Source organism: Notamacropus eugenii, chromosome 3 (assembly GCF_028372415.1).
Source record: "Notamacropus eugenii isolate mMacEug1 chromosome 3, mMacEug1.pri_v2, whole genome shotgun sequence".
NCBI classification, from domain to species: domain Eukaryota; kingdom Metazoa; phylum Chordata; class Mammalia; order Diprotodontia; family Macropodidae; genus Notamacropus; species Notamacropus eugenii.
Window position 1 is genome coordinate 441,658,044 of NC_092874.1, and position 268,024 is coordinate 441,926,067.

Below are 268,024 nucleotides of genomic sequence, written 5' to 3' on the forward strand. Positions count from 1 at the left end.
GGAATTCCTTCTACCAGTGTCGATCAGTACTTTCTCTGACACTTCCAGACTTGGATACTTAGAGCACAAAGAGATATCTTGCCCAGGTGCAGACATCCAGAGGGTGGGGCTTGAGTCCAGGCCTTCCTGACTCAGAGGTCAGTTCTCTGCTCATTAAATCATGTTGTCTTTCATGTATCTTTAACTAAGCCATATGTAGGCTGTGAAGCTCAAACGAGATAAAGCATTTTTAAAAATGTCATCATCATTATCTAAAACAGAGATCTGGGGAATCTTTGGAGGTTGTGGCTTGATCCCAAGGAAGTTATGACTTGACCTCAAGGGCTATGTGATCATAACCAATCAGAGGGTGGGAAGATGGGCTACATTCCAGGCTATGTGATCATAACCAATCAGAGGGTAGGAAGATGGGCTACATTCCAGGCTATGTGATCATAACCAATCAGAGGGTGGGAAGATGGGCTACATTCCGGGCTATGTGATCATAACCAATCAGAGGGTGGGAAGATGGGCTACATTCCCGCCCCCCACCCCCACCCCCACCCCAAGATAGGCAGTTGAAACGCTTGACTCCAAGACAACCATATTTACCCTTTACCCTTCATCACATAACACTTCCCCATGGACCCTCACCTTCTGCTCTATAAGATCCCTCCTTTCCCCTTTCTAACCATTGGCCTTTTGGGGCACTGTTAGCTACAGTGGGCAGTGGAATGGGCAGCAGAATAACCAGTAATGTGGGCTCCATAGGAATAGGCACTGGTGTAAGCTGTGGCCAAAAATAAGCCCAGCATAGCCCTTTGCTTACTATAATGAATGCTGCCAATGCAATACTTAGTGGTCACTGGACAGCATCTTCCCAGAGAGGACAGAGGGAGGACAGTGTTGGGAGATGGCTTGCTTTTTTGGGAGGTGGGGTGGGGAGGAGAGTGAAACTACTTAACCAATCCTCCAGTGTCCTGATCCTGGGGCAGATCTTTAGCAGAGGCCTCTAAAGGGGCAGAAATTTAGTATTCATCCTCCCCTCATGGGGAACCAGGAACAGTGAGGGCTTATCTGGTGGGCCAAGGAACACAGGGGTTGGTGGTACTGGGTGATTCTCCACATAGATGCTGTCACTGGGACAGGAAACATGCAAGAGGGTAATGACCTTTTAATTACCTTCCTAGAGATGACCCTGACCTATGAGGAAGATAAGAGGACCACACCAGCAGGCCAGGGCCCTAATTTCATGCTACAATCAACAAGCATTTATTAAGCTCAGTAAAGGTTAGACAGCAGGGGATAAGTGAAGTGGGACAGCAGAAACACAAGGGGGCATGGAATTCAAGGACAGATAAAATGCGTTGGCAAAATATCACAATATTACGTCAATATTGTGAAGCCTTCCTTTCTAAAAAACTAAACTTTATTTTTTAAATTAACAAGCATGTATTTTCTTTCCCTCACTGGAAAAAAAAAGAAAAAAGAAAAAGAAAACCCTCACGGGCAAATATGCATAATCAAGCAAAATAAATTCCCTCATTGGCTGTATTGGGAAACGTGATCTCATTTTGCACATTCTGCTAGGGGTGGGAAGCTTCTAGAATTTTGGTTGGCTATTGAAGTAATCTGAGGTCTTAAGTTTTCCAAGTTCATTTTTTTACAATGTTGTTATAATATAAATTGTCCTGGATCTGCTCACTTAACTTGGCGTCAGCCTTACAAATGGTAGGATTTCTTTTTATAAACTTTGAAGTACTACTCATTATATCATCAGCTTATATCCTGCTCCAGACTTTAGCTACCATGCCACAGAAAATCCCTGGACTTCTCCATGTCCCGGCAGCTTTTCCTTCTGGTTCCTCCCTGAACCTCCATTTTAAGGAGGTTACACAGGCGGACATATCTTCATTCCTCACTAGGCTCTCCACTTGACTTTTTCCTGAAACGACCCTTGAAACAGGTCATCCCCACCTCACCCCTTCCCCTAGCACTTCTGGCTTCCTTTATGTGTTGTCTTTCCTCATTAGAACATAAGAGCCTTGATTGCAGGGCCTGCCTTTCTTTCTGCTCGTATCTGTCTCCCTCATACTTAACGTAGTGCCTGGCACATAGCAAAGGCTTAATAAATGCTTGTTGACTTGACTAGTTATTAGTAATAGCAGCATGACGAAGGGAATAAAGTGGATCATAGCAGTGTGTACTTAAAGTTGGAAAGGATCTTAAAGGTCACTGAGTCCAACCTGCTCATTTTATAGATGAGGAAACTGAAGCACTGAAACTGAAGGGCGGCTAAGTGACTTGCTTAGGCCCACACACCTACTAAGCATCTGAGGCAGGATTCGATTTCAGATCTTTCTGATCTTACTAAGCTACTGAGCTGCCTAGGCTGGACTTAGAGGCAGAAGGACTGGGTTCAAATTTCACCACCTCTGATACTCATGTGGCCCTGAACAAGTCACTTAACTTTTATGAGTCTCAAGTACCTGTCCAGGACTTCTGTCACAAGTCACAGGCAGGCTATATTCTAAATGGAGAGAATGCTCATCTAGGCTGATGAAGACATCCATCAGTGATCCTTGGAGTAAACAGAGAAAACCACCTTGACTGAGTCAGAAAGATCCTTGTCTTTGTTGGAACTCCACCAGCACGTCATAGGATGTTTATTTCTTATTTTGCACAGTATACCATACAATTTGTTCTGATGAAAACATAACTGGGTGAAACAGCTTTGCAGAGTGCAGTTAGTTCCATGGCTGCAATGGTAGAAATAGAATCTGTGCTTCTGGGCAGTCACAATTCAGACTATAAGACCATGCATTTGGTCTTTGCAGAGATCTGAAAGGCTCTCAAAAGCCTCCCTCTATTGGATGGAATGGGCCTGCTGGAATATTTGAACAGATATGATGTGTGAGGACTTAATGTACTAAGTCATATGTGGGACTCTTTAGGGGAGGCAGAAGGTGTGGTAGGTTCATGAAGTGATGAAACAAAAGGTTAGCCTGTGAAAACGTACTAGTTGTGTGACCTTAGGCAACTCATTGAACTAGAGGGCTCTGAGGTTTTTCCCTTTGCCCTCCTTTCCCTTCAACTCTAGATTAAGATTGAGCCCGAGATGATAATGCTTAAATGAATGCGGATATTGTTTCTTTTAAGAAAATTCTATTGATATCTTTAATTTTTACATTACCTATATGGGAAACTAGATGGTTCAGTGGATAGAACAGCAGGCCTAAAGTCAGGAAGACTCATCTTCCTGAGTTCAAATTTGGCCTTAGACGTTTATTAGACACACACTAGTTGTGTGATCTTGGACAAGTCTCTTCAGCCTGTTTGCCTTAGCTCCTCATCTGTAAAATGAGCTGGAGAAGGAAATGGCAAACCACTCCAGGATCCTTGCCAAGAAAACCCCAAATGGGATCATGAAGAGTTAACCATGACTAAAAATGACTGAACAACAACATATTTTCCACTGCATTCCTCCCTCAACCTCTCACAGAAAACCATCCCTTTTAATACAGTATAGAAAAGAGAAGAAAGAAAAAATGTCCCTAAAGCTAAATAACGTCAAAAAAGTATGACATGTAAGTATTTAACACCCATGGTCCTACAGTTCCTGCAAAGGAAGGAGAGGAGGTGTTTTCTCATGTGTGTTCTGTAAGGCTTGGTCATTTTCATTTCATAGTATTCAATTTTGATAATTTTTTGGACATTGTTTCTTTTTTTAAAAAAATCTACCATTCATAGCTAGGGGAGGCGTAATCCATTTTCTCAGAGGACTAGAGTCACAGGAAAGTGCTAAGCCCTCCTGAAAAAGTGTAGAAGAAAGAGAGTTAATGATTGGAACAGAGGCCCAGAGGTTCAGGAGCCAAATTCTACTGACTCTCCCTCTTCAAAAGACTGAAGCTGTAGAGAAAACTAATGAGATAATGATTTTGAATTTACAGAAGTTGGGTTAAAAGTTTTAGAAAGCCTCATGTTTGCTCCTTTCCCCTTTTCCCCCATTCCTGGCTGCTCGTTGCTTTGTTCTTGCAGCAGTCAGGTGGAAAGATGGCCTGAATGTCTCTTTGCTGTGAGCACAACTCCCACTGCCTGATAAGGGAAAGAGCCTTCCCTTCTCTTCGCCCCTGATTTCCTCATCTGTAAAATGAGGCAGTTACCTTTGAGGTCCCTTCTGGCTCTAAGGCTGTAGGTTCTGTGACTTCTTTTGTGGCATTCAACGGCTAAGTGAAGAACAAAGGCTCAGACTAGGCCTAGGGGCTAATTGAAAGATCCCCAATTTCAGTGTGTGTCTCTAATAATGTTATTATATTATTTTATGTATTATATGGAATATTATTGGCAATGATCATGTTATTACAAAGTTAAGTTTATATTCATAGGACTGCAGATTTTGTGTATAGAGGTGAACTCCTTCATTTTACAGATGAGGAAACTGAGGCCCAGGAATTTAAGAAATTTGCCCAAAGTTGCTCACTTAGCAAGTCGAAAGCCTGGAATCTGAAACCATATACTTTGACTCTAAATCCAGCTTTACTTACTTATGGGGAACAGACTAGAGTTCAGCTTCTTAAACTATGGGTCACAATCCATATAGGGCTGTGAAACATTTGGCAACAGTAAAAGGTTTCTGAACACGCAATGACCAAAAGTTAATTAAAAATCAAATGTGTAATGAATCTGAGGTGTTTCTTGCAGTGCTTGTCCGTGTTGCATCACACAACTTCACTGAAGCCTTGGTTCTGAACACAAAGCATGTGCACTTTGCACTGTGTAATGCCCTTGGGCCATGAAATGCCACTGACAGTGAATGAACGCTGAAACAGGAAAAGAGTTTGGGAGTAGAAAAGGTTTAAGAAGCCCTGGACTACAGGAAGTGAGGTGGTATGCTGTGTCATGTTTGTCCCTCCCTTTCCTGACAGCTGCATGTCATTCAATCATATATCCACACAGTGATTCATTCAGGTACTCATTGCATACTTACAAATTGACTAATAATGTAATGATAATTATTACCATCATACCAACACCTATTGAGGGCTTTAAAGTAGATATGGAAAAGTAAGGAAAAGTCTTTTACTTAAAGAGAGAATTCAAGTTCAGCCTGTGTCTTATTGGCTGCGTATAGACAAAAAATTTGAATATTTCTGAGCCTGCTTCTTTATCTATTAAATGGAGAAAAGAATACCTGCCATGCCTACGTCCTGGAGTTGTGAGGCCTTAGTGAGATATCGTGTACAGTGCTTTGCAAACTTTAAAGACCTGCACAAATGTTGTTCATGATTCTAAGAATTACTATTACCTTATCAGTCACTTTGTAGTACTCAATAAGTACTTGAATGAATCACTACATGGATATATAAATTAGTGAAATACAGCTGTCAAGGCCAGAAGGAAAGTTGGACAGAGAACGCTGGTAGGTAGAACAATGGGAAGGCTAGATATCATGAAGAACTGTGTTGACTCTTCATGATCTGATTTGGGGTTTTCTTGGCAAAGATATTGGAGTGGTTTTCCATTTCTTTCTCCAGCTCATTTTACAGATGCAGAACTGCGGTAAAGAAGGTGAAGTGACTTGCCCAGGGTCACACAGCTATCAAGTGTCTGAGGTTGGATTTGGACACAGTAAGACTTTCCTGATTCTAGGCTCAGCACTCTATCTAATGCACTACCTAGCTAGGATCATTCTTTAAATAGTCCTTGATGTTTTGTTGTCTGTGTAAGCTCCTTGTAAAGGATTTATGTACCATGTCCACTCAACATTTACTCTTGGTGAATGTGAGTTCGGCATACAGAAGAACAGGCAAGGGGAAGGAGCCTTTTGTCAGATTAGAGCAAGGAGGAGATCCTCTTTGCATCCCATGATGGGGCTAAAAGAATGATTTACGATATAATTAGAATGATTTGGAAAAGCTCAGGCTAAATCTTCAAGCAATGAGTTAGAGATGTATTTAGAAGCAATTACTGACATTGAACTGACAAACATTGGATACTTTGGCCTGGGGACAGTCAGGTTAGGTGACCAGCCGATGCCAGAAAAGGAGGTAGCAGAGAATAGTCATTTTTAAGGGAGGACAGTAGTTTGTGACAAAGGAGGTTTGGTCAAGAGGAGGAAGGTAGTGGCCAGCTGTTCCAAGCAGTGAGATAGCAATGGCTGACATCACTCTTGGGTGGACAGGCTGATTGACTGGGAGCAGTATTGGTCAGGCCAAGGAAGATAGAAAAGTCAGTTTGTAACTGGATGATTTTGTAACTGGATGATTCTGTAAATGAGGATATGTATATGCATGTATGTCAAACCTCCAAGGAGGTAGCAGAGCAAGGTAGTGAGTAGCACTGCTGTGAGTGTGCAGAGCTGGGAGATAACTTGTAAAGCACTCAGCACAGTGCCTAGTACATAGTAGGTGCCCGTTCCCTTCCTTTTCCCTCAGTTGTGAGACCATCTATTCTAATATCTTTATTGGAGGAAAGAGAGGCCAATAGAGGTTAAGTATCTTATTCACAGTCCCACAAATTTGGATCCATCTTTGTTCAGTCATTTTCAGTCATGTTCGATGCTTCATGACCTGATTTGGAGGCTAACAGGGTTAAGTGACTTGCCCAGGGTCACCCACCTAATAAGTGACTGGGGCTGGATTTGAACTGAGGAAGGTGAGTCCTCTTGATGCCAGGCACAGCACTCTATCCAGTGTACCACCTAGCTGCCTCTAGGATCACAGATCTAGAAGAAGATCCATAGAATGGACCCTAGAGGTAATCTAGTCTAAGGCTTTGTGTTGGGGAAAAAACTGAGGCCCAGGGAAGTTCATATTATCACAGATCTAGTACTGGCAGGGACCTCTGAGGCTGTGTAATCCAGTGCCCTCCTTTTACATATGGGAAAACTGAGGCCTATACAGGTGAATTTATTAGCCCAGTCACACAAGTAGCAGTCTTCAAGGTGGAATTTGAAACTAGGTCTTCTGACTCATGAATCAGGGCTCTTTTCATTGCCCAGTATCACCTTCTAGTGACAGGAATGTAGGCAGTAGGGCCTGGATAGTATTACTAACACTAAGTTAAGGATGTGGCAGACTGGACTGTAAATGTACTGCTCAGGTTATCACAATGAGAGCATACTTATGTGGTCAATAGCAGATTATCCACCCCCTTGAACAATATATGCACATATATAGCACAAACATACACATGTAACATACAGCCTCCTCTATGATGTAAATGTGAGTATGTATACATATAATATGGTGTACACATGCACACACATGCACACACATGCATACCTATGGTAAGTGGATGGAAAAGAGATCTCAAATCAGAAAGATCTGGGTTCCAAGTCTCACCTGGGACACACTCTTGACTAGTGACCCCTGGCAAGGCACTTGGCACAAGGCACTTACTCTCCTCATTCTCCTCCAGGCTGCACTCCAAACTTTCTTTTCCCTCAAGCCTCTTCTTTGCTGTCATTGGAAGGATCCTCCAGCCCTGCAGCCTCTGAGTAGATGGCTTCTCCCAGTACCCCTTTTTAAGGAGAGTGCCTAGGCTAGTCAGGTCTCATTCCTTTCTGGGCTGCTTTGCAGACTTTCTTACTACACCCAGCTTTGGTTCCCCTCCCCCCTCAAGATTCTTTTTACTTGTTGTCTTTCTCTAATAGAATATAAACTCCTAAGGGCAGGGCCACTCTACTTGTAGCTGTCTTTCCAGTGCTTAACACAGGGCCAGACACATAGGAAGTGCTGAATAGATGCCTTTTGACTTGCCTTGGGCCCATTTTTCCCCCAAGAAAAGTAGTTTAATGGGTCACTACATGGTGCATGACAGTTTTTCAAGGACTATGTTTTGATTTTGTACACACGGGAAATCAGGCATGAGGATGACAATCAAACCTTGCCAATGCTTATTTGCTAATTGGGAACCCTGAAAATCTTGCCCTTTTCTGAAGTATTTCATTCTTGTTTTAGTGTTTAACTCAAGGTTCCATCTGTAGCAGTGTCTCAGACAAAATCTACTCTTGTGTTTCCTCAATGGAGTTGGAAATAAAGAACATTTAAACTTCTCAAATCAATGAGTTATAAATGACTTGGAAGAAAAAGGAAAAAAACAAACTCTGTTGTCCCAAGTGCTTGTATGGCTCAAGAATAACTGGACATCCGCTTGTTGATCAGTGAGAACTCCCCTCTCCCAAACCAGATGGAGGTGAATCTTAAGACAGGAGATCTGTGCTAAAGCATTTCAAGCTCCTATTGGTCTGATCAGCCACAGCTAGACACAGAGTACCTTGATTCTAACATAGAGAAGTTATTTTTTTCTCCTCTAACAAAGGACACTAACCAACCAACCAACCAACCAAGACTGGATGTCTTAATCCAGGGTTTATAAGCTCTTAAAAAACCATGTTTATTTTACTAATTGTATTTCAATATAATTGGTTGCCTTTGAAATCTTATGTGTTTTCTGTTATGCTTCTGAGAAGGGATCCTTGATGTTCACCAGACTGCTGCCTATGGGGCCTATGTTATGAAAAAGGCTGAGTTCCCTTGTGGAGTTTGGAGGAGAGGACCCTCCTACTCTTGTTTGAGAATGTGGCTGGCTGACTGGCATTATTTTCATTGCTTCAATATTGATTTCTATCTCTATTAGATTTTAAATTTTTCAGTGCATAACTTTGCCAGGTCTTAGCAGGGAGCAGATAGTCTTCCCTCAATGGTACACCCATCCATCTAGGATCCTGAGTACATCTATCAGGGCCTCAAGGCAGCAGAGTACTGGAGGGTTTGCACTTCTGATGACTGAGAGATGGGGAGTCATCTGCTTCAGAAGCAGGATATCTTCTGGCGATGTCTCATCTCCACTATTCTAGGATGAGGTTACAAGGCTCATGCTAAATGTGAGCTAACTCCTGCTGGTGGGAATTGAACACCAGATATTTACTGATCCAGACAATTGCTAGAGAACTCCTTGCCACCTTTACTTCCTTCTTCCACCCTCAAACACTCAGTGTTTGGAGTGACAAACCATGGAAGCTGATGGTACCACTCTTCAACTGAGTCTAAGATTAGTGTACTGTTTCCTGAGGCTAAACACCTGTATCTAGGCCTAGCACTCTGGATAGTGGGGTCCCCAATCCAATAGTAGGTGAAGTTTCAGCTCCTGCTGCCTTTACCCTGTGATTTAGAGTTGCTTTTTGGCTATAACAAAACCTCCTTCTTGGTGTTTTTTCTTACTCTGATCAGTATCAGTCCCTACTCCTCCCTGGTTCATATCATCTTCTGGCTTTCCATTCTGCTTGAGCCTATCTAACTCCTGTTTCGTTATTAACAAACGCCCCTTCACTCTAGATCTTTTCATCTGATACTGACTTCTGGAATGCTTGGAATGCTGGCTTTCTTCAGAAGACAGTGCATACTCAGCTACCCGTTCTAGTACTAGATGTTCCTTCTTTTATGTACCGTTCAGCTCTCTGGGTCAGGGGAAGGAATAGACAGATTCCTTGCTCCCCAATGCCCCTCTTAGATCATCTCTTTGCCAACATAACTCAGCAAACTCTCCTCTTCTGATATTTACTTTATGCACCTGTATTACCCATTTCAGATCCTTGTCACAGGACCTTGAGGTTATTCTCCCTCTGATTTGAAGGTGGTCATTACCTAGAAGTCTTCTTCACCCCAAATCACTCCCGTATTCAAAGGCTTTAATTTATATGCCTATGTCCTATGAGCACTCTGGCATTCAAAAACCTCAACTCCCACAACCATCTACACTCTACTTCAGCTACTTACAGGGATGGTTGCATCTTAGATCCAGTCACCACCAATGTCTGTTCTATTTCCATGATCAGGAGATCAAGGAGAGCTGGAAGGGACATTAAAGACCATCTGGTCCAACTTATATTTTATAGATGAGGAAAATAAGGCAAAGAGAATGGCCCGCTCAAGGTCACACAGGTAGTGACAGACAGAGGTATGATTTGAACTCTGATTTTCCAACTCCAGAGCAAAAAATGCTTTCTGCTGTTCTATGAGGATCCTCACAGGCCACTTATGTACTCTTTTCAGCCCCGTACTCCCATTTCCATTTCATTTATATGTTAACCAAACCAGAGGATCCAGACAACTTTATTGGAGAAATAAAATTTACAAAGTAGCGTATTATTTTGTCTTTCTGAAACCCCTCTAACACTATTGCCATCTTTTGTTATTTTTGCCAATTTGCTACGTGTGAGGTAAAACCTCAGAGTTGTTTTCCCATCATCAGTACCTTGGAGCACTATTTTACATATCTGTTCATAGTTTGCTCTTCTTTTGGGAAATGAGTGTTTATATCCTTCAACATTTGTCTTTTAGGGAATGGCTTTTGGTCTTACACATTTTTAGTTAGTTGTCTACATATTCTGGACATCTGACCCTTAGATATTTGATTTTTTCCTGGAAAAAAGTTGACCAATTTTCTCTTTATCATAGTTATGCTAATTTTTATGATGTAAAAGATCTTCAATTTCATGTAGTCAAAATTATCTATTATTTGTGATTACTTCTATCCCTTGTTTAAAAATTCACTTGCTATCCACAGGGGTATCTGAGTCAGTTTTCTTCTAATACCTTTTGTTATGACTTTTAATATTCAAGTCACATGTGAATTTTGGGATTATTATAGTATCTGGTACAAAATACTAGTCTAAATCTAATTTTTGCCTAGCTTTCCAGTTTTCCAGCAATTTTTTGTCAAATCAGGAATTCTTCCCCAGGTAATTTACGTTTTTGGGTAAATACTTAGTTGACTTCAGTTGTTTCTGATTTTTCCTTTACCTACTTTTCTGTATCATTCAGGGCTATACCTAAATGCTCCATGACTAGTGGTTATCCATTTTTCAAAAGAAGGAAAAACTTCCAGCAGGAGTCCATTCTTTTGCTTTTGTAATTTGTTCTGTCAAGAAGAATTTCTTGTACATATATCAAATTTTATCTCCCCGTTCTTCTAAAAGGCAGAAGTGTGGTGTAGAGGAAAGAATATTCGACCAGGAGTCAAGAAAACCTGAGTGTGAATCCTGGCTTTGCGTGCAGTTGTGGCAAGAGCCCTACGCTTGGAGTCAGAGGAGCTGGTTTGACCTGAATGATTGTAGGCAAGTTACTAGGCCTCAAGTTCCTCATCTGTAAAATGAGTTTTGGATGAGAAGACACCCATTATCCCTATCTGCCTCACACTGCTACTGCATAAAAAGTGCTTTGTAAAACTTAAAGTGATACATAAATATGAGTTATGTGAAATGTAAAACTTTTCTGATGCCGTGCAAACCTTGTGGCTTCTATCCCACTCGGGTAACTTAATAAACCATAGTAAACTGGTGGGAGATGAAGTTGGTGGTGGGCTGAGTTATCAAATTCTACCCTTACTCAGGACTCAGCTTCTGTCCTAATGAAGTCTGCCCTTATTAACAGCAAAGAATCTTGGAGTTGGAAGGGACCTGAGGGATCATGTACTCCAACTTCTGACCCCCAATGGGAATTTTCTCTATAATATCCCTGAAAGAAGGGGATCCCACTTCAGCTTGAGTACTTCTCAAGATACCCAGTTCATTCACAGACATCTAACTGTTGGGAAGGTCTTTGTTTCTGAGCTGAAATCTGCCTTCCTCTTTTTTCCCTGCCCCCAACAATAAATTCTATCCCTTGGTCTTAATTTTGTTCTCAGTATTTATACAGAAGTAGCTTTTTGCCACATCCCTAGTACCTAGTCTGGTACATGGCACATGCGTACTTAATAAATGCATGCTGACTGAATTCAGTATCTATTGACTTCCATAAGACCATACTTCAGATATCTGAAGATATCTTCTCTGGAATTCTAGACAATAGAACTGCTGCTCTCTAGGTTGATGATTTCTAGCTCCTTTACTCTTCTGATTACTCCCCTCTGGGACTCCAATGTCCCACAATTGCTTTGCTTTTTTTTTGTTTTTTTAACACTTAATCACATAATGTTTTACATTGTTAAATAGACATCATCTCCCCAGGGAGTTTGGGCACTCTATGAGGGCAGGGACTGTGATACTTCCAAAAACTATATAAATTTATCATACTATAGATGTTCAGTCACCAAGGAATTGTGAGACAAGGAATACACTGGCCTCACAGTAAGAGCTGGGGATGACAGGTGAATGGCCAGAGGGGCCTCTAGTTTGTTGGGTAGATACCCTGTGGAAAACTTTAGGCAAACTTAGACCAAAACTCTACAGTGATGGGCAGGCATGGAGGAAACTCTTGAATCAATGTGATTACAGATCTATTTAAGTATCATACATGCTTGATAAATATTTGTTGAATTTAATCTAACTGAATGTGCCATGACTCTTTTAAATGCATGATATATGACAAAAATCTGTTATTGTCTTGCAAGTATGTTTGCTGGGGAGTCCAAATAGGAGGAATTAGACTTAATATCATTAAGAACTGACCAAGATTAAACAAGGACACTAATAGAAAAACTACCCTCTTTAAATACTCTGTGCCGTAGTTCTTGGACCTCATAAGGAGCCCTTCCCCTAACCTAACAATTATGGAATACCTCTCTTTCAAAAACTCTTAAAAGAGAACCTCCTGATCTTCTACCTTCCTCAGAGCAAGGACAAGGTGGAAAATAATCTGATCTGCAAGTTCAAGGCATGGGTAGAGTCCCATAACATCCTCCAAATAAAAGTGTTGCTCTTGCCCTGCCACAGATGACGTGCTGACTTTAGGGACAGAATTCTAAAAGCAGTGAGTAGACATGCCAGCCTCTAGAACAGACCACGAAAGACTCTCAAAATGAGATTGTAAGCTTCCCATTTGAGACTAGGAAGTATCCAAATAGAGGTTAACTATTGTTCCTATCAAGGAAGGAGAAATTATCTCTAGAATTACACATTTTAAATGAGGTGAATTTTTTATTTCAGCCTGGAACAATATCCTTCAGAAAAGCCATTGACTTTATATGAGTAATATAACTAATGTTTTATTGGTAAATTATAATTTTCCTCTAAATAGATTATTTTAAGGGGTTGACTACATTATTAGGTGTTATTTTTATGATGTCCTTAAGCCAAAATGCTTTCCAAAGTACAAATCTCCATATTTATAAATGAGCTAAATAGAAAAATATGACTTTTCAAAATTTGTTTCGAAGGCACTTGTTTTTTCAAAAAAAGTTATTTCCTAAAACAAGGTATACTGGCATTTAACAACTATGCACATACATTTTACTCTAATTTCATAATTGTACTAATTTTCCATTGTAGGGATAATAAAACTATATTGTTAAATGAAACCTTTCTTTTTGTGACTTATTTGTGGAAAACTTTGCCCTCAAAACAATAATAACCTTTGCATAACTTTCTTAAAGTCACATTAGTAGAGCAAATGTAGTTATCTCTGGAAGCTCAATTGTGATTGGTACCACTTTGATGAATGAGAATATGCTAAATTACCTGCCCTATCCCCCTACAGAAAACAATTCTTTTGGGAAAAGAAAACCCGTTTGCAAAAATGATACAGAGGATCAAGCCAAAGGTCTCTGTTCCAAAGAGCCATTTTGTAGTATGGTAGAAACTGGGCAAAGATCAATATCTTAGACTGTATGCCAAAATAAATTCAAAATGGGTACATGATTGAGATATATACATTTAGATATAAATAAATAAATATAAATAGATATAAATTATAGATATAAATTTAGATATAGATAAAAGCAAACTGGGAGAGCAAGGAATAGTGTAGCTATCATGTTTATGGAGAATAGGAACTGCTCTCCCATTCTCAGTCATGAAACAGTTTGAAATGAAAATATAACCACCCCTACATTTGGTAAGTGTTATAATATGCTCACTTTAATGCCTTTTGGTTCTAACTGTGGAAACAATTCTTATGAGTGTATATGTTTACTACAAATGGTAGCCTTATGTCATACTCTTCAACCGATCTTTCAGCTTGTGGTTTGCTTTTCTAGGGCTGAGTCCAGTGAGCTGTCATAAGGCAAGAAAGCAACGCATGACCCGGTGCCACAATGACAAGGCTTCCTCACTCTGTCCTTATCTGGCATTTCGTGGTCTCGGTCACTCTTTGTGAGGTTATGAAATCTTCCTGAATAGTCATAAGAAAGCTCTTCTTTTGGCAAAATATCTCTGGCTGCAAAAAGTGCCAACCTGGGCACCATGGAGTGAATGCGGACAGCGATCATCAATAGATTTGGCTCACAAGAATGATTAAGGAATCTGCCAACGTTCCCTATGTGAGCAGGATCCACAAACGTCTCTATCATCTGGCCATTACGAATGTGCTCTCTGACAGCTATGATGTAATTGAAATCATGCTCTGCTTGTCCTCGGATCCTTCTGCACGCCTCCGCAGATCCTAAAATTTCACCAGCATATTCACAAACAAACCTTCCTTTGGGTATAAACTCCAAGGTGCGGAGTCCCCAGCCTTTCTTCTCAGTCTTGAACACCTGGAGACTGAACTGCAGACCTCTTTGAACCACTCTGTTCTTGCATTGATCACTGCACTGGCACATGACGTTGCATTCGAACACTGGTCTGGCAAATTCTGCTTCACTTTCTATGTCTCTGAGGCGTGAATTTTCATAATTCTCCCCATGAAGGAGACATGAACAAATGGCAGGGAGGCAAGAGGTTGTGAGACAAGTGCATCCAGGCAAGGTTATTTGACTGGGATCAGCTTCTGCTCCAGGTCCAAGCACATGTTCAGGGGTATACTACAAAGATAAAAAGATACCAGAGGTCAGTGTGGGACATTATAATAAAAGTCTGCAGTTGAGACAAACTCTAACACAAATAGATTTTTTATACTGTTATAAAAAATTATCTCTCAATTTTTTTTTAAAGAAGTATTTTCTACTTATCTTTAAAGATTTGGGTGACTCTTCTGCAGAGGATTTATACAAAGACATGACTTAGAACTGGACAGCATAAGAAGGTACAGGGAACTGAAATATGTGACATTGGTAGTAACCCATAGTGATGCAAACACAGAGCCATCTAGGTATTTAATATTTCTATATTTGCCATTTTTTCCTATCGGAATATAAAACTCCCCGAGGCCAGGAACTGTCTTGTATTTTCTATTTATAACCTTAGTGCTTAGCATAGTGTCTGGCACACAGTAAGTACTTAATAAATGCTTTTTCATTTGTTCAAGTGTTAATATCAATGAAAAATTTCCTTTTTGGGGGATATATTCCCAGATTTCACACTGAATTTTAAATTTAAATTAAAAATTAAATTAAAATTTTAAAAAATTCCTAGGTTCTTTAAATTCTTAAATACTCATACTTCTGACATTTCATGCAGGACATAATTATTTTACAATTCAATTTTAACCTTCAGAGGGGAAAATTTGGTTATTACATAAATCACCTTTTCAGTTCAGTTGTTAAAACCAAAAGGCTACCATTGTGATTTTTCTTTACTAGCCATTCAGAAAACAAGTTGTAGAAAGAATGCCATCTATTAATAGTTACAAACAGTTTTTAAAAATGGCTTATCTCTAAAAAGGTATAATGGTGAGGGACCAGCTCTCTTTCTGGGGGGGGGTTCATACCTGTGATCTCATCACTGTAGGAACCTCATTCTATAGAAGCCCCTCCAATGATCAGTAAAAAGACAACTCACTGTAACTTAAGACAGTGAGGGCCTGAGTAATTTATCCATGATCACACATGTTGTGTGTCATGAGTAGAACCTGAACTTTTTGGAAGTGCAGAATAATACACGGCTGTATCCAAGTAGTTTCTGTTGTTTCTGCCTTTTCTGTTTCTTTGTCTTTATGTACATAGATGGCCCAGAAGAATGAAGGCTGGCTTAGAAAGAAATGCCTTGTCCATCAAATTCCCCTACCCCATCATCGTCTGCAGAGTCTATTTTAAAGCTTTTGAATATCAAAAGTAATGTAGGCCAGTGACTAGTGAGGCATTTTAAGAAGTAATGAGAAATTAAACTTTATCATTTTTGGTGAAAGTTTTTGTGAAGAATTCTTTTGAGTCTACTTGTTCTTTCTAACTCTCTCTTTCCTAAATACTGTATAATTCACTGAGCCAAAAAATGATTTTACGACATAATCATCTCCTTTTAAAATCATGCCTGACTTCTTACAATTCTGTAACTTGCAGAAAAGCATATCAGTCCTTGGTGAATAGATTTGCATTTCATTGCACAGAGATGAAAAAGCAGGACTTAACTTTGATCTCCTAATTTTATTTTCACCAATTTCTTTTCTTCTTCAGATTTTGGTGAATGAGGATATATTTTATAGGGTTGCAATCTTAGATGAAATCCTCAGGGATTGTGATTACATTTGGTAAACAAAGTAAAGCAAAAGAGTCTTAGGCCTCTCAATTTATAAAGGAGGTCTTTCATGTTTTTGAGATGTTTCATGTTTAAAGAGAATTATTTTTCCTTGCTATATCTAACCCTAAGTATTCTCAGGGTGATATAATTGTTTAGAAATATATTAATGTGGAGTTCAGTAGACTTAAAAATACTAAATTATCTATTTAATTTTCAAAATCAGAATGTTAGCCCTTTGATAGAGGAACTAATCTTAATAGTATATACTAAACACTGATAAGATATAAGAATTGTTATATTGGAAAAACCATCTTGTTTAACAGAACCACTTAGAAAAAGAAACACAACTGATATTATTGTACCTGTTTACAAAATAGTAGAAACCCAAATAGCTGTGCATCTTTTAATCCAAGAATCTCAAAGTAGTAAAAAGAGCTTGAAGCATTTCTCATTTTTTTGTTAGAAATGAACAAACCGAAGCATTGACTTGACATTTAACACACACCTCCTATGGGGTAGGTGCCAGGGATATATGTAAGGGCAAAAGAAGCTCCCCTTCCAACGCAGGAGGCAACATTAGAACTACTATGTAAAACGGGATAAATTTTGATCACCCACAGGTGGAAGGCGGCAGCATCAGGGGGATCTAGAAAGGCTTCTTGAAGAAAGTGGTATTGTACCTGGGACTTGAAGGAAGCCAGCGACACCAGATGAGCACACAGTAATCTGGGCTACAGGGAGACCAAGTGGACATGAGCAGCATTTAGGGGAAGGAAACCAGGAAGTCCTGACTTCGAGTCCTATCTCAGTCACTCACTGTGGAGCCCTGGACAAGTCACTGTCTCAGATTACTCATCTGTAAAATGAAGATATTAGACTTGATGATCTCTAAAGTCCCTCCTAGCTCTAAATCTACGGCTAATGAACATCTCAGTTTATTAGGATGGTTGGGAAAAGAAGTATATTTTCGTTAACTGATAGTTAACACATTTATTAGGGAAGTTTTTTGGGACAAAGAAATACTGGACAGAATGTACAGACTGTATTTTCAGATATAGATAACTATATTGGATGGTCTTTCAATTATGCATTGTTCAGAAATTCATCACTTTATCAATCACATATCTTTGTTTTACTGAGTACCTATAATGCCAACATACTTTGAAAATTTAAAGCTGTTCATAATAATCTGTCTAGAATAAAACTAAAGAGAAAAGTAAATTCCTTTTCTAAAATTTTAAGCTAAAAAGTACTTTGATCAGAAATCTAGAACTAAAGGTGGTTCAGAGAAATAAGGAAGTACTTGTTAAACTACATAAAACTATAAACCCTGAGTTGTTCCTCTATTCCTACACAGCAAAATAAGCTTAGGCTGAGCTCAGAACGAACCAGTCAGACATTCAATAAACATTTCAGTGTTTATGATATGACAGGCACTGTGCTGAACAGTTAGGATACAAAGATAAAAACGTGGGCCTTGCTCTCAAACTCACATTTAAATGGGGAAGACAACATGCAAATGATTATACACACATACATATATGCACACACATGCATATATATACACATAAACACACAGAGGGTAAAAGGAAAGTAATCTTGCAGAGAAGGAGCTGAATGTTGGTAGGGGGAAGGGGAAAAGCTTCCTGAAGAAAGAGGGATTTGACTGAGTCCTGAAAGAAGCTGAACATGTGGACAGAGCCTTCCAGCAGTGGGTCACTGGCAGCGTAAGGCATAAAATCAGGAGAAAGCATGTTTGTGGGCAAGGAGCAAAAAGCAGGTTGATGCAGCTGGATTGTGGAGTGTATGGAGAGGATAGAATGGATAAAGAGGGCAAAAGTGTGAGGGAGTTGGGGGTGAAGGGAATGCCAAACAGAGAATCTTACATTTGATCCTGCAGGTACAGGGAGCCAGGGGATAATGGCTTTTACTGGGCAGAGGTAACATGGTCAGACCTGGGCTTTAGTAAAATAAAATCCCTTTGCTGGCTGAGTGGAAGGGATACTGGAGAAGGGGCAGAGAAATAGTGGTACCCTTGACAGTTAAAAAAAATTGGGAAGGGGGAGGATTTGGGGTTAAAGAGAATGAGATCTGATTTGGACATGTTGAGTTTGAGATGCCTGTGGAACACTGTATTTAAGCTGCTGAACAAAGCAATGGTGATGCAAGAAGAGCCAAAGAGAGATGGTTCCAGTTACCTGGATTCCAAACTAGGTGATTTAAAAAAAAATCATTTAATATTTATCAAGCATCTGTTCTATATGAAATACTACCATACTACTTTTTATAATCGCAGAAATAAAATTAAAAAATGGATTTTTATTGCTACTTTTTGTTTCTACAACGGCTTAATATCTCCCCGAATGTCTCCCCTTCCCTATCCTGAAGGGCCATCTCATGGAGCAAAAACACAACCCCCCAAAATTGAAAGCTGAGCCTATGAACTCGGACTTTTAGCTGCATGCTTTCCCAAGAGTACTCACTAAGTTGGATTGCTTTGTTGTTTTGGCTGCTTTGATTAAAAGTTTAAAGCTTTTCTAATTTAGTATTTGAAGAATCTACGGTTTCCTTGATGTGCGTGCATCCTCCACTGACATGAATCACAAGCACTGTTTTATCATTATCATTATTTCCATTTACAAGGCTGAAGGCCTTCACTCTACAACACTCCCCATATTCATCATGTGTGCCCGATAATATTTCCTTATGTTTTTGTACTACAGTTTCTTTAGTCATCCCCAGCTCGATGGGCATCAACTTTGTCTCCACTTCCTCACTACCACAAAAAGAACGGCTGTGAGTACTTTGGTGTAATATGGAATCTTTTCTTTATCAGTGATGTTTGGGGCATGTACCTCAGTGGAATCTTAGCCACTGTGTCTTGCACAGTTGCAGTGTTTCCAGAATGCTTGCACACAAATCCCCAGCGCATTAGTGTGACTGACTTTGCACAAGCCCTCCAGCACTGACGATGCCCATCTGTTGTCCTTACTGCCAACGTGCTGTGTGTAAGCCAGAGGTAAAGCCTCAGAGTGGCAATGGCATTTCTCTCATTCTCAGTGATCTGGAGCACTCTTTCACGTCGTTAATAGTTTGCCGTTCTTTTGAAAATTGTTCCTATCTTCTGATGACATCTGTTGGGAAAAGGCCTTTAGCCTCTTACACGTTTCCTTAGTTGTTTTTATCTCTTGTCGGGCAAACATGATACAAATATTTTTTCCATTTGACAACTTCCCTCCTTATCCCAGACACATTCATTTTGTTTCTCCAGAAACTTTTCTATTTTGTATAATCAAAATGATTTATTTTTTTTTGTAATTATTTCTATTCCAGGTTTGGTTAGGAATATATCTCCTATTGATAGCTGTGAAAGGGTCATCTATTTCTCTCCTATTTTTTTTTTTATGGTATCATCTTTACTATTCAGTATAATTTTCCTATAACACTATTAAAGGTAAATATTTAATTTGTTCAAATATTCTATAGTATTGAACTATGAAAACACAGATCCTTGAAATACTGAAGTTTAAGTTATACAGATGTTACATTTAATGTGCTGTATTTCTCTGTTATCAAAAAGACTTATTGCACTGGCTAAAGTATAAGCAAGAGACTTGAAATAGAGCTTTGACTTTCAAAGGCATGCATGTGTACTCGTCTATCTTTGTAATTTGTCTTATCTAGCAACAAACCTCAGAGAATTACTTCATGTAACATTTTCACATTTAGTCTCAATTTTACTTATTTAATTTTAAATGTTCATCAGAATTGTAATGTGTTCAATATGATTTTATTTATCTGCAAAGATATTCCCCAGTACCATTCACCTCAGTGGCTATGTTAAGTATTAACCTACAGGTCATTTTTGTCTGTAAGGGCTAGATGATGAGATGTGACTACAGGATTACCATTTAAAAAATATAGGAATGTGTAGGGTAATAAGTGATTACTTTAAAGATACTTTATTCGTAGGGTAATGTTAGTTATACACTTTCTTAAAGAACAGAGATCTTATTTAATAATCCAAAAGGATGTATGTATACATTAAATAATCAAGATGGTTAATTTCAGTGAAAAGTACTTGTGTGGGTAAGCTTACAAATGTTATCTTTTTTATTTCTTAAAACTATGCTGTAGTTTAAAACCTATTGGATCTGTTTTTCCATTGGTATCTAGTCTCTGGTGCAGAATGTTTTCCCATTTTAGTATTTTAATCCCCTTTTAATCTTTTGTGATTCTAGACTTTTTTCTGCCATAGATCTACAGATAACTCTCTCTCCACCTGAAATTTCTTGCTCTTGCCACATCACCAGCCCATTTCCTTTTCCAATCATGTTTTCTGAATGATATTTTAAATCTTTCTATTATGAAAAACAAAAACAGGTCAGTTGTACTTAATATAAGATGTGAAAGTTTTGAAGCAAAATTTACAACACAGTATAGGTATACCTTGGGTCCCCCATTAAAATTTTAGTTCATTTTGAGCAGGAATTGTTTCATTGTTTGTATCATTGTCGGGGCCTAGCATAGTGCCTGTGCTAGTTGGTCCTTAATAAATACTTGTTGGTTGACTGCTTATATAATACAGTTACACAAATAGTATTTATCACTTTTTTCTTATTTTAGGTACAAAATTTGTTCATAAATTCAATTACATTACTTTTACAGTCTTTCCTTTTTCATGATTGTAAGTGTATTCTCAGTACCTAGCACAGTGCCTGGCATATTGGTAGGTACTTGTTGACTGATACTACATGGTATATTAAAAGTATTATCTGCATTATGTACTCAAACTTCTGAGATTTTTGGTTAAAGCTAAGTGTTATTAACGCTACACATAAGTTATTTTAATTAAAATTGGGGGAAATGACAGCAGTTGACCCAAGGCAACTGGGTATGAAAATTTGGAAACAAATAATCAGAAAAATATTACTAAATTGGGGGAAATAAGCTTCATTATTTCTCAGATTTCCAAAATATAAGTTTTATTTGGATAAACATATCAAATTATGTTGATGACTTCAAGGTAAAAACTATGACAAAAATGTAAAATCCACTGATTAGAATTTTGGAGTTGACATTCATGTTTCTTCAAAGGAAGCTTAACTAAACAAACATTTGGGATGCCATTTCACTAGAAGCCTAAATTAAAATGGGAGACGATCTTGGTCTACCAAATGTATTCATTCCTGGTCAGTGAGGACTGTGCAGCTGAGCAGTTAATTAAACAGTGCTTCCTACTGTTCTCCAGTGGTTTCATGACTGCTCGGCAGCCAACAAGGATGGAAGCTCTTAAGGGCAAGGAAGTCTCAAGCCTTTTGCTTGGCATCCTTTACAACAATGGGCACAAAACGGAGCGTGCAGCCTTGGAGGGCTCTGCAGAGACTTGTCAGACTGAGTAAAGACTGCTCTCATCATTCTGCAGAAGTTTCAGAGAATCATATTTTGCATTGCCTAGGTTAAAGCCTTTGGCTGCTTCTGGGTTTCACAGGCATGGCCATGAAACAGGCCTCCTTCCTTTTTTGGTTGTTCTGAAACACCAGCTACAAAGGCTCTGTACTTGGCCTTTAGCCCCATGAAGTTGTTTTTGCTGAAGGCAGCTAGGAGGGGCCTGTGGCCAGATTAGTGCTGTTATGAAATCTTCAAAATCGTGTTTGGAATTGGTTTCAGAGATCAGAATAGCAGAGAGTTAAGTACTGGCTGAACAAAATGAATGCGTTTTTGTTTTTGTTTTGTTTTGAATCATTGATTATCTCGGGCATTAGAGTCTCTTTTCAAAGTTTTGTTTCAGTTTTCTCACACAATACCTAAAAAGAAATGAGTAACAAAGTTATTTTTGCCTGGGAGTTATATTCTTGCTTTAATACTTCTGAGGGCACAACTGACCAATGTAATTTGGAGAAAACATGCTTGAAAGTACAGAACTGCATAAGCTACCTACATAATAGTGACTGTAATTTGCCACCATCCATTACCTAGTATTTGTTAAGAAAAAGGACTAGCTAGTCAGTTTCCTTGTACATGTAAGTGAGCTTGCATATTACCACAGGCTTTGAATACGTTTAGAGAGAACAGAACAGAATTACAAAATCCTATTCAATATTACCAAAAAGATCTTGTGGTATTATAGGAACTGCTTCTAAGTGTTTTTAGTCTTTACCCTCCCGGAAAGTTGCATGCCATTGTGTAAATAACACCGGACATGGAGTCAGAACATCCAGGGTCCACTCCTGAGTCTGCAACTTAACCGTGTGTAACTGTAGGTAAGGAGAGTTATTCTCTTCCACATCTGGGGGGTTAGGGACATGGTGCCCCAGTGATCTGGAAAAGCCACACACAAATTTTTTGGCTCTCTTTTCATACCAAAGAAGTCCAAATTTTTTCTTTTATGGGGTGTTTACAGTACCTTATTGTAAAACGTGGGTTGATATTATACAATGTTAAAAATATATTTTTTGCATTTTTGAGTCATTTACTGGCGTTTGAGTGTTGTCTGCAATTTCCACAAAACTCCCCCCAAATTCCCATTTAGTTCCTTCTACTGACCTGTGATATATTGAAATCAATGAGGCATGTTGTAATATGGAAGGGATAACTGTAATTTAACCTCTGAGCCTGCTTCTTCACCAGCAAAAGGGGATAATATTTGTAAATCAATCAATAAACACTTTTTAGGTGTTTATTATAGCCAGACACTAAATGCTGGGAATCCAAAAAAAAAAAAAAAAAAAAAGCAAAATCTGTCCCTGTCCTCAAGGAGCATATGTTCTAATGATGAGGTAGATAGTGTTCAGGGCAGATAGGACAAGCAGGATTCAGGATGTGACCAGTCATAGACTATGCATTGATGCCCCTATTGTGGACTTCTCTGTGTGCTTTCACAATGCACCCTGCACTACCTGACATTCCAGAACAGTGCTTCTCTTCCCCTTTTCCTCTTCCCCTTGCTTATGACAAAGACACCTCCAGACTACCTAATAATCTGGGCATTCCAGATTATTACACCCCCTCCTCCCCTTCTCCTACTCCCTTTCCCCCATCCCATCAAACTGTATTTAGACCAGACATCTAACCTGAGTGGAGTGGGGCCTGCAGGGTGTGTCACCCCAACAGATGCCTTTGTCTTGGAGATGGTCTGAGTGAATTCTTTTCAGGACAGACCCTGTGACTATGCATCTATTCCTTGTCATTCTGGTGAACCCCAACATTTTGGCATGCCCGTGAACCCCAACACTAATAGAAGTGGAGATGCAGATAAATCAGAACATAGGAGATAAATACAGAGTAAAGGGAAGGTAACTTTTGTGGAGAGGGCAGTAGAAGGTGGGAGAGACCAGGTAAGGCCTCCCAGAGGAGGTGCTACTTAAGCTGAGTCATAAAGGAAACAGAGACTTCTAAGAGTTGAAAGGATGGATACCATTCCACGCACAGAAATGAGAGATAGCAAGCTCCAGGTGAGGAACAGAACAGAGGCCAGATGGCTGGATCCTAGAGTACATGGGAGGTAAGACAATGGAAGAGGCCAATGGAAGGCTAGCAGAGGCCATGCTGAGAAGAATTTTAAATGCTAAAAGTAATTTTATTTCCTGCTGGTAATGGGGAGCCACTAGAATTTATTGAGTAATGGAGTGACATTTTTTTATCTATGAAAATCCTTTCATCAGCTGAGTAGAAGATGGATTAAAATGAGGATAGATTTGAGGCTAAGAGACTGATTAGAAGGCTACAGCAACAGCAGAGGGAAACTTTGGTGGGAGCCTGAAGCAGGGCAGTTATCCATGTTAGGGGAGAGAATGGGACATATATGAGATACTATAAAGGTAGAATCAATGTGTGTGTATGGGGGGGTGGTAGAAGGCTCATAGGCTAGAGATATTGTAAAGAAAGAAATAATAAAATCTGGTTAATGACTGGATATTTTAATGCAGAGTAAGGGAGAGAGAGGAATCAAGAATGTAACTGAGGTTGCAAAGCTGGGTGACTGGAATGAGGGTGATGCCCTCAGAAGCAATAGGAAGCTTGGAAAAGGGTGAAGCTAAAGCTAGTGAATTCTATTCTGGACTGAATCTGAATTTGAGACGCTGATAGAACATCTAGTTCCAATTGTTCAACAACCTTTTGGTCACATGGGGTTGGAGTACGTGAAAGACATGAAGATGAGACAAACAGATCTGGAAATAAGGGAGGTAAATCTGTACAGTGATGATATTTGAACCTTTGCACAGCTATGATACAATCCAGCAAGAGTATAGAGAGAAAAGAGAAAGGGCCCAGGATAGAGAAGTTATGGGACACCCATGGCAAGTTAGAGTGACATGGACAAAGATCTAGCAAAAGAATGTGAGCAGTGGTCAGACAGGTAGGAAAAGAAACAAGAGAAAGCAGTCACAAAAACCCAGAGATGAGGGATCCAGGAGGAGGGGATGGTTAATATTATCAAGTATTCCAGAAAGGTAAGTAGAATGAGGACTGGGATAATTAAATTAACATTGGTAACTTTGAAGACAGCAGTTTCAGTTGAATGATGAGGTTAGAAGCCAGATCTCAAGAGGAAGCGGAGGCCTTCAGAGAAAAGGGGAGAAAGCTATTGGGCATGGCAGCATCTAGTGAAAGTTTTTCTAGATTTGGAGGAAACTTAATTGTGTTTGTAGGCAGCAGGAAGATGGAGAAGACAGGGAAAGAACGAGGATTAAAAAGGCAGGGAGGATGAAGGTGGGGATAATCTCTTCCTCGTAAATTTTACCTGTTTTTCACTTCAGTACTTAAAAAGTATATAATTTATTAATCAGTTTTGGCAATCTCTACGTTGACACAGATCATAAAACTCTTTTCAACTTGGTAAATGGTCTTCAAAAGTTGCTGGGGCCAAAAAATTCTTTACCCTACAGTCAACTTGGTGAAATTCTCTCCAAATTTTGCTAGGATAGTACTGTGATGTCATACATACTGTCTTCTGTCCAGAACCTGCACTCAAAGGCTTTCCATCTTGACAGGACCTCCTGGTGTTTGGGCTGCCATGGTATGACCTTTCTATAACTACCTCCATAGCATGATGAAGTATCAGATTACTTCAATGAAAGAAAAAAATATTTACTTAAAATGGTCCTAAATTGGTCTTCTGCCTCATATCTCTCCCTAGTCCACTTGCATCTTCACTTAAAGTGAAAGTAAAAAGTAAAGATCAAACATGTCATCCCTTAACAAATGACTTCCAAAGGCTTTTTTTTTTTTTTTGGCTTTTAAAATCCTTCACGGTTTGATCCTAACCTCTTTCTATATATATCATTCTTCTTCCGGTACTCCATGGTCCAACCCAACTGCCTTTCTCTGCCTTTGAATAAACTGTTCCCCATGCCTGGAATACATTCTCTCCTCACCACTGCCTTAGAGCAGGACTGCACAATTTGCAGCAGCCCAAGGATTTCAGGCAGCCTGTGAAAAATGTAGAGGAAAACATCCTTTGTATGTAGAGGAAATCCTTTGGCATGCCACAAGTTGGGCAGGCCTCCTTTAGAGAATCCCTAACTTCCTTTAAGATGCAGTCTTCTAAAGGAACTGGTCCCTTCAATCCACTGGGCCTGTTTCCTCACCTGTAAAGCAGGAGGTGAGAGATGGTGTGTGGTCTAGAATCTAATCTGCTCCCACTCCTCCCCCCCTCTCTAGTCATTAGTTGACCTCCAAAGTTTCTCCCAGCTATAAATCTACAGTTCAGTGTAACATTAATTGAAACACTGAATTTGGGACATTATGAGTTTACTGTTACTAGTACTACTACCACCACTACTATTACAACAACTGCTACTACTACTACTCTGTTGGGGTTCAGTTGTTTTTCAGTCATGTCTGACTCTTTGTGAGGTTTCCCTGGCTAAAATAATGGAAAGGTTTTCTTCTCCAGCTCATTTGAAAGATGAGGGACTGACACAAACCGGGTTAAGTGACTTGCCCAGGGTCACACTGCTAGTAAGAGTCTGAGGCTTGACTCCTGGCCCAGGCTATCTACTGAGCCAGCTAGCTGCCCTACTACTACCACTGCTACTACCACCACGCTATCCACAAGTAGAATTCACCGCTTTTGAGGACAAACAAGAGGCACTTATTTAAGCACCTACTACGTGCTGGGGCTGTATATAAAGACAAAAGGCAGCCTGTCCTTTCCAGGAACTCAGACCAAGGGGGAGACAGCATGAAAACAATTAATGCACATCACGTGACGGGCAGTACTGGGGATCATTCTCACCCGGGGGGTCCTTCTGCCCACCCAGGGCATTTTTATTTCAATTTAAAGAATACTTTTTTTGCTTTTTCTTCACGGCACCTAAACTTCGCCCTACATTTCCTTGGCACAGTCCCCAGTACACAGTAGGCACTTCATTAATGCTTGCGCTTCCCCCTTCCCCGGGGGGCGAGGGTCCCTCACAACATCCATGGGAAGGAGGGGCCGGGAAAGGCGCAGGATGCTGTCCCTACCTCCCCCACGCGGAGCTCAGGGAACGCGCAAAGAGGCCGAGAGACGCACACGTGGCTGGGGACCAAGGACGGCAACATGAGGGGGCGTGGCGCACTACGAGGGCGGGGCCAGGCGGCCAGAGGGCGGGGCCGTGCGCGCGCAGCTCCTCCCCTCCCCCCCAGTCGGGTACCTGAAACTCAGGCTCTTCCCCTTCGGGCCACGAACTGATGGGCAGGTTCTCGAGGCCGCGCCCTACATCCCGCTGCCTTCCAGAGGAGGCCTCTGGCTGTTCCTTCGACATGCCGGCCTCGGAGGGCGGCCGTAGCCCAACGTCTTCTCCTTTCTCGGTTTCTTCCTGGCTCCTGACCGCCTCAGCCCACGGTTCGTGGTTCTTAGTGAGGCAGGGAGAGGCACCTTAGGTCCTGAGAACGACCGTCTGCTTACCCACACCCATCTTCACCCCTGTGAAGCACCGACTAATGGGTTAATCCGGGAGGATGCTGGGAGTGGTTAGCTGCCCTGCCCCGTGGCCTCATGGGAATTGTAGTCCCCGACCTCGGCCGCCCGGCTCCTTCCACAGGAGGGGCGGAGAATCAATCAATTTATGGTTTCTCCTGCCCTGGACTTAGTGACCAGTGGCGCAGGTCAAAGCCGGCCAAGCTGCCTGGCCAGATTTCTGGTGACTTACCAAAAAAGTCTTATGGATGCCCTCTGTCTTTATATCAAACCTCCTGCCTCCACCAGATTCCCTCCCAAGAGCTACGGAGCAAAACCAGCTGGCTGGGTGACGTCATGGGACATTCATGCACATAGTAGGCCCTTCAGTGTTTGCTGACTGACTGCTTAATCCTGCCCCCTCCCGCGACTGGCATAGGGAGGGAGGCGTGTTCTGTTATCGGGGTTCTGGGGCTCCTGGCTTTCCATTTACATTGTTGCTGTGCAGAGGATAGAGCACCAGTGAGGAGTCAGGACCTGAGTTCAAATCTCACCTCAGACACTCACTAGCTGGGAGACCTTGGGCAAGTCACTTCACCCTAGCTGCCTCATCCTGGGTCATCTCCAGTCATCCTGATGAAAATCTGGTCCCTGGATCCAAATGGCTCTGGAGGAGAAGTGAGGCTGGTGACCTACACAGTCCTCCCTCACTCAAACCCAAGTCAAGTGCAAGTCATGTCATTATTTCTCTGAGGGCATGGTCTTCTTGGACAATGAAGGATGGACACACACTGATGTATGTTCTAGTTAGTCCCTCCTCCTCCCACTTCGAATCAATTCTTACCTGTTTTTCCTTCTGCTTTTTTAAAAAAATGATCTAGGTTTGCAGACTTCAAACTTTGAAGGACTTCAGAGGTCACTGAATCTACCTCCCTTCTTTCCCTCTGAATTCAATCTAGAACAATCCAGTCAACATTTATTAAGCGCTTACTGTGTGCCAGGCATCCTGCTCAGCTCTGGGGATACAGGTAATAAAAAGAAAAATTCAGTTTAACCAGGGCTTACTGTGTGCATGTACAATGCTATTCTAGACTGTGGGATACAAAATAGGAAAAAAAAATAACCCAAGTCTTTCTTAAGAAATTATGTGCCACTAAATGCCTAGGTTAGAAAGAAAAAACAAAAACAAGCCCCTGTTCTCATGGAACTTCCATTCTAATGGGGGAGATGACATAGATAGGTTAAAATGATACCCTTGGGGAATGTGTGTTCTAGTGGTAGTGTGTGTGTGTGTGTGTGTGTGTGTGTGTGTGTGTGTGTGTGGCGGGGGGGGGGGAGTTTCAGTGTATAGAAAGTTGAGTTAATAAATGTGAAGGTTTAGAATCTATAACATGCCTGGGAGAGGTAGTATACCAGTAATCTGGAGAGCTGGCCTTGAAGGTGGAGCTTGAATGTGACAGTAGCTGTGTGACACAAGGCAAATCATTTTTTAAAAAAACCCTGTTTGCCTCATTTTCCTCATCTGTAAAATGGGGATAATAATAGCTGGTACATCCCAGGGCTGTTGTGAAGATCAAATGAGATAATGTGAATATATGCTAAGCATTTTATAAATGCTAGCTATGATAATAATAACTAATAACCAAGACCCCAATAAGATACATACCTCAGATATAGATTCCTTTTGTGATTCTAGGTAAGTCATAATCTCTCAGTGCTCTAGGTAAGTATCTAAGACTATTCATTATATAGAAAGTGGTTCATGGGTTGAGGAAATTCCTCACCAAGTGTTTGTTTCCATCACCAGTGAACTCACGGATCCGTTCCCTATCCCTAACAGGCCCATGCCTCTTAGGAGGCATGCAGAGGCTAATTGACTTGGCCAGAGTTAATTGCCATTAAATATCAGAAGGGCAATTGGAATCTCGTTCTTCTTGACTCCAGGGTCAGCAGTCTATTAATCAGATGAGGCTTTCTCTTAAATAGAGTATATATAGAAGGGTTTTAGGAGGGAGAAACATTGATAGCAGGAGGATCCGAAAAGGACTGATGTAGGAAGTGAACCCTGGATTGCCCCCTTAATGGAAGCTGATGATTCCAGGACAAGGGAATGCCTTTCATTCACCTGGAATAGTCTGTGCAAAGTTTGGAGGCAGGAGATGGAGTGTGTATGAGGAATAATAAATAGGCCAATTTAGCTGGAATATCCTGTGAGACAAGTGATATGACATATCTCTTATTCTATAGGGAGACTGAAGACTGGGATACTGAAACTGAGGCCTAGAGGGATTACATGATTTGCCCAAGGTAAGTAAACAGCAGATTTGTGCTTTATCCTTAGTCTCCAAATTTGGATTTCATGTTGGGGGATTTCCAAATAGCATCCTATCTCCAGTTCAATTTGGGAGGATGACACCAGCAACAGTTATTCCTCCTGTCTTCTGCTGTTGAATCCTTCTGGATCTGGCTTTTATCTATAGTTGAAATTGATAGGATGAGATATTAGGGGACCAGAAATCACTGTCTCTAAGACATTCTTTAAAATATGTTTTAAAAGGTATAAAAAAACTCTTTTATCCTACAATTAAGAGTTGAGGTTTAGGATGTAGATTTGACCAAAAGTCCTAAGTGACTGAGCAGGGATAGGACCCAGGTACTCAGATGCCCAGCCCAGGGCCCTTTTCAGGTTACTCCTACTATACAGGATCTTGATCTGGTGATTAGCTGGCCTATTGGCTACCATAGACTTTACACTTAAAGTTAGTAGTAAAATTAGTGACATTAAATTCTTATCTGAGAGTAAGTGCCTAAAGTGGGGGGAAGTAGTGGCAAGAAGGAAAAGCTACTATATACAAAATTCACCTACTTAGTGAGTACCTCATATGTGTGAAGTTATGGGGATTCAAAGAAAAAAATACTGATTATTTACCTTCAAGGGACTTATATTCTGCTGGGCAGATTATGATATATATATTGAATGACAGATGTGATGGGGGCACAGCAGAGATCTAGACATGTTCTAGGACTATGTGAAAGAGAACATCTTTTCATTTGGGAGGGACACCTCGCAGAGGAGTTGGTGTCTGTTAGATCTTCAAGAAAGGAGTCTGAAAAGCAAAGATGAGGAGAGAATTCATTCTACACGTGGCAGTGTGCTTTCTTGACTCCTTGGAGCTGAGAGGCCCGAGCCCACACCAGCTCTTCTCACCTGTTCACCATTCCACTCTGCCTCTGCTTTTCTGTCTGCTTTCAACTCCACTGAACGAGATGCTCCTCCTTGGATAAGCTTATCACTTCTAACCTCACCACCATGCTGCTAACTCAAACCTTGTTTGATACCATCTCCCACAGCCTTCCCTCTCCTCTGATTGGAGGGCTGAAGGACAGCATACCAAATTCCTCCCAAAGCCTGCCCTTATAGAGGGCAGAAATAGGATTTTCAACTCACTGCACTCTGCCCCTGCTGTCCTACTTGGTTTAAACTCCACTGAACAAGATGGCCCCATACCTGGTACTCCCTGGTGACTTCAACCCTTTTCTGCCTTCTTTTGTGAATTGTCCCTTCCCATCAGATTGTAAGCTCCTTGGGGCCAGGGGCTGTCTTTCTTTTCCTCAGTTGTATCCCCAGCACTTAGCACAGTGTCTGGCCCATAGTAAGCACTTAATAAATGTTTATTGAGTTGGATTGTATTTCCTACCATCCAAGTGCCTATTCCTTTGTTTATTAGAACCATTCTGGTTTAGTACCATGAGATCTGGACTCTCGGTTCTCTGGTTCACTGATATGTCACTTTTGGCAAGGCATTGACTCCTCTGGGCATTGTTTTCTCATCTATGAAATGAGGGATTGACTGGATGATTTCTAGGGTCTCTTCCAAATATGGCTTTCTATGATTCTCTGGTTTAGGTGTCTTTCATGAGTTTGATCAGGTCACACCACCCTATCTATCACAGGATTAATGTAAAGAAAGCACTTTGTTAAACCCTGAAGCTATGTATGTGTAAAATGCTACTACTGTTGCTGGTTTTCTCAGCCCAGAACAAAGCTTTTCCCACAGAGGGCACTCAGCAAGTTGTGATTAACGACAACAGGTTCCCTTTTTCTTCCTTTAGGGCAAGAACAGAAACCTCCATTAGCAAACATGAAAGCTGTTTTTTAGGCATTTAACATGACACTCTGACACTGACTGTTTAGTCTCCTATCTGCTTTTTAATGTTGCACCTTCCTCAACTTAGGTAAATGAATTAGGTTGGAGAAGATTGGGGGAGAAGAGGGAAGAACCGGACTTTATGACCATCTTCAAAGATGTGAAGGATTGATTAGGCGTTGTGTGTGGCCCCAGAGGATGAAACCAGCAGCAATGGGTAGAAATGGCCAAGAGGAAGGTTTAGGCTTGATACAAGGAAGAACTTCCTAACAATAAGGGGAGTTTCCCCAATGTGGAAAGCACTACTTAGAGAAGTGGTGGCATTCCCCTCCTTGGAGGATTTGAAGTATAGGCTGGATGACCACTTGGTCAGTATGTTTTAGTGGAGATTCCATTTATGTGTGTTTGGACTATGTGACTTCTGAGGTCCCTTCCCTTTCTCCAGTTCTGTGATTCACCCTGAATTATCTTAGGAGAAGCTAACCACAGATAGAGCTTTAACCAGTGCCCTCAGAAATCTTTTTGTAGTAACTCTTTAGGCATAAGGTGATTCTGCTTCTCTTACAATTTTACCCTTCTGACTGACTAATGGAACTAGAGGAAGAGCTCCGCTTAAGCTTCAAGGTTTTCAGGTGTTGACTGGTATGCAAGAAGAAAGGACCCAGGTGCTCTTAGAAATGCAATGCATCATCTAATATCACCCCTAGTTTCTCCCTGTCCTTATTCTCTCAAGTGAGTGTCTGAGCTCAGTGGTTAGAGCCAAGAGGACCTGGGTTTGAATTCTGGTTCTGCCAATTGTTGTTTGTGTGACCTTGGGCCAAGTCACATTATCACTGCAGGTCTCCGTTTCCTTCTCTATAAAATGAGGAGTCTGGATTAGACCACTTCTGAGGGCCTTTTTGGCTCCAAGTCTGTGATCCTATGTGGGTTTTTCTTTCAGATGAGCTCTGGGTCTGATTAAAAAACAAAATGTTATTCTGTGCCATGGATGCTAGTAATAGGAGACCTACTAGTTACCGTCATGAAATTTTAGACCTGATCCGCTCACATTTACATGGTTTGAGAAGCAAGGCTTTTTGAGGGGACTTGGAGGGGGAAACAGATCCTTGCCTTCTACCTCTCTCTTCTGTGTTTCATTAATAGGACACATTGGAATGAAGGAAACAAGTATTTATTAAGCACCTACTATGTGTCTAGTCATTGTGCTAAATGCTTTAATCCTGGAAGGTAGGTGCCATTTTATAGATGGAGAAACTGAGGCAGACAGAGGCTAAGTGACTTGTCTAGAGTCCTGTACCTAGTGGCTGTCTAAGGCTAGAATTGAACTTGTCTTCCTGATTCCAGGCCTAGTACCATCTAGCTGCCTCATGGCTTTTCCTCACAGCTGCCCTTCTCTCCACCCTGTTTCACTCATGTATCACCCTTCCTGTGGGGTGATATTTGAGAGGGCCACCATGTAATATTATGCCTACCTTATCATTTTGTTTGCTGAGTGTGTGGTATATGAAGTAAGTGAGGCTTTATACCAAGTATAACCCATTTTCAGTCAGTTTAAACTTGATGTACATAGAGAACTTTAAGAAGTGAGTGATGGGGCTGAAGTTAAGACATTTGTTTCTGACAGTTTACTCGTTACAAATATTTCTGAAATCAGAGAACACAGATTCCCTTCCTTTCTTGTTTCTGTGCCTTTCAAAGCTGATGAAAGCATTGAGGACAATGATAAAACAACACCAGCTCACTTGCTTGCTTAGGGAAAATGATTTGCTGAGGAATAGGAAAAAATACAGAATAACTTTTCTTACCTGTCAAATCTTATTCTATAAATAGGTTCTTTGCCTCTTTTGATATATTTGCATAAAAGTAGTTTACATTTTACTCTTAAAAATGCAGTTTTATTTTGGGACACTTAGTTTCTTCTCTCCACATTTGTGTATGACCTTCATCTTAATTGGTTTGTGTGTTTTTTGAAAGAGTAAAGTGGAAATTAATTTGAACAGGACCTCAGAGTTTGAAGGAATTTTGGAGACTCTCTGGGTCCAAATGGTATCCAGACAAGAATCCCACTTACGGTATCTTTGACAAGTGTGGAGTGAGTGGCAGGAGCCCTGGAATCTGACCACCGAGATTGGACTTCCAACTCTGCTTTCTCCACTGCTGCCCGACTGCTGGCCAATGACTTTCTGTTGCTGAGCTGCAGAGTTTCTACATTTGTAAAATGAGGGAATTGCAGCAGCTGATCTTTAAAGTCCTTTTCAGGAGCAAATCCTCTGAACCTTTGGAAGACTTCTAGTAATGGGGAATCCACTAGCTTCAGTCAGTTCATTCCATTTTTGGACAGCTCTGATCATAAAAGAGGTTTTTTTTTTCCTTTTCAGAATCAGAAAGTGGTCTTCTTCCTGTTACCCCAAGTGACCTTCTCTAGAGCCAAGTAGAACAGTCAAATCCCTTCTCCCCCTAGCAACTACTCAAGTAGTTGGTGACAGCTTTCATATCCTTCTTCAATCTTCTCCAGGCTAAACACTGTCAGTTTCTTCAAATGTTTTCCATTGGCACGGTTGTCAGTCCCCTTCATCATTCTCCTTGCCCTTTATTAAATGTTTTCCAGCTGATCCATGACCTTCCTAAACTATGATGCCTCAGAACTGATCACAGTACTACCCCATCTGTGATCTAACCAGGCCATACTACAGAAGAACTTTTACCTACCTCATTTTGGACACTGTATCAATGAGACCGAAAATTTTATTAGCTTTTTTGGGTGCCAGGTCACACATATTGACTCATCTGGATCTTGCAGTCTTCTCAAACACCAGGTGTTTTTCACACAAACTGTCATCTACTGTGGTAGGCTTTGGCTAGACTCCTCTACAATCCTCACTGAGCCCTGATTGCTACATAGAGGTGCACTCTGATAGCAGGGGTCATGGTAAGGATTTAACTGGGGAGGAGAAAGTGAACAAAGCTATCAAATAGCAAGAGGAAAGAGTCAGGAGAAAAAAGTTGGAAAACGTAAAATAGACGTGTCTCAAGTCTCATCGACTCTGTTTTGACTTTTGCCTGAGCAGCCTTCAGGCATTTCCAGTGTTGGAGGATAGAGACCCTCACCTTGTCCTGGAGGCTGGGAGATTGGACTGAAGATGAGCCTCACTGTGGGGAAACAGAACAGCAAGGAGGCTGTCTGCTGACAACTATTATTGAATACAATCTTTCATTGGGTATCCTTGTCCTGTGCTTAGCAACTATATTCTTACCTGTCAGTAGTCTTCTGAGATTTCTTTGAATTTATCCCTCTGGTAAATTTCTTATGGTGCAAGAATATTTAATTATATTCATATATCATAATTTGTTCAGCTGTTCTCCAGCTGATGGTTTAGCATAGTGTCTGTCACATAGTAGGCATTTAATAAATGCTAAATAGAGTGACTGACTTGTGGGTAGCAACTTTGTTTCCAGTTCTTTGCCACCACAAAAAAAAATTATAATAAATATTTTTGTATATATGGCTCATTCCCCCTTGTCATTGACCTCTTTGGGGTCCATGCTTTGTCGTAGTATGTCTGGGTCAAAGAGTATGCACAGTATAGTGTATATTAGGTTCCATACTATACCCTAGGTATAGGCTAGACTAATCCATTGCTCTAACAGTATGTTGGTGTTTCCTGTCACTTTTGTCTTTTAGCATCTTTGCCAATAATATGGATATGACAATATGATCAGAGTTTAATTTGTATTTCTCTTATTATTAGTGATTTGGAGCATTTTCATATGGTTGTTAATTACCTTGCACTTCTTCTTTTGAGAAATGCGTATTTATATCTTTTGATCACTTGTGGAAAGGGAAAGACCTTTGTTCTTATGTTTGTATCAGTTTCTTTATATGTATTGGATATAAAATCTTTATCAGAGAAATAAGCTACAAAAATGTTTTTCCCTGGTGACTATTTGCCTTCTAACTACTGATTTTGTACAATAGCTTTTACATTTTATGGAATCAAAACTCTCCATTTTCTCTTTTATGATCATGTGTATCCCTTGCACAGTTAAAAATTATCCCCCTGTCTATAGTTCTGAAAGATATTCCTCTGGCCTTCCCTGTAAGTATGATACTACTATTTGGAGCTTGTTGTGGCATGTTGTGAGCTATTGGTCTAAACATAATTTCTTCTAGATAGCTTTCCAATTTTCCCTGCAGATTTTGTTGAATAGACAGTCTCTTATTTCAGTAGTTAGTGTCTTTTGGTTTACCAGACAATATATTACTATGTTTGATTGCTTCAAGGTCTTATTGACTCAATCTGTTCCAACAGCCAACTTTTCTGTTAGTTAACCAGTACTGAATAATTTGGGTGATTATTACCTTGTAGTATAGTTTGGGATCTAGAACTGTTAGGTCCCTTTTCCTTCCCACCTTTTTTCATTATTTCCCTTGAAATTCTTGACCTTTTGTTTCTCCAGATTAATTTTATTATTGCCTTGTCTGGTTCTGTAAAGTAACTCTTTGATATTTTTATTGGGATGACACTAAATTATGATTTAAGTAGTATAGTTATAGTAGTATTAATAATGGTATTAATCTTCCACATACATATTGGAACTCTCTCAAATACTTTAACTTCTGTAACAACAAACAAAGTGGGATTTGTTTGTTTTCTTTTTGGAGTTGTTTACCAGGCTCAGGCTAAATTGTGAGTATCTGAAGGTTCAATCTCCTTTGAGCCCTGATAGTTCACAGCTATGCTGAGTCACATAGGTGTCATGCCTACTGACTCTGAGCCTATCAGGAACTGAGTTGTCATATATACTGGGAGGTTAGTATTTTATTTTGGGGGTTCACTTATGAGAAGGACCTTGTGATTATCTGGTTGAGACTGTGAGTAGTTGTTTGTTGAGAGCTCCCTAACTGCTCAGTTGTATATACTGTCTTGATCCAGGGATGTATGTAAAGTGTATAACTATATTGCATCGATTCAGGCAGTAGACCTCTGTTAGATTTTATTTCTCTGTATTTTCTCTGTTTGTTGGTTAGGAGGCTTGGTAGTTTTGGAAATATAAGAAGGTGTGTCTGGAAGCATTTGGTTGAACTAATTAAAATGATTATTGATCCCTCAAAAGTTGCCTTTCCTTTTATAAATGCAGATCTAAGAACCTGTGATAGCAGCCCCCTCTGTGTATGTCAGGGTGCTTACTGTTACAACTTCTACTTCCTCATTTTCTTGTTTTCCTAGTTGTCTACTCTTCCACTTCTTAGCTACTCCCAGGGATGGTAACTGCTTTCATCTTGCACTCACTCACAAGTGTTGTGATTACATGTTCATGACCTCTGAAATTCCTTCATCTAATCACTTTTTCTATATTTCCCTCTGCTTTATGGCCACTACCTTTGTTCTTCATTCCCACCATGACCTTCAAAGCCTCCAATACTCACTTGTTCCCCAGGTCATCACTTCTCTACTCCATGATGAATCAGTATAATTCCATGCTGTCTCATACACTCAGGTTCTATGTCCCTTTATGTTATCATCAACCATACCTTGCCAAGTCCCTATCTTGAATTACTCCCCACTATCTTCTGCTTTTGCTCTTATTCATGTGCTTCTGAATGAAATGGGAGAAAATAACAAAACTAGGTCTACTACAGATTTATTGCATAATCTCAACTGGGTTCTTATTGCAACAAGGCAATTCTTTTAGACCTTTCTAATTTTTTTCATTATTCTCTTTACCACAACAGCTATTCCAAATCTTTTTGTCTCTCCTCAAGCCTCCTGTGACACCCCCTTCTTCCCATCTTCTCAGCTGAGGACTTTGACTCATTCATCATTGGAAAAAAAAATGGGATACCATTTGCTAAGAGTTCCTTCTCTTTCTCGTTTTTCTCAGATGTCTTCTTCCCCTATCTCTTTCACCTCTGCCTCATGCTTGGAGGTGGGCCTTCTTCTTCTCAAGGTAAAGCTGAAACATGTCCTCTTGATCACATTCAATCTTGTCTTCTCCAAGCAGATTCATCTCGTTCATCTTTAGCCTTTTCCTATTTATTACCCACTTCTTGCTGCATGCAAACACACTCGTGTCTTTCCATACCCTTAGCTTCCCTGGATCAGCCATTCCACTATATTCTAGACCTTCTACAATTCTGTAAACTTTTTTTGTTTATTTATTTTTGCCTGGGTAACTGTCTTTTCTTCTCTCCTCCAAACACACACCGGAAGACTCTGCCCCAAGGCTGAACCCCTAAGAATGATGATAACCTACCTGAATAACCCAGTCCTGAATGATTAACATACTATTCTCATCCCATCATACTCTCTCCAATCTAATGATTCAGAACATCTGGTTGTCCTTGTTCAAACTGTTCTCCATTCTCCACTAGCTTCCTTATTCTTAGCCTTCTCACCCCTCTTCTCCCCTCCCCTGTCATGTTCTATCCTAAGACTACCCATCCCTTCCCATGTGCTCTGGGGAATGCCTGCTCCATAGGCTCTTATACTAGGGGACTTCAACATACATTTTCATACTCTCTCAGACATACTAACTGTACAATTCTTAAACTTAATCATCTCTCATGACCTACTCTTCCATCTCACCTTAGCTACACACAGAGATGGTTATATCCTTGATCTTGCCATTAATTCAATTCAATTAGATAAACATTTATTAAGCACTTACCATGTGCCAGGCATTGTGCTAAGCATTGGATATACAAATTTAAACAAACAAACAAACCAGTTTCTACCCTCAAGGAGCTTTATAATCTAATGGAGAAAGACGACACACAAAAGGAAGTTGGAGAGGTTGGGGGAAAAACGCCAGGGGGCACCTGATGTGGGGGCATCTTTTTCTGTGGAGTTCAAACGAAGCAGAACTGCAGATGGCAGGTAGAGAGAGAGAGAGGTGGGAAGTCTAAATCCTTCCCTCTCTAAAGGAAAGCTTTAGGAGGAATTTTGTGTTCCACCCTCCAGCTCTTTATTTAGAGGGAGGCTGAGGGAGCTGAGAAGGTGTTGAGTTAGCAGCATGGTGATGATGGTCAAGTGGTCAGCTTATCCTGGGAGGGGCAGATCAAAGGTGTAGAGTCGCTCATGTGTTCTACTTCTATGTTCATGACTACTGATATTCTTTATCTGATCATAGTCTGTTATTCTACCACCCTCTATGTCTAGCCCTAACTTCATTCTTCGTCCTCTCAGTGAGTCTCTCCACCCCTCAGTCCTTTCTTTCTATACTTTCCTCCTTTCCTCATCTTGTATCTTTGGTGACACAGTTTGACTCTGCACTGTCCTTGCCCCCTTATCCTGTCACTGATCTTGCTCTGCCAAGCCTCAGCCCTGCATTATTCTCATTTTCTGCTACCTTTGCTTCTACTCATATGCTGTTGAACAAAGCCATAGAAAATCCTGAAACTGTGATGAATGGATTCACTAAAGATTTGTATTATGTGATCTCAGTTGGACCCCTAATCTCAAGGAGATCGTTTCAAACATCCTTATTCAATTCACTAGCGTACTAAACACAGCCGCTTTTCCAAACCTTTTCATCCTCCCTCAAGCCTTCCGTTGCTCCCCTTCTCCTTACAACTGAGAACCTCACCTCCTACGGAACTGAAATATGAGGCTGTTCACTGACAACTCCATTTTATCCCCTTCTCCTCATCTCACATCCCAGAGTCAAGCAAGCCAAATCCCACATTGGCCATGTTCAAACCATGTGTTTTGTTCTGCCTTTTAAGTCTGTCACCCTTCAGGCAGGGGATGAGCGGCATGCTTACTATTTGCTTTTCTGGATTTGTTATTTGTCATTGTATTAATAGGAATTCTGAAGTCTTTCAAAGCTGTTCATTACACCTTCATTGTCATTGGATAAAGTGTTCTCATCGTTCTGCTCTCTTCTCTCTGCATCAGTTCATAGAGGTTTTCCCACTTTCCTCTGAAACTGTCCATTTCATTTTTTTATGTTACAGCGCTCTTCTATTATATCCATATGCCAGAATTTGTTCAGCCATGCCTCATTAGGTAGACTGCCCAGTGTGGGGCTGATATGAAAAGAGATGCTATAAATATTTTTTAACATATAAGTTCTTTTCCTTTTTAATCTCTTTAAGGGATGTATACCTGTTAATGATATCATGGGTTTAAAGGCTATGTGCAGTTTCATGGCTTTTTGTGCATAGTTCCAAATTGCTTTCCTTAATGACTGGATCAAGTCACAGTTCTACCAATAGTGTATGAATACCTGCTTATGAGTGCAAGTGTGTTTCATCTGTGTTTCCTATAAACAAGACTTTGAATTTTTCTTTTTAATCCATTCTCCTATTTTCTTTTATTTTAAGGATGATTCATCCAATTCACATTATGGTAATTAGTTGTATTTTTCTTTATTAGGTTCTCTTTTTATACTTTTTCCTCTTTGTTTCCATCTTCCCTTTACTTTTATTTCTTTCTGTTTAAATTCCTCTTCACCATTCCCCTTAGAAGCTTAGCGTTGTTTTGCTTATGACTATGTGTGCATTCTAACCTCCTTTGACTAGTTCAGATGAAAGTGAAGTTTAAGCTACTCCTGCTCTCCTTACCCCTTCCTCCTTGTTTGCATAGTTTTCTACTTGCATACCCCAATTATAGGAGATAGTAAGCTCTTCTCCCCTTCCTCTCTTTTTCTTACCAAGTGTCGCTTTTCTCTGCCTTTCTTTTCTTCTTTTAAGAGCATCAGAACATAGCAAAGCCATTTTCAGAGACTCCTGATGACATTAGGATTCTGAGGAGAAATTTGTATCATCTCCCTCTAAGAGAATGTCAGTTTTTCATCCTTAAGTTAGTCCTCCACTTGCTTACTCATATTTACCCTTTATTTTTCTCTTGATTCCTGTGTTTGTATTTTGAAGTTTTTAGTCAGCTCTGGTCTTTTTATTAGCAATGCTGAGAATCCTGTTGTTTCAGTAAAGGTTAATTTTTTCCCTTTGTAGGATTATACTCATTTTTTTTCTGGATAAGTTATTATTAGTTGTAAGCCTATGCCTTTTACCTTTTCGAATATTGGTATTTCGTGCTCTCCACACCCTTGTAGTGGAAACTATTAAATCTCCTGTGATCCTGACATGGTACTTGAATTCTTTCTAGAGTAATGCTTGCAGGATTTTTTCTTTGACCTGGAAGTTCTGGGTTCTAGTTATGCTATTCCTGGGAGTTATCATTTTGAGGTTTCTTTCTTTTCTAATATATCCAGGCAGTTTTCTTTCATCATTTCTTGAGATATATCTGGTCTGTCTTTTTACGGTTATAGCTTTCAGATAGTCCCTTGATTTTTAAATATCTTATTTTCCGAGTTGTTTTTGATAAGAAAAACCTTATATTTTCTTCTATTTTTCAATTGTTTGACTTTATTTTTAATATTTCTTGGTTTTATTTTAGTTAAGTAATTGACTTCTGTTTTATCTATTTTGATTTTCATGGAGTCTGTTACTTGAGTAAGGTTTTATACTTCTTGTGTTAAGCCATAAATTCTCCTTCCAAGTCTTTCCTCCTGAACTCTCATTTCTTCTAATTAATTTTCTTACTTTAAAATATCATTTAAAAATTCTTTTAAAAATATTGTTACATTTCTTTTATGAATTCTCATTGTCCTTGTGGCTTTGTGTTTTTCTTTGAGGTGTTTTAAAATTAGTAATATCTTCTGGGTTTGTGCCTTGGGTATCCCTTGCATTATACCAGCTCTTTTTTTTGTGGGAGTCTTTTTTCCTTTTCCCAGTCATCCAGCCTAAATTCTTGGATTGGGTCTTTTGTATTGGGGCCAAGCTGTATGCACATCTTTCTTATTTGATTCTGATTTGTGTTCTTTGTGACCTTGATGGTGCTTTTTCTAGATAGTGCTGTATTCTTTGAGGACCACAGGAGCAGCTCAGGTCACTAAGCAACAGGTCTTAAATTGTCTAATCATTATTTTCCTGGACTTTCCAGGCTCTGGACCCTGGTTTGTGCTTAGGTAACATGAGTATACCCTTGCCTCGGTTGGAGTTCTGATAGACAGTTGCTGGCCTCCTTCCTCAGTCAGCTACCTGGAAGGCTCTTCAGTTTCATAGCAACAGTGCTGCAGGTATGGCCCTGCTTGGAGATCAAAGGCTGAATCCTTTGATACTGATTATAGCCAAGTGATGGTACTTGCCTCCCTAACTCTCCTCTGAGCCAGAGAAGCTGAGTCCCTGTCTGAGCCTGGGGGATTTCACTTTGGGGTCAGATTAACTGCATTCCTGGTCTACCTGTTCCCTAGACGCTTGCCTGTGGTCAGATTCATGATCTTGTGCTGTAAAAATGATGTCTTGTGATGAGACAGAATTTCTGGATAATTAATAATTTATGAATTAAGCTAGCTGATAATCAGTAAATTGATGGTCAGTGGTCTGTCTTAGTAACCAAAGACGCCTAATGGAGATATTGAATACCTTTGTAAGGTCTGGAGTTCCCCTAGCTGGGGAGCCCTGTACCTCCCCCATAACTGTGATACCAAAGGAGGAGGCCAGAGAGCTCCAGATTGATTATAGGTAGTAGTCGAGTCAATCGTTATGAATACTTACAAAACAGGGGCAATCTGAGGCAGCTGCCAGACAGCTCAAAAGAACTCCCCAAATCCCCGTGGTAATTATAGAAAACAGACAAAAAGAGGAGCTAGACAGTGCATCATTATTGATTGGTGGATATTTTTGGTTTCAGCTTAGTCATATGCTTGGGGGTTAAACCAACGTTATACCTGAACATAAGTTTGTGTATTGATCATGTACTGGTAAAATATGGATCATGATATTCTTATTGTGGCTTTCATAGATCATAGTATCTAAGTTTTGATGCAGTCTCTAAATTATGATTCAGTATCTAAGTTATGATTTCTAACAGGTCAAGTTTTTATAGCTTTTCACATATTACTGTAGTTTATGGCTTTTCCCCAATTGGGATTCCACAACCTTAATGTACTTTTAGAAAAGAGGGTGCCCTGATAGGTGAAAGTCAGCCCTGACTGTGAATGATTAATGGGGGTGGGGTGGGCATATTAATGAGGAAGTAGACTAAAAGTCTTCACCTTCTCCTTCTGAGAACATGTCTTGATCATGCCACTCAGCTGCCTCCAGTGATCGGGACAAAGGAATCCAGCGTAACTCTACCCAGACCACTCTACTTGTTTTCTCCTTCATGACCTGGGTTATCATAAACTCCAATGGATGGGAGGTACAAAGGCTTAGACTTAATGCTTTAGGTCTAGAATTCAGCTAGATTGGATTCTGTTTACACTCTAAACTCAATGTACATGTTCCTGGAGGATTTGGGTAATCTCTATCAGCAGTATCCTTCAGACAACTTAATGACTGGTCTGCAGGGGCTGGGCCCTGAATAAAGAAATAAAAAGCCTGGATCGTAATTAATAGCAAGTTATTAATATAATAGAAAATAATTTCTCTTACTCCTCTGTTTTCTCATTGGATTTCCTGGTTGTTTCTCATTTGGGGTGCTCTTCTTTGCTCTTTGTTGGGAAGAGATGGGCTGTATTATTTCCTTCATGTCTGCCGTGTTGGCTGGTACTTGCAGAGTTTCTTTAAGCCTGGCTTTAACATTGGCTAGTTCTGTAATGCTGTCCCTAGTTCTCTGGGACTTGACTGGGTCACTGGGGAGCTGATATGGTTGTCAGCACAAACTGTGATGTTAGAATTCAGTTTGAAGGCTGCGGGTATATAAGAGATGTGGAATTGAAGAGAAGTCCAGGAAGTGAGACAGAGAGGACAAGAGACTTTGATCTTGATGGATAGTGGAGAATGGTGGTGATTGGAGTTGAAACAGTGTTTACTACCATCAATTGTATCACCTCCCCAGTGACCCAGTTAAGGCCTGGAGAGCTGGGGACAGAATTACAGAACTAGCCAGTGACCATCTGAGATTAAAAAAATGGGTCTTTGGTGACTTTGGAGACTTTCCCTTGTGGTTTCCTAGATCACTGAGATCAAATCCCCTATTACCCATTATTCCTTTGCTTTATCCATTCCTTCATTGAGAAGAAACCATTCACTCAGCCCTGTCTTCCTCCCATTGGCTGGAGACTGTGATCGCTGCTTTTAAAAACTGCTCTTTCCTTACCTAACATTTTCTTAAGTGTTTCTCAGTATGTGAGATTGAAAATTGATAGCCCACTTTTTTGTATTATTTATTAATTGAGAATTTTATCTAATCTCTGGAATCAGTATTTATGAATCAGATTTAGGTTTGATTGTATAGACCTTAGTAGGTGAGTTTGTAAGAGTTTAGTTTTCCTATTTCTCTGGGCTACAGATCAGACTCAATCTGTCTTGCTTCAGAAGGGAGGAGCAGGATTAGGGGGAATGCATTGGCCTGGTCATAAGATGTTTTGCCTAGCATCCAACTACTCTAGTGTAGATGATTCCTGACAAAGGATTTTCCAGAGGATGTTGCTCAACTCTGTGTTTTCACCATTGCCGTTGATTCTAGAGATCTCTTCCTGTGAGTCAGATCAAATATAAGCCCATTATTTCTTTACCTCTGCTATAGATAAGTTACCCATTTTGAATTTAGTTTACATGATAAAACGATTTTTGGCACCTCACATAACCCATTTTCTTTTCAACTGTGTAAAAAAGGCTACTTTGGCAGTCAAAGGCATCCTTGACTACTGAGGAGTCTTGGATCTCTTTTTATTGGCAATTGGCTGTGCTTGGAACCCTGTGTCTCAGTTGCTCTTTATTGCAGATTTTTAATGGTGTGTGTGTGTGTGTGTGTGTGTGTGTGTGTGTGTGTGTGAATGTATTAAAATCTGGAAGGTCATTTGAATGTATGCTGGTTTTGCTTACTTGAATGCTAGTGATGAGATTGGGCACAGAGGGAGGATATTTCAGAGGTGAGAAGATTTAAAATATTGAAATTAGATAAAAGCAATTTGGATTTTTTTCATTGCATACTGGCTGGGAGTTCCAGCTGTATACTGTTAATCCTCAACTTTCATAGAAATAACATTCCTAGAAAATGGTGTCAAAGTAAAAAAAACAAAACAAAACAAAACCCAAATGCTGATATAGTGACCCTGTGGGAAATAGGGGATTAGGTTCCCATGACCTTCAAAAACTTTTGTTAAAGTTTGCTGAAAGTACACTTTTATGAATATAATTCTTTATGACAAAACATAAATTCTGATTATATACACTTTTCTTAACATAGTAACCATGAAATAACCCATAAAATGCAGAGGAGAGGTGAGACAATGCAGGATGGGATTGGAAGGGCCATGGGTAGTATGTCAGAAGAATCCTGAGGCAAGAAAGGAAAAGGGGCAACCTACCATCTCTAATCTCCCTTTCATTGTGGTTGACTATCCCTCAATTCTCCCCCCATGAAAACCTGGAACTCCCAGATTGGTTGTGGTTCTCCAGTAGCCTCACAAGGCCCATTGGGCTGCCTGCTCCAGCAGCTCCACCTGCAGGGATGCTTGGATACTGCTTCAGGACATTCGCTGTGCTGCTTGCTTTGGCAGCAGTGCAGGGGTCACATCCATCTCATTTCCCCACAAACTGAGCTGCTTTTCCATTTCTTCAGTTCCTTTCTCAAAGCTTGAGCAGATTTCATGAGCACTTTTATAAATGCTTTTCTCCTTTTTGTAGATGTAAACTTGTACAAATTGGCCTCTCTTTTTTTCTCCACTGTGCATAGCCACGAATGTGCACAGTTGCCAATGTGAAAGTGAAAATGAGGTTATGAATAAAATTACTGGAATGCTCGAAGTCCCTAAAGTTAAACTCGAGAATGTCGAGGATTGATTGTATTTAGTTGAGAGCACAGTGTTTTAGAGAAAGAGAGTAATTATTGGGGCTAGATTTTTCCTGAGATATGAGCTAGTGAGCAGGAAACCCTGAGCACAGTCATGTTCTTCCTTGTTTCTAAGCTGGGTTTCCAAGGAAAATTATTGCCATGAGTGAGGAAGAAACTAAAAGAAAGCCATGCTCCCTAAGGAAGACAAGGGGAGAGACTTTTGGGGGTTCACTTGTTAGTTCTCTTGGCTCAGTGGAAGCTGGCAGTTCAACCTGCCTAGCTTGCTGGCACCACCAGCTTCTTACAATGGCAAAAAAAAAATCATGCCCTGGGCCAGTCTACAGAGTCTTTCTCATCCAGTCATGCCTGTAATCTTACCTGGCCTCATGACCTACCCTCTCCCATCATGCCCTACTTGTCCAGATGGCTCTGGAGGAGAGAGTGAGACTGGTAATTTTGCGCAACTCTCCCTCACTTAAAACCAGTTTACTTGCAAGTCATGGCACCATCTTCCTGATATCATGGTCCTCTTCTAGAACAAAAGACAAACCACATACACATAGCTTACCATTACCAACATCCATCTACCTGCTAACTCTTTTCAATACTTTGGCTAACTGCAGCCCATCTCAAAAATGCTAATGCCACTGCTCACACATTTTTTGTTCCTCAAGGAAACCTTGATCAAATACTAGGCATAGTTTCCTGCCTTTCCACCCCCATCTTTCATTTACCCAAATTCACAACGAAATGAAGCAGTTAGGTGGAGCTGGGAGTGGAGGTAGAGAATAGGACCCTATTCTGTATTCACTTTAAGGGGCATGTATGTACCCATAGCACAGCAGGGAGAGTACTATTGTTTTTCAGACTGTTACTAAACCCGTTGCAAATTTTATCATGCAGTTTTCACATCTGTAGGGCTTGTGACATCATACTTGTGGAGAGCTCGTTCCCTTTCAGGTCCTTGCCAACTTTATTTTCTTTCTCCTTCTCTCCTTGTCTTCATTCCACTAATTTGATCAATCCAATTTTTAATCTTGGTTGGTGATTTGCCCTTGATCAGTGAATGGTCCTCCATCACTGCTACTGTCAAATTATTCATTGGCTAGGCTGTCCCCTTTGTTATTAAAATATCAACTGCTAAAGAGTAAGCTCTGACACTGTCATTGTCTAAAAACTTAGAGGAAAAAATCAGTTTTGTAAGTAGTCTTTTCTGAGTTTCTTCAAAATCCGATTGATAGAACTAACTCTCTACCTCTGTAGAGATGGCTTAATGTCTTTAAAAATCTACCTTGTAGTAATTTGACATTTTTCTCCATTTTTTGTTGATGCCATTTATTTTTTATATCAAAATTATTTCCTGATGTATTCCACCCTGCAGCTGAACATTACCCATGCCACAGCGAAAAACAGTAAAGCAAAATTGACCAACAAAATAAGTCTGATAGCGCATTGCTATGTTCTACGCCCACTGTCCTCCACCTGTCTCCCAAGAAAAAGGTTTATTATATTCTGTCTTAAAGATTTTTCATCTGCCTCCTTGGGCTAGGAGGGTGTAACAACCAATTTTTTTTCCCTCTGAAGCCTGCAGTGAAGGTAGTTTCTTAACAGGAAATTCAGTTCATGTCAGTTTTTCAGTTTAATTTGTTTTTATCTGACTGGCAAAAACTCTGAAAACATTTTACAGAGTATGAGAATAAAATAATGAGAGGATATATACAGGGTGATAGAATCAGTCTTCAGAGTTGCAAGCCTGAAGTCCTTCATCCATTCCCTTTATGCCAAAAAACCCTATCTCATTGTCTCTTTGGCATACCTGTCCTTCAGTGATCCAGAAACAGTAGATGGTTTCATTCTGTTTCTTTAACCTGGGCAACTGTATGATAGAAAAAGTAATTACTGGGAATATTGGATTGCTACAAGTAGTCACAATACATTATTTCTGTGTGATACCCTCTTAAAAGAATAAACTCATTGAAAACCTAAGGACAATGTGTCAGTGCCTCAGATCCATGTCGTTCCCTTGTCTGATGCTTTAGGGAATTTATTCTTGCTGAAAAGATAGGGCCATAGTCCCAGCTGCTCCAACTACTTGGTTGGGGAAATTCCCAACATTTAGGCAGAGGTTTGGCTCTGTGCCTTAATTTAAATTTATATCCATCTCTAGTTAACTCCTGGCTTCTTGGTAGCTGAGGCAAAAAAAAAAATCCTGGTAATATTTAGGTAATGAAGTAACAGATTACATCACAGTATCTGTTGATAGACTAGTGTAACACACTATTACAATGAGTTCATTTCAAAATTGAGGCAGTGTAATGACACCTCAAGTCCAAGTCGATCTCTTCTCAGACAGAAAATTTTGGCTTCAGGTATAATTGCTCTAAACTCTTAGTTGGGAAAATTCTCAACCATTGGGCAGAAGTTGGGCTCTCTGCTTAACTTATAATTATGTTGATCTCTACTTAATCTCTGGTGTCTTTAGTTGAGGCAAAAGTCATTTTACTGGGAATGTTTGACTAATGAACACTATATTCCAGTTTCTGTAGGTAGATAGGCACCAGCAAGCAAGGGAAGTTGGGGAAAGAGCCAACAATGGATTTTCTTGGAATTTTCCTAAGATTGGCTCTCCTGCTTGTAGATCCAGTTATCATCTTGAATATCTCCCTTTTCTACATAGCTTAGCCCTGCTTTTACTTCTCAGAGGGGCATGCCAAATATCATTCTTTCTGAATTCTTTCAAAGTGAGACCCTCAGAATCCCTGCTCCTGGTTCTGAGATAGTTTCTTTATGTGAATTATTTAGGATTCTGATCCAATCTTTCAAACAATTGCTTTGATAGATTCATAGAGGTATACTGTTTTTTCACACTTGGTTCGGATTGTTTGATTCTGTCAAAGTTGTTCTTATAATGAAGATAATTACTTTTAAGTGGGTAGTATAATCAGTGGTGTCCTACCTGTATAGACTGAAGAAGGAAAGAAGACCTTTCCTTGGAGCTTCTTACAGTCCTTGACTAGATTGGTATTTTTGGTGGCACCATCCCAAGTCTTATGCTGTGACAGGTTTGTATAGCCAACGGACCTCCTCCAAAGTTCACTTTTCAACCACAGTTCAGGCCTTGTTTCTGTTTCCTCTTTCACTGCCTGCTTCTCTACCTGCCTGTTCTTTCTGACTCATCTATGGATCCTCTCATTCTTTCTACACTACCAGACCTTCAGAATTCTCCAAGGTTCTTTGGTATTTTATGCGTGTTTCTCAGCCGGTGACCTCATCTCCCACTCAGTATCTTTGCTTGATTCAGTGAGGGACACAGGCCTTCTTCACACATACCTCTGAATGATTCACTCAAGAAGTGTTCTTACCTAATAAAGGCAATGTTTTTTTTTTTTGTAAAATGGGATCATTCTCATATATTGTAGATATAAGCTATGTAAATCTGAGTTATTTTGTTGGTTTTGGTTTTATTACTGGCAGATTTGATGGAAAATAATGCAATATTTAATAATTAAATAATGTAACCTGAATGTAGTACAGTGAGTCTCACTGTTATATATATTTGGTTATCAATCAAGTGGACACAAGGATGTATTGTGTAACTTTCTGTAATGTGAGATGCCTTTAGTGAGAGTATTAGCCTTGTCCTATAATATCAGAATTATAAGGAGGCTCTCCTTTATTTAATATTCAGAGGTCATTTTTCACAAAGTTCTATTGCTAGCATTATCTGAGGCTTGATATCCTCATTATCTATGTCACAACTAGTGATAAGGAAACCAAGGCCTGGGGAGGAGGGGATACTTGGTTATGTCAGGACAGCGTCATTGGAATAACTTGGTAAATGTGATCATTCCAGTAATGATGAACCGGCATTATCTTGTAAACCAGATGAGATGCTCTATATGAAAATACTCTGGGTAAAAATAGGATGCCACTGTGCACAACTAGCCTAAGTGACTCATATTTTAACTTTGCTTGACTTTTGGGTACATGTACAACCAGTGTGTGGAGAGTGACAGTCTGGACTTAGATGTGAGGAAAAGCTGAGGTGGCAAAAAAAAAAAAAACCCAACAAAAAACCAACCTCCCCCCCCGCCGCAAAAGCCAACCTATCTCCTCATGATATGTGTACCAACCAACACTTCCTTCCTCTTATATAGAAGTAATTTATTGCATTTCAACTGCTTGCTGACTTGGTATGCTAAGAAAACATTTTTGCCCTTTTTCCTGAGTTTGTCTCATTGATCAGGGTGAGGCCGGAACCAAGAAGTCTTTTTAACAATTTTGGTGACTACCACGAAGGGAGCTTTTGCTCACGTGACTATCACTGGGTGAGTTTAATGTTTGATTCCATAGCCGGCACTTGGACCTTTGTTCAGTTGCAGGTTGTAGTGCTCTTGTTGATCAGTCATCTGTAAACTGATTGGAAAATTAAACTCCTCCAACTCAGGATAAAGAGAAACTGGTCCCAAGTTCAAAATTTAATCCTCTCATTGTACATGAAGATATGGGAGTGGGTGTCACATATAGAGAAAGGTTGAGGTGAATAACTGGCATTGACCTGACATTAGGTTGCCAAGTGACAGAACAGTCAAGGTATACTGGTATCATTTTGAGATTAGGACAGAGTAAGCCTTCCACTGATTTCCCATTAGGTAAGCTGTTAAAAGCTTGGGACAAGGAAAAACTGCTAGTTCAACTGGGAATGTCTAAAACATGAGTGGTAAAGTTCAGCTTAAATTAGACTTGGTACTTAGATAATTGTGGGAGACAAATGTGACCGGATAAATATGGGAGCTTTGATGTTCAACTGTGCTTGCTAAAAACCAGAATTGAAGATTTAGAGTCTAGTAAAATGGATTATTGGGCAGTACTTTCAAACTGAAACTTCCCCTTATTATTGTGTCCATTAGAAGTGCTGATCCAAACCACCAGACCACCACCATACCATGTGGACTTCTCAGAACCGAAGACCATGGCACACATAAGAACTACTTTTGTAGGGAATAGTCAGAGGAGAGTGCATGTCCCTTTCCTACCAGGAAGCATTGTATTATGGTAGTAATCTATTCTACCCTACCAATGTCATTAAGGAAATTAAGACCTTTGTAAGGAGCCACAACACCATCTGAGAGGATATTGAGGAATTATTAGATGCCCTTCTCACAAAGGATAAGGCAAAAGGCTTGTCCTGTGCTGTAAAGTTAGAGGATGAACAGAACAGGACCACTTGGCCCAGAATGGTTCCTGATTGGAATTATAATAATGATGGGGACTGGGGATGGCTCAGTGATGCAAAAATGACCCTCTTTGCTGTAGAGCAGGCAGCACAACAACCAATAAATTGAGAAGAATTCCGTGCCATTATTCCAAATTTAGAGGAGCATCCCAGTACTTTTCTGTATTTGTCCGTGTGATGCCACCCAGAGATTTGTTCAGTTGGATCCAGAAAATGAACGTGATATAAAAGCAATTGCTTCAGCTTATGTTAATCAATCAGTAACAGACGTTTGTAATTACTTTCATAAATTCTGTCCTGGCTTGAGTGGGAAAACTGTTAATGAACTCCAGGGAATTGTGTCATATGCATTTGAAGGGTGACAGAAGAAGGAACTTAAGAAAGAGAACGATAAGATTAGGGTGATGCAGGAAGACAGACGAGAAGTTACAAAGGACCAGAATGGAATTTTAGAAAGCAAGGGAACAGCATACTTTTACTGTGAAAAGGAAGGGGCAGTTTAAGAGAGATGGCCAGCAGTATGATTGGGGTGGGAGGCCTCCCACAGAGAGCAACAACCTCCAGATTATCCAAAGGTGCCCCCTATAAAGAGCCAGCTGCCAGGTGGACCCCCACCCCCACTGTCACGTTGGTGCCTGCAACTGCCATGGACACCAAACTGTGGATACTGGAGATGATTATTTATCAGAATGAGGGAAGATTCTAGCACCTAGGTAATTCACCAAGGAACTAGAAGCTTGTACAGATAAGAAACCTCTGAGATATTCATAATTATGCAAATGAAGCAGATGATGGGCTCCCCACTAACTCTGGTACTGCTTAGTTATGACAAAGCTTTTTTCCTTTTTGTGCATGAAGGAGAAGGGGTGGCTTGGGAATCCTCACCCAGAGGTGGGGGCCTCATCATAGACTAAGATTTGGCCTGCCATGTAGTATTGACTGTGACCAAAGGCCATGCTTTACTGAAGAAATAACCATGCAACTCTCCAAGTATTTCGGGATAACCCTGAGGTTGCACATCCCTCTCACCCACCATCACCAGAGAGAGTTGAACAGCTAGATAGGAAAGTTCAGAGCCTTTTGGGAAAACTATGTCAGGAAATATAGTTAAAATGGCTCAGGTACTTTCCTAGAAATCATAGTAGGCAGGATTGTGAATTGTCACCTTTTGCAATTCAGTTCACCTATCACCTAATGCCACCTAATACTACTTGGGGACTGGACCCTTAAAGCCTGAGCCTAGCCACAGGGGAAGAAAGCCTGATAAGATAAGTGATCTCCCTGTCTAGTTCTCTTTCCTGAGTCTGGAAGGAGGAAGCTTTGACACAAACTCTGCCTGTGGAAGAGTCAGTGCATTCATTTGAATAACTATATGTGGATACACAACTTCAGGAAGACGTTTAGTCTTCAGCCCTCATAGAATGGACCTTTCCAGAGCCTGCTGACCAGTCTCTTACTGCCATCAAGATTTCCAGACAGGTGACCTGGATATATCACTATACATCTCTCCCATGTGAAGCCTGCTGGGATTGATTTCAGCTCCAAGGATGCAGAAAAGCCAACCTACATGCGTTTGTTTTCTGTACTTTCTGTCCTGTTTGTTTGATCACTTGGGGTTGGGAGAACAGAGGAACCTAGTATTTATGGTAACTTGATCCAAAGTTCCAGGCACACCTCTAATTGGACTAATTGTTGGATATGTACTCATGCTTGTTTAATCTTGGAGGAAGGGATGTGGCTAGTGGGTGTGGGGCATGATATCCAGGACCATTGTGATTATGGGTTTACAGTCAATCCTAAAAACAAAAAATGTGTACGTTAACTTACTGGCCTATGCTGGAAAAATGAGCCCTCCCAGCCCTTCACTTATGATTGGAAGAGGGTGACTAACATATTTCAACACTCACCCCACTGTGGCTATACTGTAAGACCACTTCTACTGTATTATGACCAAATAGGACAGGTAGCCAGACAATGGGGTGACAGGTTGTAACTATGCCATGGGGCTACATAAAAATGTAACTATTGGGGAGACAAGGGAACTTTAGATAATGTTTACTTCCTCAAGATTTGGTAATCACTGAGAGACTCTTTAGGATAGCTCCTTAAGGGCTTTATTTTTTGTATAGTAACAGCATATTATTGGCTTTCCTCAAATTGATAGGGATGAGTTCCTTTTGGCCCTCAAGCCATGCCTGTCCTACCTTTGAGCATGAGCATACATACACCATTCTTAGTTTTGGCCAATGAGTCTGCCTCTAGTAGGTGAAACGGAGAGTATCTTTGTAATTGTATTCCTATTGCGCAGCACTGCCTGTAGCTTTACTTTCCTAAACAGAATGAGCAGGTCTTGGCAAATCTGTCAGTGAGATCATAGGTGCGGTAGAGGAATTCCATACTGATGTGTCTGCATGTAGGGCTTGTGGCCTTACAAAATAGAGTAGCTCTAGACTTCTTCCTGGCATAGAGAGGAGGTGCTGTCATAGGTAATGCACCTGGGTTCCTGATCATTTCAACAGCATTCATACCCACTTGGGCTTGGTTTGGAAAGCCTTGAATGAGTTCTAGGCAGATAGGAAGGCACCTTGTTCTCCGTGGAAGAGGATAACATCGTGGCTGCCTGATTTTTCATGGCTAAAGTATTTGCAGGTTTTCCATGGGTCTTCCTTATAGGGATCATTTGCTGTGTTGTGTTTACAGCATCTTCCCTGGTGTAAGGAAGTAGTCCCAAGGCCTACCCCAAATCACAAGCATTTGAGATTAAAATGATTGAGTTGAGGATAGAAGAGTGGTGTAGGTCCAGTTATGGGACTGTACCATGAGTCTGATTTGCACCAAATGGGAGCTTTTGCAGAGGTAGCCTAAGTGACTTATGTTTTCATTTCCCTTGACCTTTGGGTACATGCACACCAGTCTGTGGATCATGGCAGTCTGGAGATACCCGTGAGTATGCATAAATAGACGTGGGGAAAAGCTGAGGTAGCATAAAATACATGTACCAACATACATGTACCAATCAGCATTTCCTTGCTCTTACATGGAAGTAATTTACTTCCATCTATAAAAGCTGTTTATTGTTTAAATTGGTGCTGCTGCAGCCATGGTGTGCTAATAAATACTAGTACTAATAATAAAATACTTTTGCATTTTTTCTGAGGTTGCCTTATTGACCAGGGTGAGGTCCTAACCAGAATTTCCTTTTAATACCATGCAAATGCGAGATATCATTGTTACATTTTAAAAATGCAGGTTGTTGTATAGAAACTATGCTACATGTAGATTTTTGTTTTTGTCTGCAATGTTTTCCTTTCATTTAAAGCGACGTTGTGATTCATGTGGTACTTTGCACTTTTATCTTTCATTTACCAAATAATTTTAGAATGTCAGTAAGATTAGAAATGTGTGTCAAAAACTAGTAAATTATACAGTGAATCAAATATACTTGGGTAAGAAAAATATCCTTTTAGTTGCTGACATTTTATGTCAGAGTGTGTGGCATTTGGATCATTTTGCAATAAGAAAAATATGGCAATTGATTAAAGTAACTTCAGGCCTGTATTTTCTAAGTCTAAAATGATGATTCTGTGCTATTTACACTTTCCAAAGAATTATATCTTTTACATTTTTGTGTTTAGACTGTCAGTAAATGTTTTCAGTAGAATACAAAACTCTCATCTTGTCTTGCTCTTATATCATTGTGGCTTAATGAAATCCATAATTTTTCCTTTGTTGATATGCCAACAAAAGACAAAGATAAAATTACAATCAGAATATTGTTATTGTATGTACTCTAGCTGTAAAGTAAATATCCAGAGTTGATGATTACTGAATAATGACTCAGAATGGTATGTAATCAAATGGGGAATAGTTTGATAACAGGAGAAGAGGTGAAACAGAGAATTATGTCTTTATTTAACATAAAATGTCACCAGCAGGAAATTAATTTCTCTCATCAAAGAAATATGAACAAGTTTATGGCCAAATATATTCAGCTGGTAGCTAATAAGGTAGCCGGTATGGGAATAGAGATGCATTACTTATGACCTTGAAAGGCACAGCCTTTTATTTCCTTTAATTTTGAGTTGTGGGGGAAGCTTTTGATACCACCCAGGAGGAATATGACCTACAAGGTAGGACTTTACGATCTTTTTCTAAAAAAGGTACTGACTAGGTTCTCTTCATTGGTTGCTGAAGGTACATTGACAAGCCTTTTCTGCTTATGGGATCAGAAAGCAAGAAGATATATGTCTTTTGACATATTGCCCTAGGAAGATCTTGCCAAGGGAAATTTATCCGAATAGTACATGCTGAAATGGAAGGATCTTCATGATATTCTTATCTGATAGCTTCCTCACAGGCTGCAGAAATCCGCATCAGAGCCGTCTTATTTCTTAGTCTCTTATAATCAGGCAAATTTGTCATCCTCAAGACAAAGACTGAGGATGACCTAAGATATCGGGGTAGATTGTGGGTGGGTGGGGAGAGGGGAGCATGGGGAAGAGGGCCATGAGAGGCTGAAAAGATTTTGTTAAAGGGTAACAGAAAAATAACTGGTGGGGTATATCAAAACTTGCTTTGGCAATTTCCTAATTTTGCCGAGTTCCCCATGTCGAGGGATGGTGCTTAGGTATCGCTGTCACAGTAAGGGAAACAAATATCTGTAAATAAGAAACTGAGTTTTAAAAATAATTATTTCTCTCTTTTGGAGGAACTAGTTTGGAAATAAAAGGCAAGAACTGCTAGGATTTTGTGATTGGATGGTTAAATGTACCAGGAGTGTGTTTTCTCCCAGGGTAATACCCTTAAGCACTGAAAGAATGAACATTTTATTGGTTTTTATTAGTCAATTTGAGGAGAAACATTGACTTCACTCTTATGTTTCCAAGACTTTGAACCTGATTACTTGAGAAGGGTCTGTTATCCTCCAGAGGTTTCATCTGCTCAGTAACATTCAGTTGTTCTACCCAGAACTTTGCCTAATTATTAGTTGCCTTAGAGAGAGGGCTAACTAATAGAAGATCTGTTGGTGATACAATGCAACAGCCAATTTTATGTTGACATCCGTGCAACCAAGCCAGTGATCTGAAATGGTAGGGAAATGGTGATTTCCTGAGAGTTTGGGGGCATGTTGACACTTCTGGAATGATGAGGTTATCATTTGAAAAAGTGAATTAAGGTTCTCAACTGGCCTACACATTATTATTATATTAACTCTATATGCCTGCAAAATAGGAGTGCAGCACCATGGGAGGAAAAGGGGCTGACCTTGAAGAACAGAACTTGTATTCATGGCACCTGCTGAGTTCAAATGGTGTCTCTAATCAAACTAAGTAGGACAGGTGACCTTGGGGAGGTCACTGAAACGCTGTGGCCTCAGTTCACTTATGAAGAAAGTGGACTAACTGATTTCTGAGGTCCTTCCTTCCTGGCTATTGTCTTTAATTCTTTTACATTTTCTAGTCTTCTTTTTAGATCCCCAGAGATAGACTAAAAGACTCTGCCTTAGGGAATGGTATTATAGATTATAGAGGGGTCTCAGAGTTCTTCCAACTTAATATCCTCATTTTATAGATAAGGAAACTAAAGCTCAGTGGAACTGTGACTTATCTGAGGTCATACTGGTAGTAAGTGCTAGGATTTGAACGCAAATTGATTTTAAATCAAACAGTTTTTTTTCACTGCATTATGAGTAGCCCATGTTCTTATTTTTGCTTTGAAACTCGTATTTATTGTGTCATAATGCTAATAATAGCACTTTCATTTATCGATTGATATGTCTGCTTTGATTTACCATTTGAAGGCTGATCAGAGCATTTGATTCTGAATTCCCTTCTCTACTAATCCCAGCCCTCCCCAGAAGCCTCTGCTATTACAGTAGTGAATCTTTCATTTAGCTCTACCTTGGTTTGCAATTTTTCTCCCAAATATTTTTCAAACAGATTTGATTTAGTGACATTCCAACTCGAGAAGGTTAAATCCTAATCCCTAGAATACACCTGTAAGCTTAGCTCAGAAAGGTATTAAATATAAATTGCATCATCAGAGCAGAGAGATTGCAATATTGATGACACGGAGAAAAAATTCACAGGCAAAAAATAAGACCTATAAACATCTTATCTCTTGTTACCACTGTTACTAGGCTTATGTGGAGTATCATATGTGTTAGCTATTTAAAAAAACAATAACAGTATATTTAAACCAGAAGTTTGGATTTATTTTCTAGGCCATGGTTTGTAGATTTCTGTTGCTTGAGCTTTTGCCTTAATCAAGCCTGGCAGTCCATCTTTAGGGCAAACTTCCAGGTTACCTTTGGTCTGGCACTGAATCTAGCCATCTGCTGTAGGTATGGATTTCAAACACAGAGGGAGAGTACAAAGTCTAGCTAACCTGGAGGCAACAGCTGGTGGTGTCACTGGGAAAAAAAATGATTGTGTTTGACATTGTCCTTTGGAAGCAGGCCGGGAGGTGAGCCAAATGCAATTTCTGTTTTATCTGGTGATTTCTACAGATGCCTGTGGGTAAGTTGAGTGTTTTAATTTCTAGTCTCACCCAAGAATGTTCAGCTTCATGAATGAGGAGCTTTTCCTCAATGGTTCTTATCCACAGAGTGCTCTTGGGGAAGGTCATTGAGTAGATTAGCATCAATCAAAGTTGATATTTCATAGTCTGAAATGCCTTGTTTAAGGATAATATATCCTATTAGTTGCAGCATATTCATCATCTAACCTGAAACTAATAAACTCAATGACAGTGTTTGCCTGATGTTAATAGGCACCAGGGAACTAAGGAACTAGATTTTATTTTATTTCAAACCAATAAAGTTGTGTTTGAGCATATGGAATTTTATTTTCGTTCCAAACTACCTGCATTAAGTTATCCTTTACACATGCTTTATAATTGATCATCAGATTTTTTTTAAATAAAGAATTCCACCCTTGCCCCCCCAAGTACAATTATTGATATTTATCTAAGTGTGACTTCCTAACTGGCTCTAACTGGAATACAACAGTTGGGTCAGACTGGAGGAAGGAAGGAGATTTAAGCATATCCAATGAATTATCCTCACTGAGGATAAAGCCTCTTCCTTAGAAGATGGTGAAAATCCAAGTGATCCAGATTAGACCCATGTTTTTAATAATCAAGGTTACAGTAATTTGCTTTTTATATACCTTCAGCTCTTAATTATTCATGTTCATGGAAGTGAGAGGTCTGAGAGCAATGGTACAGAAAAATCCTAAGCAAAGCATTATCCAGTAGTATGGTGAGGTGAGGTGATAGTCTCGCTGGTTCAGCCACTTCTGTCTGCCCCTCACCTTAATACAATTCCATTCCAAACCCTAATGGGTTTCTTGGTATCCGCATTTCTCTTCCATGCTCGAAAGTAGTATCAAAGGGTCAGTAATTCACTTTATCCTTTGGTTCATTTCTAGCAAAAGTCATGGCAGCTAGGGGTCTCAGTGGATAGAGTGCTGGGTCTGGGAAGACCTGAGTTCAAATCCAGTCTCAGACACTTATTAGCTGTGTGGCCGTGGACAAGTCACTTAACCTCTGTTTGTCTTAATCCATTGCAGAACGAAATGGGCAAACCTGTCTTTGCCAAGAAAAACCTCTTGCACAGTATTGGTATGCTGTGATCCATGGGGTCATGAAGAGTCAGAGACAACTGAATGACAAGAGACATGCTCCTTGCAGAAACGTCTTAATGTGGGATTTATTTCTTCTGAAGGTGTTTTCTTGGCTATGGCCTCCCAGCTTCTAAAACAGTTAGTACACCTAGACTACCAAAGACCTGTGGTTAATGCTATTTTTAAAGAGAGATTAGTAAATGAATAAAACAAAGAAAGGTAAACAGTCCTTCCCTAGCCTAGAGGTAAAGGTTTCAGTCTTTGACTGGAGAGCCCAAGAGGAGAAAGGAGATTACCAATTTTAAAGTCTAATTCCGGGGTTTCAGCAACATAGCCTCTGTCTTCTCTAGACCCACCTAGTTCCTGATTGGCTCAAGTGGTCTTTCTCTCTGAGTTCTGGCCCCTTTCTTTGTGGCAGTTGCTTCTGTTTACCCAATTTCATAGGGCTTCTTAAATCTTTCCTTCCTTCAGTTTCATGCCTCTTCTAGAGTGGGGATCCTCTTTGAGTTTGTCTTCTGAACTCAGTGAATTGTCTTTGAAAGGTCACTCTGAGGCTTTACTTCTGCTTCCTTTTTATTTTTATTCAAGGGACTAATTCTCAGGCTGCATCTTTTACATTTAGTGTAACATCTTATTGCCCATCCCTTTTCTGTCCAAGGCTTTCAGCGATCATTTTCTACAACTCCTCAGTCATTAATTTTGACTTTGGAATGTATGTGAGTGTGTGTATATGTATCCTTTGCTCTTGAAGAGGACCAAAATGACATCGCTGTGTTAGAGTCAAGTTTCAGTGTGACCCACTGTGGCTGATCAGACCCATATGAACACGGAATGTTCTACCATAGGGTGGGCACTAAGAGTCCATGTGAACATTTGGGGTGGATTCTCTACGTTTGTGCATCTCGTTTCTTTTGAGCTGCTTCAATTCTGCTTTGCTTGTAGAGTACAGCACCTTCTCTGATGAGGGCATGCTATGCTGGGCAGTCATTTCCAAAGTTCTTAAGAGACCTTGAGAGTGTCCTTATATTGCTTCCTCTGACTACCATGTGGACCATGTGAATATGTATGTGTATGTGTGAGCATAGGTTCATGGGCCTAAGCATTGCACCAGCATGTTTATTTATCTTTTGTTTAGTTGACTTTTATTGTTTTTTTTCCAGAACACCAGTAAGCTGGCTGGCAGGGAAAAACCAAGATGGGAGGTAGGGAAAGCCAGGCCAAGATGTAAAATTCTCTGTGATTAAATCCATGTGAATGTAATTAAGAGAAAAAAAAGCACATGCCACTCTTAATGGAGCCCATACTACCTATCCTGACTTGCAGTCAGGGCCTGTCTCTTCTGTTGCTACTGCAGGTGATGTGTCCATATTCGCAAAAATGGAATTCTTTCTGACCCCCTAGAATTTATGTAAGTGCTGATATTATCATATATGGTTTGAGACATTTTATAAGCCCAAGGTTTTGCTTGCCTGGTTATTTCAATGGATACCACAAGATGTGTAGCTAGGTGATCAAGTAGATAGAGTGCTGGGCCTTGGAGTCAGGAAGACTCATCTTCCTGAGTTCAAATCTGACTTCAGACACTTACTGTGTGACGTTGGGCAAGTCATTTAACCCTGTTTGCCTTAGTTCCTCATCTGTAAAAATGAACTGGAGAAGGATATGGCAAACCACTAAATGCCAAGACCTCAAGTGGGTCATGAAGAGTTTGACAATATTGGTTCAGCTGGGTGTGGCTTCTCTGCCTCCCTCTTTTCCGTAGTGCTTCCTGGTCGGAAGCATGAGTACTGACTAAGAGAGGAGCTTCTGACTTCTTGGTGGCTAGCTTCTGAACCTAGGCCACTGGGAAGCTATGTCAGTGGTTCAAGTCTTATCCCACTGGACTAAATAAGTTGTAAGAATGGTTTTGAGGGCAAAAGGATCCCAGCCAAGATGTTGCTCCTTGGCACCTCTTGGTAGCAAGGTCCTCCCATAGCTGGGACCTTGAAGGTGTGGAAGCTTGGAATAGGTAAAACTGGAAGAAAAAAAACTAAAACAGAAGAACAGCACCCATCTCCTTCCATCTCTCACAACAATAACAATGTCCCTGATGGAGTGACAGAATGTGGAGGAAAATGGACATCAGACATTTTGGGCTTTGCCTCTCTTCTGTAGAAGGATTGAGCCTCAGATATTAAAAGATCTGGTCCATATGGATGATGAAAAATCTTTGTAGTTTTCAGTGGGTCTCCTAATATAAAGTGATGGACAAGAAAGATTAAGGCCATAGCACAGGTAATGACACTTGAGCAGTCACCAATTCTGATCACAGGTACTAAAGTGCTTAAGAAATCAGCATCCTCTTGCACGAAGCCTGTCTTGGTGTCAGAGTCAATACTGAGAATTGCCTTGGACAATAATCTACTCGGTGTTCCTCACTTCCAAGCCAGAGCTGCTCCTTCGTTGGGAGTCTCATGGAGGGGATACCTGATCTTTGCCCTCAGAGAGGCCTCTGCTAAGAGACTGACCTTCTTCTGTAGGAGCTGAGGAGGGTTTCATTTCCCTTCTGTTACCAGAAAGCATACTACTTCCCAACAATGCCACCTCTAGGACTTTTAAGCTCTTCTTGGGAAGGAGTTGTCTAGTACCATTGGTTACTTCACTGTCAGAATGTGGAGGACTCCATCAGTTCCAGATTACAGTGAGCAAAAGGCTATGCTGGTGACTAATGTGAAAAGGTTTAATATGAATGTACACGTTGAGCCTATGTCAATTTATATGCCATTTTGGGGTAGGGGGAGGGGAGAGATGGGAGAAAATGTGGAACTCAAAATCTTATGGAAGTGAATAAATTTAAAAATAAATTTAAAAATTTAAAAATAAATTAAATTTAAAAAAGGCTATGCTGGGCCTGTCTTTGCTGCTGTTCATGCCAGTGTCTCCTCCTATAGGAGGAGACTGCTGCCCAGTGTTGTTAGGGCTGCGACCAGGACCAGAATGCCGTCTTACCTCATGACCTGAGTCTTGCTGTCCTGTTCAGGGGCTCTAGCAATATCTCCCTGGGCCACGTCAGGCACTGTTGTAGGTGCTGCCACTTTTGGGACCTGAGTGTTACCCTCCTCTTAGTCTCCATGCTTGGGCTTAGTGCATATACTCCTGTTGGCAGATAATAGTGTTCTGATTGAACCCAAGGTTATGACTTTGCAGTTAGCATTACTGAATTTCCTCTTCCTAGAGAGATTTTACCCACTATTCCAGCCTATTGAGATATTTTTGGGTTCTGTCATCCACCATGTTAAATATCGCTGTTTTGTGTACTCTAAAAATTTAAGTATGTCATCTCTGCTTTTACCCAAATTATTGATAAATATTTTTAAAAAGCATAGATCCCTGGGACACTCTACTAGTAACCTCTTCCAAGTTGACATCTAACTATTCATGGTTACTCTTTGGATCTGGCCATTGACTTTGACCTAAATCTCCCTGGTTATCCTGGTGCTTAGCCCACATTTTTCCATCTTGTCTCAAAGTATGTCAAGATTTCCTTGGCCAAATTCTTTGTGGGAATATCAATAAACTCTACAACATTTCTCTAGTGATCACTACAAAAAGGAAAATTAGTCCGTCTGTTGTGACCTGTTTGATATGAGGCTATCCTGCTTTTCTGTGATAGCTTTGTTTCTTAGATATTCACTACATTTCCTCTGATAATACATTCTAGAATTTTTCAGGATTTGAAATCAAGCTCACTTGCCTATAGGGTGTAGACTTACTTTCATACCCTTTTTGAAAAGAATGATATTTTATATTTCTTCAGTCCCATGGCACCTCTCTCATTCATTGTAATCTTTCACGTTTCAATGATGATCACTCAGCAATCACATCTGCCAGTTCTGATAGAATGTATGCATTTTGAGGGCAAGGACTGCTTTGTTTTTGTCTTTGTCCCCCCAGCACTTGGCCCAGTAAATGCCTAATGAATGTTTGCTAAGTGATGGATTGATTTTTCAACATCTTAAGATATACTTGATATGGCTGGTAACTTGAACTCGCCAAGGGTGGTGAGGTGCTCACTGATTGGTTCTGCTTATATTGAGTTTTAACTCTTTGTTACCCATTTTTCTTTTGTCCTTTCTAGTGCAAAGGTAATTTTCCATAGCAGAGAAAATAGAAACAAAATAAGGAATTGAGTAGTTTTGTCCTCTTAGCATAATCCATTGTCATAGTTCCATCTCTCCTAGTAATTGCAGTGCTCTTAGGCCTTCTTTGTTCTTCTTTCTCGTAATATAGCTAAAGCTAATCTTTCCTCCAAATTCCTGAGCTCCATTTCCAACTGTCTGTTCCACTGCCACCTCAAACTCAAGGAAGCTCAGACTGAACTATTATCTTCTCAGAAGGTGTCCTACCTTTTCTCTCTATAGCATCACCATTCTCCCCAGCACCCAGACTTGAAACCTTGCAGTTATCTTTGACTTTTCTCTTTCTTTTACAAAACCCCACATTCATCACTTTCTAGGTCCTGATTTCTTTTCAATGATATCTCAGGTCTGACTGTGTCTCTTTCACTGATCTAGCTTATGCCCACATCATCGTTTACCTGGACTATTATAATATCCTCTAGACTCTCCTTTCTCCAAACCATCCCCTAAACAGCCAAGAAAATACTTCTAGTGCATTTGCCACTGTTCTCATGATTCCCTGTTTTCTTAATACCAAGCAGAAACTCTGACCTAACACGTATGCCTTTCCAAAATCTGAACTCCAGCCTTCTTTTTCTGATTGATTTCACTCCATTACCTTCCATGCCATCCATGTTCTAGTCACATCATACTGTTCGCTGCCATCCAAACATACACTGCCACCGCCCACCTTAAACATCCACACAGGGCATCCCCATGTTTAGAATATGCTCCCATCACATCTCTGCCTTCTGAAATCCTTTATTTCAAGATTTAGCAAGATGTCACTTCCTCCAAAAAGCCTTTCTCTGATTCCCCTGATTTTCCTCCTCCAACTGCCTTTGCCCAAGCTGCTAATTTGTCCTTTGCAAATCCTACCTTGTGTTATATTGATTTGTTCAGATGTTTTTATTCCCTCTCCCTTATTACCTCTGTTGAATTGTAAGTTCCTTAAAAAACAGGGATTGTGTTGTTTTTCATCTTTGAGGGGCATTGAGTATTGATTTGAAGTCAAGAAGATCTGGATGCAAATTCTGACTTAGCTGTGTAGCCCTGGGCTTGCCAATTCAACTCTCGGAGACTTAGTTTCCTCAAATGTAAAATAGCAATAATAACTGTATTTACCTCCCAGGACTGTTTTGAGCATTGGATGAGATTATGTATGCAGAGCAATTTACAAGCCATAAAAAACTAGATAAATATGAATTTTTTCGCTATTATATCCATCATCTACCATAGTGCTTTGTACAAAGTAGAACCCTCAATAAATAAATATGTATTGAAGAGGAAAGAGTGGTAGACTTGGAGTCACAAAATCCCAGTTTGAATCCTGGTTCTGTCACGTGTTACTTGTGTGACTTTGGGTAGGTCACCTATCTTCTTTGGGTCTCAGTTTTCTCATCTGTAAGGTAAGGAGTAGATGACCTTTATGTCCTTTTCAGCTCTGGAGCTATGATCCTATGATCTGATTTGAACTGGAAGATAATTATTCTTTTGCCATTTATTGAGCCAGGGTTTTCTCATGCCTCAATTACTTTGTCAGTTTTAGTTAGACCCTATTCGAAACTGTGTTAGTGCTTTCTGAAGTTATTGCTTCAGATATAGTCCTAAGTTGCACCCTAGTGGCAGTGGAAATATATGACTACATGGGCTGTTAGTGGTTCCAGAATAGGAAATTCTATTAAGCCAAATTACTTTAAGCATAAGGTGTTTTACTGCTAATAGTGATTTGCTCAACCTTATAGGATTAAGTACAAAGAAATAGCATCATAAATAGTGTCCTCATGGTGGAGAAAAGTTACCGTGGTCACCCAACCTACAGAAAGGGTATGGCGATAGCTCTGGGAGGAGATGGCTCATTGAACATTAACAATGTATAGTTGCCCCTTTCCCTGCCTCCCAACAGAGATTCAGATTCCTCTTTGCTTAAGAGGAGGCATGGACTTTTAAAATTGCCCTCTTCATAGTATTACAAATGAGTGCTGAATGTTCAGGACCATAGTACTTTGTATATAGCCCCATATCCCCAAGTATCAGCAAGGTATCTAGTCTTTTAATTGTTAGCTTAATTGCATTCTTTATTATAAGAGTAGGTAAAGTAATATCTTGTTGTATAATCAGCTCTCTCATCTAAAACAACGTTCAGCTGAAATGCTACTTCCTCCATGAGGCTTTTCCTAATCCCTCCAGCTACTGGTGCTCCCACACCTCTTTACTGCAAACCAAGTGACCTTCTTTTCATCTTGTATATCTTGTGTGCATGGCACAGTAGGTCTCAGAGTCAGGAAGAACCGGGTTCAAGCTCTGCTTTCAACACGGAGTGACCAGAGAGACGTAAGTGCTTTACCTCTACCTCTCTGTGCTCTATGCAACTCTCTAACAGGATGAGTCAATTGGACCTGGATTCCACTCCTTCTTCAGATATTGGCTGTGTCGCTCTCAGTAAGTCTTTTCAACTCCCTGACCTTCAGTTTTCTTATTTATGAAATGAGAAGTTGGACTTGACCTCTCAGGGCCCTTCTCACCCAAATCTGTGATCCCAAGATGCAAAAGACGTGTTGATCTGTATTGATGGAGGGACTTTCCTCACTGGGAATTCCCTAATTCCAGTAAAATCATAGGATGAGGATTTTATTTCCTAAATACTTAAATATAGTTATCTTGTCTCCCCATAAGGCAGAGACTATTTCATCTTTGTTTTTTTTTATCCCCAGTGCCTAACAGTGCCCAGCACATAGTAGGTGCTTAATAAATGCTTGTTGATTGATCTATGCTAATCCATCAAATGGGAATAACAAGGATATTCCAAAACACATAACAACCAAAATATTTTATGACTTTAAATATTTTATGTAGACCTGTTAGTTTTAAAAATTGTTTTGTGTAGGGTTTGCTAATTAATAACATGATGTGACCTTAGGTAAGTCACATAATCTTTAGGGCTTCTAGACCCTGGGAATACCAAAACAAAAAGGAAGCTATCTCTGCATTTTAGAACTTTGAATTACACTGCATTAACCCCACCCCCCCACCCCACCACGTACTCATGGTTTCCAGAACCAAGGAAATGATGGTTCTATAGTCCTTGTCCGACTATGCCTGGGGTACTTTGTTTGTTTCTAGGTGCCACATCTTGGGCAGGACGTTATCAAGCTGTTGATAACCTAGGAGAGGGCACCACAGTTGAGGAAGGACCATGGAATTATAACCATATGAAGATCAATTAAAAGAAATGGAGATGTTTAGCCTGAAGAAGGAGATGCAGGAAAGACATGCTAGGCACTTTCAGATATTTGAAGGACAATCATCTGGTGGAGTTCTGCTTCTCCCCAGAGGGCAGAGCAAAGAGGAGTCATTGCAACTTGCAAGGAAGGAGGTAGATTTCAGCCTGATAGAAAGACATGCTTCATAAGAGAACTGTGCAAAAATTAAGTGGACTTCCTCAGGAGATTATCATAGTTCCCCCTCCTTGCTGGCCTTGAAGCAAAGACTGATAAACACTTGTGAGGAATGCTGTAGGAGGTATTCTTGGTCAAGCTGAGGTCTCTTGGCCTCTGAGGTCCCCTTCAAATCTGAGACATTCTTCTAAGTAGCTTTATTTAATTTATAACACAAAAACGTTGGGCTCTTTGGCAAGTAGGTTGCAAAGACTGTGGAACACTCCTAAATAATAATAATAGCTAACATTTACATAGCATTTACTTTGATACTAACATGTTATTATACACTAACATTTATGTAAAGCTTATTGTGTGCCAGCGGCTTTTATAATTTTTATCTCATTTGATCCTCTCAACAATTGGATGAAGAAACTGAAGCAAACAGAGGTCTAATCACTTGCCATGGTTACTGAGGGCACATTTGAACTTAGGTTTTCCTGTCTTCAGATGTAGCACTCTGTCTAGTACACTAGCAGCTGCCACCTGTATAGGTACCTATAAATCTACCCTATATAGAAAACCACTTATTTCACCTAGAGGTTGGGGGAATTAGAATTGAGTCCCCAAATATGAAAAAAATGTTCTTGGAAATATATCCTTCAATGTTATTCTCAAAATTCTGAGTGTTGGCATTGATTCTCTAAAGGAGTTTTGGGGTTAAGGTTTCTCTACCAAATAGAAGTGGGCAGACTTTAAGCACTCAGCTTTGAGAAGCTCCTCCCCTCAGTCATTTACCTAACTGTATAGCATTCTTTCTGCCTAAGAGTTTTTAAGATTCTCCTGAGGAAAGAGCATACAACAGAAAGCTTCGGTTCATTTCATGTCCTCCTCGTGAGTAACCGAAGTGGTATAACTTGCAATCAAAACCAAACCTGCCATCGAATTCATTTTCTTCTCAAAGTCAGGAAGTAGGGCATGATTACACACCCTGTCTTCAAAAGAGAAATGAAAAGAGCTCTGACAGTCATTTCTAGTAATAAAAGTGAGCTTTTATTGAACAGACTGTCCAAGCCAATGAAATAATTATTGAACTTGTGTTTGGAAAATCTGCTTGGTGATATTATACCTCTGAAAGAATTCACCTGAGAAGGAAATGTCTGGATGATATGAGAAAAATTCCAACTACCTTATTTTTAAGAGATACTTCATGACCTTTATATGATAATAGACAATTTTCTTCTAAATAATAATCTAGGGATACGTTTCCCATTCGTCATTCCCCCTTCAGCATCATTCCCCATTCAGCATCAAAATGTCATTTATTATAGAATGGTTAAGATTCCAACAGCAGCAGTATATGTCATCTACTTTGTCAGAAATGTCCATTTTTCCTACTTGTAGGTTCCTGTGAAGGAGACACTGAATTGTGGTGGGCAGAGAACTGAAGCCAGAGTTAGGGGATTTACGCGACCACTTAGTATTTATGGGGCTTTGAGCGGCAAGTCACCACATCTTGCTAGGTTTCAGTTTCCTGTAAAATGAAGGGGTTGAACTAGATGACTTTTAGTAACCCTTTTAGCTCTATCTACAATCTTATTTCTGGCTTTGTTAAGAGAAGATATAATTTTTCTAAAAATTGTGGAAGGTTTGCATGAACCAGTTGATAATTTTGTTGGATGAATGAATGGGTGAATAAATGGGGCTACCACAGCTGAACAGCACCAGCAGTGCCTATATTAATCCTGAATTCTTTCTCCTCGGTATCTTTTTGCTTTAAAAGACCAAAGTTTTTCATTCCTATTAATCTATATTATTACTACTTAATTTTGGTAAAAAATGCAGCACTTGCTAGTTTTCATTCGTTTTAATGTAATTTCTGTCTTTTGCTGGATAATTGCATTGATTTTGTTTCAAGAAGATTAGAAATTTTCCAAAATGACGATGAGAATTATAGATTCTCATGTGTTTTGCCTACTTGTCTATTATTGTGCTTAGCTGAATCTTACACCTAAATTACTGTCTTTTAAGTGTGTTTTTCCTCAGAAATAAGTGCTATTAAATAAGAATGGGTAACTTTAGTGAAACCAGGCAGATCAAGTAAAAATAAAATAAAATAAAATAAAATCTGAAATAGTTATCAGAAGAATGAAGCCAGCTTCTCAACATCAATTGCAATGAATAATCAGGGAGAAAAATGTGTCTTTTTAACCCCCCAGGATTCGGCATCTGTTACTATCACTTCACTAAAGGTGTTCTCACAAAGGTTACTGATGACCTCTTCATTGCTAAATCTCCCTAGTTTTTTTTTTTTTTCTCTATTAGATTCCTCTGCTGTATTGGATGCTACTGCTCATCTTGAAATTCTCCCCTCTCTTGGCTTCAGTGACATGGGGACATCTGGTTCTTTCCCATCTTTGACTTGTTCCTTTCTTTTGCCTCTTCTCATTTTCTTACTATAGTGCTTTCCCATGGCTCTATTTTTTTAATGTATGTTCTCTCTTGGTGAGCTCATTTATTATTATGGTTTCAATTATTTCCTCTATGCTGAAGACTTACAAAACTACGTTTTTGCTCTATTATCCCCCTTAAGATTTGTCTTAATCTCTAATGACTTACTGGACGTTTCCACTTAGTTGTCCTGCCATCATCTCAAACTAAACATGTCCAAAGCTGAATGGATGTCTCCCACACCAAAATAAGCTTGCTTTCCCCAGATTACTTTTTCTGTCTGTAACACCACCAGAATTTTAAAAGTAAAGAGTTGGAATGATCCTCAGAGGCCATCTAATCCAACTCTTACCAAAATCATGAATTCTAACTTCCATATCCCTGACAAGTAGTCATACAACCTCTGTTTAAGGAGCTATAGTGACAAAGAACTCACTACCCCATGAGATAACCTATTCCATTATTGGGTGGCTCCAATTATTACATTTTTTCAGTCCATTCTTAAATAGCATAGTTATCAATCTTATCATTTTCCTTATCATTTTCTGAATATGCTGCGTCTTGTCAATATTTCTTCCAAAACATGACATCTGGGATTGAATACAATACTCCAGATATGATCTCACTGGTAGATGTGGTCATGGTGGTGGAAAACTGGTAACATTGCCTTTCTTTTTCTGGATACTAGACTCCTATTAATAAAGCCTAAGGTTGTATTAATTCTTTTGGTTGGCACATCACATTGTTGATTTACAATTGGCTCCAATCTACTTTTTCAGGATTACTCTACATTTATTCCCCACCACACATGCTACATTCTAACCAAATTGTTCTTCTTGCCACTGCCCTGCAGCTTTGGTCTTAGAGAATTGCCTGGGGATACTGAGAATATAAGTTATATTAATTATAACATAATTAACATAATATATAATATAATTATAACAAACAATATAATACATAATTATAATTCACTAAAAAACCCACTGATCTAGGACTGTACCTTCGTCTTTGTTTAATTTCATCCTGGTATCTTCAAGCTACCCTTTCAGCTTGTTAGATCTTTTTGGATTCTATTGATGCCATCAAAGCTATCCCTCTTAGCTTCATACTATCAAATTTGATAAGCTCTTAATCTATGGAATATTCGAGGTGATTGATTCAAAACAGAACAATCATAACAAGACCAAGAACAGAGCTCTGTAACATTTCTTGGAGATGCTCCTCCAAGTCAACTTTGATGCACTGATGAATAAATGAATGAAAAAATGAAGAACATTTATTAAATTTTTCCTGTATGCCAAACACTATGCTATGTTTCGCAGATACAAATAAAGCAAACCAGAAAGTCCCTGTTCTCAAGGGTCTCACACTAACATGTATGAGGAAGTTGTACACGCTGGGGGCATGTTGTTAAATGTTTAGTAGCTGGCTCTCCAAAAATGCATGACACATTTTAAAATCTAATCTGCATTCTGGACATTTTCACCATCATGTTCTTAAGTCTGAATAATCAAGAACACAATAACTCAAGCCCTGCTTTGTGGCATTTTCTGATTTACAAGGTGCAAATGCTTACATTGGAAATTTAAAAATTGGCTCTTGTGAGCAGGTTTGAGCTGACTCCAGCACCTACTTGGATTGTAGGTCCAGTGGAAGGGCTCAGAAGCCTTAAAGAAGAAGTAGTTCTCTAAATGGCCAGACCCAGGGTCCTTATTGTTACACAAGTCATTAAGGTGACAGTATTTATTCAACCTGTTTTCAATTCATTTAATGTGCTATCATCTAGCCCACATCCCTTCAACTTGCCCGCAAAAACATCATGGAAAATTTTGTCAAGTGATTTCAAAAACGTCCATTATGTTTAGGACATTCTCTTGCTCTGCTAGTCAAGTAACTCTTAAAAAAAGGAATAAAGTTAGTCTTGCATGAATTGTTCTTAATGAATCCATGTTGACTCATAGTGATTACCTCCTTTCTGCCTAAGTGCTCCCAAACTGTGTCTGTAATAATTCCTGTAGAATTTTTTTTAAACTAGAAACTGACCTTAAGTTTCAATGACCTTCTTCCTCTTTTTGAAAATTGGAAAAATATTTGCCCATCCTTAGTTTTACTGGATCTTTCTATTTTTCTTCTTTTTCTTTTTAAAGTCATTATTCATTATTCTTTAGAAATCTCTGACAGTAGTTCAGCAAGCTTTGTCTTTTGGGACATAATTCATCTAGTTCAGGTGACTTGAATTTACTGAGGGCAGTTAGGTTTTTTACTACTATTTTCTGGCTTATTCTGGATTTCAGTTCCTTGTTAATTAATGTTGATTTATTCTTCTGCACTCTGAAGATCATTCCAGTTGGCAGAGAAAACGGAACTATCATAGTATAGCAGTGTTTTGTACACAATGAACACTTAATACATGTAATACATTCTGTCATTCATTATAACAATTCTTCCTTCTCTCTCTAGTCCATTATCATCTTCTCATCCATTGTAAATGGTGTCCTATTCCTCCTCTTATGTTCCACTTACCTTTCAATGTAGTTTTAAAAGGGCTTCTTTTTATTTCATTTTTGCAGTCTCAGTCTCTCCTAGATCTTAGTTTATTTCTAAACTATTAGAATTCTGCTCTTCTAAAGGGTCAGGAACACATACAATTGTGGCCAACGTCCCATTCTTTATAACACATTCTAAGATGCCAAGGTCATTGCCTCTCAAGATTCCCATCATTTCTACTTCATTGACCTGCTCTCCCTGATGAGTCACAATCACATGTATTGTAGAAGTATCCCAATTTATTTTCTCCTCCTTCTGAAAAATTAACGTATCAGCAAGGCTAGCCAAGAATATATCAATTGTTTTGATTTTAACAAAGATTCAGCAGGGGTCTGGATACTTGAAATCCCCCATCCCAACTATTTCATTTCTCCTTGCCAGTTTTGTGATCTGTTTCAGGAATTTACCATGCAATTTCTTCAGCTGGCTAGGTGGCTTCTGGTTTACTCCTGTCACAGTATCACTTCTGCTTCTCCTTTCTTTGATATTCACACCAGTGCTTTTCAGTATGGTACCATGTGATCTCTGATCTCTGTTAAGTTGAGAGTGTGCTCTGTGCCACCTCAGATTACTTTGGATTTTACTTATCTGTGTACTTTTTATACCTCTCCAATAGAATGTAAATTACATGAGGGCAAGGACAGTTTTATTTTTGAAGCCCTGGAACGTGGATGCAAGGCCTTGCAAATTGGCACTTAATAAATGTTTGTTGAGACAGTCAAATGGATTTGAAAGTTCTTCCCTTTAGGTTCATGTATTTTACAATGATAATTCCTGCCTCTACCCAAAAAAGACTTTAAAATAAAGTACAAAATTCACTGTCTCTGTTTTTTTATCTGCCTGTGAAATGTGATATATTTCACTTAGTTTTGCCCTCAGTGCTACATATCCATTAGCTATCTTAATCAGTCAATCAATAGAGATTTATTAAGTGCCTCTTACATGCCAGGTGCTGGGGAAGGAAATCATCCTTACTCATTTCCTCTTACTGCCTGTAGTCAGACTAAGAGCAAATAATGTTTTACCCACGGCAATCACTTAGTTCTTCACAGTCAAAGCGTTTCATGCAAACCTAGTGAAAAAGGAACATCGAGGAGCCTAGGTAGATGCTTGCCCCTTTTTTGGATGCTGGAAATATTTGAGATTGCTGCCAGATGTTTTACTGGATGACTTTACTTCTTTTCTTTAGTGATAGGCCTGTACATTTTGATTTTCATCTTTTTTTAAAAACAAGAAATCCAATTTTGCCTAGAAACACACATTTAATGATATATATCAGGAAACCTCCCCGCGACCTCAACATGGAGAACCCTTATAGGCTAGGGCTTTGCACTCCTGCTAATATTGTCTAAGAAAAAAAGACATTTTTGCAGAGGTCTATAAAGCCTGGAATGGAGAAGACTCAGGACATAATAGCTGTCCTTGATTGTTTGATGGCTGTCATATGGATCAGAGACTGGACCGGTCCTCTTTGGGCTCAGATAGTAGTAATGGTTGCAATGTGGAAGTGGCAGATAGGAAAATTTAAAATTGACATCAGGATAAAAAATTTCTAACCACTAGAAGTATCAAAAGTAGAGTGGGCTGCCTTGAAAGGTAGCAGTTTTCCCATCATTGGAGGTCTTTGCCAAGGCTGGGTTACCACTATTGGATCTATTTATAGTGGAGATTTCTTTCTGAGTATGGGATGGATAAGATGTTGCTAGGTTCTATACTTCTTGATATAATGTTGTTCCTTGACTCCTTATATCCAATCTGTTATATATTTCCAATCATGAATTACATCGCACCAAGTGATATATTGTACTTTTTCCACAGTTGTCTATGTTAAAATCTTGGAGTCATTTATGATATCTCTTTCTTTATTTTCTCTATCAGTTCATTCACTCTACATTGCCAAGCTTCCAATCATTTACCCAGTACACATGTGTTCAGTATTTAGCTATATCCAGAATGGTGCTGATTGCCATGAAGGCTAGGGGGCCTCATAAAACATCATAAGCTTCTTAAGAATAGAAACTATCTGCTTGATGAAAAAAGATTAGAAAGCCCTGTAGGGTTTAAGGAGGTCAAAATGTTTTAGGTAATTGCCTAGAGCACAGAGAGCATAATTGACTTGCACAGGGTCACACAGCTATTAGGTATTAGAAGTAGGACTTGAAATTAGGTCTTCCTGACTGTGAGGCCATCTTTCCAGTAGGACACATTGCTTCCCCCATTATGCACTGACTTTCCTCATTCCCAGAACTGAACACAGCATTCCCAATGTGGTCTGACTAGTAAAGAGTACAATGGCACCATTCGCTTCCCATAGTCAGTTGTTGTTATTCAAGGACAAATGACATCATAGGTTGATGTCTTGACTTTCAGTAAGTCAGAGTTGCACGAAGTCATCAGCTTCACTCTCTTTCAGGTATCAAAGTCCAGTGGCAGGATAAAAGTCAAGATGACTAGTGATGCCCCAGGATGCAGTGAATGACCTTGATATTTTACCAGGCTCTAAATGCTCCATACCACCTGTGTCAGCTGTTTGCATGGCCATTGGAACACATTATTCTTATCCACTGAGGGAAAGTGTTTAGTCAGTTCACTATGCCTCTAGTAATGTTGTTTTTTTAATTTATATCATATATATCCTATTTCTATATCCATGTAGATTCTGTAAGCTCCTTGAGGGCAAGATTCTTTTGGGGGGGGGAGAGGTATTTCTAGCACCTAGCCCAATGTCTTGTAATGTAATAGGCACCTATCCAATACTGGTTGAATTGGATTGAATTGATCAGCCACATGTGAATCCTGGCCATATGTGTTCTTTTTACACGTGGGGCTCTCTTGCATATTTTTTGATCATGTATCCCTTCCTTCATGGATGGAGTAGTAACATGTTAAAGAATGTACTCTTGTATGTATGAGGGAATTTTTCTTGTTATCTTGTTATGTGCTTTGATTAATGCTTTGCAATAATCTGTTCTCTGGCCGGGAAATGAATGAGAGAAAAAGCATTAAGCACCTACTCTGTGCAAAGCACTATGTTAATGGCTAGAGAGACAAATAGAAAAGCAAGAGCTTCAGCTTTGAAGGAGAACCACTGCAGAGAGCTGTAACTCTGAGGAATTCATGCAGTTGTGGCAAATTCAATTAAAATAGGGTAGGATGTGGTATTATCAACATTAGAGGGTAGTGGAATTGTAAAGTACAGACGTATTTGGAAAGGTCCACCACCTAGCATATATGACCTGTGATCTTGCTGGAGGAGTGGGGAAAAAGTGGTTTCTGAGAGATGGATCTCTGAGGTGGTAATACAGGAGAGCTTTCACCATGTGGTTTATCAAGGATAAGCCTCGAGGCAAGGAGGTCGCTACAGGGACAAAGGCTTTCCCCCATCTCTTGATCTGTATCAATATTAACACCCTAGGATAAAAGCCCGCTTGTCCCATGCTAATTGAAGTTCTTCCAGTGAAGAAGATATGGCAAACAAACCCAAACCTTTTCAGCAGAATAGGGCAGTGGTGAATCTGGCAGTCATGTGCAGGATAATGGAGATCGTGTAAGAAACTGCTCAGGACTTTGGTGATTGATCATTGGACGACCTTGTGTAATGGTTCAGCACCTTAGGTGTAAATGAAGAAGTTCTGTTGAGGGTCAGGCACCTATAGAGCCCAGATGAGCAGATGTGGCATGTATTTCTGTTCAGAAAGTGGTCAGTACTCTGGGAGGGAGGGAAAGAGGGAGGGAGGGGGAGAGAGAGAGAGACAGAGAGACAGAGAGACAGAGAGAGAGAGAGACAGAGAGAGAGAGAGACAGAGAGAGACAGAGAGAGACAGAGACAGAGAGACAGAGACAGAGAGACAGAGACAGAGAGAGAGACAGAGACAGAGAGACAGAGAGAGAGAGACAGAGAGAGAGACAGAGACAGAGAGACAGAGAGAGAGACAGACAGAGAGAGACAGAGAGAGAGAGAGAGACAGAGAGAGAGAGAGACAGAGAGAGAGAGAGAGACAGAGAGATACAGAGAGAGAGAGAGAGACAGAGACAGAGAGACAGAGAGAGAGAGACAGAGAGAGAGACAGAGAGAGAGAGACTCTGTTCTACTGATCTTTCTACATAAAGCTTTTCAAAAAATCTTTACCTCCTGAGGTGAGGGTGGAAGATTACAGTCATATATGCACCTGGGATTGCTGTGGCACTCCTCTAATTGCTGATGGGCCCCTCGATGAGAGAAGTTGGTCACAGTAAGTCAGGTAACAGTGATACTTAAGAGTTTAAGGAAAAGAAGAATAGAGGCTCCTTTTGAAAAGGTTGGAAAACTCATGTTTTTAGTCCTTCCTCAGAATAGTCAACAAAGGTGTAATATGTGACATTGCACTGTAGGATCCCAATATCCAAAGTATAGCTGGCCTTAGATTCAGTTACATGAATCTGATGAAAGGGTACAACTCATTAGCTTGAGGGCTGACGGATTCTTTTCTCCCTGGGTGATGTTTTTGGCTCTTAGTTATTTCATACCATCATGATATGAGAATCAATTAATTATTCAACAAACATTTATTAAGTGTGAGGCAACGGGCATACCAAAGACAAAAAAGAATCAGTTCCAGCCCTTAAGAAGCCTACATTCTTTTGGAAAAACAGTATGTCACTACCTTTATATAATACTATAGCTCCAGTAATGGCACACCCCTTCAATTAGGAAAGAAAAAGAAAATGAATGAATGTTTACTATATTGCTCTTCTTTTTGTATGAATTTGTCCTTGATCATAGAAAGCTTACCTATTTCTCTATCTCAGAGAAGTTGTATTGAAATATTTTTTTAAAAATCCCCTTGCAGACTCTGACTTTGCCAGCTCATACCAAAATAACTTATAGGATCTCAATTACAAATCAATACAGTGCCAGCCATCCACCCCAACTGCTACCAGCCAGGCAGGCAAAGCCACCTAAGTGAAACAGCCCATTGTTATAGGCCAAAGATGCCGGGTCTGCTTGTCTTTGGGGGTGCGGAAAAAGCCGAGCCCTGTTCTCACTTCAAATTCTCCTTTAAGACAATAGAAGCCAAAGATCCCCTACATGGAGTAATGAGGACATGTTAGTCCCATGCTACTGTCTCTTCCAGTATTTGCTTCATTAGTCTAGACGGCAGAAATCACAGTGTGAATAGGCAGCCTTCACTGTTGTTTCAGCAGCCTCCAGTGCAATGGCTCTGTGCCTCCCTTCTTCTATGTGCCATTTTTATGACTTCAGGAAACACAAGTCACACAAAGCACGCTCAAAAAGCACAAATACTTTTGTAAAAATCTTTCTGTGGTTTTTCTGTTAGCCATAATAAAGGCTAACTTTATGGATAGATGATAGAGCATTTATTAAGCACCCCCTGTAAGCCAGGTACTTTAGTAAGCACAGATGATGGAGCATTAATAAATTCAGTAAGCCAGGCACTTTCCTAAGCATGGGAGATATAAATACAAACGCGCTAGATAGTATACTCTGGGAGCTTATATTCGAATGGAGGAAGAAAGCACCCAAATGGGACAAGCAACATCGATTGGTGCCTGATGGAGTCTTGGGCCCAGACAAGGTAAGGAGAAAGCTCACCTCTCAGAGCCCAGAGCGGTTCCGGGGAAGGAAGACAAGGTGGCAAAGAGGAGGAGATGGGGATGACGGCCCGAGTGCAGGCACCATAGTTTGGAGGCACTGGGTATGCTTTTGGGATGGTTGTCACCAGACACGCAGACATGCTTGCTTGTTTATTAGTTAGGTTTATTTCATAATTGAGAGTCCTTGGACTTGTGTCCTTGGAGTCCTTGCACTCAAAAAAGAGGATTAAGTGGTTTTCCGTTCCCTGTTAAATTTCAAGACCCTTTTGTGTCTGGTTTGCTCTCCCTAATCAGCTTGGATAGCATCACTGCCTCTCCTGCCTCCTGCTTCTTTCCCTCCTGGGGTTCCCTTTTATTAGATCCCCTGGTCTCTTTATATGTGCTCACTCACTTCCTGCACTTATTTTCCAAAACACTTCTTTCCAAGTTAACTCTTGCTCTCCAGGCCTCCCTTACGCATAGCAAAGTGTCTTTGTCAACTATTACTTGCATACTGACAATAAATATTGTTGGATGATGAGATTTAGAGATGGAAGGGACCTTTGCAATCATCATGCTGAAAGTATGTCTTCTGATGTTCCCTGGTATTAATTTTGTCTAGAAATAAGCTGTGAATTTTATCATTTTATTTTAAGAAATTTTTTCTTGGTCATATACACACACGGAAGATCTATGGTTTTGTCAGTTTGGGGAACTTCCTTCCTTAGAAATCTCCCAGTGGAGACAGATAACCATCTATGACCCAGAAGAAATGCCCTAGGGATTTACTCGAGTAACCTAGAGATTAAGTGATTTGTCCAAACTCACACAACTAGGAGGCATCAGAGATAGGATTTGAACACAGGTCTTGTTTCCAAGCCAGTGTACCATGCTCCCTCATTTTGATGATATTTGGAGCAAAATTTAAAAGAAGGAAGAAAAATCCATTAGTATTTATGGCATAGAGAATATATATACAAATAAAAATGAGGCAGTTAAATACAGGATAGGGAGGGAGAGCACTAAGAATTGGAGAGATCAGAAAGACGTCATGTAGCTGGAACATCCTTAGTGAGTTGGGTTTTAAAGGAAAATAACAAGACTATTAAATGGTGAAGGGAGTATCATGCTGAGGAGGAGAGAAAAGGCCAGTTTGGTTGGATCAGAGAGTGTGGGAGTGGAACAATATACAATGAGGCTGGAAAGATATGTTGGAGCCAGGTCACAAAGGGTTTTAAAAGAAGATGAGTTTATATTTTATCTTAGAGGTAATAGGGAGCCATTGGAATTTATTGAGTAGGAGAGTCCTGTATTTAAGGAAAATCTCTGGCAGCCGTGTGGAGAATGGACTAGAATAGGGAGAGAATTGTGGCATTGAGACCAATTAGGAGATAGCTGTAAGATGATCAGGGCCTGGAGAGAGTAGCTTGTTTGAGTAAAGAGAAGGGATTGGGTAGGAGAAATATTATGGAGGTAAAAATGTCAAAAATTTTTTAAAAATTAATTTATTTTTAGTTTTGAACATTTACTTCCATAAGTTTTAAATGTTTTCCCCCCTTCCTCCAGCTTCCTCTCCAAGATTGCCTGCAATCGGATATAGGCTTTATATATATACATTCCTATTAAACATATTTTCACATTAGTTATGTAAAATGTCAAAACTGAATAATAACAGTATCTATGTAGCACTTTTAGGTTTGAAAAGTGCTTTAAACTTGATTACAACCCTGTGAAGTAGTTGCTATTATTATCTTCATTTTACAGATGAGGAAACTAAGGCACAGAGAGGTAAATAATGTCCCCAAGGCCACATAGCTAGTAAGTATCAGAAACAAGATTTGAACTCAGATTTTCCTCATTCCAAGCCCAACACTTTATCTAATGAGCCACCCATTTGCCCTTTGCCTGGACAACTGGTTGGATATGTGGGTTGACAGAGAGTGAGAAGTTGAAAATAATGACATGGTTATGAACCTGGGAACCTGGAAGGATAGAGATGCTTTCAAAAAAGAGAAGCTTGGTGGAGGAGTAAGTGGAAGAGAAAAAAGATAATGACCTCAGTTTTGGACATGCTGACTTTGAGATGTCTCTAGGACATGCAGTTTGAAATGTCCATGAGGCAGTTGGTGATGTGGTAATGGAATCAGAGAAGAACCTCATGCACACATGTGAGGAGACGGGACTCACTGAAACAACCCTGCTGTTGGGAGAGATTGAAGGTAAAAGGAGAAGGGAGTGGTAGAGGATGAGTTGGATAGATAGGGTCATGGAGGCAACCAGCATGAGCTTTGACAGACTTCAGGAGATAGTCCATGGTAGAAGGGTCTGACATGCTATGGTCCATAGGGTCACAAAGAATTGACACGACTGAATGAATGAACAACTTCTCTCTCTCTCTCACTGTCCATCTATCTGTCCATCTATCCATACATACACATATATATGTTTAGGCATATATACATACATAAATATGTATATATGTATATATATGCATACTATGTCTCTAGCTATATATATATGTGTATATATATTTTTATATAAAATTCTGCATAGAGATAATAGTTAAACCAAAAAGAGCTGATGTTTTTACAATGAGAAAGAGCAGAGACATAAATGAAAAGAATTTAGGACAGAACCCTGGAGAAAACAACCCACAGTAAGAGCATGGGTGATGAGCCAAAAGCAGACTGAGAAGGAATGATTGGTCAGATGTGTCAGAGGAAAATCAGGAAAGCCTAATGTCCTGCAAACCCAGAGGAGCATCTAGGAGGAGAGGGTGATCAACAGTGTGTAATGCAGAAGACAGGTGAAGAAGGATGAGAATTCAGCAAAGACCATCAGAACAGGCAATTAGGATATTAGGGGTAACTTTGGAGGAGTGGTTTCAGCTTAGTGATAAATCAAAAGCCAGATTACAAAATGGTTGAAGTGTGAATTATAGGAGTGGAAGTGGAGGCAATGAGTGTGGATAGTTTATTCCAGGAGTTTGGCTGAAAAAGTGAAAAGAGCCATAGGAGAAGAGATTGAGGGGATGGTAGAGTTTGGTGAAAGTTGTTTTTTTTTTTGAAGGATGGAGGAGACTTGGGTATGCTTGATGGCAAGAAGACAGGAGCTGTAGATATCAACATTTTAGTGCTAGAGAGAAAGAGTAGATGATTGAGGGGGTCAGTCTGCTGGAAAAGACAAAGGGGGATGGGATGAAGGGCATATATACAAAAGTTGGTCATGGGGGAAAAAGCGCCTTGTTACCAGGGACTGGGAGAAAATGAGGAAGGATGTAAAAGGTTTTGTGAGGAGGAGAGGGGAGAAGAGAAAGCTTCCAGTGAATGGCCTTAATTTATCAGTAAAATAAGGGGCAAGAGTGTGAGATAAGGGGAAGGATATGAAACTTGAGGAGAGAAGAGAAGGTTTGGAATAGCTTCTGTGGGGATCAAAACATGGTATTCCTTAGGAAAGAATAAAAGATCACCTTGTTGCAATGAGGACCGACTTGAAGTTGGATAACATGAATGAATGTATACAGCACCCAACTGGTGCTATAATATGACTTTCTCTAGTTTGGTTTATTGATATCATTTTATAAATAAAAAATCTTCACAGTCAGTTTCAAGCATACCTTTCTTTCCATATAACAAAGTAAAACAGTAACATAGTTTTGCAGAACCAATGGCGCAATTAACAATTGCTTCAGGTAGCACAGAAAACATTCTGCGCCTGGAGCCCACCACTTCTTGGGGAAGGACAGAGTAGGGCTGAGGGAAGAAAGGGAATAAGCATTTATGTGGCACCTACTGTGTCCAAGCACTTTGCAAACATTATCATATTCGAGCCTTATTACAACCCTGCAAGTTAGGTGCTATTATTATCCTCATTTTACAGTTGAGGAAACTGAGACAAACAGAGGTTAAGTGATGTGCCCAGAATCACATAGCTAATAAATGTCTGAGGATGGATTAGAACTTGTCTTCTTGATTTTCGTTCAGCACTCTATCCACTGCACTGCCTTGGTGCTCTCTGCTGAGAATGTGTTGTCCTTTATTCTTTGAAAGTTACATTGGCAAATGGCTAAACAAGTGCTGATACATGAAGCAATGAAATCTTAGTGTTTTTTATATTAGACATATAATAAGAAATGACAACTGTGAAGAATTCAGAGAAGCATAGGATGATTTGTATGAATTGAAAAAGAGGAAAAAAGAGAACAAGAACAATTTATGGAATAACTATGGTGATGTAAAAGAAATGAACACCCAAAGGCATCAGAACGCAGACTAAATGCAAGACCAGGTGTTGCGTCTACTTTTTTGCTGCCCTCAAAAAATATGTTACTAGGAATTATGAATATATTGGTATATATATTGGACTTTTCTTTTTGTCATTTGCCTCTGAGGTTATTTCTGTCATTTGCCTCTTTGAGGCCCTTTTGTGGAGTTTCTGGGTCACAATATATTTTCTTTCTTTAAAAAATTAATTTTTATTGATCTTCTTTGCCAAGAGACAGCATAACGTAATGGATAGAGAGCTGACCTTGAGACTGCACCTCAATTCCATTTCTGATACATATTGGCTTTCTGATCCCAGCCAACTTATTTAACCTCTCCATGCTTTAGGTAACGCTCTAAGACTGTAAATTCTGCCAGCCAAGTTCAGACAGCAGGCACTATTATAGTTGGAACCAAGGGAGAGACTCTTTGTTCTACCTGTCTTTCTGTATAAAACCTTCTGCAAATTCTTTGTGTCCTGCTAGTGGTAGAAGACTGTAGTCATGTAAGCCAGCCAGGTGGCTATTGCCGATGGGCAACCTGTCACCACCTATAGTGGGTGGTAATAGGATAGATATCAGCATTGGTCGAGGGTGTGTCCCCTTCTGGGAGTCCTCTGTGTCAATGAAATCACAAGTCCAACATCTCTCCTTTGTTCATATCTCACCATTATTTCTGAATATATTCCTCTGCTCTTCCCTACTCAGAAAACCGTCCATTGTAACAAAGAATTTAAAAAAGAAGGGAAGAGGAAGCAGGTCAGCATTCCAACATACAAAACAATTGAGGTTGATAGTGTAAGTGATTTTCTATACCTTAGGCCCTTAGTCCCCCTACCTCTGTAAAGAAAGAAGGGTTCAAATTTTATTATCTTTCTTTGGGGGACAAGCTTAGTCCTATGTTCCATTTTTTTGTTGTTTAATTTACGCTGAAATGAAATTGTATTTTCACCACTTTTTAAACAAATTGAAAGAAAGAAATGCTATTTTTATGTAATCTTCATCCTCATCATGAGGACTTACATTCATGGTATAACCTAAAGTTTAAGATGTTCTTTCCTTGAAGCAACCCTGTGAGGTGGGCAGTGTTATCCTACCCCTTTGACAGAGGAGGAAACTGCTACTCAGAGATCAAAGAGGTGAAGTAACTTTTCCAGGATCCCTTACTCACTTCTTGTCTTACGTCTTTTTCTCTTTCCTCTGATAAGAAGTAGGAAATGTGACCTTAGTTAAGGGGGTGGAAGATTATTGCTGTATCCAAATTTATACAATTATTTTGCTAAGGTTCATAAATGTTATTGTGCTTCATAAAGTGAGACAATTTAGCTCAATGACTAATAATAAAATGCACATTGTAGCATCAATATGAGAAGAAATAAAACCGCAAGTCATAAAATCCCTAATGAAAGATACGCATTGGAGAATTGGCTTGTATGAAACCATATTTGGAAGATTAGGGGAAGAAACCAGCAAAAGGGAACAACTGATTATTTCCTGCACTCCAACTCCTTTTTATGACATAGAGTCGTACGGCTGATTCTAGGAAGAAATCCTACCCATGGTTCATAGGATAAAGATCTAGAACCAGAAGGCACCTTTGAGATCATATATCAACCCCCTTATTTGAAATGATAGAGATACTGCAGTAGTGAGTCAATTTATTAGGTGCTCATTGTGTACCAGGTGCTGCAGTAAGTTCTGGGGATATCAAGGAAGGCAAAAGCATTGTTTTTGCTCTTAAGGAATTCCTATTCTAATGGAGGAGACATTATAGATAATAAATTAGAGGTAGTGTCAGAGGAAGACACTGGCATTGGTGGGGGAGGTACAGGAAAGGGCTCTTATAGAAGATGGGATTTGAGCTGTCTTGAAGGAAGCCAGGATATTCTGGAGACAGAACAAAACTATCCAAGGTTCACATTTATTAAGTAGCAGAAGTAGAGTTTGAACCCAGCTCCCTGACTCCCAGGCATGAGCATGATTGCCTTCATTGTAATGAAGGATCTGTGATTTCCTCCACTAAAGCAGATCATAGCCTCTCTATGGCTTAATAGAGAAAATCTAAGGAATCCGGCACTTAGCAAACTCCCTGGCAGATAGGAGGTGCTTAATTAATATTTATTGAATTAAATTGCTTGAATCTCCGAGTAGTTCAGTGACTTACCTGTGGACCCACAGCAAGGACATGTCAGAAGTGGTGTTTGAATCTGTGTCTAATTGCAAGCCCAGTCCTCTATGCAGTGCCCCATCCTGTCTCTTCCTTTATTCATTAGAAAGTAAGTTGTGAATACCTTTAAAGGAAAATTTAGGGTTAAATTCAGGTTCATTTTTCTTCTTAGTGGCCAATTTTCCCTATTCGCAGTGTAAAAGGCATAGAGATACATTTCTTTTCCCCACATCTAGCTAATAATTTAGGATAATCTGTTACATTAGGTACTTATTGTTTGTCACATAGTATATTTTGACTCCATTTATACCTTTATCTCAACCTGTGCAGTCACAAAATGCTCTAATTTACAGTCCTGAATTTGTGCTATACAATAAATAGTAATTGCCTGAAAATGTCCACGGTGATTTAACACTGAATTACATCCATTTGTGCTTATTGACAAGTAGTGCTGGGTCAGGAGTGTGGAAGGTGGAAGAAGAGACTAACCTGTATCAGATGTATTGATGGAGAAATGCCAGCCTGGGTAGACCTCAGAGTGCTGCTCCTTCTTCATCCTCAACATTTTTATCCAGGTAAAAGAAAGTTAAATACAAAGAAGCTGCAGAGGGGAAAAGAAGCTTCACAGGGATAATTGGCATGGTGTGGCCATATATCAGAGGAGAAACTTTATCTTTCGGATGCTTAGGATATATTTTATCGATAGACCTGTGATTTCATCAAGGTGAACATTTCCTTCAACTGTGCAAATCCCAACCTAGCAGTGTTTCTTCATCCTGTGAAATTCATGACTATGTCCTCCCATAAATTCTCCTTGAGAATCTACTCCAAATACTGGAGGCTTGCCTCTAGGTTGTTGTTTGTTTTGTTTAGAAATTTTCTGGGTATCACTGTACCACCTCTTAGCCTACATGTTGCATATTGTATTTCCTGGATTGAATTCTATAAGCTAATTTCCCCTGGATCTTAGTGTTAGAAAAATATTTCAGTTTACTTAGCCTTTGAATCTCTCCATTACCCTTTGGGTCATAACCAGTTCTGATTTCTCAGACTGTGGTGCCACACGGATTTATAACACATAGCACCACTGGGAAATTATTCCTCTTAAAAGATAACTTTTTGTGTCAGTGAACAGTTTGTAATCATTGCATGACTATAGAATGGTGGAACATGCTGAATGTGGACTCTGAGGAAATGAGTTCATATCCTAGTTCTTCCGCTCAGCACTAGTATGACCTTTTGGCATTTTGCTGGGCCTCTTTGGGCCAAAGTTTCCTCATATAAAATGTCAGGGCTGAAATTGATGCTCTGTAAGGTTGTTTATAGTTCTAAATCTATGTCTTATGAACAATTTTGTGAATGCAGACAGGTCCATGTTCTTTCTCCTCTTCAACTCTGAACTGCCTATCTATACTGCCTGATGGATTAATCCAAAGGAGTGTCTATCCAATTTCATGTCATAATCTGTATAACAGAATTTTTTTTCTACATGAGCAGTTAGTATAATCTCTTTTGAGTCATCATGGATCTCAATGAAAAAACCTTGTGATATTCTTAGCTTAGGTACAACTAGCATAATGTCATCTGCAAGTAGTAATACATGGAGGATCTCACTACTTACCTGTACTTACAAGGCCTGTCTCTTCCACTTGGACTTTGTATAGGATATTAACGTAGTCCTAAGAGATTCTTTGTTGGAGGAGATCTTGTAAGGCTATATTGCATTATGCTGAATCATTTAAAATTATGTGTGGATAATCAACAAACAAAAGTTCAGTGAAATTTTGTGTTCTCTACATCATTCAGTGAATTGTTGTTACAGTGAAGTGATTAGACTGTGAGTGCTTCCAGGGCAGGGACTGTCTTTGACCTTTCTTTGTATCCCTAGAACATAGCACAGTCACTGGTAAATAGTGGGTGTCTAATAAATGCTTAAAGACTGAAGATGTGGTGTCAACTTTAGAAAACCATTTGGGAAAGTTTGATTCTTTCCTTGCCATAATGTAATAAAGGATATTCTTAAATTGTATGTAATTCATTCTGAAAAGGGGGTTACACAGAGATGAGAAAGGTGTGGAACTTTGGTAGATGACGTCCTCTTTATCACCTTTCCTTGGAAGTTAAAGCAGCCCATGGTTTGTTTTTTTTTTAAGTGGTTTCCTATCTCCCTCTCCTTCAGCGACCTCGAAAATGGAAACATTTGAAATGGTGTTTCCTCTAGCAGGGTTTCCTCCCTGGGTCTAGACCAGTGACTTCTCCTCTTTCTAAGTGCCATTTCTACCTTCTCATATAGCACATTGGATGGTGAAGTGTGATGTTTTCACTGTCTTTGACGAAAAAAGATCACCACAGAGAAAGAAGCCAACAAATCTGTTCCATTTTCCATTGATTTGTGTTCCCCTTGTCAGTTGCATCTCTAAATGTTTTTGAGATATGTAGCATAGTTAATCTTATCCCAAGCTTTCTGCAGACTTGCTTCCTTCTCTCTTGCCTTTTACTCTTTTTATGAACTCTGTGTGATCAAAATGTGTTTATACTCCAAGTTACATGGAGTCCTAAGTGGAGAGCTCGAAAGGGGGTACCTCAGAGTGCTAGTTCAACACTCCCTTTTTTAATGAAGAAACTGAGGCTTAGGGCCATTAAATGACTTGCCCAAGGTCACTTTGGTAATTGCCATCTGAGGCAGGATTCGAACCTAGGTTTTCTGATTCCAGAGTCAGTACTTCTTCTACTGTGCCAATCAGAGTTATTGTTTCTGTCATGTCTTTCCACTTGGCAAGATCAAATTATTTGTTGCCTTCTGTTCTCCTTGTGGTGACTGCTTTGTACTGGGTAAAACAGGAGGAGATAGTGATAATCGATGTAAATATAACTGCCTTTTCCCTTCCCTGTTTTAAAGTGTTTGGTAGATCGGGGCTGTTGTAGCTGTATGCAGTATTCTTCTTTTCATTTTTAGTTCTCCTATTTTGGTGTTGATTTTACTTTTCTTCCTTTTAATTTGTTGTTGATTTTATATTTTTTCTCATTGGTCAATGATGTGCCAAAGAGTGCTGAGTCCTAAATGACTTCACTGTAATAACTTATTTCCTGTCTCAAGATATTGTCAATTCCATTTGGTGGCAGGAAATGTTCATTTCTTACCTCTGTCCCAATGTTGTTTTTCAATATTTATGATACATAATGAAACTTTGAGTAACCTATAAATCTTTGCCTTCTTTCATTTCTTAACCTTGACCTATATTTTCCACAAGTATTTTTTTCCAACTTTTTCTTGCTCACCTTTGAACTGAAGTCACCAAGGAACAAAATGTATATTGATTTGGTTTGGAGGAGATTGTTAAGTTCTTTATAAAAATTCTTCACTTCTTCATTCTCTGAAGCAGATATTGACGTGGTAACTTTAGGGCAGGCTTTTTGTTTGTGCTCCTATGAGTACTGAAAGGTGGGAGAACCAAGTGTCCCAAGAAATTAGGGTGTGTGTATGCATGCGTGTGTGTATGGTTTTTGATTGTACAATGAGACCGACTGCATCGCTTTATTTGTCTCCCTAAGGAGAATCTGTGAGCTATTATTTAATTTTCTTTGCCAACTTCCATATGCTTTCTACTTTCCTTTTCCAATACTATATCGACCCGCTTGTTGGTCATTGGGCAAAAATCTTACAGTTAGATTATGCGATGGTCAGCTGTGATTCACTTAGTTCTTAGCAATTCAGTGATCCAAGACAATTCCAAGACATAATGAAAAATGCTACCCACATTCAAAGAAAGAACTGATGGAGTCTGAATGCAGATCAAAACATACCATTTTCACTTTGTGTGTGTGTGTGTGTGTTTTTCCTTTTGTCCTGTTTCTTCTTTCACAACATGACTAATGTGGAAATATGTTGAACATGATTGTATATGTATAAACCTATATCAAATTGCTTGCCATCTTGAGGAGGGGACAGGGAGAAAATTTTGAACCCAAAATCTTATGAAAATGAATGTTGAAAACTGTTTTTACATGTAATTTGAACAAATAAAATATTATTTACATTAAAAAAATAAAATCACAGCAACAACAACAACAACTCTTACCGTTAGGATACCAATAATTAAATTCACGTGAATAGATAGTCTTTTAAAAAAAAACTGTGTGATCTTTGGTGATCTTTGTGGCCTTTTCCATTGCCCTGTCACCATCACTGCAGAAGTAGAAAGGGTGTGATACTGAATTGAAATTCTTTTTATATTTGTTTCTGTTTCGTTGGTTGTCATGGGCAAAAACTTCATCACTTAGCAGCCAACCCACTGACAACCCACTCTCTATATTTATGTTTTTCTTTGTACAGTTTGTTGCTTTGACTCTATCTGCGGTCTTCCCAGATTGGTAGGATCTGTCACAGCTGGCGATTCACTGTCCTAGCCTTTGAGAACTCAGGGCCGTTTCCAGGATTAAGCCTCACAACAATATTTTTGTGTGTGTGGAAGTTGTGGGGAATCATGATGTTAACAATAACAGTAATAATAGCTGTGATTATATAGCATTTTAAGGTTTACAAAGGGTATTGCATACATGCATGGGTGCGTGCATTGCATGCATGGGTGGGTTGATTTTTATTTTTTGTAAATACTTGTGATTTGGTTGGGGTTGGGGAGACTTGGTGAGGAAGCATCTTCTACTACTGCGGCTCAGCATCTCCTAGTCGTTGGAGAGTTGCCTAGGGTATTCAGAAGGTGAGTGATTTTCTTAGGGACACACAATGAGCATGTGTTAGAGGTGGGGCTGGAAGTGAGGTCTTCCTGACTCCAAAGCTGGCTTTCTTTCTACTGTGCCACACCTTCTCTCAGACTGATTTATGTACAATCAGTTCTGTTATAATGCTTGTTTGGAAAATATGAATTTGTTCCATATGACTGATATATTAATGGACAATATGAACATAATGTGAATTTTGCATTTGCTTATGTGTTATCCTGAAGTATGGGGTACAGAAGGTGGGATGGGTGTGGGATAGGGAGGGTGACTGCCATGCAGTGGGGCCTATAGGAAGAGGAGATGTCTGTCTCTGATTCAGGGTAAGCTCTTGGATGGTAGTGGAGGGAGAGACCATCTACCCCCTACTCAGGATGTGGTGGGTCAAAGGCTTTTAACTCAGATTGACTGAGAGGTAGTGCCTGGAGAGTAGGCCATGGAAAATAAGAGAAGGCCCAATCCATCATCCCTCTAACCCTCTTTGCCCAGCAAGCCAAAACTAATACAATGATGCCCCAATCTCTTTGGACTCTGCCGCCCCCCCCCCCCCCCCCCCCCCCCGCCATAGTCCTCCTACCTCTGTGCTACCTGCCCAGGAAAATACTCCACAGCATATGTTTGTGGTACACCACCTTGATGTAAATGAGCAAGGCACCCACTTCGGGGTGGTGTTTCCCCAGAGCACTTCACAGAGCACACCAACAACTTTGTTGATGATGATCCAGATCTCACAGCGGGAGTTCCTCCTATGTTGGTTTTTGCAGTGGTCCTGTGGAACTCAGTTCAGAAGCCCACTTCCAGCCTCAGATCTTTGTCAAGCTGAAGCTATATCGTATATCTTCTGGCGCAGGAGGAGCTGGAGACAGAGGGAGGCTAGTTCATACTCACACGCTCCACTCTACCCATGTCTCCTAGCCACAGGAACTAGGGTACAGGCTGGACAGCTGTCCAAGACCAAGGAGCCATCACGATTTATTATAGTAGTTAAATATTTCTTAACCATTTAACATGTGTAAATCTGTGCTACCATTTTTAATAGTTTCCTATGTTATAAAATTTGTCACTGAAGAAGTTTTTATTGTACTCCCAACTCTATCATCCCCACAATTCCCATAGCATTATCCCTTCAAAGTCCTATGGTTTTTAGTGAATAATTTTGCATAGTGCTGTGGTTTTAGGAAGTGTATTCTGGATTATAGCAGAGTTGATTGCATATGTCCTCTACCGTCATAACTCTGTTGATTAAAAGATGTGTAATGGTTCATTATGTCTTTGAGCCTGAAGTTTTTCTCATCTGTAAAATAAAGCTGAGGGTGGTAGAATCCTTTCCCCTTTAACCTTCTTCCATCCTCTTTCTCTAACCTGGCAGGATTTGTCAAAAACAGACTTGGGCTTTAGTTTTTTACTTCCATCACCTGGCTACTAGAGAGTAGGGGTGTTGGCTAGAGGTTCTTCCTAGCACCATGATGACATTTACTTATATTTTGCTTGAAGGATAAATACTGACATCCTTTCATGGTACTTAGTAAGAAGTAGAAAATTAATGAAAGCAATATTCAGTAATTGCCAGCTAAGAAATATCAGAAATGATATTTACAGTGGCCTATTTCATATAGTCTTCCTTGCTCATTATCTAAGAAGAGTAGATGGCATTTTGTTTAAGATTGAAAGCAAATTTAGCATCTAAGTGGATGTCTGTTATTGTTATCTGAGGATCTACCAAGAGATGGCAGTGAAATGCTGTTCGACCTTGCAGCCATGTGGTTGGTAAAAACAGTAACTTAATTGTCATGAAAATTTCATTGCCTTTTTCTCTTAGGAATACTTTTTGTTGGCTATTCCTGGATCAACTAGGGATGTTTAGGAATCAGCTTAGCTGAATATGGGCTCTAAGAGAAGCAGGATCCAAATGGTACCTTTTAAAGGATATCCCTAAGCACAATCTGTGTTTTGACAATGGAATGTAATTTATCATAGGCTCTAAGGTAAAATGGAATGTAACACATGCAGGCAGAGTTTTTTTCCCAGCTAAAAAAGATTCAAAGAATCATAGAATGTTAAAAGTCTTGACCTTACAGATAGTTTAGTCCATTCTGCATAGCTAGGTGGCACAGTGAATAGAGTGCTAGGCCTAGAGTCAGAAAAGCTCATCTTCCTGAGTTCAGATCTGGCCTCACATACTTGGCTGTGTGACCCTGGGCAAGTTATTTGCCTCAGTTTCCTCTTCTGTAAAATGAAGAGAAGGGACCTCCAGTTTCTTTGCCAAGAAAACCTCAAATGGGGTCATGAAGAGTTGGAGATGATTGAAGCGATTCAACAGCAACTACAATAGCAGTCTATTTGGAGTTATGAAAATTTAGTTTTACCATTTAACTTGTATAGAGCTGTACTATCACTTCTATTAGATTCCTAATTTTTTTTGTCACTAACAAAGTTTTTGAGTGTTGTACTTCTATTATCCTTATAAACCCTATGGTTTTTATTGAATAATTTTGCACAATGCAGTGATTTTTAGGAAGCATATGCCACATTATAGCAGAATTCATTATATATGTCCTATATACATATATGGCATAATTGTGTTGATTAAAATACATATTACCTGTGTGATGCTGAGGAAGTCAATCCCTCAGTGAGAAGATGCAGAGTAGTATACATTGGTAGGAAGAGTTTTTTTTTTTTTTACTTTACTAATAAAATCACAAGTCCAGTAAAAAAGAGTAAAATGATGAATTGGGGCAGCTAGGTGGCTCAGTGGATAGACTGCCAGTCTGAAGTTAGGAAAATCCATCTTTCTGAGCTCAAGTTTAGCCTCCGACACGTAACCCTGGGCAAGTCACTTAGCCTTGTTAAGAAGGAAATGGCAAATTGCTCCGGTATCTTTGCCACAAAGACCACAAATGGGTCATGAAGGGGAGACATGACTGAAAAATAACTGAGCCGCAAAACAATGATTGATGAATGGATAATAGTAATGATAGACATGTCAGTTTCAAGCCTGCATATCATTTTAGGTGCATTATCTCATTTGAGTCCCATAAATAACCCTGTGAGGCAGGTATGACAGGTAGCATTAGCTCAGTTTTGCAAATGGGAAACAGAATTTCAGTTGTAACTTATCCAGAGTCATACAGCTTCTGAGTATTATAAACATAATTTGAACTCAGTTATTTATTATTCCAGGCGTAGCACCCTATCTGTTATACCATGTTTTCCTCTCTAGACTGTTGAATGACATGACCTAGAAACCTGTTTTCATATCCCTTTCCAAATTCTCTCTCATTTCGTCTACTAGTGTCCATACTTTGAACAGTTATGACTATTTAAGTTTAAATATATTTTTCATTTTAATAATTATATTTCCCTTGCTTTGAACTGTTATTTGCAACAGAGTAGTTCGGGAGGTTTGTTTTTTTTTTTTTGCTAATGATGTGACTTTCTAGTTTCTGCCTATTATTAAATGATGTTGAAGGATTTTAAACACTTTGCAGAAGTTCTTAACTACAGGTAAATAGTTTTTACTTTCAAACTGCACTAAGACTTTGATAACATGCTGTAATAAGCAGTGATCTTTAAACATACAAACCAACTCTCTCTTTTTTGGTTCTATTACATTTTTGTTGGTTACAACCTAATTTCTGGTTCCAGGGTCATTTGGTTGTCTGCCTGAGTTGTACTTTAAGGAATTCCTTACATTCAAGCCTTTTATTCATAGCAGGTGCAGAGTTCATTGGCATGTATTGTGTGATGACTTTTATTTCAACAAGAATTAAAGTTCTCCCAGTAGATATTTATCCCTATAAACATATACTGTAGCATTTGCAAACTTCCAAGGAATTAAGCAGATTACAGATATGTTGTTTATTGGGTGATTCAAGTGCTGGATCTATGTATTGTGTTCATAGTTCAGGACTGAGGTCCTGAAAAAAAAATAAACCAAGAGATGACTGGCAGCCTTTGACATGCCCCTTATGCAAAAAGACTCATCCTTACTTTGAATGACAGAACCTTAGTTTTGGAAAGGAACAAATTGGAGCCGATACTGGAACAGAAATTCCTTTTACCACATTGGACACTAGAACAGGACTAAGTAGGATTTTACTCCAGGGGAAAGGGAGGGCATACTTCCCTCATAAGGTGAATGCCTTCACTTTCCTGCACCTATGGTCTTTGGCCACCAGTTCTCAGGGCTCCATGGAGCCCCTTAACGTCTTCTTCCTCCCAAACTCTGCTGAGGCTAGAAGCAAAGCTTTCTGGGGTGACGGGCTTCCCCTCCTCCAGGCACAAGTGCTTCTGAGGGGTACTGTCTTATGATCTTTTGGCCCTTTGCCCACTCCCTGCTCAAATGGACTTGTCCCATTTTAGCTGGCTATTGCTCTGTCACTGATGAGTGGCTATCCAGTCAGTCGCTGCTTGAAAACCTCCAGTGTGGAGAATGCATTGCCTCTTAATTCAGCCTGTGTCATTTTTAAACATCTCTAATTGTTGGGAAATTATTCCTTACAGCAGCTCCAAATCTGTTTCTCTGCTACTAGTTTTACCCTCTGGGGCCAAACAGAACAAGTTGAACCCTTTTTCCTTATTAAAGCCTTTCAAATACTTGAAGAAAGAAGTCATATGTGCTGTAAATTTATTCTTCTCCAGAAATATCCTCAGGTTTTTTAAAGTGAGCCTAATATGACACAGTCTCCAGTCTTCTGTCATCCTAGTCTTTGGATGTGTACCAACTTAGTGGTTTTTTTAGTCGTGTTGCACATAATAATGCTTAATAAATTTGTTGAATTGAATTGAGTTTTAGAACTGTGCCACTCCATGGTGAGTGCTGTACTCCAGAATGAAATCATAATTGGTATGACCAAGGCAGAGTACTTCTGGACTCTCATTTCCATCATTCTGGATATTATCCCTCTGTTAATGCAAGCTTAGATCATGTTGGCTTTTTTCTTTTGCCTGCCATGTCACATTGTTGATTCCTATAGAACTTGCAGTCCGCTAGGATCTGTGAGGGTTCTTAGAGAAAGTATATCCCAGTGATCTCATACTGACAATGTTGTTCAGTCATGTTTGACTCTTTATGACCTTGGATGGGGTCTTCTTGGCAAAGATGCTGGAGTGGTTTGCCATTTCCTTCTCCAGTGAATTAAGGAAACAGACTTTAAGTGGCTTGCCCAGACGACACTCACACAGCTAATGAATGTTTGAGGCTGAATTTGAACTCAGGTCTTCCTGACTCCAAACCCAGTGTTCTGTTCTCTGAGCCACCTAGCTGCCTCACCTCATTTTGCAGATGCATATTTTATAGATAACGTTTAAGTGTTTTGTAAAGTTTAACTCTATAACTGTCTGTGTAGATATTATTATTATATATAAACTGAAGCTCAGAGAGGTATTTTACCCATGCTCTCACATGCATTAAGTAGTGAGTAGTACGTAGTATGGTCCTTAGACTCCAAATCTAATGATTTTTCTAATATACTAAAACTTCTAGATATTTTTCACAAAACTGTTGTCTAGCCACACTTCCTTCATCTTGCACTCATTTAAATTGATTTTTTGAACTCAGGTATAGGGTTTTACATTTATCCCCTTTCAGCCCATTGGTTAAATCTGTACAATTTTTTGGATCTGGGAATTGGGAAAAAGCCATAATGCACAGTAAGAAGTGAAAAGCCTTTAACTTAAAATTTGTGAAAGGTGGAAGCCCAGAAATCATGACCTGTTAAAAATCGTAACTGAGATACTGAATCCTAATTCAGACACTGAGTCATAATTCAGATAATGTGTCAGGTAAAAGCCATAGCAAGAATACAGTTATCTGTTTGCCACCATTCTGTGACCTGTACACAGTCTTGGGTTTGGGCATTTACCCATCAACTTTGGCTTAACGCCCAAGCTCAGAAATAATGAGTTCATTACTAAGCAGAAAAACCAAGCACCTTATGGCTCCTCCTCCCTTTGTCTGATTTATTTACCATGAGGATTTTTGAGGGGGTCTTTTGTGGGCATCCATTGAATCTTTTGGCCACCATCCCAGATTGCTCCTGTTTGCAAGTGATTATAACGGTTGATTAAACTCCTATAATCAATTTGAAGTTCCCTGATCTCTTCCTTTGGTAGCAAGAACACGTCACAGTTATGGGGGAGGTACAGTGTTCCCCAGTCAGGGGAATTCTGGACCTTCCATGTGTCTTCATCAAATCACTGAGTAGAATGTTCCCAAAAGCATAAGAACAGGACCCCAGTGCCCCCTGACTAGAGATCTCATGCCAAGCTGACAGCAAACATGTATGATTACTCTTTAGGTTTAATTGTTCAATCTGTTCCAATTCCACCCAACTATTATCTATTGTTTAGCTCACATTTCTCTATCTTTTCAACAGAGTGAGGACTTAGAAGTTACCAAGCTTCTTATAGTTTGTGACTGTCATGGGAAGTGATTTTTTGTAAGTAATAAAAACCCAAAGCTTTGTGAACTGCGTACTTTCTTACTTCAAGCAGGATTTGATTTTACATTTTCCAGGGGTTAAAGTTTTTTGTTTGTTTGTTTTTTAGACCATATCTCTGTCTTACTCAGGCTGGAAGTACATCAGTTATTCACGAACTTCCTCTTAGTACTAATCAGCACAAGACATTTAATCTGCCCTGTTTCTCTTCTGGTTGACCCTCCTCTGCTGGGAGCTCACTATATTGGTTCCACACTTAGTGTAGACATACAGTCAACTTTAGCCCAGCTCAAAACTCCTGAACATGAGCAATCCACCAGCCTCTGCTTCACCAGTAGCAGAGATTACAGGCACGTACCACCCCATCTAGCCAAGAAACTGGTAACATCAACATTAACAAATTGCATGGTATTTGGAGCTATTTAAAGAAAAAATAAACCTGATTTGGCCTGATACTGTAACCAGATATTCTCTTGGAATCAAGCAAACTTCAGGTGGAGAAAGGTGCTTTTTATAGTGGGGGCCACCTCATCTCTGACTATCTCTTTTTATTAAAAAAGAACAAGGCTTTCAGTAAACCCTAAACCACCTCTTAGGGTTTTGAAGGACTACTTTGTTAGCTGTATTTGTGTATTTTAGACCAAGTTTTGAAGGAATTAAAGGGTCCTAGGTGCCAGAGTTGAGGGGGCAGTATATTCCAGGCAGGGGTATAACTCTTACAAAGGCTCAGAGATGGGGCATGAAGGATTTTGTGTGTGTGTGTGTGTGTGTGTGTGTGTGTGTGTGTGTGTGTGTGTAGGGGGAGGAGGGCAAGGAACAGATTAAACTTATTCTGTTCAAGAAACAGACATTAAAGTTGCTTAGTGTGGAGGGCAGAGCCTAGGAGCAATGGGCGGAAGCTACAGAAAAGCAGATTTGAGCTGTCCAAAGCTGGAATGGGGAAATGGGCTTTATCAGAGGTCTCTAAGCAAAGAATAGGTACAATTTTTGTTTAGATGAGAATGAGGCTAGAAAGCTTCTGAAATCCCTTCCAGTTCTGAAATTTGGTGCTCTCTGTGATTCATGAGATGGCTTATTTGGCTTAGTTTGTGGTCTTTTTTTTTTTTTTTTTTTTTTAGGAAGGAAAAATGTGGACAGTTTTGGTAATGTTAGTGTGTTTGAATTTCTGATGATTTCTTTCAGTACCATCTTTTATTTCATTGTTTTCGTTCCCATATCCCCTTTCCCATCTGCGCCTCCAATCGTGTTTTTTTAAACCGTAGTCTTCTGGAACAATTGAGTGAGCACAGCGAGATTGTCAGAGATTGAAAATAAACTACAATGCCTAGCAGCCAATTTTAGGTAGGAGAAGCACCAGCCTATGCGTACTAAGACTGTGAATTAAGTACACTTTGTTTTCTGTGTCTTTAGTCTACAAATTCTTGGATTCTAAGGTGTTTAGTGCTTTTGAATTTCTCTTTACCTTCAAAAACATCCTTTTGATTATCTGTTCTTACTAAACCCCACTCTAAGGTTCATGCCTAGGTACAAATAAATGATATTGGTTTAAACCTGTAGAGCTCATATGTGTATGTATGTATGTATATATGTATGTAGTGTATATGTGTGTATGTATATCAGTTGGACTGATGGCCTCAGCCCCTATAATGCATATATACTAAGGCTTAACTGATCCAGAGACCTAGTGTATCTCCTGTTCCAAGTGCTTAGAGTTAATTTTCTTGGCTCCCTTCTCCTCATTTCTCATTAGGCACCTGTGTAGCCACTGGTGATGGGACAGTCTCTTATTTGGACTAAATTTTGTCATTTTAAAAACTCTCTTTAAGTTTGAACCCTGAGTGACTTGGGGCCTTTGATCTGAGGGAATATCTTGCTCCACATCTAAGCCACTAAGTCTGAGACCTGCTCATTGAGCTAGGGACAGTGGGACCACATACCCATGCTGTTCCCTACTGGGACTTTTTCTATAATAATTGCTCTCCCTGTGTGTCATTGGTGCTCTTTGGGAACAACTTTCCCCCCTTTTGCATTGCAGTATAATGTGTATATATTGAATAGGTATTAAAATAAAACAAGAAAACAATGGTTTGGGAACAGAGTTGAGCAGAATAAGGAGAGGGATTATATTGTCTTTGGGAAATTGCATTCTTTGAATGACCCCAATATTCTCCTCAAAAGCAAAATGCCATTTTTTAAAATACTAATAATCTTCTAGGGATGGATGTTGTATATCTCTGTCACGGAGCATTCTAGTCTCTGCTGAAGAATTGAAGTCAGCTACACACACACACACACACAGATGTGCATGGTAGGTATGAGCAAGTTGTATCACAATAAAAGCAAGAAATTATGAAGGAGAAGTAGTATAAAGACTATTGTCAAATAAATTATGATTGAAGGAGAAGACAAGACTGGTCACATGGCAAGAGACCAAGAGACAATGGATGGACAACCAGTGTGCTCCACTGATATACTTGGAATGTCAAGAGAACTTGAGGAAGATCTCCACAATCTTGGATGGATCCATCAGGGTAGATTGATGTGAAGACATGGAAAAAGGCACATGGGATAGGCAGGCATAGATTGGCTGCTATTTATATTACTAGAGGTGATGCTTTTCAGGGGTGCAGGGACCCTTAAATAGCAAGGTACTGGGCAGAGTCATCTGGAAAGAATTAAAGGACTCAAACAGTCTTATGTCAAGTGGCAAAGCTTTATTGTGATGCTATAAGAGTGGGCAAAGTTCTTTAGGGAACTTGCAACTCAGTGGGAGTGTTGCTAAAACTTGTATAGGAAAGGTTCAGTGAATAAATGGTGTGCCAAGTATATTAATCAGGTGATCTGCAGCATAATCAAGGAGTGGTCAGCTCTTAAAGGAATGTACAGTTTCTGTACCTTTGCTACAGATACAGAAACTACTTTTCACTACTAGAAATCCTTGGGGTGGAAGTGGATGCTAAGGTGGGTATTTTTTGGTCTGCTATGTTTGTATGTCAAATAGTGGTCATGGCCATCCTGTTTGTACAAGATAGCCTTGGGGGAATTGATGTCTATAGCTTAACCTCTGGATTGTACAGTAACTATGAGAATCAGTAGATTATAGTTCTGCTGGTACAAGATAGTCCTGTTCATACAAGGGAAATTCTACAGAGGTTAGCTTGTTCTTGTAACAGTGAGAGATAATTTGTGTCCCTGGGACCCACTCATGAATTATTGCCAGAGATAGGGTTTCTGGGCTGAGGAAAGATATGTCCTAGGGCTAGGGTCCAAGCATACCATCAGAGGGAGTACTCTCATAGATAAGATCACAGGTCCCATTTGTGAATGAATATTTGCAATGAACTTTAAGGTTGACCTTTTAAAGGAGTTTATTTTAATAGGATTCAAGGTCTTAAACTAAAGGGATGAGTCACTGCCAGAATTTCAGGCACTTGTCAGTAGAGATGGGAGAATTTTCGGAGAGCCAGTGGGGTCTTTGTAATACCCCTGAAATCATGTCACATAGACAGTTTTTAACTTCCTTCTCATACTAAAGTATTTGGGAAGTGTGGGTCTAAGATAAGATCTAATCCATTTTCCTCATTTTTTCCTCTTCTTTCCTCTCTACCCTTTCTTTCTCTTTTAAAACCCTCCATCCTCTGTTTGAGATCCTAGCTGATCTCAAAGCTGGAGTTAGGAAACAGTATCATTTAAATCCAGAAAAGGAATATTTATTTCTCTACCCAAGACTTGAAAACCTCCAGTGTCATGCTTCCACCTGCCCCAGTCTTCCATTGTACAAGAAGACCATTGATAAATATTCCTTGTTTTTGATATTGGTGGTGTAATGGACCCTTTGAATATTTTTGAAATTTCCTAATCCTTTAACTTTTCCAGAATGTGAAGAGTGGCTGGAATAGAGCTAGCCTGGGAGTCTAGTTCTCTCTCTGCTGTTTAAGTTAATCTTTCCGGGTTTCATTATCTTCATTTGTGAAATGAGACTTGGCCTTTGCCCACTCATTTTGGAGACTCAAAAGTTCAGAAATCTACAACTAGAAGTGATCTCAGAGGTCAAATAACCCAATCCTGTACTTTTACAGGTGAAGAATCTAAAGCCTAGGGAGGCCAGTGACTTGTCTAAGGTCACCTTTGTAGTCAGCATCAGTGGTGGAATTTGAATCCAGATCTCTGAGCTCTAGTCAGTACTCTTTCCACTGTACTATACTGACTCATCCTGGGGCAAAGCTGACCTGTCTTGGAAGATGGGAGAGACAATATCCTCTTCAATCCAGAATATCTAGCAGGCCACAGGCCATGCTTCATCTTTACCAGCCACCTAGCAGGATGCCAATGCCTAGTCATCACTGGTACCATACCATCTACCTGGATCACACTTGTAATCCATCTCATCCCTAGCCTTCCACCTCTTGCTCAAGAAACAATAGTCAAACCAATATTACTGTTGCTACTGGAAAGGGTTTAACAATTTAGTGCCCTGTGACCTTGTTCATACTCCCTGGTATTGCTTAAAGCCAAGCTTTTCTCTTCAGCCACCACTATCCCATCCTATCCTGGCTTGTCCTGTCCTGTCCTGTCCTATCCTATCCTGTCTTGTCCTGTCCTATCCTGTCCTGTCCTGTCCTGTCCTGTCCTATTCTGTCCTGTCCTGTCCCATCCTGTCCATCTCAGAGAATGAAAGCTTATTGGGGCCAAGAACTGTCCTACTTTTGTTTTTGTGTCCCTCCCCTACTTAACACAGTAGGTCCTTAATAAATACTTGCTGATTGTTTTCTCTTACTGGGATGTAGAAGCGGGCAAAGATTGTTTTACTTTTATATCTGAATCTTTCAAAATAGTCTTGAAGGCAGGAAGTATATCACTTTTATATTTGTATCTCTAGAAAATGGCCCAGTGCCCTAACACATAGTAGGTGTTTGATCAGTATTTATTAACTGACTGACTGATCTCTTTGGTCTTATACCATTCTAAAATTCTTGTATTTTATGATTGATTTTGTTCCCTAAAACCATAGAGGGTGAAAAAAGAATTCTCTTCTTTTTTTCAGCCATAATAATCTGAGATCTAGAAAGTGATATAACACAACTTGGGTAGCCTTCTTAAGAATCACTGTTCTGATGAGTAATGTTTATTATAAGCTATTGGACCTACCTTTCTTTACATCCTAGAGATTCAGTGGATTCTTCCCCCAGCGTATTATAACCATCTAAAAACCAGGCTACTGTCTAATGATGAACTATGTAAGAGTGTCCCTCTATCACTTAGTTAATCAAGCCTGATAGAAAGTTAAAGTAGAGTGTTCCTTTCTCTGAGAAGAAATCCATTCTAAAAATAATCCAAGGGACAATAGAGTTAGACTTTCACAAGTCAGAGAACTTTTTAGAAAAATGAGTGAATTGTTTTTATTTGGTGAGGTAGGTTCTGTGTTTGTTCTTTAGATATTCTGTGTTCACAGATTTTAGAAAATTAAGTGAATAAAATGTCATGGCCCACTCAAATTGATAGTACTCTTAATTATTAGCCCTCTATACATAGTCTTTTTATTGCAGTAGGGTAGCAGGAAGCTCTGGAATAAGTACAGTATTATTGCTGGGGTTCATAGGTTTGGTTTCATTAATGTTTCCTTTCCCCTCTTTCTTTTAGACACTGCTTAATTGTTTCTGGCCCTGGTCTAGAGGGGTCCCTGTGCATGGCTGTCCTGAACCAGTGAGAAGGCCTCTGTCAGAAGATGCTGACTCAGCACCATGGGATTGTGCCCTAGTTGTCTGTTGGGTAAGTGGTTTTATTTTTAGCTCCGCTGGCACTTACAAATGGTGGCTGCAGTCACCTTGGAAATTGAGCCTTGGTTATCAGAACACAATGTGGGCTTCACTCTTTGATTTCCTTTTTCTTTAGCTAGCAAGTCACTTAAGGTTTCTATTCATTTCCTTTGCTCTTAGAAGCAGGGGATAAAGTGGATGTGAAAAGGATGGTTATGAGAAAAGGGTTGTATCTACATAGGCTTTGCTTTTGCTTCAGGTTAGCTGTAGGGACAAACTTAGACTTCCAACTTGGCTCTATAGTTTGGTAGCACTGGGAAGAGTTCTATGTTGTTCAGCCACTTTTCAGTGATGTCTGACTCTTCGTGATCCCATTTGGAGTTTTTTTTGGCAAAGACACTGGAGTAGTTTGCCATTCTTTCTCCAGATTATTTTACAGATGAGGAAACAGAGGCAAACAGAGTTAAGTGACTTGTCCAGGGTCATATAGCTAATAAGTTTATGAGGCCAGATTTGAACTCAGGAACATGAGTCTTCCTGATTCCAAGGCCAGTGCTTTATTGTGTTACCTAGCTGACACCGGGAAGGGTTCTATGTCAATTAACTATTCCCTACGGGGCAGAGCAATTATTTTGTACAGAGGTAAGGGGTTGTTGATTGTTACCAATGAGTGTATTTAAAACCATAGCATAGATTTCTTTAATTTACCTTGAAAGCATATCCTTAGTTTGAATGGAATGGGAGTTTGTGCTTGCAGACTGCAGACTGAGGTTTCTTAACTGTTTCCAAACCTTTGAAATCGTTGAGTATGAATTGCAAAAAATGTCACCAACTTTATTTTCAGATGGCCTTTTATGACATTGGACTCCCCCCCAATTCTGTATTTCAGATTTATTTTTGTTTTCATATTATGTATAAATAAATGTAATATATATTACATATCATATTAGAGTTGTCTTTTTCAGTCAAATGATAGGCTGCTTTATTGGAAGGAAACCCAAAATGCATGGCCAGTTTCATGGAAGGATTCAGTTCAATTCAATGAATACTTAAAATGTGTCTACCATTGCAAGGTCCTATGTTAGGCAGTGTGTGATATAGATCAAGTTTACTGTTAGAATAAATATAACCAATTTTTGAACATCCATGTTTTATGAAGTAAGAAGCTAAGGATGAGAAACAGTAATGGATATTTCTGAAGTCAGTTTTTTTAAAACTTTGGGATCCACGTCAGAGGCAGACATGTACACATTCATATAATATACCCAAACACACACTTAGACACACCTTGGGCAAATTGCTTCTTTTCTTTACTCCTCAGTTTCCTCATCTCTAAATAAAGAGGTAGACAAGATGACCTCTGAGATCTCTTTCAGTTCTAGATTGATGAGTCCTTTGGATTTGAGTCCTGGTTATAATGATTCCTAGCTCATTGAACATGAGCAAGTTCTCTTGGTCCATCAAAACCTGTTTCATTATCTGGAAGAGTAGAGAATTCGATTCGATAGCCTTTTGAAGATCTTTCCATTTTAAAATCTATTGGCATATGAGCCTTTGACCTTTATTCCTGTGAAGCTCAGCTCTGATTTTCTGCTGATTCATTCATATGGCTGATGGTCTGAAACTCAAGCTTCTGAAAAGCAGAGAGGAAGCTCTGGGGCCCTGTGGATCTTTGGAAAAATGGAATTCACTATAAATTTAAAATAATGACAGGTGAACCAGAATAATGATCCTCATTGTGTGTGTTCGTCCTTCGTTGCTGGAAAAGACCATGCCATCAGAGAAATAATGACATGACTTGCATTTGACTTTGTTTTGAGTGCGGGAGGGCTGTGCAGGTCACCAACCTTACTTCTCCTCCAAGGCGATCTGAATCTAGTGACCAGATATTCATCAGGATGACTGGAGATGACCCAACTGGGGTTAAGTGACTTGCCCAAGTTCACCTAGCTAGTGAGTGTCAAGTGTCTGAGGTGAGATTTGAACTCAGGTCCTCCTGACTCCTGCACTGGTACTCTCTCCACTGCACCACCTAGCTGCCCAAGTGATCCTCACTACTGCAAGGAGTATTGTTTTCCAGTCTTTTCAAAAACTTCCTGTCTTGGAGATAGTGAGAAGCTGATTAGGTCAATCAAAAAATCAATCAACTACAATTTGTAGAGTACCTACTATATGCAAGGCTCATACGGTCATAGATCTATAGTTAGAAGGGACCTCAGAGCCTAATCCAAACACTTTGTTTTACAGAAAAGCAAAACCAAACCTGAAATCCTTGGAGATTATGTGATTTGTCCAAAGTTACACAGGTAGTATTAGGTGTTATGTGAGGTACAAAGGAAACAATGAAGCAGAAGACAGTCTGTATTGCCCTCAAAGAGTTTATAATCTTACTGCAAACATGTGACAAAATAGAAATACATTAAAAGCTAAAAGTCAAGTTGCCAGGTATTTAATTAAGAGTTATTACAATGTCCCAGGCACGGTGCTAAATACTGGGTATATGAGAAAAAGCAAAACATAGTCATTGCCCCCTCTAGTGGAGAAGGCAACAAGTAAATATCAAGGTATACAAGTTGTATACAGAGATGTAAGGCATTCTGAGTAGGGAAGGCATCAGCATTTGAGTGGGGGTGGGTGGGAGGAATGACTGGAAAAGACCTCCTGGAGTAGGTGAGATTGAAGTTATGTTGAAGAAAGCCAAGAAAACTAGGAGCATTTCAGGCAAGGGGGAATGCCTCAGAGGGAAGCCACTAGGATTAAAGACTGGGGAAGGCTCCTTTTGAACTTTAGCTGAGATTTGAAGGAAACCAGGAGACAGAGAGGTCAAGGATGAAGACTGAAAAAGGGTCACTAGATTTGGCAATTAAGAGATCACTGGTGAATTTGATGAAGAAAGTTGAAAGAAGGGATCAGAAGCCAGAGGCAAAAGGGTCAAAAGACTGTGAGAGAGAGGAATTGGGGCCATATAATGTAGAGGGCTTTCTCAAGGAGTTTAGCCAGGAAGGGAAAGAGAAATATATGACAATATCCCATGCTAGTGGGTGGGGTAGAATAAATGGAGGGTTTAAAAAAAAAGCAACAACCATATAGTCAAGTGTGCCAGCTGGAGTTAGTATCCCAAGCAAGCCAACTGTTCCTTCTTAGCTAGTCATCACCTTAGAAATGTGTGTGGTGCCCCCTTTTTCCCAGCTCTTCCCTTCCAAACCAACTTTCAGAGAGAACAATGAGGGGAGTGAACTTGTCTGAGATATTTGACTCTGAAAAGAGGGTCCTGATTTTTACCAAGTCTCCTTATTCATTACTTATTCATAACTCAGACATTACTTTGTAATAACTCGGTTCATATTCACATGGCTTAATCTTTCTCTGCTGTTGGTGACCTTGTAAAAATATTTATTAAAAAAAAAAGAGATTCCCTCTCATTTGACTCAACCCCCAGCCAGGGGAATAAATCTGGCATTTTGGACGTAGGATCATACCTTGGTCCTTTAAAAAGAAATCTTTGCATCAATTCCTGCCATTCACTGATTCTCCCTCTTGCAAATGAGGAGACACATAGATCAAAAGGTAGTTAGGATTGATCCTATTTTTTATTTAGAGCAAGCTAGCTTTGATGCTCATTTAAACAGCAAGTAAACAACTTTAAAGAACAGACATCTTTGGACTTAGCCATCTGTTCTCTTGGATAGAAAGGAAGTGGAGAAGGGAGACAATCCTTTACAATCTGATCCCTATTATTCTGGGTGGAAAGACAGAAACTACCACTAGCTTAGATACCGGCTCCTTAGAACCTCTAAATTTCTCATTCTGGCCAGTGAAAGTAAAGGCAGCTGCAGCTCTGGGGCTCCAGCCACAGCACCACAGGCAGCTTTGTCTTAATGCTCAACCCACCAGTCTCTAGACTGGTTTCCATTTGAGTCTCCTGATCAGTGTCTCCTTCCCCCCCACCCCCTCCCCCTTTCTTCCTCTCCCCCTCTTTCTCTCCTCTCTTTCCCTCTCTCCTCTCTCTCTCTCTGCCTCTGTCTCTCTGTTTCTCTGTGCCTCTGTCTCTGTCTCTTTCTGTCTCTCTGTCTGTCTCCTTCTCCCTCCCCCCTCTCTCCCTCTCCCCTTTTCTCCCTCTTTCCATCTCTCCCCCTCTCCCCCTTTCTTCCTCTACCCCCTCTCTCTCTCCTCTCTCTCTCTGTCTCTTTGTCTCTCTATGCCTCTGTCTCTGTCTCTGCCTCTCTGTCTCTTTCTGTCTCTCTGTCTCTCTCCTCCTCCCTCCCCCCTCTCCCTCTCCTCTTTTCTCCCTCTTTCCATCTCTCTCCCTCTCCCTCTCTTTCTCCCTCTCTCTCCTTTCTCTCTGTCTCTCTGTGCTTCTCTCTCTGTCTCTGTCTCTTTCTGTGTCTCTGTCTGTCTCCTCCTCCCTCCCTCCCTCCCCTCTCTCCTTCCATCTTGCTGTTCTGTTGTTGTAGTCATTCTGCATAGGAACAGCTTCAGTCCCTCCCAATACAGGAAGAAACAACTGTTTCCCTTTCCTTCCCTGCAGAAGAAAATCAGTCTCCTCTAAATCTTGCCCCAACAATATAAGAGTTAAATGAGAACATGAGCTAACCATACTAAAGCTTTCACAAGACTTGGTGCTGTGGTGGATCAGTGATTTCATTAGGATGGAAACTTGCTCCCCTGGCAAAGATCACAGCCACCACTTATCTTTTTCCATACTTTCTTATCCTGTGCAATTCTTGTCTAGTCTATCTTTATCCAAATATCCTTCATAGAGGACCTACAAAAAACATTGGAAATATTCCTTTGTTCTTCCAGCATCTTGGTGGTGCTAATGTACCAGCTGGGCTATGGGAAATTAATTACTAAATAAGTGGTATTAACAATTAAGGGTACAAGTAGAGAGGAGTATGAGATCGCAGTGTTTTTTTTCTGGCCCAAGAAGGCTTCATGAATGATGTGGGACGTGAGACTAATTTTAAAGGAGAGAGAGAGAGGATTGGATTGATGTAAGAGAAGAGGACAATCTTTCTCAGACATCTCAACAGCTCTAAGGGTTCAATTTCCATCTCTGTTGAGATGATTCTGAAATTTTATATAGATTTCAGCTCTCTTGAATTCTAGTCCACATCTCCAGCTACTTACTGGATATCTCTCCCTGGATATTCCCATAAACATCTAAATCTCAACATGTCTTAGATGGAGCTCATATTTCCCTTTAAAACCACTTCTCTTTTTTAACTTTCTTCTTTTTATCAAGGACGCCATTATCCATTCAGCCATTCATTCAGGTTTGTAACCTCAGAGTTAGCCTTGATTCTCCATTATCCTTCACATCCTCCTTTTGCCACTTAGCTGCTAAGTTTTGTCAATTATTCCTTCACAACAACTGTCACATTCAATCCTTTCTCTCCACTCATGTGGCCATCAGCTTAGATAGGTCTCTCATTGCCTCTCGTTTGTATGATTGGGATAGCCTACCAATGGGTCTTCTAGTCTTTAGCCTCTCCTGTCTCCAGTCCATCCTCCACATAGATGGGAAATTGATTTTCCTAAAGCACAAGCCTGACCATGTTACTCTTCTGCTCAAGAACTGGCTCCGTGTTTATTGTCTCTAAGATAAAGTACTGATGGATATTTAAAGCCTTTCACAAACTGCTTTCAGCCTTTCTTTTTCAAGATTAAATTTTATACATTTTTTCAGATAGCAAGCATTTTTTTTTCTTTTTCCCCCTTCTCTCCATTGGGGGCGGGGAACAAAAACTCTTATAACAAACATGCATATCTAAGCAAAGCAAATGCCCACATGACCAGTGTCTGAAAAAGTGTGTTTCCTTCTGTATATTTAGACCATCACCTCTCAGTCAGGAGGTGGTTACCATTCTTTACCGTTGTCATTCTCTGGAATTATGTTTGGTCATTACATTGATAAGAGTTCCTCATTCAAAGCTGTTTGTTTTTACAATCTATAAAAAGCATAAATTGTTCCCATTCTGCTCACTTCCTGTTGGTTCATGTGCATCTTCTCGGGTATCTCTGAAACTGTGTCTCTTTCCTTGTTTTCTTTTTTATATTCATGGAAAAAGACCTCTACATTAACCTATGTTTCCAGGTTGATTTCACATTATTCCCCCATTATATTCTGTGTTCAGCGTCCTTTCTGCAGTTCCATGTACAGATGTTCCATTTTCCACTTTTTTGCAGTTTGTCCCCCATGTCTGTAATGCTTTCTCTCCTCTCTCTTGGAATCCCAAGATCCTTTTTAAAGTATAGCTCAATTGCTGATTGATTCGTTTGTGAAGGCAAACCAGGCCATCTTTTGTCTTCATTCTTACCTAGCCTTTAATTACTGAACGGGTGCTGCCTCAGACAAACAGAGACCTGAGAAGGACCTAGCTTAAAAAAGCCAAGGTCTCCCACTGCATTTGAGGCCGTCATCATTCATCTTGACCTATGTCTTACCACTGGACTTTGATAATTCTGGAGGAGAGAGTGAGTCTGATGACTTTGCACAGCTCTGCCTCACTTAAATATGTCACTTTTAAGCCAGGACACCACCCTCCTGATGTTATTGGACCCCTCTGAGAATCAAGATGAACCACAGCAAGCTCATTGGCTGTCTTGAGCATGAGGCCTTTTTGGGACCCTCCAAGTTTTTAGTCTTTCCCACTAAATTACTTTGTAGATATTTTTCATTTATTTCTCTGACCACATATATTCTCCTCTCTAAAGACTATAAGCTCCTTGAGGACAGGTACTGTTTCCTGTCTTTAATGCTTAACACATGACCTGGCACAGAGCAGATTCCTAATAAACACATGCAGAATGCCCTCTCCCTCTTTGACTTTTCCCCCTTCCTGTTTTATAGCCTAAACAACATATTTGTAGCAGAGTCCCAACATCTCCCTCTACTGTACCACATATCTATACATAGGGGCATGAAGTCAGGTTTTCCTCCTTTATCTTCTTCAGCATTTTTTTGGGTCTCCTTTAGCAGGGTGTTTACTTGTTTTTCATGCTTTGCTTGCATGTCACTCATTTCTCTTCCCAGTTTTTCCTTCACCTCTATAACTTGATTTTCAAAATCCTTTTTGAGATCTTCCATGGCCTGAGCCCATTGAGTGGGCTGGGATACAGAAGCCTTGACTTCTGTGTCTTTCCCTGATGGTAAGCATTGTTCTTCCTCATCAGAAAGGAAGGGAGGAAATACCTGTTCACCAAGAAAGTAACCTTCTATAGTCTTATTTTTTTTCCCTTTTCTAGGCATTTTCCCAGCCAGTGACTTGACTTCTGAATATTCTCTTCACACCCACTTCACCTCCAGATCCTCCCAGCCAGCGCTTGGGGTCTGAGATTCAAATGCAGCTTCCCAGCCTCAGGGCTTGGGGCAGGGGCAGGGCTGCTATTCAGTGTGAGATCAAGTTCAGGTGCTCAGGTCAGGGCAGAGCCTCCTCAAGGGGCTCAGTTCCCTCAGGGGGTTTATGCAGAGACCTTCAACAATGGATCTGGGCTCCTGCCTGCTTGGGGAGCCCCGGTCCGCTTCCACCTCCACTGCTGCCTCCTGAGGGGGCCTGATTTATGGGGGCACCCCACTCCCCTCTTGACCCACCAAAGAGACCCTCTCACTGACCCTTGTCACCTGTGGGTGGGAGGACCCATGTGGCCGCTGGAGATTCCATCCCTGAAGCCTGCTCGGATCCACTCCTTTTGGCGCCGCGCCACCAAGGCAGGGCTGGGCTCTGCTCCGGGTCTGGGGTGCGAGGGACCTTTTGTGAGAGGTTTTCAGGGCTCTCTGGAACAGAAATCTCCTCTGCTCCGTTGTTCTGTGGCTTCTGCTGCTCCAGAATTCGCCGGGAGTTCTTTTTTACAGATATTTTATGGGCTGTGGGTTCGGACCTAGCGTATGTGTGTCTTTCTACTCCGCTATCTTGGCTCTGCCCCCTTTCCTCCTTTATCTTTACCCAAATTTGAGCTTATAATATTCAAAAGCTTTTAATAGCCTAGGGCCCAGTATGCTGAGAAAAGTAGAGCTACTTGTAGATAAATAGGTGGTTATTTCATATAGGCTCATAGAATTTGGAACTCCATGGGATTTTAGAGATGAAGTAGTCCAGATCCTTCGTCTTACAAATAAGGTAACAGAAGTTAAAGGAGAGGTTAAGTGACTTGTCTAATAGTGCCCATATGGCAAATAGAAGAGTCAGATGGTTTGACCTTAGGTTGATCCATAGCTAATGACATTGGATTTAGGTTTTTCTTTTATGTCTAGGAGGATATGAACAGTAGATGTAGAAGGAAGGAAGTCCTTGTTCCCTCTGCTTCTGGTATTCTCCTATTCAGTTAGTACCTGCCCCTGTGAAGAATACATTTTAGTTACTCTTAGCCAGCTAAGTATCACATCCCACTGGAGAGAGTAGAGGCATTCAGTGGTAGAATCAATGCTTGTTTATAGCTCTTTTCCCATACTCTGTGGCTATATTCACTCTCGTTTCCATGGCTGGAATGAGATCTAGGTGAATCATTCTGCTTGTTCATGGAAGGTACAACATGCTATCAGGGCTGAACTTAATAGGGATACAGGATGTATGGCCTTACCTTTCCCCTCAATTTTTATCTCAGTGAAATCAGGTTAAAATGAATATCAAATGAAATCTTGAAGGAGAAAAATGTCATAAAAGACATCCTGGGGGTTTCATGTGAAAGTGTGTGTGTGTGTGTGTGTGTGTGTGTGTGTGTGTGTGTGTATCTGTGTGGATTCCCATTATTTTGCCTTGGTAATGGGGGACAGGCATTGGAATAGAGCAGGAATTGGGGCTTTGGCTTGTGCACTGGTCTAGTAGTGTCAGGTATCTTTTAGTATCAACTTACAGGATTGTTATTTTCTCCACCAATGGCACACCTGAGTAACTCCCTGGTTTATAGCAGCAGGGAGACATTTTTTAGTGTCTCTTATTTTAAAGTACAGGATAGTACCAGGGCCAGTTTACTTTCTGAACTTTGGGGACAGTTCTCTTTGCGATCTATCCTGTGACCTCTCTGAACTGGCCTCTCACTCAGCACCAGAAAGGTAAGCAGAAGTAATGAGAACAGGCTTCTCTAGCAGACCCAAGTATTCCAATGTCCTTCATGCTGCTGACTCTGGCATTGTAATTGTTAGCAGAGCTGCGATTGCAATCACGCTCTCGGTGGGCATGTCACAGCTCCAGTTACATTGCAGATGGTTGACACCTAGGCCAACAGAAAATGTGCTTAATCCATGGGACAAGAAATAGGATAACAGATTCTTACCAAATCTCCAGGGACAGCAGGTCCTGAAGCTCATGCCAAATCCATTTTAATTTCTGCAAATTCCAAAGCAGCAAAGAATCAAGGACAGGAACCGTAGCTAACAAGAGAAAGGGGGCACAGGAATAGCAGTATGCCACTAGCTTACTGCATCACCTTTTTTCCTGCTCTTTACCTTTCCCCATGTAAATCTCTGAATTCTGGACCAAATATTTTGATGCCAGAAAAACCTGACCATTTGGAATTCTTAAATAACCAGAATTTATTTGCTCCTTCTTCACTCTATTTTTATGAGAAAGAGACAAATGACAAAAAAATCCAAGTTAATACCAATCAACAAAGGATGCTTGCTGCTTCAACTCCATTGGATAAATAATTTTTCTTGAGAGAGTAATATTTAATGGAGACATTTCTAAGCACATGCACTTCTGGGAAATTTGTAGCTCAGTAAAAACTTGGAAGGTGAATAGGGATTGGACCCATGCTTTTATTGGAACAGGGAATTCTCAAGCGAGAAAATTCCCCCTATCAATGTAAGTCAGAACCCTTTCTGCAAATTATAGTCTTAGAGAGTCTCCTATATCACGAAGTGATTATGTCACTTGCCCAGGGTCACACAGCCAATATATGTCAGAGTTGGGACCTGAAACTTGGTCTTCCTCCTTTTGAGGGCATGCTGTGCCAATGTCTCTAACTTACAAATCTTTATAAAAGGACCTAGAAAGACTATAATTTTAAATGGTAACTCTAATCACAGGGACACACACGTTTCCACAATGGATGAAATTTGGTTTTATATCCAGGGCCCAGCTGGTCCTTCCATGTTGACATGATGCAAAATTAAGTTATTCTATCTCTATATAAGGCAGAGAGGCAAAGAAAGGTAGGGCTGGTACTGTTATGTGAGAGAGAGAGAAGGAGGAAGAGAGCGAGAAACTAGAAGCGTAGAATTGCTTCTTACTACTCTTTCCCCCTGCAAAGGACCAAAGAGAGACAACAATGAGAACAACGCATCTTTAAATCTTTCCCACTGTTTTCAGTCTAGTCAGGTCTTATTTAATTATCTTCCTGTTTGGTAGAGTTACCCTCTATCTCTTAGTAGCCCTTGAGGATTAGGGGTAACATTCTACGTTGCAATCTCTATACTACATCTGCAGGCTATTGGGGGGTGTTAACGTTGTGCAATATGTAAGGGGATAAGTCAATTTATGAACAGCAAGTATATTTAAGGGATAAGTCAGTTTTGAATCAAAAATGTCCAACTTGGTTATAAACAGAAAGATCCAGTCACATGACTCATTGGTGCCCACTTTGCTGATACCTTGGGAGTTTAGTGTCAGAGGGGTGGGTTATTATGTGCTACCTATTTAAATATTTATCAGGTAAAGTGGTATTGATTGATAACTAAATTATTCTCAAGTTTAGCTGAGAAGCCACACTACCACTCTGATGCAGGCACTCATGACAAACCTCTCAGTCAATTGTAATAATTTCCAAATAGGCCATTCCTCCTCCATCTTCTCCCACTTTTGGATCTATATTTTATAGCAATCCTCCTTACTAGCCTTCTTTATCTATAAAGTAGATTTGGTCATGTCACTGTCCTCTTCTTAAAATGGGGGCTCTTAGGCTCCCTATTGCCCATGGGGTAAGACTCAAATTTCTTTCCTTGTTATTTGAGGAATGGAAGGACCACTAGCTCTTGAGTCATGCAACACAGGTTTGAATTCTACCTCTGAGGATTACTGCTTTGGGTAAATCATCCTCCTTGTGCCTCACTCCCCCTTCTATAAAATGAGCTTGTTGGATTAGATGTCATCTGGGGTACCTTCCGGCTTGATATCCACATTATTTTCTGTTTCCTCTTCTCTCTATGCAACCTGAGCTCCATCCAAACTGTGCTGGCCCCTGTCTCCTGTGATCATACCTCACAATGTCTGCCATGCATACAATGCCATGCACACAACCTGCTTTGATATCTATCTCTTCACTAAAGTAAAACTCAAGTGCTACTTCTTCCATGAAGCTGTTGGTAGTAACCTTTCCCCTTGAACCTCACGTAGTACCTTATTTTAAATCTTTTAATGCAATTGTCACAGGTTCATAGGATTTAGAATAAGCACTCAGAGATCATCTAGCCCAGGGGTTCTTAACATTTTTTTTGCACGTGTGTCATGGGCCTTTTGTCAGTCTGGTGAAGCCATGGACCCCTTCTCAGAAGATGCACTATAGTTATTTGTGACTTTTCCCCCAACTAGATTACAAGCTCCATGAGGATAGGAACTGTGTCTTATTTCCATTTTGCTTGGGACTGTGATCTGTACTCAGCAGCCTCCTAGTAAATATTTTATCAAATTGATTAAAATAAATGAAAATATTTTAGGTAGATTCAGAATTAGTAGAATACTTTATTCTTTGAGCACACCCATTAATCAAGGTTTTACTGGGTCAAGGTTGTTTTTCCTTCCCTCCTCTTTTAAAAAATACACCTTCTTATTGTGCAATGCTATATTGCTACCATGAAGCTCCAGGCAAAAAAGTCTCCATTGGAAAATTATTCATAGTTTAGTATTTTGAGACTTTCTCAATGTAGTTGCTGCTTGGCTATTCAGAGCAGTTGTTAAATGGAGAAGTTAGATATTGAGATTTATTGATGCCAAAAAGAAAGAAAAAAGAGGAAAAGAAAGAAAGAAAAGAAAAAGCAACCCTAAACCCAATTAAAGTGTAATCTTTGTTGTCCAGGAGGGAACATTTCAATAATTCACATGTGAACTTTGGCGCCGTGCTGCATGCTCAGATCACCTTATGCAACCCTAGACCCCCTGAAAGCTAACCATCTGTTTGGCTTATGTAAAATATAGGCCCAATAATGCTTTAATGGTTTCAGTTAAAATGGCAGTGGCCAATAGAGTAAGCATGCAGTAAAAGGAACTTTACTCAAGACAAACGGGTTCATTGGCAAGGTTTTTGCAGAGGACTCAGCTCCCTTGTTAGTTTGAAAAGAAAAGGGCTAAGCTAGAGATGATCCATAGAATTGTTCCCCCAAGTTGAGCTGATTTAGATGTCTTGTCCAAAAGCTTCCATGAAACATTTCTCTTTGTTATAGGACAATTCACTGATCTTGTAAAATTTAGCAGGGCTTTGTATTGGGAATCTTAGTGAACATGGTAGGCTACATATGAAGTCAAACCAGTGATGAATTGCATTGAAAGTTGTTGGATGATCTAAGTCAAATACTTCCCCACGGCTGTCTTCAGATGAGCAGTCAGAGTTGGTAAAAAACTTGGCATTTTTAGATAAGAGTACATCTTGAACATTTTACTTTGCAGAGCACATCTTGCTTTTAAATAATCCCCTATAAAAAAAGCAAAGTGGCAATTGAACAGCACAACTTTGGGATCCTGAATATTCATTAAGTCAGACAATTTTCTGTTTTGAAGTCTGGATGTTCCTTTCTTGCCATCATTTTCCCATAGGATCCTCCTAAGCCCTCCTGTTGGGAGAACTGAGTCCCCCTCTGAAGGGACTGACTGGATGCATCTAGCAAAATTGGTAAGAAAGAGGCTGGAAGAAAATTGCTCGAGATTGTAACTTTCAATTTTCCTCCTTTTTGTTCAATCTTGGAGACCTTTGAATTCTTTGTATCTGCAAAAAGTCAAAAGGCAGCCCATTAATGAGCTCAGCTTCCTTTGCTCCCCACTCCTGCCACTCACAGCTTCATTTTTCAAGTATTTGAAAGTTCAGCAGTCACAGAAAGCTAACAAATTCATGGTTTTTGATAGTGGGTGGTAATAGGCAGTGTTGGTAGGTGCACAAGTTCTTTAAGACTCTTTCCCTGTTCTGTTCCACCTCTACTTCTTCAGAGGGAAGCTAAAGTCTTGTAGATATAAAGTTTGTTATATGCAGGCTATTGACTTTGGGCATCATTTGTTGTCCTGGAAATACAAGTAACACAAGAAATGACAAAGGATATATTTTATCTCTACTCCAGGTTGTGCTGTGTCTTTTATGATAGAATTAGTTATAGAACCTGATGCTGAATAAAACAGGCTGTTAACTTTTCATTTTTGAGGGGTGATGGTGGTGGATTAGATAATAGGTACCTAAGTTATAGTATCATAGGATCATAGATATAGAGCTGAAAGAGACCTTAGATGTCATGTAGTCCAACCCCTTCCTTTTACAAGTGAGAAAACTGAAGTTCAGGTAGGTTAAATGACTTACTCTTGATCAAATTGGTAGTAAGTGTCAGAGGTGGGATTTGTACTCAGATTGTCTGACTCCAGAGTCTCTGTTCTTTCCATTGTACCAAGTATGAGTGCTCCAGTGTTTCAATAGAGGTATACTGTCATTTGTATGGGAACTTCTTTCACAGATGTGGATCACAACCCCTGTAGATCTTTGTAGACAATCTTCATCATTCATCATCCAGGGAAGCAACTCCTGTACAGAAGGGGCTAAACATCTCTATCAGCTACTGAAGAAATGTCACCTAAGAGGCAGCCAAGCCAGCAAGCTACCTAAAGTAGCATGGTACTCTGTGAGAAAGTTAGAAGGGAGCCTTTGCTAGGCAAATCAAACCACTACCATCTTCTCAACAACCACCTCCCCTGTAGACCTTGATGGAAAAAGCCCAGAGCCCTGAATCTGAGTCCTGGAAGTCGTGTAACTCTCAGATCACTGGTCCTTCTTCCAGGATTGATCCCACAGCTATCATCTTGAGAAGAAATCTCCTTGGAGAGACAGTCTGGCAACTGCTTCTGTTGGTACTGCACTCAGAGCTACTGAAGACCTAGAGAAGAAAATTCTCACAACACCTTAACATTGACAAATGGTTCAACATCAGAAACTGAGATGACTTTATCAGTGGAAATGACATATGAAGCATTACCACCTGCTTTCCTGCTACACCGTAAAGAACATGGGACCTTTTCGTCTGATTTAGAGCTGAAATCTTCTATATGTGATGTTGCCTCCACTAGAATGTGAGCTTCCTGGGAACAGAGATAAACATAGTATTTTGCACATAGTGCTTAATGAATATTTTTCATTTATTAATTCATGATTTACTTTGATAAAAAATGCATAAAAATGGTAGCTATGTTTCTTTTTGTGTACATTTACCTGCTCTAGTTCTTGAATAGCTATTATACAAGTTGTCAAAAAGAAATCTATGAAATAATAAAAATGAACACAAAACCTAATTCTCTCTTCTCCTGTTTAGTCCCCATCTGTCAGGGCTCTCGAACTCCTTCCTCAATTCTTGTGAGGAACTCAAGGGAATGAATCACTTGGTCACAGAGAATATGAACCATTTCCTCTTTGAGTCTGTTGGACTTCCCTGAGTACATGAGTAGCCCTGTACAGTCAGAGGAAGTGACCTTTCTATTCAATTCAGTGACAGAAAAACTTTTGAGGGAATTTTGATACTTCTCTTATGATAGAGACTAAACTCGGCCTTGAAAAGAAGACACTTCTCTGGTAGCTGGACAGTTTCTGAGAAAATTTGGAGGAAGTAGAATAAAGACTATGGCTTTGAGGATAAACTACTCATAGGCTTGGTGTGTAAGGGTGTGTTCAGGGAGGACCAGTACCTTTGGTGTAATGGCTGCCAAGCCTTTTCAGGGCTCTTTCCACCTTTGGTGTCCACCTATTCCACCCAACTCTCACCTGTGGCTCCAAGAAGCTGCAGCATGCACAGTGACCACACCCCAGTAAACCGTTTCAGCAGATGGGCCAAACCAAACTGAGGGTAACCAAGGGGTCTCAATCCCATTGGTGAGTTAGGGAGGTATTTACCCTAAGCATGTGAAGACTTCCTCTGATGGAATGGGTGGATAAGAACAATTTGTTCCAACAACCATGAAAGCAGATGAAACAGGTGACGTGCAGCACTTTGAGCTTGGTTAGACACTGAAGACAACAAGGTCATCCGCTGCATCCTGAGCCATCACCAGCCATCTTCGCTCTGTCCTGCCATTGGACTATGATGACTTTGGAGGAGATAGTGAGGCTGATGACTTTGTGCAACTCTGCTTCACTTAAATCCAGTTTACTCAGGAATCAAAGACAAAAAGACTCATAGGTTTTCAAGGCATCTGCTCTTAGGGAGCTATCCATGGTATTGGAATGCTTCTTCCTGATTTATTGAAACAGGCTCCTATCTCTCTGACTAACAGAGTGTACTTGCCTTTTTTTTTTTAAAATGCTGACATTCTTGACTGCACCCTATACTAGCTACTTGTTCCTGCCTTCTTATGATATTTCTGTAAATAATTCCTCTACTAGCTACCTGTCCTGATTTATGACTAGCTTGGTTTCTCCTAGGTCTATATTTGCTACTAGTCTTGTCTGTTCCTCATTCCTGCATCCTGGTTCCCATGCTAAGTTCTGTCCTCATCATCTATCTTCTGTTTACTACTGGGAGATTGTAATTTTATTGGGAAGGGACCCATTTTCCTGAATAATCTTTGTAGGGACTAGTACTCATCACTATCTCACAAATCCTTAATTTTATTTGAAAGCAGAAATCATAATTGTGCTTTTTCGGTACAGTTATGCATCAGAGGCAGTATGGCATAGCATTAGCAGATAGAGTGCTAGATTTGGAGTCAAGAGGATGTGGGCTACCTCTGATATTAACACGATCCTAGGAAAATCACTACTTTTTTCAAGCCTCAGTTTCCTCTTCTATAAAATGAGGCAAATAGTAGTACCTTCTTTCCAGCATTCTGATAAAATTAAAATGATATATGTAATGTGTCCTTCCAACCTTAGAGTATTATATAAATGTATGCTCAAATCATTGTAATGACGATAATAACTATCATTATGAGGGAGGATTGTTGATTTAGAATTTAACCAGATTGGAAATTATGGTCTTTGTGGCTCTCTAGAATGAAAGCACCTCAGAATAGACTGAGAGAGAGCCCATATCCATGGTTCCTCTCATTTTGCTCATTGTGGAAGCTGTCCAGTGAACAGGCAGAGCAAAACCCCTTGACTTCACTGACAGTTTTATTGTTTCCTTGTAACTTTATCTCTTGATACCTCAGTTTCTCCATCCGTGAAGTTGCAAGAGTTCAGAATCATTTGGCTCTGTGCACATGTGAGGGTTTTCTGAGGACCTGTGAAATACTCTGAGAACACTTTGATTGACTTTGAACAAAGGTCAACATAAACACCATCTCATGTTTTGTTTTTAGAATAAAAATCATACACAGAGCAGGATATACAAAGAGAGACACTGGAATATAAACACAAAGTTAAGTAGTTTGTAGGCCCTGAAATCAAGTGCATGGGATATGAAGGCTCAGTGAATGTCCTGAAGCCATGCAAATTGGCACAGGCCCATGGGCCCACAAGAAATTAGGTTAGGCCTAACCTGAAACAAAAAATGCTCTAGGAAAGGAGTTATGTTAATAATAAGAACCTCAGGCCTCAGTGGATTGCTCCTACATTCTTTCATCCTGTTGACGCTATACCCCTGTTATATGGGTAATCCATATGGAGCATATGGATAGTGCTACCTCACTCACTTCTTTAGTGAATTTATGAAATATTAATAATGAAAGGCACTGGCAAGCATTGTGTTAATAGGAAGAATAGAATGGCAGTGGCTATTTAAAATGAACAATTCCAATGAAAAGGAGAATGATAGGAATTTCCATTAAAGGGAACAACGTAAGCGTTGACCAAGACCCGTTTTCATATGAATCTTGGACAAAATCTTTTCAAAGATATGGAAAGGAATCACATTAGAAGAAGGGTGGGATGAGTACTTTAACAATTCTGTGTCTTGGTACCAAAGCAGATTTCTTCAGTAGAAACAGGTCATCGTTAGCCAGACCCATAACAGTATGGCAACCTAGGAAATATACCAATAGTTCTAAGTAGCTGGAATAGACCTCAGAAAGGGAGCAAAAGTGCTGCAGGTGAGGGGAACAGATGCACTGACAGAGTAAATTAGGTGTCAATGTATGTATATTTCATATATGGAACTTGAAGAGCCCATATCCATGGTTTCTATTATTTTTCTCATTGTGAACAGGCAGAGCATTCAGAGATTCATATTAGAAGTAGAACTGGAAAAAGATGGGCAGAGGCTCTCCTCCTAACGGGTGGTTAGAAATAGCATTGATCACTGGGGATTCATTCCCATTCTCTTTCCTCGTCAGGGTACTGACTCCTTATTCCCCTCTGTGTTTAATTATTTAATTTGAAGGCTGAAATTTTAATTATTTCTAAATCCTTCTGTTTAGTGAAGTGCCTTGCACATAGTAGGTGCTGAGTAAATATCTGTGGACTGAATCAATCAAACTGTCATTAAGTGGAAGTAGAGAGGATACACATAGGATCATAAATCTTCAGGCTTTAGAGTTGAAAGGGACATTACAGACCATCTAGTCCAACCCCTTATTGAACAGATGAAGAAAGTGAGGACCAGAGAGATGAAGAGACTTTCTCAAGGTAATATAAATGACTTAGTAAGAAAGATAAAACTAGAATTCAGATTCTTGGACTCCAAAAGTAGCATTCATTCCACTATATTCCACTGCTTCACCTTTAGTGTAGTGCCTACACGTTTTATTATTTGCCTTCTTTGCTGCCCAATTTTAGAAGCAAATTTGGATTTTGCTAAAGCATCAAGTTCTAAACTAGCTTTAGGTTTGTTTTATGTTAATACATAAGAGATCTGTAATTTTGCTGGAGTAGGAACTCCCCACTGATTACATAGAGTACAACCTGTAAGTAATTTACAATCTTCTAAGACTGCCTGCTCAGAGAAGTTAAATAAATTGCCAGTTGTCACACAGCTAGTAAGTGAAAGAGTTGGTACTAGAACTCCCATCTTTCTGAATTCAATCCCAGCATTCTCTCTATGCTTTCTCTTCTACTGATATGTTATAATGCCAACTAATGAATTTGCTATTAAAGATATTAATGAGGAGTCAGCTTAACTATTTATGATTCCTAATCTCTGAGTCCATCAGGGCTAATTTAGACATCTTTATTTATTTTTAAATAGCATATTATAAGTAACTCTGATATGTCTAATTAGCTAGTTTCTATGATCTCTTGGGCTCTAAAATTTGCTGGTCCATCTGGATTTACAGAAATCACATGTCTCTGCCTTCCACTAGTTGATTTTTTGGCCACTACTTGTTATGCTCCCAGGGTTATCCACCATAACCCTCATTTAGATTCATTTTATGGTCCCAGTCTCTTCCAAAATGTCTTATCCTGTTATTGCCCAAAACCAAGCGTGATTCTTTTGGAAAAGGATGAAAAAAATGAGGTCAAAGACTCATTAAATTTTGTTAATTCCTCTCAAGCATTATTGATTGGGATAGGATTAGGGATAGAAGAGCCACTTGCTGTCCTGCGTTGGTTGTCAATAGTCTTATCTTTTAAAAATAAGATTGAGAAAATTAAGCAGTTGTGTGATGTTAGCTGTTTGATGGAAAAAAAAATTCACTTTAAAATCAGGCAGGAAGAAGCAAATGGGGTTTACTATGAATATATCTTGTGATGATTAGAATGGAATTCCAACATGCTATTTTCTTGATGCTCAGCTCTGATCAGGACAGCCCCTTGCTTAAAAATCTGCTTCCAATTAATTTCCAAGTGAAGCCCAAATTACTTTTCCTGGAATTTAAATTTTGCATAATTTGATGCCAACCTACTTGCCTGATCTTACCTCCCTCTCTTCTCTTTTTTATCCTCTCTCTATGTACTCTAGATGATCTGTACTATTTGTTCAGAAGTATGCCATCATTCCTACTTTTGTGCCTTTTTCGTACTGTCTGGCGTGCATTTCCTTACCAGAAATATGGAGACCAAAAGTATAGGGATGGTATGTCTTATTTTTAAAAATTAAGTTAATGTTTTTTTTTACATTCCCACAATTTCCCCCAATAACCTTTTTTGCCCCTTTCCCGTAGAACTATCCCCTATAATAAATGCTATTTTTTAAAAATCATAAAAAGAAAAAGATGGAAAAAAATCAGCATAACTGATCAAAACATTGAAAAAGTCAGAAAATATGTTCAAGGTACAGTAACTATGGACTCCTCCCATTCTGGAAAATAGAATGTCTTCTCATATCTCTTCTTTCCAGATATGCTTGTTTTGGTAATTTTGCCACATTCATTTTTGATTTTATTGGTTTATTTTATTTATTATTTCCATTGAAGTTCTTGCACATGTTGATTTCTTGGTTCTGCTTGCTTCATCTACCTCAGTTTGTGTAGAGATTTCCATGTTTTTTCTTATTCATCATAGTCATCCTTCTCTATAACACAGTATTATTCCATTTCATTCCTGTCAGTTTGTTTAATCCATTCTCTAATCATTGGGTATTTATTTTGTTTTTAATTCTTTGGAATCATAAAAAGGTGCAACTATTAATATTTTGGCATGTTAAGAGACTTTCTTCTTGTCAATGACTGTTTTTTTTTGTTATAAGCCTAGAATTAAAATCTCTGGGTCAAGCAGCATGGATATTTGAGTCCCTTTGTTGGCATAAATCAAAATTTATTTTTAAAATGGCTGTTCTGATTCACAGCTCCACCAGTAATATACTTGTGTACCTGTCTTTCCACACCTGAACTGATGTTGACTGTTCCTGTCTTTATCAGTTTTCAGGGTCTGAGATGAAATCCCAGGGTTGTTTTGATTTACATTTATCTAATCAATAGAGATTTGTAGCATTCTTTCATATGGTTATAATTTGGAATTCTTTTGTCCTCACTTTTTGACCACTTATTTATTGGAGAATGACTTTTGGATGTGTCTGTCTGTTTGTCAGTCTGTCTATCTATCTTGGATACCAAACCCTTATCAGTGAAATTTGATACAAAGATGGATAAACAGCCCTGAAGAGATTTCAACAAGCACTTACACCAGAGGTTTTAGTTCCTTTTAAGCACTCCATACATGTGGTATGGTTGGGTTGAAGGGTATTCACAGTTTTATACCCCTTTGGGCATAGTTCCAGATTATTTACGGAATAGTTGGACCAATTCACAATTCCACCAAGAGTGCATTAGTGTTCCAATTTTTCCATATCACCTCCAATATTTGTTGTTTTCCTTTTCTTATTAGCCAATCTGATAGTTGAGAGGTGGTACCCCAGAGTTGTTTTAATTTTTATTTCTCTAATAAATAGTGATTTAGAGCATTTTTACATGACTATAGACAGATTTGATTTCTCCTTCTAAAAACTGCCTGTTCCTATCCTTTGACCAGTTATCAATTGAGTAATGGCTCATATATATATATTTATAAATTTGGCTCAGTTCCTTATATATTTGAGAAATGAAGCTTTTGTCACAGATACTTGCTATAAAATCCCCCTTTCCAGTTTCCTGCCTTCCTTCTAATCTTGGCTGCCTAGGTTTGGTTTGAGCAAAATCTTTTAAATTCAATATAATCAAAATTATTCATTCTGCTTCATGGGATCTTGTCTATTTGTTTTTTGGTCATAAACTCATCCCTTACCCATAGTCTGATGGGTAAAATTTTCAATACTCCCCTAATTTGCTTATGATATCACCCTCTGTGCCCATTTGTTCTCTGCCTAGTTTCTTCTAAACTGCTTTTCAGTTTTCCTAGCAATCTTTGTCAAATGGTGAGTTTTCACCCCCAAAGCTTGGATCTTTGTGTTTATCAAATCCTAAATTATTAAGGTAATTTACTCCTGTGTATTATGTACTTAATATGTTCCTCTGTTCCACCACTCTATTTCTTAGCTGCTACTAGATTGTTTTCATTATTACCACTTTGTAATATTGCTTGAAATATAGTATTGCTATGTCACCTTCCTTTACATTTTAAAATTGATTTCCTTGATATTCTTCCCTGGGATTTTCTAAGTAAATTAACATATCATCAGCAAATGGGGATAATTTAATCTCTCTTAAAACCATCTTTATTTCCTTAATTTCTTTCTCCTGTCATTACCATTGCTAACTTTTCTGGGACTATATCTGAAAAATGGGGTACAGTGGGCATCCTTGCTTTGCTCGCATATTTATTGAGAATGGTTCTAGTGTATCCCTATTGCATATGATGTTCACTTTTGATTTTAGAGAGATACTTTTTATGATATGAAAAATCCCTCTATGCTGATGTTTTGTTCAGTTTTCAGCATAAATGAGTGTTGTCCTTTGTCAAAGGCGTTTTCTGTATCTCTTGAGATAATCATGTGGTTTGGATGTTTTTGATTATAACATGATTAATTATATAGATTGCTTTTCTAATACTGAACCATCCTTGCATGCCTGGTATAAATCCAGCTTGGTCAAAAAGAATGATTTCTTGGATTAATTGCTGAAGTGATGGTGCCTATTAAAATATTTCTGTCTCTCCTAGACAGAAATGGATGGAAAATTCCTATTGCCTATGTTATGACAGGTAGTTTGATGGCCATCCTGTTGATTTAGTACAGTGTGTCAAACTCAAATAGAAATGGGGCCACTAAACCATGATAATGATCCCCGTGGGCTGCGTATTGACTTAGAAAGCTACATATTGGTATTAATTATGTTTTATTGTATTTTTATTTATTTTGTTAAGCATTTCCCAATTATATTTCAATCTGCTTCAGATTGCATGTAGCCTGAAGGCTGTATGTTTGACAACTCTGATATCACTACATATATTTGCTATGAGTTCAGTCCAATAGAGAAGGGAACAATGAGAATCATGTTATATTTGGAAGATTGTGCTAGACTTTTAATCATCACATACCGCTTCATTGTGCAAAGATCTGTTTTTTCAAAATAAATTCATATGTGTGTGTGTGTGTATGTGTGTGTGTGTGTGTGTGTGTGTGTGTGTGATATTCTGTGGTTACTAAGAATTAAAGTTCTGTGGCAATTCAAAGGACAATGGAAAGATGCAGAATGGAAGTGTGAGGTGAAGAATATTTCATATTTCATTGGCGTCTGTGCTCAAATAGTGTATGAAATATATTTCTGAGGAAAAGGATGAAAAGAAAAAGAACTGAGTTGATCTTGTGGAATACAGGAGGAACGGACAATCTAAGTACTGCATTGATACCCACTGAAGTAAATTATCTGGAGAGTGGCATCTACCACGTTGGGTGATACTTCTGTAGAAGATTTATGGGAAAATATAGGGGGAAATAATGCAAATGAGAAGAACAAGATAGATTACAGTTGATGGAGCGAGTAGTCCCATTCAGGAGTTTCAGTGAAGTATATTGTGTATCTCTACCCTAGACTTCACACCGTGCTCTAACTGGGTCAACTCCTTAATTAAAAATCTTCAGGTTTTTTCCCCATCATTTGCCATTTTAAGTCCAGATTCCTTTTCCTGAAACTCCAGTTACTTGTCTTGCTCAAATCCTCAAATCCTGTAATCTCACAGATATGGATGCTCCTTTCAGTGACGAAGATAACAGACCATTCATGCTTGCCTCATCTATATTATTCTTTCCCAGACTTTTCGCATAAGCTGGGCACAGGAGGGCCACTCTACAGGCTGGGGACCTTTCTTCATTCTTACATCGCAAGGATACCAAGAGTGAACACAGGCTGTCCAATCATCCCTTACTCTTACAATGTGACTGACCTATGTTTCTTTTTGCTCACTTAGTTCTTTGATGTCTTCTATTGATTTTCTTTCCTTATTCCTTCTCTGTTTGTGATCCAGCCTGCCCATGCTCACCACACATCTCCCTGAATCTTCTCTTCTCCACGATACATGTCTGGCTTCTCTTCAGTTAATTTTCACATGGCACGAATTCAAATTCTGAACACCCTTCCCCAGGTATTCTCCAGCTTATCAGTGCCCTTCTTCAGGTTTGGTGCTGAGAGCTGAACTGAACTGAAAAATATGTTAGTTGGTTAGAAGGGAAACAATGCCAAGGTCTCCTTTTGATTATAAACAAACAAACAAACCCGAACTGTTAATTACTACGTCTATTCAGTGAGGGCTAATCTATAGCTTTTAGACTGTTTCTTAGAGTTACATGAAGATGAGCTGGTGAGAATTTAGGCTAAATAATGCAAGATAATGACAAAAAAACAAAGAAAAAAGGCTGCAGTGGGAGGAGTGGTGATGATGGCGGCAGTGAATTAATTATCTTCTGTAATTCTGTCGTAATGCTTATACGACTTTTTCAGGGAAGGAGGGAAGAATTGAAGAATATTGTTTTGGAAACCTGCCAAGTCTTATTGACATGACAGACCATAATGGTCTTTCTCATGATACCAGGTAGGTCCAGAGACATGCTCTCACAGTAAACACTGACCCAGCTACTTGTATTTATTCTTTCACCGTCTCCAAAGTGTGTTGCTTGCCCCACCCATTAAGCTTGGGATTGTGTCCTTCATTTGTGAATGAAGAAAACCTGAAAAATGATTCACTGTCTGAAGATTTTGTTAACCAAAATTTGTTCAGTCTTGTGGGAAAGAGGATAGCTTTTAAAATTCCTTCCCTCTTTAGTGTCTTAGGAACTTCACCTGGCTTGCGGTTGAGAGTTCATGAGTGTTTTCCATGATGGCACATGTATAATCTATGTCAAATTGCTTGCCTTCTCAGGGAGAGGGGGAAGGGAGAGAATTTGGAACTTAAAATTAAAAAAAAATGATTGTTGAAAATTTTTGTTTACATGTAATTTAGAAAAAAATTGAATTAAATACGAATGCATGGGTTAATCTGCATTTTAAAATTTGACAGTTGAGGGTAGAAAGAAAGAACAGTTACCATCACACCCTTGGAAAGTCTGTTATCAGGGAGCCTGATGTGATGGAAATCTGTCCAACATTTTATCTCCCACTTTTGTACTTTTGCACGTGTTCCTCATATCTGGAATGGGCCGCCTTCTCGCCTCTGCTTCCTAGAATCTTTAATTTCCTCAGAGCACAGCTTAGGAACCGCCTGCTGCATGAGGCATTTCCTGGACCCTTCCCTTCCAGCCTCCCTGGTGTTTAGATGTCTCTCATCCAGGGATGCAGGCAAAAGCATCTATTAAGTGCCTACTGTGTGCTATGCACTGTGCTCTGGTAATAATCTCTATTATTTTGTATCTGCCTTGCACTGACTTATTTGTGTATGTGTTAGAGTCTCGAGGAGAAAGATGACACTGTTCCTTCATTAGTGTATAGTTTTTACCTATGTGATTATATTTTATATATATGTATGCATACATATGTATATGTGTATATTATATAGTATATTCCCCAGGAGAAGGTTAGCTTTTTGAGGGCAGAGGCCATTTCATTTTTGGTTTTATGATTTCAGCACTTAAAATAATGCTTTGTACATAGTGACAGGGGTAGAGACAGGGCCTGTCATTCCCAAGTGAGGAAATTGCTTCCCTCAGTTCAGGCTGGTAGCGCCTCTCCGATTTTAGAGTGTTACCTAGGTCACTGAAAGGTTAAGTGCCTTCCCCAGGACCATACACCCAGTATGTGTCATAGGCAGGACTTGAACCTAGGACTTGCTGGTTTGAAGCCAACTCTCTCCCTCTCCCTCTCTGTATCTGTCTCTGTCTCTCTATCTCTGTCTTTCAGTCTCTCTGTCTCTTTTTCTCTCTCTCTCCTGTACCATACAGCCTTGTAGATAATAATTAATAGATGTTTACTGAATGAAGGTGTTTACGGATAGTTTTGTTTTTTCCCAAGAATCACAGTGACTCCATTTGAAATCCTTCCCTAAATTCATCATGAGAATGGCATTACTGTTGTGCGATTGTATCTTCATTATGGCTCTGGATGGCTTTATAACCAACTTGCTGTTGAAATGGACTCCACTGAAGCTTTAATCTCAGACAGTCTACATCCTAATACAGACTGCATCCTCTAGCTACCACTGCCTGTTCTCTCCCTTGAAGACACATCACACCATGCCTGTTAAATTCATTCTCTCAGGCACCATACCCTTTGCCACTTGACAGATTAAAATATAAGTATATTTCCCAGACTTAATACAAGATGTGATGAATTCCTCTATAATCAGATAGCTCTTTAATGAGGTTGGATACATCCTTTATGATTATAGCAGCAATAAAAGCGAGGTGGTTTTTATGTCCCTGATTCACATGCAGAATACGCATTCACCTTTGTTGTGCCTGCACTTCTCTGCTGGAGTAGGCTCAAGCTGTTCTCAGTGTGGTCCTCAGATAGTAGCAACTCCTCAACATCCAGGTACCATGTCATATGCAATTAAGGCAAGGAGGATTCTGAGGAAGAGGTTGGCAGACCTGCCCCAAGAGAAAGTGGAGGGTTATCAGTGCAGTATCTTTGCCAAGACAACCCCAAAGGGGTTCATAAAGAGTTGGGCACAATTGTAATTATACCCAATAACAACAACAAAAAACTTCTCTGCTGACCCCTACTCATTCATCATCAGCTGTGTATTAGATATCTCAGACTGGATGTTTGTAGGCATCTTAAACTCAGCCTGTACAGAAGGGAACTCATTTTTCCCTTTCACTGTTGAGGACGCTACCATCTTCCTAGTCCCCCAGGTTCCTCAACTTCTCACTCCTCTCACTTCCACCATATCCAGTCTGTAATCAAGTCCTATCTCTTTTACCTTTGTAACTCCTCTTAAGCCCCTATCTGTCCCCTGATATAGTTATGGCCTTGGTATAGGCCCTTGTCTCCTCACATCTGGATGATTGTGAAAGCCTGCTGGTTGGTGTGCCTATCGCAAGTCTGTCCCTGCTCCGCTACCCTCCACTCAGCTGCCAAAGTGATTTTCTAAAGCACAGCTACAACCAAGTCATTCTCTTACTTAATATATTAAAATGACTCCCAGTCACCTTCAGGATCAAATAGAAAATGTTCTAAGCTCTTTATAATTTACTCTCCCCACCCCTCTTTTCCAGTCTTTTTACACTTTGGTATACCATCCCCCTTCATCCCCCAAGTGACACTGGCCTCCTTGCTGCTCCTTGAACTAGCCAGGGGTGGGAAACCTGTGTCCTTGAGGCCATATGGGGCCCTCTAGTTCCTCAAGTGTGGCCCTTTGACTGAATCCAAACTTCACAGAACAAATCCTCTTGTTCTGTGAAGTTTGGATTCAGTCTAAGAACCACACTTGAGGACCTTGAGGGCCCCATGTAGTCTTGGGACACATGTGGCCTTGAGGCCTCAGGTTCCCCATCCCTGAATCAGACACTATCTCTCCACTGTGGGCATTTTCACTGGTTGTCCTTCATGATGGAATGCTTTTCTTCTCCTCCTCCTGGCTTCCTTCAAGTCCCTCTTGCCTTCTACAGGAAGCCTTTCCCAATCCCTCTTAATTGTAGTGCCTTCCCTTATTTTCCATTTTTCTTATCTATATATATGCGTGTGGATATAGCTTGTTTGGATATAATTGTTTACATGTTATCTCTGAGTTCATTGAGGACAGGGATTCTTTTTTTGCCTTTCTTTGTATCTTTAGCACTTAGCACAGTGCCTGGAACACAGAAGGAAATTAATAAATGTTCACTGAGTCTCTGAAAGACAGATTCTTAATTTGGGATTCCCAGAAGGGCACCATGGATAGATTTCAGGGTTTTTGTAAAGTTGGGTGGGAAAAATTACATCTTTATTTTCCCCAAACTCTAATTGAAGTTTAGCATTTCCTTCAGTTATTTTAAAATATCATTCTTATAAGGGATCCATGGACTTCCCCAGACTGCCAAAGGGATCCATGATACCAAAAAAGGTCAGGTTCCCTCTGCTCTGAAGTAGTAAGCAACATATCCAAGGCCACATGACAAAATTTTCAATTCAATTCAAGAAATAATTTTAAGTGTCTTCTTTGGGCCAGAAAAAGAGGATCACAAGACAAAAATGCCATGGTCTCCAGAACAAAGGAACTTGTTCGGTGTGCAGGGATAGTGAGAGGAAGAGGGCACATAGTCTGTAACAGAGCCAGGCCTCAAAGCTGGTTTTTCCTGAATTCTAATCTAGTACTCTTTACAATTTACTACCTGCTTTTTCTTCCTCCATTTCCTATCCGCTTTGCTTTTAAGTTCTCTCAGATTCTCTGGTTTTGGCCTTGCTAATATAGAAGAGACTGGTAGACTCTGGATGGCTTCATTGATGTGATAGTGTAAAAGATTTGATTTTGATTTCTTTGTTTCCTTATATGGGGTTCTGTAAACTAATTGGAGTTTTGGAATTAAGGCTATCACTACATTTAGGTTTGATAGACATCTTCTGTGAGGATAAGATTATGTGTCTTTGAATCTTAAATTGACTGTAATGCAGGTGTACTTCTCTGAGTAGAAATGGTCTTGAAAAGTTGAGTATAAATCGACATTTCCTGAATTGAACCACATTTTCTAAATGCTATGGGAGTGCATTTGATATTTTAAAAAATGCATTGTATATAAACTTTAAAAAAATAAGGTAGATTAAATAACTATAATCTAATTTATCTGTTTTATAATCGAAATCTTCATCTATTGTTACTTGAAGCTGAACAGGCCAGTAGTCTAATAAAAATTACTTATCTGTATGTCAGATAAGAATGTTGGAAAAGTTGTTGAACTGTCTTTTTAAACGATTAGCATTCATTATTAGCTCAGATAAATGAAGTAGACTAAACAGATTCCTACCCAGGTAGGAGTGAGTTCTGTTGCCTTAATTTATTTTTACAAAGAAATCACAAAAGTTTCTTTGTGAACTTCCAGGTTTTACAAGTACATTCCAGTAAATTAATTTCTTTATCTCTTTACTTGGCTCAAATAAGAGATAAAATGACATAAAAAACCCTAATAATAATAACTGCTCTATATATGGCCCTTTGAATTTTGTAAAGTGCTTTATATGTATTTTCACAAGCAGAAGTTAAGTGACTTATTCATGAGACTACAGCCAGTAAATGTTGGAGATTGGCTTTGAACTCAGGTCTTCTAGCCAGCATCCTAGTCCCTGTATCACCTCTCTGCCTAGTTACATACCAGAAGACCGTTTTGGTTCCTTTGAAGGAACGTTTATGCTTAGCTCATTTTTAAAGGTCTTAAAACATTCTCTGAACGGATCAAAGAGATTGAATGGAAGAATGATTTATTAGCCGAGAAGACCAATGATTCACAGGAGACTATGTATAAGAAGAGGGATGGGAATAAAATTCATGTCCTTAGACAGCTATATACAAATGCACATAGTATAGGCAATAAATAAGGTGAATGAGAAATATTAATGCATGGGTGCAAATTTGACTTCATTCTGTTGGTGGAATTGAATTTGTGACACTACTTAGGCTATGGAATTATTTGCTTTGTTTTAAGGGGCAGAATAGATAAAAGGGGGAGTAAAATAATACATCATATTCAAATTCAATAAATACTATTAAGTTCCCACTGTGATCAGGGCATCTTACCACACTTTGAATACAAAGACAGAAATGAAACTCCAAGAGTTTACATCCTAATGGGGTTCAGTGGGTCTAGTGGAATACAGCATACACACATATATGCGTATACATATACAAATAAATATTTATAGTCTATTATGAGGAGTATTGAACACCAACAACTGAAGTATCAGGAAAGGCCTTATTGGAGAGGTAACACCTATGATGAGCTACACGAAGATCATATATTTGAATGAGAAAACCTGGAAGTCACAGGGAGGAAAGCCACAGTGAAGATCATTTTGGTAAGGACTGATAGAAGGAGAAATAGTTATCAATATTTTTTGGGAGCACACTACAGACCACCAGGAAAGAAGGAGACACTTGATGAGCATTTCAGGAAATACATCACAAATCTGACTTGGAGACTTGGTACAGAAGTGAGGAGGGACTTCAACTATCTGGATATTTGATGGAGTAATGTCTGTAAAAAGCAGAGTAACTGGTAAATCTTTGACTTGACATTGCTAGTTCCATTTTTTCAAAAGTAGAGGGGATAATGAGGGAAACTTATTCTGCATGTGATACTAGACTACAAGAAGTTAACTGATTGATGAATCTGGAATTATGGAACCTTAAGAGAAAGGGACTCCATCATAGAACAGAGGATGGAGAGGCAGAGGAAGGCTGGACATGATTGAATAATACACTTACTAGATTGTAGAATTATGTATTTCAAAATTTAGAGAAAGGATAAGTGGAATTCTGTGACCTAAAATTTTATAGGACAAAAGTGAAACTCTAATATCATAAGCCAATAGTTTCAGTAATGAAGAAAACAGGATGGGAAGAAACTATTCAAAGAGAGCATTTTACAAGAGACCATTTTCCAAAATGTTCAGGAAACTCATTGATCAGCTCAGGTTTTGAAAGAAAACATATGTAGAAGTTGAAAACAAGCACAGGTAACAAGATGAATACAAAAGAGTAGAATGGTTCTGTAAAAAGCATGAGCTCATGCCAGTGATAAGTTCAAAGGATAATAAAAAGTGCTTTTTTCCACTAATGTTGGGGGAAAAGAGGAAGATCAAAGATGGAACAAGATAAAATGGGATGATGATAAGGTATGACAGAGAAGAAGTAGAGATAATTTAATTCCTATTTTGTTTCTCTTTTTTTCCACTGAGATAAATAATTTTCGAAATGGGAAGGATGGACGAGTAATAATGGCAGAATATTGAAACACAAGGTAAGAGAGATTACATGAGAACTTCCAGCTGCCTTCTGTGTGTTCAGGTTGCCATACCTAGATCAACTGAGCCTGAGGATACTTAAGTGCTAGTGGATGTTAGTCAATGAACGTTTGTTAAGTGCCTACTATGTGCTCGGTACTGCATGCATTAAACATTGGGGATACTGTTGAGTTGTTTTAGTTGTATCTGACTTTTTGTGATCCCATTTGGGGTTTTCTTGGCAGAGATGTTGGACTGGTCTGCCATTTCCTTCTCCAGATCATTTTACAGATGAGGAACTGTAGACGTACATGGTCCAGTGGCATAGTAAGCGTCTGAAGTAGAATTTGAGCTTAGGAAGATGAGTCTTTCTGACTCCAGGCTCTATCCACTGCCCCATCAAGTGCCCTACTGGGGACACAAAAAAGACAAAAAGCCAACCTAATGGGGGAGATACATGAAAATAACTATGTACAAATAAAGTATATACTGGCTATGATAAGACATAAGCTTCTTGAGGACAGGCACTATTTCTTTTTCCTTCTTTGTGTTCAGAGTGCTTCGTATAGTACCTGTCACTTACTAGGTGCTCAGTAAATGCTTATTGAATGATTGATTAATGGGATTATTGAGTTGCTAGAATGGGAAACGTTCGGTAGGACTGGAAAAGGAAAATGATGACCCAATTTTCTAAAAAAAAAAAAAAAAGGGAGGAAAATAGAATTTCCAAATCAAGAAAGGAACTGTGAACCTGATTATCATTTGGGGCAAAATTCTGGATTTCTTTTAATTTTTAAATTTAAAATTTATTTTCAGCTCTGGATTCTCTTTCTCCTTCCACTCTGCCACACATTGAGAAGGCAAGAAATAATGATACCCACTTTGCCTGTGAAATAATCCAAAACATATTTCAACGTTAGCAATTTTCTGGTGGAAAAAAGAGCAAGAAAAATAAAGAGAAAATGTTTCATTCTGCACTCTGAGTCAATTAGTTCTCTATCTAGAGATGAATGAACGTATTTTTTTAAGTAGTTGTTTTTCATGAGCATTTAAAGAACTATTTTCTTCAGTGAGCTTTTGAACCTCCTTTTCCATTTGGCTAATTCTGCTTTTGAAAGCATTCTTCTCCTCATTGGCTTTTTGAACCTCTTTTGCCAATTGAGTTAGCCTATTTTTCAAGGTGTTATTTTCTTCAGCATTTTTTTGGGTCTCCTTTAGCAAGGTGTTGACCTGCTTTTGATTCTTTTCTTGCATCTCTCTCATTTCTCTTCCCAGTTTTTCCTCCACCTCTCTAACTTGATTTTCAAAATCCTTTTTGAGCTCTTCCATGGCCTGAGCCCATTGAATATTTATTCTGGATGTTTGGGTTACAGAAGCCTTGACTTCTGTGTCTTTCCCTGATGGTAAGCCTTGTTCTTCCTCATCTGAAAAGAAGAGAGGAGATACCTGTTCACCAAGAAAGTAGCCTTCTGTGGTCTTATTTTTTTTCCCTTTCCTGGGCATTTTCCCAGGCAGTGACTTGACTTCTGAGTGTCCTCTCCACCCCCACCTTGCCTCCAGATCTGCCCAGCCAGCACTTGGGGTCTGAGATTCAAATGCTGCTTCCCAGCCTTAGGGCTTTGGGTGGGGGCAGGACTGCTATTCAGTGTGAGATTAAGTTCAGATGCTCAGGTGGGGGCAGGGCTGCCACATGGGACTCAGTTCCCTCAGAGGGTTTATGTGGAGACCTTCAACAATGGATCTGAGCTCCTGCCTGCTTTGGGAGCCCTTGTCCCCTGTTGCCTCTGCTGCTGCCTCCCGAGGGGGCCTGAGTTATGGGGACACCCCACTCCCCTCTCGACCAGCCAAAGAGACCCTCTCACCAACCTTTGGCACCTGTGGGTGGAGGGACCTGCGATGCTGCTGGAGATTCTGTCCCTGAAGCCTGCTGGGATCTGCTCCTCTCAGTGTGGTGTGGCCAAGGCAGGGTTGGGCTCTGCTCCAGGTCTGGTGCATTTGGACCTTTGGTGTCTTTTTTCAGGGCTCTCTGGAACAGAAATCTCCTCCACTCTGTTTTTGTGTGGCTTCTGCTGCTCCAGATTTTGTTGGGAGTTCTTCTTTACAGGTATTTTATGGGTTGTGGGTTTGGAGCTAGCATATGTGTATCTCTATTCCGCCATCTTGACTCTCCCCCTTCATGAGCATTTAAAAGAAGAAATATTAATCCCTAAAAGATAACATGGCTTCATTAAGAACTGACCCTTTTATACTAACCTTCTTTTCCTTTTTTGACAAGGTTACTAGACTGGGAGAGAGTAAACTGTACCTTTAATGCTTCTCTGTGACATGTTCCATCCCATAGACTGAGAGCAGGTGGTCATATGTATCATATATAATATTTACATATATATGTACATATGTGTGTGTATATCTATATCTACATCTATATATCCATATATATATATGTAGGCTGGGGCTAAGCTGTTCGTTTAAGGGGGCAGGATGTTTATTTTCTTTTCTTGCTCCCTGAAGGATAAAAGATGAAGTCCAAGAGGGATTAAAGTCACCTTCTCCCTCTTGCGACTGGTAAAGGGTAACATGCCTAACTGTCTGTTTGCTCTGTTGATTTTCTAGGAGGCACTAAATTATTTTCCTTTAACCCTGTATCCCCTTTAATTGTTTCCTTAGTGAAGTTGGTTTCAGTTGTATTTTATACCCCGTAAGTGCTTATTACATTTTAAAGTTTGAAACTGCTTGAGACTTGGCCTACAGTTTGGCTCTAGTACATGACCACGCACCTAGGATTTGTGACTTTAGCTGTCTGAGGACTGGGAGTTGGGCATAATGAAGGAATTGGCCTGGAACTATGAGGATAAAGTTTTTTTCCCTCTTTATCATTTGGTGCTTGTTTGATATCACAGAGTTTTTTTATTTTTAGGAAGTTGTTCTTATTCTATGATATGTGGTAGTGGCATTGATAGGTGGCTAGGTAGCACCGTAGTGCATAGAGTCCTGGTTATGGAGTCAGGAAGACTCTTCTTCTTGAGTTCAAATATAGCCCCAGGCACTTACTAGCTGGGTGATCCTGGGCAAGTCTCTTCAGCCTGTTTGCCTCAGTTTCTCATTTGTAAAATGAGTTGGAGAAGGAAATGGCAAACCACTCCAGTATCTGCTAGGAAAACCCTATATGGAGTCATGAAGAGTTGGACATGACTGAAAAAAACTGTGGAAATGAAATAGATTTTGGATGGTTTAAGGGGAGGGAATATCCTATGGTGAGGCCTTGGAACATTATTTTAAATAATTTTAAACCCAAATTTGGGTAGATTCCTGGGTTAGCATCTAGGACTTTGTTACAAAGGCTAACAAGCAATTATTCTTGTTTTATAAGATGATGTGATCATAAATTTTGGGTTAGAAGGGAACTTAGAGGCCATGTAGTTCAACTGCCTCATTTTATAAATGAGAAACCAAATGAAAGGATTTACCCAAGATCACTCCGATAAAAAGTAGCAGAAGCAGGGTTTGCCTCCAGATCCTTGGACTCCAAATCCATCCTGTTTTCTACTGTGCCATACTGCCTCCAGTCATGATAAAACCAGGTATTTTATGCTTAGACAACCCCAAAAAGAAAGCCTCCCTGTTATCTTTCCCGTCACCTATCTCAGGGCCTCAATAAATGTCAGTAAATCAGTGTCACTCAATAAATGCCTCATGATGATGATAGGCTTATCCTTTGGATCTGGAGCCAGAAAGGACCTTAGGCGCCATCTAGCCCAAACTCTATTTCACAGATATAGAAACTGAGGCCCAGGGATATTAAGTGACTTGCTCAATATCACACAGACTCTAGGTATCAGAGATGGGTCCTCTTACTCTCAACCACTGGTCTTTCCATTTTCTCATATTGTATGTGAAAGAACAGGATACTCAAGAGAGACTTTGTTGCATGAAGGAAAGGGTACTGGTGTGGGAATCAGGAAGCAGGGATTTGAATTGATCCCTTATTGTGTGACTTTGAGCAACTCCTTCTGCTTTCTGGCCTTTCTCTTCCTTCCTTAAGGGACTGGCCCAGATGATCTCTAGCTAGATCCATGCTCGCTCTAAAATTCTGCCTTTCCAAATAGCTGCTGTTTGGAGAAGTGAAGGGGGTGCTGAGCACATGCTGAATGACTGGCTAGTTCCTGAATTATTCTCATTTAACTCATTTAGTTAGAACTGATTAAAGAAGACTGTAGTGAGGGATCTGTGTGGGCAGACAGTTAAGTAGTTAAAACAACTCTATTGCCACACCCCTGCTGTACCATACATTTCAAGTATGCTCTTGGAGACGTTTTAGTGCTCTGAACTCAAATGAACCGCAGGGTAATTTGGATCTTGAGATTTTAAGTTTATTGTTGAGGTATTCAGAGTAATAGAGAACCATGCAGCTAGATGGGATCTTGAGAGACCAGCATAAAGAAAATAATGTTGGAGATGCAAGGGAACTGCCTTCAAGTGTTTAAAGGGTTGCTACAAGGAAAAGGGAATAGGTTTGTTCTGCTTGATCTGGAGGTCAGAAATAGAAAATTGGGGGAAAGCTACAGAGACACAGGTTTGATTTGATTTAAGAAGAACCTTCATAATAGTTGGAGAGATCTAAAAGTGGAATGAGTTGCCTGGGGAATAATATTGTTAAAATTGAGATCAAAATGATTGAAGTCAAGTTATCCTATTATAGAATGTCATGACTCAGTTATAAAATGTATAGTATGATGGAAAACCTTTAGAAAAGGTCCCCAGGTTCTCATAGATCTCTTTCAAGTGTCCTTGGACATGATTCATTCTTAATTTTGTTGGCTATGATAATAGCTAAACAAGTTCATTATTGAGGAATGATCTTATAAGGAAGAGAATGGAAGGATGAAATGATGGTCTTAACAAAGGCTTGGATGACCAAGCCTGACAGTATGGATGAGATCTCTTCCATTATAGGCCCTTCAAACAAAGACTGAGTGCCCCCTTGTCAGGAATGTTATAGGGATCTTTGTTCAGGTATGAGTTTGTCAGAAATAAAATTCTGAGAGATAAAGTTCCGGGTATTAAAAATCAATTTATTAATTAAGCCAGGCAGTAATCAATAAATTGATAGTGGTCTCAATCAGTGAACAGAGAAGAAAAGGCAATATCTTGTGTCCCCTTAAATCTCCATGTTTCTCTTGTGATAAGTGGATGGCAACCCTGATTGGTGGATGTTTAATGAGGGGATAGGCCATGAGTTTTCAGTCCCTTCTCATATTTCATCATCAGCTGAGGAATGAGGCCTGGTCATGAGATTTAACAGCATCCAGCATTCTGGTCAGGAAAACTGCTCTCTTCTGATTTCTGTTCTCCTTCCTGAGCTGGGTCACTCCAAACTCCGATAATGGGAACAAGGTCACAGGAGTAGTTCTTGGTAGCCCTTGACCTGCTCAGTTTAGTTGCTGTTTTCAGGACAAACAAGTTAGGCCCAACCTAGAGCTTGGGAAGAGAAGGAATGTGATGACATTCCTCAGCCAGTATTATGAGCCCAGTGAGTTTTCTCTGTAGGCTAGTATAAGAGATGGCTTTTTGACCAAAAAGGCAATATTACAAATCAATACTAATGATCATATGATTTAGCATTAAAATAAATTTTCCTCTGTTTGGTCTAGTTTGCCTCTGAGGTGCCTTCCAGTTCTGAGATGGTTGAGACCAATTAGTCCAACCCCTTCATTTCACTGATGAGAAAATGAAAGTGACTTGCTATAATCATACAACTTCATTATTCATTCATATTCAGTCAATAGCTGAATTAAAACTTTAACAGAGGATCTCTTTACTCCTAGTAAAATGTGCTCTCCTATCTGTTGCCTCATATCTGGATCTCTAGAGGACCACCTCAAAGAGGCAGCTGAGTCACCTGGTGGCTGCTGGGGCCAAAGGGATTGGGTGTAGCTATCTTGTTGGAAGAAAAGAGCAGTGCAATTATGCTGGCATTTATTTAGGCTGGTCTTCATACTTCTGTGCATGAGATGTAGTCTGGTATAAGGAGAGACCTTAGGAGCTAGCTAGGACCATTACTGGGAGATACTATGGCTTCAGTTTTCAGGGTTTTTGTTTCTCTGAGCCTGTCTATTTTGCTAGCACATGGCCCGTCCTTGGAAGGTGATCAAATGGGTGGATGCTGTGTACATATTTCTAAAGGTATTTTTTGTTACCGGTAGCTGAATTTCAAATAGGATCCAGACCCAGACCTATAATGTACCATTGGGCATTTGGTCTGTGATGATTTCATGCTTCAGTTCTGTATCTGGAAGTACTTTCTGGAACTCTCCCTTTCTTACTCGACTTGTTTGGTCTTCAAAGCCTGACACATCTACATCTTCCATTTTCTAAAGTCTCCAATGAGGGAAGTTTCGTGGTCTTCTCCGTTGATGCATTATGCTAATGTAGATCCTTTATGGTCAGAAATGACATAGCAAATGTCATTTAGATTTAGAAATGGATACTGTCGCACAATAATTTCAGCACTTCGTATAAGCCTGGAAGATTGTAACTTTATTTAGAAATAATTTGAAATGCTTTCGCTATTGCTATGGAGGGATTATTTCCTTTTCTTCTAATCTAAATGAATTTAGGAAAGGAAGTAAATTTTAGTCACAGGAGACTAATTAAGCCTTCCTGCATGAACTCAAACTAAATCTCCTTCTACCAAGTGTGGCAACACACACTGCTGAGCGAGTGGAATTATAAATTGTAAATAGGCTCACAAAATTTAGTTTGCTGTTTGGTGTGTAATGAAGCCTGGAAAAATAGAAACAAAATTTATAGTAATTATAGGCATTTCGTAGAAGATATGGGAAGAAATTATAATGACATGAGGTTAAAAAATATTTATAATATTAGTTAATATGTATCATATATAAAATTATATGTGTATATAATATATAATGTAATATAATAAATAGATTTGGAGCTAGAAGGAACCATTAGGGGTCACTGAGTCTAACTGCCTCATTTTACAGATGAGGAAACTGAGACCCATTGAGGTAAAATAAAATTGAGGGCACATGAGTATTCAGGATTCAAGCCCATACCCTCTGACTCCAAGTTCAGTACTCTTTCCTCTTGCCATGCCACCTCATTTCCCTTCCCCTTGATATCACCCTCATTGGAGCTCATGACCACATGCCTGGACTACTTCAGTCTACCCTCTAAATGATCTCCATGCCACCAATCTTTTGTCCCTCAAGTTAGTGGATACATACTGACATTCGAGTCATTTTCTTACAACAATGTTTTTGTCATGTTACTGTTTTGTTCAGAATCATTAGAGGCTCCTCAGTGTCTGCAGGATAAAATTCAAAATCTTCATTTGTCATTCAAGGCATTCCATGATCTGGACCCAACCTACTTTGCCACCCTTTGCTACACAAATTGTTATTTTTTTTAGCAAAATGGCCTATTGAATTAGATAAAATTGCATGGTGGATAGAGCTTTGAAGTTAGAGCTAGAAACACCTGAATTCAAACCATTTCAGCCCTTACATGTGTGAATATGAGAAAGTCATAAAACATTTTGAGGTCGTTTTCTTATATGTAAAATGGAAGTAATGACTTGATTAAACCTCGTGGGGCTGCATGAGGCTCAAATAAGTGATATCTGTCAAACACTTTGTATTCTATTAACTTTATTCCTGACCATCCCAATCCAGCGATCCTTCCTTTTTTGAAACTGACCCTCTGATACACTCTAAGGACTTCTGAGATTTGCCATCTTCCCTGCCAATGAACCCCAGGGACCACTGGGCCTTTCCATCTGCTCTGCAGCTGACCTACCTTTATATGTTATTTCTCCTAATTAAAATATGTGCTCCTTGAGAGCAAATACTCCCACAATTTTCTATTTACATCTTAGTATAGTGCTGAGTTGAGTACTTGACACATGGAAAATTCATCTCTGAATGGGTCTGGTGTATCTCTAGACCTCTGTCTAGTTCTTGTACACTCACAAGTGTGTGCAGCCCTCCTCCCCCCAGTACATCCACACCCACATGAGCACACATGACTAGGCCCAGACTTACTAGTGAAGGAGGTAACGTTTGTTTTTGACGCTCTCTAGTGACCCCTCTTGACATACTATCATCTTCTCATGACAGTTGTTTTGTGGCCTAAGCATCCTGCTGCTTCATTCCCTACTTACAGTTTGCATCTCTGGCAGAGCTCCATATTCAGGTATGTTCTTTGAATTTCCTGATCTCTTCTGTCTTTCATCAAAACCTATATATCAGAATTTTTTTGTCTTTGCAGTCTTGGCACAGCATTTGGTATCTTGCTTACATGTAGCAAGTTTTTACTAAACGTTTATTACATGAAATTGGATTGAATCGAATCTCAGTCCATGGGAGCAGGTTGGACTGCACATAAACAATAAAATATATACCATTAGCCTAGGGTAGCAGTAAAATGGCAGAGCCAAAGAAACCTCCACCTGATTCTTGTCTCTTCCACTTTACTGGGTGACTGTGGACAGATCATGTGCCCTCTCTGAATTAACAGTAAGAATAAATAATGATACTTTCTATATTTTAAAATAATACTTAAATGTGTATTCCATATTTATAAAATGATAATACTAGTACCTACCTCATATGAGAATCAAATGAGATAAAGTACAGAAAGCCCTTATTCGACCAAATTTCTTCTAGATTGTCTTTTTCCTTGCTCTTCCTATTAAACTTCTAGAATTAAGAAAAATCTCATAGACTAGCTGAGTAATATATTTGATTCTTCTATGAATGTGGGTAACTTAGGGGCACAAGTATAAACACATGTGCCTGATGCCTGATGCTGGAGACTGTCTTCCTCTATGAGCTTGAATTGAGCCTACCTTTAGGATTAGAGGCACTTAAAAAACCTACGCAGACTGAACCAGGAAAGGTTGAGGAAAATAAACAGCTCAGACAATGAGGCCCTTTGCCTTTCCCTGAGAAGGAAACATGAAATATGTACAGAATTCTGTCTCTGACGGTTTCACAGTTGCTCAATCTCAATCCCTGCAGGAATGCACAGAGACATCATGCTTTGGGTGTGTAACCTCATATGACATCTAACATGAGAAATCCTGGCCCCAGCCACAGTCCCCAGATACCTACTCAAAGCTCAACTCAAAAACTCAAAGTGCTTTGGTTGTTTTATCTAGAGGAGCCCGACATTTGTTAGTTGTTTGGCGGGTTCTGGGTGTGTTTAGGTCTTCCACATTGCTTATCTACAAAGTCACTAAGGCAATGTTTTGGTCCAGATTACTCTGCGATTCCTCTGGAGTGCTCTTAAAATATTGTATTGATATTTTTTGTTTCTGCATATCTTGATATACCTGCCCTCCCACCCAGTGAGCATTCTCTTGTAACAGAGAGTTAAACAAAACCCACAAGCACAGTGATCCTGTCCAGCACCATCTGCAGTCTTCTGCATCCAGAGTCTTCCACTTCTCCAAGAAGAGAAAGGGAATGCATTTCCTCATCTCTTCTGTGGGACTAAGATTGGTCATTATAATTTTACAGTCTTTGGCTTCATTTTAGCATTCTTTTAATTTACGTTATTGTAGACGTTGGGTACATAATTTTCTTGGCTTTGCTTCCCTTCATCTGCATCAGTTCATTCAAGTCTTCTCATGTTTTCCTGAATTCTTCATATTTACCTTTTCTTACTATGTAATAATATAATAATATTCCCTTGCCTTCATGAACAAGGACAGTGTGACAAGACCTAGGTTCAGATTCTACCTATGACATGTGCTGATTGTCATTCTGGCTAAGTCATTGAATCTCTCAGTTCTCTAGGCATCTCTCTAGGACTGTACGTTGTGGAGAAGGTGCCAGTTAACATTAGTAGAAGTAGTTTGAAATTACAGGTCCAATTCTGTCCTTCTTCCTTTCCCTACAATCATGTACCAGTTTAGCCATTGTTCAATCAATAGTCACTGAGTTTGTTTCCCTTTTTTTTTGTTACCACCAAGAATAGTTTAGTGCATATGGAACCTTTAGTATACATGGACCTCCTTGGGGTATCCCTGGAGTATACTTAAGGAGTCACCACTGGATATGAGAAATCACAGCAGCCCAGTGCTGAACACTTTTGTGTGAAACTCAAAAAATCCATGAAGATTTCCAAGACTGGCATGTCTGCCATCTTTGAAATCTTAGAGAGGTGTGGTGGGGAAAAAATCACTATATCTGGAGTTAAAAATACAAAACAGCATCTGGATTTTGCAGCCCAGTTTGGCTACCTGTGGGTCATCATAAGTCTCTTAACCTGTCTAGACTTCATTTCTGTAAACTGAGGGGATGGGGGTTGGTGGGCCTGGTGACCTCTGATATCTTTAGGATAACCCTGTAAGATGCCTTCTTAAAACACAGATGTGTGACCCTATTACTTAGCCCCCCACAATTAGTTTGAGTAGGGGAGGTAACGTAGTATCCTTGAACTCATTTGTTTTTCTTAGGCCTGAATTCCTTGATAACATCTGCTCATGATCAGTCTTATGGCCCAGTTCTATGGCCCTGAGAAGACAGTGCTGGTCTCTTCATTCTACGAGTTCTCCAGACTGACTCCTGTCTTATTACTATGAGAGGGTGCATATCTTCCCAGGCTGATCTACTGGGAAGTTAGACATGCTGGACACCTCAGAGATGTCCCTTCAGATAAGAGGCAAACCAGGTTAGTCCAGGGCCAGTGCTTACCAGTGATGATTTTCTTTTCTAATTTGAGTGCATCAAATCAACTTCCCAATTCCCTCAGAGTCCCCATAGGGGAACAGACAAACAGTCCTATGTTTTGTGTCCTGAGAAGTATAAAAAGGAAACTTGGCTTCCTCAAACCGGATAGACAGCTTCTGCGTCTTTAGGCTAGAATGATAATGGCTACCATTTACACAGTGCTTTAAGATTTACAACATGCTTTAAGATATACTCCATGCAATAACCCTGTCAGGGAAGTACTCCAATTAAGACTATTCCCATATGAGAAATATGGAAACAGACCCAAAAGTTAGGTGACTTGTCCTCATTCACATGGCTAGTTAGTATCCAGATGCAGTCAAACAGAAATTTTTCCTAACTTAAAGTCCATTCCCCCCAAATCTTTACACACCATGTTCCCTCCTTTATTCCTCTCTGAAGACAGGGGCCCTGTATTTTTCTCTCTATTGTGTCCCATACAGTGGCTGGCATAGGGTTGGACATAGAGAATCATTAAGGGGAGAAATGAGAAGTCGGAGACATGGAGGCTGTATTGGATGGCTAAGTGGTCAGATAATGGTGTTGGGTTGTTGTCCATCATGGCTTTCTAAAAAGAATTTTCTCCTTTTTTGATTCTCCTTTTCTCAGAGGTCATTTTCCAGGCCCAAGAGGGATCGTACCCTGGAGCAGATGTAGATGTTGGGCTCCCTGCTAAGTCCCAGCCTCTCTTCCTGACTCCAGTGATTGGCAGAGTAGAGAGAGGCCCAGCTGGAGAGAGCTGAGTGGGACTTCTGGGGGTAGGCCCCCTGTAGGGTCTTCTCCTAATTGCTGCAGCTGAGCACACAAAAAGAAAGGCAAAACCACAAGGAAGGTGTATTTATTAAAATATGTTCTTTTACTTAGTTGGTCGTCAGTTTCTCTGCCATCTGAGGTTATAGGGCTCAGGGTTTGCTCTTTGTGGTTATTTTTTGCTTTGTCCCAATATGTGTGGGTCCCAGTTAATGGATGCTGTATGTGGATTTTTAATAGTGTTCTCTGTGTGGAGAAGTTACTTTGGTGGATTAGTAAGCAGGGATGCCTAATTGCCAGCAAGGGCCAGGGAAGGAAAATTAAAACTCCCAAATGGGACTGTGGAGACACTGTAGCTAGAAACACAGTTAGAAGGGGAGTTGTTAACAAGTCCATCAGTAATGACTTAGCTGGGAGAGATGGCTATGTTTTCCATACACATAGCTCTCTTGGAAATAACTAGAATTATCCAGGGCCCCTGGGAATTTTCCCTCTCTGACTAGTGTCTTTTTGGGAGACACGGCAGAGAGAGCCCAATTCCTTAGTTAATTGCCATCATTTGTTTGGACAATCTTAGTCAATTAATAATAAAAAAACACAGGAGAACATGCTGCTTCAGGGAGAGAGAAGCAACCTCTTTCCCCCCTTTCATTATTCTGCTCTAGCTCTGCCAGTACATTTTCCATCTGACTTCTCCCTCCCTCTCACCCCTTATCCCTCCCCCTCACCCTTTGTCCCTCCCACCCCAATAAACAAAACCAAACTAATTTTTACCCCCAAGCATTTTGAATCTGGAGTTTCCATTTAAAGATTACTCTGTTTATCACAAAACTCAGGAGCTTGTATGCCCAAGGCCATATGTGATGTTGGTTCGGTGAATGGTGCTCCTGTTGATCTCAGTGGGAGTTTGAGCACAAGAGCTGGGAGAATGGAGCTGGCTTCTTCTTGTGGCATATGGCTCTTGGTTTTCGGAAGAGTATTCATCTGCATGTCTTAGAATAGCTACTTGTTTAGCCAGCATGTCTGCTGACATGTTTAGGGAGACAGTAACATATCCATTGTGAGTGGTTCTTTCTGGGGGATGATTCTGCTGATGGCACTGGGGACAAGGGCTTTAAAGAAGAAGAGCAACAATCATGTACTACAGTGGGCTGGTGCTGGATGCAGAGGTCATGATTTCAGTTCCACTTCTGAGCTACTTTTGACACTTTGAGCAAGTCATTTAATTTGACTTTATACTTGTCTGGATGTTTCACTTATATATCTCTCATCCCCAAACTAGAGTAAGTTCCTTGAAAGCAAGGGCCACTTTTTTCTCCTTATTTTCTTAATTTGAATGAACACTTTTTGACTAGTTGGAGAAATAAATGAAATGAGAGTGTCACTACTCTACTGTGTTCTAGTGATGACTATTTTCTGGGTGGGAGGAGGCAGCACGTTGCTGCATAGCCACAAGTACTTTAGAAGAGGCTGAAAAGTGGCACTACCTTTATATAGCTTGGTGTAAGAATCTCTAGGTGCCCGTTGCCTCTTCTTGCCAATGTATTGTAGAGGGCATTGTTCTGGTATAGCTTGGACAAGATGGTCTCTGAAGACTCTTTCCAACTCTGAATCTTGTGAGAAATATTCTGTGAGAAAGATGTTTTAAGGCATCATGACCACGTTTTATTGATGAGGAAACTGAATCTCAGAGAGGTAAGGTGTATTGATCAAGGTCACAAGGCTAGGAAGAGGACAGAAGTAACCCTCAAATTCATTTGATTAGTTAGACAACAAGCATTTATTAAAAGTCCTTATAGTATGCCATGCACTGTGCTAAATGCCAGGGAATATAAAGAAGTACAAAAATGTGGTCCTTGCTATCAGGGAACTTGCATTCTAATAGGGGAAACATCATGCAGATTGCTAGATACATACAAGACATAGGTGATATTAAGGAAGTGTAATCTCCGAGGGAAGGGAGTAGAGGTGGAGGGGAGACGAGGCACCAGGAAAGATCTCTTGCAGAATGTGAAATTTCAGCATGGAGTTGGGACATGGAGGGTTGCATGTGAAGAATACCAAATGGTCCATCCAAACTGGATCATAGAATATACTGAGGGTAGTAAAGCACACAATGAATGAATGGAAAGATAGAAGGGAGCTAGGTTGTAAAAGACTTTAAATGCCAAAGGATGTTCTCTTTGAGTCTGGAGGCAATAAGAGCCACATTAGAGTTCACTGAATAGAAGCTGACACGATCAGACCTTCACTTTGTAAAAGTGACTTTGGCAGCTAAGTGGAGGATGTACCAGAGTGGGGAGATGCTTGAGGCACTGGACTGATTAGAAGGCTGTTGTAAGAGTTCTGGCACAAATCAACCCTGAGAAGCTGATTGGACTTAGAATGAACACTTCAAGAATGACTAATGACCTAGAATGAACACCAAGACCATGGTGCTAATTTTACTTTTACTAATGATAATCAATGGATATAGACATCGAGGATACGTGATGTCAAATCAGCCCCCAAGCAATTGTAGTCAATGAAGAGACTTTCAGTACCTCTCTAAAGGTGGTTCATTCTATGTGAGATTCATTCTATGTCTTCACTGAAATAACCGTGTTTGAAGTAGGAGTCTTGCAGATCAGAATATCAACATCTTTCTTCCTAAATACTTTTATCCCCCAAAGTAGGATGCTTTGTCAGTCAGTGGGTTGCTTTGGCAGTTACCAAAATAGGGTCTTCTATGTGACTTTGGATTGCATGTGTTCCCCCTTCCTGTTTTTACAGTTTATTGTTGTGGACTGTTTCCCCCATTAACCTTGCCTTCCTGCTTGCATCCCATCAAATTCTTACTTTGCTCACAACCCTGGGGCAAGGGAAGAAGCTACCTTCTACAGATCTACAGATAGTAGTGGAGTCTTAGTGGGGGCTACATTAAGACTTGGCCAAGGTCCACTGTATCAGTGCTGTCATTTGTTGTTTTTGGTATTTATGGAAAGTGGATATAAAGTGATGAAGCCAGGAATCTTGGATAATTTAAATGTGTAAAATGTTAGAATTGAATAGGACCTTATTGATCCTTTAGTTCAACCCTTCCAATTTACTGATGAACAAATCCACACCCAAAGTGGAGAAGTAATTTGCCCAAGGTCATGTAGCAGGTTAGTGGAAGTGTTAAGATGAGAATATGGCCTTTTAGATACTAGAGTAAATACTCTCCCCATTATACCATCATGTTGTCTCCCAAGCACTTGATTTTATACTTTCTGGGTGTTTTACTTATTCATCTCCTATCCCCAACTAGACTGAAGTTCCTTGAGGGCAGAGACCATCTTTTTCTTCTTACTTTCCTAAATTTAATGAACAGTTGTTGAACCAATTGAACACCATGTAGACTTGTTGAAAAAATGAAATGAGAGGATCATTACTCTCTATGCCCTGCTCTAGTGATGACAGTTTTCTGGGTGGGAGGCAGCAGGTTGCTGCACAGCCACAACTACTTTGGAAGAGGCGGAAATGTGCATGTATTTAGGCATGAGAACCCCTAGGGGCCTACAGAGATCCCTCAGCTCAGCATCTTTCCTCCCAAGCATTCTACTTAAGGTCTGTGTAACCCTGATTCTTCTGACCTCTCTGAATAACATTCTGAATGGATCTTTTCTTTAGTCATTGGCCTGTGAGACTTTAGCTTGTACCAGAAGGTGCTCAGCCTGTACAAAACACATTTAATTCCTGGACCTGTATCTGGTTAGACCTAGAAGAGAAAGTCAGTGACTTGGAACAGTGGTGACACTCACTGGGAAACTTAAGGAACTTGAGGTTCCTTAAAGTTCTTGAAATGAACAGAATCTCAGAATTGGAAGAGACCTCAGGAAGCTATCTAGTTTAATGCATTCCAAAAAAGAATGTTCTCTACAGTGACGAACGAATGGTCATCCAGCTTTTGCTTGGAGTTCTTTGATGAGGGAGAACCTACTAGTTCCAGAGCAGTCTGTTCTACTTTGAGGCAGCTCTGATTGTTAACAGATTTTCCTTTCATTGAACTTAAATCAGTCTATTATAAATCTTTTGTGTGTGACATCACATTAGAGAACCATAGATTTAAAACTGGAAGGTATCTCAGAGGCATCCTCCTGTCTGCCATTTTATTTGTGCGTATTGCTTCTGTATGGGGAAGTCTAGTCCATCTTCCTTCAAAGACTTGACGATTGTTGTTAAGTTCCCTTTAAGTCTTCTTCCCTCCGTGATAAAGTCTTCTTCAGCCAGTCCTCATATCCAGCCAAGCCACCTCAGAATATCTTGTATCCAGATAGCCTTTTTGATAGATAACACACCTGTCTGCCATCTGAACATGTTTATGTTACAAAGCTGTGCCTCCAGTTTGAATTTGACTTTATACTCTGCTGGCATAGTTTCTGCCTTTCTAGTTCTACAGCTTGTGACTTATGTCCTGACTAAGCTTGGAAAATACTCTTTGGCTAGTGCTTCATTCCCATGCTTTTCTCTTCAGCTGGACTGAATTGTTAGGATTAGTGCTTTTGTTACATGGTCTGTCCTTCCATGTTGGCATCCCATAGCAGTAAATAACAAGATTAATATTTATTTTACTAGGTTAATGCTATTGCCTGATGGTTCTGGTAAATTCTATAGGATATATGTCCTATAGAGGATCTGGATATGCCCAGGTTAATCCTGTGGGCATAGAAGTTCTGCTTTGAGTCAGGATATTATTTTTTCCGAAATTGCTTTCCCCATAATAGTAACTCAGTTTATCCAAGACTTTATGGTTCACTTTAAAATATGTGATCTCATGTGTAAACCATAAAGTGAAATATTAATGTATTATAATTGTCACCATTTATTGCAAAAAGATTATTATGAGAGAATTTGCAGCTTATTTTCAATATCTTTTATAGATAATGAAGATGGGGTAGAGAAATTCTATGCAAAATTTGATAAGACTCTAGGAATTAAATCAGCATAACATACAATACTCAATGGCTTTAACATAAATGAGGGAAAAGAGGAAGATGATGAAAAGTGTATTGTAAAATAATGATCCAGGTTAAGAAATGAAAGCAGTGAAATAAATAGATCACATAGAAGCTTCTTATCTATATAATGTAAATTCTTTCTTTAATCAGAAGTTGAGATTTACTGAACATAGTGGGCAAAGAACAACATTACAAAAATGAAAATCACCAGCTTTTAATAGATTAGAAACAAGAAGTTACTGACTTGAGAGTCATCTGGAAATCATCTCTCTGTGTATGGTAAAACATTGTCTTACTGGAGCAAAGACAGAAATCAGTGACATTAGGAAAATGAGAAGTCGTGGCATTCAGTTAAGACATCTCTAGTCCAACCTGTTTAAACAAGTGATGCTGAAGAATGGGAAATGGATGAAGGAATAGCTATTGACACCTATTACCACCATTTTTAAAATTAATTTATTTAACTTTTAACATTCATTTTCACAAAATTTTGGGTTCCAAATTTTCTCCCCATTTGTCCCCTCCCCCCACCCCAAAACACCGAGCATTCTGATTGCCCCTATCACCAATCTGCCCTCTCTTCTATCATCCCTCCTCTCCCTTGTCCCCATCTTCTCTTCTGTCCTGTAGGGCCAGATAACTTTCTATACCCCTCTACCTGTATTTCTTATTTCCTAGTAGCAAGAACAGTACTCGACAGTTGTTCCTAATACTTTGAGTTCCAACTTCTCTTCATCCCTCCCTCCCCACCCATTCCCTTTGGAAGGCAAGCAATTCAATATAGGCCATATCTGTGTAGTTTTGCAAATGACTTCCATAATAGTTGTGTTGTGTAAGACTAACTACATTTCCCTCCATCCTATCCTGCCCCGATTGCTTCTGTTCTCTCTTTTGATCCTGTTCCTCCCCAAGAGTGTTGACTTCAGATTGCTCCCTCCTCCCATTGCCCTCCCTTCCACCACCCCCCCCACCCTGCTTATCCCCTTCTCCCCCACTTTCCTGTATTGTAAGATAGGTTTTCATACCAAAATTTTATTCCTTCTTTTAGTGGAATGTGATGAGAGCAAACTTCATGTTTTTCTCTTACCTCCCTTTTTTTTCCCTCCACTAAAAAGTCTTTTGCTTGCCTCTTTCATGAGAGATAATTTGCCCCATTCCATTTCTCTCTTTCTCCTCCCAATATATTTCTCTCTCACTGCTTAATTTCATTTTTTTAACATATGATCCCATCCTATTCAGTTCACTCTGTGCTCTCTGTCTCTGTGTGTGTGTGTGTGTGTGTGTGTGTAAGTGTATAATCCCACCCACTACCCAGATACTGAAAAGTTTCAAGAGTTACAAATATTGTCTTTCCATGTAGGAATGTAAACAATTCAACTTTAGTAATTCCCTTATGACTTCTCTTTGCTGTTTACCTTTTCATGCTTCTCTTCATTCTTGTGTTTGAAAGTCCAATTTTCTTTTCAACTCTAGTCTTTTCATCAAGAATGCTTGAAAGTCCCCAATTTCATTGAAAGACAATTTTTTCCCCTGAAGTATTATACTCAGTTTTGGTGGGTAGGTGATTCTTGGTTTTAGTCCTAGTTCCTTTGACTTCTGGAATATCCTATTCCATGCCCTTTGATCCCTTAATGTAGAAGCTGCTAGATCTTGTGTTATCCTGATTGTATTTCTACAATACTTGAATTGTTTCTTTCTAGCTGCTTGCAATATTTTCTCCTTGACCAGGGAACTCTGGAATTTGTCCACAATGTTCCTAGGAGTTTCTCTTTTTGGATCTCTTTCAGGCGGTGATTGGTGGATTCCTTGGATACTTATTTTGCCCTCTGGTTCTAGAATCTCAGGGCAGTTTTCCTTGATAATTTCATGAAAGATGATGTCTAGGCTCTTTTTTTGATCATGGCTTTCAGGCAGTCCAATAGTTTTTAAATTGTCTCTCCTGGATCTATTTTCCAGGTCAGTTGTTTTTCCAATGAGATATTTCACATGATCTTCCATTTTTTCATTCTTTTTGTTTTGTTTTGTGATTTCCTGGTTTCTCATAAAGTCATTGGCCTCCATCTGCTCCATTCTAATTTTGAAAGAACTATTTTCTTCAGTGAGCTTTTGAACCTCCTATTCCATTTGGCTAATTCTGCTTTTGAAAGCATTCTTCTCCTCATTGGCTTTTTGACCCTCTTTTGCCAACTGAGTTAGCCTATTTTTCAAGATGTTATTTTCTTCAGCATTTTTTTGGGTCTCCTTTAGCAAGGTGTTGACCTGCTTTTGATTCTTTTCTTGCATCTCTCTCATTTCTCTTCCCAGTTTTTCCTCCACCTCTCTAACTTGATTTTCAAAATGCTTTTTGAGCTCTTCCATGGCCTGAGCCCATTGAATATTTATTCTGGATGTTTGGGTTACAGAAGCCTTGACTTCTGTGTCTTTCCCTGATGGTAAGCCTTGTTCTTCCTCATCTGAAAGGAAGGGAGGAGATACCTGTTCACCAAGAAAGTAGCCTTCTGTGGTCTTATTTTTTTTCCCTTTCCTGGGCATTTTCCCAGGCAGTGACTTGACTTCTGAGTGTCCTCTCCACCCCCACCTTGCCTCCAGATCTGCCCAGCCAGCACTTGGGGTCTGAGATTCAAATGCTGCTTCCCAGCCTTAGGGCTTTGGGTGGGGGCAGGGCTGCTATTCAGTGTGAGATTAAGTTCAGATGCTCAGGTGGGGGCAGGGCTGCCACATGGGACTCAGTTCCCTCAGGGGGTTTATGTGGAGACCTTCAACAATGGATCTGAGCTCCTGCGTGCTTTGGGAGCCGTTGTCCCCTGCTGCCTCTGCTGCTGCCTCCCGAGGGGGCCTGAGTTATGGGGACACCCCACTCCCCTCTCGACCAGCCAAAGAGACCCTCTCACCGACCTTTGGCACCTGTGGGTGGAGGGACCTGCGATGCTGCTGGAGAGTCTGTCCCTGAAGCCTGCTGGGATCTGCTCCTCTCGGTGCCGTGCAGCCAAGGCAGGGCTGAGCTCTGCTCCGGGTCCAGTGTGTGGTGGACCTTTCACGTTAGGTTTTCTCTGGAACAGAAATCTTGTCTGCTCTGTTGTTCTGTGGCTTCTGCTGCTCCAGAATTGGTTGGGAGTTCTTCTTTACGGGCTGTGTGTTTGGAGCTAGCATATGTGTGTCTTTCTACTCCGCCATCTTGGCTCCTCCCCCACCATTTCTAATGAAAGTTTAGTAGGTGTAAAATTGCTGTAATGAAGAAGCAAAAAACTCCACAGAAACCACCTCCACCAACAAATATATATTTGATCTTGCCAGGTGAAACACTGTTTTATAATGTAAACTCATTTGCAAAAATCTTACAGAGGATGATGGTGAAATATGAGCAGTAATACCACATAAAACATCAATAACCAGTGGAGGAAATGTTTTTTTACAGTGAGTTTAGTGAGGGCCCAGTTAAGCTAGATCATCATTCTAGAAGAAAGATGATGAACTTTATGAAAATGAAAAAGATAAAGTCTGTCAAGATTTCTATGGCAAATTATTTTTTATATCAATGAGAACAGAGCCTCCAGACTCTAACACCACAGTAGCCAGTGTGCTACATGAAGAAATAGAAAAGGCGCAAAAGAAGACTAGAAGGAAATAGAAGTGAGACCAGACCAAGTAGGCAGAGAAGAAGTCTGTGTTGGATGTGACACAACTGATGGAATCCTAATAAAGCTGCCACCAGCCCTAATATTCTACCTTCCTTATAGGCCCCACTCAATAAGAGGCAGATCCAAATTAGCCTTAAGACTTCCTTGAGGGGCATAGATTTCTTTCTGTTCTGTCTTGCTTTCTACAGTGTAATCATCTCCAGTCCTTTCAATCAATATTGTATGATTTTATAGGTATCATCCACAAAGGTACAGTACAGGAATAGACAGGCTTTCACAAAAAACCACATCTGTATGGTCACAAAATTTATTGAAAGACATAGAGAATGAGATTTTACTGTGCTTATTTATTTGCTATCTGTAAAAAGCAGTTGATTTGGTGTAGTGCAAAATATGTCCTTAAAGTAGTTCCTCTAACAAGTTATCTCCAAAATTACACAAGTCCCCCTAAAAACCCAATAATTGAGATAATTTTGTTATCTTTCTGTGAGATGATTAATATCAAATTAAAAGTAAGTCATCAAGACACTGATTCACCAATGATATTTACCACTGCCTTTGAAAATATTTATAATAGAGTCCCAAAGGAAGAGAATCTCTGTAGACGGAGAAGTTATCCAGATTCTGTTTTTGTTAAAAAGCCTGTGAACATGCAGAGCCTCCTAAATGACATTCAATATCACTTAAAAGAGTTTTACTTAAATGCACAGGAAAAACCAGGTGGATTAAACATGCCAATTGTCCAAAATGTGAAATGTGGTTAGCTGGACCACTTATAGAGCTGATCTGTCAGTGCATCAGTACAGACAGAGGAGATGAACAGTGCTGGTCTTTTTTCAGTCCTCCTTCTTGCCATCTCTGCAGGATTTGACACTACAGTCTGTCTCCTCTACCTGGGGATACTTTCTTCCCTTGATTTTCACAATAGTGCTCTCTCCTGGTTCTTTTCTTACATGTCTGATCACTCCTCAGCTCCTTTGTTAAATTGTCATCAGTGTTCTTACCCCTAACTTGGAATGCCCCCTAAGCCTTAGTCTCAGTACCTGTTTCCCAATATCTCTCTCCATTTTCTCTCAATAACCTCATCAAAATCCATGTGTTTCATTATAATCTCTATTCAGGTATTCAGCCCTAGTCTCTTGGAGCTCTAATCCCATGTACCAACTATCTATAGAACCTCTGCAAGTAGATAAATATATCACATAGGCATTTCAAGTTTAATATATACCAAACAGCTCATTATTTCCTCCTTCCCAGTTCCCCCAAATCTGCTTCTCTTCCCAACTTTCCTATTTCTGTTTAAGGTACCAGCATCCTTCCTGTAACCCATTTGCAATCTTAAAGTCATTCCGACTCATTCCTCATATCCAATGAGTTTCCAAGTTTTGTTTACTCTCTATCCACACTATCTCTTACATTCACTCTCTTTGCTCCCATATCTATCACTGTAATTCATACCCTCAGCCTAACTTTCTAGGTGTATTTCATATCATACTCATTGATAAATTCTACATGACATCCTATTTGATCTACTTACTCATGGATGGCATTCCATCTCATTATTCCTTGCCTTTGAATGGGGTGCCTCCTTGCCTGGAATGCTATGTCTTCTCACCATCATCTTATAGAATTCCTAGCTTCCTTTAAAGCTCAATTTAAATGCATCCTTTTCCAGGAAGCTTATCTTGATCGGACTAGCTACTAATGATTCTTTACCCCTCCTATGTCCTTGAAATAACTTTTTCTGGGTATCTCTTTATATTTACTTTTTTGTGCCAGTGTTGTTTCTTCTGAGTAAAAGGTGAGCTTCTGTAGGGCAGAGATAATTTTGTTTTTATGCGTGTACCCCTGATGCCTCACACAGTACCTTTCACATAGTAGGTACTTAGTAAATGCCTGTTGAGAAACTAAATGAATAGATCAATCAAAAATATTTATTAATCATCTGTTATGTCTATCATCTCTTAGAGATACAAATACAATGAATGAAACAATACAAGAAGCTTATATTCTAATGAGGGAAAAAGCAAAGGCTTATTATATAAGTCTGTACAGAATAATATGTAGAGAATATATATATATGTATACATATAGTAATTAAATTCAAGGTTGGAAAGGAGAGGGAGAGAACTAGGAGATGAGAGAATCAGAAAAGGCTTCATGTAGAAGGTTGTGCTTGAGATAAGTCCTGAGGAATGAAGGTTCTATGAGATAGTGAGGAGGAAGTACATTCCAGGTACTGTAATCCAGCCAATGCAAAGGCTTGGAGGTGGGAGAGTATCATGTGTGAGGAACAGAGAGAAAGCAGGTTTGACTGGATCATCAAGTGAAAAGGTGAATAATGTACAATGAGGTTGGAAAGATAGGCTGAAGCAAGGTTGTGAAGAGCTTTTAAGCCAAACTGAAGTTTCTTTGCTTGTAGTTGGTAAGAGGTCATTGGAGTTTATTAAGTAGGGGACTGACATAGTCAGATTTGTACATAAAGAAAATCACTTTGGTGGTTGAAGTAATTCAGAGCTGAATTTTTTAGTGGATGAGCTGTTGATACGTCAAAGGGACAAGGGATTTGAGAATAGAAGACAGGAAGAGTTGAGTTTGCTAAGTGTAGCATGAAGATTGAAGAGGAGAGAAGTGAAATCCTCCTCCCTTTCTACCAGGTTGCACTCTGGACTTATCCATCATGTCACAAAACATCTTCTTTTTGGAAGATCAATTCAGCCCTGAAATTCACACATTGGAAGGACTGCTGCCCCTGCAGCTCCTTTTTCTGATTGGATGGCTCCTCGAATGTCTGTTTAATGAGGGCAGCCAGCTCTTCAGTTCTCATTAACTGATACTTCTGTGGATTCTCCATCTTGACCCCAATATATTACCTTTTTTCACCCACCTTCTCCCCAAACCCTGCTTTTAGCTCCATTCCCCAATTAGAATGTAAACTCTTTATGCTTTATTTGTTTTCCGGGTACGTGGTAAAAGTGTTTAATAAATACTGGTTGACTGACTGACTGAATTTAGAACAGGGCTAATAGGCTGAGAATATACTAAGGGGTCAATGGATTGGAGGTCCTGTGAGGGTGGAGGGTGCGTTAAGAGGGATGAGACAGAGGGAGAGACAGTGTCAGGAGATTATAGTCATATAATGACTATGATGTTATAATCAGAGTTTTTATTGAGGGAGATGGAGCACTTTGGAATCATGATGAGATGCTGTGTGGGATCTTACCTATCTAGGATTGAAATGGAATGAATAAAGGTGTAAGTCATGGGATTTAAGGGGATTCAGGAATTGAGGGGTCAGGGTTTGGAGGGAGCATTAACATGAATGGGATTCTACTCCTGTCAGGGCAGGATTTGGGTTCAGATAAAATTGGGCTTCATCCAGAGAGTAGTTTCATTGCTTGTGTTTCTTTACTTACATTAGGCAGGTTTTTAGTTTCCTACCTCTGCCACCCCTAGGTATTTGGGACTGCTATGGGGCCACCAAGTGAGTTTATGTTATTGTTTTTTCTTCTTAAGTTCTCTCTAAGGTGCTCCTTATTAGCATTCTCAGAATTGAGATTCCTCATATGACTAATTCCCAAGAGGTCAGAAAGATGCTATAAAAACTTGGTTGCTTCTCCAGTGTTTATAGTAAATGCCTGCCTATTTGGTAACGTGGAGTAGCTGACAGATATATTGCTGTTGGCAATACATAGTTCTTATTTCCCCTGTGCCCCCCTAGTGTTTCCATTAGCTGTGTAATATAGTCTTCTCCAGCTAAATGATTAGCATCCCACTGTTCCTATGTTAATGCTTGTGTTCAGTTCGTTAAAAAAATTCCTGGTAAGAAATCATAGTTCATTTTAAAAATGGTTAAAACTTCAGAGAATTTGTGTGTGTGTGTGTGTGTGTGTGTGTGTGTGTTAATGCTATCATTCAGCTGAAGGGTTTTTTGTTATTGTTGTTTTGTTTTTGGTGGTGGTAGTGGGGAGGGAAGTATCTTTACAAACATCAGTGATTATTTGCAAAAGTTAAATTGGAGCACAATTCCCTGATGTGGTTAAGCACAACAGACCTCAGTCAGAAGTGCATTTGAAAATGCTTACCCCAGTGAAGGGTGAAGAAAATGGGTTTGCAGATGCTCATATGAGAGCAGTCATCTTACATTAAGCAGGAAGAACTTCTTGAAATGATTTCTGTTTGTGGGAGGTGTGATGTGGGCAAACTAGGGGACTGGAAGCCAGTGGGAAGGCTGTCAGTGTTGTTGAAGGTTTTATCACTGATCTCAAGGGTGAAACGCAGGTGGGATCAGGAATAGGGCTGACTGTCAGCAAAGCTATAAAGTTCAGTTATTCTCTGCGCTCTCTTACACTCCTCAAATTGCCCAGTGCTCTCCTGTTGTGTCCGGTTCTCCAGGGCTTCCCACTGTGTTGTCTCATTTAGGCTTGCCCTCTATGGGCAGTATCCCATATGCTCCAGACCTTTCTCCCTACATACACATTCATTCCTCTGATTTTCCTCTCCCCATTCATCACTTATGTGCCTTGTCTCATCCTGTTGTCTTGAGGAAGGCCCTGGGAAGGCTTTGCTGAAGAGAATGCATCTGTGGTGGGCCTAGAAGAAGGAGAAGGATACAGTAGGTAGAGATGAAGACAAGTAATTTTAGCTATGTGGAATGGTCTTTGTGGATGTGTAGAGGCAGAGAGCTCAGAGGAGAGGAGCTTACTCAGTTTGGCTGGAATGAAGACTCTTGGAATGGGATTAGTAGGAGATAAAGTGGGAAAGGTAGGATGCATCTGGATTCTGGAGGACTTCAAGTTCTAGGTCTGTTGTCAGTAGGGAGCCACTAAAGGTCGTTGAGCAGGTAACCTAAATGATCAGACCAAGACTTGAGGAAGATGATTTTGTCTAGTGAACTCTAGTGATGCCCACACCTTTAGGACCAAATGTTGCTGCTCTTTGTCCTTCATTCTCAAAGAGGACCAATGACATCATGAGGGTGATGCTTGGATGTGTTTGTGAATTAGATTGGAGTGAGGCAGAGTTGCACAAAGTTGCCAGCCTCATTCTCTCTCCCAAAGTCATTGAAGTCCAGTGACAGGATGACTGGCGCTGGCCCAGAATGCAGTGGATGACCTTGATGTCTTTAATGTTTGACCAGGCTCCAACCTCTCCATAATGTCTGCTTCAGACGCTTTCATGTCTGTTGGAACAAATTGTTCACATCTGTCCATTCCACTGAGGGAAGTCCACATGCTTGGAGTAGATGTCTACCTAACTCACCAGTGGATTTGAGGCTCATTGATTACTCTCATCCTGGTTTAACCTGTCTACTAACACAGTTTTTGCTGGGGTGTGGCCATTGCACATGCTACAGCTTTTTAGAGCTGCAGGTGAGAATTGGGTGATAGGTGGACACCAAAGGTGGATGAGTAGCCCTGAAGAAGGCTTGGCAAACCCTCACGCCAAGGTGCTAGTCTTCCCTAAAATTCCCATATGCCCCACTCAGGTCAAATCAAATCAAATCAAAGCTCCTCTATTTGACATTTAAAACCCATAACAATTTGGCCCCAGTCTAGCCTTGTTCCCTTATTATATATTTGTTTTCTCAAATTTTTTCTCAGACTTATGAAACATCACCTCTAATGAAAGCTTCCACAAACACAGAGCAGAAAGAAACCAGAAAGCTCTATAATATCCGCCTTGCTTGTCAGCCCAGTAGCAAGCATTTATTGTATTTCCTGTGCGCCAGGCACAGCACTTTTAAAGTAGAGAATAAATCCAACAGGTAACTTTCAAAGCTTATTTGCTTGTCTGGGATTCCATCTGTTTCAAAGTTTATCCTAATATTCCCCTTTGGGTCATTCTACTCCATGCACATGATCTTCTGTCTCCTGTCCCTGAGCCTGTGTGCTGCCCATCCCATATAGTGGAGAAATCGCTGTACTCTTACCTCATCTTTACCTCTTAGAATCTCCAGCCTTCATTAAATCTTACTAGTTCTTCTCCATCATCATCATCATGTATTTATTTTGTGTGTGTATATAATATATAACTATGTAATACATACACAAAAATAAATATGACATGTATATATATAATGTATAGATACATTATACACACATTTATGCTCACGTACTAATATATATATACACACATATTCATACCACTTAAGTTTTCTTCCTTGAGGGCAGAGAGTCTTTGAATTCCCAGAATTTAACACAGTGTCTTGTATAAAGTAGAGCTTAATAAATGCTCACTTATTGATTTATTAAAGCAGGGAAAGACTGGAGGTCAGGAGATCCAGCTGGGAAATTAATATACTAAGACAGGTGAGAGTTAATGAGAAACTGAATATGGATGGTGGCAGAGGGAGCTTTGAGAGATAACATGAAAGTGGAATCATCAGTACTGTGCACTGGATTCAATGTGGTGGTTGATGGAGAGAGAAGAGACTAAGATGGCTCTTAGGTTCTGAGCCTGAATGACTAGCTGGATTGGACCACTATGTTCTAGAGAGCAAAACACGCAAGCAAGTAGAAATCATGGTCCCCCAGGGGAGGATCTTTCCATCTGATAGACAGCCTGGTGTAGTACAAGAGAGCGATGGACTTGGAGTTCCTATGGGTTCTTTGCTAGCTGCATGACTTTGGGGAAATGACTTTACCTGTCTCAGCCTCAGGGCTCTAATCTAAGCGATGGGGATCATAATAATTTCCCTGCTTATTGCACAGTTGTTCTGTGCATCAAACGTAGAGTTATTATAAGTAGATTTTACTCCTGGGGAAAGGAGTATATAAAACTCATCTAGGGTAAGCAACTTGAAATATACTATTGCTACCTACATGATAGGAGGATCTTACATGACAGGATATCCTATGAGTAAAGACTGCAGGACATTTTGAGGCTAAGGGAGAGAAATTATGAAGAGTTGAAAAGAGTTAGGCCTGAGGTGTCCTCATCTGGGATGTGGCTTCCTTGGGGAAGGGAGAACACTCCACTTAATAGCTTCTGATTTTAATTAATTATTCTTAATTATTAGGATCTAGGCTCAGTTGTTTCTATGCTCCTGAAGGACCTCAAATATTGTTAGCACTGTCTAAATTTCAGTGACTTGGGTCAAAGCCCTGGTTGTCTAGTCCCAGTTCTTGCTCTGATATCATGTGAGAGTACTTCATAATTTGCAAGGACTTCATAATTTGATACACAGGTATAAGAAATTTGAGGGAAAAAACCGAAAACTAGTTGGCAAATACACTGTATACAGGGATTTAAATAATAAATGAGTTAATTACAATAAAAATACAAGAGATGCCTGTAGAAAGTATATTATTGATACCAAATAAGTGGTATAGGCAGTATCTTCTATAGGAGTTCAAGGAAGAAAGAGATCACTGGATATTGGGCCCAACTCAGTGCTGTCTTGTACACACTAAAGTCCTATTTGTTTTTTATTTACCATGGGCTAGAGCGATCAGGGAAAATTTCCTGGTGAAAGTGATATTTGATCTTTTCTATAAAGAAAGTAATGCATTGTCTAATTTCCAGTCCAACATCACAACACATATGAGCACTTAATAAATATCAGTGTATGACCATATCTGAAGACATATTTCTTTAAGATGCTTAGAGGACCTTCTAGACTGGGTCCAAACAAACAGTGGGACATAAATCAACCCATCCCTAATACCTTCAACTGAAATGATTATCTGTTCATTATCCATCCTCTATTAGTGCTCACTCTACAGTTATTAAATCTTGAAAAACTCTCTTACCAAGATCTTTTGAAGACCTTTGTCAGCCCTTGTAGAATGAGAACTGCTGAAGGCCAAGGACTCCTCTTTCTGAAGAATATATAGAGTGCAAAGTCCCAAGAGGACATGTTAGGAAGTGATCAACATAACATTCATTTTTGTTGATCCCTTGCTGGAACTCATAACCTTGCTATTATGCAGTCTTAGTATATCATACCGTACTTTATAGGTTAGGCCATATGATGATAGACCTGGGGATAAGTAATCAATGCTTCTTGGATGGGTAGACCACATGATGATGTACCATGTCTGGTACTAAGCAACCAATGAGATCCAAGGCGCTTGCATGTCCAGGAAAGTTTAAGGTTATTCTCATACCACCCTTTCCTTCTCTTCATCCTCTTCTTCCTCCTCCTTCCTTCAGTATCACCCTTCTGATATCATTGGTCCTCTTCCAGAACCAAGGATGAACAATTTCAATTTCTTCCTTCAATGCTTCTTTGGTTTGGATATTCTCTTCACCAGTTTGGACTGAAACCCCTCCTAGATTTAGTGGGCAGGCTTTAGGAATCACTGTGACAAAATCACCTGGAGGTCAAGACCTCTATGTTGAACTCTGAAATTAGCTGAGCTCATTTTTGATAAGCAAATGGCACATTGCTGGAGGCAGAATTTTCTTTAAAATATTTACTTAAAATATTTTAACATATTTAAAAATAATTTTTATTGATTACATTTTGCTTTTATATCACCTATATTTCCCAGTATAGGCTTTTTACTCTCCTAGAGAGCCTTTCCTTAAAACTAAAAAATAAAGACGGTAAAAACAGTTAAGAGAAACTAGTCAACATTGAAAAGTCTGAAATTATATGTAATTTTCAACATCCATAGTCCTCTACCTCTGCAAAGAAGGTAGGAAAAATATCTTTATATATAAATATGTGTGTGTGTGTGTGTGTGTGTGTGTGTGTGTGTGTGTGTGTGTATTTAGGGCCGAATTCTCTCATTAGAATCTTGCAATTCAGTTTCAGTATTTTGTTGTTGTTTTTAAAAATACATTATTGCAGTCAGTATGTATGTTGTTTTCCTAGTTGTGCTTATTTCACTCTGTATTAGGTCATATAAATCTTCCCATGCTTCTCTGCATTCATCATATCCATAAGTTCTTATAGCACAGTCATACTCTGTTAAAATCTTTTTAGCTATTCCCCAATCAATGGACACTTTCTTTCAAGTTCTTTGCTAATAAAAAAAGTGCTGCTATAAATATTTTGGTGTATATCAGGCCTTTATTTTTGTTATTGATCCTCTTAAAATATGTACCTAGTCATAAAATCTCTGGACCAAAGGGCATAGATATTTTAATCATGTTTTTTGCTTGATTCCAAATTAATTTCCAGAATGGTTGTACCAGTTCATAGTGAATTAATGTGCTTTTCTTTCCAGAACCCCAGAGGCATATTTTCAATATTATTTTATATGCAGAATTGAAATCTGCTTCTCTCTCAACTTGGGAAGTTCTTAAGATTAAATTTCTGAAGACACAAAGAGAAATATTTCTGATGAGGAGAAAAAATGGGGGTTTTATGAAGTAATTGATATGGATACACAGGAAACTTATCAGCCAACTTTGATTTAAGAAAAATATTTGTAGAAAAATTGAATCAAGGGCAGATTGTAGAAGGTGAAGATGAAAGCATGGCATAGCTATTTAAGAATAATATCATAAGGGCTGACACTGAGCTATGGCTAATGAGGAACACGAAGGACAAGTAAATATTTTTAAGTTGTGTTAGGGAAAAAAAAGATAGAAGATGAATTAATATTGATGCTTGTGGTAGATGGGATGATGACAATTTAGAGCAGAGAACTCCTGAACTTTAACTGTGATTTAATGCTTTTCTGCCAAAGAGAACAACCTTTGGATTAAAAAGGAAAGAATAAAAATGTCTGATTAGGAGTTGATATCCAAGATTGTTGTAGTTAATGTTTACCCTTCATTCTTGAAGAGGACGAATGATGTCATTGACTTGCCTATGAACTAGATTTAAGTGAGGCAGAGCTGCACAAAGTCATCAGTCTCATTTTCTTGTCAAGAGTTGTCAGTGGCAAGACAGAAATCAAGATGACTGGTGATGGCCCGTGAATGACCTTGGCCCTTCTAAATAAAAGCCTTTCCCAGGCCTCAGTTTGTTAGAGGCAACACCCATTTAATGACGAAGGGTAGAGGATAGTGAACTGTATTAGCAACCACACTAGCATACAGGATAGATTACTAGCATAGGTTCTTTGATATGCTTTTCTTAAGGAAAGAGAACTTCAAAGGGGTCAACAATTGTACTTTAGTTAAACATATATGTCATTGACTAGTTCAGGGGAAAGTTCAGCACCCTGAACGTGGAGAAAATACAAACAGAGAAACAGAGAAATTAGCACAGAGATTGAACAGACAGGACTCCAACTGTCTAAATAAAATAATAGATACATAATTACCAGATCAGGGAGCACCAACATCTGGGTTTGCACAGTCGGGGGTGGGGGAGTCCTTAATAACAGGCTACTCAGAGTGTCATCTGGCCAAATCACAAAGATGCATTCTTCCTTTGAGTGAGCCCCAAAGCAAAATGCCAACCTCCTAGAATGTGTAACAGGGACTCAGCCCCTGATTGACGCAGAGCCAGAAGGCATGAAACCTATGTGAATTATTAGGGTTCAAAGGAGATTAATCCTTCAGATGTTGACAATTAAGCCTGAGCCTGGGAAACTGAACTCCAAAAAAAGAAGCAATAAGAATCTCACCTTGCTTGTACTTACATGAGCCCATTCATGTTACCTGGACCAGATGGACTAGACCCTCAGGGTTAGAAATATACTAATTGGCAGATATGATTGCTGAACCACTCTCAGTGATATTTAAAAGTTCCTGGAGTATAAGAGAAGATCTTTAGGAGTAGTGAAGAGCATATGTCACATTTTTTTCATTGCTTGCATTTTAAACTCAAATATTGTGATGCAATTATGTCCCCCCAAACACAGAACAATCCTTTGAGTTCTAATCCCAAGTATGCAAAGTCCATGATGCAACTTATTGAGAAAATAAAGCTGTTAGCTAAACTTCCATGCTTGGATGCCTGAAGTCACGAATTCATTATTAATGAATCCATGATTTGTTACACCTTCAAAAAGGAGGAAAATATTCATAAAAATGTTCCTGAATTCACATAGAAAGTGCTAAAGTAACCTCTCAAGTATGAAATGAAGGAATTTTGAAAAAATGGAAAAGCAGCCAATTTTGTGGGTAAATGAGGTGGTGGTGACCCTTGTTCTCTTGCAGTGCTATCTCAACCAGAGAGCTATGCTGGGTGGGCCATGGCTGAGCTACCAGAGGTGAAAGTTCTATGCTTGGACCTTTTCACTGGGGAAGGGTTCAAGCACTAAGTCAAAAGGAAGATTAAAGATGGCAGGTTTCCCCTTTTCCTTTTTCCACATTGGTCTTCTTCTGACATTGATACCCCTGTCCCTCTCCATCCAATCCAGCATTGCCTCTCATCTCCCCTGTATCTTATTGGTTATTTGATGGTTACTGTGTTAGGAAAAGTGCATATTATTGAATCAATGTTTTGTTATAAAGAATTTTATGTAGAAAAGTGTATTTTCAGTAAACTCTAGTGAAGGATTACAGTATTTGGTGGTTTTGGGAACTTAACCTTCTATTTCCCATAGGTTCAATATATCAGCATCTGAGTTTTTTACTTTCCTGGCAGTTTTCTAGGAAGGTCACTCCCACAAAAGTTGAGGATTGACCTTATGTATGTTGGGAGCTAAGAGATACGAAGGAAAGAGAGCTCAGAACTCTATGAGAATTCCAAATCTCAGATCCCAAAAGAGAGGACTTGATGAAGGGAATTGTGAGTTGACTCTCTGACCACATGTCCTCTCAAAGTTGGAACTTTCTCTCACAGAGGACTTTGTGTGTGCAGGAGGAAAGCATATCCCTAGTTTGGGGTGGGGAATGTTTCTGTAACAAATCTCCTTGCTATATTTGCTAAGTAAATATTTTCTTCCCAAAAGCTAATTGACTTTAGCTGATAGTCCTTCATAATGACTATTAACTTAATCTGACTTGATAATCAATAAGGAGCACATTTATAGGGGTTTGTGAATGGTAGGATTTGTAAACCCCCATTTTCCTTGAGGTTATTCCTAGATACACTGAGGGGAGTAATAGTCTGCTGCCTACCAGCCCTAGCTGCTAGCGCAAGTTGGGAGAGTGAGCCCAGAGAGAATGTCTTTTTCTTTTTCTTTTTCTTTCTTTCTTTCTTTCTTTCTTTCTTTCTTTCTTTCTTTCTTTCTTTCTTTCTTTCTTTCTTTCTTTCTTTCTTTCTTTCTTTCTTTCTTTCTTTCTTTTTTTTTTTTTTTACAAATAATGACTAAGCTGGTTAAATCAGGAGAGTACCATAATTGAAAGTTATCTATCTTTTAACAAATCATTTGTGTGCTATTTTTGAGGTATGGCTAGAAAATAATATTATTAAGTAGATATGAAACTAATTGGTTATATCTAAAGAGTAACAATGCTTCATTTTCAGCTTAGAAGGAAAGTTTCGATGGTATTTTATGGATCTCTGTTTGATCCTATTCTGTTAAACAATTTTTATTAATGAATTAGATGAAGTCATACATGAAATGCTTGTCAAATTTTAAATGACACAAATAAAGTAGATGACAAAATTAGGATACAAAAAGATCTTTTTAAAGGCTAAAACTTTTGTATGAATGTAATAAGACATTTTCTCAGAGGATAAATGTAAGGTCTTACTCTTGGGGTCAAAAAATCAATGAGATGGGGAGGCCTAGTTATATAGTGTTTTGGAAAAGATTTGGGGATTTTAATGGATCATAGATTCAATATGGGTCAACAATGTGGTATGGAAACAATAAAAAAAGCTAATTTGATCTTAAACTGTTAGGGGTGACATAACTTACATAAATAAGGAGTTGATAGACCCATAGTGCCTGTCCTGAAGTGTTGTGTTCAATATTGGGGACTCATGGTTTGAGAAGAGCATTGATAACCTGGAGAATGTCCAGAGGAGAATAACGAGGATGGTTAAGGTTCATGCTCTATCTTTTGAGGATCAGCTGCAAGACATAATGATGCATTTTCTGGAACAGGCAAGACTCAGGGGGACCTGACACTCATCTTCAAATATTTGGAGAACTTTTTGGAAGACGGATTTGACTTCCTCTGTTTGTTCCAAGAGGGCAGAATCAGAAATAATGCCTAGAAGTTTCAAAGAGACACATTTAGGATTAATGTGAGGGAAAATTTAACTATTGGAATCATTCCAGAATGAAATGGGTTATCTCAAGAATTGGTGAGTTACGTTTCACTGAAGTTCTTAAAGTGAAGCCTGGATGATCACAGGCCTGGTATGTTGGAATGGGAACACTTTTGGTATGTGGGTTGGAATAGATGACCACTGAAGTTCCTTCCAACTTTGAGATTCTGTTATTTTTTAAAAATTCCACCCATTGGTCTTGTTGATCAGCCACCTCTAGAATGTCTTTAAAATAAAGTCATACTCACACCAACTTCCAACAGTTTTGTGAACACTGACAATAGTGTTGTCAGTAAAATCTACTTTGTCTTGGGGCATTTATCTTCTACTCCACATGTCCTGACACTGTCCAAGCAGTGTGTATATAATGATTCTTTCCCCGCTGTTACAATCAATTAAATTTCTAAACCAAATTAGGCCTGAATCAGTAATCTGCAAAAAGTACATTTAGGTTATTATCTATTACGTGCTTGCCTACTTTACTTCTATCTCCGAATCATTAGATAGTCTTTTATTTGTTTGAATTACAAATTCAGTTGTAGTGATTATGTAATAAGAAAATGATACGGTCACTTTAAATAAACTATCTGGCAGCTAAAACATCAAGACTATAATTAAAGACATCACTCACAGCCACTCCACCTTAATACATAAAAGAAAAGGACATGGTTTGGTTTTAATGAACTTGACTTGGTTTTAACTATACTGTTGTTTTATTTTAGTTCAGATATAGCAATTTTTAAAAAAGAGATGCAAAAACAAAAAAAAATCAAAAAATCTTATGCTAAACCATCAAAATAATTTTTCAGTTCCAAGCAATATTGACACAACAAAATGTTCATTACTTCCATCTCAGAGATATCTCAGAGATACAGAAAAATGTTCTAGGTCAAATTTCAGATCTGCCAGTATTCATTGCCTGTATATTTTTGGACAAGTCTGCTTCCAGGAGCCAAGATGGCAGAGTAAGAAGTAAGTCTTTCTCACCCTCCTTCATTCTCCTCTGAAAACCCAGAAAACATTGCCCCAGCAAAAACCCTGGAACAGCGGAGTCAGCAGAAAGACAGGATACAGCAGTCCTGCAAGCCAGGAAACTTGGAGGATTAATGGGAATTAATTCCCTCTGGATCGTGGGGAGAGGGAACAGTATAGGATGGGAGGTGTCACAACATGTCAGTGGAAAGCCCCACTTCAGCAAACTAGGTGAGGAATCCTGAACCCACCCCAGGGTGTTAGAGCAGGCAAGCACCAACACTAGGACCCCCTTGTGCCTCAGCACAGGCCAGGGGGACTGGTGGACACCACCTCAAAAAGTGACTATGTGTGGTGTTCTCCAGCAGCCAAATCTTTGGGTGCTTCAGCACAACTCCAGGAAGTGCAACTCCAGGATGCATAGCTCCAGACTGGCAGACATCCTCCAGCAGTCAAGCATTTGAGTGCTTTAAAGAAGCCTAGGTGAGCAGGTGTCCCCCAGTGACCAGACTTCCTAACCCCACCCCAAGAGCTCCAGTGTTGCTGACTCCATCTCAGCACCAGGTAAACTGCCAGACCCCTACAGCCTCCAGCTTCTACCCTGAGGCTCCAGCACACAAAGCTGATGACCAGGTTTGGGCCTCTCAGCACAAGAAGCTTCAGTAAGTACCCCCTGCACTCCAGCAGGAGAGTTTAACTTAAAAAGCCAGGAAATAGATAAACGCACAAAAAATAGACAAAAGTCAGAAACAGACAATGACTATAGATTCTTATTATAGGTACAGAGAAGATCCAGGCACAAATTCAGAAGGGGAAAACATTGTCAACATATCTACATCTGAAAGCTCAAACGGGAATATAAACTGGTCTCAAGCCAAAAAACTTTCTTGAAAGTGCTCAAGAAGGATTTTAAAAGTCAAATAAGATAGGTAGAAGAGAAATTGGGAAAAGAAATGAGAGGTATGTAAGAAACAATCAATAGTTTGGAAAAGGAAGGACAAAAATTGACTGTAGAAAACAAATCCTTAAAAAATGCAGTTGACCAAATGGAAAGAAAAGGACATTGAAGAAAACAAGGCCTTAAAAATACAATTGGACAAATGGAAAAATAAGTACACTGAAGAAAACAACTCGTTAAAAAGTAGAATTGGACAAATGGAAACGGAGGCACAAAAACCTACTGACGAGAACTCCTTAAAAAGTAAAATGGGCCAAATGGAAGAAGAGGTGCAAAACCTAGTAGAAGAAAACAATTAGTTAAAAATTAGAATTGGCAAGTGGAAGCTAATGACTCTATGAGATATAAAGCATCAGTCAAACAGAAACAAAAGAAATGAAATGAAATGAAAAAATAGAAGAAACCATAAAAAACAACTGAATGGAAAATAGATCCAGGAGAGATAATTTAAAAATTATTAGTCTACCTGAGTACTATGATGAAAAAAAGAATCCTGGACAGCATCTTTCAGGAAATCATCAAGCAAAATTGCCCTGAGGCCCTACAACCAGAAGGTAAAATAGTCATTGAAAGAATCCACCAATCACCTCCTGAAAGAAATCCCATTTTGAAAATGCCAAGGAATATTGTAGCCCAATTAAAAAATTACCAGACCAAAGAGAAAATACTGCAGAGAGTTAGAAAGAAACAATTTAAATATCATGGAACCACATTCAGGATTATACAGGACCTTGCACTTCTATGTTAAAAGATCAGACTGCATGAAATGCGATATTCTTATACAAGACAAAGGAGATTAGATTGCAAACAAGGATGAACTACCCAGCAAAAATAGGCATAATCTTTTAGGGGAGGATGTGGATATTCAGTGAAATAGGGGACTTCCAAACCTTCCTGGTGAAAAGACCAGAGGTCAGCAGAAAATCTGATTTTCAAATACAAGACTCTAGAGGCATAAAAAGATAAATAGGAAAGAAAAACCCCAACATGTTATTAACAAGGGCAGATGGTTTTCATCCCTACAAGGGAAGATGACACTTGTAACTCTTGAGAATTGTATTGTTATTACACCTTTTAAAAGGGGTATACATAGACAGAGGGCATGAGTATATGTTGACTTTGATGTGATGATAAAAAATCTTATTAAGTGGTGAAGACCAGAAATGAAAAGGGAATCACCACCAAGGAAAACAAAATCAAAACAACAATTAGGTGCTATTTTGCCCAACTGCATGACAATAAATTTGACAATCTTAGTGAAATGTATGAATATTTACAAAAATATAAATTACCCAGATTAATAGAAGAGGAAATAAAATACTGAATCCCATTTCAGAAAAAGAAATTGAACAAGCCATCAGTGAACTCCCTAAGAAAGAATCTCCAGGGTTAGATGGATTTACAAGTGAATTCTACCAAACATTTAAAGAACTATTAATTCCAATACTACATAAACTATTTGGGAAAAAAAGAGTCCTACCAAACTCTTTTTATGATACAAATATGGGGCTGATACCTACATCAGAAAGGGCCAAAACAGAGAAAGAAAATTATAGACCAATTTCCCTAATGAATATAAAATGCAAAAAATTTAAGTAAAATATTGGAAAAGACATTACAAGCAACTTGTCTCAAGGATAATACACTATGACTAGGTAGGATTTATGTCAGAAATGCAGGACTGGTTCAATAGTATGAAAACTATCAGCATAACTGACCATATCAACAACAAAACTAATAGAAATCATATGATTATTTCAATAGATGTGGAGAAAGCATTTCAAAAAATAAAACACCCATTTCTATTGAAATCATTTGAGAGCATAGGAATAAATGACATCTTCCATAAAATGAGAGATAGCATCTAACTAAAACCATCAGCAAGCATTATATGTAATATGGATAAGCTAGAATCATTTCGAATAAGATCAAGGTCACCCTTGTCCATTATCACCACTCTTATTCAATGTTGTGCTAGAAATGTTAACTTTAGCAATAAGAGAAAAAAAGAAATCGAAGGAATTAGAAAAGGGAAAGCATAAACAAAGCTATCACTCTTTACAGATGATATGATATGACATACTTAGAAAATCTTAGAGAATCAAGTAGAAAATTACTTGAAATAATGAACAGCTTTAGCAAAGTTGCAGGATATACAATAAACCCACATGAATTATTGGCATTTTTATATGTCACTAACAAAGCCTAATAGCAAGTGATAGAAAGAGAAATTCCATTTAAAGTTACTGTAGACATTGTAAAATATTTGGGAGTCTACTTGCCAAAACAAACTCAGCGACTATATAAACACAATTACAAAACATTTTTCACACAGATAAAGTCAGATCTAAATATTTGGGAAAATATTAGTTGCTCATGGGTAGATTGAGCTAATATAATAAAAATGACAATTCTACTCAAATTAAATTACTTATTCAGGGCCATACCAATAAAACTACCAAAATTATTTTATAAAGCTAGAAAAAAATAATAAAATTCATATGGAAGAAGAAGGTGTTCAGAATAACAAGGGAATAAATGAAAAGAAATGCAAGGGAAGGTGGCCTTGCTGCACCAGATCTTAAATTGTATTATAAAGCAGCAATCATCAAAACCACTTGGTACTGGCTAAGAAATACAGTGGTGGTTTAGTGGAATAGATTAGTTACACGAGATACCCTAGTCAGTGACTATAGTAATCTACTGTTTGATAGATCCAAAGATTCCATCTTCTGCAAGAAGAACTCGCTATTTAACAAAAACTGCTGAGAAAACTGGAAAATAGTATGGCAGAAACTAGGCATAGACAACATTTTATACCCTATACCAAGATAAAGTCAAAATGGAATCCAAATTTATAAGAATACATGCCATTGCCTAATTGAAAAATGGTCAAAAGGTATGAATAGGCAGTTTTCAGAGGAAGAAATTAAAGCTATCCATAATCATATGAAAAAGTGCTCTAAATTATTATTGATTAGAGAAATTCAAATCAAAATAACTCTTAGGTACCATATCACACCTGTCAGATAGGCAAACATGGCAAAACAGGAAAATTATAAATGTTGGAGATAATGGGGGATAATTGGAACACTAATGCATTGTTGAGAAAGTTGTGAACTAGTGCATCCATTTTGGAGAGCAATTTAGAACTATGCCCAAAGTGCTATAAAACATTACATACCCTTTGAATAAGTAGTACCACTTCTAGGTCTGTATCCCAAAGAGATCATACAAATAGGAAAAGAACTCACATGTACAAAAATATTTATAGCAGTTCTTTCTATGGTGGCAAAGAATTGAAAACTGAGGGGATGTCCATCTAGTGGGTAAAGGCTGAACAAGTTGGGTCTATGAATGTAAGGGAATACTATTGTGCTATAAGAAAGGATGAGGAGGTGAACTTCAGAAAAACCTGGAAAGACTTTTATGAACTGATGCTGAGTGAAATGAGCAGAAACTGGAGAACACTGTACATAGTAACAGCCACATTGTGTGTTGATTGACTGTGATAGACTTGGCTCTTCTCAGCAATGCAAGGATATAAGACAGCTCCAAAAGACTCATGATGGAAAATGCCATCCACATCTAGAGAAAGAACTTTGGAATGTGAATTCAGATGAAAGCATACTATTTGCCCTCCCCTTTCTTTTGTTGTTTTGTTTCTTTTTTCCTCACATTGGTTCTAATTCCTCTTTACATCATGACTAATGTGAAAATATGTTTAATATGAATGTATAAGTAGAGCCTATATCAGATTGCATGCTGTCTTATGGAAATGAATGTTGAAAACTAAAAATAAATTAATTATAAAAAATTGTCTTGGCAGATAGGCTAAATAAGGTTGAGGGAAACCAACAGAACTCAAACCTGTTGGTGAGTTAGTGGAATGTCCACTTCAAGCATGAGAAGACTTCCTTTGGTGGAGTCGGCAGATGAGAAAAATTTGTTTCTGTATCTTAAGCAGGCACTATGGAGTGCCTAGAGCTTGGTCAGAGTTCAAAGATGCCAAAGTCATCCACTGCATCTTGGGCCATCACCAGTCATCTTGATTTTTGTTTTGCCACTGGACTTTGATGATTCTGGAAGAGAGAGTGAGGTTGATGACTGTGCAATGCTGCCTCACTTAAGTCCAATTCATCCACAGGTAAAGACATCCCCCTGATGATGCCATTGGTCCTCTTCCAAAATGAAGGACAAACAATGTGTTAAGTCATTATCATCCATTAACATCTTAGGACAAACTAGTATGTCAGATACAGATGATGTTAATAGAATATTGAACTGAAGATGATTTTAGAAATCCTTTAGTCTAAGTCCCTTAGCTTAAAAGATGAAGGCCCCAAAACTTAGAGCCATAAAATGACCTCTCCAAGGTCACAGTGTTACATTTTGAAGGTAGTTTTTTAATCCAGAATCTTTTTGAATGAGAATCTTCTGCAGAATTCCTAAGAACCTTCGACCTGAATTCTAGAACAGACCTATTTCTAGTACTAGTTAATCATATATCATGAAATACAGGGCAAGTGAATTTTGATGGAGTTGGATTTAGGGAGGAAAGAGAAGGACAGTAGACGAATCCACTACAGATGGCACAACTCAGAGAGGGAAGACAGCCAGATGTGTTGTAGTTGTGAGAAGGATATAGAAGTTGTCCTAGTTAGAGTCTTAGGGTATTACAAAGACACTGAGAAAATGTGGAGAAGGGGAGCGATAGGAACAGGAGTCAGATCCTTAATGTCAAAGGGGAATGTCAAAGACAATATATCCCACCCCACGCTGCCTTTACTTAACAGACCTTTCTAGAGCCAACTTTGTGTCTGGGGCAGAAATTCTCGAGGACAAAATATGATTAATGCACATGCTCCAACATTCTGTAATTTTTAAATTTATGAAATAAAATAAACATTTCCATAGCATAGTATAATAAAAGTAGATAATTGTTTATGAAACTGACTCTATTATATACAACTTGCTATTCTTTTTAAATATACCAAAAATGACCATTTAAATTTCTTTAAAGATTTTTTCCCTTTATTTTTCTCCCTCCTCCCCCCACCCTAGAGTTGGCTACCATTAGACACACACACACACACACACACACACAAAATCATTCTATACATACCTCTATTGATTCTTTCTCTGGATGCAGATAGTGTCTTCATATTCCCTTTGTAGTTAACTTGGGTATTTATAATAGTCGAAATGACTTATTCACTTAAAGTTGTTCTTAAAAATAATATTGCTACAATTGTATGCTACATTCTCTTGGTCCTGCTCATTTTGCTCTTCATTATTTTGTGTAATTCTATCTGTGATTTTCTAAGATCATTGTGTTTATTTAGAAAATTTATACATTTCTGTTTTTTTTAATTTTTTTATTTTTTTAATGTTTAACAATCACTGCCATACAATTGCGATTTTATCCCTCCCCACCCACCCCCCACTACCTCCCTCCCTCCCCACGACTGCATACAATTCTGTATAGATTCTACATATACTTTCCTATTGAGTATATTTTCACTATAGTCATGCTATGTAGTCAGACTAAGATAAATGAAAGAATCCGTATAACAAATCAGCACATGATACACAAACAGATACACATACACAAACATGATCTGCTACATTATGTGAGTGACTTCCATATTTCTCTCTCTGAGTGTGGAAGGCATTTTGCCTTGAGGTCCACCATTGGGATTTTTTTTTTTTTCAGAAGTTCTTGTGTTATTACAAAAATCTAAGTCTACCAGAAAAAACTCTCACACACTGTGGTTGTTGCTGTGCATAAAGTTCTCCTAGTTCTGCTCCTTTCACTCAGCATCAGGTCATATAAGTCCTTCCAGGCCTCTCTGAAGTCTTCTTGTTCATCATTTCTTATGGCACAATAGTACTCCATTACATTCATATACCATAATTTATTCAGCCATTCCCCAATTGATGGACATCCCCTTGACTTCCAGTTTTTGGCAACTACATAGAGTGCTGCTATAAATATTTTTGTACATGTGGGACCCTTTCCCATTTTTATGATCTCTTGGGGATATAGTCCTAGTAGCGATATTGCTGGGTCAAAGGGTATGCACATTTTTGTAGCCCTTTGGGCATAGTTCCAAATTGCTCTCCAGAATGGTTGGATGCGCTCACAGCTCCACCAACATACATTTCTGTTTTAAAGCACATGTAGTTTACAGATAACTTTGCCTGGATTGAAAGTGCTAAAGACAGTATGACAGGCACCAAGATGACAGATTAAAGGCAACCCACATAAACTCAATATTCCCTTCCAAATAATTTTAAAATAATGCCTCAAACTAAATTTTGGAGTGGCAGAGCCAACAAAATATATTGGCAGGACATTTTTCTCACCTAAGAAAACTTAGTAGGTCAGCAGGAGAAGTTTGTGACATCAGGGAGAAGCCTGTCTGGAACCCACATATGTGGTAGCATCAATAGAATCCGCAGTAGCAGTAGCTCCAGAAGCTCTCAGACCAAAGCTATTAAGAGGGCCAGATAACTGGTCAGAAAGAGATTACAGGGACCTCATGCTGCCATTGGGTACAGCTGGTACTGATTAGCAACTCTATTGGCCATATGCAGTTCTAGTTCATGTTTCAAGGGCAGAGGGGAACACTAGTGGGGGGGGGGTAGTTGCTGGGTGGGATGGTGGCCTAGTTTACAGTTCCAAGGCAAAGAAAGTGCTAGCATTTGTGGTGGTGGGAGACCAGGGGCCTTTCCTGGGTAAAGCCCAGAGTGCAGACCAGGAGAACAGTGACTGTACTTCTCCCAGGATACTTTGGAAGTATCAAAAACTTGCAAATCCTCGGAACTAGCTCTGAAAATAGCAACACAAAAAAAAGTTTGAAGCTTAGGTGAGGATAGCCCAATTTTAACACAAAGTTTGAGATCAAGAAATAGGCTGGGGGAAATGAGCAAACAATAAAAAAAGAACTTGACCATAAAAACTACTAGAGTGGCAGGAAAACCAAGACATAAACTCAGAAGACAACAATGTGAAAACAGCACAACCAAAGCCTAAAAGAAAAATGGCAATTGGACTCAAATTCAATGAGTTTCTGGTAGTGTTAAAGAAAGGGATGAGTGGTAGGCAAAAAACTGGGAAAAGAAATGAGAGTGATGACTGTTATGATCTTGGTTGCATTAGAGAGGCATAGCTTTCAGGAAAAAAGAGGTGATAGAATCACTATACTCTGCTCTTGACAGACCACATCTAGAATATTATGTTTAATTTTGGGTGTAAGAGGGTGTCCAAGGGAAGTCAACCAAGATAGTGAAAAGGCTTTGGTATATTCTTTGTGAAGATTGATTGAACTGGGGATATCAGATAAGTTATAACTAAGGTTAGTTTGGTGTGATCTATTTGATTTTCAACATTTTGATAATGAAGGCTTTCTGGCTTTTAGTGATTCTCTTTCTAAATGTTAACCAATAACCTGTCTAGAAATATGTCCTAGAATTTTGCATGCCCTTTTGCACTTGCTTATAGAGTTCACTTGTAAATTACTCTTTGATTCATATCTTATCTTTCAAATTAGATTGTACTCTTCCTTAAGAGCAAGGATGGTGTTTTTCACTTATATATTCTACATTGATTAGCACACAATAAATACTCAACAAATATTTCTTGAATGATATTTGCCAAAGTCATAGGGAATATTTTAGGAGAAAAGTTTAACCTGAAGTTTCCTGATGATTTCCTCCTTTCCTTCTTTTGCTTTGTATGTGTATACATAGCCATGAAGCTAAAAGCCAACTATCCAATTACTCAAGACAATAGAAATCCACCTTTTATCCTTCAGCTTTCATTTTTGTCCCAGAAGGCTGCATCTTAGAAATGCAAGTGTACTCACCCTTCTTTTGGCAGGCAGAAGGATGAGGGGATTTCTCTGTGTGTTAGAGAATCCAGGAATAGATTATAGAGCATCTGCAAAGGCCCACTGATGCTGATGGTGGCAAAATCCTCACTAGCTGGCAAAAATTCTGCATGGTGGGGGGGAAAACTGAGTTCTGTGTATCTATGCATCTGAGTTCTATGCAACTGAGAGCTATGCAGTTCATTCAGCAATTCTTAACTTTAGGGGATTCATCTTTTCTCCTGAAAGAAGTTAACTTAACAATTCCTTTTTATAAAATGTACATTTAGAGCAGAATTCTGTTTTCCCATAGGAATGGACAACTTCCACAAAACAGTCTGGACAAGCTCACACAATGCCAGGGGTCTAGGTATTATCTAAAAGGATTGCCTAAGCCACTGCTGTACCTCTTCTGTTACCCCTCACTTTTGTACCTATGTAGGCATGCCATGGAATGCTATAATACAAAGTAGAGATGTTACATTCTGAATGCTTTTCCTTTGGAGTCCTCATGATCATGGTAGTCAAGTCTGTCAGTCAACATGCGTTTGATAAGGACGTACTATGAGCCAGACACTTGTAATGTTAATGAGAGTTGCTTCATTAGGGGAGATTTGTTATGTAAGAGTTAAAGATCTTCCCTGCCCATTAATAGGCCTCAGGTAGAGCCCATTAAGAGAAACTTGATTACAGGAGGCTTGTTTTGTAGGAAGGCCCACACCTTTTGTTAATTTGTAATGAGGCCCTGGGTTATGAGGGTGGTGATGTCCTCCAACTCTGAAATATGTATATATACTCTCAGGTGAGATTTTGCTTTGGGAGCTTACTCATTGGAAGAAGGCTCCTGTGCCAGATGAGACTCTGGGTAGCCATTAAGGAGTCCCGTGGCTTTGAAAACCCAGATATTGGTGCTTCTGTCTCTGGTAACTATGTATGTATGTAATGGTCATACAACTGGATCTGTCTATTGATCTGTGATATATGCATTGCTTATGTCCAGACAGTTATAAGCCCTATCTATTGGTCTTTATTTCTCTGCTTGTATTTTCTCTTTTGGTGAATGTAATTAAAATAGATTGTTGACCCCCTTTTAAGTTGCTTTCCTTAGAAAACCAGATCTAAGAACCTGTGCCAGCAGGTCATCCTGGGTATGCTAGGGTGTTTGCTGCTACATATAGGGCAGAAACCTGTCCATGAGAAAGAGGCTTAACTTGCCCCTTTTAAGAGCTGTTAAAGTGAACTGAGCTATTATCACAGAGCCTCTGGACTTTGGAGGTGAATTGAGATGATGGTGCTGTTGGTATCAGTATTGTTGCCCCGTTGAGCTTTGTTTTCCCAGAGGCAGAAGCTGCAGGCAGGATGAAGGAGAGCTTGGAGTGTAGTAGTCCCCATGAGCTGAAACATGTAGCAGGAGTAGAGAGCTGGCTGTGTGAGAATCCATGCGAGAGCTGGGAGTGGTCAGCCCACAAAGGAAGAGCCATGGGACTTGGAAGTCAACCTTAAGTTAAGATGAAAGAGGAATTGACTTGGACACTTGGTACTGATTAAGGAGATTGTTCTTACTGTGACCTGGGGGTGTATAGTGTGATGTTTTTTGCTACTCCTTAAGAATGTATTATGCTAGGGAAGACCCTAGCCTGGGATCCCTGATTGTGTAAGCAAGTATTTTGGGGAATGCTACTGAATGCAATGATATATACTATATATGCCATATGGCACATTGAGTGCTATGATCTATATATATATATGTATATATATATATACATATATATATATAAGTAAAATCTATCTGTCTCTCTGAATGTTATGTTTTACTTTATTGAACAATGTTTACTTTATTGCTGAATGGAGAGTTCATTATATTATGCAATTAGACCCTAAAAATTATTCACAGCAGCAGTCTTGAGGTGTGCTACCATGACTGGCATTGCAACACCATAGTGCTGGAGATACAAAAACCTTAACTTTACTTTAAAGGAGATTACATTCTAACAGGGGAGGCAGCATGCAAATAATTGACCATACATGATCTATTCAGCATCAATGGGAGATAATAGCAGAGAGTAGGTGCTAGTAGTAGTTAGGGGCAGTGGGGCATGAGAAGATCAAGAAAGGCTTCTTGCAGAGGATGCAGTTTGATCTTAGCCTTGAGGGGAAGCCAGGGAAGGCAAGAAGTAGAGGTGAGGAGGAAGATCATTCTAGGCATGTGTTGGTACTGCCAGTGGAAAGGCATGGAGATGGGACATGGAATGCCTTGTGAGAGGAACAGCAAACAGATCAGTGTCCTCAGATCATAGAGTACATGGAGGGGAATGAAGTGTAAGAAAACTTGGAAGGTAGAAGGGGTCAGGTGGTGGCCAGAGGATGTTGTAATCCTAGTGGCAGTAGGAAGCTACTGCAGTTTATTGAATGGGTCTGATTATGTGCTCAGAGCTTCACTTTGGGAAAATCACCTTGGTAGATTCATTTGGCAGATGGATTCTTTTGGGAGAGAGACTTGAGGTAAGGAGACCAACCAGAAAGCTGTTGCAATCATTTAAGTGTGAAGTGATGAGGGCCAGTATTAGGGTGGTGGCTATGTGAATGGAGAGAAGGGGACCTTGGCAAGAGATGCTGTGAAAGTAGAAATGATAACCTTGGCAACAGATTGCCAGTGTGAAGGTAGGACACACGAGGAGTCAGAAATAACATCAAAGTTTCAAACGTGAGTCACTAGGAAAAAGGTGATATCCTCAACAGTTGAAAGAGTAGGCTATAATATTATATGTTATAAATCTCCATATTAACTACAAAGGACCAATGAAGTAAGATGCTATCTGCATCCAGAGAAAGAATGAATAAATAGAAATATATAGAGAATGGTTATATATATATATATATATATATATATATATATATATATATATATATACACGTATATATACATACATACACACATACATATACATGTGCGTATTTGTATCTAATGATAACCATCTGTAGGGCAGTGAGAGAGAGAAGAAAAAAGGAAAGTTACATGATAATTATATATTTAAAGGGAATAGCAAATTGTACATAACAGATTTGCAGTTTCATGTGCAATCATTTTTTTTTCTATTCTACTATGTTATGGAAATGCTTGTTTTATTAAGTTCTGAATAAAAAGAAACCCCATAGAATTACAAAAAATGGGTAGGTTGGAAGAGGGAAAGTTTGAAGAGAAAGAGAATTGTTTTGGACAGGTTGAACTTGAGATGTCTAGAGGACTTCCAGTTGAGATGTACAACAGGCACCTGGTAATACAAGATTAGAGGTATTGAAAGAGATTAGGACTGGATAAACAGATCAGGGCATTGTCTCCATAGAGTTATAATTGAACCCTTAGGGGAGGATGAGATCACCAAGGAGGATAATATAGAGAGAAATAAGAGAGTCCAGGACAGAACTTTGGGGGTCACTTGGTTAATAGGTATGAACTGGAGGAAAATTAAGCAAAGGAGGCTGAGCAGGAGTGATTAGACGTAGGAGAAAATGCATAGGACAGAGTGACAAGAACCTAGAGAAAAGAGAGTTTCCAGGAAACTAGGTTGATCAGTACTGTGCTGGAGAGAGATCAAAGAGGATGACAGTCAGAAAGAAACCATGAAATTTGGTAATTAAGGGATCCTTGGTAACTTTGGAGAGAGTTGTTTCAGTTGAATGATGAAGTTAGTAGCCAGAGTGCAGAGAAATTTAGAATTGAGTGAGAGGAGAGGAAGTAGAAACACCAGAATTGTGGGTGATTTTTCTCAAGGAATTTGGCAGGCAAAGCAACACCAGTTTTGGAGTCAGGGGATCTGGGTTCAAATACTGCTTTTGATGCTCACACTAATTGTGTGACCATATCTTTCTGGGCCCCAGTTTCATGTCTGGTAAAATTAGGGGATTGTATGAGATGACTTCTGAGATCCCTTTCATCTCTAGAATTATGACCCCATGATTCTATATATAAGAATGATTTCTAATGTAGTATTGTGACAATTAAATTCAGCCATGTTGAAAGTCTGCTTCTCCCTTAATTATTTGTTGGCATAATCATAAAATCTCCCCTCTCTTAAAAAAATTTTGAAAGAAGACTCTCAAATTTACCAGTCTAATTGCAGGTTCTGCTCAACGTAATCACAGAATCTAAGGGCAAGAGCAGACATCAGAGATCTAATCCAACCTGAACTTGACCTTCAATCTCAGAGACCCAACAAATGATTATCCAGCCTTTGTTTGAATACCTCCAACTATGGGTAGTAACCCACTGCCTCTGAGGCAGGCCATTTTACTTTTGGATAGCTCTAATAGAAAAATTTTCCTAATTGTACTGGATAATGTGATCAAGTTTTGAAAAATTAAAAAGGGACATGCGAGCCTACTGCAGGTCTAATTCCTTTCTCTCTGCTCCACCCCCCTCCCCCCCCTCCCATCCAAGTGTCACTGGCAAGGTAATCAAACTTAGCACTTATCATTATTAGTATAATGGCTCTTCATATATGTGCTAATTCAGTTCAAACATTTACCGAGTGCTTGCTGTGAGCGAGAGTAAAGTCCTTGGCTGCCATCAACACTACTTACTCTATTTCAATTTCTTTGGTGCATAAGTAAGTTTGTAGAAAAGTGTAATTGGTAGACTTGAGGTAAGAGATTTTGTGTGTTTTGTCCAAGTGTACATAATACAATTTGATTATATATTTTTAGCTTGCTAAGAATTGAAAATTCAATTTTTTTTTTGAAAACTGACATCTATATAGTACTAGGTTAACTAATAAGGGTATTATAAAAGAAATGTGTAGCACTCTACTGGTGACAACCAGGTTCCTGCAGTCTGTTTGATTCACTATCTATTCTATACCCTCTAGTTTTCCCTTGGATTCTACAGCCAGAATCAATCAAATGAATTCATAGCAATACAAAAGATTTATTTAAAAGAGAATGCAAGATAGGACATATGCAAGATGAAGAAAAGATGAATCACATTCAATCATGTTGCTCCAAAGAGGAAAACATTTCTTTGTACCTTTGATAAAATACAAATGAAAATATTTTTATGTCATCTTTCAAATACTTAAAAATTCTTTTTGTCTGTGTTTTATAACATGCTATATGTGTATATTTATATAAATATTAGGACAACAATGCTTGCTGGCTGTTATGCATCTAACTTGTAAATAAGCAGGTATATGCATAGGAATAGCATAGCATGTGCTCCAGAATCTTTTACTGAGAGGTGTATGTGATGAAAAATCTTTGGAGAATATTGCCCTATGCAGAGGAGCTCCGGAAGGGTTTGAATAGATGAATTAAATGGATAAAGGGAAGAATGTAGATTATTTTTTTTCCCCAGAGCAAAGAGGATGAGATGGTATCACAGGAACAGTAGCTATAAAACATTATCCCCATAAACTGGGCCACACTGTCCCACAAATACATCCAGCATCAGTGCTAAGAGTTGGTGCACACGAGTAGACTAGTAGAATACCATACTTAGGGATGAGAGAAACAATGATTAAATAACCAATTGTTGAGGCAGTCCAGGGTTTTTTTCCTTCCTATTTCCTCATTCTCCATTAGGTCAAGCCAGCATCTGAAGGACAGTGCTGATAATGAGATTGGATTAATTTTCCCCTCAGTCTCATTGAGACCCCACCCAAATGGAGAAGTTCATTGGTTCTACTCAGGCTTGGGTCAGGGGAAGATCCTTTGTGTAGGCTGCCCAAGGCTGGGGGTGGTCAGTGAGTATGAGTGACATAATCAGTCATGTCCCCCAACCCCTCATTAGAATAGGTCTACCTCTTATTATAATATTCATTTTCTCATTACTTGTTAACCAATCAGAGTTGATTTGTACCCTCAGGAGCATCCGTTCTACTAAGAACATATAAGTATCGAGTGGGTTCCAGGAAGGGCCTTTGGAATTCAAGAGTGCCACTGTCCCCTTTTATTAATTATTCACTAGGAATAATTAATTAAATGATTAATTACCAGAAACTATGTCTGTTGAACGTTTTATTCATCACAGGAAACATATGTAGTCAAGGTGACTCCTGCCTCTGATTCTTTTCTCTCCCTACTTTGTGATACCCTCATGCTACTTATCTTGAACACAGCATTTGTTCTGGGCATGTGACTCCCCCCTTCTCTAGGCCTTCTCCCTTCTGGGAATGGGGTCTCTTATTAGGCAAGTGTACCAGATGTAAGATGCAATGGCTAATGGAGGGGGAGGGAAAGGAGAAAGAAGCATAAACTCACAGAATCTCAGCATTGGAAGGAACTCCAGTGGTCATCTAGTACAAACTATACACAACCTCTATGATGCTTTCATGCATTCCCAGTCACCAGTGGAGTGAAACAAGGCTGTGTGCTTGCTCCCATGCTTTTTTAGCATGATGTTTTCAGCCATGTTGTCAAATGCCTTCAATGAGGGCAGACGGCATCAAGATCGGCTACCACACTGATGGTAAATTCTTCCAGTTGAAAAGGCTACAAGTCAGGACCAAGGTGGAGGGAGTGTTGGTGCATGATTTTCTGTTTGCAGATGATTGTGCACTCAGTGTAACTCCTGAAGCTGTGATACAACAAAATATGGATCAATTCTCTGCTGCTTATGTTAATTTTCGCCTAACAATTAACAATTGGTGCTCCATCAGCCAGCACCACACCATCCATATGTGGAATCATCGGTTACAGCAAGTGTCTAAGTTTTAAATGCTGTGGATAAGTTCACTTAAGCTGGCAGTATATTTTCTAGGGGCATACACATTGATAATGTCATTGACGCATGCATTGCCAGAGCTAGCTCAGTGTTGGGAGACTCTGAAGGAGGGTGGAAAAGAAGAGTTATTAGACTACCAAACTGAAGGTTTACAGCGCTGTTGTGCTGACCTTATTGTGGAATGCCTGTGAAACTTGGACAGTACACCAGTGCCATGCCAGCAAACTGAATCGCTTCTATCTGAATTGTTTTAGGAAGATTCTGAAGGTCACCTGGTAGGATAAAATACCAGGCACTGAAGTCCTTGCTCAAACTATACTACCAATCATTAAAACTCTACTGCAGAGAACATAATTGCAATGGGCTGGCCACATTGTTCCAATGCCAAATATATGCTTGTTAAAAAGACTATTTTATGGAGAATCTCACACAGGGCAAATATTCCCATGGTGGTCAGAAGAAGTGATACAAGGACACTCTCATAGTGTCCCTTAAGAACTTTGGAAGGATGACATACTCTCATCAGAGAAGGTGTGTTCTATGAGTGAATCAGAATTGAAAGAGCTCAAAAGAAAAGTGAGAGGTACAAATTTATAGAAACTGCCCCAAATATTCACATGGACTATTTGTGCCTAACCTGTGGTAAAACATTCTGAGCTTGTGTTGGACTGATCAGGCACAGTTGGACACACTGTAACTTGACTATCATAGTGATATCATTTTGAATTTCTTCAAGAAGGACAGCAGCTACCCAAGCAATCCCTCTGAGTGGTTATTTGGTTTCTGTTTAAGACATCCAAAGAGAAGGAAGCCCTCAAAGGAGGTAAATTCTTAAAAGTAAAAGGCAATGAATTTGATTTTGATTATTGGTAAAATTCTAGAACATATTATCAGAGTACATGGTTTGTGAGCACTTAGAATGGAAAGCAGTGATTACTATGAACCAGCATGACTTATTCAAAAATAAGTCATACCAGACTAACCTCATTTCCCCTCTTGATAAGGTTATTAGACTAGTTGATCAGAGGAATCTTGTAGACATAATGAATCTGAATTTTAGCAAAGCATTTGACAAAAGTTTCTCCTGGCATGCTTGTGGACAATTTGGAGAAATGTGGACTGAATGATGGTACGGCTTAGTGGACTTGAAACTGACTGACAGCTGTACCAAAAATTGTTAATGAATGGATAAATGTCAACCTAGAGGGTGATCTGGTAGATTGCCCCAGGGCACTTGTCCTTGCCCATGTTTTGCTCTATATTTTTATCAGTGATTTGAATGAATGCATATATGACGTACTTGTCAGATTTGTACTTGGAATGAAATGGAGAAGGTAGCAAACATTTTGGGTGATGGATTTGGGACAAAAAAACACTGACAGACTGGTACAGTAGACTAAATCTAGAAATTTTTTAAAGTACAAATGTAAAATCTTGTTCTTAGGTTCAAAAAATAAATTACTTAAGTACTAGAGGGTAAGGAAAGAAATGATTGAGTAAAAGCTTTTGGAATGCTCTGCAAGCTTGATGTTAGTCACTGGCATGAGCATGATTGTCAAAAGGAGCCAGTACAATCTTAGGCTGCATTAATAGAAGGGTAATGCCTGGAACTAGGGAGGATGCTTAGTTCACTTTACAGGCCTGCATACACTCTGTGGGTCCAGTCACCCAGGCTCGCCATTCCTTTAATTGCCTCCCTGTCTTTGCAAAGGCTCTGACTGGGTAACTTGAATTCATTCTCTCCACATTTTTGCATCTTAGAATCCTTAGATGAAAGCTTCTGATGGGGAGAGGGTGGACGATTTCATTTTTGTCATTGTACTTGCTTTCCAACCTTCAGCCCCTGAACCTAGCTCTTATTTTGGACTGGACCTGGGATAGCATTGGTTTGTTACTGTGGCTCATTTTTGTTTTTTTTCCCTGTCATTTCTGACTCTTCATGATCCCATTTGAAGTTTTCTTGATGAGATACTTGAATGGTTTGCCATTTCCTTCTCCAGTTCATTTTACAGAAGAGGAAACTGAGGCAAATTGAGTTAAATGACTTGCCCAGGGTCACGTAGCTAGTAGGGGTCTGAGGCCAAGTTTGAAGTCAGAAAGACTCACCTTCCTCTCTTCAGGTGTGCTACCCTATCCACTGTCCCACCTAGCTACCCTGTCATTGTTTTAGGGAACTCCTAATGAGGCAACTCTGTATCATTGCAGTTTGACACTTTGCATACAACCCTGGGAAGGTTATTATCCCCATTTTACCGTAGAGGAAACTGAGGCAGATAGAAGTTAAGTTATTTGCCCAGGTCACACAGCGAGTAAGTCTCTGAGGACAAATCTCTCCACTGCACTACTTTGATGTCTCCAATTGTGATTGTATGTAATTCTGGTAATAACACTTCTTAGGCTCTGATTAGATTGTAAAGGATCTATCAAGAGGCCTCCCACCTTATCTAAGTCTTTAAAAATGACTATTAAATTAATTTGAAAAGAGAAATACAAAGAACTCTCTTTGAAAGAAAACTATACGGCTATGGAATGCTTCGCACGTTTGCCTTGGCTGTTTTTGAGGGGTAAAGCTTTTCGTTTTGCTGTTCAACTCAATCTAAGAAATAGCCATCAACATTTATAGCTGCTCTGGGCCCTGACTGGGGTACTGTTCTAAAATTCAACTGACCCACTGTGGGTGAATAAAAAGTGAAAAAGCACAAGAAAACTTGACCTCTTTGGGTTGTGGGCAGCCAGAATAAAGAGTGGTCAGGATCCTATTTAAGCCAACATGGTGCAGTAGCTCTAACAGTGTTTGGGTCAGTGTCCTGTAAATCTATTTTAACCTCACAGCAACAGGCCTTGTGTGTTCTGTCCACCTGAGGTGTGCTATGTGAAGAACTATTATTGGAAACATGACTTAAGTTAAGAAAGGGCATCCTCTTGGCTGATGCCCAAAAGGTTAACCAGTTTTTTCAGGTCAGCTTGATGGTGTGGCTAGTTAGTACTTTAGGATTTGGAGCTCACATGCCTGCTGTAGCAAAGCTAATTACCAGTAGAGGCCTCGATATCTTAGATGCATGAGAGGGAATTGAAACCCCAGCCTGCTCATGAAAGGAATAAACAGACAAACACAGAGATACCTCCTGAGAAAGGGAAGGAAAATGAGGAGTAAGACTAGGATAGAACATGCCCATTGTCTGAGTCAGTATGAGTCCTTAATGATTTCCAGAGAGAACAGGCTGAGAAGAGGGGGTTCATATTCCAATCATAGTAGGATGGTCCAGGGACCAATGAGCACCCTTCCATGCATTCATGCTGTTTTTTTTTTATCATTACGTGAATGTGACCCCTCCAAAGGTAAAATATTATGATGATAAGTGAACTGGAAAGTGAATGCTTTTAAAAGCATTTTGGGGATAAAAGGATGATTTATATCTTTCTACAGAAAACAGAGAGAGGTTATAGAATATTTTGCACAGTTTTTCAGGCTTGTGCTCACAAATAATCACTGTCCCAAATAGAAAGCAAGTGCGGTTGGCTTCCAGGGCAAATCAGAGGTCTGAACCCAAAGCAGACTTTTCATATTGGGTGCAGAACCTTAGCCCAAGGCCATGATCAGCACCCATGCCAACATGCAGTGTCAGCACAAAGCGTGAGAAGACCCAGGCTCACCAGTGCCCTAAGAAGCGAGGCAGATGGCAGGTGATGCTGGCTTGGAAATGGTTATGCTGCTAAGCAACCAATTATTCCAGCATGATTTATCCTCATGCCAAGACTGCACACAAAGCAATTAAGCGGTGTCAGCAATGTGCTCAGGCTGGCTCACCTGAGGGGGACGGGATTATGGATCTGGTTTTCAGCTGGTAGCACAAAGTGTACTTTAGGGGTAAAAAAAAAAAAAAGCAGTATTCTAAGTGCTGGAGGAGCTACAGGGTTTTCTGTAGCAACTGAGAGAACGTGTATGGGGAACTCTTTGGATTTTCAAAAGTGAAGACTTCACAAAGTTTGTAATGGAGGAATTTGTTTGTAGGAGACATGGGCTGGTGTAGCAGATGCCATGATGTTGGACTTGAAACCAGGAAGATAGAGATGCAAATTATACCTTACGCACTTACTAGCTGTGTAAACCTGGACAAATAACTTCTCCCAGACTCAGTTTCCTTCTCTGTTGTTATTGTTGTTCAGTCACTTTCAGTCGTGTCCAACTCTTCATGACCCCGTTTGAAGTTTTCTTGGCAAAGATACTGGAGTGTTTTGCCGTTTCCTTCTCCAGCTCATTTTACAGATGAAGAAACTGAGACAAACGGTGAAGTGACTTGCTCAGGGTCACACAACTAGTATGTGTCTGAGGCCATATCTAACCTCTGGAAGATGAATCTTCCTGGGTGTAGGCCCAGTGCACTATCCATTGCACCACCTTGTTGTCCCTTCCTCTTGTGTTATATAAGAATAATAATATCTGTAGCATGAATTGAAGGCTGTCTCAAATCAGGATGAGCTGTGTTCAGGTCTTACCCTTTATGCATACTTGTATGACCTACACAAGGAATTTGACCCCTCAGCATCCCAAGTTGTAGAATGAGTTGCTAATCTGTATCCTCCATGTTCATCACACCAGAAAAATTACAAATCCACACCATGATACTTTGATAAAGAAATTGGGTTTAAATCTTTTCTCTGCTACTTGGGGGAGTCACTTCACTAAACTGTGTTTCATTTCCTCATTAGTCAAATATGGGCACTGGACTAGATAATCTCTAAAGATCCCTTTGATCTCCATCTCTGGGATCCTATCTCTAAGTAGCAGCCCTCTTCTCTGGCTACTTTCACCAATCCCCACTTGCACTTATGGGCTAGATACCCAGAAGGTGGCTCACTACGTCTCTTTTCAATCCTAGCAGTAACCCTGAAGAGGTGAGAGTTTCTAATAATGTCATTCACAAACCCCCATCTAATGGTCTCCCCATTTATTATCAGCCACAATTAATTAGTTTTTAGAAAGAGAATCGAGCAGGTATACCAAGGACAGTTGTTATAGAAACATGCCTTCAGATTTGGGGCGTACTTTTTTCCTTGCACACACAAGATACCTGGGAGGAGAGAATTAAATAGAGATCATGTGTGGCCACATGGCATCCTCATGAAGTTCCCCTTAGGTGTCTTTGAAGTCATAACTTGTAGGTGACTTCATACTTCCTTCACCTACACATGGGGCTGTAATATCTGAGAGAGTTTAAAATCCCAGTCCTTTTAAGGCTTACACAAGGAACTGAGAATTGGATGCTACTGAAATTTCCTTTTCTTATAACCAAAAATCTAGTCCCATTAATTACAGGAAAAATTCCTGATTCATAAACATCTGTTCAGAAGTGGTATACTGTGGGCACATTTGCAATTAAACTTGCAAATGGGCAAAGCTGTTCTCCAGTGATTAAATTTTAAACACCTTAATACCACCCATCTCTTAGGGAAGAAATTCAGTGAATGATTATGGTGTTTGAGATAAACATATCGCTCTCTCATCCCTTGTTTTGCTGCTTACCTAGGAATAAATTTAATTCTAATCTTCAGCAAGATTTAAGATTTTTTAAAAAATGTGTCCAGAGGAGTGGCTAAGAGTCATAGCGATGCATTGCAAAGCTGGTAATATGAAACCTGGATGATTAAAGTTAGTTAACAGATTCTTATTTTTTGTGTTCAAGGATTTACTTATATTTCATCTGACCTCAATTTCCCGCATTGAGCTGAGTGGGGTTTTTCTAGCACAGTTGCAGAGCTGCTTATCTTAAGGTGAAAAAAAAATGCCATTAACCAATTCCTGCTGAAGCATCATATTTCGGGGGCCTAATGGTTAGCTGCTGAAGTAAGTCCATGCAAGGGGAAATTACTGCTCATTATGGGACTATGTCATCCTCCAATTTGGACATTTTTTGATGTAATCATCCAAAGGACTTAAGTAAGACTACAGGACAGACAAATACTTACTGTCTACATCTTCTATGATGACTGATTCTTAGAGATTTATTATTATAGAAGATATATTTTGAAAAAAAAATGCTCTCCTGTGATATAATAGCAAGGGATCAGAAATGATCTGTAATTTTCAAGCTTTCTAATGCAGTCTGTTCTACTTAACCTCACAATCTCAGATTTAGAAGCGATTTTAGAAGTTGTTTAGACCAATTTGTGTAGTATCCCTGGCATGTCCATTCTTTTTGACAAGCATATTTTAAGGTACCTGATTTTTCATTTGGTTATCTGGTCTCTGCTTGAAGATCTTCATTGATGGGGAACTCACTACCTTATGAGTCCACCTATTTTATTTTTGGACAGTTTGAGCTGCATTTTCTCCTGTCTTCAACTTTGGTCTGTTGTCCCTATCCTGCCTTCCTGAACCATGTAGCTGACCTTCAAACATTTGAAGAAAGCTATCATGTTATTCTTTAGCTTTCTTCATGCTAAATAGCAGTATTTCCTTTAACTAATGCTGACATTATGTAATTTTGAATCCCCTTAGGCATGCTGGTTTTTGTCTTCTAGAAGCACTCCATCATGGTAATGTTCCTCCTAAAATCTAATATCCAGTCAGTGAGTCAAAAAGCCTTTATTAAGCACTTATATATTAAGATTGTCCTCAAAGTCAAGAAGATATGGATTCAAGTCCTGTCTCTGACATATACTAGCTGGGGGACCCTGGGCAAGTTATTTAACCTCTTACTACCTCAGGCAAGTCTCTAAGGCTTAAAATTTCAATGCAGTTGCAGATCTGATATGGTAGAGGAATTTGGTTACCTAGTGCCCCTTATACTGATGAAATCACAGGTCTGGTTAAAAATATTATAATTATACATGCATATGTGTGAATCTTTATGTGTGCATATCTAAACATATACACACATGTGTTTATAGGCATAGATATTTTGTATGTGTATTATGCATGTATGTATGTATGTATACAAAATCTGTCCCTTCATTATTAATCTTGAAAATAATATGATCATACATTGGATCAACTATCCTTCCTCCACTTGAATTGTCTGGAGATTTGATAAACATGTCATCTCAATTCAAATCACTACTATAGTTGTTGAACAGAACAGAATCAAGGGTAGAATCCTAAGGCCTATCCTCCTTTCCCTGAATTGAATTCTTTCTTCATGATATTGATCCACTAATGGCCATTCTCTAGTACCAGTCATACATTCTTCACCCCACCTAACTGGTCTGACATCCAACTGACATCTTTACACTTTGTCTGTAGAGATATCACTAGAGATTTTGTTAAATGCCTTGATGAAACCCAACTGTATTATATCTGTGTAATTATCTTACTCACCAGATGTGTGACTCTGGAGAAAAAGAAAGTGAGGTCAGCTGACTCATTCTTGAGAAAGCCAACTTAGATAATAGTGAGCACCACTTCTCTTTCTTGGCACTCCCAAAACATTGCTTCAAAAACAAATCCTAATGAGAAATTGAAGTCAAACTTTACTGGAGTTGGAAATTCTGCCTTTCCCTTTTTGAAAATAGAGCCCACTTTGCCCAGTTCCAAGCCTGACACCCCACCTCTCCCAGTCTCCATGATTTTTCCCAAGTTCACTCCCATCAGCCCAGCCATTATAATCATAAGTTGTTCAGTATCCCAGGATGCAGTTTAGCCAGGTTCAGTGATGGCCTTAGTGGGACTTCTAGGTTCTTCCTTACAGTTTTCTCACCTACGTTGAGTTTCATTTCCCTATTAGCCATTTTGATCCGTTTCTCAGTTTAAAGCAGAATTTTCTTGGTAAAGAAAATGGAAGCGAAATATGCAATCAGTTGCATAGTCTTGTCTTCTCAACCAGTCCTGTCCCTTCTCTCTGCTTTTCCTTCTATCCCGAAAAAAATCCTCTTTTGTCCTTAGTATTGAGCCATTAGCTCAATTTTAGCATTCTTGATATTTCTGCATTGTGGTTGTGGTTGAATCTTTTCAATCATGTCTGATTTTCCATGATCTGATTTGAGATTTTCTTGGCAAAGATACTGGAGTGGTTTGTCATTTCCTTCCCCAGCTCATAGATGAGAAAACTGAAACAAACAGGGTGAAGTGACTTGGCCAGGGTCACCCATCTAGTAAATATCTGAGGCTGGATTTGAACTCATGAAGATAGTCTTCCTGATTCAAAACCCAGAGCTCTATCCACCGCAGCACCACCTAGCTGTCTGGCATTTCTGCATTATTGCTCCACTTTAAAAAAAAAAATAACTTTCACATTTTTTCCCTTGCCTTTGTTTCTACTTTATGTATACATGTAAGATGAATTTGTTGATAAGTTTTCTGATTGGCCATTTCAGTCTCATTTTACTCTTTTTAGAACACTTGGTTTCTCTCTTGAGAGCATCCTGTCCCACTTGATCCTACCTGATAAGTTATTTTTTGCACACAGTAGGCACTTACCAACAAATGAACTTTCCCCTTTCCCTTCAAAGCACTTTCCCATAAAAAAAGTAATGGAGATTGACCACCCTCCTGCTTACATTATATGTAAAAGAAGCAGTATATGTTTCTTTTTATGTCTATTGCCTCTTGTTAGCAGAAAGGACAGATATATATTTTTTAATTAATTTATTTAACTTTTAACATTCATTTTCACAAAATTTTGGATTCCAAATTTTCTCCCCATTTGTCCCCTACCCCCAGCCCAAAACACCGAGCATTATGATTGCCCCTATCACCAATCTGCCCTCTATTCTATCATCCCTCCCTTCCCTTGTCCCCATCTTCTCTTTTGTCCTGTAGGGCCAGATAACTTTCTGTACCCCATTACCTGTATTTCTTATTTCCTAGTAGCAAGAGCAGTACTCAACAGTTGTTCCTATAACTTTGAGTTCCAACTTCTCTTCATCCCTCCCTCCCCACCCATTCTCTTTGGGAAGGCCAGCAATTCAATATAGGCCATATCTGTGTAGTTTTACAAATGACTTCCATAATAGTCATGTTGTGTTTAAGACTAACTATATTTCCCTCCATCCTATTCTGCCCCCCATTGCTTCTATTCTCTCTTTTGATCCTGTCCCTCCCCAAGAGTGTTGACTTCAGATTGCTCCCTCCTCCCATTGCCCTCCCTTCCATCATCCCCCCCACCCTGCTTATCCCCTTCTCCCCCACTTTCCTGTATTGTAGATAGGTTTTCATACCAAAATGAGTGTGTATTTTTTTCCTTCCTTGAGTCAAGTGTGATGAGAGTAAACTTCATGTTTTTCTCTCACCTCCCCTCTTTTTCCCTCCACTAAAAAGTCTTTTGCCTGCCTCTTTTATGAGAGATAATTTTCACCATTCCATTTCTCCCTTTCTCCTCCCAATATATTTCTCTGTCATCGCTTAATTTCATTTTTTTAAAGATATGATCCCATCCTATTCCATTCAGTCTGTGCTCTCTGTCTCTATGTGTGTGCGCGTGCGCGCTCGTGTGTGTGTGTGTGTGTGTGTGTGTGTATGTGTATGTAATCCCACCAACTACCCAGATACTGAAAAGTTTCAAGAGTTACAAATATTGTCTTTCCATGTAGGAATGTAAACAATTCAACTTTAGTAAAGTCCCTTACGACTTCTCTTTGCTATTTATCTTTTCATGCTTTTCTTCATTCTTATGTTTGAAAGTCCAATTTTCTTTTCAGCTCTGGTCTTTTCATCAAGAATGCTTGAAAATCCTTGATTTCATTGAAAGACCATTTTTTCCTCTGAAGTATTATACTCAGTTTTTCTGGGTAGGTGATTCTTGGTTTTAGTCCTAGTTCCTTTGACTTCTGGAATATCCTGTTCCCCGCCCTTCGATCCCTTAATGTAGAAGCTGTCAGATCCTGTATTATCCTGATTGTATTTCTACTATATTTGAATTGTTTCTTTCTAGCTGCTTGCAATATTTTCTCCTTGACCAGGGAACTCTGGAATTTGTCCACAATGTTCCTAGGAGTTTCTCTTTTTGGATCTCTTTCAGGCGGTGATTGGTGGATTCCTTGGATACTTATTTTGCCCTCTGGTTCTAGAATCTCAGGGCAGTTTTCCTTGATCATTTCATGAAAGATGATGTCTAGGCTCTTTTTTTGATCATGGCTTTCAGGTAGTCCAATAGTTTTTAAATTGTCTCTCCTGGATCTATTTTCCAGGTCAGTTGTTTTTCCAATGAGATATTTCACATGATCTTCCATTTTTTCATTCTTTTTGTTTTGTTTTGTGATTTCTTGGTTTTTCATGAAGTCATTAGCCTCCATCTGTTCCATTCTAATTTTGAAAGAACTGTTTTCTTCAGTGAGCTTTTGAACCTCCTTTTCCATTTGGCTAATTCTGCTTTTGAAAGCATTCTTCTCCTCATTGGCTTTTTGGACCTCTTTTGCCAATTGAGTTAGCCTATTTTTCAAGGTGTTATTTTCTTCAGCATTTTTTTGGGTCTCCTTTAGCAAGGTGTTGACCTGCTTTTGATGCTTTTCTTGCATCTCTCTCATTTCTCTTCCCAGTTTTTCCTCCACCTCTCTAACTTGATTTTCAAAATCCTTTTTGAGCTCTTCCATGGCCTGAGCCCACTGAATATTTATTTTGGATGTGTGGGATACAGAAGCCTTGACTTCTGTGTCTTTCCCTGATGGTAAGCATTGTTCTTCCTCATCTGAAAGGAAGGGAGGAGATACCTGTTCACCAAGAAAGTAGCCTTCTGTGGTCTTATTTTTTTTCCCTTTCCTGGGCATTTTCCCAGGCAGTGACTTGACTTCTGAGTGTCCTCTCCACCCCCACCTTGCCTCCAGATCTGCCCAGCCAGCACTTGGAGTCTGAGATTCAAATGCTGCTTCCCAGCCTTAGGGCTTTGGGTGGGGGCAGGGCTGCTATTCAGTGTGAGATTAAGTTCAGATGCTCAGGTGGGGGCAGGGCTGCCACATGGGACTCAGTTCCCTCAGGGGGTTTATGTGGAGACCTTCAACAATGGATCTGAGCTCCTGCGTGCTTTGGGAGCCCTTGTCCCCTGCTGCCTCTGCTGCTGCCTCCCGAGGGGGTCTGAGTTATGGGGATACCCCACTCCCCTGTTGGCCACCCAAAAAGACTCTCTCACTGACCCTTGTCACCTGTGGGTGGAGGTACCTGTGAGGCTGCTGGAGATTCTGTCCCTGAAGCCTGCTGGGATCTGCTCCTCTCGGTGCTACACAGCCAGGGCTGGGCTCTGCTCTGGGTCCGGTGTGCGACGGACCTTTCGCATCAGGTTTTCAGGTCTCTCTGGAACAGAAATCTCCTCCACTCTGTTTTTGTATGGCTTCTGCTGCTCCCAAATTTGTTGGGAGTTCTTCTTTACAGGTATTTTATGGGCTGTGGGTTTCGGAGCTAGCATATGTATGTCTTTCTACTCCGCCATCTTGGCTCCTCCCTTCCCAGGAGAGATATTTTAACCGTAATTATTTGAATCCAGTTTTGTTATTGTATCATTCCTGAGACTTGTGAAATTACGTGTTATCTTCATATGCATTGATCTGTTCATCCATTTTCCAATGGTTGGGCATTCTCCGGGCCACTTTTCCAAGCCAGATCTGAGGCATGTACTTTGCTGGAATCTCCAGGTTGAAGTGAGGATCCTCTTGCCTGTAGCTTCAGGCCAGGTACCAAGGGTTGCCATACTGAAAATACAGGACTTAGTGGGTCCAATATATCTGTGCCCTGAAGAACTGACTTTTCTGTCTATTCCCTATGAGCCTATATGAAGTTTTATTCTGTTTTCTCAAGAACTTCCTTTCAGATGATCAGGAGTAATGGTGTGCCTAAGATCTCTATCCCTGAGAAGAATGCCATTGCTTATTGACTTGCTGGCTATGTGGACTTTGGTGCCAATTCATTCATATTACCCACTTTTTTAGTTTCTGGTATTACTCCTGCTCCTGGTTTTCCATGCAATTTTCCAGCTATGTAAATATATCCATTAGATCTACCAAATTTTCTAGAGAAAATTCTTAATTTCCATTGCTTCCCTACAATTGGTAGAAGTAATTAATTCACAAGCAATAGTCTTTTCTCTGCTGTATGCCCAGTATCGAACAAGAAACATCTATTTATTTCAAGAAGCATTCCAAATGACTAGAATTCTAAAGCACTGGTTGTTCTTTAGCAAGGGGTTTGCCTGCTTTCCTCCTCCATCAGAGCAGCTAGTGGATCCACCGACTTAGCCCCTGCCTCCTTCCAATTTACTAGTAACATAGACCACCTACAAAAATTTCTTCCAACCCTGAAATGTAAGTGACAAAATAACAGAAGCCTCAAACAGTGGCAAAGCACAGAGGACACAGGATAGAGGTACAGGTAGCACAGCCATAATCATCCATGTGGAAAGCTCTTGCTGTCCCATGAGTCATGATGCTTCCCCCTGTAGTATTGAGAGCTCTTCATTTAACCCATGTATAACTTCCATCTGCCTCACTAGTGTTGCAGAATTAAGGACAGGGAATGGTTACTCTTGTGCTGAGAGATAGGAAAGGGCTTGGAAAATTTTGTCAAGCATGTAGCTGGTGTTAATCTCATACATTCAGTCATCATCCACTAAACCGTGTGTGTGTGTGTGTGTGTGTGTGTGTGTGTGTGTGTGTGCATGCATGCATGTGCATGTGTGAATGTGTGTATAGCCAAGACCTCCAGCAGCTTGAAGCACTTCAGATACACCAGTCTTCCCTCAGGATACACATAATGTAAGGGAACTCAAATAGCCCAAACTCATGGGGAAACCACCATCCCTATTGCCCCAGTGAGGAAGTTTCCCTGGGATCTTTTGCTCTTCTTTCTCTTAAGCCAATCAGCACCAAAAGCTAGTGTAGGATCAAGCACAGTTTGGGAGCAAAAGTCTAGAATTCCTGCATTTCCTTGCTTTTACCTCATTCCTGCAGGTCATCTCCAAGAGGGACAGTGGTTGATATCCTTGACAGTGCTATGAAAGTGACTGCTTTTTTTCAGCTGCTCTTGTTTAAGTTCCCTGCCTCATCAGTTGTTGGAGCAGTCAGGAATTTTCCCAGCTTTTATTTATCTATTATGAATTATATAGTGGCATTGTCCCTTCTCCTGTTTTGCATCATCTCTACTTCAATCTACAGTTTCTTCCCATTGTTTAAGATTGGTAAACAGACTAACACTCTTTTCACTGCCTCAGTCTTTTGAAGAATGCATTTCTTAGGTATTCCATTTTTAGTAGAAAGATCCATCCATCAGATGTTCTGATAGTTGAAGTTCTCCATCACCATGAGAACATATTTTTATGAAACTGTGAGCATATTTGAAAATTCACTAGCTATTTCTTTCTTCTGGCCAGGAAATTTTAGGTATAGTGCTACTACAATATTATTTAAATGAATTGGAATAAACTTGGGAAAGAACAATATTTATCCCATGTTCCAGTGTTTCCCTTCTTTTCTCTTTCCTTACTTTTATCTCTTCCATACTGTCTCTTTTTCACTTGCTTGCTTCCCTGGTCTTTGTATTTATATTCTTCCTTTTCTCCCCTACTCTTCCTTTTCTCCCTCTCTTCCAGCCATCCTCTTTGGTTTGTCTTCTTCCTAATCACCCATTTTTTCCTGTCCAATTTTTTCCTTTTTCTTCTCTTCCTTCTCTCCCCTTTCCCTGTGTTCTTTCCTCTCTTCATCTTTTTATGTCTTTCCCTATATTTCTTCTTCTCTTCTCTCTCCTCTCTTGCCATAGCTCTTCTATCTTCCTTTTCTTTCTCCTCTTTCAGCCTCATTTTGCTTTTATTTCTACAACACAATTGTGAATTTGTTTTTCCATAGTTGTGTTAATTTTCTCAAATGAAATGGGTTTGTTAGAGCCTTAGAATACAGAATTCAAAGCATTCCAATGACCAGAAATGTCAAACATCTGTCTCCTAGAATAAAAAGAGCCTTCACATAGATGCCAAACTGGTATGGTAGGATGATCCTGAAGGTCCATTCTCTCTGCCAGTCTGTGGTTAAATCAAGCTTATTTGGTATCCTTAGAAATTGAACTCAGTGCTTGGAGACAGGGAAGTTCTTCATAAAACTGCTAAAAGTATGAAAAATGGAAAGTGGGTCTGTATACTATCAGAATAACATTGTAGAAATTAACAAGTTTGAAAGACTTAGGAACTCTTATCAAAATATAACCAATCATGATTGCAGAGGACTGATGATAAAGGATGCTACTCATTTCCCTAAATGAGAGGTGATGGACTCAAGGCACAGATGATTATACATTTTTGGACATGACCAATGTAGGAATTTATTTTTGAAAGTTTATGTATCTGTTGCAAAGGTTCTGTTTTTCTTTTTCTTTCTCCCCCAAGGGGTGATGAGAGGTAAGAAGGAGAGGAAAAAGAAAAGCTTGTTAATTGAAAAAAAATTAAAAAGTACATGGAAAATGGAGGAAGTGATGGTACTGAAAAGCATTTTTAAAGCTCCTTAAAATATCTCCCCTGCTTGTTAATACTGTCTCCCACTGCTAAATGAGCAGAATAGCTAAAACCATTTGTTATTACATTTGAAATCACCCGAAAATCCGGATTTGGGATTTGGAAACAAAAAACAATTTATACTCATTGGAAATTCCATCAATTTCTTATGCCATGGTGAAGAAGTCAGGAAAGGATCACATTTAAAATTGATTGTCAAGTGCGTGATATTGTGCTATTGAGTCAACCTAGGATTATTGACTGCTAATGAGGGAAAGTAGAAATATGAAGTACCCCCAACAGTGAATAATCTAAAATTAATTTATATTCAGTGGAAATATGTAGTAGACTTTAAAAAAAAACTTAGTTTGACTAGAGAGTGGTGCATCTTGGTTAAAATAATATCCACATTAATTGGAGATACCATAGATAACACACATGGATGATCAGTTTTGCAAAAAATGAACATAAAAGAAAATGGACACAAGATGACATATCTACTGAATGGAATTTAATTATTTTCTGATTCAGAGAGTTCTTAATGATCCTGCAGTGTCTCAGTGTCATCCTCCTCAAGATCAATTGTCATTGTTGTCAATTGATTCCGTTTGACGTTATATGAAATGACATTGGGGGGAGGCAATTTGGCAACAAACATTTATGAAGCACCTACTATGTGCCAGACCTTGTGCTATATATAGTCTGGGCTACAGCAGTATCTCCTAACCTTTTCCAGTATGAAGACAAAACTTCAAACTTAAAGAAATGAATAGACCTCAACATGATGATAGCTGTACTATTAGTGTCTGCTGATTGAGAAAATATGCGATGACATTGAACTACTCTCAGTCTGGCAATGCTTTCAAATGAAATTGCATTTAATTAGTCAGAATAGCAGCTATATAAATTTGAAATTAATATATGTGAGTGAGAGGCATTATTCAGTCTACAGGAGATCTATTTGCTTATTTATCATACAATCATACATATTTATCTTCCCACCTCCCCCTGCCCCACCAGGGGTCTGAAGCCCAGAGGTTGGCAACCAATGGCTTGTAGAAATGATACTTTAAATGAGTGATTGGGTGAGCTTGCCCATTTCTGCTGAGGGAACTACTGTCCTTCCTGTCACTAACTTCACAAACTTAGGAGCATCCTTTATTCTTCACTCAGATCTCTCATCCAATCAGTTTTCAAGTTTTGTCAATTCGGATCACAGATGTGGTCACCATCTTCATTCTGGCCTTCAATACATCTGTCCTGGGCTATTTCAATAGGTTTCCCTGATCTTGGTCTCTTCCTACTCCTATTCAGCCTGCACACAGCTGCCAGACTGATGTTACATCTCCCATCTCTGAACTTTTGCACATACTAACTTCTCTCTTCCCCCTTCTCAGCCCTACCCCAGTTTTGGAATGTACTCCTTCCTGACCCAGGACTCTTTGAATCTCTAGTTTCCTTCAAACTCAGCCCGGGTTTCATTTCTTACATCAGACCTTTCCTGATTCTACAGTTCAGAGGCCTCTAATCACCATTATTACTCAGTCCAAGGGGTTCTGAGAGGACCGGAGTCACTCCATCCATCAAGCCATCTTGCTATGAATTTCATAAATGGATTTAGTGTCTACAGACCTGGTTTGAACCTAATAAGTAAAATTCCCAAGTTTGCCATAAGAAGTACAGCACTATTTTGAAAGATAATCAGTCAGTGAGCATTTATTCTGTGCTTACTATGTGGCATGCTGAGGATACAAAGACAGACAACAGACAGTTCAAGGGCCTCCCTCCATTGGTCAGAGGGCAGCTACCTACCACCCTAGTTACTTAAGATGTATGAAGACACTACTGCAGTTGAACTGAACCAATTATTCACTTACAGAATCCCAGAATTACAACTGGCAACAACCTTAGAGATCATTACCTCCAACATCTGATTTTTCTTTATTCCTTTTTTTTTTTTTTAGTTATTCCAAATATTTTAATGAGTTCTCAGCTAGGCATTTAAAACATCAGTTTGTGAGGATTAACTCCATTAGAGAGAGAGAATACAGAATGTAGACAGTCATGGGGACCTGAGGAATTTTCATGATTTGGGGCAGGATCTGTGAGTCCACTGTTTTCTGATCAGCCTTGTGCTGCTCTGTAATCTTGTATTTCTCTTTTTCTGTATCAAAAATCTCTCCTTCTTGGTGTCTGGGTTTACAGAGCCTCTTCTTCTTCAAGTAAGCATCAGTAAGATGATTTGGAAGTTTTACACCTGAAAGGTTAACCCTGGTAGATGTGGCAATGACAAATTTCTGATGGGTCCTTCTCAGAGGAACACAGTTGATGGTCAGAGGTCCAGTCACCAGTAGCAAGCCACTAGCCAGCTGCTTCAGGAAATCACTCGCTTGCCCCTGTGGCAGCAAGTGAGCATGATCAGAACAGTGCCTGGGGTGATGCTAGCTCGAAGTCTCCTCACATGCTGGCTGAAGGGCTTTTTGCCCTGACTTAGCAGCTTTCTAGGCACGTCCTCAGTAGGGTAATGCCTAGGCATTTTGCGAATTTTTACCACACAGATTCCTCCATTCTTATCGCTACCAACTGGCTTTGAGATAGTAGCAGGTACCTTCTCTTTCTTTTTCCTTACATTCTGGGTTTTTGGTGCAACATATTTCCACTTGTACATGGCTCTCCAGGAATACATTGTAGACCTGGAGAACCTACCAATCCCTCGGGCCAGGACTAGGTTCCAACTGCAATGCTTTTGAGGCTTTTTTACCACCTTTTCAACCACATCTTCATTTTTGCTCTCCTTTTTTTCCTTTTTAACCTTCTTTTCCTTTGGTTCCTTTGGGGTTTTTTTGTCTGCCATCTTGAGAGTTGGGAAAGAGCCATCTGATTTTCCTTAAGAGAAATTTGAGGCTTGGAGAGTTGAAGGTAGCCCAAGACCAAGGAAAGGTTCTGGTCCCATCTCTTCTACAAGCTGTGTAGCCTTGGATTAGCCACATTGCTTTTCAGGGCCTCAGTTTTCTCATCATAAAAATTAAGGGACTGTTCCATATAGATGATCTCTAGGCTCTTTTTCATTTATGACTGTAAGATTCTATAATCCTGAATAGAATGCTGATCGCCTAGTACAGTTTTCTCTCTAATACTACAGACCTCACTATTCATATGACTTCTTAAGCAAAGTTAACCACTTCCTGTTCCAAAGAGGGGAATTTTGGGGTTCATGGGGAAGCATTCTGTGATAAAATAGGGAAATTCAGTGTGTGTAAGGAAAAGAGCATCAGACATGGAGTCAGAAGAGTGACCTGATTCTGTCTCTTACTATAGAAGTGACCCTGAGCAAGATGATAACAATGTTACAATTGTTGCAACAGTAACAATATGATTGATACTTACGTATCCTTTGGAAGCTTGAAAGGATTTGTGTAAGTTGTCTCATGTGATCTTCATGATGTTCCTGGAGGGGCAGGCACCACAAATTCTCATTTTCCTAATGAGGCAATTCAGATTCAATGTGGAGTCATTTACCTACCAGTGCACAATTGATGAGGCAGGATTTGGGGGTCTAAGTCCCAGCCTCTAACTAGCATGCCCCATTTCACCTCTCAGTGCCTCCGTTTCCATTTGAAAAATGGGGCAATAATACTTATCTTACCCATCTCACAAAGTTCTTGATTAAAGTGCTTTCTAAACCTCAATGACTTTAGAAGTATGCTGTTAGACAACACGAGGTCCTGGAGCTTTGGGGTGTTAGGTGACAGCTGGTCCCAATGGAAGCTCACCTGCTTTTTGGAAATAATTGTTGCTACTCTGGACTTGCCTTTTCTTCACTTCAACAAACATTTATTAGCTCCCAAATTTAATGGTAGAAAGAATCATGAAAGCAATATAGTCTGGAGGCTTTTATTGTTTTTTTGTGTCATGGCCGTCTTTGGCAGTCTGGTAAAGCCCATGTAACCCTTTTCAGAATGATGTTTTTAAAAAATGGAAGGAAATTAGAGCAGCTAGGTGGGACAGTGGATAAAGCTCCAGCTCTGGAGTCAGTAAGACCTGGATTCAAATTCAGCCTCTGATACTTACTAGGTGTGTGTGAGACCCTGGACAAGTCACTTAACCCCAATTGGCTCCAAAAAAAAAAAAAAAAGGAAGGAAATCCTACATTTTAGTTAAAGGTTAGTGATAATATTGTAATCTTTCACCCCTGCAAGTTCGTTGACTCTCTGAAATCTGTAGCCAGGGGCCTGTGGACCCCAGCTTGAAAACCCTTGATCTAGACCAGTATCTCTCATTTTTTCAGTGAACAAACAAAAGCTAACACAAAAGTTAAGTGATTACCCAAGGTCACACAGGCAAGACCTTTCAGGGCTGGGATTTGAACTCCAGAGACAGAGCTCTAGTCTCTTATAGCATATCACACTGTATTAGGGCAGTAAGGGAGATGTCAAAACAATTGGGAGCTTACGTTCTACTGACAGTCTCATCTTTCCCAAGCTGAACCCTGTGGCCTGGAGGAAGACCTCAATGCTGCTTTATCCAGGTGGCATTGAGAGAGTTATGGGCAGAGAATTCATAACTCAGTGATGGCAAGTGTCCTAAATCTGCTCCTGGGGCCAAATTAAGCCAGCTTCTCAGCTCAGCATCCTGAACATCCCACAAAATGGAGTGGGTCTTTTCTGCTTTAATGAGTTTCTGACTGTGTAAATATAGATGCTGTTTGGTCAGCACTTTTCCCAACAGTATTTTCCAGGGATAATTTGCCTGCAATAAGCTCCTGGGGCAGCCTTCTACAGATAACTCAGCAACAAGCACACTGACTGGGCAGAGGGAGGCCCTGGCCTCCTGAGATTGCCCAGCGTCATCAGAGATGAGGCCATGTCCAGGGCTTCCCTCTGATTCAGTGCTGCCCAGGCTGTCCTTGGGACTTCATCTGTCCAAGTTCTTTTGTCCTGTTTCCATTAGTAATAAATGATAACACTTTGCACAGTGCTTGGCACATGGTAGACCCTTAATAAAGGTGTACTAAGCAGCTGAGATCATGTTTTATATACATTGACTCATTTGAACCTTGTTGAACCTCCCTGGGAAGAAGGCACTGTGGGTTTCATTATCCCCATGTTGCAGATAAGAAAATGAAAACCTAAAAATATTAAATGATTTTACCATGGCCACGTAGCTAGTAAGTGTTGTGAGACCTAGACCTTCCTAAATTCTGGACCAGAACTCATTTCTGTCCACGAGAAAAAATGTGCAACAGTGTAAAGAGTTTTGAGTCTGGGACAATGGGACCTTAGGAAAGGGAGGGGCCCTCTGAGCCTTAGTTGCATCATCTATAAAATCACAGAAGTGAACCAGATGACCTCTGAGGTACCTTCTAGCCTAGGATGCATGACCTTGGGGAAACTTTGTAAAACTGGGGTTGGACCAGAATGGCTTGCCAGATGCCTTCTAGCCGTAGGCGTATGTACAACATTGGTCAAGTCATTAACCTGTCTGGGCCTCTTTAAATGACAGAGTTCAACTAGATGACCTCTAAGGGCTCTACTGTCCAATGTATCTTAGTGGCAAATTTCTTTGAATTGTTCATCACCTTTACTTGTAACTTTCAAAGAAGGAATTAAATACTTCAAAGTACCTGCCATGTATTGGACATGGCCCAGGGTATACTGAGGAGTACAAGGTGCCATCTCTGTCCTATAGAGTCTAGTTGTGTAAACAGTGGAATGTGAGCCATAACATGCCAATGGTTTAGCAAATCAGGACCCTGGAGATGGTTGAAGAAGAGGTTACTTCCAACTGGGGTAGTCATGGATGGTTTCATGAAGAAAGCCTGTGTCCCAGCTGGTTCTTAAAGGATGGATTGGATTCCAAGGGCATCTTTTTCTTCATGGCATGGGGAGGCCCATTCTTATAGCCAGGTTACCCTGTAGGAGGAGGCCAGAGATGTTGCTTCCTATGAAGAAATGGATGTGGTGGAATGATAACCCACTTTTCATTCCTAGAGAGTACTTGAAATGTGTGAAATATGGATTTCAGTTGCTTCTGGCTATCCCTGAAAACATTTTGTTTACACATAGGCCAGACTTCAATATGCAGAAGGAAACAGAGTGCATATGGATAGTTATAGAAAAATATGATTGAAAAGGTCTTTGAAATACTTTCAGTGGTGTGTTGGCTTCAAACCATCCCACATGTACCACTAGACATTATAACAGAAAAGACAAAGTAACCCCAAATGAAAATATGTTTGTGACCAGTCTGACCTATTCTCATAACAGTCTCTAAAACCTAATCTCATTATGCGTTTCTAATGCTGTATGTGGTGACTAAAACATTTAAAGGTCAACAGAGAATATGTTTTTGTCAGGTGGGCATCTGGGAACATCAAACCTTGTCTGTTTCTGGAGAATTGCATCTTTTTCCCCCCCTTCTTTCTATGCCCTGACTGTATTTTTTTCAACCTTCTTTGTTATAGCTCATCACCCATCTTTGCTGTTTTCCTTTGATACTCTTGTCATCCTAAAAACAAACAAACAAACCCCCCTTTCATTATAATTGTGATTGTCTCCCTTTCTGAAGGTATCCATCCCTACGTAGTTTTACAAAGAACTCCTCAGATATTTGTCATGAGGGAAACACAATGTTTGGGGGTCCTTGGACATAATGCATGCACATAAAGTTGTGTTTGTACCATAAAAGTCACATTGCCTTGTTTGCCTTTTTTGGGAAAGCTTTATTGAAAAGCTTTGTATTGGAAAACTTTTCTTCTCTATACCAACGTTATTTCTCAATATTGCACCCCCTCATTAAACCAATCCCTTGTCACAAAGAAAGGCATTTCAGTAATAATTGACCTACCTAGAAGTCCTATGTAATAGTCTAGTCCCATAATCCTCACCTCCCTAAAAAAGAGGAGGGAAGTAGATTTCGTCACCTGCTCTCTCGGGCCAGCATTGGTCATTGTCACTAATCTTGATTGAGTTGTCCTTTATTGACATTTTCCTTTATATTATTACTGTAGTGATAGTCCCAGCTACTGGAGACCTGGTACAGTGAATCCTTGCCTCCAAATTCCCTGGCATTGGTAAATGGTTCAGCATCAGAAATAGATGTGTTTATCACAGGAAAAATATTACAGTACATACATTACTGGGCAATGAGGAGGTGCAGTGAGTAAAGTGCTGAACATGAAGTCAGGAAGACTCATCTCCCTGAGTTCAAACTGGCCTCAGACACTTCCTAGGTATGTGACCCTGAGTGAGTCACTTAATTCTGTTTGCCTCAGTTTCCTCATCTATAAATGAGCGGCAGAAGGAAATGACAAACTACTCTAGTATCTTTGCCAAGAAAACTCCAAATGGGGTCATGAAGGGTCAAACATGACTGAAAACAACTGAACAACAACTGAAGTATTGCCACCTGCTGTACCCTGAAGAACGTGGGATATCACTGTCTGACTTGCTGCTGGAGCCTCCTCTATATTTTGTTTCTCCCATTAGAATGTGAGCTTCTTGAGAGTAAGGGCTGTCTTGATTTTCTATTTGTATCCCCAGGTCTTGGCTTGGTATTTTACCATAGTAAAAGTGTAATAGATAACCATTCATCCTTTCATTCATTTAGTTTTTAGTATATTGTTCTCTTGGCTCTGCTTTCCTTGCACTGACTCAGTTCAAATCTTCCCATGCTTCTCTGACTTTATCACAGTTGGTGATTCTTACTGTGTGATACTGGTCCATTATATTCATGTGTCAGAATCTGTCCAGTCATTTCCCAATAATGGGATAATATTTCCAGGGTTTTTTTTAATACTACAAAAAGAATCACGTAGTTTTAAAGAAAGAAATAAAGAGAAATATCTTAATGAGACAATAATAGATTGGATCTTCAGTGAAAGATAACAAATAGCTTATATTTGAAGAGACAACTTTCTCTGATGAAGAAAATGAAATAATTATGAAATTACGTTTATATAAGACTTTAGGGTTTGCAAAGCGAATTGTAGGTATTATCTTATGTGATTTTCAGATAGTACTATGAGATATGTACTATTATTATTACTGCCATGCTACCAGGGAAGAAACTGAGGCTGGCTGAGGTGAAGTGATTTGCCTAGAGTCACAGAGCTATGAAGTGTAGGATTCCAACTCAGAGCTTACTCTAATTCCTGAACTTTCTTCATTATACCACCTGGTTGTCTCCTTTATAAAAGACAGAAAGCAGAAACAGAGAATGTTCCCTCTTTATGAACATTTTAGGAGAGAATTCCTCTAACAGGACTCATCATTCTTTTCTCAGTATAATGGTCTGTTCTGCAGCGAAGAAAGAGAAACAGTGTAATTATGATTGCTAATTATAATTTATTGGTATTTATTATTAGTAGTAGTAGTTATAATTTATTGATGTTAAAACAAACACAGATACAGAGAGGAAACATGTCAGTTTGTGACATAGCAACTCTGCTCCCTTTTATCCTGTTTCAGAATGTTGCGCAGGACAAAGGCAGTAGTAGCTGAACTCTTGCCAGGAGCTGGCCAGCATTGGCAAGACTTCGGACTGATCTGGGTGGTTCCTGAACACTGAAACTTCCCCTATTTTATACTAAATAGTAAACAAAGAGAGTCAAAACACTTTACACATGCACTGATCTAAGCAAAACATAGGTACTTTTGAATATCCTAGAAAAGGATGCTCTTAGAGGCTGGCAAAGTTCCTTCTTTGTATTTGTAGCTCTGCCTGTTTCTGCCTTTTGCTTGGAGGAGGTGGACAGGCAAGAGATGCTGCACAGTGAGGATAGAGTGGGAAGGAGCTTTTGTGGGTTTGACCATTTGTGGTTAGAAGGGAGAAAGAAAAAGAAGAAGCTTGCCATCTATAGTTTCTATTTTGACCAGTTATTACTATACTATAAACTTGCTTGTTTTTATGCTGTTGAAGGAGTACAAGTTCTCTAAGTTTTAAATTTTCTAGTAAATGTTATTCCCTTGGGTCAAAGCCTCAGCCACTCCCCTCGCATTGTGTATCTGCCAAACTCTTAGTCTTAAGAGAAGCACTCAAATGTAATTTAAAAATTGGAACAGGAGAAATATGATAGCTTGTGTTAAAGCTCAGTTACATGAGTAAACCTACATCTGTTCAAATTGTGACCCTGATGAATTGAACTCTAGGTTACTCAATGAAAAGACCAGTGTCATTCCAGAACTAGTGGTTCTCGTTTCCCCATAATAGCATCTGGAAAATTATTGAAGCAAACCTTGCAAATAATCATGGCATCCTTGAGATGGAAGGGACTTTAAGGACCCTCTAGCTCTACCTCCTCCTTTCTGACCAGTGAAGAAGTCTAAGGCTCGGGTAGGTAGCACAACCCTCCCAAGGTCATCCAATTAGTTAGTGGCAGAGCTGGGACTGGAATGAAGATTTTTGGTTCTGAGAGAAATGATTATTAATAACCAATGATTTGAGGAGATTCAGAGTTCCCCCTTTTGTTAAAGTCCTCATTTTAGAAGCTCAGTCTCTGAAGGCTGAACTAACTTTCTCCTCATTTGTGGTCAGACCCCACAAGGAGGGGAATCTGTGGTGAATTCCCCAAAGTTTGATGGAGGTAGATCCTTTGTCTAACTTGTCCAAAGCTAGTGGGGCTGGTCTGAGTACAGAGATAATCTCTTTGTCCAAGCAAGTCCACCTCTTATTAATGGTTCACTAATCAGAGTTAATTGCCACCCTCAGGAAACAAAAGCATATAAATGGTGAGCCCACCACCTCTGTTATTGATGAAATGGTTAATTACCCAGAAATTATATCTCTTAGACTTTTTAAATGTCACAGTTCTTGATCTAGTCAAGACCTGCAAAACTTGGCAGTAGGTAAGGACCAAAATAAAAATGGGCTAAATTTCTTTGGGCCGCAGATAGGTTTTTAGAGGCTTCCTTTCCAAGTAAAGGTATAATTAATGATTAAACTATTTTGTAAATAGACCATATTAAAAAAGGAAATTTCAATGAATATCAAGTAATTACATTTATTACTTAAGATTTTTATTAATCATGAAATGGCTTCTCTGAGACTAAGACAGACTGAAGATGGTTTGTTGCCTCAGGTCACATGACAAACAGGAGAGAGCACACAGTGGCAACATACTTGACAAGTTACATGATGATCACGATAGTGACTATAGTGGAAGATGGGTTAAGCAGGGCATGGCCAAAGCACTCATTACATCTGTACTTTATTTTATATCTCCTACATTTTTTTGTGGGCCACTCAAAATTCTTTGACAGATTACAAGTGGCCCACAGGCTGTATGCTGTGCAGGTCTGGTCCAGTCCTTTCTCCATGATGCGTCTCCCCTTCAAACTAGACTTCTTTATGTCATGGCTTTTGGTGGAATTGGACTCACACTCAACAAATAATCAGTCTTCTTCAACTCAAACATTCCCTTCTAGGGGCCTGACGGCCCCACCCCCTCCCAGTTTCCCCAGAGACCTTCTCAGGTTCCTATCTATCTACTCTGTATGTGTTTTTTACTGTACCTGTTTATTTTATATGCTAACTAGCCAGTAGAATGCAAACGTAAATTCTTGGGGAGCAGGTACTGTTTCTGTCTCTTTTTGTATTTATTTAGCTTAGCACTGTAATGGCCTGGTAGGCAGTAAGAACTTAGTGCCTGTTCATTTACAGACTGAAAGAAGGGTCACTCATTTCAGCTCTTTGCAGATGCCTTGATGCTTCTCCTGTATTCATTGATAGGCTTCTTTCTTTGGTTAGGTGTGGTCACAAATGATTCCTTTAGATTGAACTGATTAAAAATGTTAGTCGATATATTAAAAGAAGCCAGCAAACACTGAAAAATTGTGAAATGAATTTTTGCTAGATTAGTATCTTACTAAGAGATGAAGACTTTTTAAGTGCCTGGCACATTAATAATGTAATTTAGTGCTCTGATTGCTTTGTAAAATAAAGATATTTGAGTCCATAACCTGGAGACCTGACTGCTAGAACTGTAATTTAGAATTCCAAATATGCTATTACTGAATAATACATGATTTTAAAAGCAAAACAAAACAAAGTCAAGAACTTGACGTTTGTTTGAAGAGCCTTAACCGTAAAGCATTTCTTAGTAATAAAATCCAAGTGACAAAAACACATTCCTCCAGGGATCCTTACTTCCTGTGCAATTAAGGAATAAGGAAATTTTCAAAGGGAATTGTTTCTCCATTCGAACATATTCTGCTACCTTTAGGAAGTTGAATTAGTTTAAGGAGCCTGCAAAAGCACCCAACTTTTTGTAAGCCGCTCACTCCATCACTTTGCCTCAAAAGATTTCCATTAGGATATGGAACGGATACATTTATGGTTGTTTCAGAGGCCATAAGGAGAATGGCATCCTTGGATTCCTGAGCTGTGATTTGGGTCTCCTCACACTTATAGAAACATTATCTTCTGAGGATAGGCTTCATTATGTAATTTGGTTAATGATGCTTCTTCCTAAGACAAAGGCACTGATGGTTTATTTCCCCATGTTTGAGTTTTAGCACTTTTGCTCAGAAAGGAATTTCATCTATTTAAATTTGTATTGAAACTCATGTAATTTGGTGGGGTTCTACCTACTTTACACGTGACAGAAAACTGAGGCATACTTTATTCACTAAGCCAGAAACCAGAAGAATGCCTGTTTTTCCTTTCTCTGTCTCTAAGTGCCTAGGGTTTTTTCCGGACAGGACCTAGCATTTCACTAATGTAGGCAATGCCTGGTCCACTGAACAACGAAGTCGTTTGCTGAGGGTCACCACCCAACATGTGCCAGAACCCTAACTAGAACTGAGGTTTTCCTGATTTGAAGGATAGTTCTCTATCCATTGGGAAGACAGTTTTCTATCCATTAGGCAACACTACCTTTTACCTTATACATAGGGATAGAGTGATTTCATTAGGATGGAGAATTCTTAGGTGAGTAATTTTTTTTTCCAGTACAGTTCAGCACATTCTCTGCAATTTATATAGAGTGAGAGCTATCCCTGGCATGTAGCATGAGAGTGTTGTGTGGTTTGAAAGGAGGCAGCATACTCATCTATAGCCTCTTCTCCCTCAATCCTTCTCCAAGGGAGGCTTTAATTCCTGCTAGGGGAGGAAGCAGGAGGCTGGAGCCAGAGCCTGGCCACTCTGCTTTCCTCATAGAAAGAGTACTAGTATAGAATTTCATATATATATATATGTATATATGTATGTATATATATTTCCCTTAAATATTGATGAGAGAGAAAGAAAGAGAGACAGACAGACAGAAAGAGAGAGTCCACATTTAAAGGAAAATTCCCTGACATCTCTACTACAGCAAGCTGGAGATAGGACCAGCTCCTCTCATGTTCAGTTCTTTCTAGTAACCTGAAGTAGGGTTGGCGTTTTCCATCTTACCTCTAGAAGCTGAAAACCAGAAATGTATAAAGTGGCTGTAGAACCCAAAGAGAGACAGAAGAGACTTGAAGTGATTCTCAGGCTCAAAGAGGAGTGAACCTTTCCTTTCTTCTCTCTCTCACCAGCTCCATCCCACCCCTCATGTAGGTGCAGGATATTGATTTCCACCAGCGAGGAGAGTCTCATATTAGTAGGTTTTGGCACTTGGGTTCCATAGAATCTTAGAGAGTTGCCTGATGCCCTGTGATGCTAAGTAACTTGCGCAGGGTTGCATAAATTATATCTGTCAGAAACAGGACTTGAACCCAGGTCTTCCTAACTTCAAGGCCAGCTCACCATCCACTATGCCCTTCTATCTCTTTACGCATACTAGGAGCTTAATGTTTCCTGGATTGGAATGGATTATATTGCCTGTGGTGGGGGCCTGATAAATATTTGTTGGAATGAATTGAAGTATGTATTCCCCACCTTCATAGAGATTTCACACTCATGCTCTGGCATCAGATGAATCTGAAATCTCATTAATACAGATATTATCTCTAATGGTGTAGTTCTCAAACATCCTTTACAATTATATAAATTTATAATTATATAATTATGAATCTGCAATGCTACACATCCCTCACAGAGCATGTAATGATTCTGAAAAATCCTCTATAAAACATAGTGTGGACTGCCTCAGAATGGCAGAATTGACATTCTCTTGTTAACAGGAGACTAAACATGAGTGTTCCCACTATTCAGGGAAACAACCTAGTAGAAATGAATGGCAGGTTTTGAGACAGGACAACGAGGTAGCAGTCCCAAGTCTGCTATTTACTATGAACTCAGGGAAGTCACTTAACCTCTCAAGCCTCAGTTTCTTCAGTTGTAAAATGAGATTGAGTTAAATGATCTCTGAAGTCACTTCAGGAGAGGAGAGGTACTATTACTCCTTTGAGTAAATGAGAAAGTAGATAATAGGATCATAGAATTTAGAGATGGAGGGGACTTTAGGGATCCTCTAGTCTATTCCTCTCATTTTACAAGTTAGGAGTTTCAGGCCCAATGAAATGAAAGGATTTGCCAAAGATAACACAGATATTAAGTAGCAGAGCCAGGATTTGAACTGAAATCTTCTCCCTTCAGAGTCAGTTCTTAAGCTGTATCACTCTGCCTCCAGGGTAGTGAGGTATAGGATAGTCATATATGGCTTTGCACTTGCAGTTTCAGGAGATTGGGAACCCTAAAACTTTTTAGTTGGCCAACACCAATCCCCAAATATAAATCCTAAGAAAATTTTCAATAATTCTTCTAAGTCCCACTAGAGGAAATATAAGGGTTAAAGTGTATGTGCATATGTGTGTGCGTGTACGTACGTGTGTGTGTGTGAAAGATTAGAAAGAAACAACTACAAATTTAGTTAATGCCAAAGCTTTTCTTTTGCTATTGAAAATTGATTGGGTTTGTTTCTGAAGATCCCTCCAACAATGTTCAGTATCACTTAACTGAATAATCTAGAGTGGATAAACAGCTGTGCTGACAGCATCTGTCCTATGCCAATGCCATAGACACAGTCTGACACGTGAAGCCAGAAATCTGATGGAGTCAGTAACATCATTCTTTCATGTTAAGTATAGCAAGGTACAGAAAGAACCCTGGACTGATTTAGGAGACCTTGGTTTTAGCCCTCCCTCTTCCAACTAGTTTGACCTTGGGGGAATCATTTCTTCTTTCATTGGTTCAGTCTTCTCCTGTATAAAATGAGTCTCCTCTCTGGCTCTCCATTTAATTTACAGGGCTATTGCATAAATTAAATAAAATAATGTGGGCAAAGGTGTTAACGGAATCCTCCAATTGGAATACTTTCTTTTTTGTCTTTTACCTAGAGCCATAGCTGGGAAGTTCAGTCGCTTCATTTTCCAGATGAGGAAACTGACACCCAGAGTAGGGAAATTACTTGCCCAAGGTCACAGAGATAAATAGTAGCAGAACTTTGAGCAGGAAACAGGCTTTGTCATTCCATGCTCCTTCCATGAAATCTCATTTAAAGAACTGCCTATTAAAAAAGGTTAAGGGAAACATCTAGTGAAGAAGGATTCTCTACCAATGTAGATTGCCACCTGCTTTGCAATTTACAATTACAAAGTTTTCCCTAGAGTACCACCTGGATAGCTTGCCTGTCGTCACACAATTAGTACATGTCAGATGCAGAACTTGGACCCAGATTTTTTCTAATTTCGAGCTCAGCTCTTTATCCACTCTCATGGGGTGGCAAATATGTGTATTATTGTCATTTTCACTTTACAGATGAGGAAACAGGCTCAGAGACATTCAGTGACTTACCCATGATCACTTAGTGTGGTCATGAGGTCAGTAGTATGCCTCATACACATTACTTCAAGACTTTGTAGTGACTTTAAATATGTCTATATCTAGATATCCATCTACAGGTAGATATTTCCCTATAAAATGAGGATAATAATACTTACATTGCCCACATCAGAATATTGTTGTGAGGAAGGTACTTTATAAACCTGAAAGTATAGTATAAATGTGAACTATTTTCAATTTTATTTCACCTGGTTGATGTAAATTTGGATGAGCCAATAACCTTGTTCAATTATATAATACAATCTATAGAAAAATATATAGAGATTACATATTTGATAGAAATTCGAAGACTTGGCAGATTAAATCTTGTTGTCCACACTTGCATACTTTTATGTGAAGTGAAGATTGTACCATTCTGAAACTAACTGATCAGCACTCTTGGTTCTGTAGTTTGGGATTTCTGTGTTTCGGTAGTTTCCGCCAAGAGTTAATTAGCTTCCAACTAGAAAATGTGCATCCTTTTTGGGAAGTTAATTTTTAGCTCTCTAAGCTGCAGAATTGATTTTCTTCTTAAGTATAAGGGAAATATGTATAGCTATATACATTTATATTAATATATGTATATATACACATATGTGTAATACATAAATAGACAATATCCACATCCACATATATACACATATAACTTAGGATTCTGGGATTGTGCTAGTATACTTCTTGAAAAATAAAAGGTGACCCTGCTGCCATGTGAAACTGTAGCAAGAAATCAGTGAGGAAGGGATAATGTCAATTAAAATTGTACATTCACAAAGGCAGGAAAAAAAGTCATATTAATAAGATTCCCAGCTTGTATTTGTATGAGGACAAGACTGTTTCAGGAAGGATCTGATACCTACTTGGCACAATTTTCTTAAAAGTAGAATAAGACTGGCTTAGTGCCATATTTTAAGAGAACTATTCATTTATTCAACCAATATTTAATGAGCATTTCCCATGTTCGAGGCAATCTGTTGTCCATCCACTTGCACTGAAGCATGATTTAAAGCTGATAAACTCCCACATAGACTGTGCCTGTGTGCTTGACCTCCTGTGGTTAAAGAAAATGATGAGAAGGGAAATGTAAATTTTTAATGGTCACCAAAGGCTACCTTTTGTTACTCAATGCCATATGAATAAATGAAGGATCTATCATTTTACCATTGTTATGAAGTTCATCCACCAAACTCCCTGGTAAATATGAAAATACCTCTACTGATGCAAATCCAGCTCAATGATTTTTAGTATCTAAATCCTGGAGTGTTGTTTGAGGCACAAAGTGAATATGTCTAAGGTCACACACCTAGTAAATGCCAGAGGTGGAATTTGAATCTAGGTCTTCCTTATCCCAAACCCAGCCCTCTATCTATTTTAGATCTTGCTGATACCAAGGTCAGACCTCTATCTCACCATATTGCCTTTAATATGTTTGGATCCACCTGACTATAATTATAGTGTGTGTAGTGCAAAGAACCCTAGGCTTGGAAAAATTACAGAGAAACATGGGTTTAAATTTTGCTTTTGCTGTTTATTATTTGTATAACCTTGGAAAAGTCATTAATCTCTCTGAACCTCAGATTATTTACTTGTAAAATGAGTATAATAACACTTGCATTGCTTACTCAAAAAGGTTGTTGTGAGGCAGGTACTTCATAAGCCTTAAAGTCTTGTATAAATGTGAACCATTTTCAGTTTCATTCTCATATAGTTGATATGAACTAGAATGAATCAATGGTCTTGTTCAAAAAGCAATGCAGAAGAATAGAAGCTACTTCAGGGCAGACACTGTTTTATTTTTGCCTATATTCTCCTCTTCTCATCCCCTTCTTATATATATATATATATATATACATATATATATATATACACATGCATACATACATACATACATACATACACCCCCTACTTATACATAGCATAAGTATCTGGTGTCTGGTAGGCCTTCCTTAATAAATCCTTGTTGAATTGAACACAATCGATGTTGCAATGCAGTGGATTTGCATTCTTATCCTATGAAGGGATGGTGGATCTGAAATGAAGGAATGAAGAATGAATCTTAGATAGTTGATTGGTTATCATCCTTTGTTCTTGAAGAGGATCAAAATGACATCACCATGATAAAGTCAAGTTTCATTGGGTCCATCTGTGGCTGATCAGACCAATACGAGCTTGAAATGCTCCACCAGATTGGGCACAGGTAGTCCGTGTGAACATTTGAGGTGGATACTCTAAATTTGAGTGTCCTGCATTTCCTTTGAACTATTTCAATTGTGCTTTGCTCGTAGAACACAGCACCCTTTCTGATGGGGTCATGCCATGCTAAGCGGTCCTGGGTCAGTGTCTCCCATGTCGCACAGTCATTTCCAAAGTTCTTGAGAGAGACCTTGAGAGTGTCCTTGTATTGCCTCTTCTGACCACCGTGTGATTGCCTGCCCCTTGTGAGTTCTCCATGAAATAGTCTTTTTGGCAAGTGTACATTTTGCATTTGAACAACATGGCCAGCCTAGAATGCTTGCCAGTTCAGTTCAAGCAAGGTACGTTATCCTGCCAGGTGATCTTCAGAATCTTCTCAAGACAGTAATGACTGGCAGACAAGGACTTTATAGAATAATTGATCCTGAAAAGCATTAGTAGGTTGGGCAAGTTCAAGGTGAGTGGCACAGGGCTCCAAACAGTTATAGCATTTCAGAATTGGAAGGCCTCTCAGAGATCTCCCATTCATTCCAACCTGTACCTGCACAAGAATCTTCTCTATTAATGGTCACCCAGCCTTTGCTCAAAGACCTCAAGAGAGGGGGAATGCATTACTCCAGGAAGCCAATTCTACTTTAGTTCTAACTGTTGGGAAGCTTTTCCTTATGTCATGGCTAAACTTTCACCCATTGCTTTGAGTTTGCCTCCTGGGGCCAAGCAGAAGTCTAGTTTGAAAGAGTCAGCAACTAGAGTCAGATCTTTCTTGAATTCCCAAATTATTGATGAGTCAATTTTTGTGCTAGCTAAACCAGATGTGTTTCACCTCTTTCCTCATCCTTCTTTCCTACTTTCCTTACTCTGAGACCTCCCAGTATCCTAGAATGTTAGCACTGGGAGGGATCTGAGAGTCATAGGAATACAAGCATAGACCTAGAGTAGAAGGAACTTTAGAGGCAATCTGGTCCAATTCTTTTATTTTACAGAAAACCAAGACCCAGAGAATGCTATGTGACATGCCCAAGGTCACGGAGGTAATAAGTGTCAGAGGGGAAATCTGAACTCAAGTTCGCTGGTTCCAGAACCACTTGTACTTTCCATTGTACCACAGTACTCAGAGATAACTGTGTACAAACAAGAATATTTAAATTTGGAGATAATCACTGAGAGAAGGAATTGTAATGAAGGGGGATAGGAAAAGGCTTCTTGCAGATGGTGGAATTGTAGTTGAAAATGGAAGGAAGATAGGGAAACCAGGAGGTAAAGATGAGGAGGGAGAGCATTCCAGGCATGGGGACAAAAAGGGAAAATAGCTGATCTGGGAGATGGAGTATCTGATAACTGGTGTTACTAGAACATCTTTAGATGAGCACTGTTAGTGACTGAGCTACAGCCTGCTGCCTCTTGCTCTTCTTGCAATCTAAGTTTTCAGATGAACAAATTCCTGCTTCCAACCATCTAATCAATAGAACAAGCAGAGTACATGTGTTTCATTCTAGGGCATGTCAGTGATTATTACTGAGTGGGGGAAAAAGAGACCTTGGGGCAAATTTTAAGTTATTAATAGCTTGGATAGATTTCTTTCCTGTAGAGTGAGCCATAGAAGGAAACTTAAGAGGATCATTTATTATATCCCTCTTATTTATTCAATAACATTTATTAGGTTCCTACCATATAAGTTTCCACCATTCCATTGAGAGTTAGGAATTAGGGTTTGCAGCGTCTCCTCCCTGATGAACAGAAAAGACAAGCATAAAAGCAGAAATGTCCTATTGTAGTGGAAAGATTGCTATGTTAAAAGGCAGAAAAATAGAGTTCCCAGAGTCATTTAGTTTCTTTTGGCTTGATCTTTATAATATGTATAGTATCCCTGGCCTCCCTAATGTTTGGGTCCCCAGTAAGTTACTCTGGGTTTTGGGCACTGTGCATCAGCATTTACTCAAAACCTTCACTCGTAAGCTTTCACTGATGTGCTTTTTAGTAGGTTAACCAGAAGATATATTATGTCACAGCAAAAAAAAAAAAAAAAAAGAGAGAAAGATTCCTCCATACCCATAGGAATATATTCTTCATGGGGTTACCATACCTACAATAGGGGGATACTCTCCACTGGTGCTTTCCCTCTCTCCCTCTTTCTGTCTCTCTCTCTCACCAGGGAACATTCATAACTAGGCAGATTCCCAACTGTGACACTACAAAAGGCCTTGATGTACTATGACAATGTCATTGGCAATTTTCTGCCAGCCATTTTTGCCAGTCAGTTGTGTCTTCCATTGACATCCATTGCACTGGTCTTCAGTTAGAATATGGTTTCTTCAGTAAGAGAGAGAGAGAGAGAGAGAGAGAGAGAGAGAGAGAGAGAGAGAGAGAGAGAGAGAGAGAGAGAGAGAGAGAGAGAGAGACATAGACAGACAGATGGAGAGAGAGAGAAAGAAAGACATAGAGAGAAAGAGAGAGATAGAGACAGAAAGACATAGACAGAGAAAGACAGACAGAGAGAGAGATCTTTATGTTTTAGCTCTGTTATGATGCCAACTTCCTTTCCCACTAAGGAGTCAGGTGCCAAGAGCAAGGCTACATACAGCATTTCCTCAGAGGTTTAGTGGTAGCCCAGAGGAGGTTTATCTCTAGCTTTTGAACACTCTCCTTTGGGTTTCCCTTCCCCCTCCCCAGATTATAAATGACATCAGTTAGGCAATTTGACATTTGACTTTTAGTCTCAGTATTTATGAAAGTAGTAGAACAATTGCTATAAAACATCTCCTCATAATTATTTTTGGGGTGAGCCAATTGTGGTTCAGTGACTTGCCCAGGGTCACATAGTAAGTGTCAAGTATCTGAGATCACATTTGAACTCAAGTCCTCCTGACTGTAGGGCCAATGCTTTATCCACTGCACCACCTAGCTGCTCCATCTTCCCATAAATCTGCAGCACCATTCTACAAGAACATTAAAAAGTCTAGGGGAAAATAGGTTCCGGGGTAGAGAATGCATGTGGGAAAGGGGTAACTCAGAACTCTTAGTTGCTGGAAGCCCCCAAGATGTTCTCCTTCTTATGGCATAGTTTTTCTCTGGGATCCTTGTAGGGCTATGAATGTGCTGTCTCTCATCACATCCAATCTGCTTTCAGCTCCTGATGAAACATTGCTGCCAGCTGTGGCTGTCCCAAAGGACAATGCTGGGACATGGCGGGAAGATAGGCAATCCCAAATCCATTGGCCTCTTTGAAGCCCGCAAGATCCTCCTCAGGGCAAGTGTGTGTGTGTGTGTGTGTGTGTGTGTGTGTGTGTGTGTGTGTGGGGAGGGGAGGGGGGCGGGGATAGGAGATGTAGAGGTTGAGGCATTCCACTTCCCCAGCCCCTAAACTCTATATCTCCTGGGGCTTCTAGAAGAACTCTCTCTGCAACTTTCTTGAATAACTTTGGTTCCGAATTAACTCAATATGTATTTCATAGTTGACCCATGGGGCATGACCAAGTTTCCTCAGCCTATCAGGACATTCTTCCTCAAGATTGCTGCTCCACTTGACTAAAGACTTTTTTACATTGTCTAGAGCAGGGGTTGGCAAACTGCTGCCTAGAGGCCAAATCTGATCCATTACGTCTTTTAAGTTAAGAATGTTTTTTTTTCCATTTTAAAGTACAATAAAACTATATTTTAAAATGGAAAAACTATTTTTAGTTCATGAGTTTTACCAAAAATGGGAAGTGAGTTGGAATGAGTCCAGGCAGTAGTTTGCTGGCCTGAAGTCTTTGACTGGGACCTGTTCTCACTTTATTAAGGTCTTAATGTTAAGGTATAAGCCACTGATGCTTTAGCATCTTGAAATGGGATGGGGTAACTTGATTCACTCTGTTCCTCACATAAAGTCAGTGGGGTTGGGGAGCATTAGAACTAGAGGGATCAGGAAAGACTTCTTGTATATTTGAAGTCGAAAAGGGAGTTGAACTTTGAGAACAACTAGAGATTCTAAGATGTGTAAACAACAAGGAATTGCATTCTAAACAAGGAAATAGCCCATACAAAGGTGTGGAGATGAGAGATAGTGAGGAAGACCAAGAAAATCAGTTTAATTAGCTTATAGGGTGTGTGAAGGGAAGTCATATGTGATGAGGTTAGGAAGGTTTTGAAATCAAGTTGTGAAGTGGTTTAAAAATGGTAATGTTTACACTTGATTCTAGAGGCAATAAGGAGTCTTTGGAATTTATTGAACAAAATGGTGGCACAGTAAGACCTGTCTATTTTTTAAATTCTAATTTATTTATGTATATTTTTAGTTTTCAACATTCATTTCCACAAGAGATGATTCCCCATCTCTCCCCTCCACCTACTCCAAGACAGCATGTATTCTGATTACCCCTTCCCCCAATCTGCCCTTCCTTCTATCAAACCCTTCCCTTCTCTTATACCCATTCCCTCTATTTTCTTGGAGGACAAGACAGATTTCTATATGCCATTGCCTGTATATCTTATTTCCCAGTTGCATGTAAAAACAAATTTTAACATTCTTTTTTTTTTAAACTTTGAGTTCTAACTTCTCTCCCTTCCTCCCTCCCCACCCATCCCCACTGAGAAGGCAAGCAATTTGATATATGTTATACATGTGTAGCTATGCAAAAGGCTTCCATAAAGTCTTTTGTTGTGGAAGACTAACTATATTTCCCTCCATCCTATCCTGCCCTACCATTTCTTCTATTCTCTCTTTTGACCCTATCCCTCCTCAAAAATATTTACTCCTAATTACTCCCTCTTCCTGTTTTCCCTCCTTTCTATTATCCCCTCACCCTCTGCTTATCCCCTTCTCCCCTACTTTCCTGGAATGTAAGATAGAGTTTCATAGCAAATTGAGTATGCATGTTATTCCTTCCTTAAGCTAAATGTGATGAGAATAATCTTCAGTTTTTCCTTCTCACCTCCCCTCTCTTCCCTTCCATTGAAAAAGCTTTTTCTTGCCTCTCTTATGTGAGAGATATTTTGCCCCATTCTATTTTTCCCTTTCTTCTCTCAACCTTAATTTCATTTTTTTAGATATCATCCCTTCCTATTCAACTCACCCTGTGCCCTCTGTCTACATATATATAATCCCTCCAACTACCTTAGTACTGAGAAAAGTCTCGAGTTATAAATATCATTTTTTTCCATGTAGGAATGTAAACAGTTCAACTTTAGTAAGTCCCTTATGATTTCTCTTTCCTGTTTACCTTTTCATGCTTCTCTTGATTTTTGGGTTTGAAAATCAAATTTTCTATTCAGCTCTGGTCTTTTCATCAAGAATGATTAAAAATTGTCTATTACATTGAATGACCATTTTTTCCCCTGAAGCATTATACTCAGTTTTGTTAGATAGATGATTCTTGGTTTTAATCCTAGTTCCTTTGACTTCTGGAATATCATATTCCAAGTTCTTCGATCCCTTAATGTAGAAGCTGCTAGATCTCATGTTATCCTGATTATATTTCCATAATACTCAAATTGTTTCTTTCTGTCTGCTTGCAATATTTCCTCCTTGATCTGGGAGCTTTGGAATTTGGCTACAGTGTTCCTAGGAGTTTTCCTTTTGGTATCTCTTTCACGAGAAGATTCATGGATTCTTTCAACTTTTTTTTTTAAAATTCTGGTTCTAGAATATCAGGGAAGTTTTCTTTGATGATTTCTTGGAAGATGATATCTGGGCTCTTTTTTTGATCATGGCTTTCAGATAGTCCCATAATTTTAAAATTGTCTCTCCTGGTTCTATTTTCCAGGTCAGTTGTTTTTCCAATGAGATATTTCACGTTGTCTGCTATTTTTTTTCATTCCTTTGGTTTTGTTTTATAATTTTTTGATTTTTCATAAAGTCATTAGCTTCCATCTGTTCCATTCTAATCTTTAAGGAATTATTTTCCTCAGTGAGCTTTTGGACCTCCTTTTCCACGTGTTCATTTCTGCTTTTTAAAGCATTCTTTTCCTCCTTGGCTTTTTGGATCTCTTTTCTCATTTGGGTTAGCCTATTTTTAAGGTGTTATTTTATTCAGCATTTTTTGGATCTCCTTTAGCGAGCACTTGACTCGTTTTTCATAATTTTCTTGTGTCACTCTCATTTCTCTTCCCAATTTTTGCTCTACTTCTCTTACTTGATTTTCAAAATCCTTTTTGAGCTCTTCCATGACCTGAGACCAATTCTTATTTTTCTTGGAGGGTTTGGATGGAGGAGCTTTGACTTTGTTTTCTTCTGTTGCATGTTTTGATCTTCCTTGTCACCAAAGTGAGATTCTATAGTCTGATTCTTTTTTGGTTTTTGCTCATTTCCTGAGCCATTTACTTGACTTTTGAGCTCTTTGTCAAGGTAGATCTGTGCTTCCAGTGGGATGGGAGGTATAGTGTCAGACACTCGATTCTCCCACAATCTGTGGGCCTAGAGCTCCAGAAACAGTCTCTGTCTCTGCCTCTGCTGCTGCTGTGGCTGCTTCGAGTTCCTCTGGCCCCTTCACCCTCTGCTGCCCTGGGGCTGGGGCTGGAGCACTCCACTCTCCCACACTGGTCCCACAGGCTTTTTTCACTGACCTTCCAATTTGTCCTCGGTGTTTTGGGCTCATGAAGTCTGGAAACCACCACAGGAGCAAGGCATTCAGTCCCCCAAGGCTTGCTTAGGTCCAGTCTGTGTACTTGCGGTCCATGCTGGACTGCACCCTCTCCCCACTGTGGCGTGATAGATACTTCCTGGCAACCTTTCAGGCTGTCTTCAGCTGGAGATTTGCTTCACTTAGTCATTCTATGGGTTCCACACCTCCAGAATTTGTTGAGAGCCATTTTTTTTGCAGGTATTTGGCTGAGCTAGGGGGCAGTGCTCTAGAAAGTGCTTTTACTCTGCCATCTTGGCTCTGCCCCCAACACTGTGCTTTAAGAAAATATTTTTAGAGCATATGTAAAGGATTCTTTGGAGAAGGGAAAGACTTGAGTCAGAAAGACAAATTAAGAGCCAATGGAGTAGTCCATGTGAAAGATGATGAGGGCCTGAACTATGGGAGTGATAATGTGAGTGGAGAGAAGGGGTCATATGGAAGAGATTTTGCGAAGATAAAATCAAAACATAGGGACTGATTGTGATTTGTGAGGGACTGTAGCTTCTTTGCCCTCTAAATAAGGGGGAACTATTAAAAGGTTGATCCCCTGGACCCTCCAGCCAATTGACTGGAAATCATCTGAATTGTCCCCAAATGAGAAAACAGTTGTGTAGCACTCATTGTCAACAGAATCTAAGAAAACAGTATGGAAAGACGCTCACTAAGAGGTGACTAAAATTGAATCTCATGTGATCTTTTACCCAAAGGGAATGGTCATTGCTTCATTGCTTTTCATCTTAAAAAAATAAGGATAGCAATTCAGGGATAAACCATAAATGAGTTTGACTTACTGACCCCTGAAAGAGTTGAGATTCAAAAACTGAATCACAGAAGACTTGTAGAAAAATTGAGTCAGGTTCACTTTGACCAAGTTGGGTGCTGTAAAGTTGAAGATGAATGATTCCATAATGCCTTAATGCAGCACACAGCTGAGCAGTGGTCATTGTCATGCTGACCTTTGGAACATTGGAAAACCAGTGTGGGAAACTATATTGTGGTTTGGGGAAATGTCCTTCTTATTCAGTCATTTTTCAGTCATGCCTGACTCTTTGTGACCCTGCTTGGCTTTTTTTTGTTGGCAAAGATGTTGGACTAGCTTGCCATTTCCTTCTCCTGCTCATTATATAGGTGAGTGTGGAGCAGCTAGGTGTTGCAGTGGATAGAGGACCTGTGCAGGAGTCAAGAGGACCTGAGTTTAAATCTCACACTTGACACTCACTAGCTGTGTGACCTTGGGCAAGTCACTTACCCCAATTGCCTCATCCTGGGTCATCTCCAGTCATCCTGATGAATATCTGGTCACTGGATTCAGATGGCTCTGGAGGAGAAGTAAGGCTGGTGACCTGCACAGCCCTCCCTCACTCAAAACAAAGTCAAGGGCAAGTCATGTCATTATTTTTCTGATGGCATGGTCTTCTTCAGCAGTGAAGGATGAACACACATTCAGGTGAGTAAAGTGAGACAAACAGGGTTAAGTGACATGCCCAGGGTCACAAACCTAGTAAGTATCTGAGACCAAATTTGAATTGATGAAGATGAATCTTCCTCACTATCTTCTCTACTCTCTCACTTGCTGTGTCACCCAGCTGCCCTCTACTTGTCCTAGACAGGTTATTAAAATGGAGAACCCAGGAGAAAAGTAGAGGAACAGGGATCATGCTTCTTGTAGGAGTTGGATTAAAAGGCAGCCTGAGTTGAAAGGTGGGTGGGATAGACAAAAATTCACAGAATCAACAATTTTTCCTAGATTGACTCTGTGTTTCTAACTAACTCCTTATCCATAGTAATTTAAATCATGACCTTGGAAAAGTTCTTTCCTTTCTTTGAGCCTCGATTCCCTTCCGGACTTTTTAATCCTGAAGGATTATTTTGTTTCCCAGAATCTTGCCTGGTAGAGTCTTTTTATCTTAAATCTGAAACTCTTCCTTTCAGACATCTTTAGACCCTGGCCCAGGTAAGTTGGAGGGACTCAGTATCTCCCCTTGAAGATCAAACTCTGACTTATAGTAGACATTGCCCGTGTTGTCTTATTTATGTCTAATGACTTGATGACACCTTTTTAATCTGCATTCTAGAGGCTACCCCATCCCTCCCTGCCCCAGACTTCCAGGGCTCTGCTCTAGAGATCTGAGGTCTCCCAATTTCTCCATTCAGAAACACAAAAGAAGTTCATAATGGGACAAAGAAGCCATCAGGAGAATTTTGTTACTAAGGGATTAATTTAATACATCCTTCTTTTAAAACTGCAGTTCACAGTTTCATGCAAAGCCCTCTAGTTTTGTTCTTCTTTGTGTGTTTGAATGTTGTTAAGCTCATAAACAAGGAAATTGTATTTTTCAGAAAGAATTCAGGATAATTTGGAAAACTGTAGGTTGTACAGGGTGATGCCCTTGGTTTTTGCCTCTAAACCCTCATCATTAAATATCACTTATTTTCCTTGACAAATTTTGACTGAAAGAGAATCCTTTTTCATTGTCGACTGTCACTAAGCTTTCCAGGTAGCTTTTTGGGGTTATCTTTATTCCAGATAATTAAGATGCCTAGAGTGTTTCAATGAGTTTGAGATGTTGAGGCAGGTCATTCAGAAACTAATTAGACTGCAGCGGTGGAGAATGCCATTGGCCAAAAAAGAAAGAAAAAAATTAAAATCTCCAACTGACTACTCCTCTAAGCAAACATGATATGCCACCTTTCTTGTCCTTCATGCCCTGTAAAAGATATCAACTTGTATTTTAAAAGGATGTAATTGAGAGAAGGTTCGAAGGGACAGCTGGTGGTTCCCATTTGCAAGCCAGTGTGATCTTCAAGTTCCAGGTTGCCATGGACACATAGTGGGGATGCATTTGGCCTCTGAACACACTAAAAATCTGCTCTGTTTTCTAGACTTGGAATGGTTGGTTTGTGTAATGCATTTTTGCCTCTTACCATGGTTTAGGTCTTTACCTAGGAGGTTAAGGTCATAATTTATGCTAACTGCTATTGGACAATTGGTTGGTCAGTGGGAGAGGTCCAGAAAATGCTTTAAAATCTTGCAAGCAGTCCACTTTTGATAAAAGGATCTTTTATCAGTTCTTTCTATAATGGGGATGGGAGGGAAGATATTGCTCTTAGAATGCAGTTATACTGAGTGGAGCACATGTGAACTGCAGCCAATTCCCCTTTTCCATTGTAGAAGAAATTTGTGCTCAAACTGACTCAGAGGGTGAGAGAACTCAGACATAAAGGGCTCAGTACTCCTATTGTAATCTCTGCTTGGGAGCCAAGTCCTTGGGAAGGCATTCTGTGCCTTCCTCAAGTGAGTAGGATGCTCGTTAGTTAATGGTAGCAAGTGTCTGATCTAAGTGTGTGGGTTCTTTTTATTCTCTCATGTTTTTGGGAAAATCTGAATTTTGGCTTTGAGTTTTAGATTATTAGACCTGGAATTCGGAGCATATGACTTCATATACTTGCTTAAAACCTTACTGCCCATGTAAACATGGACAAGTCACTTGATTGCCCTGAAAGTCAGTTTATTCATCTGTAAAATGGAATTATAATAGCATTGCCTACAAAGGGCTGTTATGAGGATCAGATGAGATCATGGATGTAAAGCACAATGCAAACTTTAAAGGTCTATATCAGTTTGAAATTTGGCCGCTCTAATGGAGAAAATTCTTGTTTAATATGATAGACTAGACGGCTTCTTGGGTCCCTTCTAACTCTGAGACTTTGGGATTCTGTGAGGCCACGAGGAACGAGAAATGTTTAGTGGCATTAGTGAACGACTCGCTGTATTTCTTTTAATTGTGTTCTTTTTCCTGCCTTCCCTGTCTATTGAGATCCTACCTACCCTTCAAGGCTCAAATCCCACCTTCTCTGTAGCCTTTCCTGACTAGCCCAGGCCGCTGAGCTAGTTCTCCTTCCTCTTACCTGTCTGACACTCACTTGAAATTTATCATTTGCTGTGTTGTACTGCTTTTCCAGGTATACACAAAATGATAGTTTTTTTCCCTGAATAGATTACAAGCTTCTTGAGGGAAGGGAAATGTTACAAGATTTCTCTGTGTAAATCCTAAGATATAGATAAGCACATATGCACATATGCACTAGAACAATTTTTTTCTTCAAATTTTTGTAATTTCATTTTCTTCATGCCCTTTTGTCTTGTTTTTAGAGTTTGTTTTTATAGCTCTTTGGGTGGGTAGTTTTTCACCAAGGGGAAAACCGTTTCAATTCCCTTGAACCTGAAGGTTATTTTTACCTATCAAAGGAGCCCACGTCTTGATACCATCGATGTTAGCTGCCAGAGGTATAATTTTGATGACAGATCACTTGCTTCCAGGATAATGGAATTATAAAGGCTGAGACAGCTCAGTAGATGTTGAGGTTATTATCTTCTTTGATTTTTATTTCAGCTCGTGCTACAATACACATTGGGCCAGGAATCAGGAAGACCTGAGTGAAAATCCTGCCTCACTTTGCTGTGTGACCCTGGGCAAGTCATTTAATCGCTATCTGATTCAGTTTCTTTAGCTGTAAAATGGGGATAATAATAGCCTCTCACTTTGCAGGGTTTTTCTGAGGCTCAAAGGAGATAATATTTTTAAAAACTTAATACAGTGCCTGGCACATAGTAGGTGCTCTATAAATACCCTTCTCCTTTCCTTCCCTTCCTTTCCCCCTTCCCCTTTTCCTTCCTCTTCCCTACATCAAATGCTCTCAGGTTTTCTCTACTATCATCCCATCAAAATCAGATGATCTCCTGCATACCAATGGATCTGTATGATGCCATGGAAAGAATTCTAGTCACATAATCAGAGGACCTGGGTTCAAATCCTCCCTTTGTCATGCCTGTGTGACTTTAGGCATGCAAGTCATTTAAATAAGTCAGTTTCCTTATCTATAAAATAAGGAAATGGATTAGACCTCTAAGTCCTTTCCAACTCTGTGATCCTGTGATTGTTGATGTGGACTTTCTTCCCAAGTATGTTGATCACAACCTAACCATTTTCTGTTGACTCTGGTCCATGCCCTCCTGTATATTCTCGTCAAGAGGCTACGTGCCAGAGGAGCATTCAACATGTCTAGCAGCTGCATGGGACACCCCTCCCAGAATTATTTCCATGTCAGTAAAGGACAATTTCTCAAACCAAAGAAATCCAACACTAAGGATAATATTTCTGGTGTCAGTTAACGGCTCTTGAAGTGGGTTATGATAATGAGGGGAAGTGCTACATGAGAGGCCTCCTCCTTCCTCCCCTCTTAAGGCTCCGTTTCCTCAGAGTACTTCTAAGCAAACTTCCATTGCTCACTTTAATCAGCCTGGGAACTTGTTAAATCTCACTACTAAGCTTCTGCAACCTTGAAAGTCACACAGGGTTGGCCTTGCATGAGGAACTGAGGCTAACTTATGCAAGCAGGATCCTGGCCCCTGGAGTGTTCACTTTTTGCTTCAGGCACAGGGCCACAATTTACCCCAAGGATTTGGTGAAGCATTAAATACCTATTTATGTAGCTAGCACCTGGAATTCTTTCCTTCTTCCACGACTGAATTATTGATCTGAAGGGTTGACAAAAGAGTGATGTGGAATGGATTCTGAATACAGAATGAATTGCAATCCACCAAAATCCCTAGGTAGTATTGACTGAGGTCATCTCTGTGTTCTGGATGGGGAAGGAGGTGCACCCATAATTTTTCTTCTTGCTTTATCCTTGTGCCGGAATGCTTTATCCAGCACTTCTGTCTTTGTCCTATATCTGTCATGTTCCAAAAGTTATAGATCATTTATCTGGTGGCTTAGCTGTATCACAAGAGTTTCAGTGTTGGAGGACTAGGTTTACTTAGTGCATATCCTGATTTATTTGACCTTCTGCATTTATTGAGGTTTCCCAGGCAGTGGTGACCTCCAGACTTAATTGCAAAATAGAATTGTTTGCCACAAATCAGAGAAGACAAATGAATTTCAAGAAGACAACTCTTTATTATTTCACAGGCAGATTAACTCATTTGTGGATTATCCAGTTGCCAAAGTTTTGCTTTTCCCACCTACTACCCTTGTAGGGGGTCACTTCACTGTATATTGGAAGGCAGGCAAGGAAGATGAAAGATAAATATTCAAGGCAGACAGTTTTTTAAAAATTATATTTCCTTTTTTTCAAATCAATAATTATTTTTTCCCTCTCCCTCCTCCTTTCCTTTTCCTACTCCCGCAAGAAGAAAAAGAAAACCCAAATGTTTGTAATAAATATCAGGACAGATAATTTTCTTATTTACCTGGAAGAAATTCTTAGAGAATATAAGTTGGATTTGTTAGTTAAAATGAGGATTTTAGATTATCAGTGGATTTTAGTAATCCATGCCATTCCTGCTACTTTTACTGTGGATAATAGAGCAAGCAAAATCGCTTTCCAAATGGCAGAGAATTCTTAAATTTTAAAATATTTTTAAATTTTCTCTTGTCTCATATTTTAAGCTCAGTATGTATACTTTTCTTTGGATATCTCTGTGGTAAGATCAGTATATCTGAAGTCAAGAGCACAGGCTTTCAAATCTTGCTTATATTGCTTAGTACTTGGGTGACCTTAGACAAGTTACTTCATCTCTACAATCCTCATTTTCCTCATCTGCAAAATAAGAAGGGTTTAGACTAGACATTCCCTGAGGTTCTTCCTAGTTCTAACTCTAAGATCCTTTGATCAAATCCAAACTTCCCTCTTAAGTTTCTCTTTTTTGAAACTTTTCCATTCCTATCAATGACATTACTAATTTCCTGAATCCTGAACCAAACTTCTGAATAGTTGATAACTTCTCCCTTTCCTTCATCTACTTTCCATGCTATCATCAAGCCCTACCACTCCTTCCTCCCAGATTCCTTTGCCCACTAATGTCTTTGAGATCTCTTCCTCTCCATCCCATTGGCACAACCATAAATCTAGATCCTAATCCCTAGGTAGGACTGTTGCAATACTTTCCTAATTGATATCTTTGCTCATAGTCTCTTAATGTTTTGTCCATCCTGCACAATGCTCCCAGATCAACTGAGTTTGTTATTTGTTATTTCACTCCTCTGCTCAAGAATTCAAAATTACTCCCTTATTGGCTATTGGATTTCCTCCAAACTCCTTTTTCAGTTAGCAGTAACTAGGCACACTATGTGGTCTTATCTCTTCCTACCCTCCCTTTCAGGCAGATACGTATTCTTATCCTTCCTAATTTATTTCTATTTTCTTACTTTTGCTCATGCTTTCCCCATTATGTAGAATGAGTTTATGAAAAAACTTCATCTTTGTTAAAATATGTTTTGTATGCTGTGTTTGAATTTTTAGATGAGTTGACTTCTTTTAGAAATTTAATTGTTTAAAAATGAAAAGGAAACTATGCATTAAGAGACAAGAGTTCAACATTGCATTTCCATTAAATAAATTTTCTTGAATAGGATTTCATGACCACTTAGAAGAAGGCAAAGAACACATGGAGAGAAAAACTCTTTTTGTTTGTCCTTCATTTTGAAGAGGTCCACTTATAGTACAGGTGATGTCTTGACTCATTTGTGAATTGTATTTAAGTGAGGCACAAAGCCATTAGCGTTACTCTCTCTTCCTCAGTCATTGAAGTCCAGGGCCTAGTTAAAAATCAAGATGACTAGTGAAGGCCTGGGATGCTGTGGATGGCCTTGGTATCCTTCTATGTTCAAGCTCTAAGCATGCCAGGAGAAGTCTTCATATGCTTGGGATTAAACATCCCTTTAATTCACCAATGGGTTTGATACCTGTCTGTTACCCTCAGTCTGGTTTAGCCTATCTGTCCAGAGAGTTTACTGGGATGTGGCCACTGTACATGCTACAGCATCTTAGAGCCACAGGTGGGAGTTGGGTGAAGGTGGACGCCAAAGGTGGATGAGCAGCCCTGAGAAGGCTTGACAAGCCTTCACACCAGAGGTGATGGTCCTCCATGAACACCCTATACACCTCAGAGAAAAGCTACATACAAAAGCTGGGTATTTAGGAACACTGAGGAAAGTGTTTAAATCACCCACATTTGAGACTTTTATGCTGAGTTAAAAGTAGAGAGGTCTTTGGGAGGCAGCTAGAATGGAGGACTATGCCTGGAATCAGAAGGACCTGAGTTGAGATTTGATACTTATCAGCTATGTGACTCTGGGCAAGTCACTTAACCTCTGTCTGCCTCAGTTGCTCCAACTGTAAAATGGGGATTACATTAACACCTTACCTTCCAGTGTTGTGAGAATCAAATGAGATTGTATTTGCAAACTGTTTAGCAAACTGCAAATGAGATAATATTTGCAAACTAGCACTAATAGGCACTTTTTAATTGCTTGTTCCCTTACCTTTTATAAGGAAAGTTTGGTGAAACGTTCTCTACTATACTCATTCACACTAGCCCTACTTTTCATTCTTATCAGGAGTGATGAACATGTGTCCTGAAATATGAGCTAGAGGATAGTATAATTATATGGATTTTGAAGTGTTTTTTTTTTTACTGGCCATATTCAGAGACTTATTATTAATGGTTTGATGTCAACTTGGCAATATGTCTTCAGTGGAGTGTTCCAATAATTTGTTTGGCTCTTTAAAAAAATAATTTAATTAACAATGTTTTAAAAATTAACAGAAATTCGTTTTCTCCTTTCTGCTTTCCACACTTCTAAAAAAAAGAAAAGCAAATTCCATTTAACAAATATATATACCAAAGCAAAACAAATTCCCTCATTGGCTGTATTTTAAAAAACACTTATTCTGTATAGTGAAACTGGGTCAAATGTACAACAATACAAGTCATTCCCCAATTTTTAAATGGTCAAAGGATATGAACAGGCAATTTTCAGAGGAAGAAATTAAAGATATCTATAATCATATAAAAATGCTCTAAATCACTTTTAATTAGAGAGATGCAAATGAAAACAACTCTGAGGTACCACATCACACCTATCAGATTGGCAAACGTGACAGAACAGGAAAATAATAAATGTTGGAGAGGATGTGGGAGAGTTGGAACACTAATTGTTGGTGGAGCTGTGAGCTCATCCAGCCATTCTGGAGAGTGATTTGGAACTATGCCCAAAGGTCTACAAAAATATGCATACCCTTTGACCGAACTATATCGCTTCTAGGACTGTATCCCCAAGAGATCATAAAAATGGGAAAGGGTCCTACATGTACAGAAATATTTATAGCAGCTCTCTTTGTGGTGGCCAAAAACTGGAAATCAAGGGGATGTCCACCAATTGGGGAATGGCTGAATAAATTGTGGTATATGTATATAATGGAATACTATTGTGCTATAAGAAATGATGAATAGGAAGACTTCAGAGAGGCCTGGAAAGACTTATATGGTCTGATGCTGAGTGAAAGGAGCAGAACCAGGAGAACTTTGTGCACAGCAACTACTACAGTGTGTGAGAGTTTTTTCTGGTAGACTTGGATCTTCATAACAATGCAAGGACATTAAAAAACAAATTCCCAATGGTCTTCTAAGGCAAAATGCCTTTCACATTCAGAGAAAGAACTGTGGAATTCAGTCACAGAATGTAGCAGATCATTTTTTTGTGTGTGTATATGTATTATGTTTCGGTTTGTTATATGATTTCTCCCATTTATTTTGGTTCTTCTACACAGCATGACTATAGTGAAAATGTATTTGATAAGAATGTATATGTGGATCATATATAGAATTGTATGCAGTCTTGGGGAGGGAGGGGAGTGGTGGGGGGTAGGCAGGGGGAAAAAAATCTAAGTTTTATGGTAGTGATTGTAGAACATTAAAAATAAATAAAATGAATATATCAAAAAAACTGCTTATTCTGCACCCTACATCCACTATTAGAAGAAAATAGCTTTATCATTAAATAATCCTTACATATATATGAAAGAGAGGCATAACTAGACAATAGTTTGCCTGGAAAAGATATAGGGGTTTTAGTGGACTGCAAATTCAATGAGTCAACACAATGAGTCAATCAGTTGATCAATCTATTTGTTAAGTGCCAATCTATTAAGCCAAGTAACATTTTAAGCTCCTACTATGTGTTAGGCATCTTGCTAAGTGTTGGGTATATAATATGACAATGAAAAAAGCTAATGGGATCTTAGGCTGAATTGAGAGGCATAGTTTCTAGGAATCAGGAGATGGTGGTCCCACTCTGCTCCTGTCAGACAATAGCTACAATACTGATAAATTGGAGAACATCTAGAAGGGGGCAATCAGAATGGTCATGGATCTTGAGTTCAAGTAACAATTGGTTGAAAGAAATGGGCATGTTTAGTCTGAAGATTTGGACATTTGGGGTGGGGGGAGGGCATGATGCCTGTTTTCATGGGATCAAAGGACTGTCACATGGAAAGGGATTAAACTTATTATGCTTGGTCCCAGATAGCATTACAAGGAGCAATTGTTAGAAGATTGTAGGAAGGAAAACTTAGTTGTATCAAGAAAAATTTCCTAACAATTAGAGCCATCCAGGAATGGGTTACCTGGGAAGTGACAAGTTCTCCTCACCTAGAGGTCTTTAAAGACAGGTGAGATTACCTCCTTATTAGATGCTGTAGTAGGAGTTCTTTTTTGGGGATATAGGTTGAACTAGGATCACTACTAAAGTTGCCTATAAGTTTAATATTCTATGATCTTGCCTTATGCTCATGATCCATCTCTGCACTCTCTAGGTTCCTTTGCCTCTATACTCTGTCTTAACTCCATGGTTAGCTATTTTAATATTTCCCCAGCTACTGCACTAGAATGTCTTGTTCCCCTGGCCTTCTGCCATTGTTGACCTCCAAATCCTCGTTTCTGGATAAGAACTATGCTGATACGTCTGCCCCTGCTCAAAAGGGCTGCTGACCGTCACTGGAGAAAATAATGAAATTGAACTGATTTCACCCATTACATATTTATGTTACCTAACCACACCTGAACCTTTGCTGATGCTCAATAACCTCTATCCTTATTAGCATCCTCCTTCATTCTCCATAGTGTGCTTTCTGTCCCTTTCCTTCTCTGTAACTCTATTCGATTACAGCCTTTTACTTCATTAAGAAAAGTAAGGCTCGTAGAGGTGAGCTCCTTAGCACCCATACACCGACTTTGCCTTTGTTATTCTTTACATTGCTTCAACATTATCCTAACCTTTCTCCTCTTTATTTCTGTACAGAAAATGTAGTCCACGGAGAGGCACCTTCACTAAATGGTAGTTATCCACAGAGATGAAATCTCAGCTAGGGTTGTTATTTTTGCAATTTACTACTCTTCAACTAAATTCTTATTCAGCAAGTAATTTTTTTGTTTTTGTATTCATACTGCCTGTTTCTTTTGATCTTATTTTTCTCGTTGATTAAATCTCTTATTATAATATGAGTCATAAATGGACAGCTAGGTGCGTCAGTGTATAAGCTATTAGACTTGGATTCAGGAAGATTGGAAATTTAAATCCTGCCTCCGGCACTTAGCAGCTGTGTGACCCTGGGCAAGTCACTTAACCACTGTTTGCTTCAGTTTCCTTGTTTGTAAAAGCGGATAATAGCAATACTTTCTTCCCAGGATAATTATGATAATCAAATGAAATAATGTTTGCAAAAAGCATTTAGCACAGCACCTGACATGTAGTAAGCGCTGTAGAAATGTTAGCTATGATTGTTATGTCGAAGACAAGTTATAGTGGTCTGAAATTCTTATTTGGCTTCTGGTCTAGGGGGTGGTGGATTGAGGTCGGTTAATTCTCTAACTTCATCTGTCTTTTTCCTTTTTTCTTCATGTGGGAACATGAGTCTCAAGTTCCCTGTAGGAATTTTCCTGGCTCCAGGAGGAGCCTACAGGTCTTAGGGTAAATTTTGTCTTCCTATATTTAACTAGCTACAGGTTGAAGGAGAACTAGGGGAATAATAAATACTGGGTATAAGTGTATTGAAGTATATGAACTGAAAACATATTGAACATTTGGAGACTGAGAATACTTAGAAGAGGACAACTTCCCTTGTCCTTGAGGGTTATTAATCACTTCCCTCTAAATGACAGTTGTAGGATCTGGAGATAAAAAAGCAGAACACCAGAGAAAGGTATCTTTAAAAAAGAAGATCCTAGTTTTAAAATAAAAACTATGCCTCCCCTTGATGTTTCTCTGAAAAATAAAGTGTTGAAAGCAGTTGGTGTTAAGGAGTAATTAATTATCTATCAGTATGTGTGCATTAATGATTGACTGGTTGTGTATGGGTTGGACTAGATGGCCAAAGAAGGTTCCTTCCAAATGTTAGACTCTACGAATGAAAAAGTACTTACTAAGCTCTCAAAATGGACAAAATCCTGAGCTAAGTGCCGGGGATATGAACAGGAAAGCAAGATACTCCATCCTCTCCAGGGGTTAACATTCTCATATGGAGAAACAGCACATGCAGGTTAATGGGATCATAAATATTGAGTGGTTAGGGGACTTGGAGAACATATAGACCAATCCTCTCATTTTACATATGACGAAACTGAGGCACTCAGGTATGAAATGATGGAGTCAGGATTCAGCCCCAGCTCATCTGATGGCAGCTACCCTGTTCTCTCCTCTGCTGTCTCTCACATGTCCTGAAGATTTATATTCACTGACCCCTGCTGTTGGTTTTGGATGACATCAACTGAATTTAGAGCAAGTTTGGCTCCTGCAGTAAAGGGACTGAGTAAACCACTAAGTAATTCCGTTCCTCCACTGAAGTGATGTCTTAGAGGATGGCTTGAATAAATGGATGAGCTTTGATTGCTGATGCTGATGAGCCATGCATCCATTTCTGCTGGAAGAAGCTTTAGTTTTTATGTCACCTAAGCCTTTTTTCTGAGTTCCTGTCTAAAATGCATTACTCAGGGAACAGTGGTGATTTTCATCCTGGAGGTCAGGAAAATAGGGTCAACATTCCTCTGGAGGCCATGGCAGGGACAATATTAGTTAGGGCAAGGGTCCAGGGAATTGCTAGGATCTTGGTCATTGATTTTGACAGGTGGGAAGAATGGGTATTGGTGGGATTAAGTGAGACGTGCTGACCTAGCATTTTGGGTGATCCCTGGAATATGCACATGTCTCTTTTGGTATGCCCTGTTCCCTGGCTCCTGTCAGGTTAATGGTGGTTTAAAATAAAGGTTTAGGTGCAAAGAGAGCTGGAGTTAAGGAAGGGTGGTACCCCAGAGAAAAATCTTGTTAACTTAGAGCAGTAAACTTTGGGGGAAAAAGGGGGAAAAGGTCATCAGGATGGGTCAGATGGAGCAGTTGCTGGTGTTCCATATTATATATAATTAATTTCATTCATTTCTGCTATGTATTTTCTTTAAGACTGTGGTCATCATGGTGGCATAGAGATATAGCCAATGTGTGGAGTTGAGTATTATTTTCAAAGATTGACTGAAGGGGTCCTATGAATTCCCAATCATGATTAAAACAGTGCCTTACGCATTTCATTGTGACAGCTTTATCCCTTTAGCTGAAAACTTTGATTTTTATTAATAATAATAATAATAACTGACATTTTATACATAACAGGTCTTTGATGCTCAGATCATCTAAGACAGGGGTGGGGAACTTGCAGCTAGATGTGACCTTGAGGCCACAGATTGCCCATCCCTGATCTAAGATGTAGACACTCATATGGAAATGCTAGAGACCTGCTTCTGGAAGAAGACATTCTGGGTTTACCTACCATGTAAGATAAAGTAAGGTCTTTCCATTTTGTCTGTAGCCGGAACTGCCTTTGTCTTCAAAAATTACCAGACTGGGACAGTCTTTCTATCTGTTTCTGTTTTCTGTCTCTTATTGTTATCTCTGTGTCTCTGCCTTTGATGCTCTCTCTTTCTCTTTCATTGTCTTTTAGTCTCTGTTTTTCTTTCCTGTAGCATCCAGGGGTGAAGGTTTTGTTTATCTACAGTCTGGGTACCATACTAAGCTGGGCAGGGAAAGACTACCTTCTCCACACCACAGTAGGCCCTGTAAACCCGAGAGATAGGCGTGGGATTTTGATCTGTTTCTTTTATCTTTTTAAAGGTCTGGGTAAAGGGAATGGAATCTCGAGACCCAACAGCCTAAGTCTTTGGGACCTTGGAGTCAGGATTCCAGGTTAAATGTTGCCATGAGCCCCAAGAAGCCACATTGCATTCCCACGTGGGCTTTATACTTGGAACTTGGTGGAACTGATGCTGTATAGAAACTGAGCTAAACTTTTGGGATTATGCTCCTGAAGTGCAGGGAAATGTTTATATGTTTGCTGTTGCTGTACCTTTGAAGTAAATAGAATCTGGCTGTAAAGTGGTTAAATTGGCTTGAGGTTCTGGGAACCCCTAAAATGGAAGGAACACACTCAATGGAGGATTAAATCAATATTAGAGACTAAATACTCCCAAATCACCTTAAGGTACTGGAGAGCCCTGGAGGGAGGTTGGAGATTTAACATAGTTGGTCTTTAGGCAGTGGGGGTCACAGCATTCAGTGTTACACATGAGAACGATGATGATGATAAAAACAAGTGTTTGCTGAGCACCTGCTTACTATGTGCTGGGCACTGAGTTGGAAGATGGAGATACAAAGATAAAAGTGAGCAAAGTCCCTTCCCTCAAGGGATTTATCACTTAGCTGAAGGAGACAGCATGTATGTATATGGACACAGACAAGATAATTTTGGAGGAAAGGCAGTAGAAGTCACTTCAGGGAGCTTAGATCACAAAGGCTTCACACAGAAGGTGGTGGTTAAGCTGATTCCTGAAGAAAACTGGAGATTCTTGATGTGGAGATGAGAAAGAAGTATATTATAGGCATGGGAGAGAGCCAGGACAAAAACCCAGAGATCAGAGCGCAGTATATAAGAAACAGCAACAAAGCCTGTTTAACTGGACTGCAAGGAGAATAATGTACAATGGTATAAGAAAGGCAGGGTGGGGTCAAGGTGATTGCTTATGGACATTTATGGACAATAATGGACTCATTTGATCTTCATAACAATTCTGTGGGGGAAATGCCATTTTTATCCCCATTTTTTTTTTTTACAGTTGGGCAAACTAAGGTTCATAGAGGTTAAGTGAGTTGTCCATGGTCTCACACAAATGGTCAGTGTCAGAAGTAGGAATTAAACTAGGTAGCATATTCTCACCTCTATGTTAGTAGATGCCACAGTGCCGAGAGGGAGTAATTATCAAAATTATTATTGGTTGCTGAATGAATAAAAGGGCCAAAGGGTAGATTTTGATAGGGTAATTCAGAGAAAGCATAATGGAGAAGGGAGATTTTGACTTGGGCACATAAAGTCAAGGGAGAAGATGAATCCAGTGATATCTGCTCATTCATCCTCTGTTGTTTTTTTGACTTAGGGAAATCATTTTATAGATAAAATTCTCCAACAGAAATTTTCATTATTTCCCAACATCAACTCTCTCTTCCACGCATCTTGTGGTATCTTTCCTTCACTTCCTTTCCCCTCCCCTGCCTTCCCCTCTCCAATTCAAGACACTCATCATCTGTTCTCTTCATGTTCATATATTTTGTAAGAAAACAATCACCAAATTCCTCAAGAACTTTGGTCTTTCATCAGTCCCATCACCTGTCTAGTACCTGAGGTATTCCCTTCTTGCATAGCGTATTCCTGGCTAGAAAACTTTATGAGATTATTGTGTAAATAGGCTAAAGAAGGAAACCAGGAATTCCAGGAAATGAGGTGAGAAAGGAGAAAGTTAAGGAACTCACAGTTTAATGAAAGAGACAGCATGCCCCCTTCTCCAAACAACTAGATACAGACAATGACATACAAGGAAATTGGGCTATAAGTCCAATAAGGAGGCAATCAGAGGTAAATGACTTGCCCAGAGTCACACAACCAGTAAATGTCTGAGGTAAGATTTGTGCTCAGGTCCTCTTGATTCCAGAGCCAGTGCTCTGCCTACACACCACCTATTTGCCCCTGACTGTAAGTCTTAAGGAGTGCCTGAAAACAAGTTGAGGTTAAGTAATTTGTCAAAATAACTTTTGTCAGTGTCAAAATTGGGATATCAAGCCCTGAAATCACTTAACTTTAGAATAGGAATACTTGAATCTTAAGTCCCACTTCTGCAACTTCCTAATCGCATTATCATGGATAAGCCTTGCCTGGGCCATATGTGTAACCATGGGCAAGTTCACTTTACTTTTCTAAGCCTCAGTTTCCTTATTTGTAAAAGAACAAAATTACACTAGATGACTTCTCAGGTCCTTTCCAGTTCAAAGCCTTTGGTTCTATAATTCTATGGTACCACTCTCCACTATACCACTGTCTCTTCTAGGAAAATAACATCATGTGAAATTAGGTGTTTGGCCAATAGATTTTTTTATGATCCTAATGATGACAGTTATCACCTCCGAGTCCTAAATGGACAATTCAATAGTAGCAGAAGCTCTTTATTGCCCAGGCAGGGCACAAAGATGATAAAATAGTTTTCCACTTTCTCTTGTACAAGGTAAATCAGAAGTTATCAACCGCTAGCACCAAACTAGAAATAATAAAAACAGATCTGATGTTTATAGGTTTGGAGGACACTGGGACCCAGTTTTATATTCCTTATTTGCCAACACCATTTTTCTTTCATGCATTGTGTGTTTGTAAGGGTCCTTTTCCCCCTTCCAGGCAATCAGACGTATGAATTTTCTTTATATTGATCTGTTTATGATAGTTTGTCTAACAGTATCTTGTAACGGATATGCCTCTGGTCATATCTCATTTTACCTTTTATAAAAATTTTAGTGCTTCTCATAGCAAAAACATCAGTGCTTCTCCTTGAACAATTCTGAGCAAGCCCTTTGATGTTTTCTGGTTTCATTCTTAAATCTTGTGTGGTATAAATTACAAAAAGAGGATGCTATCCTCAATCTCATTTTTGTGAGCCTACAAAATAAAGCAGTGAAAGTAGCTGGATTTTCTTCAGGGTTCTGGTACTTACATTCCTAGGGTAGTTTCCACACAACATACTTTTTCAACAAGAAAGTAAAGGCTTGACTCAGTTTTGCAGACTGCCTTAATATCTAATGGTCTGAATCCTGCAGCCACATTAGAATTTGAAGCTCAAAGTTTGAGTTCTATGGATGCAGATGTGGTGTGCTAAACATTCTTTGTAATTGCATAGTTATTTCTTTGAAGGATTATATGCATTGTGAAAGACTAAAATTCTGCACGCTGAGTTAATGGAGACATCTTTAAACTGCATTAGCAATGACATTGGCCCCTCACTTTTCATCTTTCTTATCTTTCCTGTTTCTCAGTTGATATCTGTCCTGCAGAACTCCATGATGGTGGCCAGTCAGACACCTTGGCTTTGGGGTTAAAGTAACCCCAAAAGCCCTTTCTTGTCTCTTCTTCCACTCCCCCCGCCCCCTGGATACCAGACAAATGCCAATATAGTCACCTCCCACATGTAAGCTCTTTGAGGACAGCAGTGGTTTCATTTTTGTGTTTGTACTCTTTCTGGCTAGCACAATATTTGACATAGTGCAGATATTTAAGAAATGCTTGAATTAAACGGAATCAATCTATCAATGTCATCAATAAGCCTTTTAAAGAGCTATTTGGTAGTGCTATGTTCTAGGTGTTGGGGATACAAACACAAAAAGGAAAAAGTGCCTTCCCTGTAGGGGCTTCCATTCTACTAGAGGAAATAGCATAACACACACATATTATACACACACATACGCAAAATAAATACAATGTTACTTGGATGTAGAGGAGCTTGGGAGATCATTGTAACAAAGAACTGTTCTGTTCTGATGATCTTTTCCATGATCATGATGATGATGACGAGTTCACATCTGGCCTCAGACACTTACTGGCTCAGAAACCTGGGCAAGTCACTAAGCTGTGTTTGCCTCAATTTCCTCATGTATAAAAGGAGGATAATAAGATCACATATGTTCCAGGGCTCTTGTGAGGACCATGTGAGATAATAATTATAGAATGCTTAGTGCCGTGCCTAGCACTTAGGAAATGGTATACAAAAATGTCAGCTCTTGTTATTAACAATAATAATGACGATGATGATAATTAACCCATTAAATATAAGTTTTGCAAAGAGCTTTAAAAATATCTACCCTGGAAAATAAGTACTCTTATTAGCCTCACTTTGCAGATTAAGAAACTGAGACTGATAGAGGTTTAGTGACATATCTTGAGTTGCACAGGTAGAAGTATCTGAGGCTGGATTTGAATTCAGGTCTTCCTGGCTCTGGTCTCAGGGCTCTCTATTCACTGCACTCCTTCCATTCTCTGAACCTGCCCATTGTGTTCATCAATCACTTGGCCCATTACAGACAGCCCATGCCACTCTCTGGACCCCCTGGTGAACATATTCAATTTTCTTTGCAGCTTAGGCACTCCCCACCCCACTACCAAATCAGTACCCAGTCCTAGATAACTTGCAGGTCCTGTTTTTTCTGCACCTTCTGGCAACTGGTCAATTATTGCTACAGAGTTCCTGGGTCAAGCTTCCTCCCTCTGCTCCTCATTCTTATTGGCCAGTCCAGCTTGCTGCAGCTGCCCCCTCAGGTACCTTCCCTTCCACATCAGCAGCACCAAGTCAAACCCAGGATAAACACAGCCCAACCCCTACGACTCCAAAGCTATCACTTCCATATCTAGACCTTCCTTTTCAACCACTGTTTTTTCTTCCTTTAATCACCAACTCTTCCCCTGCTTATTCACCCAGACTTTTTGCTTCATCATATGGGGATTTATATAGTTTTATTCTTGTTCCAATTAAGCATGTATTTTGTGTTTCCTTGAAACTCTTATAAACTCTTTATAATTACAGACTTTGCCTTCTCTTTATTTGACACTCCCCATAGCATCTAGCATAGGTCTGGGCACTGGGTAGGGGGCTTAATGAGGATGAGGATGATAATTTTACCTGGTATTTATAGAGTGCTTTAAAGTTTAATGTGCACTTTGTAAACATTATCTTCCTTGAATCTCACAACTTTGCAAGAAGACAGGTAGTAGTATTTCCACGTTAAGATGGGGAAATTGAGGTTCAGAGACTTGCTCATGGTTACTGATGTAGTAAATGGCAGAGCCAGCCCTTCTATGCTAGCCCTTCTATGATAGTACAGTGGAGACAATTCTCCACCTAGAGTCAGGAAGTTGTGGTGATTGTTGTTCAGTTGTGTACGATTCTCCATGATCCCATTTGAGGTTTTCTTGGCAAAGATACTAGAGTAGCTTGCCGTTTCCTTCTTGAGCTCATTTTACACATGAGGAAACTGAGGCAAATAAGGTTAAGCAACTTGCTCAGGGTCGCATAGCTAGTAAATGTGTGAGGCTGGATTTGAACTTAGGTCTTCCTGACTCCAAGCCTGGTATCTCTAGCCACCTAACTGCCAGAACCAGGAAGACCCAAGTTCAAATCTGGCCCTAGACATTTGCTAAATGTGTGACCCTGGACAGATCACTTAGCCTCAGTCTCCTTAGCTGTAAAATGTGGACAGCAATAACACCTCCCAGGATTGTTATGAAGATAAAGATGTGGTAATATTTTAAAGCATTTTGGAAATCTTGAAGCACTCTATATAAATGCTAGCTGTTATCATTATGCTTCAGTAAAAACCTTTTGATTAATTTAATTAGGTGATTTTCTAAAAAAAAAAAAAAAATCCTATTTGTTTAGGCAGAGCTGCAGAGCCTTTTCAAAGATAACGCAGACCAGGAATCAGAAGACAGTCAATCAGCATTCTTCTGTCTTGTGGAACTTTCTTTGTTAAGGGTGAAAAAAGCACCACCACCCAACTGCTCACAAGGAAAAAATTAATGAGAAGCCAGGGATGTAGCAGCATCTACAGCAAGACATTACGGTCTTTTTTTATTGTTGTTGTTTGGGACTCGTGATTTCATTGGCATATGGAGGAGCGAGGGAGGGAAGCTAGGACGTGTTCACAGTGGATAGAGAGCTGGACTTGGAGTCAAGAAGACTTGAGCTCCCCTCTCTTAGATGTAATACTTGCCCTTATGACCCTGGAAAAGTCAAATCCCTGGGCTGGATAATTCTGCAGATCGGTAAAGTGAGTCACAGAGAGGTTGTGACTGACTTAAGGTCATTTGGTAATGACAGAATCCATATTAGACACTAACGTGGAGAATCGCAGTCTTCTGATTTTCTTTGCTTTTACACGTACTTGTAATGGAGATGGCGTCCATGACTGCATGAGCTTGTGCCATTCCAGGTCACATTATTCATCTTGCCTGAGGACTCTCTCTTCTGGATGTTGTCTTTGTTGTAAATAAGTAAATTACTGGATATGATAATGAAAAGTGGAGCCTCCTGTCTCATCATCTCCACCTTTTAGGAAGGAAAAAGCAAAAGGGAATAGGTAGTCAAACTGTGTGCGTGATACTGGGGTTTCCGGTGCACTCCTTCACTTTTTTAAAGCCAGGTCAGAAGTGATAGAGAGGCATTGCAGAACAGTGGACAGAGCATGGAATTTGGGGTAAGGGCTAGGTTATGATCACTACTACTTACTATTGAGATGACTTCACCTTTCTTGGACCTTAATTCCTTTCTCATTAAAATGAATTACACCTGCAGGTCTCTCCAGTCCTGTCCATCCCAAGTCCTATCATCCTAATCAGAGTGACTCTGTTTCTCCATTTGTCAAAGTTGGTGGGAGGGAGATATGCCAAATCAAAGAACCCCTTTATTATCTTCTGAGTGCACCATCTTTTTTTTAATGTGAAAGTAAAGGCAAATTTTTTGCCTTGCCATTTTAAAATGAAATTGGAACATTTGGAATAATGAACTTATTCTGAGCTGGACTGTGTAGCTCATGCCCTTGAGAGAATAAATGATGCCTCTAGCATGGCCCTCATGCATAACCATCATCGCTAGAGTACCCACTGCATAAACAAGACCCTGCCAAACCTGGCTGAATTATTTTTTCTCCTCTGTCTGGATCCACACTGTTTAATTTCAATAAAAATGAAACCACATTCTGATGATGGAGTGCCAGTATCCTGCTTGGGGTTACTTTGGAGTCTGTGAGTTGTCTTTGTGGCAACTTCATGTCTCCTAATAATTTAAGTCAGATTTTGATTTAGGACATTAAAAATGATGATGAACCCAATTGAAAAATGTTGCCATGACTTTAGAAAGATGTAATCTTTCCCTGTTACTGTTTTCAGGAAGTAGAGTCACTGGGTATAGATTGAAAGCACAAAGGGGCCTTCAAGGTCATCTAGTTTAATTCCTAAGGTCACACAGGTAGGAATCAGCTCACTTGAGATTTGAACTCATGACTTGTGACTCTAATTTTTGCTCTCTTTCTTCCACACTATGTTGTTGTTGTTCAGTCATTTAGTTGTATCCAACCCTTCATGACTCCATTTGAGGTTTTCTTGGCAAAGATACTAAACTGGTTTGCCATTTCCTTCCCTGGTGGATTAAGTCAAACAGTGGTAAAGTGACTTGCTTATGGTCACACAGCTAGTAAATGTCTGAAGCTAGATTTGAACTCAAATCTCCCTGACTCCATGCCCAGCGCTGTATCCGCTGAGCCACCTAGCTGTTTGTATTTTTTCCATTAGGACAATGTAAAATTATAATCTATCAACAGATACACATAAAGCATCTTTTATTTATTATACTATGGAGGGATAAAAATACCCTAAAACATGAGGCATGATTCTTGCCCTCAAAGAGCTTATGATATATTTGAGAAGGTAAGAAAGTAATGATTGATACACCAAAGCTATAAATAATGTGAGACAACTGATACTTTTCTCTAGGATGCCAGAATTTAGTAGGGGCCATCAGTGGTAGCACTTGCAATCTTTTTGTAACCTAGAAACAACTGAGCTTTGTACCAAGTTAGCAAGAATCATTAACTAAAATAGTAAGTTACCCCATCTAGGGTGAATTTTTCCTGGGCCTGCCAATAGTTCCCCCACAGTTTTCCCAGTGTGTTAGAGTGGGTTTGTAGATTTCATACTGCTTGTCCCAGCACATTTTGTGTTACTTGCCATGGATGAAAAAAATTGTTAGCTACAGGTCCACCATGCTAAAAGATAAGTTAATGCCAGGCAAAATGCCAAGTGCCAAATGAGAGCTTAAGAGAGTAAGTGCTTTAGGGATTTAGAAAAAGGGGAGGTCACTTCCAGCTGGAGTGAGAGAAGAAAGCTTCACAGGGAAGGGAAATATCTGAGCTGGGGTAGGTTTCAAAAAACGGTAAACTGTGGATTACCTGCTTTGTAGATTGTCCACATTTTCATATGAATTGGTATACCTCAGAACCACCAAGAATGCCTCCAATTTCTCCCTGCTTTTGTCAAGACATCAACAGGGAAATATTCACTAATCTTGGTATAAAACACAATTAAGAAGGAACATCTGCTTCCTTAACATCACCTACTGTATTTCAAATCCCCCAAAGAAAATCTTTCTTCTCACTTTGACCAATATTTACTTAACACCTGTTCTCTGCAAAGAAACCCAATAAAGGCTAGAGTAATGTGAGTGAATGGTCAAACATTTGAAACACTGTGCTTAGCCCTGAGGATACAAATAGAAAATGCTAAATAGTTCCTGCTCTCATTGAGTTCACACTTTAATTGGGGGAGACAACAAAGGAAAGCTCAACTTAAGGAGGCTGGAAGAGCCTGGGAGTCCACAAGAATTCAGTGGAGGGTCAGATGGCAAGGCCCAGGGATCCTTGAGTCATGTCAGTAAGTTAGATGACAGTGCTGGGAGTCTGCAGGGCGCAGAGACAGGACAGATGATAAAGCTTGAAGGACCATGGGAGGAAGCAGCAGGGCAGATGGTAAGGACTGTTATTCTTCTACCTCATTGGAAGCAAAAGAGTGTGACTCCCATTTCTTTCAATCAATGTGAACAGCCCAGTGCTTTTGGGGAGGGAGGCATAGAAGAAGTAAGGGATGAGTGTCTCTAGTGATGGTAGGTTTTCCCATTGCTCTGCCATTCAGGGCAAGATCTGGATGACCTAGGGATGGGGAAAGAAGGAAGGTAGGAATATATGGGAAAGGGATCACCATCTAAGGATGGCAACAAGGATGAGACAAGAAATGTACAGAAATAATTAAAATACAGAATAAAACAGAAATATACAAGATAGACATGAACATAATTCTATGTAAGATCTGACTGGGGGATAGGGTGGTACGGATCATGTAAGACCTCATGGAGGAGGAAGCATTTGGGTGTGGTCTTCAAGGACAGTTATGATATCTTAATAGATAGAGAATGGATGGGGAGCATGGGTGTTTGAGATGTGGAGAATGGAGAAATGGTAAAGGCAAAGAAATACAAAAAGCATGGAATGTATTGGGTAAAGTGACATAATACTGTTTGGCTACAGAAAAACACATAATATTAGTATTGGAAGGGATGAAACCAAGTCAGCATACGATTGTACGTAGCCTTGAATGCCAAGCTAAAGAATTTGGACTTTATATATCAGTCAGTAGGGGCCACTGAATTATTATAGTAGAGCAATAGGATGTTCAAATCTGTGTGTTGGAAAGATGGATGGATTAGAGGGTAGTGATACTGGAGGCAGAAGACTTACATAGGCTAGTTAGGAGGTCATTGTAATACTCAAGGGAAGAAATAATGGAGGTCTGGGTCAGAATAGTGGCAATGGAGTGGTGTAAGGTTGGGCTATTTCCCTACCTCCTAAGAAGTAGAAGGCTCTCAGTAGTACCTGGAGTAACTTGGTTAGCTTTATTTTTAAAGATTATACTGAAGATGCAGGTGCAAACTGGCATAACCTTGACTAAATTACAGGCTGTTACTAATTTGGATAAATAAAGGTTAGTAATGATGAGTAAGGGAGGGGCTAACTTAGGAAGAGGAATCCCTGCCAGAAGGCTGAATAAAGGTTACCATGTCTTGGGCATAGTAGTTCCCTTTGTATTCTCTAATAATGGCCCAATTTAATATTATGGACTGTTGTATGTTCATAGAGTGTATCATATGTAATGAGATGGTTGGAAATGCCATTCTGAGACATAGGTGGACATGTAGTTGTCAGTATATCATGAAATGTATGTCATAGTAGGGTTGGGGGTAGGTTGAGAAAGAGGGCAGAAGAGATTCTGCTGGAATGGTAGGTTGGACCATACAGCACTCCCTGACATGGGACAATAAAACTTATTAGATATAATTAGATATCATTTATCATCCCTCTCACTGGGGCACAAAAGAAGGAGATTATGGCTGGAACTCAGCTTTGAAAATGAACAAAGGGAGAGGAAGGGGCAAAGGCAAAAGTTAGTTTAGAAGTACAATAGAAAGTGACAACTGAGTGTATATGAGAGAACAGGTAAGAGTCAAAGATGGAGGTCAAATTTTGCAATAGTGGTGAATGGTGTTTCCATTAAAAGAAAAATCAAAACTATTCGATACTAATTTAAAAAAATAGAAAAGTAGGGCATAGAAATAGATTAGAAAAGGAAAAATAGAAATAATTGAACTCAGCTCAATGTCTAACAAACCCCAAAACATCAGTTATCTAGGAAAAACTCTCTCTTTGACAAGAATTCCTGGAAAAACTGGAAAGCATTCTGGCAGAAATTAGATTTGAACCAGCCTCTTACACCTGATGCCACAATAAATTCAAAGTAAATAAATGACCTCAATATTAAAGATAATATCATAAAATTAAAAGAAATATTGGTTGTATATTTTTTACAGCTATGGCTGCGAAATGAATTCTAAACCAAAGGGTAGAGGTGATTACCAAGAAAAATAGACCATTCCAATGATATGAAATTGGAAAAAACTTTTAATGAATAAAACATGCCACATGAATGAGAAAGGAAGGGGTTGACTAGGGAAAAGTCTTTTTAAATTTTTTGATAAGGTTCTGCTATTATATATGTGTGTGTGTGTGTGTGTGTGTGTGTGTGTGTGAGAGAGAGACATCGACATCCAGCTAAGACCAAAAGGAATTCTCTAGTAGGTGAGTGGACAAAGGATATCACCAAACAGTTCTCAAAAGAAGAATTTTAGATGATCCAGAACAGTGTGAAAGAATACTGCAGGAAATGCAAATCCAAACAACTTAGGTTTCACCTTCCACCCAGCAAATTGGCAAAGATAACTAAAGATGAGACCAGTGAGTGTGGCAGAGCTTATAGAAAGACAGACACTGTGACATGTGAATTGATTGAAATGACTGAGGAAACAAAGGTTTGAGCTTCCAAGCATTTCAATTTATTAGGCAATGCATCCCAATTACATAACAAATTGGAAACAGGCCTCCTCAGCTTGGCACAAGACCCTGAATATAGCTGGGGTCTGGGGGATGGGGAGACAGGTTTTTATGAATTAAAACGGAACAAGATATAAACCAGAATCCAAGATTAGGTAATCTAATTTCTAACTGGTGGAAAGATTAGGGACTTCCCAAATTGGAATGGGGAGAGTGAATAAGTACATTTCCCTGAAATCAGAAAAAGAGGTGGTCCACTCCCTTCAAGTGTCTGTATTCAGTCAAATGAACATGGAAACTGTAATTGATTGATCATTATGGGTCCAGTTTCCAGATAAGACATATATGGATTGCTTGAGGTGTATAATGGCGATAAAACTCCGCGCATCAGTCTTCAGATCTGACTGCGTTTCTGGTTAGCATAAACTTGATCCTTAATTAAAGGTTTCTCAGCAACAGGTAGAGGTGGTCTGCTACCTAGCCACGTAGGACTAGGTTCAAACAATAAAATGAAGCTTTCTCACAATTCATATAATTGAATAAAGTTTTCTCACAAGACTGAAATTGAATAGAAAAGGAACTGAGTTAGCTTTGGAATTGAGTCACAGATGGAGTCACTGTGGTTCACTCAATTCCCACAGCACACTAATACAATGTTGGTTGAACTCTGAATTAGTGTAACCATTCTGGAAATCAATTTGTAGTTAGATGAAGAAAGTGACTAAAATATAAATGTCCTATGACTGAGAAATTCCAAGAAGGTCAGTAATAAAATAAAAAGCCTAATATAAGCCCAAATATTTATAGCAGCACTTTTTGTAGTAGTAAAGAATTGGAAACAAAGTAGATACTCATTGATTGGTGAATGGTTAAGCAATTTGTGGCACATGAATGTGATGGAATATTCCTAGGCTTTAAGAAATGATGAATATGATACAAACAAGCATGGGAATACTTTTGATTTATGTGAATGAAAATAAACAGAACTGGGAAAACTTTACCTGCCTACCTACACACACACACACGAGATCATTTGAAGCAGAATACCATGAAATTATAATAATCTAGTCTGACCCCAGAAAAGGTATATGAGAAGACTCCTTTCTTTTAAGAGGTGAGGGGGCTACAGATATATTACACTGAATATCATGTCAGACTCTTTTGATATAATGATTAGCTTTGCTGAATATTGGCAGCTAGATGGTTTAGTGGATAGTGGGCCTGGAGTCAGGAAGACCTGAGTTCAAATTTGACCTCAAATACTTACTATTTGTGTTAACCTGGGCAAATCTCTTAACTTCTGTTTGCCTTAATCCTGTGGAGAAGAAAATAGTAAACCAGTTGGCCAAGAAAACTCCATGAACAGTCCACAGCATGATGAAGAGTTGGATATGACTGAACAATAACAAAATTACTGAATGTTTTTTCCACTCTGTAAAAAAAATATTATAAGCGATGGATCAAGGGGTTGGGAGAAGAATAAATTGTCAAATGAGGTAATATAAATGCAAAATACAAAAAATAAGGATAGGGGCTTGACCTGTGGTTTTATCGATAAAGGGAACTTTGAGATAAAGAAACTCCACCTAGAAATGCAAATCAGTACCTTCTCTTCAACTTATATTTTTTGCCTTATTTTTAAAAATTATTTTATTTGTTTTCAGTTTTCTACAATCACTTCCATATATCTTGGATTTTATCCCCCTCCTTCCCCCCTCCCTCTGAAAGATAGCAAGCAATCTTATGTAGGTTCTACACATAGATTCTTACTAAATACATTTTCACCTTATTCATGTTGCATAGAAGAATTAAAATGAATGGGAGAAATCATAAAACAAAACAAAACAAAATGCAAGAGAAAATGGTCTGCTTCATTGTGCTATCCAATTCCATAGTTCTTTCTCTGGATGTGGAAGGCATTTTGTCTCAAGAATTCATTGAGAATTTTTTAGGTCCTTGCATTGTTATGAAGGACTAAGTTTACCAGAAAAATTCCTCTCACACTGTGGTTGTTGCTGTGTACAAAGTTCTCCTGGTTCTGTTCCTTTCACTCAGCATCAGATCATATAAGTCCTTCCAGACCTCTCTGAAGTCTTCCTGTTCATAATTTCTTATAGCACAATAGTATTCCATTACATTTGTATACCATAACTTGTTCAGCCATTCCCCAATGGATGGGCATCCCCTTGATTTCCAGTTCTTGGCTGCCACAAAGAGAACTGCTATAAATATTTTTATACATGTGGGACCCTTTCCCATTTTTATGATCTCTTGGGGATACAGTCCTAGAAGTGGTATTGCTTTTTTATAGCCCTTTGGATATAGTTCCAAATTGCTCTCTAGAATGGTTGGATCAGCTCACAGCTCCATCAACAATGAATTAGTGTTCCAACTTGCCCATATCTTCTCCAGCATTTATCATCTTCCTGTTTTATCATGTTAGCCAAACTGATAGGTGTGATGTGGTACTTCAGAGTTGTTTTGATTTGCATCTCTCTAATCAGTGGCGATTTAGAGCATTTTTTTATATGACTGTAGATAGCTTTAATTTCTTCCTCTGAAAACTGCCAGTTCATATCCTTTGACCATTTATCAATTGGGGAATGATTTGTATTCTTGTAAATTTGACTTAGTTCTCTATACCAGTGGAATAGGTTAAGTACTCAAGACACAGTAGTCAATGAATATAGCAATCTACTGCTTGATAAACCCAAGGACCCCAGCTTCTGGGATAAGAACTCACTGTTTGACAAAAATTGCTGGGAAAACTTGATAACAATGTGGCAGAAACTGGAGATAGATCAATGCCTGAGACTGTACAAAAATAAAGTTCAAATGGATATATGATCTCTGTATGAAGACTGATACTATAAACAAATTAAGGGAGCAAGGAATAGTGTATTCATTAGATTTATGAAGAATGGAGAAATTTTTGACCAAATAAGAGATAGAGAACATTATGAAGTGTAAAATAGATAATTTTGATTACATTAAATTGAAAAATTTTTGTACAAACAAACCCAATGCAATCAAGATTAGGAGGGAAGCAGAAAACTGGGAAAGAATTTTTACAACTAGTGTCTCTGATAAAGGCCTCAACTTATATTCATAGACTAGAGCCAAGGTATGAAAAATGCAGCCCATAACACTTCTGGGTGCAGTACCAACCAGATGTAAATTGTAATTTAAAATGTAAAATGCAATTGGGAAATGTTTAACAAAATAAAAATCTAATAAAGCATAGATAATATTACATTTCAAAACTAAGTCAATATACAACCAATAGGGATCCTTATGAAGTGGCCCATTTTTATCTGAGTCTGACACCATGACCTATAGCATTGAGAGGCTCAGTGATTTGTTGGGGGTTTTGATATGTTATCAGCCAATAGAGATTAAAAAAACCTCAAACGTTTTCTCTCTCAAAGAAAAGGGGAAGTTAGGTGGACAAACAGCCTTCAGAGGAGGGAAAATGAGTTTGTTTTCAGAAATGTTGAACTTAAGGTGCTAGTGAAGGATATTGAGGTCTAAATCTCAGGAAAGAGACTAGAAAGTGAAATATCAATTTGGAAGTTATCTGCATAACACTGACTAGGAGAGTGGATAGACTTAGCAAGGGAGTAAGGATCTACAGAGAAGAGGGCAACAGATAAAAAACCTTAGGCAAGACCCTTATTAAGAGAGTGGCAAGAGGGCCCACAGACAGAGATAAAGAAAGTGAAAGAGGGAAGGAGGAGGCAGTTCATCAATAGCATCAAATCTTTCAGAAAGGTCAAGGAATATGAAGACTGAGAAAGGACATTGTATTTGCTAAACAGAAGGCGATTGGTGACCTTTGAGAGAGTACTTTTAGTAGAATAACGTGGCCAGATTCCAGAGTATAAAAGATGGAGGAGTGAATGGGAGTGAACAAGCAGGAGAATAAAGTGTAGACACCTAGCTTGTTGGCAAAAGGAAGAAGAGAGAAGAGAAAGTGGGTAGATTAAATGACTACTTTGTATGAGGCACTTGGAATGTGAAGCTGAAAATCGACAGTTCCTATCTTCAGGGTACTTGTTGCCTAATAGGAGGGATATGATAAATACACAAATAATTATTTACATACAGGCAAAATGCGATCAGGAAAAAAGAAGAGATGCAGAAAAATCATCCTAAGAAAAATTTATAAAGGAAGGAACTCTTTCATCTGGAAGTGGGGTGGATCAGGGAATCTGCATGGAGGAAGTAACACCTGAGCTGAGCCTTGAAGGAAGAGAATGACTTCAGTAGGCAGAAGTATAGAGAGAATGCATTCCAAGGATGGGGAATGGCTCGAATGAACAAATGGAGAGTTTGAATTGATGACTAATTTATGAAGTTATGAAATAGGCGTAGGCATGCCTGGTTCTTTAGGTACTCTCTGTGCTGATCACACCTTAATTAAGCACAGAGGGTAGGGCGGAGTAAAAAGGCCTTGAAAGCAGAGACAAACATCGAAAAGGGCACAGAAGCAGATGGCAGCATGGGGACAGGGAATAAGATGGTAAAGGAAGGCAGTGTGGGGAAAAAGAATAGGAAAGGGGAGAAGCAGAGAATATCACTTGTGTAACCATGACTTGGAGTGGGGAGCACTTGGCAGCATGGACCCAGTGAAGATGGAAGAAGACTCAGGGGGTGGGGCAGGAATTTGAAGTCTCATTTTCATAAAGATTTTTTGGGAAATTGACCAACTTCTACCTGTGCTACCTTGGGGTTAGTTCCATTAACATATTCAATTCATTTCAAAGTTATCAGTAAACTTCAAAGCAGTCATCTCAAAGTCATCAGGACCTTTTGATGTTCTGCTGGTCTGTCTGGAGCTGTGGGGGGTCTGGATTTTGTCTGGAATTTACAGTTGCAGCACCAGTACTTTGACAAGCTGTACCTATGTAGTTTCTCCTGATTCAGCATGCATTACAAGGATGTGAATTTTTGTTAACATATGATATGATTTGTAAAGTATGCTCTTTTGATCTTTAGATTGGTTTGTATGTGACTTCCAAATTCCCCTTTGCAATCATTTCCTATTAAAACTTACTACACTAACTAGAAGGAGGTGGTATGACCAGACCAAGACAGTTTTAACACCGAGTCCAATTTGCTTGGAATATAGGTGTCATAAAGGGGAATGGTGTGAAATATGGTGGGAAAGATTACTTGGAGTCAGTCTGTGAAGTGAAGAAAAAGAGAGTGTATAGTTTTTTTTTAGACTGTAGGAAGCTATTGAAGGCTGTTGAGTAGAGGCTCTCCAATCAATGACCTATGGGAATGACATTATCTGAGCATTCTTTTGACAGATATGTGAAGAATGGATAAAGTGGAATGATCTCAAGATATTATGAGTAAGAGGGGAAGGCTATTTAGGCAGAGCCCTCAGGACATGGGAGGTATAGAAGATAGGCAGGTAAAGCAGCAATCTGCATCATTGAAGAGAATGTTAGTTGATGAGACCACAGAGCCATCTAAGTATTTGAGGCCAGGGGCAGACAGAGCATATTGGTAGGTAAAGGTAGGGATGAGCTAGAGTGAGCTTGAACCAGTGAAAGCTGATTGATCAATTTTCCATGTAAACATTTACACTTTGGAAACTGGCAAACACTACAAATCAGCACTGTATGGTTATGTTGATTGTACAGACTTAAAATGATGGAGACAGTTTTAATGGTGAAGATCAAACTTAAAACTGCATTCTATGCACTGTTAAACATTTTCCAGTGCTCTGCTTGTTAGAGATGAAGAAGCCATTAGGAAGGGAGTGAGCAAAGATCTATGAGAGGGCTGATGATCCTTGAAGCAGGAGAATGGATGAGAGGACACAGGTGGACATAGTAGCCTTATTGAGTAGTTGTTGCACTTGTTCTTTGGAGACAGAAGGGGAAGAAGAAAATCAGATTGGATGAAAATAAGGAACATTGGAGGCATTGAAAACATGCAGGGAAGGAAGGGGTCTTTGCCAGTTTACCTAGGTCTCCTTTCTGAAGTGGAAAATAGACTTTAGTATATTTGAAACTGTACTGAAAAAAATTCAATAATTAAAAAGCCCCATTACTGGAAATAGATCAATGGAACTGAATTTTTAAAAAGCCAGAAATAGAAATATGTCTGTATCTGTATATGTATATATACATATGTTTATATGTGTGTGCATGTATGCATGTGTGTACATGCAGTTAGTGTTTGATAAACCCTTCCTTCAAATATAAAAATAAAACTGCTATTCAATAATACTGAGAATTCAATAATACTGAGAAAATTAAGTAACAGCATAGTAAGAAGTAGATTTAGATCAATACTTCACACCTTACACCACAATCTACTTCTAAGTGCATCTATGACACAAATATTTTAAGATACCAGGGGAAAAAGGAGTAATTTGTTATGAGAACCAAGGGTTTTAATTTTCCAGGGGTTAAGCAACTGAAGCCAGAAGGTGGACACAAGCTAGAGGTAAAAATAAAGATAGGCCTCCAGGTGTTGGCACTTGGGTAGCAGCCAGCTCAGGTTCAAGAATGGGTCTCATGGTAAGGTATAGTAATAACTTTGCTAGCTCCAGTTTTATCTTTAGGTTTTGTTATTTTTTCACAAGCATTTTATTTTACAGATATGGGAGATAAGATGAGTCCTTGAAGTGTTAATTAATCTGGATTCACTAGACACTCCTTCAAGGTGTCTCAGGAATGACAAACCAGTAGGGCCCAGATTAAGGCTACTAAAAGATGAGCTGTTACTGAGCTTTAAGTGCTGTAGAACTATTACTAGGGCTTCTCCGGGGCATATGAAGAATTAGGTCAATGATGTAATGACAGTGAATAACAACAAAGCTGAGACTTCTGGACTGAAATTTGAATTAAATTAAGTGAAGGGAGAGGAAAGAACAATACCTGTGCGTGTTTATGGATGACAGGAGAGAGGGATGTGTCTTTTTCAACACGAAACCCTATTTTCATAAGGGAAATTGGTATTGAATTACATTTTACACAGCAAGTTTATTCCCAAAATGACTAGAGCTTTGTGAGCACGATGGGAACTTAGAGAAATCTAAGAAAGAATTTTCTATATTAATTATGTTACATTATAATACATTACAATACTAGACTATATTTCATTATACTTTACTATATTATATTACACTTCATTATGTCATATCATATATCATATCATATTATATTGCCATAATAGAGGGAGGGCTGAGAAACAACATATGTATATATATATATATATATATATATATATATATATATATATATATATATATATATATATATATATATATATATATATATATGTGTGTGTGTGTGTGTGTGTGTGTGTGTGTGTGCACATACATATATATGTATACATATGCATATTTATACATATTTACACACATTTTAACTGTATAGAGAAGGAAGGGTATTTTTGGTAGTTCAAAATAATAAATTATTTGATTCAAAATCAGTGGGTTTGATTATACAAAGATAAAAAGGACTTTGCCTAGTGAAATGAAATACTTTTGAAATTAAAAGAGAAGAAAGTTTGTTATGGTTTTGGCAAATATATCTGATAAAGGTCACCTATCCAAAAACTATATGAAAGTATATGTGTATCCTTACCTGATTAATACATGATCTCCAATAAATTTTAAATTTTTCCCCATCCCTCCCACCTTCCTCCCCAAGGCAGCATGCAATCATGGGTTCTACACATACATTCGTATTAAAAAATTTTTCATGTTGGGCATGTTGCATGGAAGAATTAAAGTGAATGGGAGAAACCATGAGAAAAACCAAAACAAAACATAACACGAGAAAATAGTTTGCTTCATTCTATGTTCTGGCTCTATAGTTCTTTCTCTGGATGTGGATGGCATTTTGCATCAAGAGTACTTTGGAAATATTTTAGGTCCTTGCATTGCTATGAAGGGCTAAGTGTATTAGAAACAGCCCTCACATACTGTGGCTCTTGCTAAGTATAATGTTTTCCTGGTTCAGCTCATTTCACTCAGCATTAGTTCATGTAAGTCTTTCCAGGTTTTTCTGAAGTCTCCCTCTTTGTCATTTCTCATAGCACAATATTATTCCATTACATTCATATACCACAGCTTGTTCATCCATTCCCCAATTGATGGGCATCTCCTCAATTTCCACCACAAAAAGAGCTGCTATAAATATTTTTGCACATGTGGGTCTTTTCCCCATTTTTATGATCTCTTTGGGATACAACCCTAGAAGTGGTATTCCTGGGTCAAAGGGTATGCACATTTTTGTAGCCCTTTGGGCATAGTTCCAAATTGTAGAAACATGTTCTAACAATATGAATGGACTAGTTTTAAAAGAGGAGATATGAACTCTAAATTACCACATGAAAAGATTCATGGGTTATCTAATAAATCATGAAATACAAATCACTACAGCCATAACCTTAGAATGGGAGAAAAAAAGAAAAGAAAAAGAAATTTTAAATGGGGATTCTGTGGGGAAGAAGGCATCAAATAGCCACTTGATTATAATACTTAATATATATTTGTGTAATGGGGCAGCTAGGTCATGCAGTTGATAGGACGCTGGGCTCAGAATCAGGAAGATTCATCTTTATGAATTCAAATCCAGTCTTATATACTTATTGGCCATGTGCAAGTCATTTAACCTTGTTTGTGTAAACATTTTGAAAAACAATAGGACAATATATGAAATCCTAAAATCATTAGCATAATCAAATAAGCAACAAAAATAATAAAAATGATCATTTTAATGTTTTCTAGTGTTTCTAATAGGAATGGGAGTTGTGTTTTGTCAAAAAAGCTTTTTTGGCATTTATTAATATGACCATATTGTTTTTTGTTTTTGTTATTGATATGGTCAGTCATGCTTGTAGTTTTCCTAATCTTGAACCTGCCTTGCATTCCTAGTGTAAATCCAATCTGGTTGTAGTGTGTTGTCTTTATGATATATTGCTATTATCTCCTTGTTAGTTTCTTGAACTTTTTGCATCAGTATTCACTGGTGGAATTGGTCTATGATTTTCTTACTTTTTTTTGCTCTTCCTGGTTTAGGTATCAAACTTATATTTGTGTCATAGAAAGAATTTGGTAGGATTCCTTTTTCAAAAATAGTATTTTATTTTTTCCCACTTACATGTAAAGACAATGTAAACTTTTATTTAAAAAAAGAGTTCCAAATTTTCTCCCTCTCTCCCTTCACTTAGATTGTACGCAATTTGATATGCTATACATGTACAATTATGTAAAATATATTTCCATATTGATCTCATTATAAAAAAAGAAACAAACCATATAAAAAAGTATGAAAAAGTGAAGAAGTATGCTTCAATCTGCGTTCAGACTCCATTGGTTCTTTCTCTGGATGTGGATAGTGTTTTTCATCATGAGTCCTTTGGAATTATCTTGGATTATTATATTAAATTATTCACAGTTGGTCTTCATACAATGTTATTGTTACTGTGTACAATGTTATCTTGCTTCTTCTAACTTTACTTTGCATCAGTTCATGTAAGACTTCCCAAGATTTTCTAAAATCATTATTTCTTAGTGCACAGTAATATTCCATTACACTCATAATATTACAGCTTGTTCAGCTAGTCTCCAGTCAATGGGCATCCCCTCAATGTCCAAGTCTTTGCTACCACAAAAAGAGCTGCTATAAATATTTTTGTACAAATAGGTCCTTTCCCTTTTAATTTTGTTAAATCTCTTTAGGATACAGACCTGGACCAAAGTGTATATGCAGTTTTATAGGTCACTGGACCTATAGGTCACAGTTCTGAATTGCTCTCCAGAATGGTTGGATCCGGTTACAATGGTAGGATTCCTTCTTTACTTGTTTTTCCAATAGTTTATATAGTATTGGAATTATTTGTCCTTTTAACATTTTATAGAATTCACTTGTAAGTCTATCTGGTCCTTGGACTTTTCCCCGGGGGAGCTTGTTTATGGCTTAATTTCTTTTTCTAAGATAGGTTATTTAGGGATTCTATTTCCTTTTCTGTTAACCTGGAAAATTTATATTTTTTGTAAATAATCATCTGTTTCATTTAGATTGTTAGTTTTATTCGCATATAATTAGGCAAAATAACTCCCAATAATTGTTTTGATTTCATCTTTCAGTCTTCATTCACACTTTTAATTTTTGATACTGGCAATTTGGTTTTCTTTTTTCTTTCTTTAAAAATCAAATTGATCAGTGGTTTGCCCGTTTTATTGTTTTCCCTTACATAAAGCTAGCTTCTAGTTTTATTTACTAGTTGAGTGGTTTTTTTTGTAACTTTCAATTTTATTATTCACTCCTTTGATTTTCAGGATTTCTAGTTTGGATTTTAACTGGGGATTGTTAATTTGTTCTTTTTCTAGTTTTTATTTGCATACCCCATTTATTGATCTGCTTTTTCTCTCTTGTATTGATATAAACATTTAGTGATGTAAATTTTCCTTCCAGTACAACTTTGACTACATCTCATAAATTTTGGTATGTTGTCTCATTGCCATTATCTTTAATGAAATTATCGATTGTTTGTATGATTCATTTTTTAACCTACCCATTCAGTAGAATTAGATTAGTTTCTAATGAATCTAACCTGTTTCAAGGGCCCTTTATTGAATGTAATTTTCATTGCATGATGGTCCGGATGAATTTAATATTTCTCCTTTTTATGAGGTTTTTAGCCCTAATATATGGTCAGTTTTTATGTGAAGGTACTATATACAGCAGAGAAAAAGCTATACTCTTCCTTCAATATTCTTCAAAGTTGTTGCATATCTAACTTTCTAAAATTCTATTTATCTCCTTAATTTCACACTTGTGGTTGCTGCGTATTTCTCTAATATTTTTCTCTTCTGTTTAATCTTATGGTTACTCTGTCCCTTCTCAAAAGTCTATTTCACTTCTGACCAGTGCCTCTCTTTTTATTTATTTATTTATTTTTAACACAGTTTATAACAGATAAAGCAATTCAAGCTTTTGGTCAGGTGATACATCTTTTTAAAGGATTTACAATATGGCCCACAACAGAATTTTTTTTTAAAACATTAACCAACTGAGACACAGATAATATTTATGTTGCTAACTTCACAAGCTCTTGACCTAATTGTCTCCACAGTATTACTAAGAATTAAAGGACCCTAACTTATTGTTGTTGGTCTAAAGTCCTATGCCTAATAGCTTAATTTTAGACAGCCTTGGATGTTCCCCTGCCCATAATCTATAATTGAATAGATCTGGTATTAAGCTTATAAACCTTTTGACTATTGGAAATTGCCACCAATAGTAAGGACATTGCAAGGATACAATATCTCCCCAACTTCATGTCAATTCCAGAAAGGATTAGATTATCTACTTGCATTCATTCAGGCTTAAAGTCTGCCAGGTGTCAGTGGGGAAATTGAGTCAGGAGAATCCCACCTCACCCCAGGCTGAACAGCTGCTCTCCCAACCTTCCCTTGAGATTACCTATGCAGTTCATACCAGCATCTCATCACCTTACTGGCATCATGTATTGGAGGCTCAGATCACCTTTCTTGCTACCCATACCTGGAGTTAGACTCAGAAGAACAGTCACTTAATAGTCCCATAGCATCTAAAAATGGCAAGTTCCAATAACCAGGTTTCAAATATAATTATAGATTCACTTTAGCTAAGGAACATCTTTTGAGGGAAGTCTTAAGTGGCTTACATGTTTTTCTATACATGTTCTAGTTCCTGATTAAATGGCATTCATAAAATCAAATTTACCATTAAAACCTTGACTTTTCCATCAATGCCAAATTTTACCCAAGGTTGCCTTCCTCTAGGAAATTTAGACTGACATTCTTTTCTCCAAAGTAAAGATGTCATTGATTTATTCTCAGTAATTAATTCAGTCAATTGTTTTAATACTAATTGCTTTTACCTCACTTTGTAACATGTCCAATATTTCTCCCCATCACTCCCCTCCCCCTGCTTCCTAATACCTTGCATTCTGATTACTCCTTCCCTCAATGTACCGTCCCCCTCCAACACACCCCACCCCTCTCCTATCCCCATCTTCTCTCTTTTCTTGCAAGGCAAGATAAATTTCCATACCCCTATACCTGTAGTTCTTATTTCCCGATAATATGCAATAAAAATTCTCAACATTTGTTTCTAATACTTTGAATTCCAACTTCTTTCCTTCCCTCCCTCCCTTCCCAGCCCCACTGAGAAGGGAAGCAATTCAATACAGACTAAATATGTGTTGTTTTGCAAACAACTTCCATAGTAATCATGTTGTGTAATACTAATTATATTGCCCTCTGACCTACCCTATCCCCCCTTATTTTTCTCTCCTACAATTGACCTTGTCCCTTCTCAAAAGCGTTTATTTCTGGTGACTCCCTTCTCCCACTTGCCCTCCCTTCTAACATTCCTCTTGCTCCACTTGTCGCTTCCTCTCCTACTTTCCTGTGGTGTATATAAATTTTCATATCAAATTTAGTGAGCATGTTATTCCCTCCTTCAGCCACATGTGGGGAGAGTAGCTTTATTTCCCCTCCCCTCCCCTTCTCCCTTATCTCCTCCATTGAATAAGATTTTTCTTATCTCTTTTATGAGTTATAGCCTGCCCCATTCTGTTACTCCCTTTCTCTTCCCAGAATTTTCCTCCTTAACCCCTTAATTTTTATTGTATTTTATTTTGTGTGTGTGTGTGTGTGTGTATCATCTCTTCTGATATAACACACCCTATACTCTATCTGTCTGTGTATATGTGTGTGTGTGTGTGTGTATGTACAATCTCTCCAACTATCCAAATACTGAGAAAAGATTCAAGAGTTAAAAATATTTTCTTTCCATGTAGTAATGTAAACAGTTCAGCTTTAGAGAGTCTTTTATGATTTTTCTTTTCTGTTTACCTTTTCATGCTTCTCTTGATTCTTGTCTTGGGAAGTCAAATTTTTTAATACAGATCTGGTCTTTTCCTCAACATGAAATCTTCAAATTTGTCTATATCACTGAATAACCATTTTTTCCCTTGAAGTATTATATTCAGATTTGCTGGGTAGGTGATTCTTGGCTTCAATCCCAGTTCCTTTGACTTCTGAAATATCCCACTCCAAGCCCTTCAGTCCCTTAATGTTGAAGCTGCCAGATCCTGTGTTATCCTGATTGTATTTCCACAGTACTCAAATTGTTTCTTTCTAGCTGCTTGCGTTATTTTCTCCTTGATCTGGGAACTCTGAAATTTGGCCACAATATTCCTAGGAGTTTCTCTGTTCAGGTTTCTTTCAAGAGGTGATCAATGAATTCTTTCAGTATCCATTTTGCCCTCTTATTCTAGAACATCAGTGCAGTTTTCCTTGATAATTTCATGGAAGATAATGTCTAGGCTCTTTTTTTGATCATGGCTTTCAGGTGGTCCCATAATTTTTAAATTATTTCTCCTGGATCTATTTGCCAGGTCAGTTGTTTTTCCAATGAGTTGTTTCACCTTATCTTCTATTTTTTCAAATTTTTTGTTTTGTTTACTAACTTCTTGGTTTAACTCATAGTCATTCATTTCCCTGAACTCAATTCTCTCTTTCAACAAATTATTTTGTTCAGTGAGCTTTTGAACCTTCTCCTCCATTTGGCTAATTCTGCTTTTTAAAACCTCCTTTTGGACCTCTTTTTCCAATTGAGTTAGCCTCTTTTCAAAGCTGTTATTTCCTCAGCATTTTTTTGGTTCTCCTTTAGTAAGCTGCTAACTTGTTTTTTAAGGCCTTCTATTGCCTGAGCCCATTTTAAATTCCCTTTGGAGGCAGAGGCCTTGACTTGCTCTGACAGTAAGCTTTGTTCTTCCTCATCCAAAAGGATGGGGGGGAGACACCTCTTCCCCAAGAAAGTAACCTTCTATGGTCTTATTTTTTTTTTCCCTTTTTTGGGCATTTTTCCAGCCAGTTACTTGACTTCCAAGTTTCTTCTCCACACCCACCTTGCCTCCAGTTCTGCCCAGCCAACACTTGGGGGCTGAGATTCAAAAGAGCTTCTCCCAAGCCTTAGGGGCTTTCAGTGGGGGTGGGGCTGCTATTCAGTGTGAAATTAAGTTTAGCTGCTCAGGTGGGGGCAGGGCCGCCACATGGGGCTCAGTTCCCTCAGAAGGTTTGCTAGGAGACCTTCAATAATGGATGCGGGCCACTGCCTGCTTTGGGAGCCCCTGTCCACTGCTACCTCTGCTGCTGCTTCCTGAGGGGGCCTGAGTTATGGGGACACCCCACTCCCCTCTCAACCAGCTGAAAAGACCCTCTCACTGACCTTTGGCACCTGTGGGTTGAGGGACCTGTGCTGCTGCTGGAGATTCTGTCCCTGAAGCCTGCTCGGATCTGCTCCTCTTGGTGCTGTGTGGCCAAGGCAGGGCTGGACTCTGCTCTGCGTCTGGTATGCAACAAACCTTTCGAGTCAGTTTTTCAGGTCTCTCTGGAACAGAAATCTCCTTCACTCTGTTCTTTGGCTTCTGCTGCTCTAGAATGTGTTGAGAGTTCTTCTTTATAGGTATTTTATGGGCTGTGGGGTAAGAGTTAAGCATCTGTGTATCTTTCTACTCCACCATCTTGGCTCCTTCCCCAGTGCCTCTCTTAATCTAACTTCTCTCTAATCCTCCCACCCCTTTTCTCCTGGCCCTTCTCCTTCCTACTTTCATGTTGGGTAAGATGGATTTCTATCAAGTGTTTTCCACTCACTCTACCACCACTTTGCCTCTAGTGTAAAAACTTTTCCTTATGCGCCTCTTATATGTGAGATAATTTTCTCCATTCTTACTCTCCCTTCCCCTTTCTGCCAGTGTATCCCTCTTTCTTCACCCTTTCATTTGTCTTTTGTCATCATCCCAACATAATGCCTCACACCCATTCCTTTATCCTATGTAGACTTCTAACTACTTTAAGGATGACAAAGTTTTTAGATGCTACATGTATCATTTTCTTATTTGGGAATGTAAATTGTTTAACTTTATTAAGTTCCTTATGATTTCTCACTCATACTTATTTTTTATGCTTCTCTAGAATCTTGTATTTAAATGTTAAATTTTCTATTTAGCTCTGATCTTTTTATCAGGAATGCTTGTAAGTCCTCTATTTCGTAAAATATTCATTTTCCCCCTCTAGCAATATCTCAGTTGTGTTGGCAGAGATTATTATTGGTTGTAATCTTAGGTCCTTTGCATTTCAGAATGTTATATTCCAAGCCCTCTGCTCCTTTAATTTGGCAGTGGCTAAATCTTGTGTGATTCTGTGACTCGATGGTATTTGAATTATTTCTGTGTGGTTGCTTACAATATTTTCTCCTTGATGTGGGAGCTCTGGAATTTGGATATAATGTTCCTGGGAATTTCCATTTTGTAATCTCGGAAACAAAAAGTCTAGCATCTTAAGGGAAATATTGAGGAAAGATACAAATAAAAGGGGCTTACCATTACTGGACCTTAAAATATGTTGTAAAAGAGGAGTCATCATTATACTGGTTAAAAACTCAAAAGTAGAGCAGTCAGAGATTAGATAAGCAAGGAGCAGAGGCAGTTGAAAATAGTGCTCCAATGTTTGATAAACCCAGTAATATAAATTAATGAGAGGACAGCTTTTCTTTTAAACAAGAACTACTGGGAGAACTCAAACAGTTTGGGATAAGTCAGATTTATAGGTTTATGAAATCATAGATCTCAAGCCAGAAGGGAGCTGAGGGGCTATCTTGTCATAGAATTTGAGAATTGAAGGACTCTCAGAGGTCATTGACTCCAACTTATATACCAAAGGAATCCTACTATAACATACCCCCAAAGTGATCATATAGCCTTAGCTGAAGATCAGCAATTAGGGAGAACCCTCCACCTGTTGTGGCAATCCATCTCACTTTGGGGTAGCTTAAATTGTTAGAAGGTTTGTCTCGATATCCATCATTCCTAAACTTTCCTCTTTGCAGCTTCTAGTCATTGCTATTGGTTCAGCCCTCTGGGGATAATAAAAACAAATGTAATTTCCCCTCCATATGATGTTACTTAAAATAATCGAAGATAATTAGTATGTTGTCATTCCCCACCCCATTCTTTTTCCCAAATATTATTTCCTCCAGGATAAACGTGTCCTATTCCTTCACCTCTTATATATTCAACTCAATATCCTTCCCCATCCTGGTTACTCTTCTCTGAATACTCCTCAACTTGTCAATATCCTTCTTAAATCATGGCTCCCAGAACCTGATAGAGGACTTCAGATGAGGTGTGACAAGGCTGGAGTCCAGTGGAGTCCAGTCACCTGTTTCTTAGAAGCTTTGTCTGTCTTATTGCAGCCCACAGACCAAGGCCTCTGGCTTTCTTGACTGTCACATCCTCGTCACCTCATATGAAGCTTGCAGTCTAATTAGACTCCCATATATTTCCCAGAACAATTGCTATCCACCCATATCTTCTACTTGTGAAGTTCGGTTTTTTTTTATACCCTGATGCAACACTTTTCACTTTTCTCTACTAAATTTTATCACCATGGATTTAGCCCTAATTTTGTAGCCTGTCAAGATCCTTTTAGATCATCATTGTATCATCTAGTGTATTAGTTATCCTTCTCAGATTTGTGTTTTCTAAAATTTGATCAGTGACTTTATCCATGACATTGATATAAAAGGTAATCATTAGAGGGCCAAATATAAATCTTCTTTACTAAAGACTTCCTGCCTTATTAATCCTGAAGCACTATCAACTACTCTTTGAGCTGGGCCATTCAACCAGTTCTGTGTCTGTTTGGTTGATAGACATCTAATACTCCATATCGAATTGCCATTTTCTACACAAGAATTCATATCTGCCATCTTCTATGCAAGAATATATACAAATGCTTCACTAAAATCTAGGTAAATGGTATCTACTGCATTCCTCTCATTTAATAGTTTAGGAAACCCATCCAAAAAAAGATGAGGTTAGTCTGAAATGAGTTTTCCTGAGGAAGCTATTGACTGTTTTGTAATCACTGTTTCCATTTCCATATGTTCACCATCTCTTTAATGATCTGTTCTAAAATTTTTCCAGGAATCAAAGTCAAGGTTACTGCTGTTCTATCATTTTTTTGAAAGTTGAGCACCATTTGCCTTTCTCCAGTTTTGCAATAACTTTATACCAACTCAGCAATCACATCTACCTATTTTTCCTGGACTTGAGGATTTAGTTTGTCCAGGTCAGGGACCCTGAATTCCCCAATGGCAGTGAGATGTTCTCTTTTTATCTTCTTTCTCTTTTTGCATACCAATTCCTGTTAGTCATGTCTGTTCTGTCACTTCTGGTGGAAATTTGAAATCTGAAGAAATTTGAAGAAAAAAAGACAGGAAACGATAATAATTGAACAGGTTTGTCTTCTTACACAGATGCCAAATATAATGTTCTCTTAATCCAACTTCATTATTTATAAATAAGGAAGCTGAGCAATAGAATGGTTAAGTGACTTTTCCAGCCTGAGATGGGTAGTAAATGACAAGCATAATTTGAACGCAGGTCCTCTAATTTCAAACCCTCTCTCCTTTAAATAGTACCATGTGAAAATATCTTACTTTATATACCACAATAAGCTTAAAATGGATATGTGACATAAATATAAAAGATCACATAAAATTATTGTAAGAGAACAAGAAGAGGTAGATTTCATAGCTATATTTAGGGGTAGAATTCATAACCAAATAAGGAATTGAGGAGATAATTAAAGATACAATATATAATTATGATTGCACAAATTTAAAAAGCTCTTATCCAAATAAAATAAAAGAAGATAAACATAAATTATAGAGTGGACAAGTATTTGTATCACATATCACAGGTAAAAAGATGATATCCACAATATATACTGAACTGGCACAAATATATAACACTAAGAGCCATTCATGATAGGTGGTCAAAAGATACAAACAATAATTTTCAAAAGAAGAGTGGTACACTACAAATAATCATTTGAAAACCTGTAAATTGGCAAAGATAATCAAAAAAAGAGAACAGCCGGTGTTGAGAGGCTATACAAAAGCAGATACGTGGCAAGGCATTGTTGGTAAAGCTGTGAAGTGGTCTAAATGCTCCTAGATAGAAATTTGGAATTATGCAAGAAAAAGTGACATCTCTCCATCCCTTTTAACCTAGTGATTGTACTATTGGATATGCTAAGTAGCACAATAGATAGTGTTGGACCTGGAGTCAGGAAGACCTGGGTTCAAATCCAGGATCAGTCACTAACTGTATGACCTTTGTCAAGTCACTTAACCCTATTTGCCTTAGTTTCATCATCTGTAAAATGAGCTGGAGAAGGAAATGGCAAACTACTCCAGTATCTTCACCAAGAAAATCTGAAATGGGACCACAAAGAATTGGACTTGACTAAATAACAACCTCAAGGAAGTGAAAGACATAAACAGAGGTCCAATATCCCTTCCTACATTGTTAGCCTCATTATACTTTACCACTTTCCATGTACTTTAAGATCCAGCAGCACTGACCACCTTCTTCCTCAGACAAGCCATCTCCTGACTCCATGCCTTTGTACTAACTGGAATGCTCTGCATCCTTACCTCTAACTCCGGGCTTCTATCAAGATTTCAGTTCAAACCCCACCTTCTGTAAGAGGTCTTTTCCAGTCCCCCCTCTGCTTTGACATTGCTTTTCATTTGCCTTTATCAAACAGGTCCCCTGTGTCCCATATTGTCTCTTCCATTGTAATGTGAACACCTTGACAGCAATGACTGTTTTGCCTTTTTTGTGTCTTCTGTGCCTGGCATATAGTAAGCACTTGATAAATGTTTGTTAACTGATTCACTGATGAAAATGAGAAATTCGGAGAAGCACAGGAAGAATTCTATGGACTGATTCATAACAAGATAAGCAGAAGCAAAAGATCAACATGTATATATGTACACATATACATCTGTGTGTGTGTGTGTGTGTGTGTGTGTGTGTGTGTGTGTGTAATGAAAGAGTATTAAATGGAACCTATTATTTGAGTAATCACATGCATTGTACTTTCTGTGTATTATAGGTTATAGAGATCAGATGATGAAATGTACTACCTTTCTTATAACAGGAGGCAGGGACTTCTGGGACAGATTACCCTATATATTGATCGATTTGGTCACCGTATTGGATTGTTTTTTCTTAAGTCTCTGTCACAAGAAAGAATTCGATCTGAATATTGGGGGAAGGTAGCAACTTTTTTTCCATAAGTGACAATTCTAAAAGGGCAAAAGGCATTGACATTTTAAAAATTGAAAATGAAGTGAAATACAGTGGACTTCAGATTTACTTGGAAAGAAATGTAGAACAAAAGTATCTTCTTGTTTGCCTTGGCCCAGTAATTTGTTTGGATCTGCATTGTTAAATGTTGTATGTGTCCTTTAAATTTGAAAGTTTATATGATTATTTGTTATTTTTGATGTTGGTCAAGTTTATGTTAAATCACTTAAGTTTTTTTTTTTATTTAACTTTTAACATTTATTTTCACAAAGTTTTGGGTTACAAATTTTCTCCCCTTTTATCCCCTCCCCCCCCAAACCCAAGCATTCTAATTGCCCCTGTGACCAATCTGCTCTCTCTTCTATCCTCCCTCTCTGCCCTTGTCTCTGTCTTCTCTTTTGTCCTGTAGGGCCAGATAGCTTTCTTTACCCCTTAACCTGTATTTCTTATTTCCTAGTGGTAAGAACATTACAGTTGATCCTAACACTTTGAGTTCCAACTTCTTTAGCTCCCTCCCTCTCCACCCCTTCCCTTTGGAGGACAAGCAATTCAATATAGGCCAAATCTGTGTAGTTTTGCAAATGATTTCCATACTAGTTGTGTTGTATAGGACTAACTATATTTCCCTCCATCCTATCCTGTCCTCCATTACTTCTATTCTCTTATGATCCTTTCCCTCCCCATGAGTGTCGACCTCGGATTGCATTCTCCTCCCCATGCCCTCCCCTCTATCCTCCCCCCCGCCCTGCTTGTGCCCTTGTCCCCCACTCTCCTGTATTGTGAGATAGGTTTTCCTATCAAAATGAGTGTGCATTTTGTTTTTTCCTTTAGTGGAATGTGATGAGAGTAGACCTCATGATTTTCTCTCACCTCCCCTCTTTATCCCTCCACTAATAATTCTTTGCTTGCCTCTTTTATGAGAGATAATTTGCCCCATTCAATTTCTCCCTTTCTCCTCCCAATATTTCTCTCTCACTGCTTGATTTCATTTTTTTTTTAAGATATGATCCCATCCTCTTCAATTCACTCTGTGCACTCTGTTTCTATGTATGTGTGCGTATGTGCATGTGTGTGTGTGTACTCCCACCCAGTACCCAGATACTGAAATGTTTCAAGAGTTACAAATATTGTCTTTCCATGTAGGAATGTAAACAGTTCAACTTTAGTAAGTCCCTTATGACTTCTCTTTGCTGTTCACCTTTTCATGATTCTCTTCATTCTTGTGTTTGAAAGTCAAATTTTCTTTTCAGCTCTGGTCTTTTCATCAAGAAAACCTGAAAATCCGGGGCGGAGCCAAGATGGCGTAGTAGAAAGACGCACATACACATAGCTCCGAACCCACAACCCATAGAACAACTACAAAGAAGTAACTCACGGCGAATTCTGCACCCAGAGGCCACAGAACATTGGAGCGAGGGAGATTTCTGTTCCGGAGGGACCTGCAAACCTCTCGTAAAAGGTCCTTCGTGCTGCGGACTGGGCGCCGGGACTGGGAGCTGAGTACAGCCCTGCCGTGGCCACGGCACCGAGAGGAACAGATCCAAGCGGGCTTCAGGGACGGGATCTCCAGCAGCCGCACAAGTACCTCCACCCACAGGTGACGGGGGTCGGTGAGAGAGTCCCTTTGGCGGGTCGAGGGGGGAGTGGGGTGCCCCCATGGCTCGGGCCCCCTCGGGAGACAGAAGCTAAGGGGCAGCGGCAGACCAGGGCTCCCCAAGCAGGCAGGAGCCTGGATCCATTGTTGAAGGTTTGTGCATAAACTCCCTGAGGGAACTGAGCCTGAGAGGCAGCCCTGCCCTCACCTGAGCATCTGAATTTAATCTCACACTGAATAGCAGCCCTGCCCCCGCCCAAAGCCCTGAGGCTGGAAGCAGCATTTGAATCTCAGACCCCAAACGCTGGCTGGGAGGATCAGGAGGCGAGGTGGGTGTGAGGAAAATATTCAGAGGTCAAGTCACTGGCTGGGAAAATGCCCAGAAAAGGGAAAAGAAATAAGACTATAGAAGGTTACTTTCTTGGTGAACAGGCATTTCCTCCCTTCCTTTCTGATGAGGAAGAACAATGCTTACCATCAGGCAAAGACACAGAAATCAAGGCTTCTGTGTCTCAGCCCACTCAATGGGCTCAGGCCATGGAAGAGCTCAAAAAGAATTTTGAAAATCAAGTTAGAGAGGTGGAGGAAAAGCTGGGAAGAGAAATGAGAGACATGAAGTCAAAGCATGAACAGCAAATCAGCTCCCTGCTAAAGGAGACCCAAAAAAATGTTGAAGAAAATAACACCATGAAAACTAGCCTAACTCAATTGGCAAAAGAGGTTCAAAAAGCCAATGAGGAGAAGAATGCTTTCAAAAGCAGAATCAGCCAAATGGAAAAGGAGATTCAAAAGCTCACTGAAGAAAATAGTTCTTTCAAAATTAGAATGGCACAGATGGAGGCTAAGGACTTTATGAGAAAGCAAGCAATCACAGAACAAAGCCAGAGGAATGGAAAAATGGAAGATAATGTGAAATATCTCATTGGAAAAACAACTGACCTTGAAAATAGATCCAGGAGAAACAATTTAAAAATTATGGGACTACCTGAAAGCCATGATCAAAAGAAGAGCCTAGACATCATCTTTCATGAAATTATCAATGAAAACTGCCCTGAGATTCTAGAACCAGAGGGCAAAATAAATATTCAAGGAATCCACAGAACACCGCATGAAAGAGATCCAAAAAGAGAAACTCCTAGGAACATTGTGGCCAAATTCCAGAACTCCCAGGTGAAAGAGAAAATATTGCAAGCAGCTAGAAAGAAACAATTCAAGTATTGTGGAAATACAATCAGGATAACACAAGATCTAGCAGCTTCTACATTAAGGGATCGAAGGGCATGGAATAGGATATTCCAGAAGTCAAAGGAACTAGGACTAAAACCAAGAATCACCTACCCAGCAAAACTGAGTATAATACTTCAGGGGAAAAATTGGTCTTTCAATGAAATAGAGGATTTTCAAGCATTCTTGATGAAAAGACCAGAGCTGAAAAGAAAATTTGACTTCCAAACACAAGAATGAAGAGAACCATGAAAAGGTGAACAGCAAAGAGAAGTCATAAGGGACTTACTAAAGTTGAACTACATGGAAAGACAATATTTGTAACTCTTGAAACATTTCAGTATCTGGGTACTGGGTGGGATTACACACACACACATGCACACACACATGCACACACACATAGAGACAGAGTGCACAGAGTGAATTGAAGAGGATGGGATCATATCTTAAAAAAAATGAAATCAAGCAGTGAGAGAGAAAGATATTGGGAGGAGAAAGGGAGAATTGAATGGGGCAAATTATCTCTCATAAAAGAGGTAAGCAAAAGACTCATTAGTGGAGGGATAAAGAGGGGAGGTGAGAGAAAAACATGAAGTCTACTCTCATCACATTCCACTAAAGGAAAGAATAAAATGCCTACTCATTTTGGAATGAAAACCTATCTTACAATACAGGAAAGTGGAGGATAAGGGGATAAGCAGAGTGGGGGGGGATGATAGAAGGGAGGGCATGGGGAGGAGAGTGCAATTTGAGGTCAACACTCATGGGGAGGGATAGGATCAAAAGAGAATAGAAGTAATGGGGGACAGGATAGGATGGAGGGAAATATAGTTAGTCCTATACAACACAACTATTATGGAAGTCATTTGCAAAACTACACGGATCTGGCCTATATTGAATTGCTTGCCTTCCAAAGGGAAGGGGTGGAGAGGGAGGGAGGAAAAGAAGTTGGAACTCAAAGTGTTAGGATCAACTGTAATGTTCTTACCACTAGGAAATAAGAAATACAGGTAAAGGGGTATAGAAAGCTATCTGGCCCTACAGGACAAAAGAGAAGACAGAGATAAGGGCAGAGAGGGATGATAGAAGAGAGAGCAGATTGGTCATAGGGGCAATTAGAATGCTTGGCGTTTGGGGGGGGGAGGGGATAAAAGGGGAGAAAATTTGTAACCCAAAATTTTGTGAAAATGAATGTTAAAAGCTAAATAAAAAAAAAAAAAAAAGAAAACCTGAAAATCCTCCATTTCATTGAAAGACCATTTTTTCTCCTGAAGTATTATACTCAGTTTTGCTGGGTAGGTGATTCTTGGTTTTAGTCCTAGTTCCTTTGACTTCTGGAATATCCTATTCCATTCCCTTCGATCCCTTAATGTAGAGGGTGCTAGATCTTGTGTTATCCTGATTGTGTTTCCACAATACTTGAATTGTTTCTTTCTAGCTGCTTGCAATATTTTCTCTTTCACCTGGGAATTCTGGAATTTGGCCACAATGTTCCTAGGAGTTTCTCTTTTTGGATCTCTTTCATGCGGTGTACTCTGGATTCCTTGAATATTTATTTTGCCCTCTGGTTCTAGAATCTCAGGGCAGTTTTCCTTGATAATTTCGTGGAAGATGATGTCTAGGCTCTTCTTTTGTTCTTGGTGTTCAGGTAGTCCCAGAATTTTTACATTGTCTCTCCTGAATCTATTTTCCAGGTCAGTTGTTTTTCCAATAAGATATTTCACATTATCTTCCATTTTTCCAATCTTCTCGCTATGTTCTGTGATACCTGTCTTTCTCATAAAGTCCTTAGCATCCGTCTGTGCCATTCTAGTTTTGAAAGAACTATTTTCTTCAGTGAGCTTTTGAATCTCCTTTTCCATTTGGCTAATTCTGCTTTTGAAAGCATTCTTCTCCTCATTGGCTTTTTGAACCTCTTTTGCCAATTGAGTTAGGCTAGTTTTCAAGGTGTTAATTTCTTCAACATTTTTTTGGTTCTCCTTTAGCAGGGAGCTGATCTGCTTTTCATGATTCTCTTTCATCCCTCTCATTTCTCTTCCCAGTTTTTCCTCCACCTCTCTAACTTGATTTTCAAAATTCTTTTTGAGCTCTTCCATGGCCTGAGCCCACTGGGTGGGCTGGGGCACAGAATCCTTGATTTCTGTGTCTTTGCCTGATGGTAAGCATTGTTCTTCCTCATCAGAAAGGAAGGGAGGAAATGTCTGTTCTCCAAGAAAGTAGCCATCAATAGTTTTATTTCTTTTCCCTTTTGTGGGCATTCTCCCCAGCCAGTGACTTGACCTCTGAATATTCTCCTCACACCCACCTCGCCTCCTGGTCCTCCCAGCCAGCGTTTGGGAACTGGGATTCAAATGCTGCTTCCCGCCTTAGGGCTTTTGGCGGGGGCAGGGCTGCTATTCAGTGTGAGAATTAAGTTCAGATGGTCAGGTCAGGGCAGGGCTGCCTCTCAGGCCCAGTTCCCTCAGGGGGTTTATGCACAGACCTTCCACAATGGATCCAGGCTCCCGCCCGCTTGGGGAGCCCCTGTCTGCAGCCTCCTCTCAGCTTCTATCTCCCGGGGGGGCCTGAGCCATGGGGGCACCCCACTCCCCTCTCGACCCACCAAAGAGACTCTCTCACCGACCCCGTCACCTGTGGGTGGAGGGGCTTGTGCCACCGCTGGAGATCCCGTTCCTGAAGCCTGCTTGGATCTGTACCTCTCGGAGCCATGGCCACTGCAGGTCTTGGCTGGGCTCCGCATCTGCAGCATGACGGACCTTTTGCGAGAGGTTTGCAGGTCCCTCTGTGGGTGGAGGGACCCGCGTGGCCGCTGGAGATCCCGTCCCCGTAGCCTGCTCGGATGTTTTCCTCACGGTGTCGCGGCTGCTGCAGGGCTGCCCTCTGCTCCCAGTCCCGGCGCCCAGTCCGCAGCGTGAAGGACCCCCCGCGAGAGGTTTGCAGGTCTCTCCGGAACAGAAATCTCCCTCGCTCCAATATTCCATGGCCTCTGGGTGCAGAATTCACCATGAGTTGGTCCCCTCTAGCCGTTCTGTGGGTTGTGGGTTCGGAGCTATGTATATGTGTGTCTTTCTACTCCGCCATCTTGGCGCCACCCCCCACTTAAGTTTTTTTTAAAGAGAATATTGGCATCAGAAATTAGGTTGGAGGTTTGAGGAGGGAGAAGAGAATTTGGAACAGTCACTGTGGGAAGTGTGACAGGGACTCTTAATTCTTGAAATCAAAAAATTGCTGAGTCATCGTGAGAGTCCTGATGAGGTTATGTAGCATAGACTTAGAATAAAGGAAATCTGCTCACTTTCATTACTTTCTCCAGCATTGTACAGGAAGGGAGAAATTAAATGAGAGGAGTTACACCGTGGTGGGGACTGGCAGAATAAGAACAGTAGAATGATGAGGAGTTGAGGGATCTAAGGTGGTTTCTGATAAATCATTGAAGCGCAGACCAAATGGATGGAGAAGCTGGTGAAATCAGAAGAGGGATGATCAGCTGGGTGAGTAGGGATGTTTAAGGGTAAAGAACTGGAGACTGAGGACAAAGAGCAGATTTTGTGGAAGAGGTGGAAGGATGAGAGATTAAGGTCTGGAAAAAACTTTTACACTTCAGAATCTTGGTTGTAGCAGAGTCTGAAATAATGTCCAGTAAGTGGCTGAAATAAGGGTAAAACTAGAGGTCTTCGGAGTTGAGGAATTTAATGATATATGGTGTTGGGGTGTTATAAACATCATAGGGTCACAGGTTTCAAGTTGGAAAGGACCTCAAAAGTCATGTGTTAGCCTAGTCTTTTGTTTTATATCAAAAGAAAATAAATCCAAGAGTGGTTGAGTGACTTGCTCTAGGCTAAATGGTAGCATTTAGAAGAGTTAGGATTTAACCCAGGTCCTATCATGC

At 39.4% G+C, this 268,024-nt stretch overlaps 1 protein-coding gene, 1 long non-coding RNA gene and 1 pseudogene across 4 annotated transcripts; 1 reads left to right on the forward strand and 2 right to left on the reverse strand.

Moving 5' to 3' along the window:
* Window positions 1–12,878: 12,878 nt before the first annotated feature.
* LOC140497541 (histone-lysine N-methyltransferase SETMAR) lies at window positions 12,879–27,270 on the reverse strand. 2 transcript variants are annotated; one of them, XM_072598624.1, is made up of 2 exons: window positions 26,953–27,270; window positions 12,879–14,721 (listed from the first exon to the last, which is right to left on the reverse strand). In XM_072598624.1, exons 1-2 carry the CDS (start codon window positions 27,061–27,063, stop codon window positions 13,933–13,935), a joined length of 900 nt encoding a protein of 299 aa, XP_072454725.1. In that variant the 5' UTR covers window positions 27,064–27,270; the 3' UTR covers window positions 12,879–13,932. The 2 variants fall into 2 exon arrangements, with proteins under 2 accessions (XP_072454725.1, XP_072454726.1); XM_072598625.1 differs by lacking the exon at window positions 26,953–27,270 and adding an exon at window positions 26,783–26,939.
* Window positions 27,271–27,323: 53 nt separating this feature from the next.
* LOC140497542 (uncharacterized) lies at window positions 27,324–130,890 on the forward strand. 2 transcript variants are annotated; one of them, XR_011964724.1, is made up of 6 exons: window positions 27,324–27,993; window positions 28,157–28,225; window positions 29,445–29,504; window positions 99,348–99,476; window positions 122,887–122,977; window positions 129,250–130,890. It is a non-coding gene; the product is annotated as an uncharacterized lncRNA (long non-coding RNA). The 2 variants fall into 2 exon arrangements; XR_011964723.1 differs by having other exon boundaries at window positions 27,324–28,225.
* A 64,525-nt stretch (window positions 130,891–195,415) lies between these two features.
* On the reverse strand, window positions 195,416–196,268 carry LOC140497543 (large ribosomal subunit protein eL6-like; annotated as a pseudogene).
* Between the last annotated feature and the right edge of the window lie 71,756 nt (window positions 196,269–268,024).

What these genes read in the sequence shown, in the direction of transcription:
- LOC140497541 (XM_072598624.1), bottom strand. Translation starts at nt 27,063, where the DNA reads ATGTCGAAGGAACAGCCAGAGGCCTCCTCTGGAAGGCAGCGGGATGTA. An exon ending in GGGAAGAGCCTGAGTTTCAG is followed by an intron (nt 14,722 to 26,952) that starts GTACCCGACTGG and finishes TTATCTTTGTAG; the next exon opens with TATACCCCTGAACATGTGCT.